General features: G+C 43.9%; 1 protein-coding gene, 2 long non-coding RNA genes, 1 other non-coding gene and 1 pseudogene across 4 annotated transcripts; 2 read left to right on the top strand and 3 right to left on the bottom strand.

The window, feature by feature from the left end:
* Positions 1–62: 62 nt before the first annotated feature.
* Positions 63–13,819, bottom strand: LOC134485823 (uncharacterized). The gene is made up of 3 exons (XR_010064045.1): positions 13,725–13,819; positions 13,008–13,184; positions 63–455 (listed from the first exon to the last, which is right to left on the bottom strand). It is a non-coding gene; the product is annotated as an uncharacterized LOC134485823 (long non-coding RNA).
* A 42,822-nt stretch (positions 13,820–56,641) lies between these two features.
* LOC134485822 (uncharacterized) lies at positions 56,642–58,035 on the bottom strand. The gene is made up of 2 exons (XR_010064044.1): positions 57,801–58,035; positions 56,642–57,520 (listed from the first exon to the last, which is right to left on the bottom strand). It is a non-coding gene; the product is annotated as an uncharacterized LOC134485822 (long non-coding RNA).
* A 280-nt stretch (positions 58,036–58,315) lies between these two features.
* On the top strand, positions 58,316–253,853 carry Sv2c (synaptic vesicle glycoprotein 2c). Its single transcript, NM_031593.2, has 13 exons — positions 58,316–58,438; positions 106,989–107,669; positions 153,274–153,454; positions 166,206–166,357; positions 217,671–217,804; positions 218,288–218,377; positions 220,590–220,700; positions 221,497–221,585; positions 225,291–225,455; positions 229,116–229,249; positions 230,499–230,702; positions 231,158–231,317; positions 253,456–253,853. Exons 2-13 carry the CDS (start codon positions 107,090–107,092, stop codon positions 253,637–253,639), a joined length of 2,184 nt encoding a protein of 727 aa, NP_113781.1. The 5' UTR covers positions 58,316–58,438; positions 106,989–107,089; the 3' UTR covers positions 253,640–253,853.
* On the top strand, positions 86,327–86,431 carry LOC120101201 (U6 spliceosomal RNA). The gene has a single exon (XR_005501589.1). It is a non-coding gene; the product is annotated as a U6 spliceosomal RNA (small nuclear RNA).
* Positions 284,529–285,082, bottom strand: Ndufs6-ps1 (NADH:ubiquinone oxidoreductase subunit S6, pseudogene 1; annotated as a pseudogene).

Genomic DNA, 288,358 nt, shown 5'->3' with positions numbered 1-288,358 from the left:
GCACGCACGAACACACACACACACACACCACCGCCTGGGCTACAAGCAAACAAACAGCCTAAACAAAGTTAATGTAAAACGACAGTGGTAGCTGTGATCTCCTGCAGACAAAACATCATCAGCAGACATGGCCATCATCAGTTTTTGCTCTGAGACACCGAGAGAGACATAGTCAGTCCTCACTCCATACCCTCAGGACTTATTTCCAGTGTCTCTGGCTGCTAAGCCTGAGGCCACGTGACTGGTTTTGGCCACGTGGACAGAAGAATGAGCGTATCCGTTCTTTGGTGGACATAGCAGGAGAAATGGGAATGGGGTCGGCATCTTACCTCTCCCTCCTTTGTGGCAGCAGATGAGAAACTGAGTTTTCTAGGCTGCACAGTGACAAGATGGTGGGGCCTCCATCCCCGAGATCGTGCAGATCAAACTCCCCTCTGGTCTGTAGTGGATGTGTTCTACAAACGAACAGTTGAACAAAAATAAAGCCAAGTAAAAATGCTACGTTTACTTTTCCTCATCTGCCTGGCCTCAAGAAATGGCAACTCAGTCAATATGAGGAAGAAGGAGCGCAGACCCTAGACCTTTCCTTCCTAGTTTTCAATCCTACCACACTTTGCCTGTCCTTGGGAGAGTCTGTGCTTTTGAATCGTTTTCCATGGAGAAATGATATTCTACTAAGATCTACCATTAAGTCAGGTTATTAAAATACCCGTAAAGAAATGTGTCGTATGAACACACTACTTCCTTAGATTTAAAGGGCCTCTCAATTCACACACGGCATTTGTCACCAGCTTGTAATGAGGTAAAGAAGCAGAACTCCCTGTATGATGAAGGTATTGCTGACTTGACTGAAGACATTTCCCCACAAGATTTTTATAGCATAGCTAACGAATTTGCCTGTTGTAAAACCACTCAAATGACTTATTTTTTTAAAGAATAATAAACGCTTTTGCATGAGCTATGCATGAATAGAATTACTATATTTAGTCATATCTTATTTTTGAAATAGTTCTTGCTATGATATTTAAAGGAGCGTAATCCTATGGACAGAACAAAGGGCTTGGGACATGTATTAGCTAGCATTTAGGAAGCAAAGAAATTTATTTTCTTGCCTCAGAAGTTCTTTGAGTCTGATGTTTTTGGTTATAAAACATACACTTAGTCAGGTCTTTTGTCATGTGTCTTCTCTGCTTTGTACTGTGTTAGCCCCATTAGCAGGCTTTGTCCTTTGCTAGTAAGAAAGTGGCAGCCATTAGAGGCTTGTGCTAGAATATTCCAGTGATGCAGAAAAGAAATGAAAGCCTCCCTTTAATCCCTACCAAATAAAAACAAACAAAATGTAATTCTCCTGAGCAACTGTATGACATGATATTCCTAACTACTCATATCACGGGGACCTAATGGACCATGCCGGGGTCCCATGCCAACGTCTGCCAATGGCATCCAAACCATCCAAACCACCTGAACTAAGGACAGGAGAGGAGGAGAGACAGTTTTCTCAATGTGCTTCTGTCAGAAGAAAAGGAAGACTGCTAAGCAGACAAAAATAGTTCCATTTCATTATAGATTCAGACACATTAGAGTTTGAAGCCTTCTAGCATCCCACTGTCTCTATGAACTTTGGTATTTATTCATTCTGAACCTTCGTTTCTCCATCTGCAGAGTGGTACAGGTGGTCAGGGGCACCAGCCCTCCAAGATTCCTATGAAGAAACAACAAGGAACAAAAGAGGGTGAAGCTCTTATTCAGTGGTGCGTAGAAAGTACAGGATGAATGGTTTCCTAAATCCAGTTCACTGGGGATTGAGGAGCTAAAGGAACCCCGTATGCTGATGATGGCCACAGCTGTGGAAAGCACGCAGGCGTGGCTTTCTTCCATCCCCAGTTTATTCAGAGAGGGAAGCCTGCCTGGTGCGGCAGGTGAAGGTGGGCCATGTCATTAGCATCATTAGACGGCACACCTGCAGTGTGCATCAAAGCAGCTGTGTTTGTTATCACAACTCATCAACCTCCCCACAGTAATTTCTCACTCATTATGGGGAGGTAGTTATAGTTCACTTGATTAGAAATAACTCCCTGCAATTTCATCATGAAAAATGAACTTGACATCAGGCCCGGGCCACACTCAATAGACCTCAACTCCTGGCCCAGGCTCCTAGATCTACCTTCAGCTTCCGGTTACATTCCCACAAAATATTCAACATGAAATGGCCATTCTTCAGTGCCTTGGGCTTTATTAATAGTGATGAGTTAATTTTTGTTTTTAAAAAATCCATATTATTTAATTTTAAAAAGTAAGACGGGCAATTTCTTCATTAATCTTCATGGTGTAGCTGAGTTTGTCCTGAAACTTCTTTTATGTAGCTAATGCAAAAACCATTTAACACCCAATGGCAGCCACTAACTTCTATGATCTGATTTTAGAGTATAGTGTTGAGAGAGTAAGAGGATCATGGGAAAGACAAAACCCACTTCCTCCCTTGAAGTCCCCTGCAGCAAAGCTTCTGGGTGTGGTTCAGGTGCCGATTGGATGCTCCAAGGCACAGTCACATCAATAAGAGGAAGCTGGTGCCTCTGCCACCTTTGCTGGGGAACAGTTAGGAGAGATCATAGTCTTGGTATCTGCTCATAAGCTTAGTGGGTCAGGAGAGGTGAAAGGGAAGAATCTGCTTTGCTCATGTGTTTCATTGTGAAAATTGTGAAAGTCTCACAATTTCAGATTGGCAGGAGCAGCTCTGCTCCTGGTGGTTTTCCAATTGTTGAACAGGTAGCAGGTTCCTGGGTCTCCCAGTTGCGCTGCATTACGTCTTAGCTTGGGTTTTACTGCTGTGAAAAGATACCATGACCAAAGCAACTCTTATAAAGAAAAACATTTAACTGGGGCTGGCTTACAGTTTCAGAGGTTTAGTCCATTATCATCATGGTGGGAAGCCTGGCAGCACCCAGGCAGACGTGGTGCTGGAGAAGGAGCTGAGAGCTCTACCTCTTGATCCACAGGCAGCAGAGCACAGCATAGAGCATGGAGCTTGCGCATAGAAACTCTTCTAACAAGGCCACACCCACTCCAACAAGGCCACACCCACTCCAACAAGGCCACACCTCCTAATAGTGCCGCTCTCTATGGGTTAAGCATTCACACACATGAGTCTATGGAGGCCCTTTCTATTCAAACCACCACACATGGCTTCAAGAATTTCCTGAAACAGCGCTTGCCTAGCAAGCGCAAGGCCCTGGGTTCGGTCCCCAGCTCCAAAAAAAAAAAAAAAAAAAAAAAGAATTTCCTGAAAATTCATCCAAGAAGCTCTTACCTCAGATACCCCAGTGCTTCTGAAAACTCCTTAGCAGATCAGAATAAACCTTCCCCTGCATGAATAGAATAGTGGCCAATGTTCTCTGCATTTAGTGCATGCCTTTCACTGTTAGTGTGCCTTAAGTTTCTATTTCATTGAATCGTCAAAGTGCAAGCTAAAAGAGAAGTGGACACACATCCGCATTCCCTCTCTCAGAAAGAAAAAAAAATCATCATAAGCCTATAGTTCCCTTTTCATTTCAAAATCTGGTCTCTGTAAACTTCCTAATGATGCTATTAGTAGAAAACTTTTCCCCCAAACAATAAATATAGAAAAAAAATCGCATTGTTTGAGAAGGTGTTGGTGGAGTAGCATGAATTATGTGTGACTTGCACCCTATCATTTAGATATTTGAATATTTAAATCCAAATTCCACAACATAAAAAGCATAGAGATTAAGTCTGACATTTTGGGGGCCAATGGTTGAATTTCCAATAACGTCCCAGTGGTAAAACAGTCTTACTTCATTTGGCCATTTTAAGATGCAGTTGAGTGAAGTTGAGAAACAGGAGGTTGGGCAAAGGGGGAAGACAAGTATTGATGTGTCTGTTTATACAGGAACTCTGGGTGTTGCTTCCAAGGAAAAATCCTTCTTGTGCAAGAACCATAAGAATCTTTAAAAGATGATGATTAGTGGTCTGAAGACAGATCTAAAGTTTATATGTCAGTCTTTCCAACATGTTAGTCAGAAGAAAATAAAGCATGAAATGGAAAGTATTGGTGAGTGAAATGAAGGCTTTCCTGCATTGCAGGTCTGCAGAGGGAGTGGTGTGAGTGTGTAAGGAGATGTCTGCTGAGTGTCAGATCTGCAGAGGGAGTGGTGTGAGTGTGTAAGGAGATGTCTGCTGAGTGTCAGATCTGTAGAGGGAGTGGTGTGAGTGTGTAAGGAGATGTCTGCTGAGTGTCAGATCTGTAGAGGGAGTGGTGTGAGTGTGTAAGGAGATGTCTGCTGAGTGTCAGATCTGCAGAGGGAGTGGTGTGAGTGTGTAAGGAGATGTCTTCTGAATGTCAGATCTGTAGAGGGAGTGGTGTGAGTGTGTAAGGAGATGTCTGCTGAGTGTCAGATCTGCAGAGGGAGTGGTGTGAGTGTGTAAGGAGATGTCTGCTGAGTGTCAGATCTGCAGAGGCAGTGGTGTGAGTGTGTAAGGAGATGTCTGCTGAGTGTCAGATCTGCAGAGGGAGTGGTGTGAGTGTGTAAGGAGATGTCTGCTGAGTGTCAGATCTGCAGAGGGAGTGGTGTGAGTGTGTGAGGAGATGTCTGCTGAGTGTCAGATCTGCAGAGGGAATGTTGTGAGTGTGTATGGAGATGTCTGCTGAGTGTCAGATCTGCAGAGGGAGTGGTGTGAGTGTGTAAGGAGTTGTCTGGTGAGTTCTACTATGTAGCAGGAATAGTGTAGGTGTGTAAGGAGATGTCTGTTGATGTCAGATCTGCAGTGGGGATGGTGCAAGTGTGTAAGGAGATGTCTGGTGAGTTTCACTCTGTAGTTGGAATTGTAAAGGTGTGTAAGAAGATGTTTGGTGAGTGGAAAATATGGCCAGTGTGTCAATCACTTATAGGGGGAAGGCAGACAGCGGGCTGACCTGGTGGAATAGATCTTTAATCTCAGTAACTTGGAAAGCCTAGTCAGAAGGATCACAAATTCAAGGTCAAGGTCAGCTTACACAACTTAGTGAGACTCCACATAGACATAAACTATAAAACAGGGCTGGATACTGCTCAGTGGTAGAACCCTTGACTGGCTCTGGATTTAATCCCCAATGATAGGGGTAGGAAGAAGAAGAAACGAAGTTTGTGGAGCTATAAATTTTGAGGAGACACTGTCAAGGTCTCGCATATGTGGTAGATCTGGAAAGACCACTGGATACGGTAATTTGTTGAACATGTCGAGGAATTTTGATCTATGATAAGAGCAGAACTCAGACTGCAATTCGTTGAAAGAAAAGGGGGTGAGAGAAACGGGGGTGTGAGTATGCACCTTCCACTAAGAACATGGTAATAAAATAAAGACTGACAGAAGATGCATCAAGGAAACTGGGTGTCTTCCTTCAGGAGAAAGTGTCAGGGAAGACGGGGAAAACGAATATGTAAGAGCAGAAGAGTGCCAAGCTTTTGACTTGAATATGTGAGTCACACGAGTTCAACAAGCATCTCCAGCAGTGTGATGTCTGATCATAATAAATGAACGGCCATTCCAGAAACAAATTGTATTCTGTTATTAATGGACTCGTGTCCCCACTCACTTACCACGATATGGAGAAATTTTTATCCATGCTGTCAGTTGCCTCCACGGCAGCTCTAATGCCCCATCTTTGTCTTGCTTTACGGTTACCTCACAGTTCCCAATATGCACCAATGTGCTTCATACTGTACGGGTTTAATTGATATTGGGGAACTGAGCTCCATTCGAAACTGTGAAATGACAAGTGATACAGGAAGACTCTCAGGTTCCCTTACGTATTCATGTATCTGCTAACATCAGTTCTTCTTCTTTCCGGCATAAGTTATCTATAATTGAACCTGTTCTATATTAAATTTCATCCCATTAATCACAGGGAAGTTTTTAGCCTCATACCTTCTTAGGCAAAAATGGCTGGGGTATTGAATCAGGATGAGAGCTTTTACCTGGCCTTTGATGATTTCAGAATCTTCTTGGTGAATAGATGTTACTTGATCCTGTTCTTAAAATCAAAATGGACATTGCAAAAATTACCGAAAATATCAGTGTTGTGTTGTGTCTGCCTACACTGTTCTTGGATCTAATTTCTAGTCCCCAGTCTGCAGGGCTGGTATTAATAATGTCTTTGAGCAGAACCAGCAGCCTGGGTTACAGTAATTTATCCCATATCGCTATGCGGCAGGGCAAGGCTAGGCTGAGAGCTGGAAGCTCACCCAGATGCCTTTCTCCTGACTCCCACTTGTTCCCCGTGGTGCGATATCTCACAGCTGCATTAAATAAATGCTCACGAGTGCCATTCTGTGCACTAGAGGACAGCTTGCTTCTCTCAGCATGCCTGGTGCATTAACAGATGCCCTCTCAGCCTTGAAATATTACATGCCATCCCAAGAACCCTACTTCTTGTGAGTGGTGAATGCTAGAATAGAACTGTGCACACTTCAGGATGGTCGGGCCCAGCCCCAGGTCCACACTGCTCTAATTCTCTGTCACCCATGGGTTACTACAACAGAGTCAGCGGGCAGGCAAGAGCATTCGTCCCCATGTCACCTGCCAGTTTCGTCTCATATTAATTCCCCTCTCTCCCCTACACGAGCAAAGATGTAGTCCTTTTCTATGTGACCTCATCTTCACTTAGACAGAAAGGCATGAAGCTGCCAAACATAGCAAGACCTGAACTCCCACCGTGGCTAAACTGACATGCGATCGCTGAGAAGTCTGGTATTAAGTCTCTCTGAATGGAAAATAAATGAATGTCTTAAACTACTTTTTCATTTTTATTTAATTTTTATAAATTTTGTGATTATTTATTTATGAAATTTACTTACAAAATTGTGTTTATGTATTGATAAAATTGTATGATTACATTTATATAAAATTATAAAAATTACAAAATTTTAAATTTATAAAATGTATAACATTGTATTTACAAAACTAAATCTTATAATAATTTATTTCTATTTCTATATCTTTATACTTCCACTTTTAAAATTTTTTTAAATTTAATTTTTATTTTTATTTACTTTACATCCGGCTCACTGTCCCCCTCCCAGTCACCCCCTCCTGCAATCCTTCCCTAATCCCCGCTTTCCTTCTTCTCTAAGTGGTTGGTCTCCTCTAGGCATCCCACACACACCACACACACACTCTGGCACTTCAAATTTCTTCGAGGCTAGGTGCTTCCTCTCCTGGGGCCAGATCAAGCAGCCCAGCTAGAAGAGTATATTCCATGTACAGGGAACAGCGTTTGAGAGAGCCCCTGTTCCAGTTGTTCCGGACCCACCGGAAGACCAAGCTGCGCATCTGCTGCATATGTGCAGGGAGACCTAGGTACAGCCTGTGTATGTTCTTTGATTGGAAGTTGAGACTCTGAGAGCCCCGAGGGTCCAGGTTAGTTGACTGTGTAGGTCTTTCTGTGGAGTTCCTATCCCCTTGGGGGCCTGCAATCCTTCCTCCTATTCTTCCATAAGGGTCCCCAAGCTTCATCCACTGGTTGTAGCAATCTGCATCCGTCTCAGTCAGCTGCTGGGTGGAGCCTCTTAGGGCACAGCCATGCTGCACTCCTGTCTGCAAGCATGACAGAGTATCATTAATAGTGTCAGGGATTGGTGCTTGCCCATGAGATGGGTCTCAAGTTGGATGGGTTATTGGTTGGCCTTTCCCTCCGTCTCGGCTCCGTATCCCGTGCCTGCATTTCTTGTAGACAGAATAAATTGTTTTGTGAAAGTTTTGTGCGAAGGTTGTTGTCTCTATCACTCCACTGGGGTTCCTGCCTGGCTACAGGAGGCGGCCTCTTCAGAGTCCATATCCCCAGTGGTGTGAGTCACAGCTAAGGTCATCCCCATTGGTTCTCAGGTCCAATACCCCTTACCTGGAGTTCCCTTACCCCAGGTCTCTGTCTCGTTCCAGAGATACCCCCCACCTCCTCGCTCCCATCGGCTGCAGATTTCCACTCATTTTATATATAATTATACTTCACATACAACTATAAAAATATAAAAATTTAAACGTATAAAATCGGTGACATTGTATTTACAAAATTATTTAACAATTTACAATTATTTGTTTTTATTCATATTTTTCAGTTTTTAAAATCCTATATTACCCCATCACTAGATACTTCCCAAGCTGTCAGAGCCGAGGTGTGTGACTGGGACTGTGGGGTTGTGGTTTCCACGCTGCAAGCGTTTCTATCCTCATGCTCACCTGCGAAGCCGCTGACTGTTTTAGAAGGCTGATTTATAATGACATTTAATGCTTGCAGATACGAGGTTCAATTTTTGGAGTAAATCAATACATATAAATTACATTTCTTTCCTCTATGTTTTAAAACCACTCTATCTTTTTTTAGCTGATTCCTTCAGGTGACCTCTGTAAACACTGCCCAGAGCCTTTGGGCAACTATATTTCCCTCTGAGGAAAGCTTTTGCTGTCTAAATAAAGTAACAAAAGGTTCCCTATGCTACAAGATCCTTTGTAAGGATTTAAATACGTGGCAACTTACTTCTTTCCAAAGAATAATTTTGAAGGGAGGAACCCATCATCTTCTAAAATATTTAGATCTATACTATTTGATTCAAAAAACCTCAAGGTGACCAGGAAAACATGATTATTTCAACAGAGTCTAATGGACTCCTGACTTAGCTAATGGTGACTTAGGAATGTATGTGTGCATTCCTGTGAGTAAGCGAGCTCGGGGACTGTTCATTCCACACCATTCCATCTCCTGCACTCCTCAAAGTAAGCAGTGCTGTTGGGTTGCTATAGAGAGTTCCTTACTTTCCTCTAGACACAGCGCACACACGCACACACACACACACACACACACACACGTGCACACATGCACACACGCACACACTCACAAACATACACACACATTCACACACACTCACACACTCACACACACATATGCACACTCACACACACACATGCACACACGCACACACGCACACACTCACAAACATACACACATTCACACACTCACACACACATTCACAGGCACACACACACATTCACACACACTCACACACACTCACACACACATATGCATACTCACACACATGCACACACGCACACATGCACACATGCACACACTCACAAACATACACACACATTCACACACTCACACACACATTCACAGGCACACACACACACCACACACACTCACACACACACACTCCATACACACAAACAGACATTTAATTATACATGTATGGATTTCTCAACCTTAACATTATTGATATTTTCTCTGTGGAGAAAATATTCCTGATTGACAGCCACTAGCATAATTATTCAACCATTTCTCTCTCAGTGTTGATTTGGGTTATTTCCTGAGTTTGTTTTTCCTCTACTCTGCAATAATAAATTGTTATTCTTAAATATGAATGGTTTATATCTCTAGAACAGATTTCTACAAATAAGATTGGCAGAGCACTGTCAGGCTGCTTCTTTATAGCCTATAAGAATTCACTGGCCACCACTATATCTCAAGGATTGTTATAGTCTCACCAGCAGTAGATAATAACCATATTTCTTTGCCTTGCTGTTAGAAGCATCAAAACACCCCAATATGGCTTTGATTTGTAATTTTCTTGCTCATTCTTAATGATTCGTATTTGGAAATAAGGGAGTTCTATTCTACAATAATCACTATACCTAATTTATTGATTACATAGAACTTAATCTTATCCTTGCCTATTTTGCCTAGTTTTCCTAGTCATCCATATTTTTGCTATAATTCTCTCAAACTCTTCCCCAATTCACCATTTTTCCCTATCCTCCCAACTTTGTGCCATCTTAAAAAGGAAAAAAAAAAGATCTTTCAAGACCAGTTTGTGCTGCACAATTATTAGCTGTGTGGTCTTCTGTTGGAGAGTGGCTGATTTACCAGGGTTTATATCCTTAGGGGGAAAAAAAATGTCTCTCCCTCTTTCGGCAGCTAAGGATTGCCATTAACCCCAGGACTAGCTGTAGGATTTCAGGCTCACGTCCTATCTCCCTCCTGGAGTTTGGTCTGTCTTGGGCTAGCACAGGCTTTACACATGTGATTACACTACACATGTGATAACACTACTGAGTTCATAAGTGCAGCTGACCTGCTGTGTCCAGATGTTTCTTGTAGTCATCCATTGCCTTGGTCTCTTACACTCCTTTTTTCCCTCTCTTCCATAAGGATCCCTGAGCCTTTTAAGAAGATCGGGGTATATATGTTCCCTTTATGACAGAGCATTCTGTTATCTCTCCTTCTCTGCGCCTTGGCTAGTTTTGGGTCTCTATCTACTGTAAAAAGGAGATTCTCAGATGAAGGTTAAGATGCGTCGATCTGTGGGCATAACAATAAGTTGCTAAGAATCAGTTCAAAACCAGGGCTATCTAGCTGCATACACGCATAGAAGTAGTGGGCTCTCCCTCAGGGCCTGTGACTCATCCAGCCGTAGGTTCTTAGCCTGAGTGATGCCAGGCATCGGTTCCATGAATGGAACTTATATCAAATCACAAAGTGTTTGGTTGCCACCATGACACTTGTGCTGCTATTACACCAGTGGGCTTGTCCTTCCCCGGCAGTCACTATTATAGCTCAAAAGGCTTCTAGCTGGATGTGATTGATGGCTAACGTTCTCCTCTAGTAGCTTGCACACACCTTCCTGCACTGTGGAGGCTAGCCAATAGGATCAAGGTTCTGTCTACATCCCGAGACTCAAGGCTGTCCTGGCTCCAGCAGTAGGGTTTTGCCGTCAACTTCTGAAGGGTAACCAAGAGCAACCACAGTAGGCTGTAGTGTTTGGGCATCTGTGTGACCTTGCTGAATGCCTTGTGCCGAGCACTGGGTTGCCTTGTTAGTCAGGTAGAGGTTTTTTGGCTTTCTATTTTCACCAGTTTTCAGGAGCTCTTCGTTAGGGATATTAACCCCTTTCTACATGTATTATGAATAAATTTAGGGAGCAGCAAGCCACTTGTCTTTTAAATTTTATTTTAAATGGAGTACCGCCCCTTCATTTTGTAGGGTCCATTTTGTGGGGAAAAAACTCAGTACGAGGTAAACTGAAAGGGAGAGCATCTTGCTCGGAGTTGTAGCTTTAGCTGAGAGTAAAGCAGAGACAAGCTTCAGTTCCCCCAATGAGCACCCACCCCTCCAGCACTGCTTCAGGGAGTTCGCTCTGCCCCTCTCCTTCTACACTCCATCTGTGCATGTTTACCATAAAGAGCAAAGTCATCTTGAAAAGGCAGGACAGCAAGGGATAATAGAATATCACAACGTAAAAACGGAACACACGCCTCGCCTCGAGTACAGAGCAATTCTGTTTTACAACGCTCTTTTACAGTAATTCAAGCAACCAAGTAGTTCTTTGGGAGCTCGCTGGCCCACTGGAACACTGAGGGGTAGCAGAGATAGAGCAGATGGCTGTGGGGCATTCCTGACTGGGAATTCTGCCAGCAAGCATTCAGTAAAGAGGTGCAGAGCTACTCCAAGCGAGGCAGCCAGGAGACTAATATGTTCTGATGGCGTGATGCCGTTTTGCAAGCTGCAGGGCTGTTTATTCCCAGTGTAGGAAACAGGCCTTTTGGAGGCTCAGTTTAGCATCTGAAGTAGCCCCATTGCTTTGGAATTTTCTTCCCTGTAAGAAAATGTGTTAGAATACACATTCTTTGAAATATCATTTCGTCTACTCAAAGACCGTGATTTTGAAAAATAATCATCCAAAATGTATCCTCTATCTTGAGACATTAAGTCCATTAATTTCTATGGGCACAATCTGCTACACTGTTTATAACACATCCTTGCAGTTGGAAATGCAGAAGGATGTGATGTGGCAACCAAGAACTTGTATATTTGCTAGAACAACAACAACAACAACAACAACACACACACACACACACACACACACACACTCACACACACACACACAAACACACAGAGAGAGAGAGAGAGAGATCACTCTACCTGCTTTCCTGGTTTCTGTGTGGTTTCAAGGCAGCCAGTGAAAGCATTAATGTTTGATCATTTTCAACTAGGATGGTGGGAAGCGAATAGAGAAGATAATTTAAAACTGTAGACCTACTCCAGGATTCTGATCTAACCTTTTATAAAGATTTGTTCCCATTTACCATCTCCATCCAACGTGATGACTACGTTGGTAGCCAATTTCAGTTAGAAAAGGTTTCTGATATCAGAGGTAAAATGGGCATAGAAAAAAAGATTGACTGACTTAAAAATCCAAAGAAATGGGGCTGGGGATTTAGCTCAGTGGTAGAGCGCTTACCTAGGAAGCGCAAGGCCCTGGGTTCGGTCCCCAGCTCCGAAAAAAAGAACCAAAAAAAAAAAAATCCAAAGAAATTTCTTCAATTAGCTATTAGTCTGGGAAACACACACACACACACACACACACACACACACACACACACACATACACACACACATACATAAACAAACACACACACATACACACACACACACACACACACACACACACACACTCACATGCCCCACAACATAATTTCATGGACAAGGAAAAAAAATACATGGCTCTCCCACAGGCTCAAGAATTAAAATCAAATATGCCCCATGTAATCCATGTCCGTCCTTTGCCATAGTTTATTTGGGGTAAAGGTCAGCAGAATGGCAATTTAAGAGTTTAATGTGTTTAATTTTACTAGAACTATGCGTATATCTGTCATCTAGCGTCTGCCTTGGCAGTGAGTTCTTGAAGTGAGGGTGCTCTCAACATGAGCAACATTTTTAGGGATAGAACCCCCAGTTCTGTAACTAGATTTATATACAGGGGCCCTTGTCTCCAATTTGAATGGGAATCACTTCATGGGGTCAAGGAAGACATTTGAAAGGGAAAAAAATTAATTACCCATTTCTTAAAAAAAAACAAACAAAACCTTTGCAATAAATTTTACATAACTTAAAAGGGCTTAATTCTTAATATACACAACCACTAGGAGAGCTCATATAATATTAGGAACATGTATTTACATACCTCGATTTGGGTCATTGATTTTCCAGAAAGGCAGATAGTTTTAGTCAGAGATGTGACTTCCTTCATTCCCCTCAAGACTCTTTTGGGAAAGTTTACATCTCTGTATAAATAGGAATTATTTGCCCACTCATCCAAAGCCTTTAAGAGGGACCGGTAGAAATAAGTGCTGCTGATTCACTGTTAAAAAAAAAATGATGTCACATGCATTAGAGGAGACCTGCCCTTGATGGGTATATGGCTCAAGGCCATCACTTTGTGAGTTCTAGGAAGCCAAATCCATGTGGTCGGGCCTATGTAACCTAACTGATTGGATCTCTTGGAAACAGACCTCTTATTGGAAAAGAGGCAGCCACTGAACATTTTGCCGATTCCAATCTGGGGCTTCTCTGGGAGTGAGTGGTATTAAAAATATTTACTGAGGGCTAAAGAGATGGCTCTGTGGTTAAGAACACTGGCAGCTCTTACAGAGGATCTGGGTTCAGTTCCCAGGACCCCTATTGTGCTTCCTAATCGTCTATAAAGGCAGTTCCAAAGTAGCCAATGACCTCTCCTGGCTTTTATGGGAGCTATAAACACATGGTGCACGCCTATAAATGTAGCAAAAACAGTCCTAAGCATAAAATGAAAGAACAAATCTTGGGAAAAATTTTAACAATACTTAGCAGCAAAGACAGCCATTTCTGACTGAACTAGTTAATAGAGAATAGTCTGGCTTACCAGACCCTATAATGTTCAAGTTATTTAGTTGAGATTTGATGAATTTTCAAACTTGCAGATTCGGTTTTTCATGTAACACAAATGTTAGTGCAGGGACTGCACAGAGAGTCCTCCAGCCAACTTCCGGTTAGCTGGATGAAAACATGGTTCCGGGCTTTTGTGTTCCTTGCTTCAGCCACAGAGCCTGTAGGCCCGGTGCCTGCCTTCAGAACCGGGTGCTCACACGGTTCCAGCACGTCGTACAATCCAGCACAAAATAGAAACTGCAGCTCTGGTACTGCTGGTAACAATGCCTACTTCCCACACCAGGAATCTTTCCGGCTGAGCTTTGGCACCACAGAAGCTCCCCCTGCCCCTTCCTCACCCCTGACTGATGCCCCATCCCCTCCTGGCTGCCATGGGTCCCACTGTCCAACTCTGCTGTTGAGCGTCATCGTCATACGCCACCATCACACATAGTGTCCATAAGTAAGACATTGCTTTTCTTGTTCAAGGGCCTGGATCGTCTCCCAGCATCTGTTGATCACGGAACAATTTATATTTAAAAAAAAATTAGCCCATAAAAGTCTGCCAGAGGATTTAATGTATTCAGTGTCTCTATTATTACCCAGGTCACATTACAACAGGACACTAATTTGTTAATGGTCAGAGTGACATTCAAGAGTAATCAGCTTGAATTAATGAGTTGACATTAGAAACTATATTACTAATTGCATTTGCTGCTTGTCTCACAGCTACCGCTTTATTCTCTGCAACTGGTACTGCAGCTTGGCTGGAGTAAAAAGTATCTAAACGTGTCTGTCCGGGTGGTTTAAAGAAACCATCTAGAATCTCTTGAATGATACCCCGTATAGATACACTAATCAAATAACCTAACTATGAAAGCACATGCATGCCCTCTTCAGTGCACAGAGAATCAAGTGCAGAAATGATATTAACCAGGGCAAGTTAGAGAACAGCGACACTCACGACAGAGGAAGGGAGGGCACAGCAGTGGTTGGGGGATGCTTACGTCCTTTCCAGGCCACATGGACAGAAGCCCTCCTAAGCCTTTCTACAGCTGGAAGGAGACTGTTTAACCTGACACTGCCAAGGTCCAAGCAATCAGTAAGAGAACTGGCATCTTTTATGCAAAATGGAATATAGCAAGGTAGGTCTACATGTGCTTATGCGATAATCTATTCAAATGAATTGTATACATCTACCTGCATTGCCTCATTTTTTAATTTTATTTTTTCTTGGATATCTTATGTATTTACATTTCAAATGTTATCCCCTTCCCCCCCCCCGTCTCCCAAACACCCACTCCCCTCCCCCTGCTTCTTTGAGGATGTTCCCACTCCCACCCACTCCAACCTCAACACCCTGGCATCCTCTATATTGGGGAAATGAGCCTTCACAGGACCAAGGGTTTTTCCTCTTGTTGATGCTGGACAATGCCATCCTTTGCTACATATGTGGCTGGAGTCATGGGTCCTTCCGTGTACACTCATCGGTTGGTGGTTTAGTCCCTGGGAGCTCTAGTGGCGTCTGGTTGGTTGATATTGTTGTTCTTCCTATGGGGTTGCAAACCCCTTCAGCTCCTTCAGTTCTTTCTCTAACTCCTCCATTGGAGTTCCCTTGTTCAGACCACTGGTTGGCTGCAAGCATCCTCATCTGTATCAGTAGGGCTCTGGCAGAGCCTCTCAGGAGACACCCATATCTGGCTCCTGTCAGCAAGCACTTCTTGGCGTCAGCAATAGTGACTGGGTTTGGTGGCTGCATGTGGGATGGATGGATCCCCAGGTGGGGCAGCCTCTGGATAACCTTTCCTTCAGTGTCTGCTCTACTCTTTGTCCCTGTATTTCATCCTGTGAGTATTTTGTTCTCCCTTCTAAGAAGGATTGAAACGTTCACATTTTGGTCTTTCTTCATTTTGAGCTTCATATGATCTGTGAATTTTTCCTTAGGTATTCCAAGCTTTCAGGATAACATCCACTTATCAGTGAGTGTATACCATGTGTGTTCTTTTGTGACTGGGTTACCTCACTCAGAATGATATGGTCTAGTTCATTTCATTTGCCTAAGAATTTTGTGTAGGCATTGTTTTTGATAGCTGAGTAGTACTCCATTGTGTAGATGTACCACATTTTCTGTATCCATTCCTCTTTTGAAGGACATCTTGGTTCTTTCCAGCTTCTGGCTATTATAAATAAGGCTGCGATGAACATAGCAGAGCTTGTGTCTTTGTTATATGTTGGGGCATCTTTTGGGTATATGCCCAGGAGTGGTATAGCTGGGTCCTCAGGTAGTGCTATGTCCAATTTTCTGTGGAACCACCAGACTGATTTCCAGAATGTATGTACCAGCTTGCAATCCCACCAATGATGGAGGAGTGTTCCTCTTTCTCCACATCCTCTCCAGCATCTGCTGTCACCTGAGTTTTTGGCAGCCTATATAAAGGACATAAGGACAAGGAAAAGGACACTTGTGCTCTTCGCCAGCTTGCTCTCACTCATGTCGGCAAGTTCATTTCTTCACTGGTGTCAGAGCCTACCTCTTCAGGAGGCCAGTGTACACCAAACACCAGCCGAGACCATCAGGTTCGAGTACTGAGCAACTGTCAGATTCTCAGACTTCCTGTCAGGAGGCAGTCACTATTGCTATTTCTTCAGCCTCTTCTATTAGTGTTACTATCTGCACCACTACTGCTGTCTGTGAACCTTTGGGATGTTGGGTAATATTAACTCTAAGTCAGCCCTTTAGCATGCATCTCTCAGGTGTCCCTTTTAACACCTCGAAGTGTGCTGTCCCTGGGGACTTTAACAATGTCAACGAATAAGTTGAGAGTACAGACTTTCAAACGGACCTGAGTCTGCTATTGTGAACTTCAGGAAGTTATTCAAACTAAGCTTTAGTTTCTCCCTCTAAAAGATGAAGACCAGACTCACCTTGCCAACTTGCCATAGAAATGAAATGAGCTGTACATACAATACTCACGTCAGCACCCAGCATGTGGCAAATGTTTCAGAAGTATCCAAATCCTTCTTTCCAGGACATGCGAAGGGCTCATTTATGCAAAAATGTACAGAATATCCTTCCAAGCCTAGGCTCTCAATTTAGCATGTCCTGTTTCCTGTCTGTTCACATGTGTCCCTGCCAAGAGATCCCCATGCATCTCACACGTGGCTCAGATGTTCTAGCCCATTCCTGTCATCCAGCTGCACAGTGCTGCTGGCTTCTATATGGCTCTTAGTGCTCGACCTCCTCTCTTCTGGTCTCAGTTATGTCAAAGGCAGCCTCAGGACTCACTTCTCCCAGAGAACCTATCTGGTCTATCTGTCCTACCTCGAGTAGACAGTATTTCTTACATAGCTTCACATGTAGCTCCTATCTTACCTCTTCCCCCTGACCCCATAAGGACCTGCTTTGCCTAATAAGATATGGCCAGATGTGTTTTCTATCTCACCCTAGGAGAACTGACAGCTTCGGCGTGTTACCTTAGAATGCTCGTGCTGGCTAAGGTAACTTGCTTTCTGGAAACCCGAGTAACTAAGGCTAAGGCACAAGCTACCCTATCCATGTAGAAAGCTCATTTAGAAAGAAGGATGCCTTCCATCCAGTCATGTTGTCCACCTCTGGTATCCAGCCTCCAACATGGTCTCCAGTGAGTTCCAGTGCCTGGTACTTACACTCTTACTCTTCTTCTGTATGGTGACAGGACTGGTCTGCTTGGTGAGTGGCAGATGACACAGGATGAAGGGATTTAAGATAAAGGGAATACAGGATAAGGGGGTACAGGATAAGGCTATACAGGATTAGGGGGATACAGGATAGGAGGATGCAGGATAATGGGGATACAGGATAAGGCTATACAGGATTGGGGGATACAGGATAGGAGGATGCAAGATAATGGGGATACAGGATAAGGGGGCTATAGGATAACAGGATGGGATATAGGTTAAGTGGGATACAGGACAATGGGGTAGAGGGTCAGATACAGGATAAGGGGATACAGGATAAGGCGGATACAGGGTAGGGGGAGCAATGTCTTTTATATGTCTTCTCTGTTAGATACTTCACAAGCATTCTTAATAATCAAAACAATCCAAACCAGTAATTGGGAAAAAGGAACATTCAAAGAAATAAAAATTATTTTTAAATTATTTTAAAAGTTTTATAACCCCAAGGCCACAATACCCCTGTATTATGTTATTACTCTTTTTTAAAAAAAGCTAAATAAAGGTCCAACTGACCTTCTGAGTTCAATAGAAGTAAGTGAGAGAGTGCATTTGGAAGGGCTGTGTGGAGGGCTCTGCAGACAAGGTGGTATTTGATCAATCATTTTATGTTTTGCAAAGTGAAAATATAAATTTTCCTTTTCCCTTTCCTCCCTCCAACCCTCCCAATAATCTACTCTTGCTCTGGCAGACTTTCAAATTCATGGTCTTGTTTTCTTTAATTGTTTATACTATACATATGTGTGCATATGTATGTATGTATGTATGTATGTATGTATGTATGTATGTATACTTAATATATAAATACAACCGGCTCAGTCCATATAATGTTGCTAGTATGCGTATAGATCTGAATCTTTAAAGACAGAGCAAGACAGATCACAGCCTCTCTGAATAGACGAGTAGAATCTGTTTCAAAACATTGGCAAACCAGCTCAAATCCATGTGATTGTTTAAAGGGCTTACTATTGCAAACAAAGGCTCTGAAAGATTCCTACTGAACCGAGAGAGCTTTTCCTAACAGCCTACTGAACTCCACAGTGCTACAGCTTTCAAATAAAATGGGAAAGAAACAAAACAATGCTCACAGACAGACCAGAGCTGCCAAGGTGGCATTTTTAAAATTAAAAGGCTTGGACTCTGAGCCCAGAAGGCGTCTCTCAAGGTGTGTTTACGATGGAGACAGATTTCAGTCTTTCCCAGGGGTGTGGCCTCCTAGCAGATATCTGTCATATCTCTTTAGGGACTTCCGCTGCAGGACTGCCTCCCTTCCTCATTCTTTCTAGTCACAGCACTCTGCCAGTGGCTCGACCCATTAAGGAAATTGGGGCTTTTTCCAGCCCTGTGTTTATAACTTTAATGCTCTGGTTTCTTTCCAACCCTCGTCTCAACAGTGTGTCTATGCATCTGCTGAAGAATGGGAATTGAGATTTCCCCGTTATTATCATTTCACAGTCCCACATCTAATGGAATTTCCCCCAGTGTTTCTAATAATCTGAGTATACCTGTGATTGAAACGTGACGTGTGTGTACAATATATAAAAAAACTTGGTGTCTTGCCCTGTGGATTTTGACAAGAACAATATATTCAAATAGAAAGCACCCAAACTAAGAACAGAACCATTCCAGGGCTCGGGACTGCTTCATCCCTCTTCTGGCCACTGTTTCTTAGCCCCAGGAGGAACCATGATAACAGGATACCAGTTTACCTGATTTGAACATATCTATAATTGAGATCACAGTGCCTTTTTCCTGTCTGGCTTCTCTCTCCCAGCATGCTTAGGGGGTTGATCAGGGTGGTGGCCAGTGCTGCACCTGGGCCTTCCTGAATGCCTATCGTAACCATAGTTGTGGCTGGACCTCAAGTGTCTGTGCACTCTGGTAACGGCATTTGGGTTATTCCCAAATGAGGCCAAAGCATATAAACTGATTGCTTTAAATCCATAAAACTCATATGTTATTGATGAGAAAAAGGGTTATGCTATTAATGGGATATTCCATCACCAGCAGCAGAAGTAACGAGAAAATTGTGGAAGATAGTAATTACGCCTCATAATAATTATGTGACTTAATGCATATGTTAATTAACTGGAGTAAGTCATTCCAGGGTGTGTACATAATTCATTATATTATGTTGTGCTATGTCTCATGATGAGACACAATGTAAGCTATTAGGTGTGTGTGTGTGTGTGTGCGCGCGTGCGCTTACATGATTTGAACATATCTATAATTGAGATCACAGTGCTTTTTCCTGTCTGACTTCTCTTTCCCAACATGCTTAGGATGTTGATCAAGGTGGTGGCCAACACCTTGCTGCATCTGGGCCAGAGAGAGAGAGAGAGAGAAGAGAGAGAGAGAGAGAGAGAGAGAGAGAGAGAGAGAGAGAGAGAGAGAGAGAAACAGACCCAGGAATTAAAAGAGCCTGCATCAAGTGCAAAATGTGGTGGGTCTTCTTACTAAAGGCAGTGTCCTCCCTAGTTTGTTCATTACTTGCTTAGCATTCCTTAACTTCTCTCTTTCTTTCTATGCAAGTTTTAACTCCTTAGTGGACCTCTCCCGCCTCCTGATTGCCAGACCTTTAAAAACTTTAATATTAAAACCTGTTTATGATCCTGTGACACTCAGCGGATAAAGGGGTTGCTAAGCAAACCTAGCCCTGTCCTATGTGTAGACACTGTGACACATGCACACACACACCAGTAATCATATATGAAATAAATGATTGATAAACTTCCGTTTAATTTACTGTGCTTCTTTTATCTTCATGCTCTGGAACTGAAGTCCCCAGAGGAAATTATCTGCAAGTCCCAATTGTATCACTGAAGCCAGAAGCTGCAGAAAGGGCTCAGTGGTGAAGAACACTTGCTGTTCTTGCAGGGGGCCTGGTTTCAGTTCCCAGCCCCCCACATGGTGGTTCACAACGATACATACCTCCAGTTCCAAAGGATACAGAATCCTCTCCTGACCTCCACAGGCACTGGGCATACATATGATGTACATACATGCAGGCAAAAAATAATTATATGCATAAAATCATAAAAATTAAGTAAAGTTTTAAAATAGACTAAGGCCAGGATGCATTTGAAGTTTGGAAACATGCGCTTTCCCTCCTGCTCATCAAACACAGATAAGTTGCTGCTCTTGAGGAAGAGCACAGGAACAAATGCATCCAAACTTCCTTATTTGTCTGCATAAAATTGCAGGAATGATCAGAATAGGTCACAAAGTCAGTTCATGTAAATGACTAAATGCAAATTAAAAATATCGTGGTTCTTGCTATTAAAAGCATAGCCAATGCAAAAGTGGAAACATGAAACAAATGGAACTAATAAAGGACACATTCGTAATACATTCACACAAGCCATTGAGAAAAAATTATAGCATCTCGGGAAGACGTCATATTAGCAGCCAACACTCTGTGGCTCAGGGAATTGATAAACAAGAATTAAAAATAATAGATTCTATTATTCTTGTGAGAGAAAGAACTGTAGAGAATAAATGACTGGACGTTGGTAACGGCTCTGCCAAGAAGCAAGTGGGAACAACAAGTCTGTGCCTGGCTGCAGACAAGATGGGGCGACTGATGGCTGCAGCTCGGTACTGGAAGAACAGTGAGACAGATATGGACTGGTGCGAGTTATTGGATGTGGCTAGCTGCACCACAGGAGGAGAAAGGACTACAGCAGCACTAACTGCCGTGATGGGGACACAAGTGTGACACACTGAAGATGGGGAGAAGTTCTCCACAGGTATACTAAAGAGCCCCAGCTCTCACCCCATTTCTGACACTGCCTGGGTGAGCAATCACAGGAATGAAAGGAACCTAGAGCTGGCCTGGGTGTAGTCTTTCAGGGAAGACTACCTGGGGACAAAACGAAAGGCATGGGGCTGATCTCCACACTCCTCTCAGAGCTGTTGTCACAGAACCAGAACGCTTCCTATGGAAAGAACAAACACCCGGACCACAAGCACCTTGAGCAAGACTAACTGACAGGTGGGGCTGCTAAAAAGTTTCTGGTAAACCCTGTAGCAGTGAGTTTCTGACTGCACAACTTCATGCTCCTCATTGGTCACACACGTGCACGAGTCTGTGAATGGAAAACACACACACACACACACACACACACACACAGAGAGAGAGAGAGAGAGAGAGAGAGAGAGAGAGAGAGAGAGAGAGAGAGAGATTAATTTTAAAATGCCTGCCCAGCTCAGTCAGTAGAGCATGGGATTCCTTTTTTTTTTTTTTTAACCATACTTGGTATTTTTATTGGCTTTTTTTAAATTTATATTTCAAATGTTACTACTCCCTTTCCCAGTTTCCCCTCCAGAAACCTGCTATCGTATCTCACCACCCTGCTTCTATAAAGGTGCTCCCTCCCATCTCCCCGCCCTGACATTTCCCTACACTGGGGCATCAAGACTTGACAGGACCTAGGATGTCTCTTCCCATTGATGCCCAGCAAGGCCATCCTCTGCTATATATGCAGCTGGAGCCATAGGTCCATCCCTATGTAATCTTGGGATGATGGTTTAATTCCTGGGAGCTTTGGGATTCTGTTTGGTTGATATTGTTGTTCTTCTTATGGGGTTGCAGCTCCTTCAGTCCTTTCTCTAACTCTTTCACTGGGGTCCTCATTCTCAGTTCAATGGTTGGCTGAAAGCATCTGCCTCTGTATCTGTCATGCTCTGGCAGAGCCTCTCAGGAGACAGCTATATCAGGCTCCAGTCAGCATGCACTTTTTGGTGTCAGCAATATTGTCTGGGGTTGGTGACTGCATATGAGATGTATCCCCAAGTTGGGTGGTCTCTCCATGGCCTTTCCTTCAGCCCCTGCTCCACACTTTGTCTCCATATTTCTTGCTGTGGGTATTTTTGTTCCCCTTCTAAGAAGGACTGAAGGTCTTCCTTCTTCTTGAGCTTCATATGGTCTGTGAATTGTTTCTTGGGTATTCCGAGCTTTTGGGCTAATATCAACTTAAGAGTGAATACATGACATGTGTGTTCAGGATGATATTTTCTAGTTCAATCCATTGGCATATGAATTTCATGAAGTCATTATTTTTGATAGCTGAGCAGTACTCCATTGTGTAGATGTACCACATTTTCTGTATCCATTCCTCTGTTGAAGGACATCTGGTTTCTTTCAGGCTTTTGGCTATTATAAATAAGACTGCTATGAGCACAGTGGAGCACATGTCTTTGTTGTATGCTAGAGCATCTTTTGGGTATATGACCAGGAGTGGTATAGCTGGATCCCAAGGCAGTACTGTGTCTAATTTTCTGAGGAACCGCCAGAGTGATTTCCAGAGTGATTGTACCACCTTGCAATCCCACCAACAATGGAGGAATGTTCCTCTTTCTCCACATCCTTTCCAGCATCTGGAGTTTTGATCTTAGCCATTCTGACTGGTGTGAGGTGGAATCTCAGGGTTGTTTTGATTTGCATTTCCCTGATGACTAAGGATGTTGAACATTTCTTTAGGTGCTTCTCAACCATTTGATATTCCTTAATTGATAAATCTTTGTTTAACTCTGTACCCCATTTTTAATAGGACTATTTGATTCTCTGAAGTCTAACTTCATGAATTCTTTGTATATATTGAATATTAACCCTCTATCAGATATAGGATTAGTAAAGATCTTTCACAATCTGTTGGTTGCTGTTTTGTCCAAATGACAATGCCATTTGCCTTACAGAAGCTTTGCAGTTTTATGAGATCCATTTGTCGATTCTTGATCTTAGAGCATAAGCCATTGGTGTTTTGTTCAGGAAATTTTACCCTGTACCTACGTGTTCAAAGCTCTTCCCTACTTTCTCTTCTATTAGTTTCAGTGTATCTGGTTTTATGTGGAAGTGTTTGATCCACTTTGACTTAAGCTTTGTACAAGGATATAAGAATGGATCAATTTGCATTCGTCTACATACTGATCACTAGTTAAACCAGAACCATTTGTTGAAAATGCTATCTTTATCCACTGGATGGTTTTAGTTCCTTTGTCAAACATCAAGTGACCGTAGGTGTGTGGCTCATTTCTGGGCCTTCAATTCTATTCCATCAATCTACCTGCCTGTCTCTGTACCAATATCATACAGTTTTTTTTTTATCACGATTGCTCTCTAATATGTTAGTGATGGTGATTCCCCCAGAAATTCTTTTATTCTTGAGAATAGTTTTCGCTATCCTGAGCTTTTTGTTATTCCAAATGAATTTGCTAGTTGCTCTTTCTAACTCTATGAAGAGTTGAGTTAGAATTGTTAGAATTCATCAAAGGAAAAATCGACCAAGATGAACTCTCCATTCTGAACATCTATGCTCCAAATGCAAGGGCACCCACATTCATAAAAGACACTTTACTAAAGCTCAAAGCACACATTGTACCTCATACAATGACAGTAGAAAACTTCAACACTCCATTCTTATTTATGGACAGATCATAGAAAGAGAAACTAAACAGAGACACAGTGAAACTAACAGAAGTTATGAACCAAATGGATTTAACAGATATCTATAGAACATTTCATCCTAAAGCAAAAGAATATACCTTCTTCTCAGTACCTCATGGTACCTTCCCCAAAATTTACCATATAATCGGTCACAAAGCAGGCCTTAACAGATAAAAGAAGATTGAAATAATCCCATGGATCCTATCAGATCGCCACAGACTAAGGGTGCTTTTCAGTAACAGCAAAAATGACAGAAAGCCCACATACACATGGAAGCTGAACAATGTTCTACTCAATGATAACTTGGTCAAAGAAGAAATAAAAAAATTAAAGACTTTTTAGAATTTAATGAAAATGAAGGTGCAACAGACCCAAACTTATGGGACACAATGAAAGCAGTGCTAAGAGGAAAACTCATTGCTCTGAGTGCCTCCAAAAAGAAACTGGAGAGAATATACATTAGTAACTTGACAGCACAACTGAAAGCTCTAGAACAAAAAGAAGCAAATACACCCAAGAGGAGTAGAAGGCAGGAAATAATCAAACTCAGAACTGAAATCAACCAAGTAGAAACAAAAAGGACCATAGAAAAAATCAACAAAACCAGGAGCTGGTTCTTTGAGAAAATCAATAAGATAGATAAACCCTTAGCCAGTCTAACCAGAGGGCACAGAAACAATATTCAAATTAACAAAATCAGAAATGAAAAGGGAGACATAACAACAGAAACCAAGAAAATCCAAAAAATCCTCAGATCCTACTACAAAAACCTACACTCAACAAAACTGGAAAATCTGGAGGCAATGAACAGTTTTCTAGACAGATACCAGGTACCAAAGTTAAATCAGGATCAGATAAACCATCTAAACAGTCCCATGTCCTCTAAAGAAATAGAAACAGTTGTTAAAACTTTCCTAACCAAAAAGGCCGAGGACACGATGGATTTAGTACAGAATTCTATCACACTTTCAAAGAAGACCTAATACCAACACTGTCCAAACTATTCCACAAAATAGAAACAGAAGGAACACTACCGAATTCCTTCTATGAAGCCACAATTACACTCATAGTTAAACTAAACAAAGACCCAACAAATAAAAGGAACTTCAAACCAATTTCCTTTATGAATATCCATGCCAAAATACTCAATAAAATTCTCACAAACTGAATCTAAGAACACATCAAAATGATTGTTTATCATGATCAAGTTTGCTTTACCCCAGGGATGCAGGATGGTTCAATATATGGAAATCCATCAACGTAATTTGCTATATAGACAAACTCAAAGAAAAAAGACTACATGCTCATCTCACTAGATACTGAGAAAGCATTTGACAAAATTCAACACGCCTTCACAATAAAAGACTTGGAAAGATCAGGAATTCAAGACCCATACCTAAACATAGTAAAAGCAAGATACAGCAAACCAGTAGCCTACATCAAACTAAATGGAGAGAAACTTGAAGCAATCCCACTAAAATCAGGGACTAGACAAGGCTCTCCCCTCTCTCCCTACCTATTCAATATAGTATTCAAAGTCCTAGCCAGAGCAATTAGATAAACAAAAAAGGTTAAAGGGATACAAATTGGAAAGGAAGAAGTCAAAATATCACTATTTGCAGATGATATGATAGTATACTTAATGACCCCAAAAATTCCACCAGAGAACTCCTGAACCTGACAAACAACTTCAGCAAAGTGACTGGGTATAAAATTAACTTAATCAGTAGCCTTCCTCTTCTCAAAGGATAAACAGGCTGAGAAAGAAATTAGGGAAACAACACCCTTCACATTAGTCCCAAATGATATAAAATACCTCAGTGTGACTCTTACCAAGCAAGTGAAAGATCCGTATGACAAGAACTTCAAGTCTCTGAAGAAAGAAATCAAAGAAAACCTCAGAAGTTGGAAAGATCTCCCATACTCATGGATTTGTAGGATTAATATAATAAAAATCAGCATGATACTCCTTATCCAAGGGCATGGGTTTGAGCCCTGCATTGGGTGCCATCTGATGTGGTGAGTTTTTGGCTGCACTACTTTGTGCTCCCAGCCGTTTGCACATCATACCTGCACGGTAGATATTTGTGATTTGCCAATGAAACACACATACATACAGAGAGGGGGCGGAGAGAGACTAGCTTATTTTTTAAGTACCTTGGCTACCTCATAGCTTGGGCATTCCTAAAAATTCCCCTGCTACCCCAGGCCCAATCGGGCAAGAGGCCAGCGACCAGTTACCTGAACTCTCACATGGCTGGTCAGCTTTACATCCTGCAGCTACTGCATCCCATTCTTTTTCCCTGCGTCATCTTGATCCTCCTGTTCATCCTGCATCTTACCCTCAGGACTCCAAGTGTTCAGACCTGTGCCCAGTCATTGGCCAGTGGCATCTTTATTGATGGGTCATAAAGCAATTGTGGACCAGGACCTTTAGCATCTGGATGTGCAGATTCAAAGCATTAGCACCAGTCTCCAACAGAATTCCTATGTGGGAAAGCAGAGTCCCACATAGAAATCCATTACATTAGAAAGGACGTAGTACCTCCTCAGGTTTGGATGATTGACACTATGCCTGCTCCACAGACCAGTTGAGAAGGAAGGTAAAATTGCATTCACCCCAAAAAGTGTACACAGTGTCTTCTGTTTTATCTTATTTGTTTTTTTTACTCTATTTACACTTTTATACCCAAATTATGTAATTTGTTTCAACTTGTGTCTTGCCTGTATAGTATTCCATGTGCATCCTTTCTTTCACCGTGTCTACTATACTGCTTCTTTATTATCTCTTGTAGCCCTGACACACATACGTTCTTTACTCAAGCTTTACTCTTTCCTTTACTATTTTCACACTCCCTTTTCATTTTTACCCCTTAGTTATTAATATAGTATTAACGAAGCCATGAAAAGCCGTTTTCCAATCGGCAACCAAGTGCCTATGTCTCTGAACCTAATCAGGGCAGCTCACAGGTGATTCAGACAAGCGTCCTCTAGTACAAACCGAGAACAGCAATGTTGTAGAGTCACATCTATCAAAGAAGTCTGCTTCCTGCCCAGGAGTGCAGAGCGATGCTAATCTTAATGCAAGCTCTCACTGTAATATAGAATGAACAAGAGGAGCAGGAAAATGAGGAAAAACTAGAGGACACCTCCTCCCAACACTACATTCAACACTACAAAGACACACCAACAAATATGAAAAACAAACCATGCAACAAGCTCACAGCTTTCAATACCAGAAACCAAAGATAATGATAAGCTTAAAAGAAAATGATTTTAGACTCTTACTTTTTCAAAGGATTAACAGCTAGATGGGTAAAGGTATTTTCTACCAAACCTGACTGTTGTTGTAAAAATATAAAAATAAAAAAGTATTGGCTGTCTTTTATCCCACTAGGTCCAGCACCACAGTGCCCCAAGATGTCTGCTAGATATCTTGGCGGAAACGCATCCCAACTCCTCGGCAGCCCAGTGTCTCCTGCCACCGCACACTTTCCTACACTCAAACCTTCACATAGAAGAACACACAACACAATAATATTTGACCCAATTGGTAAGATATAATTGCCCACTTAAGCATACAAAGCCTGGTACCATCCATCCCTTAAGAACATAGATAACAACCTGTAAATACACAGAGCGAAATCTTTACATCAGTCTCCATTGTCCTGCCAAGGCTCCTTCCTTATCTTCTGTCTCTTCTCCTTTCTGTTCTATTCTCCTCCTCTTCCTTCAAACTTCTCTCCCGCCCATCCTTCCTTCTCCTCCAATGACAGGCCTCCTTCTTTCCTGTACCTTCCCCTCACCTGTACTTTATAAATTCAATGGGGAGAAGGTTCTGGTGAAGTCACCTGATTCCTGAGTAGTGACTAGGCAGCTGTCCTTGAGGCAGTAGAATTAGCATCAAAATACAGATAACTTCAGGGCAAACCACAACACCTGACAACCTGAGTTCCATCCCTGAGTTTTACACGGTAGAAGGAGAGACTGAAGTCTGAAAGATGTCCCATGTTCTACTCCACTCATGTGCTATAGTACACACACACACACACACACACAACCACAAACACACGCATATAAAAAAATACATATATACCTAGACAAACAAACAAACAAATGTAATACAAAACATTCGAAAGAATGAGTGATCACATACAGCATTTAAACAGATGAATGAACTAAGGGCATTAACTTGGGACCTAAGCACGAATGTTAGTAAAGTGGATGGAATGGTCAATTAGGAAGAGAAACTCTAAAAACATAGAATTAAAATCTGGCAATTAAAGACGGGGTCTGAAAAACGACAGACCATAAAATGGTAACAAAAGAGTGAATGGTAGTGGACATCATTAACAAACAAAGCAATCAGAAGCTGAGACGTCAGCAGTGAGGACAAAGCTGAACAAAAATATGCTAAAAATAAATGAGCTTGATCAAAACTTCCAAGAACTCTGGGATACAATTGAGAGGCCAAACCTAGGAATCCATGAGATCAAAGAGTAGGTTAGATAACGTCTAAAGGGATAGAAAATTTATTCATGGAAAGCTGGCAAAAAATAGCAAACCCAGAAAATGAATGGACAGCCAAACATGAGAAGGATTTAGACTCCAAACAGATATCTCAGGAAGAACCACTCTATATAGTACAATAGCTGTCAACACACATAGTGAGCAATGAGGGGGAAACCAACTGTTCTGCAAAGACAAAAACAGCAGGATATCATCGGCACACTCATCAGCAACTTCTAAAAGCCTGGACAGCATGGAATGATGTAGCCTAAGCCAGAAAAGGAATGAATTTTCCACCACAATTTCTACGTCCCACAGAGTTACCTTTTAAGATTGCTGAAAATAAAAGAAGAATATTTCAAGGTAATAACAGACTAGGGCAGTTCATGATGGCCAAGTTAGCACTGGAGCAGAGACCTAAAGGAACTGTGGAAGGTGGGAAATAATCTCATTCGCAGGATCATAGGAAATGTAAGATTTTGTAAGGAGAGTGGGTTTTTGTAAGGCTTGGGGGACACTAAGGAAGGAGGAGTGAAAAGATGGTTAGAGCCAGAGGATCAGAGAACTTGCTGTGAGATGTGTCTCCTGGTAATATCAGAAGCTATACCCCTAAAGTCCACCAACATGGCTGCCTAAACATGAACTGAATGAGGGTGGCACCAATAGACACACCAACCTGGTAGGGGTAGGGGCTACGTGGGGAAGAAGACAAGACCTTAATCCTACACGAAGAACTGCAGACAACTAAGGAATGCAGACAGCAGAAGAAATATTGTTCGCCAGGGAAGACAACATCAATTGGTTATCCAATACCAAGTGGCCAATCCTGAAAACATATAAACAAGTAACATTGTATGAACTAATGGACTGAGCATATCACACACACACACACACACACACACACACACACACACACACACACACACTCACACTCACTCACTCACTCACTTACTCACATATATAAAATAATTAATGAAAAAGAGGCCATGAATTTAAAAGAGACCAAAGAAGAGTGTATGGGAGACTTTGGAAGAAGGAAAAAGAAGGTAGAAATGATGTAATTATATCATAATCTCAAAAATGAAAGACAAAGACGGAATGAATGAGTAAAGGCGAGTTTGGAAAGATTCCCCTTGTCCAATACAGTGAACCTGTTAACCCCTAATACAAATAGGAAAGAAAGAAAAGCCAATGACCCAATTCCCTCCAGAACAACCAGCAATAACCTTGAATGCAAATAGCTTTAAATCATCACTAAAAATGTGCTGACTATGGGCCAGCAAGATGCTTCAGCAGGTAAAGATTCTTGCTGACAAACAGAAGTGCCTGAATATTATGGATCCTATATGATGAGGGGTCTTGCAATAGTCTTAGATCTCTACGTATATGACTTGGCACATTCACGCATACACACATTCACAAACACATACACACTAAACAAATAATTAAATAGAGAAACATGGCTTCTAAAAAACTGCAGACCCACTGATTAGATTAAAAACCATGATCCCGGTTATCTGTTGTCACCAGCAAACATACATTACTGGCAAAACCACCTACAAACTGAGAGTGGAAGGATGGCAACCAAGCTTCCAGACAGATAAAAACCAAACTCACATTGCTACTTGATATGTATAATGTGATATAATAATATATGGATTAAAACATATTTCAAACGTGAATTAGAACAGATAAAGAAAGCCACTACCTGCTGATAAGGGAAACAATATATCGTGAATATAACAGTTGTTAACATGTATTCACCAAAGGCTGCAGCTTCCAATTTCACTAAACAAACATGAATGGACGCAAGAGAAAGATAGGTCCTCCTGTGGTGAGACCAGCGTGATTTCTATATCCCATTCTTACCTTTAGAAGTCTCATTCACAATCAAAGTCAACAAAGAAGTCTCAGAGGTAAATTATGCCACAGAACAAATGGACTTAACTGAATGTACAGGATATTTAATCCAATGGAAACAGTCCACAGTCTTCTCAGTAGTCTACGGAATCATTCCTAAAACAGCACATATTAGATCACAAACAATGAGAAAAAAATGAAACTTCGTGCATCTACAAAACCGAAAATCAACCACAACAGTAAATCATTCAAATGCAGACCAAACAATACTCACATAGATGAACAATCAAAAGAAATTTTAAAAATTCTTAGAATCAAATTAAGTTACCCCAATAAGATATGGGAGTATTAAATGAAGATACACATGTAGGGGAACAACTCCTCCCTAGGAGTTATTTTTTAGGAAGGCTCCAGAAACTCCCAAAGCAATACAGACAATTGCCATTGTTCTTCTGCCCACCACAACTAGATGGTGAGACCCTATGTAGCTGAAGACACAACACACTTTGGTTGCAAGATAGAGAAATCAGACGGAAGCTGGCCTAAACCATACCCCCAGTGGTTGGCTTTCATAACGGTTAGCTTTCATGGTGCCAGAAGATGCTATGTAGGCCACTGGGGTAGAAAATTATCGATGATGTTAGCCAGCAGTGTTCCCTTGTGCAGGCAAGTTTTATACAAACTTGATACAAACCAGAGTCCTTTGGAGAGAAGGAAATTTCAATTAAGAAAGTGCTCCCACCAATTTGGCCTATGGGCAAACCCTGGTGCATTTTCTTGATTGACATAGGAAGGCCTAGGTCACTTTGGATGGTGCTACCCCTTTACTAACGTTTCTGGGAGCAGTGATTAAAAGTGTCTCTACAAATAAAGGTTCAGGTTTGGACATATTCACTGCTTAGTTCTATGGAGCTTTCAAGGGATGGCTAATACCAACATTTCTCAAATTGCTCCTCAAAGTAAAAAGGGAATGTATACTACCAAACATATGAAGCCAGTGTTGCTATGACGCCAGAGCAAGATGAGGACATAGCAAAGAAAAACAACCACACACACACACACACACACACACACACACACACACACACACACACAGATAGTTGTAAAAATTTGCAATAAATTACATGCAAACTGAATTCAAGATTACACCATATAAAGAATTTAAGAACAGAAATAATGCAATTATCTCAATAGATGTCATAGAAGATCAATGTACCATAAAAAGGCCTCTAAGGGATTTAGGATTTAAAAGAACATATCCCAACATAAAAAAACAACACATGAAGAACCTCATACTAGATACTGAAAAACCGAGAGTATTTACACTAAACTCTGCGTGAGACAATGGTGACCACTGTTACTTAGTAGAGTGTTTAAAAATCTGACTAGAGCAATGTACAGGAGGGAAAGAAACAAGATACAATCAAAAAAGAATAAGCAAATTATGCTTTCTTCAGACGATGTTTTCCCTGCATGTAAAAGACTTTAAAGACCCCACTAAGAAAGCTCTTATCTGGTAGATTATACAACATCGATACACAAAAAGCACAGCTTTTCTATATCAAGAGCAAGTTTAATGAAAGTAAATTAAGAAAAATATCATATTCAATATAAGTTTAAAAATAGGTAGAAATGAACATACTCAAGGAGGTGACAAATTGAAGTCATTAAGGAAGAAATCAATAGAAGAAAACACTGGAAAGAGCAACCTTCTGCTCTCATGGATTGGGAGAATTAATATTGTGAGTGTTGCCCAAAGCAGCCTACGAATTCATCACAGTCCCCACCAAAATCCCAGCGACATTCTTCACAGCACTTAGAAAATAGTCCTAAAGTTCATATGAAAACAAAAGAGACCCAGAGTAGCCAAAGCAATCCCAAGTAGAAAGAACAAGGTTGGAGACATGACAGAATTACACTACAGATCCTTGGTTACAGAGAGAATGTAAGTGAAACAAACACTAGCAAGGAGTCCAATGGAATGCAGTGGTGGACCTCAAAACAGACCTGGGCCACCACTGCCACTCTCTTTAAAAAACACAAGTAAGAAAAACACTCATTGGAAAAAAATCCTTTTCAACAAATGATCCTGGGGAGACTGTATCTGCATGTAGAAAATGAAATTAGAACCATTTATTTTACGCTTCAAAAATCAATTCAAACTGCATCGACAGCTTTGAACTTGCTAGATGGAAACAGGAAAACACTTCAAAACATAAAGTACAGGCAAAAATCGTTCTGGAAAAGGATTCCAATGGCAACAGGAAACAACCCCGAGAGCTGACAGAAAGGATTCCATTAAAGTAAAGAGCAAAGTAAGAGGTAAAAGGGCAGTTTATAGACCAGGAGAAAATCTCTATCGATTATACCAGACAAGTTTGGAAAGAACTGGGGGAAAAAAGAAATTACCAAAAAAGTCTCTCGGCTACCACAGGGGCTGACCCATTGAGGAAACACAGTTTTCAGAAGAAGAAACATAAATGGTTGATGCATATTTGACAAAGTGGTTAACATCTTTAATCCTAAGGGAAATGAAAATTAGAATTGCTTTAAGTTTCTTTCCCATGCCCATGAAAATGATTAGCATCAGAAATGACAACAATTCTCTTTCTCTCTTTGTCTATACTCACCCTCCCTCTCTCCCTCCCTCCCTCCATCCCTCCCTCCCTTACATGTTCTCTCTCTCTCTCTCTCTCTCTCTCTCTCTCTCTCTCTCTCTCTCTCTCTCTCTCTCTCTCCTCTCCCCTTCCCCACCTTCTCTACCCATGATGACTTCCCTGGCCTCAGTCCTCGGGGCCAGTGAACTTACCTAAGAGCAGCTTCCCAATATAATCTTTATTTTTAAAAGGAATGATAACAAATGCTCATGGGGATGTCACAGGGAGTGAAGAATCCATACTCCATGCTCGGATAGATGTAAACTGAACATCTGAACATCGGTATGGAAGTTTCTTTGTAAAAACTACAGAAAGGAGTAGCATATGAGCTGGCTATACAACTGGTGAGGACACCCAAAGGATTCTCTTACTCCTAAAGCATCCGAGGATAACTACCATTTTGTTTCAGACATTATGTATCTTTTCAATTCACCCATTTAGGTCATGAGTCTATGTGACATTGTTCAACAAATCTTTGATTGGCACAAACTCTGTGACCCATTGCTGGTCTCTGGAATTGAAGTAAGAGAAATGTCCTTTTAGTTCAGAATATAGCAGCCATCTGATCAAGTAGAAGACATTCTGCTCCTGTGGTTCTGGAGTTGCCTGTCCATCAGCTTTTAGACCCAGTCTGGGAGAAAGCTAATCGATTGATGTGTGGCACAGTGAGGTTGAACTCTTCCAACCTGAGCAAAACCAGTGTGGCGCTCTCGTTTTCCACAATCACTTTTTGGAAATGCTTCTATAATGGCTTTTTCACTTGGAATCAAAAAGAAAAGAAAGAACTGGGTACACCTTCTGGTCTGGAGTTGTCGCTGTCACACATTTAGAGTAGATTATGTTTTGTTTTGTTTTCTTTTGTTTTCAAGTAGCCTCTTCATGTGCATAGCATACATGTTCACAGATGGGCATGCATGCGTGTGGCTACCTGTGCTATGCAGGTAGAGGCCAAAGGACAAGCTCAGGTGTTATTTCTGTCATTCTTCAGGCACTGTTCAACTTTGTCTTGAGGCAGGATCTCTTATTGAAATAAAACTCACAAGAAGGCAAAGTTGGCTGGTTAGGGAACCCTAGGGGTCCACTGGCCTCCACCTCCCCAATGCTGGCATTGCATATGGGTTTTGGAATCCTTGTGCTTGCATTGCAAGCAGTTATTGACTAAATTACTTTTCAGATCTTTCAGTTGTTCCTTTATTGCCTTTTGGAGGGATTCATTTTGAAATGGGCTTTGTAGGGTGTGTGTTTTTGAGAAGACCATGGAGTCCGGATCCACATAGTCTGTTAGCATTACATTATAACCAGAGTTGCAACATAGACACAGCATATTATACTTTTAAACTTTGAGTGCTGCTGACATATGACCTTGAACAAGCTATTTGAACTTCTAGACTCAGCTTTATCACTTTAAGTGCAGCAAGTGCCCACTACCCAGGGATTTTGTATTAGGGACTATGGAAGACAGAGTAATAACACTGGCTACAACTACTTTTTCTAGTGGTCTGGGTCTATGAAGTCAAGATCACACCAGCTGGACAATATGATCATGCTCATGGCAAGCGGAAAAATGTATTTCTTTGAAATGAGGATATTATTTATGAACCATCTGAATTATTCAGTGACTTCCTTTACTGTGCCCATTCACAGAGTAACATCTTAAAGCAATGACTTGATGGCTGTATCATTTAAAGAGAATGTTTCCTTTAAGTGTGTCTTATTGGATATTAGGATGGCATCACCCACTTGTTTCTTCAGACCATTTGCTTAGAAGATTATTTTTCCAGCCTTTTACTCTGGGGTAGGGTCTGTCTTTGTCACTGAGGTGTGTTTCTTATATGCACCAAAATGCTGGATCCTGTGTACATATCCAGTCAGTTGGTTGGTGCCTTTTTATTGGGGAATTGAGTCCTTTGATGATGAGAGATATTGAAAATGAATGATTGTTAGTTCCTATTATTTTTGTTGTGGGAGTTGGCATTATGTGTGCGTGATTCTCTTGTTTTGGGTCTGTTGTGAGAAATTAAATTTCTTGTGTTTTCTTGTGTGTAGTTACCCTCCTTGTGTTAGAGTTTTCTTCTAGTATTCTCTGTAGGGCTGGATTAGTGGAAGGATATTGTTTACATTTGGTTTTGTCATGGACTATATTGGTTTCTCCATCTATGATGATTGAAAGTTTGGCTGGCATTTGTGTTCTCTTAAGGTCTGCATGACCTCTGTCCAGGATCTTCTGACTTTTAGAGACTGTGTTGAGAAGTCTGGTGTAATTCTGATCGGTCTGCCTTTATATGTTACTTGCTCTTTCCCCCTCTTACTGCTTTTAATATTCTTTCTTTGTTCTGTGCATTTACTGTTTTGATTATTATGTGACGGGAGGATTATCTTTTCTGGTCCAATCTATTTGGTGTTCTTTGGGGTATGTTTATAGCCATCTCTTTCTTTAGATTAGGGAAGTTTTCTTGTATGATTTTATTGAAGATGTTTTCTGGCCCTTTGAACTGGGAATCTTCACTGTCTTCTATTATTATTCTTAGGTTTGATCTTTTCATGGTGTCCTAAATTTCTTCAATGGTTTGAGTTAGGAGCTTTTTACACTTTGTATTTTCTTGAAACAATGTGTTAATATCATTTTAGGTATCTTGTATGCCTAAGATTCTCTCTTCTATCTTTTGTATTCTGTTGGTGATGCTTGCATCTGTAACTCCTGATTTCTTCCCTAGGTTTTCCATCTCAAGGGTTGCCTCCATTTGTGATTTCTTTATTGTTTCTATTTCCATTTTTAGGTCTTGGACCCTTTTGTTCAATTCCTTTACCTGCTTGATTGTGTTTTCCTGTATTTCTTTAAGGGATTTATTTGTTTTCTCTTTAAGAGCTTCTACCGGTTTGCCTGTATTTTCCTGTATTTCTTTAAAGGAGTCATTAATATCCCCCTTAAAGGTCTCTATCATCTATATGAGATGGGATTTTTAGGTCAGAATCTTGCTTTGCAGGTGTACTAGGGTATCCAGGGCTTGCTGTGGTGAGTCCAGGGTTCTGCTGGTGTCAAATTACATTGGCTTCTGTTGCTTATGTTTTGTGTTTGCCTCTAGCCATCTGGTTATCTCTGGTGGTAACTGGCCTGGGTGTCTCTGACTGGAGTCTGCCTTCTTGGAGGCAGGTGTGGAGGAGCTCTGTAACCTGGGTTAGAGCAGACCTCCTGGGAGACAGGCAGGCTGTGGGGTATGGGAGGAGGGAGGCACGCCATCTGCCCCAAACGGAAGTGCAGACTGGAAGACGGAGCTCCCCTGACAGTTTCTTGAAGCCCGTGTTTGTCATTTTTATTCCAGCCAGCAACATGTAGTTTAGTTTACAAATCATCATGTCAGAATGGAGGCGAGACTTCCTACCTCCTCCACCCCAAGTTATTCTGTATTCTGGACAGGTTTAGAGTTATATCTAAAACGTGGAGAGTAATAGAACTTCTCCTGTCTGCATTCTTAATTTTGGAGACTGGAGTTTATTCGTATGTGTTGACGACTTGCTAAACATAAAAGTGGTATACAATATATAGTTTATAAAGAAACCTGCCCCCAAACTTCATGCTACTACTGTGTTCATTTAACTTAAAACACTCTGCAATGGACATTTTTAAATAAACATAGATTAGGAGAATTATTACCAGAGATCATCTGAATGATGTCTGTGTAAAATGCAAAATAATAATTTCTTCAGGAGGAGTTGTGCATGTTTTAGCTCATATTTTTATTCCATTAGTATAAAATAAAAGGATGAATTTTAACTAAAATAGTTCTTTTTTTCTGAATTCATTTCTAATTCTGAGAAAAGGAATTTAATGCTCTCTAAAACATTTATAAAACCTGTCACCATCTTTGTCTAACACGAACTTGGGTTTTTTTATGTGCTTTTTAGAGTTGCAGAAAAAGGGGATTAGGGAGGGATTTAGATGTTGCATGATCTTGAGAATGAGGGTTTGGTTGTTCTTTAAAAAAAAAAGAAAGAAAATCCTATGTAATTCTGTTCAATTTCAATTATTGCTTTACATTCCGAGGTCCTGAGGTGAAAACCATATCTGAGAATGGCTTTTTATTGAAGATCAGGACCCAGGCCTAGGTGGACCTGAAGACAAAAAGGACAAAATGTAACAATAGCACAATTCTCATAGTGGGGGTCTGCCAAGTCTCAGGAGCTGCTTGCAATTAAACCTAAGTAAGGTCGTGTAGAGTCATGGAAAACGTCAGATGCCCATGACTTGGAAAGATAAAGTAGGCTCCCCTGCATACCAGGCAACCTGCCTCCCACGACAGTAAGCACTGCCCTCAAACATTTCACCCAGCCTAGTAAAACCTTACTTAACACTAGAACATACCACGGTCTATGGACTGCCATGTATGAATTTTTAAATCCAGTCTGAAAGTGGAATCATCTCCTTCCTGGAGCTGTGGATTGTTTCCTCTTACGGAGAGCTCTTCAATTTGTTCTACTGGGCTCTGCTTTTCTGAGATTTTTCTTCTGGGGAAACTAGAAGAAATACTCTGAGTTTTCCTGCAAGCAAAGGCTGAGGTCTATGTCCTAGGTGCATCCAATCTGGGGACATCGTTTTTGCAAGCTCTGATTAAGAAGACAGGTTGAGCATGCAAAGTCAGAGGCTGATGATGGTAGGGGACATGGCGATGAAGGTCCTGGCCTTCTATCATGAAGTGACAGTGTCTGTTCCTACTTAGTGATCCTAAGTGCCTGCTCCAAGCCTGTCCTGTCTTTTCAGGGATCCTGGTTGTGACAGAATCTGTTCCCACAGATTTCCTTCTGACCAAATGGTCTTGTGCTCTTGTTTACAACTAAGAACACCCAGAGACGCAAACGGAGTTTTCTTTCTATAATGACATTTTTATTCAACGCCACAATCATCTAGCTTTGCCTCTGTGAGAGACTTCTATTTGAGTTTTAATTACCTTAGTCTTTGTATTTTTACTTTGGGTTTTTAAAAGTATGTTTGAAAAGGTATAGACAACTTTTTAAATTCTTACTACATTTATTTAGGATTGGATTTGTACGTGATATGGTAGGCATGCTGAGGTAAAAAGACAAATTATGAAAGTTGGTTCTTGACTCCCGTGGTATGAGTCCCAGGGGTAAAACTCAGGTCATTAGCTGGGTTGCAATTGCCATTACCTTTTGAGACATCTTTTCCGCCTTAAGTAACTTTAAAATACTTTTACATGATGTCCTTAGAGCAATTCAGAAAAGTAAGGCAAATATAAACCTAGTTATCTGTGAGCTATGTTGACCAAAACATACATGAACGAGATGGAGAGGAAGAGGAGGAGGAACAGAAGGAAGGGTGAGGTAGAGACGGTGGAGGAGAAGGAGGAGGAGGAGGAGGAGGAAGAGGAGGAGGACGAGGAGGACGAGGAGGAGGAGGACGAGGACGAGGACGACGAGGACGAGGACGACGAGGAGGAGGGGGAGGAGGAGGAGAAAATAACAACGATAAAATACTGCAGTTAAGTAAAGAAAACAGAAAGACATGAGATGTGTTAAAATAAATACATAAACAGGGCATAATCCTTACTGTATTCTACTATGTTGTCTAGTGAACAATAATAATAACAAGCCTCGCTGTGGTAGAATGTGGAAGGAAAATTAACCATAAGACTTCAGGAGAGGGGAGCATCGGGTAGAAATATGGAAAAGGTCTGGAAGAGAAAGAGTCCTCCAAATCTGCAGGCCAAGCCCTCCTCGCTGCTCAGCTCATGGACAACTGAGAAGCTGAGCTTCAACAGGGGCCCCTCCCGGTGTGAAGGAGGCCCCTTCAACAAGTGGGCGTGGCAAGCAAACACACTAACACACTGAACATGACACAGCACCGTGTACAGAAAAAAGAATAAATGATATGCACAGTGAAACTGCATATTACACAAACAGCGGGCTGTGCTGGGGGACTGCCCGTGGGCTGCACTCGGGGACTTCCCGTGGGCTGCGCAGGGACTTCCAGTGGGCTGCACTCGGGGACTGCCCGTGGGCTGTGGGCTACACTCGGGGACTGTCTGTGAGCTGTGCTCAGGATGGCCCGTAACCTAAGAAGTCTGCTGTAGTTTTGCACACTGCATGGTACTTGTTTCAGCATCAAACACAAAGAAGCTGTAAGATGATCCCAGTTGGGGGACTTTGTACTATGCCCTATTCATACCACAAGGCATTCCTAATTTAGGTCTTGACAGAAAACCCCATCCATCACCTTCGTTGGCCAACCCCTCATAGGGGAAGGAATCAAGACATTCAGAAGGTTAAAACCGATCTTGTCTCATCTAAATATCTCCGTTCTGAAAACGTCAAAATGTTTTAACTGTTGCTTTCTCTGTTTGAAAGTGATTTTAAGATCAAATACAACCGAACTCAAAGCCTGGTGTACTTATGAATAATCAAAGGAACAGTGTGGACAGCTATTTTTCTTTCTTCTTTTTCCTCAGAAATATCAGAGATCTAAAAGAAAATGTTTAAGGGGAAATAAGCCTTTCAGGGTAGTGCTGTCTTTGATATGTGTTTGCTTCTGTTATTGCTGGTAGATTTATTTAATATCGCGCTTTCAAAGTCACGGGGGGGGGGGGGGAGAAAAAAAATCTCTGGCTTTTGTCTCTCCAGAATTGTGGCATGCTTTGAGTAGGACCAAAACACTGATCTGAATTTTTAGTGTGTATGACTTCAGACAATAAGGAACGTTTATGGTTTTTCAACTATCGTAATGTTCCTCTCTGATCAAGATTTCCCATAATATATTACTTATCAGCCGCTTCTGGCTAACATGTGAAGAATTAAAAATATCTTTAGGTGTTGTACCTAAATTCCTGTGGGCCAGACGATGACAAGGTGTGAAATGTCAGCAGACCAGAAAACTTTAGCATTCAAAGACAAAAAGAAGCTTTGTCCTCACCATCCATTCGGGAAGACAGAATATGTCCAGCTGGGCACACAAAACATAGCTGTCCGGCAAAGTATTTCTGTTTTGTGAATCTAAGCTTATTCTCTGTATCAAAAATAAATGTCTTGTTCTGATTAACAGCACAGAAAAATATGAAGTAATCCACAGCCTCAGATACTTCTGAGATGATTGCATGAGATTTAGTAAATGCAGAGGAGGCCATACTGCACACAGGCCGTGCCCTCTAACTTTTCTCCTCATAAAACTTCACGATTCCCTCGGTTCCCTGGTCCTTAGAAACTCTTCACTAGTAACATCGTAACAGGAGCGTGTCTTGTTGCTCCCGCACACCGTGTGTTCTGAGTTACTCTTCCATTCATAGATGTTTAACATGTCCCAGCTCCAAGCTATTGTAAGACAGCACTGCCTCGTGCGGTGAGCTTCGTGTTTAGGGGGTTCCACAGAAAGGGGGCACTGCTGTGCTCAACAGCAGGCTGGACATCTCTTCCGTAGCCCCTCTAAATGATGTGGCCTGTTCAAGCCCCTATGTTCTGCCCTGTCTCGCTCTATCTGCTTCTTTCTGTTTACAAAAGTAACAGGATAGTGTCTCACGAGAAAGGACGCAGAGACAAGGAGTCACATAGTACTCTGTGCTAGTCAAGGACTGATGGGGAAATGGGGGCTCCATAGGGAGAGGGAGGGAGGTAAATACAGAAGGACGGAGGTCAGTAAAATAACGGTAAGGATATCTGAAAAGCCCCAAGTCGTCCTACAGTTTAACTGTTTACAAAATAACCTGTAACACACATAATCCTGTATCTAAATGCATAAGGTTTTCATGAACTTTTATTTTTATCATCTGGGCTGCCAAGAGCCTAGACCACCCAACAAAAGCTTCAACACCAGACACAAGGAGCCCTTTCCTGTGCTGTTGGTCAGGACTATCGAAGAGATTCCCAAAGCATGTAGCCTATTGTTGTGACCCTTAGTTGCCCCTAAGGTGGAAAGTAAGTCCCAATTGCTGAAGACATCATGTACTTCAGACCCAGGGCCCAGAGATCCCTGGGCTAGAACTGACCGGAATGCCCGCTTCCTGAATCCTAGTTTCATGGACATTACATACCAGAAAGCTCCATACAAGCTTCTGAAAGAAGAAGGCAGCTGACAATCCTACCCAGCTATGAAGGGTCTGAAGCACATCAATGACCAGCGTGGCACAATAACCCTAAGGGTGCAGCAGTGGCTCACATGCCTTGGCCATAGCCAACAGTTCCCTAACAGGACTTCAGACTCACTCAACAAGAGCGAAAACATGCCCGGCCCTGGAAAGCTAGCTAACTATTCAGTGCTAGGGAAGTCCTGGTTATTGGAGGAGAATCTCCAACTACTGGTTCACTAAACCAGCATAGTCCCTAACAACAGTTATATAGGCATTTGTCCTTATATCTACAGAGAAGTATAGTCTTCATCTCTCACCAAGGAAGCTTCTCATTGTAACAAATGGAGGCCATCGCAGAGACATGGTGGAAGAAGAGGTGAGGGGGTGTTGTACGAGACAGAGGATCAGGGACTTTGCTGTGAGATTGTATCCCCCAGCAACGTCAGAGAGGCTACACTCACAAAGTCTCACCAACATGACTCTCAAACATAAGCTAAATACGTGATACCAATAGATGTACCAAAGTGGAAGGAGAAAAGCCAATGAGGCTTCCACCCTACAAAAAGAACTACAGGTTTATTGTGCGTAACTTTGTATTACCCGCCTTTGCTCCGGGAATGGACCATGCTACCCGCCCCTCCACCCCTGCCTAGCTTCCCTTGAATCTGTGGATAAAACATCACACACACACACACACACACACACACACACACACACACACACACACACAGAGAGAGAGAGTTGTTCCTTTTCAACTTGCCTTCTTGGCACAATTACTGGGTGCTACTATCTCTTGCCTGGAAAATGTGCCCTTATCATTACTCTTAGCTCCACTCCTCCCACCTTCCCACCTGCCATAACTTTAGTCAGTCAGTTGAATCTAGTTCCTTCTAAAATGTCTGCCTATAGGAGTGGCCATAGCCCACTGCTCCTCCAAAAACCTGGTTCTCCTCTCTCCACGTTGAACTCCCCTATCTCCTTCCTTGCATCTCCCCTTGCAGCTCCCTTTTTCTTCTAGGGTCCCAGAAGTCCTTCCTGTACCTTCCAACCAGCAATTGGCCCATGGCTTTCCTTACTGACAGATCAAGAACCAACTGGAGAACAGGACCTTAACATCAAAACCACCTCTACATAGGCTTGAGGTAGTCTTCCTCAGGAAGGAGCACCAATTGGTTGTTCAATACTCACCAACCCTGAAAACATATATTCAGGTAACACTATATGGGCTAAGCAGGATATATATATGTATATATATATATATATATGTATATGTATATATATATGCAATGACAATTAATAAAAGAAGGGAGAAGCATGGATTTGAAGAAGAGTGAGGAAGGGAATATGGGAGGAGAGGGAAGGGAGAAATACTGTAATTATATTATATCAAGAATAAAATAAAAATATGAACAAAACAGGGAAGAATTTCATTGTCAGGGAAAGTAGTTCCAGAGATAGTTGGTCTCAATTGCACACTAGATAGGAGACAGGCTGCTGGTCATGCTTACGGGACATTATCTTGATGTTTTGACTGGGGTGGGAAGAACTTCCTAGTGTGGGTTGCCTTCTCTCACAACGTGAGCTAGGGTTCTGGGTTGTGTAAAAAGTATAAAGCAAGATGACTGGGTGTGACCTGCTTCCTGACTGCAGATGCAGTGTGACTGGCTACCTCACACTCCAGGGCTATGACCTTCCTGGTGTGACAGACTGTACCCTCAAACTGTGAACCAAAGTAATCCCTTTCTTCCTTTGGATTTTTGTTTTTTGTTTTGTTTTGTTTTGTTTTTTCAGTTTATCAGAGTTACAGGGAAGTAAGTAAGACAGCACCTTTTGCAAACAAATGGCATCTACATTTACTAAACCAGCATAGTTCCTAGCAACAGTAGATAGACACTTGCCCTTACGCCTACAGAAAAGTATAGTCTTCACCCCTCACCAAGGTCTCACGGTCTGATGAGTTCCTCTTCTGTCAGGCACTGAATATTGCAGACACCAAGTGTGGCCCACTTCTCGCATCATTGAGGGCTTATATTCTACTTTATTTGGGATCTGCACTGATTTTTACTTCTTAAGAAATAATTGTCACCATTCTATTCAATTTTAATTGATTTAAGCTCCTTAAGAACTAGGTGGGCTAAGCCCCTTAAGAACTATGCTGTCAATTAATTCATAAATAAACTCACTTAAAATGTAGTAAGAAACAATATATTATGAACTTATATTTTACTGGATATTAGTGAGATTTAAATACTTTTTTCAGTACTCATAGTTCCTGTGTTGTGATTTAGAACTTCACATTCTTTTCTTTATTCACACTTACTGAGCCCCTATTTCTTTCCTCAATGATTTGTGGAAACATGATCTATTTACGCTTCTCTCCTATTTGTTGGAACTGTTTTTAAGCTTTTTTCTATCTTGGTCCATTTGGCCTTGTAATGTAAACAAATTGTCTAAAAGTATCTTTGGAAGCACCCAGGACAGGAATTCTAATGATCAATGACATTTTTTCCTTTAATATAGAATTTTGAAATAAGAAAATTTAGAACTTAGAAATCTCATTGATGTTTACATTTTTAATCTAGTATTTAATGGTTTTATAGTAAACTTTTCATTTGAAACTTATTTTGGTAAAACTCATGAAATAAGGATATAGACTCACTTCGTCAATCAAGGAACTGACCGATTAGTTCTTCCTCATTTGATTGACCCATCATCATTGCACACGCCCTGTATTTTCATGTCTGCTTTGGACAAATATTATACTGCTTTGGTATGGCAAACTATTTTAGGCCAGGACCAAAGTGAATTAATTATGGCACCTTTATGTTTAGGGGGAGAACATAGTCATTCATTTATCCCCACCCCCAAATGCCTAAGCAGTTCAAACTAATTCTTTATTATCCGAGCACTCTTCCACTCATTGATGTAGTATCTACCAAAATTACTTCAGAGTTCGCGTTTTGTTAAATCATTACTTTGAAGCAGACTTTAACAGTTATTTTGATAGCTGCTGTGATAAACGACCTGTCACAAAGCAATTTAAGGAAGGAAGGGTTTCTTTGGGTTGCAGGATGAAGGCATACAGCCCTTTCTGGTGGGGCAGCAAGAAGGTGAGCTGGCTGGTCGCACCGTGTCCTTAGTAAGGAAACAGGGAGCAGACAGAACGTGGGAGCAGGCTAACAAGTTCACGTTCCCACCCGCAAGAGTGACCCGCTTCCCCCAGCAGGAGCCACATGTTCCAACATACAAGCTTGCAGGAGACATTTTGCGCTCAAATCACAGCAAATAGGTATGTTCAAATAGTCACGTTTCTGTTTTTAAAATGTATATAATTTGACTTTTAAATCCTTTGGTAGAACTATGTGGTTTTGCTTGTGTAAATCTCACCATTTTCTTGTTAATTTTTTCTATACACTTTAAAATTTCTCCTGGTTTTATGTGCCCCCCCCCATTAAATTCCCTATAGATTGTGGCCAGTCTGTACTTTAGATCTGGATCTGGAGATACTTACCTGTATTTGGACATTTCCTTTACCAACTTCTTCTTGATGTTTACACATATGCAGCCTTTACAATAATGATGGTTTTTCTCACCTTTTTCTAGTGTTGCAATCTGAAATCTTTGGTTCATCCTTTTATTCCATTATCTCATTTCTATAAAAACAAGTTCAATGCTGTTCATTCATTTCACTCTTGATTTCAAGGGAAAATACCCTCAGCATTCACTCAATGAAGATAATATGGCAGATTTATCTTTCGGAGAATTGTACTTTTCTAGATCTCCATCTCTTTGTTGTTATTTGCGCGTGTGCATGTGTGTATGTGTCTGTGCATGTATGTATGCTTGTGTGTGAGTGTGTGTGTCTGTGTTGTGTGTTTACTCAAGTACATGTGAGTACAGGGCCTGCAGATTCTAGAAGAGGGCACTGACTGAATCCCCTGGAGCTGGAGTTATGGGCGGTTATAAGCTACCAAACATGGGTGCTAGGAACGGAACTCTGATCCTCTGAAAGAACGAGAAACGCTTCTAACTGCTGAGCTGATTACAGCCACTCAATTTTTTTTCTTTTAATTCACAAGTAGAGGGAGTTAGTATGATATTTTCATAAGTTAATATCATGTACTTTAATCATACTCATCTCCTTTTACCCTCTCATGCACCTCCTTGCTGGTTTCCTTCCTCTTTCCAAATCTTCCCACCTCTGATTTTATGCTGTTTTTTTTTTTAAATCATCACACTACTCTCAGTTTCAAGAAGAGGGTTCTGGCACTCTGTTAACTGGTTCCTGAACAACACATCCTGTATGTAAGTTAAATCTCCCATGATGCACTGGGGCTCATTTGTACATAGATTGGCAGTCTGGAACTGAAGGTACATTTATGTGTTTCTTTCCCGCATTCTTCCCATGATTCCCTGCAAAAGTACTTTAAGAAAGTAGCTCTTCACCTTTATGACCAATAGTAAGTCAAACCAAACTCACACCAAGCTATTATCAATTCCAAGTGCGCAAAGGAAACTCTCTGCTAAGTTACAGCTTAACAAATGGCTGTGTTTGGGGCCATGGGGCATGTGTTGGCTTTCTCAGAAGTGTGTGGAGGGAAGCTCCTCTCCTTCTTACCTTAGCTTTCTCATTCATTCTGTGGGAAGCAGGGTCACATTACTAACAAGAGTCTATCTTATTTCACTTCATATGATATTCAGGTCCATCCATTGTTGGAAGCCAGGCCAACCTAAGGCTTTCTCATAGGCCCTGATGGAAGGACAAAGGGAACACTAGTTTGTGTCCTTGCCCAGGGGCAGAGTTGGCAGAGTCTGGGCTGGGGCTGGGGCCTTGAAGAACTTAAGGTTTTGGTTCCTGGGAACCCAATTTTTCCCCACTGAAGAGACTGGAATTATCCGTCCCAAGTCCTCTGAGCATTCTGGGATACGATTAAGATAACCTATGTTCTTTGTGCAACATTGATTAACTTCCTGCTGACTCCATCCCTTTGTGTGATGGCTTTCTGCTTACTCTGCCTCCTACCTCCCTCAAACTGTATATAAGATGTTGTCCTCCTTAATAAACTTGCTTGTGAAAGACCTCATGACCCCAGCTTTCCTGTCTTCATGATTACTTCTTACCCCCTGGCTCTCTCTCTCTCTTTCTCTCTCAGTAACCCATCACTGAAGAGTGACACACTGGTCCAGGTCAATCCACTTTTCTGCAAAGGACATAATTTTGTCCTAAATTTCTAAAGAAACATGAGTTGGTATGTAATATTGAATTAACATTTCAACATATAATGAGATGCAACTAAAAGATTGTCTTGGGTACCATGAGATTTCTGTTAATACATCTCCTAATACTCAAGTATACTTTCATCCCAGCTAAAAGTGCAAGCTTAGAATGTGCAGGGGTCAATTTGCTCTGATCTTATTCTGGGTTTTAGGATGTGCATTCGCAACTGAAATTGCTGTGTATCTTGGGAGTCTGCTTTGTCCTTCAAGATAATTAGTAGAGAAGAAACTATCTCCTCCTGGAATATGGACAAAGTAGTTTTGTCTGTGTTTTTCATTGCTTCTATCCCAAATCTTACAAAGTGAGAGGAGATATCCAAACCTACACCAGGGGAGAAAATGTAACCTGGGGAAAACAGTGATTTATTTTGCTGCATATCAAGATTTTTGCTCCTAAGAATTGAAAAAAAAAAAAGGTTCCTTGGCTCTACTTAAAGTACAGGCTCCCTGACCTCCTGACCAAAATCTTGGCTACCATCTGAATAATGCTTCTCCTAGTGTCCCCCTATGCAGGCTGATGGTGTAATGCAAACACAAAAGAGCGACCTATAACACTGGCAAAGTTCAGGCATAGCAATGTATAAAGGGAAAGAAACATAATACGATGCAGTGTGGGTGTGGTGTTCAAAATATCATCGACTGGATGTGGGCTGTGATTTTTTTCTTTTTCTTTTCTTTTTTTTTCTTCTGTCTATTGGTCTTCAGTAGACGTTTTTAAAGGCACAATTGGGCTTTTGATAAGAAGAGAACAGTAGAAGGTTTGAAGTTGTAGTGACTCTGCCAAGAACCAAGGGTGTAGATTTTCTGTATCAATACCATTATGTTTTAAGACCCAACCAAGGAGGACAAGGGCTGTCACCCTCTCACAGGCCATCTGTCTGAAGGGATGTCTGGTCCATCTGTCTAAACCACTCTGTCATGGCACATCCTCAGCTATGGAGTCAGGGGGTACTGGATAGTGCGTTAGAGAATGTGTGTCAACGTTCACTTTCTTGCCAAGACTCCAACATTCTCTGTTGTCATGCTGCTCCCCATGACTCTTTGGGTTCCTGCGATTTTGTTTCCCTCCAGTCCCTGACTTTCTCTGATCTGTGTGGGCCTCGAATTCATGCTCTGTTGCTCTCCTCCTTACCCAGCCCCACCTCTGGGTTCTAGCTCTGACAGCCTTGTTAGGCAGCGTCTCAGTTGGACTGACTGCTGCATCCTGGAGCTGTCTCTTCATGTTCTGAAGCCTGAAGTTCAGTTTTGACCACATCTGAGAGCAGCTCAGACCTCCATGACCCTGGCCCACAACCAGGACTGATGACAAGTATTCCTGGTGAAATCGATCGGCCTATACTCTAATCAGATCTCTGCTACCCACCAACCCATGATTGGAGCAGAGTTCTGAGAAGCGTCTTCCATTTTTCTAGAGATTCTCAACAGCTGCCCCATTGATATGGAAGTGTTTTCTGACAAGCAGATGTGGAAGCCCCCTCATCCTATCACAGTGACAGTGGTGAAACCAATGGGCTTCTTGTCAAGACCATATTCTATCAGGCATTTGTCTACTGTGCCTACGACAAGGTCTCCTGCAAGGCTGCAGTTATAAACTTTTGATGGATGTGTTCTTCTTTTTCTCTAAGTTGAATCCAGATGTCCTTTGTAAGTAAGAGTGTGGACTTGTGTCTCTTGCCAAACTGTTGGGTCTCAGCATGACATCTCCGAAACTCCTGTCCACTCCCACGAGCTCTCTGTCCTGGGGGTTTTTCAGCTTTTTTTTTTCTGGATAGAGTGGAGATTAGAAAGTGACATTGGGCACTGTGTTTTACCAAGATGACATTTGGCCTGTCAAATGCTAACTGTCCTGTGAGACTCCAAGAATCCTGTACTCTGTGGTCTCCTAGTCTCTCTCTGTCTGGACGATGTATGGAGAAACCGTCACTAAGCATTCTGGGAGCCAATGGTCTGGAGCATCTTCCACTCACCGCCACTTCTTCATTGCCTCCAGCCCAACCTGGAGAGATGTGATTTCAATACCTGTCTTAAGAAATGTGATTTTGAGATAAAAACCTTGAACCAACTTCTGTTCCCCCCAAGAGGTCCTCAGAAAGGTTCAAAGAGAACTAGGTATTTTAGATGTGGTGACCACACCTCATTAAGATACCATTTGAGTTAGAGAGACAAGGACAAGGTGAAGCTTTCTCGATGACTAAGGCTCTTGTTAGTAATGTGACCCTGCTTCCCACAGGATAAATGAGAAAGCTGAGGCAAGAAGGAGAGGAGCTTCCCTCCACACACTTCTGAGAAAGCCAGCACATGCCCCATGGCCCCAAACACAGCCATTTGTTAAGCTGTAACTTAGCAGAGAGTTTCCTATGCGCACTTGGAATTGATAATAGCTTGGTGTGAGTTTGGTTTGACTTACTATTGGTCATAAACATGAAGAGCTACTTTCTTAAGGTTTGCAGGGAATCATGGGAAGAATGTGGGAAAGAAAGACATAAAGACAGACAGAAAGACATCAGTTCTGGGCTGCCAATCTATGTACAAACGAGTACCAGTGCATCATGGGAGATTTAACTCACATACAAGATGTGTTGCTATTCAGGAACCAGTTAATAGAGTGCCAGAACTTCTTCTTGAGACTGAGAGTAGAGTGGTGTGTATGGGGTGGGAGGTGTTTTGAAACACTTTCTTTTTGTCAGCAGGGAATATCTTTAGTCTATAAATGTAGAGGAAGAAAAACAAATTAGACCAACTATTAATACCGATGTTTCCATCATTAACGTGCACAGTCTGGCTGCTGCTTAAAATAAGAAGCCATTTGTGACCTGAAAGTTGGTCAGCCCCAATACCTACGGATCACCCTAAAAATAGAAGTGAACCTCACGTCCCAAGAGTATACTACGTGCATTTTAATAGCTAGATCACATAGGGAAATTAGTGTATCTATTATTAAAATAGAAAGGCTGGGTGTTAGAACACTAATTTGGAGCAGAAAGATTATGCAAGACAAATTCTGAACATGGAAACAATATTTCTCCTTTGAGCAGGAAAATGAATTAATAGGACTCGGCGTGTTAGCAGACCTGTGGCAGAATGCTAAACAGGGAAGTGGAGCCGGAGAAAACATTAGAGACCCAGTGGACAGATTCAGACTTGAGCTTTACAGAGAAGCCATAATACGTTTTTTGCCGTGCTCTAAGCAGCAGTAAAATCACTGAATAAAGAACAAGAAGGCAAAGCATGAGAGATCTTTTTTTTTTTGTCACAAAGCGGATACCTGTGTTCTTTAAAACTGAAATCAAAGGAAGACTTAAGACTGCAGGGAATTTCTCAGAGAGGTGTGCAATTTGCCCTCTAAAGAAGTTTTTTGCAAGTTCAAGCTATAACCCCACACATGGAAAGAACCTTTCCAAAGGTCTTATTTTAGGAAGAAACATTTAAAAAGGAACACAGAAGACTAATTACCCTCCAAAGACATTTAGGAAGGCAAGTGGAAGGCATATTTGTGTGTTGGCTAGAGTATTTGGGTTTTAACATTGTTCCCAACCTGATGCCTTGCCCCAACAGTGCTGTTGCATTACAGGAAATGAAGCAGAATTATTTATAACCAAGCCGGTAAGTGATGAGCTCTGTATTTGCAGTTGGACCTCAGAGCTTTCAGGGTGTGGAGCTAAGAAGGAGGTTTCACCTAGAATGGTTGTCAAATTCACTGGAGAAAGTAGCATTTGGTTTTCCAGAAAGTGTAGGTAAGGAAGTCAGAGAAACAGTCCAGATTAGAAATGCTGGGGTGAAGAACTGGAGAGGAAGCCTGGAGCCACATAATAGATGGATTTTCTTGGCTGGTGAGTTGGAGTAAGTTTAGGGTTTGGGTGCACGTAAATCACTAGAGAACTATAATCACCTGGAGAGGCTGTGGGGACAGGGAATAAAGTCACTAGGTGATGAATTTGTAACAGTGATCACTGTAAGCAACTGGGTCCTAGCTTACTGAAACCTTATTCTCTGAGAATATCCCTCAAAACTGTTTTTCCATGCATGAAAACTTCAAAGTCCTCCTTCTCATTGTTTGAAGGTTAATGGGCTTTTTATGCATTCTCAGATGGCTAAGGTCAGAGATAGATCAAGCTGTCATGAGCTGTTTGGTTCGCACTTTGTCTGTGGCAATGACTGTTTGACTTGAGAGAGTCTGCCCTTTCCTTGGAGCCGGTCGCTGTTCAGCCGTTAAGAAGTTTGGAGCAATTTGCCTATACACGTTTGTGTTTCTAGGTGTCTCCAACAGTGTGAGCCTCTGCAATGCTTTGTGTGAAGCATTTGTGTGTGTGGCTTTGTCTGCCCAGTCCGACAGATAGACCAGGCTGCATCCCTTCTCTTCCCCATCTTCTTAGAGTCTGCATGCACTGAAGCTAAACATGTTTGCAATGACAAGTTTGACTGTTTTTTAAACATAAATGAGCAAAGACTATGGAGGAAAGCAACTAGTTTCCCACAAACACACCCAGGGTGTATCCTGAACAGCTTTGAAGTCAGGAATTCACCTTCCCCTTCTTTGTAAGAGAGTTTGCCACACATCAGAGTCTTTCTCTTTTACCAAGAAAATCTCTTATGGGTATTTTCTCTACCTCATTTCCACCCTAGCAAGAATGCTAAGTGGGGAATAACACTCGAAATGTATATAAGAAATACTCAAGTTAATAAAAAAAAAGAACAAGAAGAAAACAAAATAAATGAAATGAAATGCAAAAAAAAAAAAAAGAATGCTAAGTGACGTGCTGCCTTCCCCTCTGAGCTACCCATTCAGCTAGAGGGCTCTTAGATTTCCCTGAATCTGTCTGGAGAGGCTCTTTTGCTTGTCCATTTGAGCAGAAAGATTCTTCCAGAACATGAGTGTTCACTGAGCCACTTTTTCTCATTCCCAGCCTTCCATCTGGACTCCTAATGTTTCCCTTTTGCTTGCCGAGATCCTGAAGCCATGTCGGCTTTAAGCAGTTATTTGCGAATGCTTTTTGTGATTCAGGAACTTGCTAGATGCTTGGGCTAGGACAGATGGGCGCATCTTTCTTGTTTTCCCAACACAAATGAGCTTTACACCATTCAACTGGAAGTCGTAAATGTTTGCAGTCTGTACTACGGAGTGGGTACTTTTACTTGGAGCTGTATATGGGGAGGTATAAGCATAAAAATGCTTTGACTTAAGATGGATTCTTTGAAAAGAAAGCAATTTGTGGCCCCAGAATGGAAGGAAGCAAGGCTGCTCTGGCTAACGCACACAGTCTCTCTGTCTCTCTGTCTCTCTATCTCTCTCTCTCTCTGTCTCTCTGTCTCTCTCTCTCTCTCTCTCACACACACACACACACACACACATATTCTTTCTTTTGTTAGTTTTCTTTCTTTCAATTCACGTGGTTCTTGACTCTTGTGTATGTGTTGTCCTTAAATTGATTCTCTTCTGTGATTACTGGGCCCTTGCCAAGGGCCTGTCTGCATGCCGTGTTTCTCAATGTAAATGCTTCTGTGTCTAGAAATGTAGACACCTTAATGTCATTTACAGATCACAGTGTCTAGAAGCTGAAACTGGAGTTTTGTTTCTCCAGTTAAGTTTTTGGAGTTGAAGAAACCTTCTTTCAAAGCGCTCTAGAAGTCCTCCATTCACATGCCATTGGCCAGAATCATGTAACCAGCCCGTGCCCAAACTAACCACTGGGAAGGAGAAGAGATTACAGAACTTGAGCACAAGCATGGAGACATACACCTGCAGTCCCAGAATGTGGGAGCCTGTTGTCTAGGTCAACTTGGACTATGTAGGAAATATCAAGCTAGCCTGGGCTACAGAGGTAAGACCCAGTGTACAAAAAAGAAAAAAGATAGAAAAAATACATATATGATGACCCCTTCACTAAATCACATAGCCAGAGCAGATCTTAGTTCACTGTGGGAGTCCCTGCCTGGCCTAGTATTTTCCAGAATTACATAATAGGAAGAAGATGGCATTAGAGTCTGGTGTCACATCGGAGGACAGCAAGAAAGAGCCCAGGGAAGACTTGCCTGCTAGTGCTATGAGGGCACTGTTGCAGGATATTCCCCATGGTCTAACAGGCTGCACATCTGTGCTTGAATCACTGAAGCTTGGAAAGGAATGATCTGCTTAGGCAGAGAGTCTATGAAGAAGCTTAAAAAGAAAGCATACACACTGCATCCCAATTCCTCCTCATTGAAACCATCTCCCCTAGGGAAAGGTGAGGGGATTGTAAGGGTCAGGAAGTTCCTGAAATTTAAGAAACACAGGAAGTTCATATGGCTCTAAGGGTCACAGGGCCCCACCTGAAATTACACAAGCTGTAACGATCACTGGAGCCAGAGGGGTTTTCTGTTATCGAGCGGCCTGCATGCTATGCAGGGAACTCGAGGGATCCAGCTTTCGTAAAGATCCACTACGTGCTGAGAAGGGCTTCTCACGATACAGATGCTTCGAATCATCCTTGCCCCTGTAAGCAAACCCTGGAAACTCACCGGCTCACTAAACCAGACTTCCGTGGCATCATTTCTTTAGTCTATCATTGTATTCTCTCTGGGGCAGATAGATATTGACATCTCCCCTGGAAAGTCAGAGTCATGTGCTTCAAATTTGCAATGTGTTGGTGATGTTTTGTTTTGTCACAAAATTTAGAGGACGTGGCTGGCAGAAAGGGATGAAGACACAGAAGTTTCAAATCAATTGTCCTTCCATGGTCAAGACACCACCCCTTTTGGCATACCCATTACACTTTTATTTATCACTCTCTCATTTGTTTTTAATCAGTTATATAAAACAATACACACATTCTTTCCCCTCTTGATTTCCACCACTGAACTGCTGAGCTCTAACACAAACAGTTCTGCGTCTACTTGGAAGCCATGTTCTGTTGTGCCGAGTTTCTGAATATTCGTGCACCCAAAATGTTTCAAGGTCTTCGGTGAAACAGGAAGAGAAATAATTTTAGCACTCTGCATAAAGCTGTAGTGTCATTATATAGGACACTGTTTTTTAAAGTGGGAGAATCCCTCAGTAGAATTAGGAGAGTGTGAGGTGTGTTTATATGTGTGGACACTGGGATGAGTGTTGGGAAGATAGACAGCAAACGGGCTGACAGAGGTTGGGTGCTTCTTCAAATAGGATTGACCATTTCTTCCAGTTTCCTACAGAGCCCTGCTTGGGTACCACCCCACCCTGGGGCATCTAGTCCCAGACGGTGTAGACACATCCTCTCCCACTGAGGTTGTAAGTGCTTTCGATCTTTCTTTTTAAAGTTTTCTTCAAGTAAAGAAAGTTTTGTGGCCGGTATCCCCAACATCTTTGAGACTGCTGTTATGAAGCTTGCTCTCCTTCATGGTGATGTCCTTAGAGCGTATTATTGTGTATTGTAGAACTGCTTCTTTCAGTTTCTAGGATATAAGAGGGTTCCCCCCAGAAAGGATTTTTCCATTACTATAAGGAAAACACAAAGCATGTGCCTACCAGCCATATATTGAAGTGGTGTCATAGTTTTGCAGTTGTTTAAAAAGTTATGTAAAATAACAGAATTTGGGGATACAAACATCGACGACTAGCATTCACCTAAAATTTCTTAATTAAGACTGTTTACCCCCTCCTTCATGTCCACGTTCTTTTGACTTATTCCACTTAAAGCAACATATTCAGCAGCCCTCTTGCAATGGACGGTAGTGAGGGTTAACATCTGATTCCCTTCTATGCATAGTGTTCACCTTTGCGGAGTCTCATTGTTTGGAACCTAAGAGTCCCTCAAAGGACCATGTTTGCTCCCCTTGTGGCCTGGGTTCCTTTTTTATTATTATTTTATTCTTTTATTCACTTCGTGTCCTGTTCCCTCCCCTCTTCCCAATCCTACCCTTACAAATCCTTCCTGTCATTGTCCCCTCCCCCCAGGGGAGCCCCTTGGGTACCAACCCACCATGGGTCATCTAGTCCCAGCAGGGCTAGGCACACCGGCTCCCACTGAGGTCAATAGGTTAAAGGATTGTGCTAGAAGGCAGCACGAACGGAAGGTAATGGCACCTGTAAAAGATGGCCCTGGTGAGAAGTCACTGGGAATGTGCCCCAAGAGGACTGGGGGATGGGGGCTGGATTCCTCCTTGTTCCCTTTGCTCCCTGGGTCACGGTGGAAAGGGCTTCTGTGCCATCACATGTTTCCACTGGGGTGCGTGCGGTGCCTTGGTACAGGCCCAAAGCAAGAGCTGTGGATCGTAGATCAAAACCTCAAAAAGGTCTGAGGCAAACATTTTATCTTGATAAGTTGATAATATTTGGGATTTTGTTACGGTGACAGAAAGCTGACCAAGGTTGCGTATAGTGGGAGTGGCCAGTGCTTCCTCTATTAGATTTGATTGTTCAAATACTGGATTTTATCGTCTCTTCTTCTGTCTCTTGAGGATATTATCTACCATACTGGTCTAATCGGTTATTTTATTATTTTATTTTATTTGAGACAGGCTCTCACTATATTACCTGAGTTGGGCTTGAACTTGCCGCGTTGACCACGTTGGCCTGTAACTCCCAGAGATCTGGCTGACTCTGCCTCCCAAGCTGAGATCAATGGTGTGAGACACCACACCCAGTACTCGAGCATCTCTTAAAAGAATAGGAGACGAGGTGTTTGAGGAATGATCATTGGAATATCATCATTTATAAAACCCGAAGGGATAGTCGGACAATAGCCATAGTTACCAAGAATTGTTTTGCAAAACCTGCAGTTAGATACGTATAAATAGTACATGCCTCTACATACTGGTTTTGTGAAAAAATATAATAAGCCTTTAGATCTCTGTGGTGGATTATAGGAAACCCCAAGCAGAATAGTTAAGTAAAGCGATAACACACATCAGGCTGCAAAAAACTACAGAACACATTCTCCAGCAAAGCAAGTTGCAAGAGAGGAGAGAGAGACAGGGACTGAACCAAGACATAGCAGCCATTTGGTTTTTTTTTTTTGTTTTGTTTTGTTTTCTTTTCTTTTCTTTTTCCTTTTTTTCGGAGCTGGGGACTGAAGATAGCAGCCATTTGTAATGTAGGGTCTTGGTTCTTACAAACTTGAGTTTCTGAAACAGTATAATTCAATGAGAGGAGAGTGGAAGATCCCATTAGAACGAGAAGGGGAGGGTGGATTGTGTGTTAGAAGGGACAGGTAATGAGCTCCAGGGACTGAATGGGCAAAGGGGCAGAGTGTGGGAGTCAGAGTGTAAATGTAAGTCCCACTTGAGAATCTAGGCTGTTTGTGGTGGGAGATGAATGGCCATTACAAATTTGAAGAGAGACGTGTTGGTAGGCATCTTTGGGAACAGTGCTGAGAGCAGGAAGAGGATGTGTCTGTACCTATGTATAGATTTCCAGTGGCAGAGAAAAGAACTGGAGGGTGGGGGCTTGTGTCCAAAGGTATGCGGCCCTCTCTAGATCCTTGTCATGGAAGCCAGATGCTACTCTGAGCTTGCAGGGAGCAACATTCAGGGGCTGTGGAAAACTTTCCTCTATTTAAAGGGGAATAGGAATAATTCTTAGCCCGTGGCCACTGTACGCTAGGCACTATGGTTCTTGAGTATACTTTGAAAAAATAACTATAGCGCCTGTACATCTTTTCTTAAAAAGTGAAACCAGTTTGCTGATGCAAAGACAGATCCAATATGCTGTTCAGGAAGGCTTGGCTTTGGGGGGTCACAAAAAGACACCATGTTGAAGAATGAAATTCTTGTGTAGTAGGAAGGTAGTGACTTCAAGGGCCTGAGGTGTTACGGGTAAGGACAGCTGTGCATCTTTACTTGCATAGGCTCCTATGAGACCGATGTTTTTAGAAGAGAGGAAATGGATGATACTAGCAAGTAAGAGAGCTGTCTCCAGGAGGTGTGCCCAGCAGGACCAATCAGAGCTGCCGCCGCCCCGCCACCAGGCTCATCATTGCAATAGGAAATCCTTCTCTGTGTTTCAAAGATACAATGTTTAAATGCCACATCTAATTCAGCTCTGTTCAGGGTAGGAACTGTTACCTTCAAAGGTAACAAGATGGGAAAATCCAGACCTAGAAAGTCCACTTAACCCTGTCAGAGTCCATGGACCCCACAGGGGTTGGTTGAAGGAAGAGGACACATATCATGAAATATGTTGACCATTTTTTTAAAGGTTCATCTCATAGTTCCCTATAACTCTATCACTTGGAGAAATAATAAATTAATCTGCCACAGTCAGTGGCACATCCTTAAAGAGGCATCCATCAGGGCAGCGAATGAATTACCAGCACATTTTGCAATGCCACAAGTGGGATCCAGATAAGATTTACGTTTTTAAAAATTTCATATTGATGCTGGAGCACACCTGGGCCTTCCTACACAGTACCTTACAAGGTAGCAAACATTTTACCCCAAATAGTTGTTTAATTTATTAAGTGAGAATGCACGGGAAGGATGTCTAAGTGAATGGGCTTTTTTTAATGCCATCCAATCATGTCACAGCACCGCAGTTAGTGGTGCAAACAGCAAAGCATTTAACCAAAACACACTAGCCAGATGGGTTTTTCAAAGACGTCCAGGAAGTGTAGGGCCTGAGAATCCTGAGGCTCCGAATGCAAGAGCAGCAAGGAGGGGTAGCCAGAGGCTGAGGGCTGGCTCCATTTTCCTCTCTTGATCTCATCTTGAATCGAGGCTCACACGGAGTACAGCGGAGTACAGCGAGCTGGAGTTATCTGTCACAGGCGGCCCACGTGGTCCCCAGCAGCTTCTTTAGCCGGAGCCTCCAGCCTCTCCAGGATCTCAGCAGAGTCCAGCTGCTCTTCGCCAGCACCTTTACATGCATTGTTTACGTATGCATCAGCATGGCCAAGCATTTAGCCACCCATTCAGTCTTTCAGGCTATTTCTTCGCATGAACACATCGCGGGAGGAATTGTGTGAGAGTTCCACCCACTGCAGCCTCCACCCGTGCCTCGCTTTGTCTCTCTCCTTCGGGTCATTATAAGAGTAATGATTGCGCGGTGGGCACCTGCCTGGGGGACCCTTCCAAAGCACATGAGCTCCGAAGTGGCAGGGTTTACTATATGGGGATGCCGGCTTCCCACTTTGTCCCTTCCGGTGCTCGGTGCTCGGCTGGGTAACAGGAGGACGACGCCCTGCCCTGTCCTGCCAAGACAGAGTAGGTGCTTGGGTGTGGTCTCTCCAGGGTGAATTTCAGTTGGTATAGTCCAGCCCCAGCGCTAAGGTGAGGTTGAGGTTCCGGTTTCTCCCTCGCTAAGGCATTCCTGGGAACAAGAGCAATATTCTAGCGACTTTCTCTCTCTCTCTTTTTCTTTTAAAAATGCTAAGAAATTCCCCGCCCCAAGTCCCGGTTGCTCCCTGGTCTGGGCACACACACACACACACACACACACACACACACACACACACACACACTGCTCATGGAGTTCCTTCCGCTGTGTCCCAAGTTTTCTCTCGACTTGTGTGCCAGCAGGAGATTCAGGTGTATGTGTGGGGGATGGGGGTGGCGGGGGAGTGATCAGCTACTCCAGCCTTCTGACTTACCGAAAGCCAAGTCAAAATTAACCAGTTCCAGTCTCAGAAACAGAACAAAAGCCCTTCTTCCCCGGGCACTGGCCTCCAGCAATCAACAATTTCCTTGTGCCTTGCTGGAACCGCCAAATGAGCAGCGCAGTCACAACTCGGTGACTAATTCAGCACGGGTGCCTTATACCTCCCCCCGCCTCCCCCCTGCTACAAACTGAGCTCTGACTTCTCCAAAAGTACCTGTCACTTGGAGCCAACCCCTACCGCACCCCTTCCCCCGTCCTCCCCCCACCCCCCGCACCGCAGCAGCGCCTCCGCATCACACCGGGAGCTCGCCCAGCCTTGCACAGCGCCCTCCTCCCCCGCGCGCCGTAACCCCCTCCCTGCGCATCGCTTGTACTCTCGCCACGCCGCCGCCCGCCACTGCAGTACCGAAGGGAGGAGGCAGAGGAGGAGGACCGCAGCGTGGCCGCCGGGAGCCACTTTCCCGCCCCTCCTCTCGCCTCAGACCAGCTCAAAGGAGTCACCACTGCGCGCGCTGCAGGAGAGAGTGGCAGACCGAAGCGGCCTCGGGCTGCAAACGGAGGGGCGCTCGCGCGGCGACGGCTGCAGGGCTGACACCGCTCAGGGCAGGGGGGTCCCAGGCGGCTGGAACGGTGAGTAGGGAGTCCCCCGCAACTGTGGGGAGAGCTCGCTCCGTGCTAGATTCCTCTTCTGTACCGGGAGACTGAGCGTTGTAACCAGAGAACTTTTGCAGCCTTCTAGAAGCGCAACTAGCGCAACTTTGCCCGCTCTGGCCCTGGGAAAGCGGCTGCAGGTGAGGCAGGCTGCCCGCTGGGGACCTTTGTCGGGATGGGAGGCAGGAAATCTCACTGAGGCAGTTGAGTGACCCCGGGTTTACTGGGCTGGAGTAGGTCAGAGGTGCGCTATGTTCGGGATTCAAGGGCAGGTGGGTGGGCAACTGCAGGAGGCTCCCTTCTGCTTTAGGGGTTGGGGCGAGGAGAGTTTCAGGGAGGGCAGGAGAGACTATTCAAAACAGGCAGCCGGGAGTGCCCACCATCACCGAGCCATCGCCGCAGCCTCTGGCTCAACTTTTTCTGCGGGGAACCCTCTGCAGACGTACAGAGGTGGTTGGAGAGCACGCGGAGCCGCAGTCGACTCTGCGGGAGGCTAACAGAAAACCCGTCAATTTTCCAACTCTTACACACACACACACACACACACACACACACACACACACACACACACACACACACTCCCCAAAGCCCGCGAGTAGCATCTGTGCGGGCAGGAAAATAAAAGCTGCAAGCGGGGATGCGTGCGGGCTGTGGCCCTTTGTAAGAATCCACACTTCTCTGACACTGCACCTCCATTCAGCAAAACCCTATGGAGCGTCCACTATGCGCCTGGCGGCGCAGTGAAGCACATCTAAGAGTGAGGGTTTCTTAGGAGAGGGACTGTCCCCAGTAAAGATGATGATGATGATGATGGTGATGATGATGATGATGATGACGATGACGACGACGACGACAGCAACAATTACTACCGAGGTCTCTAATTTAAGGCCAAGAGGAAATGGGGCGACAGCCCACCATCTTCTCTTGGTGGACTTTTCCTCTCCAAATGGGCTCTAGAATCGAGAGTACTTTCTCCGTCTGCAACGCCTCTGGCCGGGCGGGAAAGATGTTAGAACTTGGCCAGGGAAGGCAGCACCCCAACCGCAGATACAAGGAGCATCTCTGTGGGCGTGCGGGAACCTCAGTCGCCACGCGCGGGGGTGGAGAGGGAGGAGCTGAGTCACCAGCTCTGGAAGTACCGCCTGGACCACGGGAGCGGGGGTGGAGGGGCGCTCGCGTCACCCTCTACGTGTGGGCGTGATGCAAATACAGCCCGGCGAGGGGAGGGCGCGGCGGGAGGGAGGGCTAGGAGACCCAGCCTGTCTGGGAGCGCGCGAGTGTACGTCAAAGGCTCCCGGGTGATGGATGCCCTGTGGCGCGCCCTGTGCAGACAGCAGTGACTGGAGGCTCTAGGGTGGGGGATAGACTGCGGCAGGGGTGGCAGGGAATGCCGGGCAGGACCGAGGCTGCAGGCAGGCAAAGAGCTCCGCAGTGCGCCGCAGTGGTAGCACTGCGAAGGCGTCGTCGCAGCGACCAGGATTCCCCTGGTACCCAGACGCCTTTTAAGTCTCTGAGGGATGCCCAGATACTCCTTTCTCCCGCAGGACTCCCTTCCTTCCTGCATAGCTGATTGACTAACAAAACGGGGGCGGGGACGCTTTTTAGTTTACTTTTCGTTCTTAGCTGGAGTGAGACGGTGCTCTCAGAGTCCTCTCATTTTATGTTAGCAAGCTTCCTAGTGCTCAGCGCAATTTTTCGCACGAACGCTTTCCTGGTTGAGTTCATCAGGTTCTCTAAGGCCAGTCCGTTCCCAAGGCTTTAGGCAGAGGCCTGGCATCTAGATTTGAGAATGGCTTAGAAAATGGCTTTGGGTGTTTTTAAACCATAAAAATTCGTATTGAAAGCACTTCAGGCTGATCTTGCACTCACTGATGGGATATTAAAAATCCAATCTATCTTTTTTTTTTTTTAAGACCACATTCTGGGAAGCCTGTAGCAAAGCTGATTGCGCCCAAAATTTGTAGTGTGTGCACAAAAGGAATAAAAGAGTGGACTATCAGGGAAGAAAGGGGAGAGGGAGACAAGTAGTTACCAAGAAACCCAGACAAAGATCTAGCTTCCCATTACTCCCAAGATGGTCATTGGCCACTAGAATTTTAACTGTCGGCATCCATCCTCCATTGCGTAGAACGGTGAAAACCGTCCAATGGAGGACTTCGTTTCCCCATAGAGTTGTGTTCAGACAGCCTTGGAAGCATAAGAAAGGATGAAATAAACACCTTTCAGGAAAAAAAAAGAAAACAGTTTTCTTTTTTAAAAAAAGTATGACGACTTCCTACTATTGTTTCTTTAATGAAATTTGGGAGTCCGTGTCAACACATGTGGACGGTAGTCCTTTCCCGACATCCTAAGTGTCATTAGTCTGAAGCAGGCAGGCAGAGAGGAAAGGGTCTGGAGGGCCTCTGGCTGCTTCGGGTGATGTAGTGGAGAAAGAAAATCCACTTGCTTTTCAGGCTCCACCCAGGGAAATTCTCTTCTCTGGCCTCACCAATAGATTAACCTAAGAGATTTTAGGTAAACATGGTGATTGTTCTCTGTGCATGGTACTCCAGAGAGCGAGCTGCGGTTCCCAGCTTCGGTGTGATTACTGAAAAGAAAGCCATAGTGTGCTGTCACATGTGTCACATAGTGTCACATGATTACCAGAAAACCCATTTTTTTAGGACTAGGAACATGCATGCTTAATCCGAAATGAATTTGTCGAAGACATGTTTCGTGAACAAAAGCATCTGATTCGTCAATGTGTCATCTTGGGCAGCTCAGTCTTGTTGTTCCTCTTAGACACCTAGCAGTAGATTTCTTGCTATGGTGAACCTGAAGCCGCTCTCCAGAGTCTATTCGGTTGCTTTAGGGGAGAAGCCGCAGTCCACTGGTGTGTTCTGCTGGTTCCCGTTTGTTGGGCTTTCTGTCTGACACAAGTTCTCAGGGCACACACTTGCTTAAACTCATCCTTCAGATTAGATTTGATTGCAAGCATAAGAGGGGCGGGTCTCTTCCTCACTCCCTCCTCAACTATATACAGCTTTCACCCATGGCTACATAATTTTTTTAAATTTTCTTTGCTTTTTAATGTTTCTTTACACGTGAGAAGCCAATGTGAAAATTTGCAGCAGACTGAATTAGGAGGGTCTTCCTTGAGGCAGCTGAGAGCAGCAAGAGGCTGGATTATCATTTGACTCCTGCTAGAAATGTCTTGATGCTACATGAAGATACCGTTTGACTTTATCACACGCCCTGCACAGTGAGGGCCAGTTAGTGATCACTGAATATCATGCAGCTTAGGCTGCTGAACAATTTGAACGACATAAAACAAATAAATAGATTGGCTGAATTGGGTAGTTTGCTCTTTCCTGGGTCTAAAATCTACCATGCCAAGAAATAGAAAAATAGATTATGTATATTTTAAATTTGAGTTTTTAAAAATAGACTATAAGAAATATTTTTATTAACTCTTAACTCATTGAACATTACATGAAGCTCTGTTTGTGTAGAGAAAGTGGTCCATTCAGTTCTATGCCATGCCTTTTAGGGTATGTGTAGCCTACTTTCCAATTAAGCAATGTGCAAAGCTTGATTTATTTTAAGCATTGTTATATCGTCTTTGTTTATTCTCTTGTTTCTACAGTTAAGACAGGATATTTTACTTTTTAGCCTTTAGTTTGGCAGCTATGTTATGGAGTTCTACTTTACACAATACCAGTTTAAAAGTTGTGGTGATATATATGTATATATATATATACATATACATATATATATGCCATAAATGTACTATTGTTACTATTGTTGGCTCTATTCCCTCCCCTATCTGCTAATAGTCACCATGCCACCTTTTGTCTCTATGACTGTTTCATATAAATGGACTCATGTAACATTTGACCTTTCATGATCCCCTTATTTCTCTTGTCCTAATTTCCAGATGTTTCCTCATCCTTTAATATGCATTAGAATGTCCTCTCTCACTCAGGCTGAATGATATCTCACTGTGTGCATAGATCTATTCAGCTATGGACACATGGGATACTTTTATATTTCAACTATTACAAATTGCGATCTCCCAACTTGGTATACAAATGTTCTTGTGAGATCATGCTTTCAATTCTTTGGGCCAAATATCCAGAGGTAGAACTGCTACATCATGTGTTAATTATATTTTTACTTTTTCGAGGAACCGTTGCACTGTTTTCCACAGTGATTATAACATTTTACATTACCTCCTACTATAAACAAGGGTACCAATTTCTTTTGTCCATCACCAGTACTGTGTGTGTGTGTGTGTGTGTGTGTGTGTGTGTGTGTGTGGGCGCGCATGCGCATGGGTGTGTGCATACTTATTGGTATAGGTATGTGTGTGCATGTGAACATGGAGACCAGTTAAGTGTCTTTTCAGTTATGCTCCCTGAACCGTATTTTGGGGACTGGGTGGCTCAGTAACCCTGGAGGGCATTGCTTCAACTAGATTGGCCAGAGAACACCATGGATCTTGCTGCCTCCACTTCCTGCATTCTGGGATAATATGTTCATGTCAGTATACCCAGCCATTTATGTGGGCGTAAAGCTCCCCATCAAGGAGCCTCTACACCCAGAGCATACTGGGGTCCTATTGTTCATAGAAGTGCTCCTGACAGAAGGAACAAGGCAGCTCCCTCTCACTCTCTTCTTTCTATAAGGCACAAACCCCCTCATTAGAGCTGCACTTTTGTCACTTTCAATACTGTCATGCTGGAGATTAATCTCCTGGTAGGACGGAGGATTACAGCACCCGACTACAGCACACTAAAATATTGTTTGTTTACACTAAAAATTTTAAACTCATCTCCATGTTTTAATGTGTGTTAGAGTTTATACACATTATTTATTATTATTTTATTCACCAAATGCAGCCAATGTTGTGTATAAAGCTCATCAATTTCATCATTAAAAAAAAAAAAGAAAAGAGCTGGGTTGAGGACTTTGCATGCAGCCAGCCTTGGTGTGCAAACGTGGAGCACTGAGCTTGGAGCCTTGTGAAAGGCATGGTATGCTGGTTTACAGGGGTAAACCTTAGGAAGCTAGAGCAGGAGGACCCCTAGAGTCTTCTGGGCAACCAGCCTAGCTGAAGTCATAAGCTTCAAGTTCAGCAAGAGACACTTTGTCAAAAGGAAGGTGGAGAGTGGTTGAGGGAGGTACAGAATGTTGATCACTAACTACCTGACTAGTTAACTAACTAGCTAACTAACTAGCTAGCTGACTCTCATCTCTCATCTCTCTCTCTCTCTCTCTCTCTCTCTCTCTCTCTCACACACACACACACACACACACACACACACACACACGAGAGAGAGAGAGAGAGAGAGAGAGAGAGAGAGAGAAAGAGAGAGGGAGAGAGAGAGAGAGAGAGAGAGAGAGAGAGAGAGAGAGAGAGGAAAGACAGTACTAGTCTCTCTTCACTAAACTCCCTGTGGCTCTTGTTCCCTGCTTGCTTCCCTGTAGTCAGTTACCTCCCTGGCTGCCTTCACTGCCTACACTGTCTTGGCCTCTGTGTGGTATTAATAGAATTTGTTGGTGTTACCGTGAGCTCTTCCTGTCCTTGGGGAGATGAGGGAAAGAGTGAGAGAGCACGGGGGAGGGGGGGCTGGTGAGAGGACACTTCAAGGGACACAGCGTTCTGTTCTTGCTGCCAGTTGTCTCCTCTGATGCAGCCCTATTATCTTAGTATTGTAGAGAGCGCCACGCACGTTTCCTTTCAATTAGGAAGAGCTGGTTTCTAGGAGACCTCTTCGTCCCCCCTTTAGACACGCTCCGAGTTATCAGTTATCAGAGATGGAGGAGAGTCCTTAGTCAATTATTTGCAGAGTGAACAATTATAAATAGCATGAATGTCTATCAGAGGCTGATCGGGTCAACTGGGTCGTCCAAGTCACGAAGCGCTGTACAGCCATTGAAATGGATGAGGGGCAGGCATTAACAGGAAACACTCTGGATACATGTTAACATTAACAGGAAACACTCTGGATACATGTTAACATTAACAGGAAACACTCTGGATACATGTTAACATTAACAGGAAACACTCTGGATACATGTTAACATTAACAGGAAACACTCTGGATACATGTTAACATTAAAATGTTGCCAAGTTTTTATCAGAAGATATGGTGTGCTTTTATCTAAGAAACTGAGATACATTCAAAAGTATGGAAGAGTGAAGTCCAAACTGGCATCCTTGGGGAGTAATTGGAGAAGATCTTGGGGGGGAGAATATAGGAATGAATTTATTTTTGCCCCCCTTTAGTCAGACTTGTCCAAGATACTCCCAAAGCATTATAGGCTATTACTACTGCCCTTTCCCCCCATAAGAGGGGAGAGGTTAAATCCCTGTTGCTGAAGACACTAGACATGGCAGACACAGGCCTCAGAGGGTCTGAGCTGGACCTGAATGTCCCCTCCCTGAAGACTTCCATGGTTTCATGCAAGCTTCCAAAGCAGGGAAGCAACCAGCAGCCCAACCCAGCTCTAATACCTCTGTACCACAGCAGTGACCAGCATGGCACGATGACCCCTCCTGGTGCAGTAGAGGCACACATGCCTTCGTGATGGCCAACAGCTCTCGGGCTTAAGCCCTACTCACAAGAGGAGGAGGATGGTTAGTACTGGAAGTCCAGCCAATTACTCAGAAGTAGTGAGGTGGTGGAACCTGGATGAGAACCTGCAAGTGTCACGTTACTAAACCAGCACAATCCCTAATAACTTCTACAGGCCACCCAGTAGTTGCTTAGCAACAGCCAGGTAGGCCTGGTTTGCTATAAAAGGACTATTAGACCGACCGCTCCCTCTTTCTCTGACTCTCTGCCCCTTGTCTCTCTCTGACCCCCTTTTCCCTTTCTTCTATCCCCCACCAGGTGTTCCTGGCCAGCCTCTTCTCTCTCTAAATCTCTCTCTTTCTCTCTCTCAATATCTCTCTCTCTCGCTCTCTCTAAATCTGTCTTTCTCTGCCTCTACTCCCTTCTCAACTTCCCTTCCCATGCCCCCAAATAAACTCTATTGCATACCACACCCGTCATATGGCTGGTATCTGGGGGGGTCTCAACATGGGCCCACTGATTCACCCCTCCCACTGCACCATACCACGCTCTATAAAACATACCCTTGGTTTTCTAGAACACGTATTTGTCCTTATACCTACATAGTGGTATAATTCTCGCCCCTCGTCACAGAAATGTCTTTTTGCCACAGATGGAAGCCATTACAGAAAAAAATCACAACTGATCAAAACGTAGAGCTGTGGACCTCACCGGCTGCAGCCCCGAACCTCAGCCTTCTTAGTTCGTACCTACGAGGAAGCAGGTTTATTGCTTATGGCTGAATAAGGAGGTATGAGGTATGAGGTATGAGGGTGAACCGGGGAGCAGGTTTAGCGAGTCCCAGTAGGAGTTCTCTGTAGGGGACCAGTCTTGGGCGCAGCCTTGGTTGGTAGTTTCTACACTGTAGAAACTCTGCTGCCTGAAGGCTGCTTCTCCACGCCTCTGAGTCTCACCTGGGGAGGTTGTTTTGTTTCTGTTTGCTTTGTTTTGCCACTCCAATGGCTCTGAGACACTAGGATTCCTGTCACATTTATGCAACACCACACATTCCCAAAGGCTTCCGCCACCCCCACACTGGTGTCTTACTACTCTCTTAATTTACAGTTTCCTGATTGGCACAGGAATCTGGCCCAGGGCAGATTTCCATATTCTCATTTGATACCTGAATATCTTCTTGGTCTGGTGTCTGTCCAGAGCTGTTAACCACTTTTCCCATGGAGATTTTTTCCTTGCTGTTGAGCTTTCAGAGGTGTTGTGGTTGTGGTGGTGGTGGTTGTTTTGAAAACCAGTCCTTTGTCAGGTGTGTAGTTCCTTTTTGATCTCTTAACTGTCCTTTGCAAACCCCAGAGCATTTTCTCTAGGATAACAGTCAAGCTCTTACTAAAACCTCAGGCTTTCTAAAGGTCCCCAGATAAGTCTTTTGAAATGGTCACCAGATGTTTTGAAGGGGATCCACACTTGACCCAGAGTCACAAGGGATGTTTGCGGGCTGTGATGTTTGATGCTCCCATTGTCAAACAAGGAAGCTTGTCTCCCTAAGCTGCTAAGAGCATGTTCTAAAGAGCCCGGTCCATTGCTTTAATCAATACAGTTAGAATACCAGGAAAAAAGGAAGGATTTCTTAAAATTAAGATAAAACTAATTCCTTCCAAAAAATGAAAACTGCTTTCATTCACGGAAATTTTACTTATTCCTTGCTGGGGGGTGGGAGGGGTTGGTGAATACAGTCAAAGAATTTTTTGATAGTTTATGAAGGCTCTAAACTTTTTCTTTACAACTTGAATAGCAATAGGCTCGCCTTACTCTGTGTCATTGTCAGCAGAAACCACACATTTCTAATGCGCACTTATCCAGAGACCTGCCAGGGCCTGGGATTTTCTTCTGCATTGTTTTAAAGACTGTCCATTCAATACCAATACACAAGGAGGAGGTCCCAAAAGCACAGATCACTTGACAGTCAGAGTAGCTATTAGTCATGGTATGCAGCAGAACTCACACTCTAGCTGTTTCTAGGGCGTGGACTTTGTTGGCCTCTGCATCTCTGTTACATCAGTGGCTGCAGCATCATCTGGGTCAGGAGCCCTCAGGGGCTGCAGCAGCAGAACAGGGCAGTGCTGGGTGACCTCTTACCTTCAGACATTTCTGAACATCCTCTTCCAAGCCTGGCTGTGTCAGGGTGATAAATCTCGGCAATGAAATGTACTCTAGAGCTGCTACTGGGTTGTTTTCCGGAAGAAGTCTTTGAACTGTAAAAGCTCCTCCTTCAAAGAGGGAATCCATAGTAACCCTGTGAGAATAGCAGATGTCTTCTGTGGCTCTGCCTTGATGCCTGAGACTGCTTTAGTAGGGAGTGCATCCCTTGAGAATCCTGTTAGAAAGCCTCCTCAGATCCCACTTCTTGCCAGCCTCCCTTCTCAGTTCTGCCTCTACTCACCTCACATACAACTCTAAGTCACAAATGACTTTAATTTTATAAAATGTATTTATTTGTCTACATGTGTAAGACTGTTTCATCTGCCATGGATGAGTACTGTGTGCCTGCTGCCTGTTGAAGTCAACAGAGGGTGTCAGGTCCCCTGGAACTGGAGTTACTGGTGATCGTGAGCCACCGTGTAAGTGTTGGGGACTAAACCTGGGTCACTAAACCTGGGTCAGCAAGAACAAGTGCTTTCGCTTAATCATGGTGGCATGTCTCTGCCTTCAAGCATTTTCAGTTTTAGTGAAGTCCAACTTGCGGACTTGCTTTTGTAGATCATGCTTCTAGTGTTGTATCTAAAATGCTGATGTCCAGCTCAAGGTCAGCTAGATTTTATCCTGTGCTGCTTCAAAAAGTTTTGTAGTTTTTGTATTTTATATTTATGTCTACGACCCATTTCCATCCATTTTTGTTAAGAGGTGTAGAGTCTGTATCTAGATTATTTTTGCAAGTCTGATTGTCTAGTATCATTTACTAAAAAGCCTATCTTGGGGGCTCTCTGGTTCATCTCTCAATCTAGGTATCCAGATCTTTTTCTGGTGCTTTACTGCCTGATTATCGTAACAGTCACTGTAAGTCTTGATGTCAAGTAGAAGGGACTCTCTGACTTCGCTCTTTTTAAAAATTATCTCTTCATTTTCTTTACATCATTTCATAATTACAGCATTTCTCTCTTCTCTTTACTCCTCCGAACTCTCCATAGACACAGCCTTGTTCCCTTCCAAATCCATGGCCTCAGGGGTCATTTCAGAAGAGGAGCAGACCTAAGGGCCAGAGAGATTCAGTGAGTTTGCTGTGAGATTGTGTACCTGAGGATTGCAAGCAGAGAAGCTATGGCCGTAAAGCCTCACCAACATGGCTGCCCTGACTTTAGAACCAGTTCGCTGATGTCTACAGAATAGCTGGTGGTGTATTGACCAGGTTGCATTGACTACATAAAGTCAGAAAGAAGTGATACATCAGACTGTTGGATCTTCTCATTTTTAAACTCTATTTTTTTTGTATATTTTGCTATTGGTATGAAGGAACATAGTTAAATCTCCTATTGGCCTTGTGTCCTGCAACTTTTATAACTTCATCTGTCAGCTCTGATAGGTCCTCCCTCACAAATTCCTCAGTATTTAGTGTATAATAATCATAATTGCTTATATTTACAGTCAATCGGATTCATCTCTTTCAATCTGCATTGACTTTTCTTTTTCTTGTCTTATTTCATAGTCTAGGGTCTTCAGTACAACGTTGAGTAGAAATGGAAAGACAAAATATTCCTTTGCTGCTCTTGATCTTTGGGAAGGGCATTCATTATTTCACATCGAATGCAGTGTTAGCACTGGGGTTTGTATGGTTTTATTGTTCTCAGAGTTGGTAAGCTCCCTTTGTGCTCTAAGTTGCTGAAACTGTTCAATGAGTGCATGTGTGCTTTGTCTAATGCTTTTCAGACACTTCTTACTGGTATACCAATATCCTTGAAGATGTAGACTACTATGCCTTTTAGTTTTTTTCTCACATAGTTTTGATGTGTGGCATTTTAAAAAAAGAAATATATCAATATTATCCAGGTTTTTGCCAGACTTCCTGAAGAGTCATTTGTCATTACAGTTTTCTTGTCTGTTTGTTTTAAAACTTACTGGTTCTTATATTTAATTGCATTTCCTTCGTCGCCACTAATATCCACATGATTTTGATAGAGATTCTGCAAATTTTGCCAAGTCAAGTAGAATTATCCAGGGCCCTTTAGAACAATACAAAAATTACCTAGCAACTTTTCCTGTTTCATTAGAATTTGAGGGCCAGGTGCCCTTTTGTTGGGGATTTGGTTTACAGCTTGTATTATGTTAATTGGGTTCCCCAAATTGCAGGAGAATCCTGCATTTAAGATGCTGAGAGCCCCTGCCCCAGTCGATTTCGATTGGTAAACAAAATTGCCAGTAGCCAATGACTGGGCAGGGAGACAGAGGCAGAGGCGGGACTTGAGGATACACAGCAAGGGGACCTGAGAGGAAGGAGGATTTAGAACAGTCATGCTGGAGAAAGCAGAAAGACCAGGCCTGAGAAGGACAGGGGAGAGAGAGACAGCATGATGTAAGAGTCAGGGATCACTAGGGCCGCAAGCCTGGGTCTCGAGCGACCAAGATGAAATACAGATTTTAGTTAAGTAATTATTCAGGAATATCAGAGGGGAGAGTGTGTTAGCGGTGGGGAGGTTTGGAAGTGCCCAACCATTGAACTGTTTAAGGCATATTAAGTATAAAGCTGTGCGAGTGCGTGTGCATGTACGTGTGCGTGTGCGTGTGTATGAGTGCGTGTACGAGTGCATGTGTGTGTGTCTTTCATTCAGGAACCCAGAACACGGGACAGGTAGCGAGGAACTCGGCTGCTGCCAGCAGGTGATGTTGAGTTGCGTTACCTGTCTACTGCAATACCCACCTCAGAAGTGTTCAAAAACTGATCCTTGCTGCTCATTGTCAGCTGAATAAAATCCCGACCAATAATGAGATCACCAGTGACCAGACAGGATGACAGATGTGTCTAATTAATTTTTAAGCCTGCTGTGTCTGTAGAAATAAATTCCATTGAAAAATAAAACCACTGAGGAAAATGAATTACTCGTAAGTTAATTTTAACTTTCTTGATCATTAAACACTTTACATGTTTATGATCGAAAGATAAACACATTGTTATTTGCCATTTAAGGACAACATTCATATCTTTTTTTAACTCATGGTTTTATTCAGTCTTTGCTATATATCTGTTTTTCTCACATTAATTTTTCAGAATAGAAGAAACTTAGGCCATTCAAGTCTTCAGGATGATTTTAGGGAAGTCATTTCATGATACACACATTGCCGTGGTTTGCAGAAGGGATTTTCTAACACCAGAACTTCACATACCTGGAATTAAGCGCTGTGGGCTAATTGAGCACTGGGTAACTTCTTTTCCCTGGACTCTACTCATTGCTTTCTTTTCCTAGTCACCGATCTCTCTGTCTTTCCAACACAGTGAATCTCATCTTGATTTTTAAAACTCTTCTTTGAACTGCATCTGCCTCTTACTTTGTAAAAAGGAAGCACTCTCTCCGGCTAGAGCAGATGGTCCACTACGCAGCCTTTCTGCAAGTCAGCCACAGGAAGTGTCAGTGATTTACTTTCACCCAGACTAATCGATTGGATGGGGATAGCCATTCTGTTCTAGAATAAACTCCTCTGGATTTTCCACAAGGTGAAGCAAGCTGGGGCCTTTCATCCTCCTGGGAATAACAGACCACCCAGTTAATGGTTGGGTCTCTCGCACATACCCATAGGTGGGAACTGCGTGCAAGCAAGCAGGCTCACACAACGGCTTGGGATGTTAACTTTGTGCGATAGCTTGGTAAGGCCTTGGAATGCTACAATAATTAGTTAAACATTATTTGGGGGTGTGTCTTTGAGGATATTTTTAATGTTTTCTAGTAGTGAAATTACTTTTAAACAAAGCGAAGGCAGCGCCCGTGGAGGTAACATTTTCCCATGGTGTTACGTTGCTGGGAAGAGACCCATCTTTGTCTAGTTGGTGTTTATTGGATCTGGGATCTTCTTCTGTTACACAAAGATATCCCAGGACTTGATTTATCTTTAAAAGTTTTCACACCGCAATGCTCACATATTTGAAAGCACAGTTTGGAGCCAGGCTCCACGGCACGTCCCTGCAGCCCCAAGTATTTGTGAGACTGAGGCGGAAAGGTCATATGTTTGAGGCCAGCCTGTGTTAATACACAGCAAAACCCTGTCTCAGTAGGGAGTGGGGGGTCATTAGGGGAGAAGACAGAGGGGGAAGGGAGGAAGGGAAGGAGAGTTAGAGATGTAGTTCAATGGTAGACATATTCTCAGCCATGTCCAAAGCCCTAATCTCCTTTTCCCTCGCACTTAAAAAGTTCTTTAATATAATTGAAGTAGTATCTTAATATTCAAACGTATGTGAAGAGGTATGTTATTATATCTATGACTAGTATTTAACGGGGCCGTAAAAAACTTATTCTATTCTATGGATTTGGGGCAGTGTTTGAGTCTTTGCATTTTAGTTGGAAATGAGGAAGGAATGACTTCCTGCTTGGTATGCCTTTCCACATCAGCATTGAGTACGAAGGGAGCCCACTTGTTTGTGGTGTGGACCTGGGCCTTCCCGGGAAAAGTGTTTGCAGAGAACGTGCCATCTTTGTCTTCCGAGTCCACTTGAAACTGAAGGTCAAAGCTTTAGCTGCGAAGGCCTTGAGATTCTCAGGGTGGCTCTGTTTTTCTAGGTAAGAATGGCTAAGTTTTGAAGGGGAGAAAAAAACACAATTATGTGTTCAAGATGGCAGTCTAGTCTGGTCTCAAACTTCGTATGTAGTCAGAGCTAACCTTGAAATCCAAATCCCCCTGCCTCCACCTCCCAAGTAAGGTGCTGAAATTACAGGCATGCATCACAACACCCAGCTTTTATTTTTTTTATTAATTTTAAAATACAATTAAATTAGAGTCCCAGACTATGATGACCTACATGCTTATCCTAGACTTCCAATACCTGCTATTTTCAAGAACTCAAGTACATTTTCCACCAAATCTTTGATTGGTCATCTGTAAAGTAGGACAGGATGGGGAGGAAGAAACTTAAAATCTTTCCTTGTGGTGAAAAGGCATTGATGACTGCAATTTATCTTGAAATGAATAGAAAAATAAGATAGACTGATGGATGAATAAAAGAGTGTATTATACATAATAAAGGTTTGAGAGAGAAGGAGGGAGGGAGGGAGAGAGAGAGTGGGGGAGGGGGGTGCTAAGACACCTGGTAGATTCTTGTGACTTCTTCCTAATGTGATCTTTTTCCTAACATGATCTTTTAAATCCTCTTATTCTTTTTTTCCTGACAATCTTGAATATTTTTATGTATTTATATTTCAAATGTTATCTCCTTTCCCAGTTACCCCCTCTCCCATCCCCTCTCCCCTGCTTCTATGAGGATGTTCCCACTCCCACCTCACCACCCTGGCATTCCCCTACACTGGGGCATGAAGCCTTCACAGGACCAAGGGCTTCTTCTCCTATTGATGCCAGACAATGTCATCTCTGCTACATATGTAGCTGGAGCCATAGGTCCATACCTGTGTACTCTTTGGTTGGTGGTTTAGTCCCTGGGAGCTCTGAGGGGTCTGAGTGGTTGGTATTGCTGTTTTTCCTATGGGGTTGCAAAACCCTTCAGCTCCTTCAGTCCTTTCTCTAACTCCTCCATTGGGGTCCCCGTGCTCAGTCCAATGGTTGGCTGCAAGCATCCTCATCTGTATCAGTAAGGCTCTGGCATAGCCTCTCAGGAGACATCCATATCAGGCTCCTGTCAACAAGTACTTCTTGGCATCAGCAATAGTGACTGGGTTTGGTGGCTGCATATGGGATGGATCCCCAGGTGAGACAGTCTCTGGATGGCCTCTCCTTCATTTTCTGCTCCACTCTTTGTCCCTGTATTTTCTCCCATGAGTATTTTGTTCCCCCTTCTAAGAAGGACTGAAGCTAGAACAACCACTCTGGAAATAAGTCTGGCAGTTCCTTAGAAAATTGGACATAGTGCTACCTGAGGATCCAGCTATACCACTCCTAGGCATATACCCAAAGATGCTCCAACATATAACAAAGACACGTGCTCCACTATGTTCATAGCAGCCTTATTTATAATAGCCAGAAGCTGGAAAGAACCCAGATGTCCTTCAACAGAGGAATGGATACAGAAAATGTGGTACATCTACACAATGGAATACTACTCAGCTATCAAAAACAATGACTTCATGAAATTCATAGGCAAATGAATGAAACTAGAAAATATTATCCTGAGGTAACCCAGTCACAAAAGAACACACATGGTATGTACTCACTGATAAGTGGATATTAGCCCAAAAGCTTGGAATACCCAAGATACAATTCACAGACCACATGAAGCTCAAGAAGAAGGAAGACCAAAGTGTGGATGCTTCAGTCCTTCTTAGAAGGGGGAACAAATTCTCTTATCCTTAAAGATCACTGTGAGGTAGTGTTTCTTGTAGGGTTCTGGGGACAGTGGGGGCGATGATTATGTATTGCTTCCAGAAGTGACTCTAGAGCAGTTCCTCTCAACCTTCTTAACGCTGCAACCCTTTAATTCAGTTCCTCACATTGTGGTGGACCACCCCCCCAACCATAAAATTACTTTTGTTGCTACTTTGAAATTGTAATTTTGCTGCTGTCATGAATAGTAATATAAATATCTGATATGTCAGATACCTGATATACAACCTCTATGGAGGTCATGGCCCACAGGTTGAGAACCACTGCTACAGAGCGACCGCTTAGTCATCCACCGTGATCAATGAGTTTGAGGATGTGATTATTTTCCTGTCAACTGAAACTGATTTAAGGGTAATTCAGAAGAAGAACTCAGAAGGCTTTGAGAGGATTATGTAGGAGGGAAGAGAGGCTGCCTTCCTGTGTGCCTTCTCATCAGCATGTGGAGCGTTGATAAGAACTGCCCTGTCTTTATCTGTGAAGGCAGGCACTGTTACCACCAGGGCACAGCCCTCCTTTTTTATTGATAAATTCATTATAGCTAATTGTGTTCCCAAACATGCATTATTGTGAGTCTGAATTCATAATGATGGTGGGCCCTTTGGGCTATGGATGTGTGTGTAGAAGCTTAGGTTGTATTCAGAGACACTAACTAAAAAATATGAAATCAGACAAAGCCATATAAAGGTTAACGTCAGCATCTCAGCAGGCCTGAACAGAGAAGCACATGATCAGTGTAATTAAACAAAAGACTTGTGTAACTAAGCCAAGATTAAGGGAATGTTTTGCAACAGGTAAGTCATTTATCTGATCCTAAATTTTTGATGGGGGAGACATTGTGCACCTGCTGTTACCACCATATTATATATCTTGTTATCTTATTACTTCACTGATTGACTGGTCACTATGTCAGACATTGGGTGTAGCATTCGATCTGTTCAGTGAGACTCCCAAGTGAAGTCAGAACATTTCTGCTCACATCACACCTCATCTGATGCGTTAGAAAAAAAATAGTTACTGCAGGATTTTGAAATTAGGTATCATGAAATTTACAAATCTAAGCATAAAACTATCTTTTTATAAAGTTAAAGTTTGTATGAGTGCCTGAATTATTGAGAGTCTTGGAGATGTTTTAAAGTTATTTCTGTTGTATTTCTAGCTTGCTGTCTTTAGTGTGTGTGGGGGGGGGTCTTTATTTCTCACCAATATTGATGGGTTGTGACACCTTCGCTCAGAAAGCAGCAACATGGCTAACAGCCTTTCCCAGGGTCTCCTGGTCACCCTGCTTTTCTGCTTGGAAGGGTGGTTTCTCACATTCACAGGAAAACTAACCACTGATTTTCAATCTGGCTGACATACGACAACACAGAACTCTCTTTATAACATTTATCCCTGTCTCTTTGACTGACAGCCTTGAGAATCGAGATGTCTGCCTCTCGAAGAGTCAGCTTCTCAGGCCAACCATCATGCTGATATTTGACCCACAGGCCATTTGACCTCATCATCCAGCCAGTCAGCTTCCCCTCCAGTGATGTGAGAGAGATTTGTATAAGTTTCAGGCCACTTGTGTTTGCCTTTTTCATCCCGAACCACAGTTCTCACAGTGCTCCCCTGACCTCCCAACGTGTGTGCATTCCTAATGTCTTCTACCTCAGAAGCAATGACATCGGGAGCTGGTGAGCGAAACACATCCCAGCTCTCATTTGAATTTGAATCGTCCAAAGTCTAACTCAGAGGCTTGTCAGCAAGATGGCCCATGATATTTCATTTGTGAAATGCCTTGTGAACATTTATAATGTCAGGGAGACTCTAAAATTAGCAAATGCTTATTATCTCTTTCAAAAATTGGGGGTAACCATGGAAAGAGAAGCTTTCAACAACGCATGGCGTTTAATTCTTAATCCTGGTTCAGGTAAAGCTTCCTTGAGTTAACTGGAGGTCACAGCTGGCTATTCATTCATTTATCAGCTTATAAGCCACAACTCTGCTAAGGGAAATAAATGTGGTTTCACAGCAGAGAATGAACGCTAGAATCGAAACTACAGTCACTTCACCAGTTGTTGCCATGGGAAGGCATTTGTTCCTATGGGATAATAGTGAATGAAAGGGCTCAACTTTAAGCAGAAATGGGAATACAGACACATGACTTAACTGTCTTCTGGTATTTAAAGGGTAACTGCAGAAAGGACCATTTGGATTGGAGTTAAAAGAGGACAGGCCTGTCATTGGATGAGAGGGAAGGGTAGGCAGGAACAAAGTTTTCAAAAGACAGGGAGAAGCCAGGAAGGAGGAAAGGCAACATGGAGGCAGACATAGACCATCCTCGCCACCCATCTCTGAATAGATACAGGTTGTTGTGAATATTTCTTAAGGGATGGATTTCTACAGGTCAGTTTATCTTACCTATTGGGCGGTTTATATCTTAACCAGTTGGTTGTGAGTTTATTGTGTGGATATATTGTGGATTGAGAGTTTAACATATAAATCCAATTGATAAATTACAGCTTATTGAGTCGTGACTTTACTGAGTAGTTGGGAGTTTAACTACCAGGGGGCGGTTGTTGGGAGCCTGAGCAGAGTCCATGGCAGGGAGCTACGATAGACCAGCCCATGCTGGACTTCTAGAGTCCTGATTTTCCAGGTAACTGGAGGCAGAGAGTTCGCGGCTAGCAGAGGAGACACCGGGAGAGATACTAACCAGAGATAAATTAAGGTTAGTTCTCTATGGCCCTCCAGTGCCGGAGCTTAACTCTGGGGAGCAAACGTGGTAAGGTGCCACGCTGTCACGGCTCGCATTCCGCCTGGGTCAGAGAGTACTTGGAGCCGCTGAGATAAATTGTTGTTAGTGCTATATGGCCCTATGATGTCGGAATTAACGCCAGGGACCAACCGCCTGGGTCAGAGAGTACCAGGGTCAAGTGTGGAGCAGTGATGCACCGAAACCGGCCCACACTGAGGTGAAGGTACCCAGTAGATGCCACATTGCCCTATGGTGCCCGCACTAGTGCAGGATAAAAGGTACCGATTTTTTAATAATCACGGCAAAAGATCGTGGCTACCTTTTCTTCTTAACAAAGTAGGATAAATAGGTTTGAGTAGATACTTGAAATATTCTTTTAAAAATGTAATAGGAGTTTCAAAAAATTTTAAGCTGGGTGCTACTGCTCATGCCTCTAGTCATAGCATTTGGAAAGCTGAAGCTGGAGAGCAGGTTAACTCCCACCTGATCTACATAGCACGTCTAGCCCAGCCTGGGGAATACTCCTGTCTCAAAGCAGGAGAAGGAAGGGGGAAACCACAGAGAAAGAGAGAGATCTCAATCGACTTCAGTCAAGAAGCCAGTCATCTCCCTTATGCAAGGGAGAGCCCATCATTAGGAAAGTAAGATGGGTGGAAGGCAGCTTGTGATCACAAGAAGCTTATGGATCTGGGCGAGGTCTTCAAAACAGGCACTTGTCTGTGCTGTAATTCAGAGCGAGAGTCGGTATAAGCCATCTGCAGGTCCTTGGTGATTTGAAGGCTTGCTTAAGGCAACGTTTCTCAGCCTCAGTACTGCTGGCATCTGGGACCAGGTAATTGTCTGTGAGGGTTGTTCTGTGAGTTGTAGGATGGGTAGCATCTCTCGCCCCTACCCATTGGATGGGCATTTGAACTCGTGAACTTCTTTCTTTTGCTTATGCTAGCATTGGATGTGTGTTGACTAGGTACCTGATGTCTGCTGAGCTGTCTTCCTTTATTAGCTTCCCTTCTTTGAGTACCCAGGGTCACTTGCTGGTCACCCTGAGCATCACAGTCTGCAACTGGGCAGGTTTTCTCATTCTTCAGAGATTCCTCGAATCATATATATATACGCCCTGGGGTAGCTGGCGCTCAGGTTGGTGTATCCCAAACGCACTGGGCATGTATGAAGCAGCTTCAGCCTCTGAAAGGTGGAGGTCCCGGCTTCAGACTTCGAAGATCTGAGTATTGATCGTCCTGTGGGGGGAACTCACTTCCCATCGTGCGAAGGGAAGCTATGGCTCAAGAGGCTGATCTACCCACCAACCTCAGGCTCAGAGCTATCAAACTCCTGGCTGTTCTTGGTGAATGGGACCGGCTCTCAGTATCTAAGTGCTGGTCTAGTCTTCTCTGCCTGAGCCAAGCCTCCTGTAGCCTGCACTTTCCAACGTGACCCTATCACTCTCCACAAGCGTCACACTGGGTTCTCTCTCGTCCTAGGTCTTTTGGCAAGTGAAACTCAGGCTCCCTGAATTGTGCTTATTCCCTGTTCTCTGTCCCCTAAGGTAGTTCACTTTTATACAGTTTGAAAGGACTCCTGTCAAGATGGCACCCGGCTGCAGCCCAGAATCACATGAACTGGCGTGTTCTTCTCGACTGCTGGCCTGACCTTCAGAGAGATCACAACAGGATGTTCAGCCAAACCTCCAACTGTACTCAAGGCCTGTAGCTGGGGGCGATACCACTTGTCTCTTGCTCTCCAGGGCCACCAAGTTCACCTTTGGAAGAGGTTTTGCTCCCTTCTCTGCTGAAGCACCCTGCCTGGAATTGTGTTCATCATGGCTTTTCTGTTGATATCTCATTTATCTTTTCCTCAGCCCTTTTTTTAAATAGAAAACAAATTTTAATATACATTTTTAATTCTCCACCAGAATATATAAGTTTACCTCATTCTTTTGTAATGAAGATATGTTTTTATTGTTTCTTTTATTTTTAGGATTATAATATAATTACACCATTTCTCCTTCCTTTTCCTCCCTCCAAACCCTCCCACGTACGTCCTCTTGCTCTCTTTCAAATTCATGGCCTCTTTTTTCATCAGTTGTTGTTACATGTATATAAGTGTATACATTTATTAACCATGACCTTCTCGGTACATCTAATGTTACTTGTGTGCATGTTTCCAGGGCTGACCGAAGAAAGCCATTCTAGCCCTGTCTCCACGAGCTCTGAAGCTCTTTCTGTTTCTTTAGTAGAGTCTAATTAGTCTCGTACCCACTCTTCTCCTCAGTTTGATCACGTGGTGGTAGACTCTTCTGTACCATCTTACCCAGGAGCATCACCTAAAATTAGTTATAAAGCTCATTACAGTTAACTGAAACATATTAATTAATGTCAAAACAAAACTGGGTTTGTGTCAGCATCTCTTAGAAATCCCATCCTTGGGTGATCGAAGAGCAACCAAAAGGAGCCACAGTAGATTGCCTATTTCCCCTGTGCACATGCGAAAGAGAACTTTCTCATACTTTTTTTATTGGGCAGTGGTTTTACCGTGTGGCCACTATGGCATTGGGAGAGAGTTTCGTTTGTTTGTTTTGTTTTGTTTTCTAATAGCGTGGGGCTTGTCGAAAGGGATAAGGGATAGAACGATGTGACTGGCTGGCTGTGACACCCGACACTTGCTATTCAATTTTCTCACAGCCTCAGTCCTCACCTCTGACTTAAATTAATACAACAGTTTCCAGCCTAACAGATCTGGCTAGCGTCTTTAATCCACGTTCTCACCTAAGTTATCTTGTAAACTGTAAGACACAATATCAGTTTTGCTAAAGATCACTGATGGCCCCATCCTCACCAGGAACTCCACTGAACTTCCTGGAGTTCTGCCGGGGACTTGCTCTCCTGCCTGCTCTGGTCCTTCTTGTCTCCCTGGACAAGCTCCTGCAGCAGCTCGCTGAGCCAGTCCCCACTATCCTTCTTGACTGAATAAAATGATGCTTTCCTTTTCTTCCAGGGTCTGACTTAGGTGCCTTCCGATGTGTGGCTGAGGTACGGTGTCCCCAACCTATTCATGAACCTTTTGCTGGGGTTCTTGAGGGTCCCCTGTAGATCCAGGAGGATATGCTGAGCCTGATACATGTAACACATTTCATAGACATGAAGTGACTGAATCCAGAGATCAAGCACCACTGACGCGAGGCCACAGTGCTTCAGCCACGGGGTGTGTGTCTGCTTGTCCTAAACCAGGCTCTGTCTGTAAGCCAACGGGCTCTCAATGTTCCATGCTGCTCTGTCAGCACTGTAGACATGAATTTGGCTTAGGTAGTTTACTCGTAAGCTTATTGAGAGATGTTCAATAAATATTCTTTGTTAATCAAACAGGAAACACGACCTTGACTTTATTTACAAGGTCCTCATCGATGTGCCTCTGTGATCCTCAGGTTCGAGAAGGCTTGACTTATCCTCTGCTTACAGCCGGCGGAAGCTTTAACATTTGGAGGAGCTAGATTTTTTTTTCCCATTAGTTTGGCTCATTAATATTCTATTAGACATTTACACAAATGCTTTTTGTTATAGCACCTGGCCTGCTTCCCTGGTCCATTACCCCTTCTGTCATAATGTCGGAGTCTGCAAAACCATACAGGGATGTCGGAAAGGGTAATGGGGTGTGTAATGATGCATAATTAAAACTGCTGAAATATTCAGCATGTTGTATAACAGATTTCCAAAGTGACAGCACCTTTGATCCATTATTTAGCATTCTTCATTTAGTCCTGGTGCCTTTTCGTAGTTACTGTATTGAGAGATGGACAAAGGAAAGGGGAATCTCGTTATACCACTCATCTGCGTCTGACTTTATTTCCAGCTCCACAACTCAAGAAAATGACATTTTTCCTCGAGCATACAGAAACTTAAAGAGTAATTACAAAGGAATGTTTTGAGTAATAGAATAAATAATAGTAGTCTCTTAAAATATTAGTGATTCTTAACTGTGTTTTAATATCAATTGTTGCCAAGTTTTCTAAATGCTTCTTGCTCTGGCCTTGTTTAAGCTCTGGGTTCTGTTATATCATTACTTCTGGACATACATGGGTTTACATGTCAGCCTGTGGCAAATAAAGACAGTCTGCGGCCTCACACATGGGTGTTTGTTCTGGTATTAACATGCTAACTACTTACACAAGATTAAATGACTAGGTTAACTATAATAGCAAACATATATTGAATGCTCGTTTAATCCTTATGGTCTTTAAGAATAGTGTCATTAAAATTTTAATGCATATTGTTATAAACACTTGGGAATAAAGTAATATCTATTTTCTGAAAACCTTTTTCAGAATTAAAAGACGAGGACTGTTCCCTACTTATTTCTGGGACCAATATTACTCTGACTTATAACAAGACAAAGATATCACAAGAAACAATGTTCCAGACTCAAATCCCCCTTTGCACAGACACACACATCCTCAGACGTGTGTTGTCATTTGAGGTAGGATCTCACTATGTGTCCTGAGATCTCTTGAATTTGCTCTATAAGCTAAGCGTGCATGGTTTTGGACTCTCTATGTCCTTGTCTCTGCCTTCTGGGTGCTGGGATTATAAGCAGAGAGCATTGCACTTAGTCAGTACTACCCAGTTCAGTATTGACGTTTATGAGAAAGATTGGGGAGCTGGACCAGTCAGTCAAGTTCCTACCACACAAGCACAAGGACCTGAGTTTGGTTCTCTGGAACCCAATGTAAAATCAGAATATGATGGCAGGCATTTGTAATCTTGGTACTACCTTGGCAGAGGCAGGGGGATCACTGAAGTTGACTGGATAGCTAGTGGAGCCAGTGGTCTTCAGTTTCAGAGTGAGACCCTACCTCAAAAGGTAGAGTGTCGAGGGATTAAGGAGGACATTGAACATCGACCTCTGGTCTCTGCATATGCATGCATGCCCATCTGTGTATGTCTACCACACACATATGCACAAGACAATAGCAACAACAAAAGAAATTAAGAAAGGTAGCCCATCATGTCCACATGTGTTTGGTTGAGCAGGGCTTGGAGAGGTGGCTCAATAGGTAAGGGCACCAGAAAACCTGGGTTCCACTCCCAGCCCAACATGGTGGCTCACAACTATCTATAACTCCAGTTTCAAAGGATACAGCATCCTCTTCTGACCTCTACAGACATTAGGCACACACACAGTATGCTTATATGCATGTGGGAAAAATACTCAAGTACATAATTAAAAAAGAAAAACCTTGCCAGGAGTGGAGGTGCACGCCTTTAATCCCAGCACCTGGGAGGCAGAAGCAGGTGGATCTCTGTGAGTTCAGGGCCAACCTGGTCTACATAGTGAGTTATAGAACAGCTAACACTACATGGTGAGACTTACCTTGAAAAAAATCTAACAAAAATCTTTAAAAATACTGTAATTGCAGTTACTTACTGCACATCTGTGGAAATCAGTGGACAAGCAGTTGAGATTGGTTCTCTCCTGCCATGTGGATCTCAGGATCCATCTCAGGATTGCAGGCTTTACCTGCTAGGCCATGGGAATTTTAAAGAAAACGTTTTCTGTTTTGAATTTCAAATTAAATTCTCTGTTATAACACTGCAATGACTGTTTAGAAGTACCACCAAATAGAAAGTGTTATTTTACACACATGCCACACTACACACACACATAGCACACACACATGCACATATGCACATACATACTACACACACACATATTCACATACACAGCACACACACACACCACACACATACACAGCAAACACACATCACACACATTACATACACCACACACACCACAGACACACCACACACTCACACAGAGACATAGACATGTATGCATGTACACACACTACATATGCACACACATCACACACACACCACACATACACACACCACACATACACCACATATGCAAATACAGAGACATACACACAGATGTACACATGTATGCACATAGGCACACACACTCTATACACATGCACACACAAAATACAGACCACACACATCACACACACAAATACACACATCACACACATATACACAAAGACACACAGGCATACACATGTATGAACATATGCACACACTACACACACACATCACACACACACGTGGACCAGAGATCCTTTAACTGTTTATTTTCAGATTATTTCAAATTTTATCAAATTATCGGTTTTTTATTTTGATATTTATCAGCAACTAATATACTATTCCAAAATATAAGTAATGCACACAGTTAATGCTTCCCTCTGTTTGGCTTGAGCAGATGCACATCCAGTGGAATGCCAGTTAGATTAATTTTCCACGGTGTGTGTGTTCAGCAAAATATAGAAGCTCCTCTATGAGATTTCAGGCTCTGGGGGCTGAAGCACAAACATGAAAATGAAATTTCTGGTCTCACTGAAACTCAGCCCAAAGAAGTCAAGACTACAGTTCATGACTGAGCTTGCTTGGGTTAATGTACTGTTCTGTGTTGATCCATGAGTGTCATTCTTTGTGTTGCTACCCCTTTTTAGAAGAGTTTAATAATTCTGCCTTACTATTTATTTTAGATGTGCATAACTAATTCTAAGAATAGAAAGTCACAAATTTCAAATAAAAACTAACAGTGAGAGACAATTTAAGAATTTTTCTTTTCAATTTGGAACGTGTTGTAACTTCCCGTTAGCTTAGGAATGTGTTGTTGCTTTTCTATGAAAAATGAGGGTGCCTTTATAGATCATAGCGTAGCAGCTTAGGTATCATCCTCCGCTAATATTCATCATCAAAATCCTCAGGAGTACCTAATAACAAATGCGGTTTTCACAGCATCTCCATTCTTACTTTGTGTCCTGTGATTTTTAACATTGAAAATATTAGCTTGCTTTATAAATTTCAATTTAAGAGCAAACAGAAAACTCAGTGAGATCTCACATACGTCTAGGTCTCCAAAATCTGTATTGACTTTTTTCCCAAATTTATGGAATTTCTTACCTCCAGAAAAAAAAAAATAGACTAAGACGCTAGCCATCTGCTTTTCATCATTCATGGTCAACACATTGGAATGCAAAGTTATTTTCACTTCCAAGACTGCTTTAACTCTCAGTTAACATGTTAAAAGTCTGCAGAGAGAGAGAGAGGCCATCTGCCGGCAGCTGCTCGTAGATGGTTGCAAGTTTGTGAAGACCACTAGATCATTAACTGCTCTGATGCCTATTAGTACCCTGCACGGAACTGACCAGAGTGCTGAAATGCTTGGTCAGGTAGACTCCGGAACAAACAAGGTTAGCGTTTCCTCAGGTGTTTGTTTGGTGAAGGAATTGAAGCTAAACCCAGACAATTCTCAGTACCCATCTGTCTTCTCCAGCCAGCAACAGTGCCAATGATGGAGAAATTGTCTCTCTGCTCCAAACCTACCGTTGTGTATTCTGTTTGTCATGAGGGAAAGGGTAGTCACAGACTAGGTCCCTGAGATGGCTCCCGTGTTGAGGCTTGGCCATGAGGAGACAGGAGAGAGACAGAGAGGTTGCGGGAGGAAGAAGGCTTCACTTTCTCATTTGCTTCCTGTAGATGTCTCTTCCATTGTGGTTCTTAGGAGTGACATGCCTTAGAATATCTCTGCTGTCACAATGGTGGTATCCTCTTGCTTCAGCACAAAATTTCAGCTTTCACTTTTCAAGACAATTCAAAAACTGCCCGTGTGCATTGAATGGTATCCCCAAAAATTCCCGTTTTCCTAGGGCTCTAGAGTATGACTTTATTTGTAAATAGGGTCTTTGCGGTCAACATGGTTATGTGTGATCATTCAGGGGGCAGGGAAGGCCTTAAGTCCAGTGATTCATATCCTTACAGGAAGGCTATATGAAGGAGAGACAGAGGTTGGAAAAACAGATCATCAGCCAGGAAATGCTGGGAATTATAAGCAACCACAAGTCAGAAGGGAGGCACAGAAGTGATTTCCCCACAGGGCCTCTGGGAGGGTGTGGCCTTGCTGAAACCCTCACTTCCTGTTTCTAGCTCTCAAACTATGCAAGGATATATTTCTGTTATTTTAAGTCATGACACGTGGTAATCTGTATGGTGGCCTTAAAAAAAAATGAAAATGCTGCCTTATACTAGTCCATCACCGCCTCAAGCAGATAGCAAGCATTCTCATTGTACAGCTGGGATCTAAAACTCCTCTCAGAATCCCTTCTTAGTCCCTCAGATGAGTCAAGAGCAACTGACTCTTTGAAAGTCTGATTTTCAGATCTATAGCCCCTCTCTGTAAACTTAGGTAAGAACTAGAATTCCTCACTTTTGCCCCTCCAACCCCCTCCCTGAACCCAGAAGGTCGTTTAGTGGCAGCCGCCACCTTCGTGATACCTTGGACTTCTCTCTCATCTTTTTGTTAGGTGTTGACTTGATCCTTATTGACACCGTGTCCTCCTTTTGTTCTCTGATCTAGAGACTGACTACTGTAGACCTCTTCCTTGGGTCTTCACATGAGTTCCCAGTGACGTCACACTCTTTGTTTCTCGCCTCCACATGGATCCCTTCTTGTTTGACTTTGGTGGCGTATCCTCTTCCCCTACCCTGCCTCTCAGCCTTCATGAGCCAAGCTGTAACCCTCTCTTCTCCTCTGTCTCCTTTCTCTCATAGTCTTTTCTTTTCTTCCCCTGCTTTTCCTTCTGACAATTCCATTCATTGTTGTCTTTAAAACCCAGTCATATGCATCCACTTGGTACCTGCTTCTCCCTTAGCTGTGTGATAGATGCAAAAGCCAAACTCCTAACCCTTCTCTATACCTCATGCCAATCCTTGCCACTTCATTATCCTCCCTCTACCCCATGGATAGAAAAAACACACTCTGCTTTCTCACTTTCTTGTTAGCCTCCATCAGAAAGTCCTTGTGCCTTTAGCCTTAAATTATAACCGGAATATGATCGCTTCCCATCATGTCTCCTGCTGCCCCCAACAACTGTCTGATAGCCTGAAGTACCAAAGCCCCACCCTCTTTAGCGTCTTTGTTCCCGCTTTTGTCCTTCTAGGATGCAGGGTATAGTTGGAGCACTGCCTGGAGTGGGGTCTGATCATATCTCTTCTCTGCCCAGGACTCAGTAAGAGCCCAAATCCTTAGGAAAATCACAGGTTTCATAGGATCCTACCCTTTACTGACTTTGGGTATTCAACCTCTGCTATTCTGTATCCTTTGTTACCCTCGTCCAGCCTCACCGTTGGAACCTCTCTATTCCTCCGATACACTGTGTGTTAGCCTCACTGAGGGATTCTGTCCTCTCCTTCCTGCTTCAGGTGTTCTTGCTCTGTCTGTCCTTTCAGATGACTCTTTCCCCCTGTACGTCTCGTCTCAGTAAGCCCTAATTATCTGAGTATAGCGACAGCCAGATAACTCCCTAGGTCTCATTGCCTTTATTCATTTATTCTTTTAACAGTACAGCTCACCCTCAGTAAACTACATGCTTGCTTTCACGTTTATCTTTGTTTGATAGTGTGTAAGCTCTATGAAGCAGGGAATCTTACTTGTACCCTGAGTGTCTAAAGTGCCTGACACAAAACTGACGTCTATAAGTACATACCTAACGATGAGAGAATGAAGATATTCAGAGATTAACAGAAGCTCAATATCCTGTACCCTTGAATTAATGTACGCCCCCACCAAATGAAGACACAAAGGGATTAACTGCGAACGAAACTGACTAAATAGTCGAATGGAGCAGTAAATAATTCCAATGTTTAATTCTTCCGAAGATCAGTTGAGCACTGAAATGATTAACACATTTGGAAATCTCTTCAAGAGTCAAATGGGGCTGCAAGATCAAACTCTTTGTGCTTAATTCTGTCACTGGACACTGGTACAGTCTTTTTTCTATTGTAAATCTGGGTTTTTAATATACCATTAGTTCTTTGAGTATAATACCAACCTTTAGGCCATTAAATATAGACTAGCAAGTGCTCCCGTCCATCAGTGGCTGACCTAGGGTCAAATTTTACAAAATCACAATCCAAGTAGAACAAGCAAATGATGGTTGCCAAGTCACACCTACATTGAGCACTGCACTGAGTGGGGGAGGGATTGGTTACATATATGCTCTCCTGAAGCACGTGTAATAAACCTGGCTTGACACAGAGAAGATTAGCGTAGTTCCCACACAAGGATGGCATGCCAATTGAACAAGCAGCCCATGTTTTAAAGTAATTACATTTAAATAAGAAAAAAATGAGAATTGGTTGCATGAAATACATGGAGAATACTTAAGGGGCCCTTAAGAGGATCAGTTTTCTCGGGAGGATTAAATTTTATAGTGTTCCGTTAAAAACCGGTTATTTATTTTTAAATTCTTTATTCTTTTTTTGGATAAAGTGTCTTGTCGTGAGATTTTTAGCTGGCCTGGAACTCACTGTGCAGAACAGACTGGCCTCAAACTTGCAGCAATCCTCCTGCCTCTGCCTCCTGAATGCTGGCCTTATAGGCATGTGCCACCACACAGAGCTAAAAGGCTTTGTTTCTAGAGCCAGTGAAACATCTACAGATCCCTTTAAACTTTACAGAAAACCAAAATCGGCAAGAGTCACATCTGAAGAAAAAGGTCATTCACACAGCACAGTGTGGGAAATGTTAAAGCTGTTTGTTTTTCCTATGTTTTTTGCAAGTGTTTTTGGCTCTATAGAGCACAAGAAACCTTTCTGGGGTGGGCGCTGTCCCACTTGATTGACAGGTGGAGAGTCAACAAATGATCGGAAGACAAGGAAGCAGCGTTAGGATGTTTTTAAATATCTGGGGGTTTAAAAGTTCTTGTTTTTGTTTTTGTTTTTTTAAATAACGGCAAAGACAGATGATTAAAGTTATATTACTGTCCCAGAGACGAAATGGGAAGGATGTTGTCTTCCATATAAGGACAAAGGAGGGCAGGTGTACTGATAAAACATATGGGAACAGAGAGACGGAGATGAGACAGGGACCACAGGTTCAAAAACAGCTCCCAAGAAGTGTGTTAGTGTCTGTGTTTATGTAAAGTTCCTGGGCCCAGGGGTTCTTCACCTTCTGTTCCTCCCTGTGTTTGTGCAAATGGTTTTATGGCAACTTGACACAGGCTGGACTCGTCTGGGAGGAGGGCATTTAAAAAAATGCCACCATAAGGTTGGGCTGAAGGCAAGCTGTAGGACATTTTCTTAGTTAACATGAGGACCCAGTCCGTTGTGTGTGGTTGCATCCCTGAGCTGCTAGTCCCGGGGTTGTGTAAGAAAGCAGGCTGAGCAAACCATGATGAGCAAGCCAGTAAGCAGCATCCCTCCATGGCCTCTGCATCAGCTCCTGCCTCCAGGTTCCTGCCCTGCTTGGGTTCCTGTCTGGACTTTGATGAGATCGATGCATAAAGCAAACAAACTCTTTCCCTCTTCAACTTGCTTTTGGTCATGGCGTTTCATCTCAGTCATAAAAGCCCTAACTTAGTATTCTCTTCTGCAGAGTGAGATGTTTATATTTTGTAGGGAAAGAAATCGGTTTCCCTTGGGTCACCTTGTTAGCATTTAACCTTTCTGGGTAAGAAAGACTGTAGTTTGGTTTCTGACCAAAGCCTCGTGTCATGCCTCGATGTTTGACCTGGGGATCACAAAATCTGAGTTCAACGTTCCCAACCTACAGTGACTGGAGATAAACTTAATTCAGTTCATTGTGGTTTTTGTTTTAAGTAGATTTACTATTTGTTTGGGATAAAGAGGGATTGCCTGACTTTTGTGCTATCTGTTGGTGTCTTCCACTAGCTCAGGATTAGCCAAGGGCTCCCTGCTAACTGGCAAACAAGGGATGCAAGGGTAGGCTGTGATGCCTTTTATCCCTTGATGGTCCTTGTGAGTTTATGATTATGGAATCAACTAATTTTTGTTCTCATGAGTAGAATATTCAAAATGTCAATCTATTGTAGAATTAATTTCCAAAGTGGTTATAGTGGTTATAGTGTTATTACATATAACGGACGCTGAAGCTTTCAATGATAGGGTGTAAAAGAAAGAAGTCAAGGGGAATGCTGGGATTGTTTCCATTCGTGCTCATAAATATGTTCTCTTTATTAAAATTGTGTGTCTGTGTGTCTCTCTCTGTGTGTGTGAGTGTGTGTGTACATGCATGTGCATGGGATGCATCTTTTTTGTGTCTGTTTAAATGTAAGTCATGAATATCTAGGTGCCAACAGATGCCAGAAGAGAAAAGGGTGTCAGACACCTGGAGCTGCAGTTGCCAGTGGTTGTAAGCACTTGATATGGGTGTTGGGATCTGAATTCAGGTTCTCTAGAGAGCAGCAAGTGTCTTTGAGACTGGAAGGACGTGTAAGTCTCACTTCAGAGATCTGTCAGAACCTGTATATGGATAAACATTAGTGACATATATTGTGAACTTTATCAAATATGAGTTAATTTCATGTAGTCACTTCTCTTTAACATTTCTATGGGTTGAACAGTGTCTCACCAGTATGTGTATTGAGATCCAAATCCCCAATATCTATGAATGTGAGCCTGTTTGGAAATAGGGTCTTTGCACGTGTAGTCAGTTTAAGATAAAGCTGTTAAGGTAGAGTAATAGCATGTCTGGTAGCCTTATGGGAAACGTGGGCACAACACATAGGAAGCAAGTCATAAGAGCTGTGGTGGAAAGTAGAACCACACAGAGACAAACAAGGAATGCTGGGACCTATGTGCACCATAAAATGCTAGAAATGCCAAGGGGAGATGCTCTATGGCTTTCAGAGGGAACTATGTCACTCCAGCACTGTGATTGTCACCCTCCAAAACTGTCACAGTATTGGTTCGTGACTTGAACCCACTTGGTGTTCTACCTGTACTAAGTCATGAGGGTCAAGGGTGATGGTGTGTATGAAATACTTAATAAGTGCTGTGTGCTATGCAGATGGCACACTGCAAATGCCTGTCCCCACACATCAAGTGGCTGAGGATTGAACCCTGGCCAGATTGTAGTATTGGTGTCATTCTGCATGAAGAAACATTTGAGGAAAAGAGGTCTGTTGGTTGAAACGGAGAGAACATATGGGGAGAGGGGCCTTTGAAAGAATTAGGACCAAAAGCACCTTAAGCAGATGACGACATTTTCAGGAAGTGAATAGTCCACTCATAACCTAGTGTCTTCCTCCATCTAGCAGAGGTAGACAGTGAGCACATTCTCCTGCCTCACCAAACACTGTGATGTATTTTTGGGAGCTATGATTACAGTGGGGTCCTGCTTGAGAGTGGCTGTTTAGGTCACAGGCTATCCTGCCTTCTCCCTGGTCTCCTTGCCCACCCTTCCCGGTCACCATTCAGCTTCCTCACAGGGAACGCCAACCTCAGTCATCAGAGAATTTATACCAGACTGAATGTCACTGTGACCTGGGAAAGTAAACAGGGCTCCTTTTATCGGACAGACTTTGAGTGACAAGTTCCTTCACTACTACTGTTTTGAAATCTAGACCTGTCTTTTTCAGAGAATGACACAATTTCTGTATGGCAACAGCCCGGGAGGGCTGCCATGGTGAATGTGTGAAGCAGCCTGAGGTGAACTGTGCAAAAGTCTGTCAGAAGTGAAACAAGGCTCCCCTGCAGGGGAGGTGCAGTCTTTCCCCCCTTTGCTTTACCATTCACACAGTGCACTTCCCTGTTGACTGTAGGGCTGTAGTGATTGCTCCTGCTGCTGGTCCTAGAGACAAAAGATGAAAGTAAGTCTCTTCCTTCAGCAGCTCCAGCCGTGAAATTCTTCTTTTGTCTTCCCAAGATTGGATCAAGAAGAATCCAAATAAATGTTCTCTCCCAGGGTCTCACTGCCACATGTGCCTCTGTGCTGTGTGAACCAAGCTGACCGCAGAGGAAGCCTCCGTCCTTGTATGTGAGCTCTCTCCTCTTTGGCAGGACCAGAGCCATGTTTTACTCCTGCTGTGCCTCATTGCAGAGCTCGCAGGTGCTGGTCCCAGGGACTCGCCTAGAGGATGCTTTGTTGGTGAAGGGCTCTGAGGTTTGAGTTTGGCCATGCTAACTGACCCTTCCTTGGAGGCACATGATGTGTGTTAGCATCTCAAAGGTTCCGAGAAGGCCAGCAAATAGGATTCTTTTAGGTGCTGGGATTTAGATAAAAATGACCCAGAGAGAATCTTGCTTGTCCTGAGATTTATCTTGAAGGGTAAGTCAGATAATGAACAGTTAATTCTGTGTACTGTGTTGTCAGAAAGGGGTATGATCAAGGGTGCTGCTCAGGAATGGTGATGTAGTGACGCTATGGCCTAGAGCTATACATGGTGCCACTTTTAGCTTATTTTATTTATTTGCTTGTTTGTTTGCTTGTTTGTTTGTTTGTTTATTCTTGGAAAGTGAGCTTTATATGTAGCTGAAGATGATTTTTACCTCCTGACTCTCTTGGGTCTGCCTCCCAAAAGGGAGTTGGGAGGGAACCTCCAACAGTGAACCTGGGTGAAGAACATTCCAGAAAGATGGACTAGCAAGCACAAAGACTCTGAGGCAGAAGGAGGTTTGGCATTCAGAAGTCAGAATGGCCTGGGTAGAGAGAATCCAATGGCGGACGGTGAAACTGAAGAGCTGGATCAGATCATGTGGGGCCAGGGGCCTGGGAAGGAAGCCCCTTGGGGGCTTTCAGAGAGGAGTAATGCCTTCTGTCATGTGATTAGAAGGATTTCTGTGACTGATTTGTGGAGAGGAAACACCAAAGGGCCAAAAATAGGACCAGTAACATAGAGAGGAGGCCCTCAGAGTGTTCAGGCGACACCCGATGTTATTTAAGGCAAGTGACCTGCTGAGAGATGGGGAGAAGGTGACAGATGTTTTCCTGATGTCCTTAGACACATTTTCTCCTACCTTCTTCTTTAAGAAAAACTCATTTTTTCTTATGGTGAATTTTTGGGAGCACCCCTGAATTTGATGAGTTGCCAAGCATGTCTTTCTGTTGGTCAGGAATGAGCTTTTCTGTGGTCCAATTTGCAGTCGATTTTTTTTTCTTTTGGTGCATAGGGTCAAAGTTGAATGATTCTTGGCTCTAGAAATAGGACAGTCCCAGTATCTAGCATGGGTGTGTCCAAAGGTTCAGACTATGTTTGGGCCTTGTGGTTCATTTTTAATCTATTATTAAATTATTTTATGTTTTCATTAGCCAGCGAGCACCTCTACTTGTCTACCTTTGGGCTAATTAGCTCAATTTAGGCCCTACTCTATTCCACAGTATAAGCGCATAGATCCTGTGATATTGTAAGGCAATTGTCTGCAGTGTAAAGTCCCTAGATGAAGAGCAGCCAGAGGCCTTTGTTTTACTTCTGTGTGCTTACAGTTGGGGGTGGTTTACACAGAAGGTCACTTTGCTGCCTGAGACAGTCTCAAAGCTTACTGCATTAAGAATCCAAGACGAGCCAAAACATTTTGCCTTTTCTTATAGAACTTGGAATAATCTATCCATGTGTTTGGGTGGCTTCTGACTTTTCTTCTAACTCTCGCTTTGGGAGCAGATCAGTTCTCATATACTGGTGTAATATTCAGTAGCCCAGATAGAGGGCCCTGAGCCAAGAAGTACCTCCTGTCCTCCAAAATCCAACTTTCATAGCCAACCACTGAGCTTACGAGTTACAACTTACACATTCCATTGAATTTTGTAATTGAGAAAGAAATGTCTCAGAGGAAGGAGAAGCACCCCATCTTTTCTTTATCTGCTGTGAGTGGATTAGCTCAGTAGCTCTTGTCTCCCAAGACAGTAAAATCTTTACTAGAAAACAGAAAGGAGAATATTCTTTAAAGTGATTCCTTTAACATCTTATGTTGTTCTTCCTATTACACACACACACACACACACACACACACACGAGCGTGCACACACACACACATGCATGCTCACATGCACACACGTGCAGTGAGAGAGAAAGAAGCCCACAGAACTGCTGTATATCAGCTGAACCCTAGCTAGAACACACAGAGCACAGAGTCCTGTGATGGTCCAGTGTTCTTGCTTCTTCCAAGCTCTCTGGGGAACTTGTGCATCAATAACCTTGGTCCCAAAGCTGCCTCTCCCCAGAGCCATAGAGTATCTGTGGCGATGTTCAGGGAGGCTCTGACACTCCTTTCTGGAGACCACAGGCTAGGGAAACAGTGCATTCATTATTCCACAGGGACAGTGCTCTGGAGATTTTGTCTCTGTGCCCAGGTGGTGTCCAAGTAAACACAGGCAGCTGTGCTTGTGGCCACTTCCAGGAACCTGGCGAAATCAGGTATTTATATTTACCAAGTAAAACTTTACAAGGCAGAGAGAAACCATGCCGTTTCCAGGTGGTACTGAGAGGAAAAGGAGTGCCAACCCATCTTGTTGACATTCCTGGGAAAATTTTTGCCTTTAATCGGGGTGATGCAAAGGAGGCAAAGTCGATACCCTGGCTATGCTTTTAAATTGCATCAAATCTCTACAAAGATGCTAATCACATGACCCTGGTTCCTGAAGCAGGATGGACAGACTAGAAACAGACATGCCGATTAGAGTTTTCCATTGTAGGTTAAACCCTGGGGGACAGGGCAGTGGCGAGCAATGGAGAGAGTGAGCCTCAGGCCCTTGACATCCAGCTACGTTCTTAGGGTGGGGCAGGGCACAGCCATCCTAACCAGTTGGCATCATTCCAGAAAGGCAAGTTCAGCATTCCTGCTGTGAGTGATGAATTCTGACCACAAGCTACATCCTTCCGTTCTTTAATTTCGAGTACACTGGCCTTCACCAGCCAGATCCTGTTGGCCTTTCCTGTTTTAGTCTTAAATCACTGTTTTAGCCCATTTTGAACCAGCGCTTTCAGGCCAGTAAAGACAAAGCCGGTGCTGGAACCTGCATACATATCTGACTCATAAATGAGACCACCATTTATGGTCTTAACTTATTTCAGTGTGTCTGAGCCACCTGTTTCTCAAGGGTCACTGAGTTCTTGCAAAGATCGGGGAGCAGCTGTGCACCTGTGTGCTGAGGAGACAGATATGACTGCTCTTAGTTTTCCGCCTTTGGGTCAAAGCGATTCCACAAATGAATACTTAGCTGGCGCTATAGCAACCTTTAAACATACAAGGTACACATATCTAAGTTATAGACGATGTGTTGTTTTTAAAACCAAACCCCTAACATTTGATTTTACCAATAAAGACTCAGGGGCCGGAATCTGTGGTAAAAGCCTGCAAGCTCAGAGAGGCAGAGAAATAACTAGCTAGCTGACCTTCCTCCTTGGTCAATGTCCCATAAAGAAAGTTCTCCTTCTCCACACCATCTCAAAACCTCCTCAAATTCAAGGTCCCTCCCTGCTACCTCCTGTGCATCTCTCTCCCCATCCTCCTGACTCCCTTTAACTCTCTGCGGGGTTTTTTTTTTTTCTATGTTCACTCCCTGTCAATGGTTGCTCGCTCTATCTCTTGACCTGTGGTTGACTTTATTTAATTCTATTTACAACCAACAGATAACTCTTTGATTAAAGGCGTGTGCTAGGACTGAGCCACACCACTACTAGAAACAGGTTTTCCAGTAAATAACACAACCTCGGGGCTCACAGTGTCATCAAGTATCCTGCAACAGTGGTGTAAATTTCTTTTTCTTCTACTTCCATCCATTCCCTTATAAACAGGAAATAAAGGACTCCAATTTTATCCCAGTGCTTATGGAGCAGCTAGTGGGAGCAGCTGGATTGCTGTTCTTTGTGTGATTGCTTTTTTTTTTTTATCTGTCTTCCTCTGGTTTGCCTCTAAGGACATTAAACACACAGAAGTCATTGATTCATTGTAATATGGTTGTAGTCACAATAAACATGTCTACAAATGTCAGAGGGCAGAGCTAACAGGATCAAGGGACAGATACCACGTCTCTAATGACTGGGTGAAGTTAGCCCTGAAGGAAACCCTTGTTTTGCACCAATGAGCTGGATTCTTCTAGATCCTGTCACTGCCTGCTAAGGTTTAAATATGCTTCATCCCCTCAGGGTTCATGACTTAAGAGCTTGATCCCCAGTGCACTGGTCAGGAATTGGTAGAGTGTGGACAGAATTACATTATGACGGCACTGCCCTCAAAGGATCAATGCTGGTCTCGTGGAGGAAGTTTACACTTACAACAGTGGGTTATCTTAAAAAGAACAAGTCTGACTCCTCCCTGGTCTTTGACTTATTGACTTACCATGGAATCTCTTCTGCATGCAGCCACCTTTCCCTCTGCTTCTTTGTCATGTGGTATCATGGCTAAGGGGGGCCTTGTTAGAGGTCAAACAAAGAGAACTGCATCATCTTGGGCTTTTTAGTCTCTGAAACTCTAAACTAAACTACAAGTTTTATGGAGTAGACAGACTACAGTATTTTGTTTATAGCAATGGAAAACGAACTGAGTTATTTCTGTGCTATGTGCTCATCTAAGACTCAAACACAAGGGTCTTCCCATAACCTTCAAAGTCCCCAATGATCTGTCCCTAGTCACTCCATTGATTCTCTCCCCCACCCCGACTCTGTTTAGTTTCCCACCTTCTCTGACTTTCTCCACTGGACAGCCCTCATTCCTGCCTGCGGTTCTGTGTCTGAGCCCCTGAGTAGCAGCATGACTTACATGACTTAGCTGGATCAGCTCTTATTCAAGATCACCTTCCAATCAGCACTCTCTGGACCACACGTCCTATGATTCCTCCTCCTCCACTGGGCAACCTTGCATGATCCCTTTGGGCAGCCATTAGCTAGCTATATGTAGTCATTATGTTTCAAAATGGCAACTGGGATACAGGACATCAACATGGACGTTCCATAGAACAGTGCTGCTCTGAGTCCCCAACCTGCCTTGTTTTTATTTCTAGGACTACCCGCTGCATAGAAGTATCTTCTTTTCTTCCCATTGTGATGACTGAGGAAGAAATTCTATACAACCAGAGACTTGCTGTGTCCTGCTCAGTCTCGATTTTCAGCTCCTAAAATAATGCTTGATATATCCCTGGTCCTTAATAAATACAGTGTGAATGGTCTTTGAGTCACTGAGGAAATAAACAAGCATCATGAAGGGAAGTCTGCTGCTCTTCCCCACCCCAGCTACGTAAGTTCCAGGTCAGGCTTCCTGAAAGGAACTCAGCTCCTGGCTTTGCCAATTGAGTTCCCCTCGCATGATTTCGGGGTCTCAGTGGAAGAGACAGATCCACAGATGGCTCTTTTCAAACCTGTCAGTCCCTCCATGCAGGGAGAGCCTCTGGGAGAATGCCATTGATCATTCAATGGAAGTGAATGCTTCTCTGTTATTTAAGAGTGGGGGTTATATGTGGTTGGATTTTTTTCTTTCTTTCTTTCTTTTGGGTGAGTGTACTTCATAATGCAAATTATTTGAATTCTCCTTGGGCATTTGGTTTCCCCAAAGGGTTATAAGTTTCTACTGATGACTTGGGGACTGAATCTATGAGTACTGAACCCTCTAGGCTCAACTGGAGATATCCTAGGTTTGCTTGCCAGTCCTTCCTGCAGAGCAGTACCTGTGAACATGGTGTTCTCAGACTTCCCTTCCTGAATCATACGCTAGTAAGTCTGACTCAGTCTTTCCAGCCCACTCATCTGCTTCTTGATGGATGCTCCCATAGCTGTTGGTGTTCCACGGGAGACAGCTACCAGACTCTCTGATGTGTCTGGCAGGAAGAGCTTGTGGCCAGAATACATGTCAGCTATCACACTCTCTGATGTGTCTGACAGGAAGAAGACCTTGTGGCCAGAGTATATGTCAGCTACCAGACCCTCTGATGTTTCTGACAGGAACAAGAGCTTGTGGCCAGAGTATATATGTCATGGTCTGAGAAACCAACAACCAAATATACAAATCAATATAAAATTTAAACACATATATTATGTATGTATATACTTTGTTTATTAAATAATTGGCACAATAACAAACTATATAAATTTCACTGAGTGGCATTAATGAAGGCTTGGATAACATGTATTGAGTGAGTTGACTATCCGATGTTTTTAGCTCTGGGATTGATTTTTAAACTTAGTGCAACATTAATGGAGAATTCTTTGAAAAAAAAAAAGCTAAGCAACTCTAAGGCTTATTTGGAAGAGAAAGCAGATGAAAATAACGAACACGTATTTGAAAAGGATGAGCCATGAGGGGAACATGCACCTGTATGAAATATAGCAAAAGATAAAAAGTCAAACAGGTACAGCTAACCGTAGATGGCCTTCACTGAGGAGGAATGGGGGACTGAGGAGACATGAACACCTGTAAGAACTTTGTTTCTTGTCACAGGGATATTTAGATAACTTTTTTTAAAAAAAATTACATGATGTAATACACAAAATAAGTCGAACAATTAAGCAAAAACTAGTTCTACTGTAGATGCATGTTTTTAGAAGCTCAACAGGGCCTTAAAACTTGCTGAAGCAGAAAATACGAACAGAGAGCCTAGTTAAGTAGATTATATAAAAATGATTTATAATAGGTATTCATGGCAGAAATTCATTGTGGATAAGACTATCTGAGAAAAATATTTATAGCACACACAAAAGCGTCTTCTGTTCCTCTTAAAATTCAATAAGCAAAAGACTGTGCTAGAGTCTTGTGTCTGCTGACCAGATCGCTACGAACTGAGTGACCTGAAATTTGTCTTCTCTCTGCTCTAGAGGCCAGCATCCCAGCATGGAGATGTTAGCAGACCCGCAGCCTCTCCAGCAGGGATGCCTTCCGTGTCCCCCGGGATGGGTGGCTCTAGGACCCCTTGGCTTCTGGCTGGGGCTGCAGTCTGACTGCTTCCCTTTCATGTCTTTCCTAATCCCTAGATCTATGGCGTACCCCCATAGTCCAGGGAGGTTTTACCTAAATACGTTAACCCTGTTGCTTGCTTTGTTCCAGCTAAGACAGCACTTATAAATCCTGGTGGCTAAAACACAGACATGTCTTTCTGGAAGTGACCGCGAAACCTACCGTCAACCCGAAATGAAAATGGCACGGGATGAGCGTTCCATGAGAAACGTTCAATTTTACAAGAGGTCAAATGCAACTTAGAATGTTAAAACGTGCTTTTCATTCATCCCAGCCACCAACTTCCGGTGCAGGCCAAAACACAGGGAAACAGAGCACCTTTTTAACCTTCCCATAGGACAATAGAGTGTTTTTTTTTAATTACCAAAATTCTGTTTTCCTTCTGACCTCAGGAATTCTCAGCGCCTAATTAAAAAAAATAAACCCGGCGGATCCCGGCCCGCAGCAGCTCTCTACTCCCAAACCCCGTGGGAGAGAGACCTCACCGCCTGGTCAGGTGGGCGCTCCTGAGGCTGCAGAGCAGAGGAGACCACCAACACTGCCCACCCCTGCCCACATTCCTGGCACAAGAGGAAACTGTATAAGGCCTCTGGGTTCCCGTAGGGGAGGGCCCAGGAGCGGCAGGACCCCTGCACCTGAGACACCGCCGGAACCTGAAGGAAACAGACCGGATAAACAGTTCTCTGCACCCAAATCCCGTGGGAGGGAGAGCTAAACCTACAGAGAGGCAGACACGCCTGGGAAACCAGAAGAGACTGCACTCTGCACACACATCTCGGACGCCAGAGGAAAACACCAAACGCCATCTGGAACCCTAGTGCACGGAAGCTCCCGGAAAGGGCGGCGCATATCTTCCTGGTTGCTGCCGCCGCAGAGAGCTCATGGGCAGCACCCCGTGAGCAAACTTGAGCCTCGGGACAAAAGGTAAGACCAACTTTTCTGCTGCAAGTGACCTGCCTGGTGAACTCAAGACACAGGCCCACAGGAACAGCTGAAAACCTTTAGAGAGGAAAAACTACACGCCCCAAAACAGAACACTCTGTCCCCATAACTGGCAGAAAGAAAACAGGTCTACAGCACTCCAGACACACAGGCTTATAGGACAGTCTAGCCACTGTCAGAAATAGCAGAACAAAGTAACACTAGAGATAATCTGATGGCGAGAGGCAAGCGCAGGAACCCAAGCAACAGAAACCAAGACTACATGGCATCATTGGAGCCCAATTCTCCCACCAAAATAAACATGGAATATCCAAACACACCAGAAAAGCAAGATCTAGTTTCAAAATCATATTTGATCATGATGCTGGAGGACTTCAAGAAAGACGTGAAGAACTCCCTTAGAGAACAAGTAGAAGCCTACAGAGAGGAATCACAAAAATGCCTGAAAGAATTCCAGGAAAACATAAATAAACAAGTAGAAACCCATAGAGAGGAGACACAAAAATCCCTGAAAGAATTCCAGGAAAACGCAATCAAACAGTTGAAGGAATTAAAAATGGAAATAGAAGCAATCAAGAAAGAACACATGGAAACAACCCTGGATATAGAAAATCAAAAGAAGAGACAAGGAGCTGTAGATACAAGCTTCACCAACAGAATACAAGAGATGGAAGAGAGAATCTCGGGAGCAGAAGATTCCATAGAAATCATTGACTCAACTGTCAAAGAGAATGTAAAGCAGAAAAAGCTACTGGTCCAAAACATACAGGAAATCCAGGAATCAATGAGAAGATCAAACCTAAGGATAATAGGTATAGAAGAGAGTGAAGACTCCCAGCTCAAAGGACCAGTAAATATCTTCAACAAAATCAGAGAAGAAAACTTCCCTAACCTAAAAAAAGAGATACCCATAGGCATACAAGAAGCCTACAGAACTCCAAATAGATTGGACCAGAAAAGAAACACCTCCCGTCACATAATAGTCAAAACACCAAATGCACAAAATAAAGAAAGAATATTAAAAGCAGTAAGGGAAAAAGGTCAAGTAACATATAAAGGCAGACCTATCAGAATCACACCAGACTTTTCGCCAGAAACTATGAAGGCCAGAAGATCCTGGACAGATGTCATACAGACCCTAAGAGAACACAAATGCCAGCCCAGATTACTGTATCCTGCAAAACTCTCAATTTCCATAGATGGAGAAACCAAGATATTCCATGACAAAACCAAATTTACACAATATCTTTCTACAAATCCAGCACTACAAAGGATAATAAAGGGTAAAGCCCAACATAAGGAGGCAAGCTATACCCTAGAAGAAGCAAGAAACTAATCGTCTTGGCAACAAAACAAAGAGAATGAAAGCACACAAACATAACCTCACATCCAAATATGAATATAACAGGAAGCAATAATCACTATTCCTTAATATCTCTCAACATCAATGGCCTCAACTCCCCAATAAAAAGACATAGATTAACAAACTGGATACACAACAAGGACCCTGCATTCTGCTGCCTACAGGAAACACACCTCAGAGACAAAGACAGACACTACCTCAGAGTGAAAGGCTGGAAAACAACTTTCCAAGCAAATGGTCAGAAGAAGCAAGCTGGAGTAGCCATTCTAATATCAAATAAAATCAATTTTCAATTAAAAGTCATCAAAAAAGATAAGGAAGGACACTTCATATTCATCAAAGGAAAAACACACCAAGATGAACTCTCAATCCTAAATATCTATGCCCCAAATACAAGGGCACCTACATACGTAAAGGAAACCTTACTAAAGCTCAAAACACACATTGCACCTCACACAATAATAGTGGGAGATTTCAACACCCCACTCTCATCAATGGACAGGAGCCGGATGTAGATCGCTCCTGAGAGACACAGCCAGAATACAGCAATACAGAGGCGAATGCCAGCAGCAAACCACTGAACTGAGAATAGGACCCCCGTTGAAGGAATCAGAGAAAGAACTGGAAGAGCTTGAAGGGGCTCGAGACCCCATATGTACAACAATGCCAAGCAACCAGAGCTTCCAGGGACTAAGCCACTACCTAAAGCTATACATGGACTGACCCTGGACTCTGACCTCATAGGTAGCAATGAATATCCTAGTAAGAGCACCAGTGGAAGGGGAAGCCCTGGGTCCTGCTAAGACTGAACCCCCAGTGAACTAGACTGTTGGGGGGAGGACGGCAATGGGGGGAGGGTTGGGAGGGGAACACCCATAAGGAAGGGGAGGGGGTAGGGGGATGTTTGCCCGGAAACCAAAGAATTATTATTAAGTATTAAATAAATTAAAAAAAATAAAATAAACCCATCTAACTGCCCAATGTCAGGAGTCAGGTTAGATGAATGATAGCCCAATGTAAATTAAAGTGGTAGAATCATACTTAAAAGCTACAGGAAATTGAAATATCAAAGTGAATTATGAAAGCACCCACCCAGACTGAATGCATTTCTAGTCGCTTTTCCCAGTCCTATGACCTAGACCATGCATGGCTGGGTAATATTTCAAAATACTGATCAAAATGACTGATCCCTGAAAGACAAAGAAATCCTTGAGGAAGGCAATGGAAAGGAAGAAAAGCCAGCATAGGGAAGGAGACTGTGGCAAGATTACAAGCAGGGTGTGGTTAGCAGGCAAACTGGGAGATGGGGACACACCGTCCACCTCTGCCTACACCTGTCTGCCACTTAGCCAGGATGGAACCCCCAAGCCTGACAGTGCCGGTGCACAATTTGGAATCCAGAATTACTGAGAATAAATGATAGGCAAACTAGGTCATCACAAAACCCTATTTAAAAACAGAAAACAAAAAAACAAAGAAGAAAACAAAAACAAAGACAGAAAACCCACAGGAGGCTTCACAACGCTGGATTGTGACCTGTAAGACTGGTTCCATTTTTTAAGACTTGCTTTCTCTTTTAAACGTATTAATGATAAAGGAGCTTTCATTTTGTGGTTTAAACTGTTACCTTAGCATCTTACCGGTATGGCTTGAGAGAGTCACTGACACAAGGAGGGAATTCCACACTGGAAGAGTTAGAAATGCTAAGGTGACAGTTTAAAATATTAGAAGCTAAGCCCTGGAATGTGTCTCTCTAATACAAGCATCAGCGAGGACATCCCATCACCCACGAGAGAAGTGTCGCTACTATTTACCATATCTTCTATGAACTAATATCTTCTTTTTTAAAAAAAAAAAAGGACACGGAGAAGGGCGGGTGGGCGGGTGGGGGGGTAGATTTTCAAAGAGTGGGGGGAAACAGAGAGTGTGATCAAAATATGTATTATAAATTTCTCAGACATTTAATAAAATATATTTAAATTTTTCTGATAGTTTTACTGTGATAAAATAAACATAACAGAAATTTCCATTTAATCATCTTTAACCATGCACTTATAATATTTCCACCACCATCATTAGCATCCTTCTTCACAGTCTTTCGTCTTATAAAAATAAAACCTCTTCGGGCTTCTTTTTTTTTTTCTTTTTTTTTTTCCGGAGCTGGGGACTGAACCCAGGGCCTTGAGCTCGCTAGGCAAGTGCTCTACCACTGAGCTAAATCCCCAACTCTCCTTCTTTGGGCTTTTAATAACAGGTCTCTATTCCTCCACTCTCCCTGCCTCTGGGAACTAAGCTCTTTCATAAGACATCCCTCTGCACAACCCTTGCATGCCAGGAATTTGCAAAAAGTCCAGATGACCCCCAGGCTCCTCGTGTGGTGCCCTCCTTTACCTGAGATTCATTCCCACCACAGTTTCACTGAAAGGTCGTTGATCCGGTGCTTAAATGGGTGAGCTCTGGAGTGGGACTGCTTGATCTGATATCTGGCCTGACGTTCACTGTGTAGAAAATAGACTAGCGACTGTGACGGGCGCCAGCATGCAATGAGTGCACAGCGCTTTTAAGTGTATGTGAAGGCGGACATGAGGAAGGTGCTGTCCCAGCATCTGAAAAGCATGTGCAAGTTTTGGGAAGGAGGAACTTTTAATAACAGCCTTCCATTCCTCCATTCCCAGGAACTGTTTATAGTACGGCTGATGAGGGATACAAGAGAGGGAAAGACTGAAGGTGGAGGCTCTGTGAAGAAACAGAAACCGTCTGTCTGTCTGTTTATCTCGTGTGTGTGTGTGTGTGTGTGTGTGTGTGTGTGTGTGTGTGTTCATGCATGTGTGTAATGGGAACTTGTGTGAAGCAACTTTAAAATACTATGTGGCATTACTAGGTATATGCTATTTTGTGAAGCACCGAAAGAGGAAACACACACACACACACACACACACACACACACACACACACACACACACACACAGAGTCATAGATCACACTTCTTGCCAGAATAATTCTCATTGATACATATACGTTATCTTTTCTATATTTGTGCAAAATGCATCTATCGTGTACTTTGGATGATGTCATTTGATGCAAAGATACTTGTTTTAAACATCGCCTTTAAGAACTGTTTTAGTCAGGTCTGAGTTCTGTGGCTCAGCACGATGGCCAGGACGTTTACACAGGAATGTGAGGACTGGACCTATAGCTCTGCGTCAGCGCGTTTGCCCAGCATAGTCGGACCCTGAGTGTGGTCCCCAGGATGCCAATACAGGAAAGATGATGACGTGCTTACTGGAGGGGATGCTCTCGTGTGCTGCCCACACGCTGGGATGCCTCTCACTGTGCTCTCCCGGCTCTCCTTTGTGCCTTGTTCCCATTACCCACCTGCTCTCTTTCAAAGACTGCCCCACAGTGCTGAAGCTGCTTTCACCTCTGTGCAGAGGGCTCAAAGCACCTCTAGACTAGGATCACCCCTAGGCGCCCTTAGCTGGCACTTGACAACGGTAGCAGTGTGAAGGCTTGGGTGGAGACATCACTGTCTGACATCCTTCTGAGAGACCGTACTGAGGTCTTCACTTACATTGTACATGACCAAGTCTTCTGCTCATTATGGCCCTCCCTGACCTTTGACCCTTACTATTTCCTAAAAGATGTATATCTGACTTCTGGTGGGAGGCTCTACCTCTAGGCAGCCTGATTTCATAGATGTCAAATACACTGTCCTAAAGACAGTGTAAACTGTAAGTCATTTAACCCCCACTACAATACAGCTTCACCACTGTCATCTCACAGCAAAGGAATCAGAAAGGGCACCATGTGCCCCTTGGAGATTGTATACATTTCAAGGCTTTGCCTAGGTTCCTGCCTTCTTGGTCACTATACATTATTTAACTTCACATTATCATTAGAAAGGAAGCCACCATATTGTGACCATTTCCATGGACAAACAAGACTGCACTTGGGAATTACTGTCCATTTAAAGGCATCACTGGTGAAAGATACCATTAGTAACTCCAACTTCTTTTATTGCAAAGCCCTGACATAACTTAGAGGAGGGGTGGTGAGACAACATTAGTACAGGGAGGAAAAGAAAAGAAAGCAGGCTGGAACACTTACTCACACCCCAGTGGGAGCACTGAGTGAGGTGGATGAGGTTAAGGCCCTGGCCTCAGGCCCAGCTGAGAGAGAGCCCCAGCTTCTGTGACAAGCCCTGTGTCCCTGGCCTTGTTCATCCCTTTATGCGTTAGTATTCTCATCTGAAAGATGGAGACCATAACATTTATTTTATAGGATTGAAAGAACTAGGGAAAATGTAGGATGTACATGAAATGCTTCGGACATACTTGGTATAGTAAGCACCAAACTAAGCAGTTGTTTGTTCATAGGATGTGTATGCATATGTATGTGCATGTAGGTATGTGGTGTGTGTGTGTATGTGTGTGTGTGTGTGTGTGTGTGTGTAATGTGTATATATGTCTCTGTGTGTGTGTTCACATGCATGTGTGCACCTGTGCATGTGGGAGCCTGAGATTTATTTTGGGAATCTTCCTTGATGAGCCTTTCGTATTCCTTTTTGAAGCAGAATCTCTTAATCAAAACTTAGAGCTGGCCAGTATGGCTCATTTGTCTAGTCAGCATTATCTAAGGGTCTTCTGTCCTCCGCCTTTGGAGACTGGAGGTCCAGGCAGGCTACCACTTAGCATTTCCGTAGGTTCTGGGGATCCCAACACCAGCTCTCAACTACTGAGTCATCTTCCTAACCCATCAATGTTCAATGAATTATGATTTTTAGTGAAAGTTGGAGCCTGGTGCATAGCGTATATTATACTCTGTAATTTGCTTAGAAACAAGGGTGTATGGCCTGCAAATTGAATGACGTTTTAAGATCTTGTAAGCCTTGCTCTTGGCCATACCTGGTGAGTAAACTTCACCCTGAGAACTACTGCTTTCAATCCAAATTTTTTTTTACTAGTTGGCTTTGTATCGCTATGAAAGTATCTATGAGAAGTTTAAGGGAAGGTTTCTTTTGACTGCACCTCAGAGGTTGCAATCTGTGGTCAGCTGACTCTGTGAGTATGTGACGTAGTAGAACATTATGGCAGAAGTGTGTGGTAGACAGCTGCTTACCTCATGGGGGCCAGAAAGCAGATAAATGGAAGAGAGAAACCTGGCACAAGATTGCCCCCCCCCCAGGACAAGCCCCTGGTGACCTATGTCATCCAGATAGGACCTGCCTGAGAAAGAAACATCACTTCCAAAGTGGCATCAAATTAAGCATCCATCAGTGTCTCCATTTGAAGGCAGTAGCGATAGAGCCTGTAGGGTAAAGATGTGAAGGCAAATCACTCTAGCCTTTCCTCTCTCTGTTGGGCTGGGGGAAGGCTCTTAAAGGGAGGGAAGGCATCTGTGAACAAGACACGTGCTCTGCTTCTGAGATTGATGTCACCTCCATTCATTTGATTAGATGCCAAGTTCCTAAGGATGAAACCTCGGGGAAAGGGAAATATTGTGTCTACTCGGAGGGCTGTGGGTGTCTTTGGTTTGTCTTTTTCCAACAATGAATGTGGGGGGACGGGGGACACAATTTGAAAAAGTAAGGGCGGTGTGAGAACTGAGCAAAGAGCGGTTCAGTGCGAGGCAATGAGCTTGGGGTAGGAGGGGTTCTGGTTTCATCCAGCACGTTTCCACGGTGCCTTCACAGAGTGTACGCACATGCTCTGTGAGTCTGTGTGTCTGTGTGGCTTGTGAGCCGAGGTATATCCTTACAGCTGTTTAAATATATATATTTTTTAATTCTCGAAGCACTTCTTAAGATTTATTTTGACCAGAATCACAATCATTCCTCTTCCCTCAATTCCTTTCAGATCCACCCCCACCTCCCTACCCACCCAAAAGAGTGTGCCCCTCCTTTAAAAAAAAGTCAGAACCTCACCTGCTCTGAATCCTGTTTGTGTTGCCCAAGCACTGGAGTGTAAGACATGTCCTGGAGTGTGGTTGACCAACCAAAGATGATAACCTTAAAGAAAATTGACCCGGCTTCTCCTAGCAGCTATTAGTGGCCAATAGCCCCTCAGCTAGGAGTGGGACTTCCTGCCCACCTCCCATGTCTCCGTGCCGGGTCATGAGTATGCTGTCACAGCCACTGTGATTTCCCATGTGTGACTGTCCTCTTGCACTGGAAACCTGTTTGCTTATCCTCATCCGTCACCTCTGGCTCTAAAATCTTTCCGCTCCCTCTTCTTTGATGATCATTGAGTCTGCTGGGGAGCCTTTTGAGACACGATGTTTGTATTTTAAAGGCTATAAGGTAGTTAGCCTCACTCTCAGTAGAACACCTGAGTAACATTATCCTAAGAACATTTTTTTTAAAAAAGAAAAACTAAAGTTACAACCTTAGCTAGCTACTCCAGGCAATCAGTGCTTGTGTGTGTGTGTGTGTGTGTGTGCGTGTGTATATGTGTGTGTATGTGAGTGTGTGTGTATGTGAGTGTGTGTGTGAGTGTGTGTGTATGTGAGTGTATGTGAGTGTGTGTGTGTATGTGAGTGTGTGTGTGAGTGTGTGTGTATGTGTGTGTGAGTGTGTGTGTGTGAGTGTGTGTATGTGTGTATGTGAGTGTGTGTTATGTGAGTGTGTGTGTGTATGTGAGTGTGTGTGAGTGTGTGTTATGTGAGTGTGTGTATGTGAGTGTGTGTGTGAGTGTGTGTGTATGTGAGTGTGTGTGTATGTGAGTGTGTGTATGTGAGTGTGTGTATGTGAGTGTGTGTGTATGTGAGTGTGTGTATGTGAGTGTGTGTATGTGAGTGTGTGTGTATGTGAGTGTGTGTATGTGTATGTGAGTGTGTGTGTATGTGAGTGTGTGTGTGTGAGTGTGTGTGTGAGTGTCTGTGTGTGAGTGTGTGTGTATGTGTGTGTATGTGTGTGAGTGTGTGTGTATGTGTGTGTATGTGAGTGTGTGTGTGAGTGTGTGTGTATGTGTGTGTATGTGAGTGTGTGTTATGTGAGTGTGTGTATGTGAGTGTGTGTGTATGTGAGTGTGTGTATGTGAGTGTGTGTGTATGTGAGTGTGTGTATGTGAGTGTGTGTGTATGTGAGTGTGTGTGTGAGTGTGTGTGTGAGTGTGTGTGTATGTGAGTGTGTGTATGTGAGTGTGTGAGTGTGTGTATGTGTATGTGAGTGTGTGTGTATGTGAGTGTGTGTGTGTGAGTGTCTGTGTGTGAGTGTGTGTGTATGTGTGTGTATGTGTATGTGTGTGTATGTGAGTGTGTGTGTGAGTGTGTGTGTATGTGAGTGTGTGAGTGTGTGTATGTGTATGTGAGTGTGTGTGTATGTGAGTGTGTGTGAATGTGTGTGAGAGTGTGTGTGTGTGTGAGTGTGTGTGAGTGTGTGTGTGTATGTGTATGTGTGTATGTGAGTGTGTGTGTGTATGTGTAAGTGTGTGTGTATGTGAGTGTGTGTGTGAGTGTGTGTGTGTGTATGTGAGTGTGTGTGAGTGTGTGTGAGTGTGTGTGTGTGTGTGTGCGCGCGCGCGCGGGCCTGTGTGTGGTGGGGGAACCAAAGGTGCACAGCACATGATCTTCATTCTATGAAGATATGTGGGATAGTGAGAAGAGCCCACGAGCTAGAAGGCAGAAAACACAGGGGAAGGACTAATGTGCATCTCTCCTGGTTCTTCTTGTGCAGCTCTATTCTGAACTGTGAGTGGATGATGCTGTTGCAGCCAAGCTGCTGAACACACTCCGTGGACTCTTCCCTGCTGTGCCTTGCCCATCGGCCGAGATAAAATGGAAGACTCCTACAAGGATAGGACTTCACTGATGAAGGGCGCCAAGGACATTGCCAAAGAGGTGAAGAAGCAAACAGTGAAGAAGGTGAACCAGGCAGTGGACCGGGCCCAGGATGAATACACCCAGCGGTCCTACAGCCGATTCCAGGATGAAGATGATGATGATGACTACTACCCACCTGGAGAAACCTACAGTGGGGAGGCCAATGATGATGAAGGCTCAAGTGAAGCCACTGAGGGTCACGATGAAGAAGACGAGATCTATGAAGGGGAATACCAGGGCATCCCCAGCACGAACCAAGGGAAGGACAGCATAGTGTCTGTAGGACAACCCAAAGGAGATGAGTACAAGGACCGCAGAGAGCTGGAGTCAGAGAGGAGGGCTGATGAGGAGGAGCTCGCCCAGCAGTATGAGCTGATAATCCAAGAGTGTGGCCATGGCCGTTTCCAGTGGGCCCTTTTCTTCGTCCTGGGCATGGCTCTCATGGCAGACGGCGTGGAGGTGTTTGTGGTGGGCTTTGTGTTACCCAGTGCAGAGACAGACCTATGCATACCGAATTCAGGATCTGGATGGCTAGGTGAGTGCCTTATGTCAGTGAAGCAACTCTGAAATGCTTTATTTACGGAGCACAGAATAAATAACTTTCATTCAGAGCAGCAGTTCTTGACCTATGGGTAATGCTCCCTTTGGGAATAAAAGATCCTTTCACAGGAGTCGTATATCAGATATCCTGCATATCGGATATTTACAAAATTACAGTTATGAAGTAGCAATGAAAAGTAGCATGATTGGGGGGCACTACAACATGAGGAACTGTATTAAGGGGTCACAGCTATATTAGGAAGGTTGAGAGTCACTGATTTAGAGAATTGCCTTTTCCCAGCATTTTTTAAATGAAAAATAACTACAAGAGAAGGAGAAGAATTGCACAGTGAGACCTTCATGGAATCACTTGGGTTCCGTAACTAACTTTTTGGATAATTTCTTCATGTTTCATGTATTCATCATCATTATCACCTAGTTATGTGCATTTTTAAAGGTAAGTTAGAGAAATGCATTTTAACTTACTCTAGGAAAAGTCATCTGACATTTAATGGGAAGTGTATTGATATATGATAGGCAAATTTCATTTTTATCACTAAAATCTACAGAGATAACTATGACATAGCTAGCAATGCAGTCTTTGGGTCCCCATTATGGATATAGCCTTTGGAGAAGCAGCACATTCTTATTATATGTCATGTGGGTGCTTGGTAGAATAGACTTACAATGGTGTCTCCTTTACTGATATCAAAGTAATGGGGATGTAGCACAGTGGTAGAGCCCTTAACAAACATGTGCAGGACCCTGAGTTCATTTCCTGGACCTCTATAGGAAACCCACTTGCTAAATAGAGGTATATTCTATAAAAGTGGTAAATGTTGGTTTCTAATATTACATCTAATGTGCCCTGTGATCCACAAGAATATTTGCTTATTTTTCCCCAATTAGCTTTATACATAATAATTTTCTGTAGGTGATTATAACTTTGTTTTCAGGGTTTGTACCTAAGTTGGACAAACTTCATTCATTAATATGATTTTTAAAATCTATTTCAAATTTTATTAATAATTCAATCTATATGTTGCAACATGTCTTCTGTAGGTAGTCTAGACATCTGCTATGACTTTTATACCCAGCTCACCATGCACCCAATGTTCTTATTCTTTTGGAACTGTAGTTAATACTCTTGAGATAAGTGGAGAAATACACACAGTTTTAGGATCCATGTCAACTCCCTGATACATTAAGTCAGAAGAGTTTTAAAATTCCTCTTACAAATTATGCCTCAAAAATATGTTTGTCGGAATGAAAATCCTTACATGCTTCAGAGTCTATTAAAGAAATTAGACTAGTGTCTACATTTCCAGAGACATCTTTAAACTAAGCTTGGGAAACAGAAAGCATATAATTTTTGTTTTGTGGTATAGTTTGTTAAATAATATAATAATCATTGATGCAAAGAAATGTATGTGATTAGATGCTGTTCCCAACATTCTGGAAGCACAAGAGATAATCACAAAGGAGATAAGGATCAGCACTGTTTGATTCCTTTAAAGCCTTTTATTCTTTAAGCTAGCTTCTCTCTCTGTAGGTATTTGCTTCTTCCTGTGTGAATGAAAGAACCAAATTCATAAAAGCAGATTGTGAGGGGCCACGGGGTGAAAGTTGGGGGAATACCTTGCACATTTTTGCTGATAGATTTGTGTGTGTTCAACCCTCAAAATGCAGACATCACCATGCTTCAGGGGAGAAAGCTTAGCTATAAATAATCAAATTGATTATTTCAGCAGATCACTTGTATCTGACACTGTGTTTTTCCTTTGTTGATTTTCTTTTCCTTTGGTGAGCAAGTGTATCAGTGTAAGCCTGGTTGTCCAAGAACTTTGGATACTTTGATAAGGGAATGTATCAGTAGAATGTATAAAGTCAGATCTTTAGAATTGTATCCACATTGGTAGCTAACCATTGCAGGCTTGTATTTGGAAAGAAACCCTTCTCAATCTATGACACAAGTGTTTATATTGGAGAGTTCACAGATAAGCCTAGTCCAGGCTGGCCTTTCTTCCACAGCCTTCATGGCGCTGGATAGGAACATAGCATTGCATAATATTTCCTTATCAGTCTATCACAGAAGCCAGCACCTGGTAACGAGACACATCTGCAGGTGGCATTGAAAAGTGTAGATAACATTGCAGGGAAAGAGGAACCTGGATTGATCTATCTGTCTATGAATGTTGCCTGCTTTAGTGAATTAATACGGTGTCCCCAGGAGGACTTGGTTTTACTCAAGGGTGTGAGTCTCTAACACAGGCGTTTTAATGGTTTTACGACTCTGCCTTCCAGACTTGCATTTCAATTATTTTGCCATTGTAATTTCACTCATAATTGCATTCTAACAGAGTCTCTTTAGACAAGCATTTAAATTGTTTTGCCATTCTCATTTCATCGGATAATGGCTTTGTAATATAATTACCACACTAAGTCATAGCAGTGGGATCAAAATCAGAAAAGGAAGACCCATGACCCATGCTTGGTGGTATTTTTGTGTATATGGGTTTGCAAAATAAATTTTTATTTGCTACTAAGCACACACCAGTTTTCTCAAGGAAAACCAGGAACAAAATGTGACCCAGTTTGTGTTTTAATTATTTGTGGGGTTGAGCCTGTCTTTGTGTCTGCCAAACGATTGACTTAGGATAACTAGGGCAAAATGTGTACATTTGCCTGTGTGCACAGATAACATTGTTAATTGGACTGGAAGAAGAGAGAGTAAATATTTATTTATCTAATGAGTTGTTTCTTCAGGGGATAAATGTTTTCCTTTTGAGGTAATTCACCCCCTGTTGCTAAAGTCAATTTTTAAAGCATTTACAGTATGCAAAGTATACCATCACCAGGGGTATAGGAGAAAATGGAGAGTGATAAAGAGAGAGAGAGAAAAAGAGAAAGAGAGAGAATGAGAGAGAATATCCACCCTGAGAAATTAGGGTCTAGAAAAAGGATTAGGCATGTCTGCAGATTCCCAGGACAAGGAAGCAAGCATCTATGGCCGAAAGGAAGACAGGACAAACGTTAAGGGTCGGGATCCTGTGTAAAGGAGTAATAAGAAAATGAGTGTTAGTCCAGAGGTGGTCAGCAAGGCTTGTCCATTTGTATGGAGGAGGTTGGGGAATTGTCCAATGGAAGGAAAGCAGGATACCGGGAAATTGTCAGACTAGAAAACATGCAACGCAGCTTTTAGCAGGAAGGAGAATTCCTATCTTCTGCAGTCTCACTTTGGGGCCTTCGGGAAGGATTGAAATGTCAGGGTGTTATTTTTCTATTGTGAATGAAGTACCAAAGAGTTGGAAGCCATTCCATTTAAGGTGTCAGCGCCAGTGGCCTTCACCAGGGCAACGATGACTCTCTGAAAATAATGCTTAGTCTTATAGCAAAGACTGAAACCAGCCTTGAAGTCTGGAACTTGATTTGCTGGCTGCTGCAAAGGACTTTGTACGAACACGGTGAACAGGGTTAAACATGTAGGGACAGGAGCACAGATCTTAGATTTGCTGCCCTTGCCTTCAGGACAGGCTCCTCTCAGACATCAGCCATACATCCTCCTCACTGCTCTGGCTCAGAGCAAATGCTGCTGAAGGGCTCCTGTAGGGCTGTGACTGCTTAGTTCCTATCCTAAGGCTAGTGAGCAAGCAGGGTAATGAGAAGTGCAGCCATGCCCCAGCTCCAGTCCTTTGACAAAAGAACAAGCATCGTGCTGGCTGCCCTTCCTTGCCCTCCTCATCAGTGGGGCTGACTTCTCACCCATAGTCTTACTACTTCTTACATCCTCCCGGTGAAGCAGAGAACGTCACATGATTAGTTCAACTGCATTCATGTTTAGAGTTCCAAAAATAAGTGGAGCATGGTCATCCACGACTGGTACAGAATTGTTGGAAAGCTCAAAGATGGACTTGATAACTAAGATGGAGACATTTAGTGATTAGACATCCAGTCTGTGGTGCCTTGACTTTTTCAAGGCAAACTGCAATGACGATCCCTAATTGTTATGTTCAGAGGTAAATTTGAGGACATAGGTTTTTAAAAGCATCATTGGAAAAGAACCATGATACTGGAAAATAAGAAGTAAATGGTGTTCAAGAAAATGGAAATGCCCTCCTCCCAAGGATCAGGGAACATCTTAGAAGAGGGAGAGGACAGAATTTAAGAACTGGAGGCAATGGGGAAGAATGGCCTGGGATGCTACCCCCTCAGATGAAGCGTGGCCACGGCCATCATGAATACACAGCAGCCATGGATCAGGCCCTTCACCCTTCCGTCAGAGACAGCGGAGGTGTCCGTGAGATTCACCCCTCCTTGAGGCACTATTGGCTGCTAATGGTTGCTGAAGGAGGGAATAACCAGAGGGAGGCTAATTAGGAGGAAAATGGGGTTTATAGGGAAAGAAGGGGAGGGTAAAAGAAGGCAATGAGGACTAATATAACTATTGCACATTGTATACATGTGTAAGACTGTCAAAAAGAAAGAAAAATTAACATTGAAAGCATTCTATGTATTTGAGGGTGTTACTATGTACGTGTGAACACAGTGCCTGAAGAGTCAGGAAGAGGCTGTCAGATTCCCTGGGACTGAGGTTAACAGACAGTTGCGAGATACCCTAATGTGGGTGCTAGGAACCAAACTTAGGCCCTGTGGAAAAGAAGCCAGTGCTCTCAATCACTGAGCCATCTCTCCAGCCCAGAAAAGTATTTTTTTTAAAAATGGAAGTAGCAAGGACATCCCATTCAAAAGACATTAATTGAGCACCTGCCATGAATGAAGTGCATTGCAAGGTACTTTGAGGAGTATTTTGAGGAACATTTTCTGATCTTTGCCATTTGGGGACTTTTTTCTCCAGTGTAATTTGTAATGAGGTGGATTTTAGTACACTTCTCTCTATGATGGTGAGTATAATACTGTAGTCTCTCAGAGCATAGCATCATTGGGTCTGCCTTTGAGAACTTACAAAAACTCATCTAGACAGTAACATCTGAGCAGGGATTTGAAAGATGATGATGAGCTAGCTCCCTGGGCAGTTAAGAAGAGTGTTGCTCTGGAAAGATAATGTTAGTGAACATGGACCCTGTGAGGCATTCACTGGGAGTTTTGTTTAACTGAGAGGTGGTGGTAGTTCCAGAGCTGACTGAGGTCAAGCTACTGGTGTACTGTGAAAGACCTTAACATCAAGAAAAGGAATTGCTTTTATCCTGAAGCAAGCAAGAATAGACTGTTAGATCACAGCTTTGGGAAGCTACTCCGGCATCAGTATGAGAAGTGAATTAGATGAGAGGCTTAAAAAGTCAGATGGATATGGGAAAATCTACTTTACTGATGTAGGATGATTGACAAGTAAGTTAAACAATTTCATTCCTCAGTTTTGATATCTTTATGTCAGGAGTAAGAACACTAGATCGAACTGGAAGTCTTAAATGAGAAAAATCTCTATATAACTGTTAACAATGGCTTACCCTGTGCCGTTGTTGGTAGGACATGTAAAACCCCATTGTTGCTGTGTAGACTGGGTGTGCAAGCCAATAATGAAGAATGATGCAGAGTGTTCTTCTCTTTCAAGCTTATTCCAAATTTTTGATTCTTTGGAACCTTGGGTGTGCTCTGAAATTTGATTTTTGAGTTGTATACCCTTAAAGTATTTGCTGTATTTGGGGATCCACAGCTGTGCCCCCTGAGGGGATGGTCTCTCTGTTCTCCATGTCTACTTCAGTATCTTTGATGGGCTTTTATCTGTTGTGAATGTGACCTCTGGCTCTGTTCAGCCTCCTGGCTGTCACCTCAATCTTAATTGATTTTAAAATTATTAGCTCATGAAGTACAGCCTGTACGCCTACACTAGCAAAATCTTATTTGGATTCCTTATTGCCAAACAAGAAAATAAGATTAAACTATCTCTCTCCAGTATAGTCCTTGGTCTTATATCCTCCAGCCCTTTGCATTCTCCTGAGGAGAAATGTTTCTGACACCAGAAAAGAGCTAGACCAAAGTAGCCCCGAAGCACTCCTTCATCCAATTGATCTGATAGGACAGAAAGTAGACGAAGCATCAGGCCACATTCTTAAAACATCTGGCGATGTGCAATTGATGCAAAGGCTTTAGAAAGGAGAATGATAATGGCTGCACACCACTGGGGATGTCCTCTATCCCACAGAAGGTCTACTAGGATGCCCTACACTCCACTGTACAACACTGGGAATGTAAACCCTATGGTAGATCCATCTTCAGTTAGGAGTGATCTACTATCTTTCCTCAGCTTAGACTGAGCATTTGGTAAGCCAAAACAAGAGAATCTGGATTCAAAGGCAGCCTGGGCAACATAGACCGTCTCAAAAACAAAAATCAAACCAACCAAACAACAAACTAAACAAAAGAATAGGGTAAGAATATAGATGGCTACTAGAACCCATGTGAGCATGCTTGAGCACCTGGGCTCATGCCCCAGTGCCATCCCATAGAAACAATTAAAAATGGGAAAATTTAACACATCACATAAATAATACACACACACACACACACACACACACACACGGAGAGGGAGGGAGGGAGGGAGGGAGAGAGAGAGAGAGAGAGAGAGAGAGAGAGAGAGAGAGAGAGAGGTCTTACCTAGAGTCATTTGTTTCCTGTGTTCAGGGGCATGGTGGAACTGATGATCGGCCCTGCACAGATGAGGATGGGGACAGCTTCTTTCTTTCTCAGCCTGTTGCCAGAAGCTTCCCAGAATTCAGGGTACGAATGAGCTCTGCTCTTAGTCAGTGATGCCTCCACTTGCAGTGTCTCCTAAGCAATTCCTGGATAATTCAGGGCCCCGGTTTTACCATCTGACATCTCATGAGTGCGCCAGAACTTTGGTTCCCCTCCCTAGGAAGCATTTGAGGGAAGAATTTGGTTGCAGATGAAATGTGTTTCTTAAAAGCCAGAAGGGGGCTAACATACAACCTCAAACATCCTGTGGTTAATTATTAGTTTATGTGGTGTCAAATAATCATAAATGTCACTTGCTGGTGGAAATTTTTGCTAAATTAGGTTTGGGTCAGGTTTTTTTGTTTTTTTTGTTTTTGTTTTTGTTTTTTTTTTTTTTTTTTGGGTGCATGATGGGGGAGGGGGCGTGTGTGATAAATTAAGCTCTTAGAGCCAAAGCTCTTTCGCTAGAACTATGGAAATCAATGGTGATTTACTTACTTTCTAAAGGCCTTGGAAAAGCAAAAGCAAAAAAACGAATAAAAACCCCTTAGGGTGGGGCACAGCTTTGTGAGGTCAGAATTGCCTCCCAGCAGTAGCTAACATGGTACGTTTTTGTTTCCAGAAATGTTCACACAATACAAAACCAACACACAAATAAGAACACACCCTGATTACTCAGCGCAGCTTCTGTGCTACACTTCGCCTCTGTGTCCTCTCTCTCCCAGTGCTGCCATCTGAACCGTGCCTGGTTTCATCCTTTGATGTTCTGTGCTGTGGTGTAAGGAGCTGAATAATTAGATCTGTTGATAAAAGCAAACAGCTAGTGCGTGCGAGCTCCACTCTCCAGCCAGGACGTCACGACACACACGGGAGATGCGTGAAGATCAATGCCAGACATGGTCCAAGTGGGCTAAGAATGCTGGCGCTTTGACTTGTTGGTCCATTATGGTCTCAAATAAGACTAATAACTATGCCTCAGTTAAAAGCCTTACATGAGCAGCTTAATTTTTTCCTATGGTCAGGGAAAAAAAATGACTTAAGAGTTTGGAACTGATACAAAGTAGATTTAAGGCTTCGACATTTTAGCTTCTTTATTCATTGTCTATGGCTGCTCTTTTATCTTCTGGGCTCTCTCCTTGCCATGGAGACTCTCGTCCCCACAGCCTACTTGCCATTTATGTTCTGATATTCCTGGTAGGCAGAAGGACAGGGTCCATATTTTGTCGCATCCTATCCATGGCTAGTTAGTATACAGGCTGCGTGAACTCTTAGGAATAGCCTTAAGCCATTCCTCTCTGTGCTATGTTCCCGACATGCCCACTGTGTTCCTCTCTATTTAGACTCATTACAGCTCTCCAGATACTCTAGCAAAGGGGTAGTTAGAGTTCAGATAAATTTGAACTCTCACCCAGTTAAAGTTAGGACAGAAATAATAGTGGGAATTTTTTTGTCCATAAGACTGTCATGTGTGATATTTGGGACATACTGATACTAAAAAAAAATTCATCGTTTGATCATCTGGCATTCAAATTTCCCTGGGTGGCATTACTACTGCCTGTGTTGGCAAAGGGAGCATAGAGAGACTGGAGCTGACCTTACCGTCTACGAGCCTGGTATTACCATACACCTCACTGATTCCCTCGCCTCACTTTATTGGAGTCACCCCCAATGCCAGAGTTTAGGAATCAGCGCATCGGAATTCGGTATGTGAGTCTTACCACATCTCATTGTACTGTTCTTATTCAAATGTGAATTTTAAAACTCATCTAGACCAGCCATTCTAAGACATAAGAGCCTATGCAAGGCCTGGGAGGGAGGGGATTATTTTGATGTGCAGGCTTGGGTATTGAAGATCTGGGAAATAGCAGTACAGGTGGAGATGCTGGCCTTACCTACCAGCATACAGTAATGAACACAGACAAAGGGAGCTACAAACCATTTCAGGAAAGGTGGGGTTTTCTCTCAGCCAATGTCGACAGCTGAAGGATATACAATTTTGCCCTAATAGATAGTAGCTATATCCTTTCCTTCACAGTGTGGGAAATCTCACACCTCTAACCACATTTACAGGTGCAAATCCTAGCGTGGGTTCCAGTGTGCAGGGCCCGGTGTGACTTGGACTTTGTGGGAATAGCTTCTCAGTGTCAGCGTCATGGTGATACGATTAGAGTAGGATTCCTTCAGATCACGCTGCCCTGCCTATCGAACTCCATGGAAGGTAACGAATTTTCTCTGAGTAATTTTGTTTTCTCGGGAGAACATAGTTAGGTCAGAAATAGGAAGGGTACAACTGTGTCAGACTAGCTGTTTGAAAACTGTATGAATCACGACGCTCACTGGAACAAAACAAAGTCTGGCTGTGAGGGACAACGTCACATAAACACACATGCCCGCCGGGAGGTAGATCACACGTGAGAGGCAGGTGTGGGTAACCAGTGCCCTTCATCCATTTTATTATGTCTATTTCCTGCTTATGTGGTGTGAGAGGAGATGGGCATGAAGTCCTACCCCAAGCTAAGGAGCTCTCGGAAATGGATCCCTTCTGGGAGACAGAGTGGCTTTCAGAGTGTTGCTGTTGGTAGCTCTACCATGTTGAAGAACACACATCCATGAGTACAACGTCAACACAACTGGAAATTAGTGAGTTTAAAAAAAAAAAAGGAGAGGAGTTGGCGGGGAGGGTTTGTGGATTTGGGAGGAGCAGGAAGACAGATGGATACAGTCAAAATCCAGTTCATTGTACAAAATCCTCAAAGAACCAATATTACAGATCTAAAAAGAAAAAGTTGTGATACGGGTAGAAGTTCAGTTAGCAATGTCCATATGAAATCTACCTGTCAGAACAACATTCCTCACACAGGAATGACACCAGCAAGGGTCAGTCCATCTGCTCACCACGTTCCTCATAAGTCTGTGCAAGGCTTTATAGTCCATCAGATGACATGCCAAGACCAGCCAGGGACAAACTCTGAACACAAGTCACAGGAACCAGGACAGACATTCATCCATCTGAGTAAGAATGGATTAAAGAAAGGCCTCAGAAAAGCACAGTATTTGAACTTGGCTTGGATTCTGAGTACAGTGTGGGATACAGAAATGAGGCTAGGGATCCCGGCCCGCAGCAGCTCTCTGCTCCCAAACCCCGTGGGAGAGAGACCTCACCGCCTGATCAGGTGGGCACTCCTGAGGCTGCAGAGTGGAGGAGACCACCAAAACTGCCCACCCCTGCCCACATCCCTGGCCCAAGAGGCAACTGTATAAGGCCTCTGGGTTCCCGTAGGGGAGGGCCCGGGAGCGGCAGGACCCCTTTGCCTGAGACACCGCCGGAACCTGAAGGAAACAGACCGAATAAACAGTTCTCTGCACCCAAATCCCGTGGGAGGGAGAGCTAAACCTTCAGAGAGGCGGACACGCCTGGGAAACCAGAAGAGACTGCACTCTGTGGACATCCAGACGCCAGAGGAAAACACCAAACGCCATCTGGAACCCTGGTGCACGGAGGCTCCCGGAAAGAGCGGCGCAGATCTTCCCGGTTGCTGCCGCCGCGGAGAGGACTTAGGCAGTACCCCACGAGCAAACTTGAGCCTTGGAACCGCAGGTAGGACCAACTTTTCCCCTGCAAGAAACCTGCCTGGTGAACTCAAGACACAGGCCCACAGGAACAGCTGAAGACCTGTAGAGAGGAAAAACTACACGCCCGAAAGCAGAACACTCTGTCCCCATAACTGGCTGAAAGAAAACAGGAAAACAGGTCTACAGCACTCCTGACACACAGGCTTATAGGACAGTCTAGCCACGGTCAGAAATAGCAGAAAAAAGTAACACTAGAGATAATCTGATGGCGAGAGGCAAGCGCAGGAACCCAAGCAACAGAAACCAAGACTACATGGCATCATCAGAGCCCAATTCTCCCACCAAAGCAAACACGGAATATCCAAACACACCAGAAGAGCAAGATCTAGTTTCAAAATCATATTTGATCATGATGCTGGAGGACTTCAAGAAAGACATAAAGAACTCCCTTAGAGAACAAGTAGAAGCCTACAGAGAGGAATCGCAAAAATCCCTGAAAGAATTCCAGGAAAACACAATCAAACAGTTGAAGGAATTAAAAATGGAAATAGAAGCAATCAAGAAAGAACACATGGAAACAACCCTGGACATAGAAAATCAAAAGAAAAGACAAGGAGCTGTAGATACAAGCTTCACCAACAGAATACAAGAGATGGAAGAGAGAATCTCGGGAGCAGAAGATTCCATAGAAATCATTGACTCAACTGTCAAAGATAATGTAAAGCAGAAAAAGCTACTGGTCCAAAACATACAGGAAATCCAGGACTCAATGAGAAGATCAAACCTAAGGATAATAGGTATAGAAGAGAGTGAAGACTCCCAGCTCAAAGGACCAGTAAATATCTTCAACAAAATCATAGAAGAAAACTTCCCTAACCTAAAAAAAGAGATACCCATAGGCATACAAGAAGCCTACAGAACTCCAAATAGATTGGACCAGAAAAGAAACACCTCCCGTCACATAATTGTCAAAACACCAAACGCACAAAATAAAGAAAGAATATTAAAAGCAGTAAGGGAAAAAGGTCAAGTAACATATAAAGGCAGACCTATCAGAATCACACCAGACTTTTCGCCAGAAACTATGAAGGCCAGAAGATCCTGGACAGATGTCATACAGACCCTAAGAGAACACAAATGCCAGCCCAGGTTACTGTATCCTGCAAAACTCTCAATTAACATAGATGGAGAAACCAAGATATTACATGACAAAACCAAATTTACACAATATCTTTCTACAAATCCAGCACTACAAAGGATAATAAATGGTAAAGCCCAACATAAGGAGGCAAGCTATACCCTAGAAGAAGCAAGAAACTAATCATCTTGGCAACAAAACAAAGAGAAGAAAAGCACACAAACATAACCTCACATCCAAATATGAATATAACAGGAAGCAATAATCACTATTCCTTAATATCTCTCAACATCAATGGCCTCAACTCCCCAATAAAAAGACATAGATTAACAAACTGGATACGCAATGAGGACCCTGCATTCTGCTGCCTACAGGAAACACACCTCAGAGACAAAGACAGACACTACCTCAGAGTGAAAGGCTGGAAAACAACTTTCCAAGCAAATGGTCAGAAGAAGCAAGCTGGAGTAGCCATTCTAATATCAAATAAAATCAACTTTCAATTAAAAGTCATCAAAAAAGATAAGGAAGGACACTTCATATTCATCAAAGGAAAAATCCACCAAGATGAACTCTCAATCCTCATCTTCGGTTGGTTTATATACAAGTGTGCAATTTCTAGGCTTGAAAGTAAAATGATGCTATCTGGTGCTGGATAGAGGAGCCTTATTTTTTATTATGGCAGCTTGCTATTTTTGTAACATGGTGATTTGGTTGAACACAATAAAGTACAGTAGTAACTGATCTCCCCTTCTTCCTGGATGAGTGAGCAGATGATTAAATGTTGATGTCAGCATCCTTGAGCATATTCAGATGAGCTTCTGCTTCTGTTGAAAAGGATGCTGTGTTTGATTGTGGTCCGAAGCTTTGAAGCACTACTTAGCATCTCCTTCCTTGGAGGTCTCACTGTTTAAACATAACAGATTTGATAGCTTGTTGGTAAGGTGAGGTCCAGCTTGTCTCCACTAAGTCATCTTCATGTGAATCCGGTGGTTATAGGGTTTTGTTCTAGGGATATTTCATTTTTTTAATAACGGTTTTAGCTGACATTCATGGAGAGAATGAATCCTTAGAACTGTGCCACTAGTGAAAGGAAATCCTGTCTAGAGTATGTTTCTTTACAAAGCTGTGTCACACCATCCTTTGGGCCCTCTGCTGGAAAAGTAGAATCAAGTCTCAAATAATGCCTTTTAAATTGTATCCTCTAGTACAGTACTGTATCATACCTCTGTGGATGTAAAATAGCTTGTACCTGCTTTATGACACGTAGTAGTGACCGTGCTTTATCAGAGCTGTTTTTAATGATGTTGCTCAGAATGTTTTCTTTCCAGATGATGATTGAGAAGCTAATTTAAAAAAAAAATGGTGCCAGGTACCACAAGAGTAACAGAAAAAAAAAAAAGAAAGAAAGAAATGAGGCTAGAGGCAGCAGACAGAGAAAGGGCACACAGGCATGCTGATTGCAGACTCCATATGATATTCTGCCTCCCAGAAGCAATCAACTTCCAATAACTCTTCAGCTAGGGGTAGGACTTCACATCCAGCTCCTCTCATACCACAACTCGGTTGAGGTGGTAAGAGGAGGGGGAACTTGCATACAGGAAAATATGGGCAAGAACTGTGAATATCTAACAATATCTTCCTACGGATGACCCTTAATACATAATAGAGCCTAACAGATAAGTGGTGGCCAGAAATTTTCCATTATATTTGAGATATCAACCACAATGTTCAAAAGAAACCATCCAGGAAGCGTTCAGAAGCCAATACTGAGGCTGCCTAGAGAAACAGCCCTCGAGATGGTTTCTTAATTTGGGTTTCTATTGCTATGAAGAAACACCATGACCAAGACAACTTGTATAAAGGACAAGATTTAATTGGTGCTGGCTTAGTGTTTCAGAAGTTCAGTCCATTATCATCAAGGTAGGAAGCATGGCAGCACCCAGGCAGACACAGTGCTGGAAGAGCTGAGAGAGAGTTCTACATCTTTATCCACAGGCAGCAGCAGGAGTCTGGCTTCTGCAGGATGCCAACAGAAGGTCTCTTCCGCAGTAGGCGGAGCTTAAGCACAGGACCTCAAAGTCCATGCCCCCAGTGACGCACTTCCTCCAACAAAGCCACACCTATTCCAACTAGGCCACACCTCCTAACAGTATCACTCCCTCAGGGCTAAACATTCAAACACACAGAAGTCTACCTATTCAAACACTCCAGGTGGGCATTGAGGAGAAGTCAGGACAGAGGTAAAACAGCCCACAAGATTGGATGACATGTTAAAGGCAAGAGAGCAGAGGACCTTGTGGGGTAGGATGGATCATTAGTCAAGGTTTTTCAGGAAAGAGGGGGGAAAGTCGTCAGATGAGTGGGTTGAAAGGAGGAAAAGCCTCAGCTGCCTGGAAATAAACATAAGAAAGCATAAAGGAAGAAGGAGATGCTTGAGGCTGGTGTGGACTTCCGGTGCGGAAGTGGCAGCAGTGGTGAGAATTCTATGCTGGCGGGGTATGGGAGGTGGGGGGCTGAGAGGGTGGGGGCGGGAGCATGGGGCACACATCAGATTCAATTTCCTCCTCTAAATCCTGCCATATACCCCTCCTTGCTCTCTTTCAAATGCATGGCCTCCAGCTTGCATGCAAGCTTTTAATATCTACCAGGAGGGAGAGGCAGGGGAAACCTCTGCGTTCCAGCCCACCCTAATCTACAGATTGAGTTCCAGGATACCCCAAGGCTACACAGAGAAACCCTGTCAAAAAAAAAAAAAAAGCAAAAACAAACAAACCAAAACAAGAATGGTCTCTTTTCCGTTGTGTGTGTATGCGTGCACGCGTGCGCGCTTGTGTGTGTGTGTGTGTGTGTGTGTGTGTGTGTGTTCCTAAATATAACTTGTTTAATTATAATGTTACTTGTACATATGTTTTCCGAGGAGAAGGAAATAAGTCTGTTTTAAATTTTGTTATAAAGTACTTTGGTATATATTTGCTTTGGTTACCATTTCTAATAATGTAATTATACCAGGGACTGGAATAGCTAAAAAAAAAAAAATCATTCCTCCTCTACAAAGGGAAATTTCCATATTCATATTCATTATCTAGTACTCCTGTGCCTATGATCACACCTAGACTCTGAATAGGAGACCAAGTAACATAACATAATCAGCCGGGCCATTCGCTACTTTCTTCTTTCAGTGGTTTTTCCACATTGAAACAACCAAGTCTGTTACAGGTCATACAGTATTTCATAAAACTGGCAATGTTAACATGTATGTAATTATGTAGCAATTTCACCGTGGCACAGGATTGCCCGGGCCTGGCACATGGAAGAGGAGGTATGACATGAGCTCGTTTATATCATACCTTCAGGACTCCACTATAAAACTCTGAAAATCAATGAGCAAGTTTAGCAGCATCCTGGTTTCCTGAGACTGTTGTAACGAAGTCCCACCCACTAGGTGATTAAGTCAATGAAAACTGTTTTTTCCTAGCTATGGGTGTGTGAGTGCATGCATGCATGTGTGTATGCGTGTGCATGCGAGAGAGAGAGAGAGAGAGAGAGAGAGAGAGAGAGAGGAGTCCAACATCTCTAGAAGTCCCCTTGAGACTCTCTCCTGGCCTCTACTAGCTTCTAATGTCTATTGACATTTCTTAGTTTGTCCAGTCCCTGCCTCTATCCCCACATAACCACCTTTACCCTTATGCCATGACTGCAGTAATGTTCTGCTAGTACAATAGCTTACCTCATCATGGCTACCATGAGGTCTTTGGAAAGATATTATCTTATCAATACAGAATCAAAAATCAATTGTATGACCGTTATATTGTTAAGATTTATTTATTTATTATAAGTACACTGTAGTTGACTTCAGACACACCAGAAGAGGGCATCAGATCTCATAACAGATGGTTGTGAGCCACCATGTGGTTGCTGGGACTTGAACTCAGGACCTCTGGAAGAGCAGTCAGTGCTCTTAACCACTGAGCCATCTCTCCAGCCCCCTTTTTTCCCCCATTATTTTAATGACCTAAAATGAATTAAAATTAAGAAATGATTCTTATTCATAATAGCATCAAAATCAATAAAATTCTTAGGAAAAAATTACATTTGGGGAACTGAAAATGGTTACTGAAATTGAAGCCATAAATAAATAGAAAAGCATTATGTCCCTGGACTGGACAATAATATGGTTCAGGTGGCAGCGGTCTAAAAATTTCAGTTTAATCATTATGAAAATTCCAGCTGTATGCCTTATAGAGATTAACATGCTAACTCTAAAATTTTTGTAGAATTCATATCCTAAAAGTCCTATGGAATTCTAAAATTGTTATTTTTTTTCTTGTTCAAAATTTCAACGAATTATTCCAACATCATCAGTCTAGAAACTGTAAGAGATCCAAGTAAAATGATCAGTGGCATTCTAAGACTTATTTTATCTATGTGTCTGTGTGCCTCTTGTGCACAGGTACCCACAGAGGCCAAAGGCGGGCTTCGGCTCCCCTGGAGTTGGACTTACAAGCTATTGTGAGTCGCCCAGTATGGGTGCTGGGAACTGGACTCAGAGTCCACTAGAAAAGCATCAAGTGCTCTTAACAGCTGAGCCATCTCTTCCTCCCTGATTAGCAACATTTTAATGACTATACAAAATCCATAAAAGAAACAAGAAAGGGTTGGGCTCTTATCACAAGTTCTCCGACTTGAAATTCAAGTCGTTTCTCAGTTCTATTAGATGCAGCCTATGTATCACATCTTCAGAGTAATAAGTCTTCTAAGCCAGTACATTAATGAGATTACTGTAATACCAAAGGTACAAAAAAAATCTTATTGCCATGGTGATGGGAGAGGACACTGTCAGATAATGATGTTCTTAAAACTGAAGCAATGCTCAGACTTTGGCTGTGGTATAAATTGTCCCTTTGAGTGCTTGGTAAATGTTCTAAAACTGTGTCTTAGTTAGGATTTTATGACTGTGAAGACACACCATAAAGGAAAATATTTCACTGGGGCTGGCTTACTGTTTCAGGGGTTTAGCCTATTAGCATCATGGTGGGAAGTGTGGCAGATTGTAGTCAGGTATAATGCTGGAGAAGTTGCTGAGAGTTCTACATCTGGATCTACAGGCAGCAAAAGGAGACTGTGTCTCATACTGGCTATGATTTGAGCATAGAAGACCTAAAAGCCCGCCCCTACAATGACATACTTCCTACTACAAGGCCACACCTACTCCAACATGGCCACATTTCCTAATAGTGTCACTCCCTATGGGGCAAACATTCAAACACATGAGTCTATGGAGGGCATTCCTATGCAATCCACCACATGCTGTCACTATTCTAATAATTGTGAGTGATGTCACAAGTAATTGACTTTAGTGTCAAGAACCAAGGCTTCCTCAAGGAGTGGTTTCTCACATCTGGGCAGATGGAGAAGCAGAGAAAAGGGGTGCTGATGTTTATTTCTTGTCTCTTTTTTCCCCTTTTATATGATCAGAAGTAGAAAAACATTATGTTCATGGAATGGAAGAAATAGTGCAGATTATAATTCAGTTTAATCATTTTGACAACTCCAACTGGATTCCTTATGGAGATGAACATGTTAACTCTAATTGTTTTTAGAATTTCTATCCCATGGGCCAGTGCTTTCCCTGTTTAGGGTGTGTCTTCCCTCGTGCCCTACCCACCTATCTCAGAAAACAGGAGCCCACAACTACATCCAATGGGTGCTTCCTGGTCTATCTAACAAGGACGATTCAGGGACACACTGTGTATCTCCCATATATGACCTCTTTTCATCAGACATGGGGACGGTCTTACCCATCTCAGTACCAAGTCAAAGTTAAAACTGTTTTCTTCCCTAAAGTATTCAAGTCACAGGAGAATGACTTTTTTCCCCTCCATCTTTATTAACTTGGATATTTCTTATTTACATTTCAACTGTTATTCCCTTTCCTGGTTTCCAGGCCAACATCCCCCTAACCCCTCCCCTTCTATATGGGTGTTCCCCTCCCCATCCTCCCCCCATTACCGCCCTCCCCCCAACAATCACATTCACTGGGGGTTCAGTCTTGGTGGGACCAAGGGCTTCCCCTTCCACTGGTGCTCTTACTAGGCTGAGAATGACTTTTTAAAGTGCCATGTCTCCTTCAAGTGACTTGTCTAGACGTACAAAGAGTCATTTTACTCCAACTCCTTTATACTTTTTAGAAATTCATTGGGAAACTGCCTTGTTTCAAATGGTCTCAAGACCAAGAGTGGTGAAAGTTAGGGTTGTTGCTCGAGTGGGGAAGACTTTACAATATGCACAATAGAAAAATAAGGATAACTTAAACAAGGGAGGAGAAGCCAGTCAGATTTGAGTTATGTGTCTTGATTTTAGCATAGGGACCCTACCATCAAACACTGGGAAGTTCACTTTTGTGAACTGAGTTCTTGACTTCATGATATGCTACATTTCACTCTGTGACCATAGCAAGTGTCTTAGGGTTTCTATTGCTTCAATAAAACACCATGACCAAAAGAAAATTAGGGAGGAAAGGGTTTACACTAAAATATACTGCTCATCATCAAAGGAAACCAGGACAGGAACTGAAGCAGGGCAGGCACTGATACAGAGGTCATGGAGAGGAGAAGTGGGAACTTAAGGGTTCTTTGGAAAGTTGGTTATGTCAGATGGTGTTTTGCTAGGGCAAACAGGTGAAGGAGTGTTTTCCTGAAGCAGACACAGGTGAAAGGTAAAGTTCTGGTAAAGCAAGTATGTGAAAGGGCACGTGATGAAGGGTTCTTCGCTAACAACATGCATATATTGGTCCACCTTGCATTGCATAACTGAGCTTCATTTGTCTGGACACCATGGACAGGAAGGCACCAAAGGACTCTGGTGATATGTTTGTTATGTTGTGGCTTCTTGCTGCTTCTGAGGACTCAGGCAGATTGGCAGAGTGACTTTAGCTGATACAGACTCACATGGAGTTTTGCTAAGACAGGTTCATCTGCTGAGGCAAGGTATGTGGTGAGGCAAGACCCATGGAGGGCCCATTGGTTTCCTGTCTCCACGGATCTTCACTTCACTGAGACCCGCACAGCGGAGAACGTCTCTTGGTGTCCCTACTGTTCCAAATCCCTCCTGCTGACTCTGCCGATGTGGCTGAGGCCTGGCTGTTCCTGCTAACTAGTGCCACCACTGCTGCTATCCCGACCGTCATTACTGAACTGGACGGCTGGTGTATCCGTGCCAGGTTTGCAAATGGACCTATCTGCTGCTGTTGAACTGTGAACTGAACTGCTGATTTCCTGATAATATAGATGGGATTTACTCCAAAGAACCATTTCTAAAAAGGTCCACTCTCCCCTCCCCTCACACCTTGCTAGAAGCATTTAAGAACCATTGTTAAAAGCAGGCTTTGAAAAGAGTAAAGGTGTGCTTTGTACTGGCTTGCTCAATGTGGCTTGCTCAATCTGCTTTCTTATAGAACGCAGGACCACCATCCCAGGGATAGCACAACCTACAGTGGACTAGGCCCTTCACTATCAATCACTAATTAAGAAAATGCCCTACAGACTTGCCTATAACCCAATCTTATGGAGGCATTTTCTTCATTGAGAGTCCCTCCTCTCAGATGACTTTAGCTTGTGTCAAGTTGACATAAAACTATCAGCACAGCAGAGTTTAGCTTTAATTTTATCTACAAAATGACTAGTTTGTCTGTTTCACATGTCCTTTCCATCTCTGTATTTTCCCTGGCTCTGTGCTTTGATGGTCTTGGGTGTGACTGATATGTATGTACGTGGGGTGAGCCACCCAGCTGCCATGATTCTCTTGAGTTGCATGTGTGTATTCAAAACTTTTGTAAGAGTTGAAGGTGGGCAGCACTGGCCTATCCTAACAGATGGGGAGAGCCAGGTTAATAATAGCAACAAATGCTCGTCCAAATTTTACTGATTGCCAGTTACAGGTCTACACATACAGGTCACTTTTCCTCAGAATAACTCTTTAATAGTTACTCTCTATCCCTGTGATAAAACACCATGACCAAAGCAACTTATAGAAGGAAGCTTATTTATTTGGGGTTTACAATACCAAGGCTAGAGTCCATGATGTCAGAGGCAGTAGACACTGACTGGAATATCAGCTGAGAGCTTTTATCTTAAACAGCAAGCAGGAAACAATGTGCGTGATGTATGCCTCTGATACCTCAAACCTGCCCCTAGTACACACCTTCTCTGATAAAGCCATACCTCCAGTCCTTCCGAAACAGTTCCGTCAACTAGGGATTAAGTATTTTAATGCCTGAGATCTATAGGAGACATCTCACTGAAGTGACCACAGACACTATGATGAAGATGCTGTTATAGTTCTTGTTTTAAAATAAGAAGAGCAGAGAAGACACTTTGCCTGAAGTCTCATGGCTAAGTCCGATGCTGGATAAAGATCCAGAACACATGGGTGATGGTGAAGAAACTTCAGATCCAGGAACCAGAGTCCTCTTCTTCTTTTGGCCTGGTTTGTGCTTCTGATGGTTGAATTCGGAGCTCTGCGTATGCTGAGAAGTATTCAACCACTAAACTATACCCCGCCCCCAGCCTTCCTCCTGCCCATTGCTCTTAATTTTAGTTTGAGCCGGAGCGTTCGTTCGCTAAACTGCTCAGCTGTTCTCAAACTTGCTGTGTAGTCCAAGATGGCCTTTAACTTCCAATGCCCTGCCTCAGCCTCCAGAGTAGCTGGAATTCGAAGCCTGTGCTCCTCTACCGGCTCTTAAGTCTGTACCAGCTGTGTTACACTTAAGCTTTCTTTTTATGATGCCAACCTGGAGGAGACACTTGATCCCACAGAGAACTTAGTATGTGGGGGCATCTGAATGGCTTCTATGTCAGGAGAGATTCATGGTAGAGTCACATAGGGTGGCCAGACCCTCACAGTCTAAGTGGATTATGTTCTCTCTCACTGATTTCCCCTTGCAAGAATACCCATCCCCTGTAAGTCATGGTTAGGGTATGGCAGTGATTCCCAAGTTTCCTAAGTGAGCCCATCCTGTGAGTCCCTCCCCCTCTCTGGTCTTCAGGACTTGACCTCTTATGGTCTAACTTGACAGTCTGAATTACGGTCTAATTTCACAGTCTGAGTTTGAATTGACTTAGCCCCTTGGCGGCACAACTCCAGGAACTGCCCAACCCTGACCATCACTCTGTCCCCATCTTGCATATAGGTCAGACAAGGATATGAGGAGCTTCTCTCCCATTCTAAACACACACACACACACACACACACACACACACACACACACACACACACAAAGCAGGCTGAAGGAAATGATATTCCCACAAAATTTTAGAAACACTTATATGAGATCCATTTAACTAAGGGTAACTAAATGGGAAACATTATTGGATCAGATGTGACAGAGAGCAGAGGAGCAGTGGTGACCGTGGACCAGATATTCGGAGGTCTCATCTGAAAGTCTGTTGAAGGAGTCAGCGAGCAAATTCAACACTGTGCTCTTTCCTTTGGCTTCTCTTGCCCCACTTGTTTCTCCTGTGCAATGACCTGAGGCCAAGAGCTCTTCCTCTTTTGGTCAGTTCTTACCTCTCTGGCTCCTGTGACATTCTGATATGTACTGAGCGTCACAAAGTTCAGAGAACAAAAGTTCTCATATTCACATTTCTCCTATGCTATAAAACAAACTCCCTTTTCTGTAATGTGCAGGGGGCTTAGTAATTCTAAACTAATGGTCCAGCAAAGCTCCAATAATGGACTTGACCTTGATGGGAAGTCCTCCTGCACTGTCCCACACAGCCCTGTCCTGCCCTGCCCTGCCCTGCCCTGCCCTGCCCTGCTCTCTAAGTCTGCCATCTAAAGACCGTTGCTTCATTATCCTTTGGGAACTAGCACTGGTCCTGATGAGTTCACCTGGTGCTAACGTGTGTGTTGTGAGTACATACAGACTTCCCCTTGCTTTTCACTCTTTACTAATGAACTTTTTAAAAAGTACTGCTGACGCAGCTAGGTCCCTATGCCAGGCATTTCCTCTAAAAATGAAAGAAAACATAGCACAATAAAGGCATGAGTATAATAGAAGAGACCTCTGAATGTGTGGCAGAGATGACGTAATCTAAGAGCATAGGATATGGTTAGCCGTTGAGTAATGCTGGTTAGGAGCTTTTTTAGAAGCATCCCAATCCCCAGAGTCACCATGGTGATATAATAGATGACTTCCAGTTTACTGATGTGACAAGCCTGGCTCAGACCTGTGTGACTGACTTAGCATGTGACCATGGTGTCATATTCATAAGAACCCTTTAGCTGTGGAGGGCAAGATGAAAACCCAGGAATCAAGGGCATCAAAATGGTTTATAAAAGCATTTTTTATCTTAGGCTTGTCAGTTGGGATTTTGTTTCTGAAGCTGAGAGAAGAGTTGGACCAGAGAAGATAGAATAAAACCAATATATTCCTCATTAGTACCACAGGATTTCACCCACCACACCAAGCCACTGTCGGACCCGTCAAGGTGTGGGTAAATCCCGTGTCAACCGAATACTGACGATGACAATAAGGTTCATAATGGTCCATGAAGCATTTAAGAAAGCTGATACTGGATAGGAAAACCATGCTGATGACCAAGACACACAATATGCATGTGTAAAATTCTCATTAATTTCAATTAATTCAATAAAGAGAAAAAATTCTAGTAGAACAGTAGTATTGGGTTAGTGAAGAAATAGCAGGATCAGTTGGAAAGAAGTAATTTTCCAAGAGGGTCATGAATGTAGCCTGCAGACCTGGGTGACACCATAAGAAATTAAACTAAGCAAAAGGGTATTGCTTCAAAACAAACAACAGCGATAGCATCAAACAAACCTTGGTCCACAAAAATGTTGATGCCACACCTAGATATGACCTTGGCCCCGGTTTATGAAACCTCTTGGTCCCTGGCATTTATGCTAGGAGAAGAGAATTAATCATGCAAGCGCGTGGCAGTTCCATAATGTGCTTGCTCTCCTCAAATGGGATGTGTGTGGCTTGGATGGAGTGAATGCGAGAGAGGGGCACTGTGTTATCCTTGCCAAGGCTCAGGCACAAAGGTTATTGCAGACTAGGGAATTAGGAACCTTCTGTGAAGAACGAGATAGTTCAATAGATACTTTAAGTTTAGAGCCTTCTATAGTTTCTGACACATATTTTTTTCTTTATTATAATCCTTTCTTAAATGTAAAATACTCCAGGCATAGTGATTAGTGATACATAACCTTTATTCCCAGAACTTGAAAGACAGAAATAGGCAGGTCTCTGTGAGTTTAAGGCCAATCTTGTCTAGATGAAGCGTTCTAGACTAATCAGGGCTACATAGCAAGACTCCTGTCTCACAACGAAAACAAAATACCCTGAGTTTGCCCCGGGACTTCGTATCTCTATCTATACCCATACCTTGCTACATTCCTCAGATTTCATCAGAGAATTAGTGTAAGTGCCCTGCTCAGCCAAAAATGGGACATCCATAACACATCCTCACAAAGGCTGGGGGAGATTGTAAAAGCTAGATATCAGGGGAAACCTGAGCAAAGCAGTGTCTTCCAGACATGACAGGACTGCTGTATTCATGAGTTTGTGGTGCCTGCGGCTGCCTGCACGAGACCTGCAAGTCAAGCCAGTCAACCCTCTAACGCAGAGTAGATTTCATGAACCCTCTCCCCTCACTGAGAAGCTATGGACAGTCGATGGCTTTGGGAAACAGGAGAGTTGTTTTTCTTTAAGGGCATGGTCCTTGGTAGGTTGACCATGCTCCAATAGATGTCTTTATGCCTAGGAGTATTAGGGCATGACAAATTGTACTTGATAGGTTATTTTACAGAAAAGACGATATGAAAACATGGGGGGGGGAGGGTTAAAGAGATGAAGGGAAATGAGGAGGAGTTGGAATTGATATCAAAATACATTGCATGAAATTATCAAATGATATAGCACTAACATAACATTAAAAAATACAATAATACTAGTGTTGAAAATGTAAAACACTGATTTTAGCTCATGAGCTTTCCCTACACATAGTTTGAAAGCCTCTTATGGCCCAGTTCACTCTTTTACTAGCTAGAATGGTTCTAGCCTTGATGAACTGGAGTCCCGTTGGTCATCCGATGTAACCCATGGCTGGAAGGAGACATAAGGTGCATCTTTCATCCTTTCCGGCCAGGCAACAAAATGCTAATACCCTAGTTACTGTTATTAAAGGTGTTTGGTTCAGTATCAAGAGTCATGTGGCTTCTGCCAACCATCCACTAAACAATCAGGCCAACTTAGCTTTCAAGGAACCTCTCTTAGAGCCCTTGCAGTTCTTAGGGTGGGGAAAGAAGGCCAAGGGCTGCAGTGGGAGACAGAATAATTCTATGGGAACTGGATGGTCCAAAGGAACATCCCCTCCCCAATGACACTGGCCTCATTTTTAAGTCACCAGGTTTCAGTTTTGCCCTTGTGGGTACAATGGGGGGTGGGGAGAGAATGAGTGTTTGATGCCCTCTGAAGGCTAGAATTTGCCAACCACAATAGGAAAGAATATAAGATATAAAGTTCGTATTGCCAAATGGCCCAGATTAAGTCTCATTTGATTAAAAAAGAACTTGGAGCCAGGCATGGTTGTTCACACCTCTAATCCCAGCACTGGGTGGCAGAGGCAGGAGGATAGGGAGTTGGAGGCTGGTTCTGGCTGCCTCTCCAGACCCTATGTTGACAATTTAATAAGTAAATAAGGGACACCTCCTTTAAAGTAGCACTATGTACACAGGTTTAATTTAAAAGTAAATTGGACACTGCATTCAATAGAGAATAGACACTAGTGACCTTCACTGTTGTTTAATGACTCTGTCCAGTAGAGTGACGGCTAGCTCAAACATTTCCCCAATCGCAGACAACTTGTTTTCTGATGGGATGTGCTCAGCACCAGTCTGAAGGAGGAGAACTGTAGAAAAATAATTCAAAATGTCTTTCAGATGGCTAGAGAATTAAAATGTAAGAGATAGAAAGTTTTAAAAATCACCATTTCCAACAGCTGAAACTAAGTTTTGAAATAAGGCAGCCCTGTCCACTGAGGATGCCAACCCCACAGCACTCCACAAGGCATCTCTCCTTGTGGACACAGCAGGTTGTGGGTGGGACTTTCCAGGACAATACCTACAGGTAACATTTACACGCCAACCTCAGGCTACTCAGACTTACAAATGCATGTCAACCTCCAAGAATATGTGTCCCACTCAAGAAGGTGGAGGTTGCATTACCTTCTGTGACCTTGTCCAGAAAGCTCCAGGCTGGGTACCACTTCTGCTACACTTCACTTACACTCAAGGAACTGTCAGTCAGGATCAAAGAGAGGGGAAGCAGCATGGAGCGTACCTCTAAACACAGATGACACAAAGTTCACAGCAGTGTCATGTAGTCACTGAGCATGAATATAGAAGGCTTCTCTATTCTCTTCCATGCAATGGCAAATGGATTTTCTTTCTTTAACCCTTTTTCAGAGTTCTGTGTTTCCAAAAGATTATTTCTACCACTGGGGATTTTATATTAGTGGTCCCAAGTCTTTTGGATTTTATAACTTTCTAAATGAGAATTTGACATAAGAAGGTGTCTAATTGGCTAAAGAACTGAAAATTAGCTTTACTCGTTAGTGCACACTCTACTCTTTCTGCTTCTGTCAGTGCATAAGATAGAAACCATGTTTACTCTCTTGCTCTCTTACCCTCTTCCCCCTTTGTCCCTTTTCTCTCCATTCCCCTTCCCCTTCTCTCCATGTGCTCATGGCTAGTGCCTCTACTCTGCTCTACTCCTCTTCTCTTCTCTTCTCTTCTCTTCTCTTCTCTTCTCTTCTCTTCTCTTCTCTTCTTTTCTCCTCTCTCTCTCTCTCTCTGCCCTACCACCCTCTTAACTCCCCTCCCCATACCCTGAATAAACTCTGTTCTATACTATAAAAAAAAGAAACCATGTTTACATAAATCAAGAGGGAGAAAAGACCCTTAGAGCAAAAGACCTCCTTCCAAATGGAGCAACTTATTCTCCAAAAGAACCACATCACTGTTCTTGTCTTTGTCATTTCCCTGTGGGCTGCTGGGAACTTTTCTGCAATGTCTCTTATATACGTGTACATTTGGGAATCACTTCTCCAGGAAAAAAAGTCCTAAGTGTGTAATTTATAACACTCTCTCAAGACACTCAATATTTTATAGTCAGAATTTGATTTTTGCATTATCCCTGTCAAATGCTTAGCTATGATAAGAAGGATTACTGGTGGAGCCAAACCTTCAGTGATGCCATTTCTCCTGGTTTCCTCCCAGAGGTGGGAGATAAGTCCCTACTGATGAAGACACCATGTACCTCAGATACAGGCCCTACAGAATCCAAGCTGCACCCTGCCTGAGGACTAGCCTTCATGGTACCAGAAGGTATCACAAAGCTTCCAAAGGAAGGAATTAACCAACGGTACTACCCAGCCACAACAGCTGTGAACCACAACAAAACCTGTGTGGCACCATACAGCAGTAGGGTACACATCCCTTACCCCTAACCAACAGCTCTGGTGCTTTGAGATGGAGGAGTCCTTGTCTGATGTTTTAGGATTAGTGATGGAATAAATCTCAGGTATCAAGAAATGCTGGCTTGAACTCACCTCATTTTCACCTGCCAGGAGTGGGTTACACACTGGGCATCTACATACTCACTGGTCTGGACTGACAATCTCGCTGCCTGCCAATCTAGGAGGAGTTAAGGGAGAGTAGTTGATGAATAAGACCAAAACACATTGTATAAAGGCCTAAGCTTTTTAAAGGTTACATCAGAGCACCACAATGGTTATATGTTTGTTTGTTTGTTGTAACACATAACAAGTGCTGTGAATTCTTCTGGTTATTTTGATGCCTACCACATAACTCTAAAACGAAGGCAAAATGAAGACAAAATGAACAAAAAAAAAGTCGTAGATAATTTCCCAGGAATGGATCTTGGATGGTTTGTATGATTTATTTCCAAACAATTTTATTGATCTAGCACTGTGCTAACCTTTGAGGTCACTCTGAGACCTACTCCCCTGGGTAGTACAGCTGTGTTTCCAGTACCTGAACCTCAGGCTTAAACAGTGAGAAGCACTCCCCCTACTCCCCATATCCCCCCATTTCTGTTGCTATAGATTACTAAGAGAGTCAGTATGCACATCAATGACACCTTGTTTTCCAGTTCTGCTCCTCTAAAACACTGGTGGTTCCTTTTAAAATTTAGTGCTGAAGCTCGTTCATTGACTCAGTTACTCTTTGGCTCAGGAGATTAAAAATGTTTCATAAACTTGGATTTTTTTTAATATATATTCAAGAAACAAGGCTCAAAATGGCATAGTTGCCCACTTTGGGGTGTACTGTAATGAGGTTCTGTTATCCTCAGCCATGTTCTCTAGACACTCACGTGCTTCTCCTCTCACCTGGGGTTCTCCTGCCACCTGCCTTCCCCAAACCCCTCCCCCAACCTCCCCACCCCCCACCCTCACTACATCTATCTGCTCTGGGTCCCTTCCCTCAACTATGTGTGCTTTGGCTTCTCTGAAGTGCCCTGTGAACTTCTTCTCCTGATCTCCCAGTTCATTGACCTCTCATTGCCTTCTCTGTGAGTGTTTACATCCTTAGCAATGGCCTGAGGTTTCCTCTCCAGACCTCGCCAGTGACTTCTGGAACAAACTCAACAGTCTATCTGAGTTCTTGTTTTCTGAGTAGCATCACCAGGCCTTGCCTCTCCTCCACTCCCTTCCACCTGGACCCTCTTCTTCTCTCCTTGCCAGCCTTTTCAAATCCTTCCTTGCCCTCCTGTCCTCCAAATACGGCCATTTTCGCTTGGAATTTGGTTTTCTTTCATTTATTCTTGCAGGATAATCACTTGTTTGACAGTTTACAAACTACCGCCATTGAGCCATGTCTCTCAAGCAAATTTCATCCTTCCCTTACCCCAGCTTTGGTATTTAGATTTCTGTGGCCCCTCAGAAGTTCTCCTCTAATTCTACAGTACATACCTGCTGTGGGCAAGTATTTGCTGGCCAGGAGTGATCTGCATACAACAGCTCACAAGCCAAATTTAGCTCCCTGCTTTTTTTTAAATAAAGCTTTATTGGAACATAATAGTGTCCATTTGTTATGTGTTGTCCGTGGCTGGTTTCACAGTGCAACAGCAAAGGTGAGCAGTTTCCATGGTCTCTGTGATTCACAAAGTGTGAAATATTTGAGCTCAACTCTTTCTAAAAAGTTTCTGATTCTCACACAAGGGACTTAATTTCATCAGTTCCCCACTCAGGGAACCATAAATGATCCCCAATATCTTTGTTAGTGATTAATTTTCTTGTTTACTTAAAGATTTTTCTCTCTAGGTTCATCCATGCTGCAACAACATTTTTAAGTCTGACATGATAGTGTATGTGAATTTTCACACATGCCAATATGTCTATGTGCCCGTGAGCACGCACTTGCGCGTACGCACACACACACACACACACACACACACACACACACACACACACACACACAGTGGTTACTTTAACATTAATGGATGGACAAATTGGCCAGTGTGCATCATACTGCAATGGACACAGACACACAAGTACCATTACAGGGCAGTGTTCTCTTTTCCTGGGGATAGACACTCAGAAGAGGCATTTCTGGATCACATGGCAGTTTTAATTTCTTCAGGAATACTCTGTCCCCATAATGTCTATACCAATGTAGGTCCCCATCAACCATGTACAAAGGTTCCCTTCTCTCCTTACTTTTGGAAGCTCGACTCAAGCCCTGCTTCCTTCACAAAATGTCCCGATATCCATCAGTGGTTTTGTCTATCGCCTGAGATCCTATATTCTGCCCCATTCACCTGTAAAAAGTCCAGTGCCCGTTAAGGATATGAGCATCCTCCCTACCCTAGGCATGACGCTGTTAGCCCTGCCCACTTCTGAGTTTCTCTCCTTTATTAATCTGATGATGAGTTAACCCGAGTGAGAATACTCAATGGGAGCTTCAACTCTTCATCTCATCTCCATCTTCAAATCTCCACTTCAAAACTTATAAGGACTGTGACTTTTCCTGCTAAAGATACCTCCAACCCGTTCTCCCTTCTTTAGACCTGATGGCCTGGCTTAGACCAGTCCACCTTCTTGTCTTCCTTGGGAAGCTAGACTTACCTGAGTAGTGACATCTCTCCATCTGGTCTTTGTAACAAGTGTTGGAACTGGAAAGAGGAGAGAGAATAGCTTAAACATAGGATATAAGGAAAATGCCTCTCTTGGGTATATGGAAATTTACAGTTGGCATCCAAAGTCAAGGCCTCAGCAAATGGCTCCAAGCACTACAGCAGGCTCAGTTATCTGCCTTTCTTCCATGGCCCCTTTCCTCTCTCTCGTCCCATCTTTCTTGTGCTTCATTCTGTTTGTCTCCCACATGGTTATAAAATGGTCTCTTTAGATATAGATATTGTCCAATCTGTTGTTCAGTTCCCTAAAGGAGCAACCCTTGAGTTGCCTACAATTTCTCTTCTAGCCTCCTCTCTTGCTGTTAATTAAGATCAACAACTACCAGTGTCCAGATAGCTTTCAGGGCTAGGCAAAATGGAGGATTCCCTTTAGGAGCAGAGTTCCCCCTTCTCTGACCTTGAACCCCTCACGCCTCTACCTGAAAAATGTCATGTAGCCTTAGTTAGACTACAGGTTCAACTAACTTCCTGTCTCCCAATAAGAACCCAGTCATCTAGCACCTAAGATTCCTGAAATGCTTCCCCATGCTAATGAAGCATCTCAGTGCCTTAAGACTTCAGCCAATGACCTTTGCCCATCTTGGATATTCCTACCTCCACTCTGTTCCCAAACACATACAATCTTTCAATCACCCCAGGTAAAGTTGATCTGTCTCCCTGCAGCTGGCCCCAGTGTGTCATCATTACCGTACATACTCAAAGGACTTCCAACACCCCCCCAACTCAAAACCCAGCACAACCACCTTGTGGAGCTTTACAGAAGTCCCTAGAATTAATTAAACTGGTTTTTCTCCTTTTTTCTCCATAAGCATAATGCACTTGATTTAATTACAACATGTATTTGATTTTGTGGTAATTACTATAGCAAGAAAAGAAATATTCAAAGATGCATCTTCACATTAAAATCATGTGGGGGAAAGTTCCACCAGAGAACTACTAAAGCTGATAAACAACTTCAGCAAAGTGGCTGGGTATAAAATTAACTCAAATAAATCAGTAGCCTTCCTCTACACAAAAGAGAAACAAGCCAAGAAAGAAATTAGGGAAACGACACCCTTCATAATAGACCCAAATAATATACAGTACCTCGGTGTGACTTTAACCAAGCAAGTAAAAGATCTGTACAATAAGAACTTCAAGACTCTGAAGAAGAAATTGAAGAAGACCTCAGAAGATGGAAAGATCTCCATGCTCATGGATTGGCAGGATTAATATAGAAAAATGGCCATTTTACCAAAAGCAATCTACAGCAATCCCCATCAAAATACCAATCCATTTCTTCAAAGAGTTAGACAGAACAATTTGCAAATTCATCTGGAATAACAAAAAGCCCAGGATAGCTAAAACTATCCTCAACAATAAAAGGACTTCAGGGGGAATCACTATCCCTGAACTCAAGCAGTATTACAGAGCAATAGTGATAAAAACTGCATGCATGGTATTGGTACAGAGACAGACAGATAGACCAATGGAACAGAATTGAAGACCCAGAAATGAACCCACACACCTATGGTCACTTGATTTTTGACAAAGGAGCCAAAAGCATCCAATGGAAAAAAGATAGCATTTTCAGCAAATGGTGCTGGTTCAACTGGAGGTCAACATGTAGAAGAATGCAGATCGATCCATGCTTATCACCCTGTACAAAGCTTAAGTCCAAGTGGATCAAGGACCTCCACATCAAACCAGACACACTCAAACTAATAGAAGAAAAACTAGGAAAGCATCTGGAACACATGGGCACTGGAAAAAATTTCCTGAACAAAACACCAATGGCTTATGCTCTAAGATCAAGAATCGACAAATGGGATCTCATAAAACTGCAAAGCTTCTGTAAGGCAAAGGACACTGTGGTTAGGACAAAACGGCAACCAACAGATTGGGAAACGATCTTTACCAATTCTACAACAGATAGAGGTCTTATATCCAAAATATACAAAGAACTCAAGAAGTTAGACCACAGGGAGACAAATAACCCTATTAAAAAATGGGGTTCAGAGCTAAACAAAGAATTCACAGCTGAGGAATGCCGAATGGCCGAGAAACACCTAAAGAAGTGTTCAACCTCTTTAGTCATAAGGGAAATGCAAATCAAAACAACCCTGAGATTTCACCTCACACCAGTGAGAATGGCTAAGATCAAAAACTCAGGTGACAGCAAATGCTGGCGAGGATGTGGAGAAAGAGGAACACTCCTCCATTGTTGGTGGGATTGCAGACTGGTACAATCACTCTGGAAATCAGTCTGGAGGATCCTCAGAAAATTGGACATTGAACTGCCTAAGGATCCAGCTATACCTCTCTTGGGCATATACCCAAAAGATGCCCCAACATATAAAAAAGACACGTGCTCCACTATGTTCATCGCAGCCTTATTTATAATAGCCAGAAGCTGGAAAGAACCCAGATGCCCTTCAACAGAGGAATGGATACAGAAAATGTGGTACATCTACACAATGGAATATTACTCAGCTATCAAAAACAATGACTTTATGAAATTTGTAGGCAAATGGTTGGAACTGGAAAATATCATCCTGAGTGAGGTAACCCAATCACAGAAAAACACACATGGTATGCACTCATTGATAAGTGGCTATTAGCCCAAATGCTTGAATTACCCTAGATGCCTAGAACAAACGAAACTCAAGACGGATGATCAAAATGTGAATGCTTCACTCCTTCTTTAAAAGGGGAACAAGAATACCCTTGGCAGGGAATAGGGAGGCAAAGATTAAAACAGAGACTGAAGGAACACCCATTCAGAGCCTGCCCCACATGTGGCCCATGCATATACAGCCACCCAATTAGACAAGATGGATGAAGCAAAGAAGTGCAGGCAGACAGGACCCGGATGTAGATCGCTCCTGAGTGACACAGCCAGAATACAGCAAACACAGAGGCGAATGCCAGCAGCAAACCACTGAATTAAGAACAGGATCCCCGTTGAAGGAATCAGAGAAAGAACTGAAAAGCTTGAAGGGGCTCGAGACCCCATATGTACAATAATGCCAAGCAACCAGAGCTTCCAGGGACTAAGCCACTACCTAAAGACTATACATGGACTGACCCTGGACTCTGACCTCATAGGAAGCAATGAATATCCTAGTAAGAGCACCAGTGGAAGGGGAAGCCCTGGGTCCTGCTAAGACTGAACCCCCAGTGAATGTGATTGTTGGGGGGAGGGCGGAATGGGGGAAGGATGGGGAGGGGAACACCCATAAAGAAGGGGAGGGGTTATGGGAATGTGGGCCCATAAACCGGGAAAGGGAATAACACTCGAAATGTAAATAAGAAATACTCAAGTTAATAAAAAAAAAATCATGTGGGAAAGTCTTTAAAGGTATCTTTTCTCTAGGCCTACTGTGAACCCTTCAGATGCTTTGCTTGTGTTTGAGACATGGACCTGTTATATAGTCCAGGCTTGCTTTGAAGTCAGGATCCTCCTACTCCAGTCTTCAGAACACTGGATGGACAATCATGGGTTACCACATCTGGCTTCCTCAGAAGGTGCTGTATAAGAGTCCTCAGAAATAGAAACTTTCCATGCTACAGGGAAGCTCCTTAGGCTGGGAGGTAAACAACTCAAAATAGTAGCTTCAGGAAGTCCCTGAAACTAACCAGATTCACTTGCTCCTCTCACTGCCAGAGTAAACAATGAAAGCTGAGACTCCCTCTCTAAGGAGCAAAGTTAGGATGCAAAGAAGACTTTGAGACCAGACCTCTGTCTGGAAGAAGCAGAAACGGGCAGAGCAGCCTGGAAGAGCTTTAGACCAGAGTCACTTAGAAGGGACATTCTCCAATCTGTTGAGTTGCCTACAGGCTGTGTGCAGTGTGTTTCATATTTCCCAGTTTTTTTCTGAGCTGTCACCCATGCTGGGGTGGGCCTTGGTGATGCTGCTGTCTTTGCTTCATTCCTACTCCTGTTAGTATAACCTCACCAATACTACTGTAAGTAGCTTAAATAAAACTCACTGGTTTACTGGAGTTGGACTTTGGTGGTTTCTATATTTTGGTCTGTCCTGGGATCCTTGTCTTGGATGAGTAAATGCATGTGTCCCATCTCTCCAGGAGCACTTTTGTCACAAAACAGATGGTTCTAATGTACACCTAGATGTAAATGTATCTTGAACTTCAGAGTGAACTGCAGAAGAGGAAAGGCCATGTCCTATTCACATTGGGTGGCCTTTCTTCCCTGTGCCTCATGTTTAGCAAGATGTCTAGCTTACAGCAGGAACTCGAACAAGAGCATGTGATATAATTAGTGACCACTGCCCACCCACGTTGGATCAAGGACAGTGAATTCAGCCACCACTTTCCTTCCTCAGCTAACAGCTTGGAGTAGGAGAAGGTTGAAAAAGAGGGATCCCATTGGTGCGTGACAAATGTGTGGTGTTCAGCACGTATTATGAACAGACTCACATTAATCTTCTTTCTTAATAGCTGTCGTCATTGGTGTTGTTATAATGGTTGCTTCAAATTCCAAGTGCATTGCAAGTGTCTGCTTCAGGGTTGGGAAGAACACGCTCTGTAAAGAGCATTTCACTGTCTTTTCTCCTGCCAAACAGGCATGCTGTGCCCTAGCCATTTGACCAAAGATATCAGAGACTAGACTGGGCTTCGATCTGGTCTCCCTGCTCACTGAATTGGGCAAAATGTCTCTGACCTTCATGTGCTATTTAGTGCCTAGGTGGACTTGGGTAAACTGGGGGCATCGCCCATATAAGCAGACAGTTTCTGCCTCTCCCTGGACACGCTTAAATGTCAGGTTTTCCAAATGTGAGTCAGAAGTATGCGGTGGCTGGCATCTGATATTTACACTTCTTCCTAGCTAAGGTGAGCTGACTTTTGTTGTAAATACTCTCCAGCGCAAATTCAAAAGCCACCCACCCCACCCCCGTTCATATGTCTCTGGTTTATTTTCCTTGGTTCTATTTGATTTTGTGAAAGTCCATAGATATATTTGAGTATATAGTGGATCCCACTGGTGGCTACTGTAAATAGTAATTGAAAACTGGAGATGGAAGGGTAGCTCAGTGGTAGGGAACCACTGATTAGTTAGCACGGATGAGACCCTGAATTAAATCCCCAGCACTTCAGGACGCACTTGAAAATAAGCAAATAAATAAATAATTTAAAAAGATGGAAGAAATAAAGTGCGAGGTTGTGTCTAGATAAAGCTTATCAATGATGAACTCTTTAACGTTTCTAAGTGCAAGAACACCACATGTGTGTGCACATGCATGAGTGTGTGCCTATGAAGGTGTTGGTGTATTTCCTGCGCATGCATCTGTACATGTATATATCCGAGATTTTAAAAGCTATATTATTTCTCCGGAGCTTTTCAAGTGACTCCTTTTTAGGCCCTGAGCTGAGGGAGGCTAGACGGGGTCAGTCCAGGACCCTCTTCCCCCTGTCAATGCTTGTGTCTCTTCCTCTTTTCCCCTTTCCTGTCTACCCCTCAACAACAGAAATACTAGACATAACTGCTACTGAGTGACCATAGTTAAGAAACGACTTTATCCCATTTGGTCATCCAGAAACCCTGTGAGATAAGAACTATTATTAGCCCCATTATACTGAGAAGAAAACTGGGGCTCAGAAAACTTAAGTGACTTACCTAGGACCACAGGCCCAGGAATGGGAGAGACAAATCTAGGCTATCTGTTTCAAGGCCTGAGCACTTAACTCACGGTTGCCTGGTGCAAATATTCAAAGTGGTAAACGATGAGAAGGAGAAATAATTCAAAAAATACGGTTTTTGTTTGCTTGTTTGTTTGTTTTGTTGGTGGTGGTGGTTAAGTTTTCCCTTTCCTTTTTTCCCCTCCTCAACTCCTATTACTAATGACTTAATAATGGGATCATTCTAAGTATCTTTCTTTTTCCTTTTTTCTTTCTTCTTTTTCGAGACAGGAGCTCGATAGCTAGCTAGGCTGGCCTTGAACACCTGACTCTGTTGTCTCCACCTACCTAGTGTTAAGATTACAGGGATTTACCATCATGCTTGGTGCTTGTCAACATTTCAATGTATGAGTCTAATAGAGTGATTGCTGAACTTGATTAGCTCTTTTTTTTTTAATTTCTTCTACTTCAAGTACCACATTTAAACAGAGACATATTAAGAAACTGAAAAAATATACATAAAGAGGAAACTTGTAGCCAGTTAAGCATTGAGGTTGGACAGGGACTGGTGGCTGGGGACAGGCCACTGAGATCAGACTTTTATGGACTATGGTGGTGTTTGGCCAAGGGAAGCCCAAATTAATTCAGACAACATTGTCGGAGGTCTGGGGATTCTGATCACTGTACAGCAGATATGAAAGCTTGCATGGAGGTAGATAGATGTGGAAGATGTGGAGGAAACCAGCAATAGCAGAGTTCCACCCCAAGACCAAAGTGGAAGGCTAAGTCATCTTCACGGGGTCAACCACACACCCAGCCTAGCACAAGTATTTGGTCCAGGAAAACTCTGAGAGACTGGCCTAAGACCTCACAACTAATTATCAAAGAAAGACTCAAGCTGGGTTTAAATGCTTTGACTTCACTCCAAGGATTTTTCTAGTATAGACTAAAAAAATCTGATGCAGGATCTTTCTTAAAGGGAACTGGAGAAGGGGAGGCTGAGAGCCATGGAGCAGGTCTTAGCTAGCTTTTGTTTTCCTTTAGTGATAAGACGAACCTATTAGCATGTGATTGGTGGCTGTCTTGTGTAAACCTTGTTTCTTTTAGCACAAAGCATGACTTCACAAACCTTCCAATATGTAACCAAATCATAACTGATACTTGCTATTGGAAAAGACAGCACAAAGCATAATACCCAGGGGTTCTATGGTGGCATACACTTATTTGAGCGTCTTGAGTGCACAGCAGCCTTTCCACTAGAAGCGCTCTTCAATCTGGAGTTTGCCATCGTCTTTTGATCCTCCCAGCTCTCCATAGCCTTGACTTCTCAGGTTCAGAATTCTTTAACATAGAGTGAGAGCTGTAAGACGTGTGGCCCTCAGTCTAAGCATGGGCTCCCCCTTTAGGTCTTGATCTCTTTAATTATGTGGTCCACATTTGCTTCACTGCACCAATTCCTTGGTCTTCTTTCCTGGGTCTCACACCATTTCATAGCAATAGTTTCCATTCCTCTCATGCCCATTCCGCCATTTATGTGATTGAGTTGCAAGCGAACATATAATTAACAACAAACAGAAGTGGAAAAAACAGGTCAGGTGCATGTGCAGCCAGCTTCTGGTAAGCATAGAGTGCCACCCGTGGAAGCAGAAGAAGGATGGGTGAGGCAGAATTAAAGGCTTTCAGTGGTCACTCCTAATGTGCTTGTTAGTGGGGAGGGGGGTGGGGCTCGTTAACTTACTGAGTTTGGTACATAAATCACGGCTAAGTAGGATGAAACTGAAAGTTATTCATTTAAGTTTGTTACTATTAAAAGACAGTATGCTGGCTCTACCGAAGACCATCCCAGGAGGCACGGGGATCGCTGCAGTGGGGAAACTGGGCTTACCTACTAAAAGAAAAAGTCAGAATTTACAGGCAAAGAGAATAGTTCCAAGGATCACAGGGGATGAGTGGGAAGTTAGTGAGAGAACAAGCACAGGGCAGGAGGAATTCTCAACAGATCAATCCAGTTGGAATCTTGCTGAAGGCAAACCAGGTTGCTTATACATCTGTTGGGGGATGGAAGAGGGGGAGGAGCCTGATGAGGTATCAAGGGCTGTCGCTATGCACAGAGGGCCCTGTCTTAGCACGAGTCTTGCTACAATTGAGTAATGTAGGGAGCAATGCAGGTAGCCAAAAGTCAGGACCTAGGTGATGGGAAGAGTCTAGCTGGATAGGTTTAGTCAAGAAGAGAATCTCTGTCAGTGAGCTTCTGTCATATGTGCATCAAGGCTTTATGGGAGAAAATTCTACTTCAGGGAAATAAGTATATCTCCTGCTTATGGAAAAGTAATACATAGAAATAATGAACACAATTCTGGCAATAGCAGCATTTTCTTTCTTCTACGAATATAGCAGACTATGTTATATTAACCTTTTCAAACATTTACAGAGATGTTATTTTTATCCAAAATTACTCATTTTACATGAGCTTAGAAATTTTAATGTAAGAAAACCCTCCACAAAACAGGTAAGATCATTATTGTCTCGTGGAGATTTTTTTTTTCCTGGTGAATTCAGCATGTCACCATAGAAAACTTTTCACTGGAAAATCACTTTCTAAATGGTGCAGTGAGTCCTAAAGTCACCTATTAGTTGTAGATAACCAAATGTTTAAAACCATTTTTAAAAGCCAACTGATGGTTACTATGAGAAAAATAAAACTGTAGCTCGTTCCCTAAAGTGTTCAGTTTTGTTTAAACTTGGTTTAAATTGATGTTTGGAGAAAGGATGTGACCCCCTTCAGGGACTGTCAGAAGGAATCAGAAGTAGCCTAGCAGAGACAGAAATGGAAATGTGATATTTATCAGGGGAAAGGAGGATAAGATTATGTCAAATTGAAACAGCCTCCATATTAGTAAATGCCCTGATGAGGAAGTCACACTCAGGTCTTGGGGTTCGCCTCTGAAGACTAAGATCCTGTCTGGCCAAAAATGGCCTTCACCAGAATTGTGAGAAAGGGAACATGGGCTTTTGTCCTAGGCCAGGTTCAACTTTCTGTATCCTCACTGGATTAAATAAATTTATGAAAAAGCACAAAAGTCACAGTCCAGGGTGTCTTCCCATCGCTTTCCCAAATTGGACTTAAGGCTCACTTGTGGTCCTGAAGAAGATGGGTTCCAGGGCAGCCACCCTTTCTTTTTTAAGAGGGGAAGGTTCACAACAGGATTTTTCTCTTCAGCCCTGGCCATTCTGATACTTGGTCTATAGCCCAGGCTGACCTCAAACTCAGAGAGTGCTGGGATTAAAGGCATAGGACCCCATGCCCAGTCCCAAGCCCAGGTTCAGGCAAGCATTTATAGAGGCAAGAAGCAGGTATCTAGCCTGGTGCACATTTGATTGAAGGGCCATTATGGTCCTTAACGGAATTGGCTGGTATGGGAACCAAACCAAAAACTTAACTTCTGTTTCCCTCCTGACTAGTGGTTGTTAGAAAGTGACGTTCCAGGGTGGACTTGTAACCTGGAGGTGCAGGTTTGTTTGGAAATAACCTGGAAACTGGTGCTAGATGCAGGTTTTGTTGTGGGGTAACCTGGAAACTAGTACTAGGTACCGGCCTGTTAGTTAGCTTGAGTTGAACTTTAGATAAGGTTCTCTAGGATGGAGTCTGAACCCAAAAGACCTGTTCTCTCAGAACAGCCTGTAGCCTGTGTCTTCTCCCCTCAAACACATATTAAACCCTAAGTAAGAAATTTATTTCTGAAGGTGTTTCTGTGGATAGCATGCCAACCTAAAAGGACTTTCAGGTTCACATGAGCATACAGGTCACTTAGGAATCAGGATCAAGTGAAGAGTCAACCAATCAGCCTAAGAAAGTCCAAGAGCCTGTGTTTCTATCAAAGTCCTTGGCCCAAGGGTCAGACACAGTTTAAAGAGCAAAGGTCCAAAAGATGCAATTTCAAAGTCTGCCTTCTCACAACTTCCGGTCTTCTCACTTCTAAAATGAAGGGCTCTAGCTGAAGGTCCATTAATCACAGAAAGCAGAGAAGGCAGGTGCTCATCAAGAACATCCAGCCCCTTCCGTTCTCAAGGACTCCTCCTATAACACCATGAACACAGAGCAGCAAGGGAGACACGTGTAGAAAGTGCAGTCTGTGGCCTTCGAAAACACTCAAAATGTTTACATGATCAACAAATGAGAATTCTAATTTCCATGTGCTTCTCTCAAATAAGCGGTTTGGTAGGTGTAATCCTTTCTGTAGCTTGTTCAGAGGGATAGACTAATTACCAGTACTAAGTAAATATAACCCACAAAAGATACTTAAGCATTTTTTAACTAGAGCAAAAAGGGGAGGAAGATATAGCTTGATGTTACACTCTTTTATGATAAACCCAGCAACTGTGAAGAATCTCAGGATCATCCTGAGTCTTCTCTCTCACATGTTCCTTTCTGAATTTTTTTTCCTTGGGTTTTCCAGACAGGGTTTTACTGTATAACAGCCCTGGCTGTTCTGGTACTCACTCTGTAGACCAGGCTGACCTCAAACTTAGAGATCCACCTGTCTCTGCCTCCCAAATGCTGGGATTAAAGATGTGTGCTATCCCTCCACGCCCACCCTACCTCCTGCACAAGTTCCATTCTTAATCTTCCCAGAGTTGGAGTGAAAAATGACAGCCTCTGTCCCACTGACTCTTCTCTTGGAGGCCTCATCTCTTGGAGGCCTCATCTCCTCTGCTGGACAAATGATTCCTTAAACATGCTCCTTAAAATACCCTGATAGAACCTAATGAGTACATGGGGGACGCAGCACCCCAGATAGCTACCTAATTCACCAGTGTTGGCCATCTATCCCCAGGAGGCCACAGAAGGTCTACCCTGGATGTTACCCTCTAGCTTACTTTTTGATAAGCTACTCAGACCAGAAACTATGTTCTCCCAAGTGGCTGAATACCTAGGTGGGAGGAAAGCAGGGAGGGGATGGAGGAAGTGGCAAGTCATGGGTGGTTAGAGCCTATGGGGTGGGGATGACCTAGGTTAACTCCATTTGCCTTTGACACCCAAATTTACTTCCTTACATGGAACAAGGTTGAGGTAAATCAAACTCAAAGTAGCAATCCTAGTTTATATCACCTGCTTTTTGATTTGACCATAATATGTATTTCTGAGATGAGCTTGGCAGAGATAACAGTGGTAATATTCAAAATGGTAACCAGAGCATCCTGGGAATTGTAAAAGTTCTTTAATGGCACTAGGCATTGTCCTGTAACACCCGGTTTTAACCCAGACCAAGGGGCATTCCAAAGGAATTTTACACACACACACACACACACACACACACACACACACACACACACATACACCACACAATTTGGATTGAATTGGCTCATTTCACCAGCAGAGAAATAACATCACTTTAGATGTCATGATATGAGTAATGTCTATTGAGAAGGGGGAAGTGTGTTTCCAGTCCTGTGATAAGGAGAAAATGATGTCAGCAATGGGTAAAGGCCCCATCCACCTCTCTGAAGTATCCCAGTCTGATTTGAAAGTGGAAAACACCAACACAAGGAGGGAAGCTACACCCTAGAGAAAGCAAGAAAGTAATCTTCCTTCAATGAACCCAAAAGGAAGAAGAGACTGACACAAACATAATTCTACCTCTAACAACAGAAATAATAGGAAGCAACAATCACAAATGACCCCAAGAAACAAGTTGGAGTAGCCATTCTAATATCTAATGAAATCTACTTTTAACCAAAAGTTATCAAAAAAGATAAGGAAGGACACTTTATACTCATCAAAGGAAAAATCTACCAAGATGATTCTCAATTCTGAACATCTATGCTCCAAATGCAAGGACACCTACATTCATAAAAGAAACTTTAATAAAGCTCAAAGCACACATTTTACCTCACACAATAATAGTGGGAGACTTCAACACCTCATCAATGGATAGATCATGGAAAGAGAAACTAAACAGAGATACAGTGAAACTAACAAGTTATGAACCAAATGGACTTAACAGATGTCTATAGAACATTTCATTCTAAAACAAAAGAATATACCTTCTTCTCAGCACCTCATGGTACCTGCTCCAAAATTGACCATAAACAAAACAGGTCTCAACAGATCAAGAAGATTGAAATAGTCTCATGCATCCTAGCAGATCACCATGGACCAAGGCTGGTCTTCAATAACAACAAAAATGACAGAAAGCCCACATACATGTGGCAGCTGAACAATGCTCTACTCAATGATAACTTGGTCAAGGAAGAAATAAAGACTTTTTAGAAATTAATGAAAATGGAGGCACAATACACCCAAACTTATAAGATACAATTAAGCAGTACTAACAGGAAAATCCAGACCTCTGAGTGCCTCCAAAAAGAAGCTGGAGAAAGCATACACTCGCAGTTTGGCAGCACATGTGAATACTCTAGAACAATAAGAAGTGAATATGCCCAAGAGGAGTAGATGTCAGGAAATACACAAACTCAGGGCTGAAATCAACCGATTAGAAACAAAACAACTATACAAAGAAACAACACCAGGGTCTAGACCTTTGAGAAAAACAAGATAGATAAGCCCTTAGCCAGACTAACCAGAGACCTTAGAGACAGTATCCAAATTAACAAAATCAGAAATGAAAAGGGAGCTATAACAGAAACCAAGAAAATGAAAAAAAATCATCAGATCCTACTACAAAAGCCTATACTCAACAAAACTAGAAAATCTAGATGAAATGGACAATTTTCTCGACAGATACCAGATACCAAAGTTAAATCATGATCAGATAAACCATCATCTAAACAGTCCCATAACCCATAAATAAATAGAAACAGTTATTAAAAGTCTGCAAACCAAAAATAAAACTCAGAACCAGATGGGTTTAGTGAAGAATTCTATCAGACCATCAAAGAAGACCTAATATCAATACTCTTCAAACTATTCCACAAAATAGAAACAGGAGGAACACTACCCAATTCCTTCCATGAAGCCACAGTTACACTGATACCTAAACCACACAAAGACCCAACAAAGAAAGAAAACTTCAGACCAATTTCCCTTATGAATATTGATGCAAAAATACTCAATAAAATCCTCACAAACTGAATCCAAGAACACATCAAAATGATCATCCGTCATGATCAAGTAGGCTTGAACCCAGGGATGCAGGGATGGTTCAATATACAGAAAACCATCAACGTAATTTGCTATATAGACAAACTCAAAGAAAAAAGACCACATGATCATCTCACTAGATACTGAGAAAGCATTTGACAAAATTCAACACGCCTTCACAATAAAAGACTTGGAAAGATCAGGAATTCAAGGTCCATACCTAAACATAGTAAAAGCAAGATACAGCAAACCAGTAGCCTACATCAAATTAAATGGAGAGAAATGTGAAGCAATCCCACTAAAATCAGGGACTAGACAAGGCTGCTCATTCTCTCCCTACCTATACAATATAGTACTCAAAATCCTAGCCAGAGCAATTAGACCAAAAAGGAAGTCAACAGGATATAAATTGGAAAGGAAGACGTCAAAATAGCACTATTTGCAGATGATGTGATAGTATACTTAAGTGACACCAAAAATTCCACCCAAAAACTCCTAAACCTGATAAACAACTTTAGCAAAGTTGCTGAATACAAAATTAAGTAAAAAAAAAAATCAGTAGCCTTCCTCTACTCAAAGGATAAATGGGCTGAGAAAGATATTAGGGAAATGACACCATTCACAATAGTCACAAATAATATAAAATACCTTGGGGTGACTTTAACCAAGCATTTGAAAGATCTGTATGACAAGAACTTCAAGTCTCAAAAGAAAGAAATTGAAGAAGATCTCAGAAGATGGAAAGATCTCCCATGCTCATGGATCGACAGGATTAATATAGTAAAAATGGCCATTTTGCCAAAAGCAAACTATAAATTCAATGCAATCCCCAGCAAAATTCTAACTCAATTCTTCATAGAATTAGAAAGAGCAATTTTCAAATTCATTTGGAATAACAAAAAAATGAGGATATCGAAAACTATCCTCAACAATAAAAGAAATTTTGGGGGAATCACAATCACTGACCTCAGGCAGTATTACAGAGCAATCATGATTAAAAACTGTATGGTACTGGTACAAAGACTGGCAGGTAGATCAATAGAATAGAACTGAAGACCCAAAAATGAACCCAAACAGCTATGGTCACTTGATCTTTGACAAATGAGCTCAAACCATCCAGTGGGGAAAAGACAGCATTTTCAATAAATGGTGCTGGTTCAACTGGAGGTCAGCATGTAGAAGAAATCAATCCATTCTCATCTCCTGTACAAAGCTTAAGTTCAAGTGGATCAAGGACCTCCACATGAAACCAGATACACTTAAACTAATAGAAGAGAAAGTGGGGAAGAGTCTGGAACACATGGGTACTGGGGAAATTTTCCTGAACAGAATACCAATGGCTTATGCTCTAAGATCAACAGTATACAAATGGAATCTCATAAAATTGCAAAGCTTCTGTAAGACAAAGGATGCTGTCAATTGGACAAAACAGCAGCCAACAGATTGGGCATAGATCTTTACCAATCCTACACGTGATAGAAGGCTAATATCCAATATATACAAAGAACTCAAGAAGTTAGACTCCAGAGAACTAAATAACCCTATTAAAAGTGGGGTACAGAGCTAAACAATGAATTCTCATCTGAGAAATATCAAATGGCTGACAAGAGTCTAAAGAAGTGTTCAACATCCTTAGTCATCAGAGAAATGCAAATCAAAACAACCCTGAGATTCCACCTCACACCACTCAGTATGGCTAAGATCAAAAACTCGGGTGACAACAGATGCTGGGGAGGATGTGTAGAAAGAGAAACACTCCTCCATTGTTGGTGGGATTGCAGACTGGTACAACCATTCTGGAAATCAGTCTGGAGGTTCCTCAGACAATTGGACATTCCACTACCTGAAGATCCAGCTATACCACTCATGGGTAGATACCCAAAAGATGTTCCAACATACAACAAGGACACATGCTCCAGTATGTTCATAGCAGCCTTATTTATAATAGCCAGAAGCTGGAAAGAACCCAGATGCCCTTCAACAGAGGAATGGATACAGAAAATGTGGTACATCCACACAATGGATGATAGCTACTCATCTATCAAAAACAATGACTTCATGAAATTCATAGTCAAATAGATGGGATCAGAAAATATCATCCTGAGTGAAGTAACCCAATCACAAAAGAACACGCATGGTATGAACTCACTGGTAAGTGGATATTAGCCCAAAAGCTTGGACTACCCAAGATACAATTAGCAGACAACATGGAGCTCAAGAAGGAAGACAACCAAAGTGGAGAACCACTTACCAAAAAGTACACATAGAGGCACTCATGGCTTCAACCACATATGTGGCAGAGGATGGCCTTGTTGGACATCAGTGGAAGGAGAGGCCCTTGGTCCTGGGAAGGCCCGATGCTCCAGTGTAGGGGAATGCCAGGGTGGGGAAGCAGGAGTGGGTGGTGGGTGGGTCAGTGGGTAGCGGAACATTCTCATAGAAGCAGGGCGGGGGGGAATGGGACATGGGATAGGGGATTGCTAGAGGAGAAACCAGGAAAGGGGATAACATTTGAAATGTAAATAAATAAAATATCCAGTAAAAAATAAAGAACTGAGAAAAAAAGGAAAGTGACTTTGGTGAGAAAAGAGTCAGATTTCATAGCTGTTCTGACATGTACCATTCTCTGTGGCTGTGCGAGCACATCCTCAGTCTTGATGTGATGGTCAGAAGGCCTTGCCGAGTGTTCTCCTTCTGAGCCTCATATTGACTCATCAATTATGTGGTCAGTAATAACTAGGAGGATGTGAACATTTAAACGGGAAATTTCTTAAGCTAATCTCACCAATAAATTAGCCTTTTCCCCCTTCTTCAATGTCAGACTATCTGGAATGCATATTTAAAAATAGTACTTGGACAAATGATTCATGCCTATGGTCTTAGCAATCGTAGTCCTAATATAAGGCAGGAGAGCCATGGCAAGCATGCTCTATGTAGTGAGTTCTAGGCCAGCCAGGGAGGTGCAATAAGATCTTGTTCAGACAGAAAGACAGACAGGCAGACTGACAGACTGACAGACAGATAGATGATAGGTAGGTTGATCGTAGATAGATAGATAGATAGATAGATAGATAGATAGATAGATAGATAGATAATGGATGGATGGGTGGGTGGGTGGGTGGGTGGATGGATGGATGGATAGGTAGGTAGGTAGGTAGGTAGGTAGGTAGGTGGGTGGGTGGGTGGGTGGGTGGGTGGGTGGGTGGGTGGGTGGGTGGATGGATGGATAGGTGGGTGGGTGGGTGGGTGGGTGGATGGATGGATAGATAGATAGATAGATAGATAGATAGATAGATAGATAGATAGATAGATAGATAGATAGATAGGTGAAAGAAAATGGATGAAAACTGGAGGAACAGCCTCTTTAGCGCCCCACCTAGACCTAAGAAACCTTCACTGGTTGTGTCTTTTCTCTTAGGCGTTTTTCCATTTCAGAGAGGCTTCTGAACTGACATTTGCAACATCTAACATTGTTTCACCCTCACAGAGTTTGGTCTTAGAGGAGAGCGAATCAGAGAATTTGAGTGTCTGCTCCCAGTGACAACAAGAAGGACACCTTATTCCTAACTTTCCATTTGTTTTCCTTGGGGGAACCAAAGTCAATGTTGACACTTCTTGACCCATGGAGACAGTCCCTTCTCCTTGAACCCTGAGCTCTAAGAGCCTTTTAGGATGATAAGAGCTAGAAACTCTTTATGTTTAAGCCATGTGATTGCTAAGTCCACTTTCCTCAACTCCAGGACCTTCAAGGGGGACTAAACAGGGAGAAGCTACAGAATCATTTAGAAGGGTTAAGGTCTGGTTTGGCACAGGTCATCTGGTGTAAGCAGAGATCTGAAATAGTTTGGCGGTCCATTTGACCTTTGTGGGAGTGGGCATTTCCTCCTGTCTGTCATGGTGACACACTGAGGGAGGGGAGTAGAGACAGTCAAACTCCAGGATTGCTGTGAGAGGTTTCACGCCTCCCCACAGCTTACTCGTTCACAAAGGGTTGGGGTGAAATGTGACCAACTTGTCTTCTATACATGGTGGGAAAGGAAATAACTCCCATCACCACCTCTGAGGGGTCGGCATGGCCGAAGTGGACTTCAAACTTGAGAACCAAGTACTGCTTCCCTAAGGATGTGCTTTTAGCGATGTTCTCCTGTTTACAATGCTGGAGTGTGTTCTGTGCCTTGTTGTTATGTGCTGTGTGTCCCCAATCTCTGACCTGCTCCTTTGTTTTCTGTGTGTTGCAGGCAGCATAGTGTACCTCGGGATGATGGTGGGGGCGTTCTTCTGGGGAGGACTGGCAGACAAAGTGGGAAGGAAGCAGTCTCTTCTGATTTGCATGTCCGTCAACGGATTCTTTGCCTTCCTTTCTTCATTTGTCCAAGGTTACGGCTTCTTTCTCCTCTGTCGTTTGCTTTCAGGATTCGGGTAAGGTTTTTCTCCTTCATATTTTCAAGTAATGTGTTTGCTCGTGATTGCACACGGTTTCACTCTGTAAGACCTCGGCACCAAGAAGGAAACTGTTAATGTATTTCTTCTGTTTTTGTGTCAGCCTAAGAAGCTAGAATGTTGATTCTTAGAAATGTAGTTTTCTACGTTTAAATCCAGGAAGGTACAGTAGCGCCTATGCTCCCGTGGAAGGGAGGAGTTAGGAATGGCTGATACGGGACTGGTTTTGCCTAAGTTAGAATTCTATTTGTACAGCAAAAAAAAAAAAAATGTTCGAATGCTCATGTTTCTTCTGAAGATTTAAGTAAGGAAGAACTGTAGTATTACTATAATACTTCACATTATTTAGAGACTGCTCTGAAATCCAGGATCAGGTTGTCTCAAATAACTGGTTTTATTGGTCTAGGCGGCCTACAGGGGATTGACTAGGGGAAAAGGCTACTTTGGGAGGTAGAATAAGTCTGTCTGTAAATTCCGGGTTTGGACAGAGTTATCTAAAATTGCACTACTGGTCATGTGCAGGGACATAGGAGAGGCAATGATGTACAAAGACCAATGACCTGGCTCTGTAAATAGATCTAGAAGTGAGATAGAGAGCTATTAAATTCTTATTTTACCTTTATGAGCAGACAAGTTCTATACCAAATGAACAAAACTTTCACTCACATCTTTGAAAATGGTCTTGGCTCCTCAGTCAAGTAGCAGGCTGGCGCCACCTTATATACCCAAAATTCTTTGCGAAAGGGAGAAGCCAGGTCCCTCTGAGGAAAGATGCTGCTATGTCAGTGAAGATCTATTGTGAATATTGCTCACAATCTTCCCCAAAGGGGATGACTATGCTTCAAGAAAGAATAAATGTATAGAGGACAATCAGTGTCCCAGAGTTTACTGGATTGACTGGATTTTAGTAGAACAAAGTGACAGCATCATCTACCAGCGATATTTTTAGTCCAGATCTAGCTCCATCCTGTACTCGCTCGATCCTAAGGTTCTAGAACGTTCCATTGGAAGAGAGGTACCTGGCAGAGGTGAAGCATCATTTAGTAGAGAATCTGCCCGCCAGGTCCATTTATTGAAAGCTTTAAAACATATGAACCCTGGGTCACCAAGCCCAAACCCCGAATGCTGCAGATTTAGAACCAGGAACGATTACACTCAGTCCCATTCACTTGCCACATCATAATGAAGTCACCTGGGCATCCCAAATGCAAGACCTGTATGTCTTCCTCTAGAATTCAGCTTGCAAATGTAAAAGGCCATTCACAGGAGGGGGCTTCATTTCAGACCGAGATGTGCCTGGGCTTACGATTTCACTGTCTCTAAACAGACAAACATGAACCCCTTAGAGAGGATCACACTATGAGACTCAGAATGAATGACCTCATGCACATGATCCTCCTGCCTCAGCCTCTCGAGAGCTGGCGTTATAGGTATGCACTATCATGCTCAGATGTCTGCTTTTTTTCTTTTCACCAAGCTGAGTCTTGAGTGGTGTCTTCTTGGAAAATAAAGATATCCAGCTGGCACAGTCTTTGTGGTTTTTAAATGTTTATTTTGTCAGAAGAAAGATTTTCCTGCTGGGCACCTCAGTGTCTGTTGGGGTAAGAATAAGACCTCACTCATTGTCCGTCTATCTTTTATTTTCATAAATGAATCTCACACCAAGGCAGCACATGCCCTTCTTTTCCTTTGTTACAGACAATTAGAAGGCTGGGAAATGGAGTTGGCACCGCTGATTCATTTTCATTTGCCCCAGAATTAAATTATTTGTTTCCAGTCACCGTTAATTAAGGGGATACTAATGTGTTGGACGCCAGGCAGTGTCAGAATTGGGAGCTGCTCACTGAGGGCCTGGCGCTGTTGAGCATGACGATCAGGAGGAAGATAGAATAGCAACAGAGGGTTGGGGATTTAGCTCAGTGGTAGAGCGCTTGCCTAGCAAGCGCAAGGCCCTGGGTTCAGTCCCCAGCTCCGGAAAAAAAAAAAAAAAAAAAAAAAAAACAGAGATGAGAGTGAAGTGTGCTTTTTCCTTGTATTGGGGGAAAAAAAGACGAGTCATGTCCCGCAGTGTGGGTGGAGACAAGCCGCCAATACTTCATAGCTGTGCACAGTATGTGTTATCTGACGGGTACCAGCAGCGAGAGCACACCTACTGTGACGGATTCTTTGCCACCAATGATTATTCTTCCACGAGCTTTATTTTCACAACTGCTTTAAAAATTAGACACTTGAAAAATGTTTTCCCTTAACTAAAGAAAAATCAAGGCAGAGAAAGACTGTTATTTCCAAATGGTCCCCTGCCCCTGGGGTTTCTGATTTTTAGTCTGATTTAGAACTATGTAGTCTCCTGCTCAATAGTGTGTTCTCCTAAGAAATAATTTGCTGATCATACCGAGAAAGTGAAAATTCTGTAGCTTTTTTTTATGACTTTTAAAATATTTTTTTATCAAATACCTGAATTGTGCTTGCTTTGGGGGAGGAGTTGGGCCCAGCAGTTTATGAGAACTGACTCAGCTGAATCCCATTGGTCCCCATGAGGAAATACCGTCATCAGGTATGATTATCTATGTATTTTACATGAGGAGGGTAAGACACATCAAAGTGTGTTAAGTACCCAAGGGCACACAGTGAGTGATCTAGCCAGATTTTAAACCCACAGTGTCAGGCTCAAAAGCTGGTGGTCCTAACCACCAGGCCTGCTGTATCTGAGATTTTACCAGAAATGACTCTTGACTGTGTATGACACCAACCCCTAAACATGATGGCTAAACAAATTGGAATGGGAAGACTTTTCCCAGCATGTGCTTGACATGTATTTAATTGAAAACTAATCTCGAACCACACTGTACACAGAGGAGTAATGCTTTCTTAGATTTGCTGTTCAACATGGTAACCAACTGGCCACAGGTAGCTACCAGATGCCTTAAACGTGATTTGCCCAGCTGCAATGCATTTATTATAAGGGCAAAGATATATTACACTAAAATTTGAAGACTTGGTGCATGTAAAAAAAATGCACCAGCTCATGTACAATTTTACACTTAGTATACATTAAATGATAATATTTCAAATGTGCTCAGTAAATGAACATATATTAAATCAACCTCCCTGATTTTCCCATCATTTTACTATCTCTCTTATAAAATAACTATGTGTGGCTCTATTCACTCTATGCTTCTTTTGGAAGAGACAGTGCCTTTTACAAGGCTTTCTGATGCAAAGGTTGACCTTTTTGGCAAACCGTATATGTTTAAAGTAGTGTTGATCCCAATGGGAAAGGGATAGAACAAAATACCTTCCGCCCTCAGAAAGTCATGCAGTCATACATTAGCCATATGCGCCTCTAGAATTCTTCCTTGGAGCCCCTTGAGGATGGGAACTTACGCTTTTGTCTACAGCACTAACAACTGATGGTTAGTTCAACTGATGGAGAGCTTGAGAGGGTGGAGGGTAGATAGACAGATGACAGTGCGTGGATAAGTAGAGATTCAGAGTGAGGATGAGTAGATGTTTGCAACAAGTGACTGAGTATACCTCCCTCTGGTACCAGGCTGCTTCTGCAGGTGCATGTGTATCCACAGATGTAAGGGCTTAGGAGAACCAGACTGACTGTAAAGGAATTAGAAGACTGTAAAGGAATTAGAAATGCATCGCTGTGCTCTTGCTCTTTTGTTAGCAATGCACAGAGTTCCCCAATTGATATGTTTACAAATCAATGTCTTCAAATGACCAAGTTTTCTACAAAAACACTGTCTTTATAATTTACAGAGTATGGAGGAAATAACTTTCTGTATGAAAAAATGTTATTTTTTTTTATGGTTTTGGAGATTGGAGAACTAAAGCTCTCCACTGGCTGAGGAGGTCCTTTCCCAGTATGTGTGCCTCTCCTGATTTTTATCTTGATTTATTATAGCAAGCATGTGCCCTCTAATCAGCACAGCACCTTCATTCTCTGCATCAACCTAGCCCAGAGAGTGTGCAGTCTTTGCTCTTTCATTTAAGCCATAGCAGCCATAAACATGGGTGCACAAGTATCTCTGTGTAGTGTGCCCTTTGGGTACAAGCCCAAGAGCAGCACAATTGCCTCTCATGAAAGTGCAAACCAGTGCAGCCATTGTGGACATCAGTGTGGAGGTTCCTCAAGAAAATAAAAATTAAAAATAGATACCAATGTCTTTTGAGTTGTTACTTTGGCTGTTTTTTTTTAATTTATTGATGCAATTTAAAGCAAAATGGCTGGTAGCAAAATGTCTCCCCTCCTCCACAAACACACTTCTGTTGGTTCTAAGTAAGGATTAAAAGGTTATTTTCCTTGTGTGTTATTTGTGATTGTGATGCCTGGCATAGACTAGACCATCCACTGTCTTTGCGTGTGCCCCTAATACCCATCTGAATAAAAACTGCTAGGGTCCTATCCTGATGGGTTTGAATCTTGCTTATCATCTGCACAGAACTTGTGGCTTTATAGTAATTCGTCAACCTCCTCCTTACTTATGTTCCCACATAGTTTCTCATTTCCTAACAAAAATGGAAGGTGGGGATAAAAGATTGAAAATTACGCTGTGAAAAAGCTACAATTAAAGTAGTTAAGGTATTCTTTATATGCGCGTGTTTGTGTGTTGTGTATATTGGATGCCCTATGGAGGCCAGAGATTGAAGTCTGGATGTTTTCTTCTATGGCTTCTCTGCATTATTTTTTAAGACAGGGTCTCTCACTGAACCTGGAGCTTACAGTTTCAGCTAAACTGTCCAGCCAGCTCATTGCCCACAATTCTCCTGTCTCTGTCCCTCTGTGTTGGGATTATAGGCATTTGTTTCCAAGCCTGGCTTACTACGTGAGGATGTAAACTCAGGTTTTCATGAATTCACTTTACCCCTGAACCATCACCTCAGCCCCTGAATAAAATTATTCTTTCTTACATGTTTACTGAAGGATTAAAAGTGGAACAAAATTACTTAGTAGAATCCTGCAATAAATTGAATAAGAATGGCCCCATAAGTCTTAGATATTTGAATGCTTGGTCCCTACTTGGCAGAACTGTTTGGGAAGCATTAGGAGGCCGACCTTGTCGGAGGTGGTATGCCACTAGGGCCTCACTGTTTTGCAGAATTTAATCATTGACTGGTTGATTCTGTTACTTTGGGGGCCTTTGGCAAAGCAGTACATCAAAAAGAAGGTAGCCTGTGGTAGCGTGAACTGCTCACCTCATGCAAGCTAGGAAGTAAAAAAAAGAGATCTTGAAGGAGAACCCACAACCACCACTCTATTAAACCAGCACAGCCCCTAACTACTAAATACTTGTCTTTATGCCCAGAGAGAAGTGTAGTCCTCCCCTCATCAAGGAAAGTTTTCCTTGTAACATATGAAGACCGTTAACAAAAAAACCACAACCGATCAAAATCCAGAGTTGTGGAGCCCAGTCTGAACTGACACATCTAAGACTTCCACACCAGAAACGGGAACATTATAGGACAGGGGGCAGATCCAGAAGATCAGGGAGTGTGCGGTGAGATTGTCTCTGGTGATGTTGGAAGCAACAGCCAGAAAGTCTCACCAACAGGACTGCCTAAGCATGAGCTGAACAAGAACACCGGCAGACATCCCAATGTGGACGGTGATAAAGCTCAGCCCTACACAAAGAACAACAGGCAACTAAGGAAAGCTGAGAGTGGGGGGTCTTTACCAGTGGAGAGCATGCCAATTGGCTCTCCAATACCAAATAGTCCGCCCCAAAAACATACACACAAGTGACAGCATACAGACTGAGCAGGGTGTACAGATATAGACCTAAATGCATATAAACATATGCATTTAAAAACAATGAAAAAGAGGCCATGAATTTGAAAGAGGCCAAGGAGGGTTTTAAGGGAGAACTTGGAAAGAAGTAAGAGAGGGGAGAATTATTTAATTATACTGTAATGTCAAAACCAGAAGAAATATTTTTAAAAGACTGGAAGGTCAGATACTCCCCTTCAGAGCACATCCCCATTGGCCATGACACCTCCAACTCGATTCCACCTCACAAAAGTTCTGGCACCTGTCAAAGTTGGGTAAGCTTGGGACAAAGTCTAGGATGTGTCGGTCTTTGGGGAAAATTTATCAAGCCAAGGCAGCCTGCATACCTCCCTATGACACAGCCCACGGACAAATGTACCCTCCCCATCCAGACAGGAGCATTGTGGGGGTTAGGACAGCCAAGCTTTCATGCTTCTGGAACGACTGTGCAGACAATAATCCTTGACATGTTCCAACACCTGCTACACTAACCTGATTTAACATACCTGCTTCACGTTTCCCAAAAGAGGGGGAGTCTTGCCTGCAGTGCTGGTGTGTTCTTTGTCTTGAACAGTGTCCCATCCCAGTGTGTCTTAGATTTCAATACCTGTATTGACTCACACATGCAGCTAAGGAGGTCTGTGTACTGGATGGAAGCCCCAACTTGTTCTAGGAGTGTGCTTCAATGTGTAGCTTCTTATTTTTACCGTTTCATAAATATTGTTGTAAAAACCCGAAGTTAGCATTACTTATTAATTATTTAAAATTTTACTGCTTCAACTCTAAAATTCCAATTATTGCTATTCAAGTTCATTCACACAGATTTATATAAATTTATAAGTGGGTTGTTTTCTTCCTGTGTAATGTGGACTCCAATGACTCTTCCTTCTGGGTCTCCTATTACCAAGGATGATTAAGATTTGACATTTTGGGAAGTTCCTAGTATAGACTTGATGCCTGTACTGAGGAAGTTACACTGGTTGCTTTCTTATGTAAATATCCCATCACAGACAGGCTTGAAAGTAAGGATCCTGAGTAGTTTTAATAGCCGCATTATGAACAATATAGTTTCCATGCTGAGGGAATTTATGGATGTCTGACCCATGAAGTAGTGAAAAGGATAATTATTTAATCCTTGCTTTATGGATTTTTTTAAATGTAAAACCAATTATATTCACTCATTAAATCTCCATTCACTGTAGCTGTTTCTTATCCTTGAGACTGTTGACCCTCTGGGATGTGTAATTCTTTCTTCCCGGGGACCTGTCCTATTCATTGAGAGACATCTAGCACCCTCCCTGGCCTCTACCTCCTTGATGCCAGAAACACCTCCTGAGTCAGTTAGACTACTAACATTGCCTCTGGATAGTTCTAGATATCTAAATTTATCCCTAGCCATGGTCAAAGGAGACAACCAAAAACAAAACAAAAAAACAAGAAACAAAAAACAAAAACAACAACAAAAAAAAAAACCTTTAAAAGCTACTGATGCATGCACTGTGAGAACTCCCACCAAAATATTTATCTCTGATGTGTTCTCAGAAATTGTATCCTAATGTGGGAAGCACCATCAACAACAACCAATAGTTGGATGTGTCCCCCCTTGTATTTTGCCTTTCTAACTAGCATATGGATTTCCATATATGTATATGATTGTGTTTTGTTCACACTTGCCTTCCACCCTCTCTTGTCTGTCCATGTCCTGTGACCTCCTCTTCCCCCGATGTGTCTTCCTTCTGCTTTTGGGCTATAGGTACCCTTTCATTAATCTATGTCCGTGTATGAGAGAAAACTTGCTTGTCTTTCTGAGTCTTATTTATTTTGACAATGGGAAAATCCCATGACATCCACCAATTACTTAAGTTCATTCTTCTTTATGGCCCAATACAGCTCTGCTGTATATATGCACAACACTTTATCCCCTCACCAACAGGACACCTCCCTTAGAAAGGAAGACCACCCAACTCAAAATATCAATAGTTGGTAGACAGTTGTTCTACATCTTGGCTGTTATGAACAATGTCACAATGAACATGGGTATGCAGGCGGCATGCTGACTTAGACTCCTTTGGTATACACCAAGAAGTACTATAGTAGGATTGTATGTGGCAATTCCATTTTAAAATCTTTAGAAACTCAAGAATAGTGGTTTATATGCTAACTGACCAATTTAGTTTTCAAAACCTACTTTAATAAGGGTTCTTAAATACTTTAACCTCCCTTCTGGCCCACCACCCACCAGAGGTAGAGGAAAGGAAAGGTTAACAGAGCAAAGGAGGATGTGGACCTGTTCAGAAATAGTTCTTTGGAGAAAATCCAATCTGCGTGGTCAGGATATATCAGCAGTTCAATTCTCACAAACCAGCAGCAGCAGCTCGATCCTCTCACAAACACCATTCACACAAATCAGCAACAGCTGAAGATCCAGAAGAAACCACAAGGCTCTGCCAATCAGCCCAGATCTGAGGATGTGGCAAGAAGCCACCAGTGGCCTGAATCTGCAGAAGCAGCAAGAAGTCACCAGAACGAATGCCACCAGAAGTTTTTTTTTTTTTTTGGTGTTTCTCTCTATTAAATCACAACAGATGATAACTAACGAAGACTGGAAAGGTGAACCAACACCAAACAGTATCAGCAAAGCCCAACAATGACCAGCAAAGAATGGCGAGGCGCACCAATACCATCCAGTGTCATCCACCGTCCATTGGGCTGTATTCATATCCCTTCCAAACATGTGTTCTCTCAAGCATCCGCTCTAACAGAACATTACATGCCCCCTTTCCAGGCTGCCTTCAGAGAAAACACCATGTGTCTGTTTTTAGCAAAACACCTTCCAATATGACCGCTTCAGCAAAAATATCCAGAAAAACAGCACACAACACAACTGAGTCTCCAAAGAAACCAACAATTTCCACTATAAACTTCTAATCCCTAACTGTGTCTAAAGGCTTCATTTCCACCTTCTCTTAGTCCATATTTTTAAAACTTTCTCTCTGTCTACCTTTCTTTCTGACTGTCTGTCTTTCTTTCTGGTAAATTCTGATTGGACCATCACTGAATACCTTAAGATAAAGCAGCAGTGGGGAACCTTTTTGAATTTTCAAGCAGTGGAGGCTGGGCTGTGGGCAGCTTCATATTAGCATAGCCATTTTTTTTGTAGGAACTAAATTGCATTTACAAGACATAAAAGTGCCTGCTTCTCCTCTTATCCAGAAACTTTTATTGGTGATGATTGTTTCAGCCACAACATTTTAATGAAAGACACCCAGGTGTTTGAAGAGCTCCTAGGGGATCCATCAGGATTGCCCAGTGCTTTCTGATCAGTCCCCAAGTGAACGTGTCCTGTGTTGAGGACCACCACATTTGAGCAGTGAGCTCACAGGGTAACTAAGGTACAGGGTGACTTGGGAATGCTGGGAAGTATGCTGACCCATACCATGACTCAGTACTGGCGTCACCTCAGCTTTTTTGAGGTCATATTGATTTAGAAAGTGGCACGTGCCCTTGTTTTTTGGGACCTTTAAGTCACCAAAACAGCAGATCCAGGAAAGTGTGTTGTTCTACTATTTCACCTTGGAAAAGTCTGAAAGTCTTAGGAGAAAATATGTGATGCGTACCCTCTGGGCCAGTGATGGGTGCTCGAGATTCACACCAGGCATTGTACACCTTCTCTTCGCGCAGAGTGTGAAACACCAGAGACAGGCAACTTTAACACAGTAAGGATGGGTTTCCTCTGAATAAAGCAGGCTACAGAAGATGGTATTGTTTTCCCTAAAAATAGATGACAAGTCACAATAAGGGGGAGCATTTGGATTGTTTTATAGATCTTGGAGAATAGAGAAATTTTCAAAGAATTTACTAACATCCCACACTACCTCCTCAGATTCATTTAACCTTATTAGAGTTCTGTGCAGCATGGTGCACAAATGGAGAACCATCCATGCCAAAACAACTTCCTTCGGGGGGGGGGGGACAATGAAACAAAATCAGCTCAGTTATTGAATACTTAGAGCATTTTTTCTCTCTTTAACTCTGGCTCGTTGCAAACTAACAAGCAGTCTTAAATTTTTAGCCATGTCAGAGTACATTTATCTTGGTTCCAAGGTTCCCAACATATCCTGGCATGTAATTTTGCTTTCATGAAGTATGAGTTATATCGGTTCCATTCAGAGTGTCCAATATCCTGATAAAACATTAATTAAGACTTGGAAAGTCAGACAAAGCTAGGGATTCTTTTATGCCCTGAAAACTGATGCCATGGTTAGAGACATGGCCCAGTGGGTAAAGGCATTTGCCATGCATGCAACCATGAAGATCTGAGTTGGAATCCCCGAAAGCCATGTGAAAACTGACTGCATCGTGTGAGCTTGGAGGGACGTGGGGGGTGGCAACAAGAGAATTCTGGAAACCTGCAAAAGAGCCAACCCATCATATGCAAGAGAAAACCAAGCAACCTAAAGAGTCTGTCTCAAATGAGGTAGAAATCAAGGACCAATACCTGGAGCTGTCTTCAAGCCTCCAAATGCACACTCATATGCATTCACACCAATGCACACACACATGCACATACACATGCATACACACACTGGGCTGATGTGATAGTACAGGGAAATATGTATGTTACAGAAAATAGATTCCACACAGCAAATAGAGAAGGCAATAGCATGAGATGATTTTGCAATAGAGATATTCTATTTTTCCACCAATGTCGTGTGTTGTAATGAGATCATTTAAAAAGCTGTTCAAACATTGTTGAAACTTAAAACTGAACCTAGTATGAGCTCCTCAAAAAGACAGACAGAGAGTTATGAGTCCTCTGTGGTTGGAACCAGACAGTTCCCACTGTCTGGTCCACCACATGCATGTCTCCTGTTTGAGGATTTGGTTGCTGAACTGGAACCTGGTTGCTGCCTGTGTGTGTGCTGATGTTAATGACCATGTGTTCAACCACAATATTCACAGCCTAGAGAAAAGAAATAAATGCTTTAAGCAAGGGACTTACTGCCAAGAAGTGCACTGTGGGGCTGGAGAATACTGTTCCGTGGCATGTTGCTTGCAAAGTACACACAAGACCCTGGGATTGATCCCTAACACTAGAAAAGCAAGGAAGGAAGGAAGGGAGAGAGGGAAAGAGAGGAAAAGGGGGAAGTTAAAGAAAGACATTCTGTGGCCCATTGTGATACGCATGAATATACATTTATAACACATATAATAATATATGTGCACCAAAATATATAATGCATACCGAAAATGTTTCTAGAAACAAAGGCTTCACAAAATGGACTTACGCCTTCCCTTATTGCTTGAGTCTCAATTAAATATTTTCATTTCTAGCAAATTTTCTGAGATGCTATATAGATTACTAAATTGATTTCACGGCTCATCAACTGAATACACTGACCTGAGCCTTCTGCCGTGTCCACCAGAGGATGACCACGGCATCATCGTGAGCAGGCTCGGATGCTTAGCGTAGGGCCGTGCTTTGGCCTCCCAGTTTACGAAGAGCACTATGCATTCTGTGGTTCATTTGTTCAGGCCAATTTGCTATGAAATGACCTTTCCTCAAATTGCATTTGCGGAGGGCGTGACTAATGCTCCTTTATTGTATGTAAGACTCAACAATAAGTTGTTGTTACATGGACAGACACGTTTTACTCTTTGACTTGACGTCATTTAAAATGTCAATAGCCATTTACCTCATGGCAGCATAAAGGAAGGAGCATGTACCTTGAGGCTAGATCTCTAGGTGCTGGCTCTACGCCCTGGTTATATTGTTTCTATGTTTTTCTAAAACAATGTATTGAAGATAGTAATTGGAAGTAAAGATAAGTGAGGTGTTTTTGAGGCAATTAATCGAAAATTTAGGGCCAAGACTTATGAAATTGTGATGAAATCTATGACTCACCTACTGGCATAGACAAAAATCTACATGGGTAGCCTCTCATTTGAGAGCCCTTTGCCTGAGTGGTCTACCCACTACTCACAACAGACTTTCAAGTCAGCCAGGGGCTCCTTCTAGGAGGCTAGAGAGATCACTCGGTGATTAAGAATGCTTAATCTAGAGGATCCAAGTTCAATTCAAAGCACCTACATTGTGTGAGCGGTTCACAACCACCTGCTAGCTGAGGAGCTCTGACACCCTCTCCTGGTCTCCGTGCAACGGGGACCCATATTCTTGTACACACACACACACATACACACACACACACACACACACACACACACACACACACACACACTAAAAAAATTTAAGTCAGAGGAATGAAACAAAAGATCTTACATAAAAACAACTACCTAATCTACTGGGATATACTTGATTGCGTCTGTTTGGCATCATTAGTGACTCTTAACCTTGTACTGGTTCAGCTACCCTGTCTCCTGGAGAAAGGCTAGAACCAATCTAGGGGGTGAACCTGTCAGTTCTGTGTTTGCCGGCACATCGCACCACCAGTCTGGAAGACCCACTTCTGTGGGGTAGCAACAGGGACAAAGATGGTGGACAGCCCCCCCCCCCGAGGTGTTTATTATGGCTGTGCCCAAAGTTCCCACAGTCACATGGGTGAGACACATCACAGGGCTTCTCTTTGTTTTAATGAGTCTGTTAAGGCACGCGTTAGAAGCCACCAGATTGTTGTACCTTTTAATAAATATGTCGACTCTCCAACGCTGAGCACAGACCCCCATCTGAATTGTAAGTGAAGCTGTAAACCACATGAGTGGGGTACCACTGCCACCTGCTGTCCACATAGCCTAATTGCAACCTCAAGTTCGGGTAAGGCAATACATCTGTGTTCACCGTGGACACATTTGTATATAGAACAATAGAAAAAACATGTCGCTCACTAGGCCGGGGATGGGAGAGAATATGCACTGCTAGAATTTACTCTGCATTTGCTTCGCCTCACCTTAGCTGTCCCAGACCCAGTCTCATGTGTCCTCTGCGCTTCTTGACAGGATTGGAGGCGCCATTCCCACTGTGTTCTCCTACTTTGCTGAAGTCCTGGCCCGGGAGAAGCGCGGTGAGCACCTCAGTTGGCTCTGCATGTTCTGGATGATTGGCGGTATCTATGCTTCAGCCATGGCCTGGGCCATCATCCCCCACTATGGTAAGGGCCTTCGCTCTCTTTCTGTTTTCTCTCTGTCCTGAGCTCTGGCTCGGAGACAGTAATGTCCTCCCCAGGTGTCTGTCTTTCCTAACACTCAGGGGTTGGGAAGGTCTGTATAAAGTATGACTCTCACGTGGTTCTTTGGACATATGGATGACATAGGGGAACTCCTGTGCTATTCCTGCGTGGTGCTTTCGGTCACCCCACCACTGCCTTTCCTTTAGTAGGGACTCCTTCTGTCTAGCCCACCTCTGACACTGCGCGCCTACATTCAGAGTCTGGTCTCATGGGTTGAGGCTTTGGTCCTACACAACTGTCCCAAGGCTTCAGATGCTAGCTGCAAGGCCTCCCGTGACTGACCAGCTAGAAGTCTGACCTTCCCCACACCCTTTCTCGGTTTCAATCGGTTTCTAGATTGGCTCACAGATCCTGGGGAAATGTCTACCTTAAATTCTGCAGTTTATTTTCAAGGATGTCACAGACAGTACAGGTAAGCTTCGGATGAAGACATACGGAGAGGGAAACTCCTGAAGCTTCCAGTTCATGTGCATGCTCTGTTACTAACCTAGTCTTCAGCCAGAGAACAGTGTGCATAATTATGGTGTGTCGTTCTGGTGACCAGTTCTAACCAGGAACCAACCAAAACTTACATCATCTAAACAAAGACATTCCTATCACCCAGATAATCCCAGAGGACGAGATCTGTGCCCTGGGCTGAGGACAAAGCCCACCTGTATTTGCTGTCAGGAATCACAGTATTATAGTCAATGTCAACATTTTGCTGTTTGAAGCTGTCACTGTCACTTACTTGCTATAGCTATTGATCAGGGGTTGAAGCCAGATTCCCACAACATTCAAGGAGACAAAGACCCTCCACAAGGTATTAGCCAGAGTGACCATGCCACCCACCACTAGCATTTATAGACAGGGGACTTCCCATCACTCTTGAGCTGTCACCCTTTCAGATACACAGGGTGTCCAGTTCTGGGTCAGCCCCTGCTGTCTTCAGACAGCTCAGCTGGAGCAGGAGCAAGAGTCCTGGCTCCTAGACTGTGCTCTGCAACTCGTAAGCAACACTCCCTACCCAGACCCCCCAGAGCCTCTCATCAGTTTCTCCTCAGCACTTGGCTGTCTCTGCTTCTGGGAGCAGTAAAGAGGCCAGGTCCTGAGCACTGTCGGTCACAGAAAACGCAAGTTTCACATTGTCTCATCTAAAGTGATGTGCAGGAATCAGGAGAACCCAGGGGTCCAAGTCATTATAGAAGGAAAAGGAAGGAAAACCAACACTCCTCCCCCTCTCCCTTGTGTGTGTGTGCATGCATGTGTATGCATATGTGCATTGTGTGTGTGCATGTGTGTATGCATATGTGCATTGTGTGTGTGCATGTGTGTGTGCATATGTGCATTGTGTGTGTGAGTGCTTGTGTGTGTGCAGGCTGACATTTGAAAAGTAGAAATGCTGTATGAAGTAAAAGCTGGGGCTGTAACTCACTGGCAGAGTGTTTGTCTGGTATGTGCCAGGCCCTGGATCCAAATTCCAGCATTGAAAAACCAACCAACAAACAAAAACAAGACAACACACAGCCTACTCTTGGTTCTTTCTAAAAATATGATCAACCAAAACAAACTCGGTGTTAAAAAAAACCCACTCCCTTATTTTCTACTCTCGTTTTCTTCTGCAAAGAGGACAGTTTCTCTCTTGATAAAGCATGATTTTGTGAGGGTCCCATCAGACAAGCACGTGGGTATTCTGAGGCACTATCTTTTGTTTCCCTGTATTGAGTACAAAACTTGTGCTGTCTCACTCTTCCCTTTATTTTTTTAAAGAAATTTATTTTATGTATATGAGCACACTCTTGCTGCCTTCAGATACACCAGAAGAGCGTGTCAGAACCCATTACAGATGGCTGTGAGCCACCATGTGGTTGCTGGGAATTGAACTCAAGAAGAAGAGCAGTCAATGCTTTTAACCGCTGAGCCATCTCTCCAGGCCTCACTCTTCCCTTTGATGAACCTACAAAGTTATGTAAATGTCAAAATGGCATTTAACAAGGACACAAAATTGAGACATGGATTGTCTTGGTGTATAGAGAGCTTCCCTTTGCTGAGCTGAGTACTGAAGTTATGGGTGGTGTGTTAGCCCAAGTGGTGAGCTTTTCATCTTGAAATCACAGTTGATTCTGGTTCAGAGGTCCTTTAGTGTGTCCAGTTCCTCCATAAGAACTGTCTTCTGGGGCTGGGGATTTAGCTCAGTGGTAGAGCGCTTACCTAGGAAGCGCAAGGCCCTGGGTTCGGTCCCCAGCTCCGAAAAAAAGAACCAAAAAAAAAAAAAAAAAAAAAAAGAACTGTCTTCTGCCACCATCTAAAGAAGCAGAAATTTTCTCATTTCATCCGTGACCTCAGGACCTCAGGTTGTAGAACAGCATTGAGTCCAGGCACTTCTGCCTCTCAGCTCAGAATGACAAGGACACTTGAGGTGTTACTTTGTGGGAACTAGAGGACAGACAAAAGGAGATGCAGACATTTCACAGTATCCAACCTTGTTCACCGTGGTTCTCAGCGCTACTGTGGGTCCACCCCCAGGCAGTCTTTGTGGCAACTAAAACGAGGGACTTATGGCCAGCAAAATGACTCATTGGCTAACAAGCACTGCTTTTACAAAGGACCTGAGTTCAACTCCTAGCACCCACATCAGACAGTTCACAATTGCTTGTAACTCTGGCTCCAGGGGTACCCAACATCTCTGGCCTCTACAGGTCCTAGTGGTACTCACATGCATGTACCCCCACCACAAACAAACACACACACAGTTAAAAATAATAAAAATAAATCCTTTTTAACAAGGTACTCTCTGGGTGGGCAAAACTGTAGCCCCATTCATAATTTTTGCATAGGTAAGAGGGAGATAGCTCTCTCTTTCTCTGTCTTTCTGTCTCTGCCTCTCACTCACTCCTGATTCTCTCTTTCCTTCCCTCCCTACCTTACTAAGCCCTCTCTAAGCGAGCCTTTTCCTCTCATGATGCCTCCATTCCTTGGCTAAAACCAAACCTCTCTGGAGCCCCTTGGCTCCTTGCGATTCCCCTCCTGGCCCCTCCCTTCCCAACATATCACTCAGCATCTCATCTCCAGGGTGTGCTAAACCCCTTAGATTACCATCTGCAAGCGTCTGTAAGCGAATCAAACGATGGCTTCTATTCTCGTGCTAGGGCTTCAGCCCCTCTGCCTCTCTCTAACCCTTCCCTTCTCTCGCCTGTGCATGGCCTGCACACTTTTTCCTTTGCCAGCCTTCAGTGGCTGGCATCCAGGAATAAGCGCACATAGCATTTTTCGTTTTTAATATCAAACAGAGCAAACTAAGTCATCTATAACTAACCCGTCTGTCAAAACAAATAATCCGTCTCTAACTGGAATGTCTAAAATCACAGTGTGAATTTAACAAAATGAGGTGTCTGGGGTTGACTTTAATTGCAATGTGGGTAGAAACAGTGACCAGGATAGTAAATTGGTCATGGGATAATAAAATCGAAGGACCCAACTTCCTAGAAATCTTTTCACGATCGTAAATGTAGCACTAACAACAAATTATCACAATCAAGTCCTGGCTGCCAATTAAAACCAACGGGGTGGGGTAGGGATTTTCTTTTAGACACCCTTGCTAGATTTACTGTTGGGGTCTTGTCTTTGAAAAGTTTTGTTTGCTTTTTAAAAACTAAAATTCAAGTCAGGCATTAGTGGCACATGCATGCCGCTTGTCCCAACACTTGGGAGAAAGAGGCAGGTGGATCTCTGTGTGTTCGAGGTCAGTGTAGCCTAGAGCAAGATCCAGAACAGCCAGGGCTACAAAAACAAATCAAGTCTCAGGGGAAAAAAATCAAAAGTTTCTATACTGAGGTGTCTGCAAGTGAGGTTGACGCCACAATGGCTTTCTCAGGGTGTCCCTCATAGAGTCCCTTAGCCACGTGCTTAAGAATTGTGCACATCTTTCTGCGGAAATTACACTTTTTCGTAAGCTTTTTCAGAAAGTTGTCTACTTCCCACAATCAAATTGGATCCTCTAGGGCGAGGACTCAGTGTTATTTTTATTCTTATCCTTTCCAGCATAAAGTATAAACAAAAAAATACAAATTATACATAGTTAATGTTTACAACCTAACTTCGTATTGTGCAACGGGGCTAATCCCGTTAAACCTCTTGTGACCTGAGTTAGATCCCTGGAACCCACATAGTGAAAGGGAAGAACTAACCCCACAAAGCTGTCCTCTGAACTCGTCATGGGCATCACACACATGCACACACACACACACACACACACACACACACACACACACACACACGCACGCACCACGCCCGCCATTCTGCTTTGTCCAGTTGACTCTAAAGCCCATGGAAACACGAGCAGTTCTGTTGTTCCCCTTCCACCACTATATTCTTTCTCATTGAGGAGATGTAGCCATGTAGGGCTGTGTATGGGGGAATTGATTTTCTCCAGCCAACAGCAGGGTTTGGTCTGTAGAGAAGGTGTGGAGAGTCGACCCCATGTTGCAACTATGTTTCAATTGGTAAGTGCTTTCACACTTGCGGTTGGCTCACCACAGAAGGCTCTGTTGGGTGCCCTGAACCCAGATACTTTTCTGTCTCCCGGCCCACAAGCTCCAGTAGGGATCCTAAGCCTGAAGTCATTGAGATACAGGCCATGGTGCCACACAGGCCTCTGAGGCAAAGCGCAACTTAAGTTTGCCCCGAGGATTCTGAAAGGATTCTTGAGCAGTTGGGTATAGCAGCAGAAAGAGGGTTTTGATAGCTTCATGGCCTGATGGGTTAAGACAAGTGCTAATGCTTGGGGCTAATACTGGATAACAGGAGCAGCCTAGGTTTGAACCAGTGTTGGGTAACAATGACACTCTTCTCTGCTCAGTCTTTGGTAAAGCTTTGCCGGGAGCCTAGGAGTTGCTAATCCCTGAAGGTTTCCAGCATAAACTCACTCACCTGTGATCCTAGCACTAAGCAGGGCTGAGACAGAAGGGTTACCGTAGAGCAAAGCCCTCTGGGCTACATAGTACATTTCAGCAGAGTTAGTCTGCACAACGAAGCCCTGCCTGAATCTCTATCTCTTCCCTTCTCCTTCCCTCCTCTCTCTCCTCCCCTACCCGTCCCTTCTCTTGAGTCAATGAGGTCTCAAGAAGCAGCAGGCTTTGCTGTGTCCTCAAGCATCTCCCTTACTCTCCACCTGCACTCAGCTGCTGGGCTGCCTGAGTCACTCCTGGTGGCTGAAGCATTGTCCCTAGAACAAGGAGTAGGGGAGGAGACATCAAAGCAACAAAGCCAGGGAGTATGTCCCAGCCCCCAGCACTGGATGCCCATGACAGCCACACTAGGGTGTAGCTATCCTGGACGCCTCTTCTCAAAAGCTGACCCCAGCTGACCCAGCACATAAAGGAGCAGGCCGGGTTTTCCTTCTGCTTCAGAAGTTGTATGGCCATAATTGTCTAGATCGGTGGGCTACATGATGATTGGATGTATCATGTGTTTGTTGATCTTGTCCGTGATGTTCACATTGCTTCTCTCTTTCTACCACGTGAATTCTGAGACTCAAACCCCAGCATCAACAGCAAGCACCTTTACCCACTACGCCATCTCCCCAGCCCTACGTTGACAGCGCCAGTGACACACACAGTGGCAAACAGGAGTTTGCAGGTGGCTCTTGTGAACCCAGAAGAGGCTAGGCCCTGTGTGCGCCTAGTTTTATCCTCTTGAGGCATTTCTCTTTTGAGGTATTACCTTTGTTTACTTATTCGTGCACACACTTGTAATAGCACGTGCATGCACACATAGTAATGTGCATGTGTCAAGCACAGACAATGACAGGAGTCCTTTCTCCACCATGTGGGTCATGGGGATGGAAACCAGGTCAACAGGCATCTGTACCAGCTGAGCCCCTTGAGACACCTTCACCCCGTTGTCCGTGATGGCTGTACCACACATATCCTAACACGGTGTTCAGGAGTTTCCTTCCCCACCCCCCATCCCCAGTAGCACTCCTTGTCTGTCTTAGGACAGCAGTTTTAACTGAGGTGATGGTCTCCCGGCGAATGTGGGTGGAGACGAGCAGTACTTTTGAAAGCAGACACAGTTCAGATGGAAGATTCCTCCCCACACGCCCCTTCTCCCTCTCGGCACACTCTCCTGTAATGAGAACTCATCAGCGTTTAATGGAAACCCAATTACCTTCGGGGGGGGGGGGGAATGGAAGCTGGGCTGAATCATCACCTCGGTCCTCCCTGCTGGGCCTTCAGTGAGGCAGGGACAAGGGAGATGATGCTGCACTGCAGTGCTGTCCACTCTGTGACACTCCCTTGCCACTGTGCCTTCTTGGAAACTGTGCCTCGGATGACCTGTTCTCTACGCCATAGGCATCCCAGGGAGGAGCAAGGATGCTTAGTCAACTAAGGGAGAGGATTTTTGGCACGAAGGGCTTTGGTCCTAAAAGCTCATTCACAGTGCTCAGCACCCAATAGCCAGCCCCACAGACTGTTTCTGCCTCACCCTTCACTGCAAGCAGCATGTCTGTATGGCCCAAGTCCACCCACTGCACCACCACCCCATTTCATCCATAAAGACAGTGGCCTGGAAAATGCACATCTCCCCAATGATGTCCAAATTGCCCTGTCCTTGGATGAGACCTACAAGTCTCTCTCTTACTGAGGAGGAAAGGAGAGGAGACCATAGCTGGCTAGGGAAGGGATAAAGAAGCTTCCCTTTGGTCACAGAAGAAAGGAATTGTAACCAATAACACATCTGTGTATCACTGCCCCCTTGAGCTCTTAAGCCTCTCAGTTGCCCCTGGCCACTGCCAGTCAGCATTCCAATGAGGAGTTGGAAATTGGTAACCATGGCAACTCCAGTAGATATGCAGTCATGGAAAGTGGCAACCACCTCCAGGTCTTTTGGTGGAGGTCCCAGCTATTGGATGCTGAGGCAGGAGGATTTCAAGTTTATGATTTCACTGGGCTACAGAGTGATTCAAGGCCAGCCTGGGCAACTTAATGAGACCCTATTTCAAGAACTTTTAAGTAAAAAGTGGGGAGCTCGATAAAGCTCAGGGATAGAGTTCCTCCCAGCTATGAGCAAAGCCCTGGGTCCCATTTTCAGCACCACAGGGAAGCAGGCAAAGTGGCAGCTTGATTGGCTGTGGGACTCCCTCCTCTCTACCTGAGATAAGCAGGACATCTGTAGCGTGTGCACAGAAACTACAAGGAAAGGGCAAGAACAAGCCAACACACGGTTGCCCAGAGGATAGGAGGGAGGGGAGAAAGAAGAACCTAACAGTAAGACAAAGGAAGAGAATCAGGAGACCTTAACACAGTAGAACCCCAGTGGCCTGAAACGCAGGGAAGTCACACTCTCCACTCATGTTCACGGGGCACCTTAAAGAAAGGGTGTAAGCCTTGGTGATTTTCTGATATTTGTGTGAGGACCTGTGTGCTCGTGTGCCGCCATCGCTGCTTGTCAGCACTCCTGCCCACAGTTAGGTGGGGTCTCCAGGATAATGCTTGTACACGCAAAGGTGGACTAACCACGAGTTACAACTAGCAGGAAGAGAACTGGAATATATCGGAATGCCTACACATAGATATATGGGTACCTCGTAGGTGATCAATAAGGCTGGAGAACCAGGTTCAGAAAACAGCAGGAGTCAGAACACGCCCTAAGTGGCCAACATGATCCATCAGAAAACTAAAAGTGTTCTGAGGCCAAAGGGAAAGGCAGTTTAAGAAAAGGCGTCACAAACTCCGCAATCTGAACACCCAGGGTCACAAGCATCCTTTTTACTGGCTTAATTGTTCATTAGTCATGGCGGAGGGGGTTGTTCCCTTTGTGAGGTATAAGCCTCCGAGGAGCACTTGCTTCAGTATAGCTATCAGCGGAGGATTCCATTGTGGATAAACTACCCTGTATTTGCTTCAGGTAAGATGCTTCCTACCTACTGATGTGCCAGGTACTATTCGAAGGGTGGGTATCGTTAGAGTAAACAAGGATTTTGTTTGTCAGTTTAGATACTAGACGTTCAAGATCCCAGCCAGTGTATTTCAGACTTATTTGGTTCTCAGATCGTAGGTGACTAGACCCCTAAGTCTTCTTCAAAGTAAATGTCAACATGAACCAACCGACAGACTAGAGCCCCCAAGAATCCTGGAGAATTTGACCTCCAGTAGGAAAAAGTGGGCATTTCCTTCTGTTGTGAATAATGAGAGTTGTTGATGTTGGGTTTTGCCTTAAGGATAAGTATTTCCTTTTGTAGAATGAAATTTTCTTTTAAGAAATGAACAGCGGGCTGGAGAGATGGCTCAGGGGTTAAGAGCACTGGTTGCTCTTTCAGAGGTCCTGAGTTCAATTCCCAATAACCACATGGTGGCTCACAGCCATCTATAATGGGATCTAGTGCCCTCTTCTGGCCTGCAGGTGAACATGCATATAAAGCTCTCATACATAAAATGCATAAATAAATCTTTATAAAAGAGAAATAAGCAACAATACTAAGTGCTGGTGACAACACAGGAGAATTCCATCTTTCGCACAGTACAAAAGGGCAAGCAGGTTAGCACTTTCACTGTGGAAAATACATTGCCAGCTTTTAATAAACCACAAGAAAACCTAACATATAACCCAGAAACTGCCTTCCTGGCATTTCCCTTAGAGAAATAAAACATTAGGTGGGTGCAAAAATGTTTATATGATTATTTACAACATCTTAATTTGTAATAGCCCAATCAGAAACATCTAAAAGAGTCCACAGTGCATACACTGCTATTCTATAATACAAGGAAACAAATAACTGATGTGATAGCTTATGTTTCTCAAGGTCTATACCAAAAGGCTTGTTTATATGACATTCTAGAAATGGGAACATAGAGGTCAAAAGGACCCAAAATAGGGTGTGACTGTAAAGAGGTCACGTGAGGGCAATCTTCACAGGGCATATTTTAGTGTCTAGATTTCTGAAGTAATTATATAAATCTACACATGTTAAAAAATTATGTAGGGCTGTGTATATCCGGCCCTTTGCACCAGTAGGCTCCATGCCTGCAGAATCAACCAATCCTAGACTAGAAGTACTCAGAAAAGACTGAATCGGTACAGATGGTTTTTCTTGGAATTATTGCCAAGCAATATGACATAACAACTAGTTGCATGGTATTTGCGGCATGGTACGTAGTTAAAATAGCCTAGATGGTTTAAAGTTCTCAGATGTGTGTAGGTCATGTGCAAAAGTTAGGCCATCTTTAAGCAAGGAATTTGAGCATCTGTAGATTTGAGTGTCCACAGGGTCCTGGAAATCATCCTCCACAGATGCAAAGTGATGCTGAATTATGTCGTCTGTCCTGTCTGATGCTGCATCCTCAAGTTGTGCAAGTTTAGCCACTGTGGGAATTCAGATGAAGGTTATGTGTGATTTCACAAATAGCTTTATGTGAATCTACAATTGTTCAAGATTAAAAAAGAGTACTGCTAAATATGTATAACTAAATATATCTGTTATGCCATATTTTTACATTTATTTTTTATTCTAATGATCTTCAGGGTAAAGTCAATCAAGTTATAACAACCCTTTTTGTTTTAATAGACAATCTATGGCATGGAAATGTTTCCCAACATGAACAGTGGAAGGTTAAAAATGATTGAAGAGGCCTTCCCAAAAAAATGAGACAGAGGATATGTGGACACTGTACTAACAAGGACTATATCTGGCTGATGGCACCTGTCCCCTTGTTCAAGTAATGCTGTCATAGCCCCCATGCCAAGCCTTCTAAGGTCTAATCTTCGTTTTCTATAAGAAAACCTAGCTACCTGCAGGAATCTTTATTATTTCAAAAATCATACCAAAGAGTTTATAAGAAACAGAGGCTGTCGTACCATAGCATCCGGTGTAGGAAATCCTCTCCGGACTGGTGTTTTCCTTCAAAAGCATCCTGAGGGCTTCTTAGTCCCCTTCACACAGTGTGAGAATGAAGAACTCCTTTGTCCTTCCATTAGAACTCTGACCACACTCCTTACCAGGCCAAGGAATCCAGCTTTAGCCAGCTTCTGATTCCAGGCTACACGCCAGCCTTTCTTAGTCCGCTCAGCCTCCTGTTTTATAAAATGCTACAGACTCAGAGGCTTGTACCACAAATTCTCTGCCAAGTTATGAAGGCTGGAAGTCTAAGACTGAGGTCCCAAGAAGGCTGGTTCTGAGGAAAGCTGTCTTTCTGACGTACGGACTTCCTGCTGCGTGGCATAAGTGAGCAAGATCTCTCTTCCTCTTCTTATAAAACCACACTCCTGTCTGACCAGCGCTCCATCCTTAAACCCTCTGTGGGCCGTAAGGGCCCTATCTTCAGATATAGTCATATTACAGCACAGTGTTCAAGCTATACATTTGGGGAAACACAATTGGACCCATAACAATATTGACCATGATCTTAGCAAAAGAAAAAAAAAAAAAAGGAAGGGGGTTGAGCCCTCCAGACATTAGAAAACAATTCTGTCTTCTGAAGATACTGGGCAACAGTGGGTTTTTCCTAATATGTATTGCTCTTCAGCACAAACTGCAGAAACTAACTTGATAATTCCCTTCCCAAGGCCTTGCTGTAATTGCATGGCCCCTTGAACTTCCTGCCCCCTTTCTGTCCATATTTCCAGCTTTTGGAGAAGACAAAATACATACGTGAGGTTCGGTCAGAACTCTCTGAGAAGCACTGTGCTAAAAACACCCTTGCCTGGCTGAGTTCCTCGTTAACCTATTAGATCCCGCAGCCAAGGCTTATAATTAGCATCGTGTTTGAGTCCTGGTAACTAACTGCTCTGCTTCTAAGAGCACTTCCACCTGGAGGGACGGGATGAGCCATCCCGTTCCAAAATGCCCCTTTGTGTGCATTTTTCTTCCATGTGTGTGATAGGATCCCCGAAGCTTTAATTACTTTTAGCTATCCAAGGTTGTTAAGGTTAAAAGTTGTAGAATTACTCATCTTGGAGGTAGTGCATAATATTCTCCCATTTATACAACTTAAGCCCAACCTCATTTTTTTCACAGAGCCTACCAGCAGGAGGTACGGGTGCTAAGTGAGTTGCTCTCTTACAGTCTGACTTGGTGAGGATGTTGCGTGAAGCTGTTAAAATCAAGGCACCTTAGTTTTGCTTCTAGAGGGTATTAAGACGATCCAAGATCTTAGCAAATGTGCCTCACAAGTACTGTTCGTTATTCCCCTCTGACTGACTGCCTGAGATGCACAGTTAGCTCCACAGAATAGCATCTTATTAGGAGAAGTTTTTAAATGGGACAGCATTGTTCAAGTTTGGAAGGTACGTCCTTCTAAATCCTTAGGAATTGTCTGGTCTTTTCTGAAACGCCTCAGCACTGGTCCCTTGAGGACAGATTGAATTGCATTTCTCACTTACTCTTCATTCTTCTACCCAACCTTCAACGCTTCTCCAGATATGCAGTCCATCTTGCTATAGAATGTGTAAGAAACATCAGGAGTTGCTTGAGGTTCCAATGACACATTTTCAGAGATGACAATAAGTAGTTGAGAAGTGGCAGGGTTCAGGCTCCAAAATCTGGCAAAAATCGAAGGAGACAAAATATCACAAGAGGAGAATACGGTCAAAGCATGAAATGTCCCTTTTAGATCTTAAACAATGCTCTTGTGAAATTGTTTAATAGGAGAAGGGGTTGAATGTTAAACCATGTGTGTATTCATTCCTTGCTTGGTCTTCTCAGTGATTAGTAGAGAATCTTAATGACATGACTTGCATGAGTTTGCAAGTTGGTTAGGGGCCATGGAATGAACACACACACACACACACATGCACATGCACATTTATACATATATAACACATATAATATCTGTATGATCTGTTTTTAAATTATCTGTTACCCAATGGCGCCAAACAGATGCATCAACAGTTAAGAGTGCACACTGTTCTTGCTAAGGTCAATCCTCACGTTGAAGAGGCTCACAACTGCCTATAGCTCTAGTTCTCGGGCATCTAATGTCTTCTTCTGGCCTCATGAACACTTGCACTCATGTGCACAGACCCACACATAGCCACATTTATGCACAAAATGTCAAAAATAAATCTTCAAGTTACCCAATGAAGAAGTGGATTCTCAACTGTCTCCCTTGCCAATAGTGGGACTCGGTCTTGAGTTATTTGATAAAAATGTACCTGTATACTTGGGTCTGAAAATATTTATTGAGTGGTGCCTTTGTGCCTGGCTGGAGTCTAGAAGCCAGCAGAGATTCTAGGCTAAGAGCAGCATTCAGGGAAACATCTCATATGGGGTAACAGAGAAGAGTCAAGGCCTTGATGTTCATCCTCCCTGTTGTACCCAGTGGCTACCTATCACTCCTTCATCCAGTATTTTGATGAACTTAGGAAATAGAGCTTGCTGGAGCCATCTTGGATCTTCTGTTCTTTACCTTAGAAATGGTGTTACTAAGTGGAGGCAGGTTCACATCAACTATAGGTCACATAAGAGTTGGGGGAATAGGGAAGGAAGAGGGGGTGAATTGTGAGGGGTCAGAGGAGTCCTGGCTTCACTTTGCTCAACAGTTTAAGACAAAGATGGACAACTTTGAGATGCTTGAAACTACACAAGTGGCATAAACAATGGCGATGACACGAGAGACCATGATAATGGCCCCTGGTGGTCTGTGAAGATTTTCAGAAGCCTTATCTTATGTCGCTGAGAAAAGTCAAAGTGCATGGCCATGTGCTGGGTACTAGCCAGGCAGAAGACAGCAGCAGAGAGCAAGTGACAGAGCTAGCCCCTCACTTGGACCATTCCCCCCCTCTGTCTCTGCTATGTACGGTTTATACTCAAGGCAAGTGATACAGCTTCTGTCTCCACAAGAACAGAAACAAAGATCGTGGGAGGTGCACGCCCCCATAGAACTCCAAGGGTGTCTCAATGGAACCAAAGAGAAGGAGCTGTGAACCCAAGGCCTTGCTGGGGTTTTTGTCTTGCCTTTCTATGCCCAATGCACACATACCTCTGCCTTGGATTTTTCTTTATATCCTCAATAAAAGACAAATATGACTTTAGTCCTCTAAGCAATTGCTAGACTCTAAAGCCAGAAGTCAAGTTTTCTTGTGACTTCCTCTACATTGAATATAAGGTCTGATCTAGTCTGGCCTCAATCTTTTGTTGAATTGACTCATATGGTTACCCCATCATCAAAACCCTTTGTACATATAGGTCAAAGGCAGTTGCCCCAGTTCACTCATTTAATCAAACTTGTGCTATGAGCAGAGTTTTGCCCTGTGAGTCACTGTGCTTAGGAATGGGTTCCCACCCTGGGTTTGTGAGAAATGGGGCTTGGAGTGAAAGCAGGTCGGAAAGATGTCAGTTCTATCAAGAGCAACTCCCTAGTTTAACTCATCATGCATCTGGGGTCATGTCCCATCATGCACCTGGGGTCTTGTCATGGCTAAGCTGTTGCTGTGGTTTGGTCATTGAACGTGATCTCAAACTCCTAGGTGTGTTTCTCATTTTGGTGACCTTTGCTCTATGTAGTGTGCAGGGCATTCTTGGGTACTCTTGCAACAGAGGGATGTCCCTTCTCCAGTCAGATCACATGCCCTTGGACATTTCTAGAGAAAAAGCCTCTTGATGTTTGAATGCCATGGTTTGAATGGCCCTGAGATGTCCTGAAAGATATTCGGGTGATCAGACAAATTGTTCATAGATTACAGCAAAGGAACTGCACAGCAGGGAGATTCCGTGAAGTCTAAGGGACTTCACCTTAGACTGTCACCCATGTTGCCTGTCACCCATGGTGGGAGAGCCAGTCTCAAGACAACAACAAAAAAGTGAAAGAAAACATGAAGAGATTTGGGGGCTGAATTAAGATTTTTTTTCTAAAGTACATGGAGGACTTTTCTGTGGTGTACTCATTCAAGAGAAATATCTGATGTTACTTATAAAAATATAGATCATGCTAATCAAATGCATTCTGCCCCTCAAATATGCCCAGAGGAATGCACATATAGACCCATGAGGCCATAGAAGGATATATTCATAGTAAGAGTGTTTGTGGAAAAAATAATTAGCAACCCAGCTGTCCATCACTAGGGTAATGGGTATGTAAAAGGTGTGGAATCCAGTGTCGGTTAAGAACAGGTATGGCAGCAGGGTCCGAAGCATGAAACACTGAGTAGCTTGAAAGGAATAGAAAAAGAACACGGAGTCCAGAGCATGCTGCTCTTACGTTAAGACTCTCGGCCACTTTGCAAGGAGGTATTCAAATTCGAATCTATGACTAAAGACACCTCATCTGCAGGGAGGGTGTTGGGGAGGGGAGGGGTGGATGCTGATACGAAAGATAAATGATGAACCTTATTTACACAGTGCCGTGCAAAAATGTAGGGGAAGATGCAGCCCTCTGTACCTGGGGTTAAGGAGAAAACCAGCTCCAAGGGTTCCTGCAGCATTCACATTGCCTAAGCATACGCTATGTGAATGACAGAAATGCAGAAGCACGTGAGACCCTGACTGAGCCTGTACATCTTCCCCCCATCTACATTCCTGCAGCCGTGGGGCCTCCAAGCCGCATTCACTGAGAAATCTCCACCCTCTCCTTAACATAGCATTCTGTGGCCTGATATTAAATCCCATATAAAAAGTTGTGGAATGGGTTAGGAGCTCGCTGAATTTTCTTGCCAGGTGCAGGAATCTGTAGTTAATTAGCAGCCGTGAACACCGGATAGTCACTTCCAAAGTCACCAAGTACCTGCATGCAATCAGCTGTGAAATAGGTTTCTGAAGCTCATCTGTCCCATCTAAGTAACACTGTACCACTTGACAAATAATGTGGAATAAGTGGTTTGTTAAGGAGCTGAATTTAATCATTCCACAATGTGAACATCATATATATATTATATATACATATGTATGTATCCATATATACATATATGTATATGGGTATATATATATCTATATGTATAGATATATATGGATATCAAAATGTTATGGACAGACACACTCTATCAGGAACTGGATTTCATCCCCAGAATGAAAAAGATATAGGCATACCCTCCCCCGGACACACACACACACACACACACACACACACACACACACACACGGGTGGGGGGGGGAAGAGACCCACAGACACACAGACACAGACTTAGAGACACAGACAGAGAGAGACAGAGACAGAGAGAGATCACCACTCCCCCTAAATATCTTATATAGCATTGTCAGTTTTTCAAAGACACCGATATTAATACAGCCGTGGTTTCTTCTGATCTTAGGAAGTATTTTTTTTAATGTTTTCATGTTACAACAATGAAGCTACATTAATTCATGGCACAGAACCAAGCTCTGCTAGAGAGGTCTCAGTATACGTTATTCTCTTAAGTAAATTCTTATTTCTTTAGGGTAGAGTGCACTCTTATCATCCAGGGTGCATATGGGCATATTGCTGGGTTTTTGTGACTATGACGTACTATTCAATAGATATTTAAATGCAATAGAACCTATAATTTAGAAGTACCCCTGCTATGATCTAAAACCGCCTAGCCACAGCAATTTAATATTTGTCCTTTCTACTTCAACAAAATTAAGCGTATGTATCAAACATTCACACTGAGTAATGCAGCCATTATCACTCTGCGTGTTTCCGAGGAAAATCATGACTCACATGAACACCTCCACATAACCTGCCACTTAGCGGTTCAAGGCTTGCCATAATGGTTTTATACAAAAGATCTAGAGAACACGCAGAGGAAAGGGGTTAGTCAGAGCCTAGAGTTTGCTCAGAGTCAGACGTCTTGTGCCTTTCCTGCTGTGATTTGTGAACAGAGCCCTGCACTGAGAGAACGCTCCTCCCATTTGCAGGCTTGCCCTGTGGTAGAGTAGAGACCGGATCAGCAGATCTCATCCTGACTCAGGCTTCATCTGATTGGTCGCCCTCTGCACCCTGCCACTGCCTTGAGAAACCTGCTTTCTTGCCGCCTAAGTGCATCATAAATCATGGTTTCCTCTTAAGGAAAAGCTATTGATTTGCTCGTCTGTGTCCCCTTTTCCCTCTGGCGCACAATTTAGTGGGAAATTGCAGCTTCCTTTATGCAGTATGTTATAGCCAATTAGAAGGGCGGACTGTGCTTCCCTGGTATACAAAGAGAGGTGGCCCGGGTGAGGGATTTCACACCACTTGTCCTGCGGAGAATGTAACCAACGGATAATAGCTTGAGCGGCTGCACATGCTAGCCAGACCTGATCAGAATTATTCACTGCCTTTCCTGAGGCAGGGGCAGCCAATCAGTATAGACAGAAAAACCAACAAAGTCAAAGGCAATGTATTTCTGTTCCGCTATGTACTTAAAGCCAGTGAGCATTCAGATTTTTCCATATTTACTGATTTAACCTTTGAAACTAAAATTAAGCTACGAGGCTCATATGCCCCAAAAATGTTTGTTTAAGCCCTTTTTGTACCAATTAATCCTCTAACCCTCCTTACTATTTAGTTCACAATGTTTTCAGGCCCCACAGTCACAGCTCCAGTCTCCTCCTAATATGACTGGATTAGAAATAGGTTTACTAGCCATGACCTCACTACTCGCTGTTAAATCAGACCCGCAGTCCACTGAGGCGGCAACAAAATACTTTGTAACACAAGCAACTGCCTCAGTAATTTCTCTCCATCTTATTTAAGCTATAAACAACGTAAGTGTGATTTGTTTTAATTGTTATTATTCCACAAAGACAAGACAAAAGGAGACTATACATAGAGAAATGGACAAAAGGTTAAGAAAATAGAGATAAAATTTAGTTATTTAAAAGACACAACGCCAAGGAATAAGTAAGTATCCTTAGAGAATGTGAAGGTGTCCCTGCAGTGGGATAAACAGGCTGCATAGACTGTCTTTGCTGTTATCATATAGAAGAGACATGATATACTTTGCTCGCCAAAGCTTTCTGTATAATGGTGATGAGAGAAAACAAACGCTCTAGAGCTTGGACATCTGTGATCTGATGGTGAATATATTTATGGGGAGATGTTAAACTTTTGAAGAAAACTGAAAACCTTAAATCAATACGCACAACCAAATGCAAGCCGTACTGAAAGGTGAAGAGCGTTTAGAGGGGGCCTTTCGCTCAGGAAGAAGCCTGTCCTTCGAGTGCACTGTGCAACTTACACCGAAAACCTCAGACTGTCAGTTTTATTAAGCATTTGCATAATGGAAATAGTTATTAAGGTAAAAGTACACAAATATGATAAAATAATGAGTCTGATGATATATTTTAAGATCCCACAAAAATTACCACCTCTTTATAAATCTACATTTGTTTCCCTTTCATTTAGCTTCAGACACACAGAACCCAGGACGGTTCCTCTTGTGCCTCCCTTCCGCATTCAGCCTGTGTGAAGCAGAAGAATTAATATTTTAAAAGACAAAATGTTATTCTCTAGAAGCTAGAGCTCATTGCTGCTCTTCAGCAAAGGAGCCCGCTTAAAGGGACAAAGCCCTTGCCTCATCCAGCGAGGCTCGATTCCTAGAACGAAATGAGACCACGCATGTCCGTAGCAGTCTCATGACTCCCCATCCTCACGCCTCGGCCTCCCAAGTTATAATTCCACATCTCTACCACCACGCCCTGCTCCAAGGTCCTTTAACACAGCTTCTTAATTATTCAGCAGAACCGGCTCTATAAATGTGTTCGTGGCCCTAAAAAAAAAAGTCCAATACCTCATTTAGATCATAATGAAAAGGATCAGTTTTCCCTGCTTTCCTCCTCATCCTCAAGAAGGGGATCGCTCTCCTCTTAGGCTTGCTTCTTCTACGTTTGCCTCAGTGTTTAAACAAATTATGTCGGGCCAGCCAGCAAGATGGCTCACCAGAGAAAGACGCTCAAATAAACATGGCCCTCTGACTTTAATCCTCAAGATCCGTACAAAGGTGGAAAAGAGAACTGACTCTGCAAGGTTGACCTCTGACCTTCATACATGTGCTGCGGTAAGCATGCCCACCTCACACACTACATACATGAACATGCATGTGCACATGCATTCTCTCGTGCACACACAGCGCCACACTAATAGTAAAGTAAATAAGAGGTTTCTGCAAATATGCGATCCCTCCTTTGATATGTGTCAGTCCCATGTGGTCTTGTTCTGTACATTGAAAACAGAACTTGAGAAGTAGTGCTCTTATACTGTACACTCCAAGATACTTTTTGTTCTCGGTGGTTACATCCACAGTGTTGGGGAGAGGAGTGGGAAACACAATCAGATTGTGTATTATTCTGAGTATTTTAATATGTTTACTTCTGACATTCCTGAAGTTGGCAATTGTGTTTTCAGTTGTCCGAGTTTCTCTGTCCAGATCACAGATTCTTTCCATAGCCCGAGCCTGCCAGTGTCATTGGCAACACAATGAAATCTCTCAGGTGACCTGTCTTAGAACAACATACCAAAGACATTTCTCCTGGAATTCCCAGACTTTTTTTTATGGTTCTGCTACATGTCTGTCACCCTAAATGGACATCTTATTCCTGGAGCGGCCAAAGCTTTGATTTATGCTCCTGTGGGTGGAGGGCAATCTCTGACAATTTCCTTTAAAGGTGTGCACTGCCTGTGCCTTTAACAGACCCTGTGCGAAGGTGATTGTCATGCTAGGTACAGAAGTAAAAGTCCAAATCACCTGGCTTCAGAATAGTTAGAGATAATACACTATTATCACCTAGATAACTTACCCCAGCTTCGTTTTCTTTGTTGTACACCTCAGATGCTCAATAAAATGCCACTGACCTGTGCCTAAGCTCCTAACAGGTCTCTCCAGTCCACTTTTGTTCCCTATAGTCCTTCTCAACAAGGAAACCAAGGGGATCATGTGAAGCTGTAGGTCTGCCTTGTGCTTCAGGCCCTTCACCCCCAATGTCTCCTAATTACACTTGGCAGTGAACATTGAGTTCACTTGCATTGACCCCGCTTGATCTGGTCCATGCTGACCTTGCGTCGGTCATTTTCACATTCATGTGGTGACACAGCCTTTATTCTGCAGTTGGCATACCAAGCTCATTCCCCTCTGAAGTGTTCTCGGACATCCCCAACAAGGGCCTTCTGTGTTCCTTGAAGAGGCCATTCCTAACCACCCTATCTAAAGCAACAAATGTGTGCCCTTCCCATCCATGCCCCTGTCCCTTACATTGACTTATAATATGCATTCAGGGTGTATCCAGTTAGGACCTTTGTCTCATTTAGTTATGTGACCCTTGAACATAAAATGGAGTCCGGAGTGATGGGCTTCTGAAAAATGTCTGTGGAATTAACATCAATCAAAAACCTTGTCCACGTGCAGTCTAAATCATTTGAAGCCCATTAAGGAAAATGTCAAACAGAACTTACAAATGACCTATTTTCTGCGGCCAAAGAGCCGGAATCCAGACCAGCATTATCCAAAGGGAATGTGTGCAAGACACAAAATATAGCTTACAGTTTCCTAATCGCTGTGGTAAAAATAAAAAGTATACCAAAAAGACAGTTCAGCTGATAAACACACTTGTCAACCCTCTGTTTGACTCCAGGAACCCACATGACGGAAGGAGAGAATCAACTCCTGCAAGTTATCCTCTGACTGTTACACATGCATATGGAGGTGCGCATGCATGTGCAAATGCACACACACACGCACACACACACACACGTGTACACGCATGCACACAAAATTTTAAGTAAAATAGATAAACAATTAATTATGATAATATTTTAATTAACCCACTAGTCACCTAAAATGTAACCACTTTAACATACATTTAACAAGAAAAATTAGATATTTACAGATTTCTGCCAGTAAGTCTTTAAATCTGGCAAGTTTTCTAAACTTGTCTAGGTTTACGATCAAATTTTCGTTTGTACTCAGATTTCACAGTTCCCAGCTGAAAATGTAGATTCAGAATTTCACTGCCTAGCTGGCATCCTGGGGTGGCTCTCCCCTGATCTCTGCATTGATTATTTGTGGTAGGGACCCCAGGCCTTGGCTGTCTGCACCCTCTTTTAGTGGAAGATGATCTCTGACAAGTGCTCCAACCATCCCCAATAATTTTAGAACAACTGGATTACGTTATTTCCTAAATATAAGTTTATCAAAATTAACCAACCTTCTCATTCAGTTCTGTAATCTGACTGGCCACATTTCAAGGGCTTGGCAGCCATGGGCATCTAGAGGCTGACATATTGGACAACACAGATCTATCGGACGGTCAAGAGGCTTGAAGACTTGGTAGCAAACACACTCATGAAAAGACAATACGAAGAGGGCCGAGCTCTGAACGTTGCTTTTGCCTGACTCCTCTTCTATGTGAAAGTTCATCTCGTTCTACAGCCTTATGTGTTGGCTCTTCTAGAGATGTCCCAGTTGGGGCAGCTCCTCTCCATGAGAAGCTGTCAGGACACTCTATCTAGCTCCCACTTTTAGGTTGTTGTGCTGTGTTCTAATTTTCCTCCCTATGTCGCTACTTCTGACTCTCATTAGTTTTTTAAATGCTGTATGGCCATGAAACTGCCATTGGTGATCCCCATCCCTAGCACTGAGTCCTTGATAAGCGTCTGTGAACTAATGACCAGCCTTGCGTGAAGAAGACTAACATGATTGAAACAGAGAAGAGAGGTGTGAAGGGAAACCAGGATGCAGTGACAGGGACGAAGACCCAAGCTCCGTTTGTGCAAATTATCATGTCAGATGCTCCTGAGGGTCCAGAGGGTCTTCTCATAACCTCATACATTCTTTAGAATGCTGCCTCCCAAGTATTAGGCAGTATAAATGTGAGCGGACTGAGTTGGAAGGCCTGGCTTGTTTGGTTAGCTATGATCCGTCTGTTACTGCAGGTCCCCTAAAGGACGGCTGCTATATAACTGAAATGGTGGGTGACATGGAGCTGGCTTGGGGCTGTGTGTGATTTATGGGCATTGGATCTAAAGATATTTAAAGGACAGAGCTGTTGGAGCCAAGGAGAAGGAGAGATGTGATTAATCATGTAAGACAGTTTACTAAATGGCCACTAAAACAGTGCTGTAAACGCTAAAACCGAGACTCCCGTTTGAGCTGTGTGAGAGGCAATGTGTGTGGATAGGGTAGAACGTAAGAGGACATGTACACAGGACTTAAAAGGATGTTTTCCAGGCATGTAGAGGTGACTGGCTGTGGCATTCTGAGGGATATATGTATTATTTTCATTTTTTTTTTACACTGTACCAAAAGCTGCCTGTCATGCAGCTCCAAGTTCCCAACTGTTTCCCGCATGAGGCTTTCTGGGTGTTTGTGAAATGGGCAGGGAGGATAAAAAAAAATACTGTTTTAAAAACTCACATTTTTACAACTCTACGTGTGTTCTAGTCTCTGCATTTTTCTAAGTTTTCCTTCCCTCCCTTCATCTTACGTAGACGTAGAGCTCTCTCTGCGGAAAGCACTGGCGTTGAGCAACCTGAATGCGTTACAGAATTTCCTGGTATCTCTCTAAGCAGAAAAGTCACTGTCGGTAATACTATAGGTTTTCCCAGATAATTTATATTAGTCATGCGTGCCTTCTGCTCACCCCGTCAGGGATCTATACCTGTTTCTCTAACTCCAGGTTGTGCAAAGAACTGGCAGGCAGTTCCACAAGAAAGGCCTTCCTGAGTCACCGTTATCCCGGAAGCATCTGGGGATGGATGCTGAGATTCTAAGCAGTAGTGGATCAAGAAAAGAGGGGAGCGAGAGAGGCTTTGGGGGCCATGCAGAGGCTCAGCTTGTGCTTAATTAGGCAAGATGTCACCAGGCTATGCTGATTCCCCTGCTTGCCTGCGGACACTGATCCATACTTCTGTGACTCTCCCCTCCACAGCATGAGTGTGTGCACACGCGTGCACACACACACACACACACACACACACACACACAAAGGACGTGTCTCGATGGGAGGGTGCTTGCCTAGTGTGTGCAAGGCCCTGGTCCAAAAGAAGGAAAAGATAAGAACTTACTTTTATCATCCCCTCCACCCCCGGCCATCATACTCAGTGACAATTTCTACTTGTGTCAACTCTAGGATTTAAAAAAAATGTAATAAGGCCTTGTCAGTTTTTGAAAAACCCACATGGATGAGTGAAATGGGCGGAGGTCACAGAGACTAAAGTAGGCATCCTTAGTTTCCTTTTAAAACTAACCTCCGAGGAGACAATTATAAATGGTTTATTTACGGGAATGTTCATGGTGACCATTGCAGAATGGAATTTTTTTTAAAAAATGATTTTCTTTTAAAGCAGTAATGCGGGGCAGTGTTGGTGCACGCCTTTAACCCCAGCACTCAGGAGGCAGAGGCAATTGGATCGCTCTGAATTTGAGGCCAGTCGGAGTTACAGAGTGAGCTCCAGGATAATCAGAGCTACACAGTGACATCCTGTTTTGAAACACCTAAATTAATTAATTGGTTGGTTGGTTGGATGGATGGATGGATGGATGGATGGATGGATGGATGGATGGATGGTTAGATTGGTGAGTAGGTAGGTGGATGGATGGATGGATGGATGGATGGATGGATGGTTAGATTAGTGAGTAGGTAGGTGGATGGATGGATGGATGGATGGATGGATGGATGGGTGTGGTTAGATTGGTGAGTAGGTAGGTGGATGGATGGATGGATGGATGGATGGATGGATGGATGGATGGGTGGGGGGTGGTTAGATCGGTGAGTGGGTAGGTGGATGGATGGATGGATGGATGGATGGATGGATGGATGGATGGTTAGATTGGTGAGTAGGTAGGTGGATGGATGGATGGATGGATGGATGGATGGATGGATGGATGGGTGCGGGGTGGTTAGATTGGTGAGTGGGTAGGTGGATGGATGGATGGATGGATGGTTAGATTGGTGAGTAGGTAGGTGGATGGATGGATGGATGGATGGTTGGTTAGTTAGTTAGTTAAAAACAAAAACAAAAACAAATAAAACCTCCGAATCTTTTTGCCCCAGGATGTCCCAGTTAGTCCAATGGTAAGAGCCAGGCCAGGAGAACCTTGTAGAATTAACCGGCAATCATTGATAAACTTACAGAATGCAGTCCTAAGGAGAAGAGGAAACAAGACCCACCCAACGGCTATCTCGTGCCTTGGTGTGTACAACAGATGTGATCCTAAAATGGAAATATTTTAACTAAATTCTACTTTCCATGGACATGGGCTTTAATTATTCGTGTGATCCCTGCACGCTCCTTAATCTAAAAATCATTGCTTACTTAATGAGCACTTCCTCTTTCCACAGCCAGGTGTAAAAATAGACTTTGTGAACCATGAAAGAGAAATCAAGAAGACGCACATTCTCCCCATGACGGGTTATTTATTGCCTGTGTGGTCACTGCCCTGCACAGTGTGACTTACCACTTGCCAGAGATGTGCCTTTTCTTCCGACAGCTGTTACTGTCTAGCAGAGAGACTGAAGACAGATACTAGCAGATACTGAGAAGTAGAAATAATAAAACTCAGAAAGAGCGTCAATTCCATGACCGCTCAGGAGGGCTGTCAGTCTGTAGAGCTGAATTTCAAACTTAAGTCAGTTTTTAAAAGAACTAAAAGTGGTTTTATTCTTTTACATCAAAACTCAAAACCGGGGCTGGGGATTTAGCTCAGTGGTAGAGCGCTTACCTAGGAAGCGCAAGGCCCTGGGTTCGGTCCCCAGCTCCGAAAAAAAGAACCAAAAAAAAAAAAAAAAAAAAAAAAAAAAAAAAAAAAAAAAAAAACTCAAAACCATTACATCGCCCCAAACCTTAATTTCTAATCCAACCTTAGCTTCTAAGATTAAGCATGCATGCCTAGCAAGTGCAAGGCCCTAGGTTCGGTCCCCAGCTCCGAAAAAAGAAAAAAAAGAAAAAAAGATTAAGCACGCGAATGAGAGACCTAACTGCTGGTATTCTGCAAATAAACAAATGAGGTATGAAATTCAAGGCAGGTCTCAGCTGCCTCTTTCCTGACTGCTGAATGAAGAATGTGTCCATTTTTCCACATGCGCCTGCGGGTAGAAGTCCAAGGTTGACACTGGGAGTCGTCTTCCCGGATCACTTTCTACCTTCGTCACTGAGGCAGGATCTCTCAGTTCAACATGGACCTCGACAATAGTAATTAGTCTAGCTGCCCGGCTTGCTCCAAGGATCCCCTATCTCAGACCTCTGGTTAGGGTCTGGAATTGAGAGCAGGCCACCACACCCACCCTAGCTAGCGCACCCTGTTTGATGGCCGTGAGTATTAGGTGCCTACAAGGAAAGAAGACAGGTGATACTGAAGGGAAAAGTAATTTTCCAAAACCTGAAGTAGGGATGCTGGAGAATCCGTTTGTCCAAATGTCCTATTTACCTTGTAGGTGCTACTGAACTGAGACTAACACAAGCCTCATGTCTGTTTGGTACTTCAGGTTAAAACAGATGCCAGACAGCTCAAAAAAGAATGAGTAGACTGGGATTGGCTGGAGGACTCTGCTTAGATAGCCAATGGGTGTTTTCCATATGAATATGAAGTTCCCTTTTCTGGTCTTTGGGTTGTTTGGTTATGTTTTTAAAAATAGGGTTCCACCTAGCCAGGATAAGTACCCAACCATGATCTTGAACTCCTGATTCTTCCTCCTATCATACACCACCAGGGGCTGGGGTTACAGGCGTGCACCACCACAGGCAGTTATGTCAGCATCAGACAGACGGCTCGGTTAGAAAACGGTTTGCCTCCCAGCCTGATGACCTGAGCTTGGGGTCCCTAAAACAAACATGAAAGTCGGGCCCACCAGCTCCCATCTGTAGTCACAATGGTGGCGAGGCAGGCTACAGAGACAGATGAATTCTTAGAAGCTGTGAGAGGGCAAAGCTATATAACCTACATGGCAAAAGATCTTCCTGACTTCAACAGCAAACAGGCACCTGAGGCCTGGTACTACGGTTGCCCTATGATGTTTACGTGTATGCGTACAACCCCATCTATAGGCGCACTCCTCACACACAAGCAAGCACATTAATATTAATTAAATCATTAAACCGTCAAATCATGAATAATTAAAGATCATTCAATTAAATCGTTAAACAGAAACTTAAGATTTGTAACAAAGGAGCAAGAGGGAATTTAGAGCTGAGTCTGAGATATGCTCGTGAAAGTCCACATGTCCCATAGAGCTCTCTCTGAGATACGCACATGAAAGCACACATGTCACGGCTCTCCAAGAGGACTCCTGTTGTATGTTATGATTCAAGGCTGACGGCATGATCAACAACTCTTCCATGTTCGAGAGGAACTTAGCTTAGCTGCTCCCACAGATTTTGTTTACTCTAGAGTCCATTGTTATTCTGAATGCAGTCACACAAATGATAAGTGCCTTACACCAGATGCAAAATGTTTGTCATTTTACATCTTCCCACAGTGACAAAGTTACTTCAAAGTAAGAGAGGGGAGGGCTCGGGGAATAAATAACTCGGGAAAAATGAATGATGCGGCCACATTAGCCATTTAATTATCTAGATTGGGTTTGAAAAATATTGTGACATCGTGATTTAGAGACAATTTGAAAGGCATCTTGATAAGATTTGAGGCCCGAATAATCATGCCAATTCCAGCAGCTGCTCCTGTGTGGTTAGCACGGGACTAATTTTGTAACCAGCATCCGTAACAAAAACGTCTTGGGCATGGGTTCCTCTTGCTGTGAAGATGTGCCTGCATCGCTTTCGCTGTGGTGAGGTAAGGAATCCCAAGCCTTTCCCTGCCCCATTCTCTTGTGATCCAAACGCTGAGGGCATGTGAGAGACTGTGCACCAGGCTGGAGAGGCAGTGCCCTGGGTTTAGTGGAAGACTCGGCAGAGCCATGAGGTGCATAAACCTCCAGAGTGGCCGCTGACCCAGTCAGTCATTCAGAAGCTCGATTTTGTGCCACCATCCCAGTAATGAGATTTCTTTTTCTATGGAGGTGGTTTAATCTTAGCACTGAGGCATGGGGTGGCATTTGCTGTACAATTGAGAGGTTCTATTCTGAACACTGGATTTGTGGGGTGTCCTAATTCTCTTCCAAAGCTACTTCCTTTAAAATAGGGAAGTCATGTGTGAAAAGCAAAGCTGATGGTTTTAAGTTTCGTATCTGTTTATTTCAGGAGTTACCTCTTCTGTACAGAAGTACCATCACATACCCAAGCTTTTTTCTCTCTGGTTCGTATTTGATTGTTCTTGTTTTTCACATGCTTTCTTTCATTTAATGTGATCCAGAGAGGTCCAAACCTGATAAAACACCGACTGTGTCTTATGCATACACTTTTCATTTCTTACATATACTTACACCAAAAGTGCAATGACCGACCCTTGCTTCTTTTCTTTGTGGACACGGTGACTCAGTGTCCCAGCTGTAGGTCTACCTGGCTGCAGTCATTTCCTGTGTACTAATTTCTACCGGCTGCAGACACATCATGCAGACTCCATGAGGATACAATGTTTCTGAGCCCGCTCTTCCCACGTGCTCTCTAGAGGTCCTGAGCAGGAACTACTGCAGGAACCACACTTGGAAAAAAACAATTACAGACGTTCTTGCTGTGTGAGCCCCATGACCTAGAGTTCATCCATCCCTATATTTGATCAATATCATTACTGTTGACTTTTGGGTCAGCGTAAGGAGCCTGGAATAAAGGAGAGGGAGAGGTGTTATTGGCTCTTCTGGCACTGCCCCAAATCAGAGAGCTAGACGATCAAAAGTAGTGCTGGCTTCTTGTGGCCACCTTGACACACTTTCATCTCCATCGGCCTCTCAGTGGATAGGTATCCTCCTCCTAGCTCTGTTTCCTTTTGCAAAGGAATCACAGAGAATGTCTTGCCCTTGCCCACAGAAGGGCAGCCATTAGATTGTAAGTTACGGGTAGCCATGTCAGGCCTTAGACCCTCATTCCTCAAGTCCTCCCTATCCTGACCACTTTGTCCTGCCACCAGATGGATCACTTGAGAACTAAGAGAAGACACTCGCTGCTGGGACTCTGACATATTCACCCCAATTCCTCACCCTAACTCCCCCTGTTCCACTCCTCCACTTTTATGCCCTTTTAAATTTTTAAAAAGATTTGTTTTCTTTTATATGTATTAGAGTTTTGTCCATGCGTTCACTCTGTGTGTGTCTGGCTCTCTTGGAAGTCAGAGGAGGGTATCAGTTCTCATGGAACCAGAATTACAGATGGTCGGGAAACATCATGTGCATGCTGGGAATCGAACCTGGGTCCTCGGAAGCAACATCAAATGGTCGTACACCCCAAGGCATCTCTCCAGTCTCCTTTTTAGTTTTTTAATAACCCATTGAGTCTGATGTACTTTTTTAGGGTTTTGTTTTTTTTATTCTTTGTATATCCTATATACTGATTTTCTGTCAGATTTATAGCTGTCAAAGATTTTCTTCCCAGAATATAATTTCTTACTGAACTAGTCTGGGTGGAGCCAGAGATGTTCCCAGCCAATGTTGCTAGTGGCTCCCAAACCAGCGCTGTGTGGTATTAGATCCAGACCCACACCAATTCAGCATTTTATCACTGGACATTCAGATCTCTTGATCTTATTGGCAAGATCAGAGATCTTGGTAACCTCTTGGCTCTGGACCTGTGTGTGTGTGTGTGTGTGTGTGTGTGTGTGTGTGTGTGTGGTGTCTGTCCGTCTGTCTGTCTGTCTGTCTGTGTCTGTGTCTGCATGTGTTCTTGTGTGTCTGTGTGGGATAAGCACTAAGAAATGGTTGCCTCTAATGAGCAGTGAATAAGTTCTTTGTACCAGGCAGTTTCTAAATGTTTTCTTTTAAGAAAAGAGCGTCCCTGTAGAGTCAGCTGGTCCCTCACTAAGGACCTGATGACAGAACAAATGGTGTAGCTGCCTGTCAAGGTCTTTCCAGCGTACCTGCTTATTTCATAAGAGTTCCTTCTAACAGTAATTAGTATTTGCCCCTGGATATGTACATCAATTGGAAAAGCAATCCTCCATCTCATGGTTTAAAAATCTATACTGCTATAAAACTTTATTTCGAAAATTATTACCAAAGCCCTTTATGTCCCTTTTTTGTCCCCGTGGCTATATTTTCAGTGGTTCAGGAACACTTCAGAATTGCTGATTTTAAACCCCACTGACCCATCTCCAAAGTAACACCATGGATTTATTTGAAAACATCTTTTAGCCATAAAAAGACCCAGCACTGTGGTGAAAACACAAATGTAGTTTAGGGATGTGGAGTGGGGTGGTTTCTCCTCCATCTTTCAGACTAGCCGAGCATAAAGCTGGGCTCCATTCCATCCACCCCGAGTCCCGGAGTCCCCAAGTCCCTGCTGGAGAGGTGCAGCTGCATCTCGGGTTCAAGTCCTTTCTCATACTTCCTTTCACTCCAGACAGCAGAATCCTTGCCTTGAGGATTTCGTCTTTGTGGAATAGATGTTTTTCTCTGACTTAACATCACCAAGTGAGAGTCCTTAGCTTCTCCCACAGATGTAGAATCGTATAGACGCCATTATCCCCGTGCACAAAGGAGGAACGAAAACAGCTCAACTGTCGTCCTGTATTAAGATCTCTAAAATCCTGCCGCAGAATATCCTCACTGTTTTTGAAAAGCCTGAACAGCTCCCCTCCCAGACGGTGAGAAGTAGATAAAACTGTTCTCAGGCTTCGGCGGCAGCAAGGCAGAAGAGGAGCGTTAATGCGCCCGTCTTCGGGGTTGGGGATTTAGCCCAGTGGTAGAGCGCTTGCCTAGGAAGCGCAAGGCCCTGGGTTCGGTCCCCAGCAAAAAGAACCAAAAAAAAAAAAAAAATGTGCCCGTCTTCCTTCTGGGCTTTGAGAGTGATTGGTGGAAGCTGTGCTTGGAGGCCGAGCTGGAGCAAACCCTACCCTCCTGGTCCTCAAGCCTTCATCAACTATCCAGCGCACTGCTCGCTCCGTCTCGCGCCTCCAGCCCTTACAAATCGACAGGGTTGCGTGGGAATCCCCTCGTCTGAATTGTGCGATACATTCGACGGAAATACGCAGAACCTGAGCTCTCAACAGACCGCGAGCCACGATTCAGATTGCAAAACCCTCTTACTGCGCACTGAGGGCGGGGCTCAGTAGTACAGTGCTTGCGTAGCAAGTGTGAGGGGCTGGGTTTGGTCCCCAGTGTTGAAGGAACCAGGTAAATATTTATGAATGAAGCGTATTCCCACGACTGTCACTAAATTCTCTCAGTAATTAATTAAATGTTAGTAATTGTGGCAGCTCTGGCTGGGACCTCACCGTGGCCCAGGTGACAGGACTGGCCACTCACACAGGCTCCTCCTCTCTGCCCTTGAGTCTCCACTTCCATTTCTTCATAATGTCCACTTCTCTTTCTCTCCCATCTCCACATACTCGCACTCTGAGGTGCTCCTGCAGGCTGGACACGCAGCTAGCGGGTCACTGAGCGACACCATCCATCCATGCTGTGTGGTGTGACAACAAGCAGGGGTCTATGACCGCCCTTGCCATGCTCTGCAGGAAAGATCTGTGGGTGGCACGGCAGTCCACAAGTCTCCCTTCCTTCTCCTGCACTGTGCTACCGTGCTACCTGGATTTGACTTGGTTTGATTTGATTTGATTTGATTTGATTTGATTTGATTTTTATGAGTCCTAGGCATAAAACAGCTTTGGCCACCAAGCCAGGCATCAAGCTAGCATGAACAAAGGACTGTCATTATTTCCTGTTATAATAACAATACCACCAATAAGGTTCTCATTGCCCATTACTGGGGAGAATATATATATATATTGAAAAAAGTTTGTATCTGTAGTAATTGCTCCTAACACTGTATGCTTGGACCTTAGAGTCTCAGAAGGAAGGTTGAATCCCAGGCCTCGGGAGCTGAAAGGCAGAACCTGTGGTTCCAGGGGAAGGTGTGTAAGATAGCAGCAGCTGACTTAGTGCAGAGAAATAAATGGTGGCAAGCCAGAGGAGAAGGGGAAAAAAATCACAGACACTTTCCATGCCCCTGATTTTCCCATTTAGAGTCACAAAGCCTGACCTACTTTTCAGGGCCCCTCAGGCTTACAAGTAAAAGCTATGGAGAAGAAGCTTTTAGTGAGTCTAAAGAGCAGGGGTGGAGGGGGGAGTCCTGTGAGCTCAGGGTGCCCTCCAGCGTTGGATAAAGCTCATCGCCACTTACTGTTCCTTAAAACGCCCTGCAGTGAACACGCACCACTTAGCCTGGAGGGCCTTGTCTGGGACTTCATCAGAAGCTCTCTGTTGTAACTTCTGAATATTCTGCCCATTCAGGGCTCCTGGGGTATTTAAAACACATTTGGATTCATTTCTGAGTAGACTTGAGCTCTTAGGGAGAGGAACATAGTTTTCTGGAAAATTCATTTACCAGCAGGGTTGGGGTTTGGTTTGTGGTTTTTTTTGTTTTGTTTTGTTTTTGTTTTGTTTTTTTTTGGTATTGTTTGTTTATTTTTTGTTTTGTTGTTTTGTTTTGTTTGGTTAGCTGTGTTTTCTTTTTCTTTTTTCTTCACCCTCGTTTGTGGCCCAGGTTCACCTACTCAACGCACAGTGCTCTGGAAATCAGTTGAAATCAGCATGACACTCAAGCTGGCCTCAAACAGAGATCTCCTGCCTCATCTCCCTAAACGCTGAGATTACAGAGCTCAGCCACCACCGCTCGCTCACTCAGCACAGACCTTGTCCGCTCCCAATGCAGCTCAGACCTGCACCCCTCCCACCCAATGTCAAAGCGCTTCTCTTTTGGACCTTCCTAGAAACGACAAACACTGCTTCCTCACAGTGGGACTTACTGCCCTCTGAAGTTACATTTGAAATTCTGCCGACCTCCAGCCACTGAACGGCACCTAAAACCTTTCCTTTTCTTCTCTAGTCTTCCATCCATGTCTATATGGAAGTGGGCCTCTTATTAGTTTTTTTATTTAGGGTATTTGTCAAGCCAGGCCTTTGGAACACTCAGAAACCTGCACAAGTTCTGAAGCACCCCAAACTTCACAAACTACCAGATTAATCCTTATTGGTTAATCTTGCCAACTAATACATGATCTGTCCACTAATCTTCACACTCATAACTGCTACTCGAGGGAAATATTCTATGTGGCTCATGTGCTCATGTATGGTGTGTGTGTGTGTGTACAATGTTGGATGTATTGTGCATTGTGTGTCAAATGTATTGTACTCAGTGTATGTGGCATATTATGCAACAAATATGGTATGAGCGTGTGTTTGTGTGTTGAGTCTATGTGTCTAAGTACGCATGTGTGGTATGGCTTTGGTGTGTAACTTTGCATTTAACATTTGTGCTGTATGAGGATCGATATGCAATGTGCTTGTTTTTATAATACATATGGGCAGAATGGTGCTGTGTATACTATGTACGATTATATATTATATATGTAATATGTAGTTGTGTTGTTCATATGTCTATAGTGTGTGTGTGTGTGTGTGTGTGACATTCACTGTGAGTGAAGGTATGCGTGTGTGACCATGTGGCATATGTATGAACAACAAACTTGTATGCCTAGTGTGTGCTGTGTACTAGGCTCATGTGTGCTGTGGATTGTGGAGTGTGGCATACGCATGTTGCATGTACTGTGCATATAACCTGTGCAGTGCGTGTGGTGCAGGGAATATGCCTGTGAGGTGGGTTGGGGGTGAAGCGCTCACTGACCTCTCAACGGCCAGAAGGGTGAAGCGCTCACTGACCTCTCAACGGCCAGAAGGGTTAGAAGAGCTCGCAATATTGCCACACACAGGGAGTGTGCTCTGGGATCCAAATCCATCACAGCACGGACAGCCCTAAAAACTGTGCAAACTGAAGTAACTTGGGCACGAAGGCTCGCATGGTCCCGCTTAGATGAAGTGTTGTGAATAAGCGAATCCATGAAGACAGGAAGTGGAAAAGAGCTTACCAGGGGCTAGGGGTGGTAAAGCAGACAGACTTTCAGGTATAGGAAAAAATTCTGGGGATGGGCGGTGGAAATGTCAGAGCATCGGATGTGAAGGGGCTCGTAGTGGCACTGAATTTCACACGCAGCGATGGCTTAAATGGGGAACAGATCCACTTTCCAGATCCACAGCTAGTCAGTCACCCAGGCCTGTGTGAGGCTGCTGCACGCGCTCTCCCAGATCTGCTTCCGTGTTGAAAGGGAGCATAGCTACCAGGCCATCCTTGGTGCCTCGCTGGCCACTGGAGGCTGTGAATACGGTGGCAGACTTCCCAGTGGGGTGGGTACAAGTTTAGAGGCTGCCTTTGGTTGTTCTTCAGGGGGCATTTTAAAGTGTGTTCTTTAAACACACTTTAGATTGGCAGATAACTTTTTAGCAGAAGAGAAAGGCAACCAAAGGAACCAAAGGAACATGTAACAAATCCGACATTTACAAAGTCTGTCATACAAGGAGACACACTCCTTCTTAGAGGAAGGAGACGCAGAGTCTCCTATGCATCTTGCCTCGGTTTGAAAACAAATCCTCTTTAGGCCCCATTTGCATATAGATAGGCCCAGGGTTGTTTGCAACAAGATATCTCAGACTATTGATATCTTGGTCTGGTCATTCTTGCTCAGGGATGATGGTAGAGATAGCACGGATTGAATGTTCCATACCATCCCTGGCCACAGCCACTAGATGCCCAAAGCCACCCTTCTCCCACAAGGCCGTGGCTATCAAAGATGTCTCCAAACATTGCCAGATGTCTCCTGGGGTACAGTTAACAGATTTAGCAAACATGAGATGTTTGGTTAAATTTTAATAAGTCATTTTTTAGCATAAGCATATCCCAGATATTTCATGACAAATACTTATGCTGCCTTCCTCCACTTTAAAAATTAGGGGCTGGAGAGTTGTCCCGGGAGTTAAGAGCACATCACGCTCTTGTTCTTTCAGTGGAACCCAGCTTGGTTCCAAGGGAACTGTGAGCTTCCAGTCAGATAGCTCACAACTAGCGGTGACTCCAGCTCCAGGGGATCTGATGCCTCTGGGACCTGCACTTGGGTGCAAAGAGGTACAGAAGGAGAAGGGGAGAGAGGTAGGGAGAGGGTACAAGAGGGAGAGAAAAAGAGAGAGGGGGCTTTAAGTTTAATTTTTTTTAAATGTAACCAATACCCTGGATTTTATCTACCTCCCTATCAGGATTGTTGGTACTCAAAACAAAATGACATAATGGTGGCCAGATACTCTTTAAATCAAACCCAGAGTGACTTAGTCTGGGATTGAGGAAGCCATTTTCCATTTAGCATCACGGACTGCCGTTTATAAGAAATGATCTAATAACTCAGGGAGCCCACAGCGGCAAAGCAGTGTAGCAGCACTGGCAGAGCAGTGCCCTGGCTGGGGTGATGGGAGCCCCGTTTAAACTCTTTAAGACTCTCTAGGGGCTTTGATGCTGCTCCACCCATGTCTCTGCTAAGGTCTCTGGTCCTTTCCTGGTATAGCGATGGGTCAGGTGGCCTGCCCTGAGGATAAAGAAGTGCACGTATGAGTCTGAAGTGATGGGAACTAGCCTGCCAGCCAAAGCCAGCTCCCATCACCCCAGCCACGGCACCGCTCTGCCTCTGCTTTGTCGCTGTGGGCTCCCTGAGTTATTAGATCATTTCTCATAAGCAGCAGTCGGTGATGCCAAATGAAAAATGGCTGCATCAAACCCAGACTAAGTCACTCTGGGTTTGATCTTTCTGGCGCCATAGCCCCAGAGAACCATGCCTCAGGGCGCACCAGGACCGACCGTTTCCACAGCTGGTTGCAGCCAGAAACATCAAGATTAATGGCTCGCGTAGTCAACCTTTTAAGAGAGCAAAGGTGAAACTCTACTCAGGGTAGATGCTGACTGTCAAAAGAAAAGGGAGAGGATTTGGGACATGGAGAAAAAGCACTTGTGTGTCTAGTGCAAGATCATAAATCAGGGATGGGCAAACTGAGTCTGTCTTGCCAACCATTTAATTGATTTAGAATACTGAAGTTTCCCTTCAGGGAATCTGAAGGAAGCATGCTTTTAGATGTGTTGGGATACCTGCCCCTTGGAGTTCCTTATTGGCTTGCTGACTCATGATTTCTTTCAGTTTTCTAAAAGGAAGACTATTATGTGCTTGGGGAATTATTAGCTATGTCCACGAGACAATAAATTCACTGCTCCAGAGGAAAGTCCATTTCCACATAGATCGCACTGAGGTAGGACAAGCTTTGTCAAGGCTCAGGTGAGGAGAAGAGAAAAGGCTGGGAAGCAGGCCTCCAGTCAGCAGCATGGCTGAGAAACCTTCCCTCCCTTGTCTGTTCTGTCAGTAAGCTTTCATTGCCCATTCACTATCCAACTTCTAAAATGTTGCCAGTTTGTAGAAAGATGCTTTGAAACAAGGTTACAAAAGAGGCAAGTGCTACAAAGGCATTTGGGGTGTGCCTAGCTAGGGTGCATTCACAGAAAATGGATGTAATGAGAAATCTCTGTGGCTTTATGGTAGCACTCTACAGAAAGGTTCTTACAGTTTGTTTGTTTGTTTATTTGTTTGTTTGTTTGTTTTAAATCTCTACTAATTTAAAAAGTTAAACCACCCCATGTCTTGTCTTCCGCGGCAATTCCACTAAGCATAGTTTTTTTCCTTGCTTCCCTCTCCCCACCACTGGTATGGGCTATCAATTACATGTGCCAGCCATCAGGGCGTGACAAAGTATGCTATCAGAGGCATGAAATGGCTCTTGATTTCATAACAGGTATGTTGTTCTACTTCTAGTGATTGGCTGTTTGTATTGTTAAACCAGATTTCCGCACAGAAAACAGCTACAATTTAACACAACAGATGGGGGAAACCCAGTAAGGATGTATAAGATATAAAAAGCATCATCAACAGGCCTAAACCTGAGTATCCATGGACTCTGAACCCTGTAGCTACAGAGCAGATATTCTTTTTGATCACTCACAAAACAATTTTAAAAGCAGACAACATGCTATACTATGAAACAAGTTGGGCTGGAGAGAGGGTTCAGCGGTTAAGAGCACTGACTGCTCTTCCAGAGGTCCTGAGTTCAATTCCCAGCAACCACATGGTGGCTCACAACCATCTGTAATGAGATCTGATGCCCTCTTCTGGTGTGTCTGAAGACAGCTACAGTGTACTTATATACAATAAATAAATAAATCTTTAAAAAAAAAGAAACAAGTTGCAGATATTTTAAAAACCTATCAAGCATGTATTCTTAACACATTGAAATTAAGCTAAGAATAAGATTCATGTGTTTGAAAATGAGGAAACATAATAAATATGTTGTCGAATAAATTACTGTCGAGGCTGGAGAGACAGCAGGGTTGGTACAGGGCTTGCCTTGCTAGCGGGGGGGGGGGGGGGGGCGGTGAACGTGAGCAGTGAGAACTCACGTGTAAAGAGCCCACGTCTGTTGGTACACACTTGTATCCCAGCACTATGGAGGTGGGGACAGGAAGGTCCCTGGGACTCAATGGCCAGCCTATCTTACTATCCTCTTTAACAAGTTCTAAGCCAACCAGTGAGAGACCCTCATGCGTGTGTGTGTGTGTGTGTGTGTGTGTGTGTGTGTACATATTTATGTAATAAGTAATGTACTGTAATATATATTATATATACTATTATACACACACACATGCACGAATACAAGAATTCACAAATCACTTAGAATGTTCTAGACAAACTCTGATTTTAAAATAACCCAATAATGAGTTCTTCATTACTTAAAGAAGCATTTCTTGAGTTACTAATTTCATACTAAAGATAGGTAAGGCATGGGGCTTCCCCTCAAGCAACAGACAGCACGTGGATTCTCACTGACTTTAGTGTGCCTTTCTTCTGCGTCAGGCACTGCTGTAAGTACTGTAGAAGTACATAGGCTACCCAAGACTCCTCCCGGTGCATCAGAAAAGAATTTACACAGGAAATGCCTACTTGGCTAAGAGAAGACTGATATTACAGGTTAGCTGGAAGGGAGGATTGGCCTAGATGTCATTTGGGAGGGTCCTGACAGCTCTCCCAGCCACTAGGCCACAGGCTGGGTCCTGTGCTGACAGACTGGATGGAACACGTATAGTGGCAGGCAGGACACACCTGCTGTCCCTGTTCTTAGAAGGCTGAGGCGGATGGTGAGTCTAAAAGCCAGTGTGGGCCACTTATCCAGATCCTGTTTAAACAAAACAAAAACAAACACAGAAGAGAGAGTGCAGAAACAAAAACAGTAATGGGTTGGAAATGAGCTTGCTAGAGAAGAGACTGGAAGGGGCACAAGGGCCCCAGGTCCTCTAGACTATGGATTCATCCTGAAAGATTTTAAGCTAGTGAGAATCGCACACACACACACACACACACACACACACACACACACACACACACACACACACATATATATATATATATATATATATATATATATATATATCATGGTTTTTAAAAAGAGATTTATTTGGACTTTACGAGTATGAGTGTTGTGCTCAAATTCATGTGCACCGTATCCATGCATGGTGCCTGCAGAGGCCAGAAAAGGGTATCAGATCCCCCAGAAAGCTGCCATGCTGGGAACTGAACCCAAGTCCTGTGCAAAAGGATCCAGTGCTCTTAACCATTGACCCATCTCTCCAGCCCCTGTGATCTAATTTTTATTACCCAGAATTCTCTTGATGATCTATCTATAAAAGCTAGAACAAGCTAGCTAGAATCTGGGAACTCTATTAGAGAACCAGCAGGCAAATTACTTAATGGCAGGGAGATCAGAAGGCCAAACACTGAAACCCAGAGGCTCCCTTCCAGGCCAGGTATTCCATTTCCACTGAAGACCATGGGTTGATCCAAGGCTCAAGGTCTCGGAGCGATTATCATAATGAGAACAAGTAAATGTGCCATGAGCGGACACAGCTCTGCAGATCTGTGCCCTTGTCTGGTAAGGTGGTCCGGGAACCGTACAGTGAGGGGGAGTAAAGAACAAGTTTTGGGAAATCACAGAAATAGAACTGTGCTGCTCAGTGACTGACACCATCGGGAGGGGAAAGAGTGGGGGCTGGCCCCACATTTCTGGTTCGAAAGTTTCTCTGCACTTCAGCCAATCATGCTTCCCTCAGCATCAACTGCTTCTGACAACAGAAAGAAAGAAAAAAAAAACTTCTCTGGCCAAGATCGAGAGCAATCTATGGGTTCAGATATAAATACTTAGAAGTAGTTTGACAATAAATATGTCTGTTCAGCAAAACAGCAGTAGTGGGTACCCTCATCCCCATCTCTGGGGACTGTGTCCTCCTGGATCATGGGGTTTTTAACAGGTTTACAATGCTGGACTTGTTTCCTGACAAGCAAGCCTTGAGTACAATTAGAAGATAGCTGGCTCCCCCACGACATCCATGACACTATTGTACCAATGGACACATCTCGCCTGGCAGGTCACTTACTGTGATACTCAGAGCTCAACATTGGGTAAACACATGACAAACCCCTCTTCTTCCCTCGTAACCTGCATAGCACTCCATAGACCGACCACCCTGAAAGCTGTGAAGTGGGAGGGAGGGTTTTAGGTCAGTTTCAGTTTGACTTTCTTTTTTTTTTTTTTTTTTTTTACATTTTTTGATTTAATTAAAAAAAAATTTTAATGTGTATAACTGGGCACAGTATGCATGCAGTACATGTGCTGGCCAGAAGAGGGGCACCAAATTACCTGGGCGCTGGAGTTACAGATTGTTATCTTGTATGTGGGTGCTGAGAACTGAACCCTAGTCCTCTGGAAGAGTACCTCGTGTTCCTGTTATTTCTCCACACCTGCCTCTCCCAGGTTGATTTCTTTGTGCCCTAAAACCAAAGTGTGCTGTGTTGGGAATTTTGGGGGCCTCTTTGAACAGTTGCTCCTTCAGAGTTATCTCATGCCTCATAGCGAAATTTCATTTAATTTGAGCCAGGTATATTGCCACACACCTTTAATCTCAGCACTAGGGAGGCAGAAACAAGTATATCTCTGTGAGTTCGAGGTCAGCCAGAGATAACTTAATGAGACCCTGTCTCAAAAAAGAAAAAAAACAAAAAAAAAAACAAAAAAAAACAAAAAAACAAAAACAAAAAACAGACGGTTATAATAGCAATAGCTTATATCTCTGGGCATCCACCCAAGTGGGTATCTGTGTTCAAACTCCTCTTTTAATTTATTGTATTTTTAATTATCTTACAAATTGGGTTTCGCACACAAGCTTAGCTTTGGTTAAATTACCCCCAACCTTCCTTCTTCAATGTCCCTCTATGCTCAGCTAAAAAGTCAGTCAGTGACACCAGTTCTCTTTCCTGTGCAGATATAGGGTTGTCTCTGGTCCTTGCTTCTGGGTCCCCTTAGGGCCACACTGTATTTTCAAGTTCACATTAATCACAGTCAGAATCCACGCCATTTCTTTTTTTTTTTTTTTTTTTTTTTTTTTTTTTTTTTTTGGTTCTTTTTTTCGGAGCTGGGGACCAAACCCAGGGCCTTGCGCTTCCTAGGCAAGTCCACGCCATTTCTTAAGAAAATGCCAATGTTGACTAATGGCATCGCCACAATTCCAGTTTCTCTTTCCTTCCTCCAGGCGCACCGAGTCACTCAAAAGTCAAAGGCTTACAACCGTGACTTGGTTGGTTTTTTTTTTTTTTTCATTTTAAGGGAGAAGCAATAAAAGGTTATGTAAAGTTTACAAATTAAAGAAATAATGTCAGAAGAGAAAGGCGCCGAGAGCAACCTCCTCCCATGTTGCATAACCACCTAAAACAGCTTGGCGCATCTCCAGACCATGGCTTTTCTAGATCAGACGATATGTTTTATGTGCATATAAAAATGGAATCATTGCTGTTCACCCTGTTGGGGGGAAGCTTCTCTTTCTCCTTGGAAGCTTTCCACGCTCCATCGGGAAAGGTCTGTCCGACACTCAAAATGATTTTTATCAGACGGCTGGCTGTGCCACAGTTTATCTCTATGTTTGCCCACGGACATCATTATTTATTTATCTCCCCATCTTTGCTTGTTTTGCTACAAGCAAGAGATGAACAGTGCTGAAGGACTGGCCAGCTGCAACAGTTAAACCTTAGCACCACAGATGGTACCGTAGGGCTGCCCTACAGCCTGAGCTGCTAGCCAGAGATTCACGGTTTACGCTGACGACATAGGTTTTTATATTTTTAAGCTGGTGGTGCGTGAAGGATATAATTTTTGTTTTTATTTCTGTAGCAGTAGTATCAAAAACTCACCTGACCATTCCCTCTGCCCTACATTCTCACTGGAGAAAATTAACTTTGAGCTACTACTTTAAGAGAATTTTAGCTGATCTGTGCCTTGTGAGAGATCAAGGGGAAAACCTGCGAATGATTGGTTTCTAAGCTAGTTGGACTCGACCAATACTGAAGGTTCAGTCTTTCACCTAAAATCTTCTGTCTTGACAAAGACCATTTGTTTTTTGGTTTGTTTTTGTTTTTTGTTTTATGGTTTTTTGTTTTTCGTTTTTTACAATATTGCATAACTAGTTACCAGAAAGCAGGTCAGTAAAGTGGATACCAAGATACCAGGACTTCGGAGATAAAGCCTAGGGAAAATGTAGGAGCCAATGACCTGTGAGTGTCATTTGTTTCGCCTGTATTCCTTGAACAACTGGCAGCTGGAAAGCAGATGAGAAAGTCACAGGGCCCTGCAGGGACAGCAGGGTGAGGCTGGCAAGGGCCTTGGTTATTATGCAAGATCCATCCCTCTTTTATTTTGTAGCGCCACAGTGATTAGAGCCCGGCTGTAACAGCCTTCTGTGCCGCCCTAATTGAGGTCCTCCCTTGCATGGAATTTACATCATCTGTAGATAAATATCACCGCATGACATTTTAAAGTCCAAAGGATATTTAAAAACATCAACTTTGCAAGAGACATTTCTTTTTTTTTTAATTTATTTAATACTTAATAATAATTCTTTGGTTTCCGGGCAAACATCCCCCTCCTCCCTCCCCTTCCTTATGGGTGTTCCCCTCCCAACCCTCCCCCCATTGCCGCCCTCCCCCCAACAGTCTAGTTCACTGGGGGTTCAGTCTTAGCAGGACCCAGGGCTTCCCCTTCCACTGGTGCTCTTACTAGGATATTCATTGCTACCTATGAGGTCAGAGTCCAGGGTCAGTCCATGCATAGTCTTTAGGTAGTGGCTTAGTCCCTGGAAGCTCTGGTTGCTTGGCATTGTTGTACATATGGGGTCTCGAGCCCCTTCAAGCTCTTCCAGTTCTTTCTCTGATTCCTTCAACGGGGGTCCTATTCTCAGTTCAGTGGTTTGCTGCTGGCATTCGCCTCTGTATTTGCTGTATTCTGGCTGTGTCTCTCAGGAGAGATCTACATCCGGCTCCTGTCGGTCTGCACTTCTTTGCTTCATCCATCTTGTCTAATTGGGTGGCTGTATATGTATGGGCCACATGTGGGGCAGGCTCTGAATGGGTGTTCCTTCAGTCTCTGTTTTAATCTTTGCCTCTCTCTTCCCTGCCAAGGGTATTCTTGTTCCCCTTTTAGAGAAGGAGTGAAGCATTCACATTTTGATCATCCGTCTTGAGTTTCATTTGTTCTAGGCATCTAGGGTAATTCAGGCATTTGGGCTAATAGCCACTTATCAATGAGTGCATACCATGTATGTCTTTCTGTGATTGGGTTAGCTCACTCAGGATGATATTTTCCAGTTCCAACCATTTGCCTACGAATTTCATAAAGCCGTTGTTTTTGATAGCTGAGTAATATTCCATTGTGTAGATGTACCACATTTTCTGTATCCATTCCTCTGTTGAAGGGCATCTGGGTTCTTTCCAGTTTCTGGCTATTATAAATAAGGCTGCGATGAACATAGTGGAGCAGGTGTCTTTTTTATATGCTGGGGCATCTTTTGGGTATATGCCCAAGAGAGGTATAGCTGGATCCTCAGGCAGTTCAATGTCCAATTTTCTGAGGATCCTCCAGACTGATTTCCAGAATGGTTGTACCAGTCTGCAATCCCACCAACAATGGAGGAGTGTTCCTCTTTCTCCGCATCCTCGCCAGCATCTGCTGTCACCTGAGTTTTTGATCTTAGCCATTCTCACTGGTGTGAGGTGAAATCTCAGGGTTGTTTTGATTTGCATTTCCCGTATGACTAAAGATGTTGAACATTTCTTTAGGTGTTTCTCAGCCATTCGGCATTCCTCAGCTGTGAATTCTTTGTTTAGCTCTGAACCCCATTTTTTAATAGGGTTATTTGTCTCCCTGCGGTCTAACTTCTTGAGTTCTTTGTATATTTTGGATATAAGGCCTCTATCTGTTGTAGGATTGGTAAAGATCGTTTCCCAATCTGTTGGTTGCCGATTTGTTCTAACCACGGTGTCCTTTGCCTTACAGAAGCTTTGCAGTTTTATGAGATCCCATTTGTCGATTCTTGATCTTAGAGCATAAGCCATTGGTGTTTTGTTCAGGAAATTTTTCCCAGTGCCCATGTGTTCCAGATGCTTCCCTAGTTTTTCTTCTATTAGTTTGAGTGTATCAGGTTTGATGTGGAGGTCCTTGATCCACTTGGACTTAAGCTTTGTACAGGGTGATAAGCATGGATCGATCTGCATTCTTCTACATGTTGCCCTCCAGTTGAACCAGCACCATTTGCTGAAAATGCTATCTTTTTTCCATTGGATGGTTTTGGCTCCTTTGTCAAAAATCAAGTGACCATAGGTGTGTGGGTTCATTTCTGGGTATTCAATTCTATTCCATTGGTCTATCTGTCTGTCTCTGTACCAATACCATGCAGTTTTTTCACTATTGCTCTGTAATACTGCTTGAGTTCAGGGATAGTGATTCACCCTGAAGTCCTTTTGTTGTTGAGGATAGCTTTAGCTATCCTGGGTTTTTTGTTATTCCAGATGAATTTGCAAATTGTTCTGTCTAACTCTTTGAAGAATTGGATTGGTATTTTGATGGGGATTGCATTGAATCTGTAGATCGCTTTTGGTAAAATGGCCATTTTTACTATATTAATCCTGCCAATCCATGAGCATGGGAGATCTTTCCATCTTCTGAGGTCTTCTTCAATTTCCTTCTTCAGTGTCTTGTAGTTCTTATTGTACAGATCTTTTACTTGCTTGGTTAAAGTCACACCGAGGTACTTTATATTATTTGGGTCTATTATGAAGGGTGTCGTTTCCCTAATTTCTTTTTCAGCTTGTTTCTCTTTTGTATAGAGGAAGGCTACTGATTTATTTGAGTTAATTTTATACCCAGCCACTTTGCTGAAGTTGTCTATCAGCTTTAGTAGTTCTCTGGTGGAACTTTTGGGATCACTTAAATATACTATCATATCATCTGCAAATAGTGATATTTTGACTTCTTCTTTTCCGATCTGTATCCCCTTGACCTCCTTTTGTTGTCTGATTGCTCTGGCTAGAACTTCAAGAACTATATTGAATAAGTAGGGAGAGAGTGGGCAGCCTTGTCTAGTCCCTGGTTTTAGTGGGATTGCTTCAAGTTTCTCTCCATTTAGTTTAATGTTAGCAACTGGTTTGCTGTATATGGCTTTTACTATGTTTAGGTATGGGCCTTGAATTCCTATTCTTTCCAGGACTTTTATCATGAAGGGGTGTTGAATTTTGTCAAATGCTTTCTCAGCATCTAATGAAATGATCATGTGGTTTTGTTCTTTCAGTTTGTTTATATAATGGATCACGTTGATGGTTTTCCGTATATTAAACCATCCCTGCATGCCTGGGATGAAGCCTACTTGATCATGGTGGATGATTGTTTTGATGTGCTCTTGGATTCGGTTTGCCAGAATTTTATTGAGTATTTTTGCGTCGATATTCATAAGGGAAATTGGTCTGAAGTTCTCTTTCTTTGTTGGGTCTTTGTGTGGTTTAGGTATAAGAGTAATTGTGGCTTCATAGAAGGAATTCGGGAGTGATCCATCTGTTTCAATTTTGTGGAATAGTTTGGATAATATTAGTATGAGGTCTTCTATGAAGGTTTGATAGAATTCTGCACTAAACCCATCTGGACCTGGGCTCTTTTTGGTTGGGAGACCTTTAATGACTGCTTCTATTTCCTTAGGGGTTATGGGGTTGTTTAACTGGTTTATCTGTTCCTGATTTAACTTCGGTACCTGATATTTGTCTAGGAAATTGTCCATTTCCTGTAGATTTTCAAGTTTTGTTGAATATAGGTTTTTATAGTAAGATCTGATGATTTTTTTTAATTTCCTCTGAATCTGTAGTTATGTCTCCCTTTTCATTTCTGATTTTGTTAATTTGTACACACTCTCTGGGTCCTCTCGTTAGTCTGGCTAAGGGCTTATCTATCTTGTTGATTTTCTCAAAGAACCAACTTTTGGTTCTGTTGATTCTTTCTATGGTCCTTTTTGTTTCTACTTGGTTGATTTCAGCTCTGAGTTTGATTATTTCCTGCCTTCTACTCCTCCTGGGTGTATTTGCTTCCTTTTGCTCTACAGCTTTTAGGTGTGCTGTCAAGCTGCTGACATATGCTCTTTCCTGTTTCTTTCTGCAGGCACACAGAGCTATGAGTTTTCCTCTTAGCACAGCTTTCATTGTGTCCCATAAGTTTGGGTATGTTGTACCTTCATTTTCATTAAATTCTAAAAAGTTTTTAATTTCTTTCTTTATTTCTTCCTTGACTAGGTTATCATTGAGTAGAGCATTGTTCAATTTCCACGTATATGTGGGCATTCTTCCCTTATTGTTATTGAAGACCAGTTTTAGGCCGTGGTGGTCTGATAGTACGCATGGGATTATTTCTATCTTTCTGTACCTGTTGGGGCCCGTTTTTTGACCAACTATATGGTCAATTTTGGAGAAAGTACCATGAGGAGCTGAGAAGAAGGTATATCCTTTTGCTTTAGGATAGAATGTTCTATAAATATCTGTTAAGTCCATTTGGCTCATGACTTCTCTTAGTCTGTCTACGTCTCTGTGTAATTTCTGTTTCCATGATCTGTCCATTGATGAGAGTGGGGTGTTGAAATCTCCCACTATTATTGTGTGAGGTGCAATGTGTGTTTTGAGCTTTAGTAAGGTTTCTTTTACGTATGTAGGTGCCCTTGTATTTGGGGCATAGATATTTAGGATTGAGAGTTCATCTTGGTGGATTTTTCCTTTGATGAATATGAAGTGTCCTTCCTTATCTTTTTTGATGACTTTTAATTGAAAATTGATTTTATTTGATATTAGAATGGCTACTCCAGCTTGCTTCTTCTGACCATTTGCTTGGAAAGTTGTTTTCCAGCCTTTCACTCTGAGGTAGTGTCTGTCTTTGTCTCTGAGGTGTGTTTCCTGTAGGCAGCAGAATGCAGGGTCCTCGTTGCGTATCCAGTTTGTTAATCTATGTCTTTTTATTGGGGAGTTGAGGCCATTGATGTTGAGAGATATTAAGGAATAGTGATTATTGCTTCCTGTTATATTCATATTTGGATGTGAGGTTATGTTTGTGTGCTTTTCTTCTCTTTGTTTTGTTGCCAAGACGATTAGTTTCTTGCTTCTTCTAGGGTATAGCTTGCCTCCTTATGTTGGGCTTTACCCTTTATTATCCTTTGTAGTGCTGGATTTGTAGAAAGATATTGTGTAAATTTGGTTTTGTCATGGAATATCTTGGTTTCTCCATCAATGTTAATTGAGAGTTTTGCAGGATACAGTAACCTGGGCTGGCACTTGTGTTCTCTTAGGGTCTGTATGACATCTGTCCAGGATCTTCTGGCCTTCATAGTTTCTGGCGAAAAGTCTGGTGTGATTCTGATAGGTCTGCCTTTATATGTTACTTGACCTTTTTCCCTTACTGCTTTTAATATTCTTTCTTTATTTTGTGCGTTCGGTGTTTTGACTATTATGTGACGGGAGGTGTTTCTTTTCTGGTCCAATCTATTTGGAGTTCTGTAGGCTTCTTGTATGCCTATGGGTATCTCTTTTTTTAGGTTAGGGAAGTTTTCTTCTATGATTTTGTTGAAGATATTTACTGGTCCTTTGAGGTGGGAGTCTTCACTCTCTTCTATACCTATTATCCTTAGGTTTGATCTTCTTATTGAGTCCTGGATTTCCTGTATGTTTTGGACCAGTAGCTTTTTCCACTTTACATTATCTTTGACAGTTGAGTCAATGATTTCTAGGGAATCTTCTGCTCCGAGATTCTCTCTTCCATCTCTTGTATTCTGTTGGTGAGGCTTCTATCTACAGCTCCTTGTCTCTTCTTTTGGTTTTCTATATCCAGGGTTGTTTTCATGTGTTCTTTCTTGATTGCTTCTATTTCCATTTTTAATTCCTTCAACTGTTTGATTGTGTTTTCCTGGAATTCTTTCAGGCATTTTTTCAATTCCTCTCTGTAGGCTTCTACTTGTTCTCTAAGGGAGTTCTTCACATCTTTCTTGAAGTCCTCCAGCATCATGATCAAATATGATTTTGAAACTAGATCTTGCTTTTCTGGTGTGTTTGGATATTCCATGTTTATTTTGGTGGGAGAATTGGGCTCCGATGATGGCATGTAGTCTTGGTTTCTGTTGCTTGGGTTCCTGCGCTTGCCTCTCGCCATCAGATTATCTCTAGTGTTACTTTGTTCTGCTATTTCTGACCGTGGCTAGACTGTCCTATAAGCCTGTGTGTCAGGAGTGCTGTAGACCTGTTTTCCTGTTTTCTTTCAGCCAGTTATGGGGACAGAGTGTTCTGCTTTCGTGCGTGTAGTTTTTCCTCTCTACAGGTCTTCAGCTGTTCCTGTGGGCCTGTGTCTTGAGTTCACCAGGCAGGTCACTTGCAGGGGAAAAGTTGGTCCTACCTGAGGTTCCGAGGCTCAAGTGTGCTCGTGGGGTACTGCCTAAGTCCTCTCCGCGGCGGCAACAACCGAGAAGATCTGCGCCGCTCTTTCCGGGAGCCTCTGTGCACCAGGGTTCCAGATGGCGTTTGGTGTTTTCCTCTGGCGTCTGGATGTGCGCAGAGTGCAGTCTCTTCTGGTTTCCCAGGCATGTCTGCCTCTCTGTAGTTTTAGCTCTCCCTCCCACGGGATTTGGGTGCAGAGAACTGTTTATCCGGTCTGTTTCCTTCAGGTTCCGGCGGTGTCTCAGGCGCAGGGGTCCTGCCGCTCCTGGGCCCTCCCCTGAGGTTCCGAGGCTCAAGTGTGCTCGTGGGGTACTGCCTATGTCCTCTCCGCGGCGGCAGCAACCGAGGAGATCTGCGCCGCTCTTTCCGGGAGCCTCTGTGCACCAGGGTTCCAGATGGCGTTTGGTGTTTTCCTCTGGCGTCTGGATGTGCGCAGAGTGCAGTCTCTTCTGGTTTCCCCGCAAGAGTCATTTCTTAAGACAAAGTAATAATAATTAATAATAAACGGCACAGTGCCGAACGGTTTGGACTGGTTTCAAAGAATTCATTTTGCTAAGTGCAGACACGTTGGGACGCACAGCCCGTTTTCCCAGTGGAGTAGGGTTTGACCTCCCAGTCCTCTTCTTCCCCTTGCTTGGAGATCGTTCAGAAGGGTTTGCATAGAGCTTTGCGTTCGGATTTTATCTTCCTTGAAATGGCACTCAGGAGAGCTGAACAGCGATGGCGGTCAGGGATTCAGTCCTCCATGCCTTCTCATCTTCAACACACAGAATGGTGTTCTAGATTGTAAGGCATCCGCAAGGTCATTTCTCAGTGCACGATTAGTGCCCGACATCGTTCTCAGGCCCCAGGGTATTTCAGTGAATCTTTGACTCCAGTAGGCTTATCATGGGACGAGGGGTGTCCACTTCCCTTGTCAGGACTCCTCCCACTGCTCCAGGCCACTCCCCCTCTCTTTGGGTCAGTCAGTTATAAACTAATAGGTAAAGGGCAACCAGTCTAAGATGGCCGTGCCTACTTCATAAGCAGCAAGGGATTTAATTCTAATGTTTACTTTGTGCATATTTCAGTATGAGGAAAGAAATTTATCTGGACAGAGCTCTTGAGAAAAGTCTTCTCAAGAGAACCGAGGGCTCTACCCTGTCTGCACCCTCATCTTTCTTCTAACCTGGTCCAGAATGAGTCATAAAGTCGTTTATGTTTCCTAAAGAATCTGCCTCTTCCTCTGGTCTCTACCTGCCCTGGAGCGAGAAAGCAGCCTAACCTGATGATCTACTCCAGGGATGGAGGCTGGCTCTCCATGCTACGGGATGCCACATGTGGTAACTGGCACACTCGGGCACTGTGTGTGAGTGTGAAGATGAAGAAAAGGGAAATGCAGAGATCACCAAATCTTGGGGAAAGCAAATTAAAAGTATGATGATACTTCTTAGATATCTATTAGGAGGAACAAGTTCATTTTAGCAGACAGTGGTGGGAAGGCTGGGTACCAGTCAGAGGCAGTACACTGCACTTACGCATAGTGGTACAGACAATGCAACCTCTGTGGAGAACAGGTCTGTGTCTTCCTGTAACGTTAATCAGACATTTGGGCTCAATGAGGTGACTCATTTGCCACTGAGCCTAAGGACCTGAGTTCAATTCCCAGAGCCCACAGTAGAGGGAGAGTACAGATGAGCGCTCATAGGCACACACAAGAAATGAACAAATAAATCAAGTAATAAATAAATAAAGTAATAAATATAAAGTAATAAATAAATAAAGTAATAAAATAAAAACTTTACAAATAAATCCAAACAAAAAACAGCATATGATTCAAGTGTCTAAGTTTGTTTTTTCAAAAACAAAACTGAGGCACATAAAACCCCATAAAAGGGGCTGGAGAGACAGCTCAGTGGTTAAGAGCACTGACTACCCTTCCAGAGGTCCTGAGTTCAATTGCGAGAGAGAGAGAGAGAGAGAGAGAGAGAGAGAGAGAGAGAGAGAGGAGAGAGAGAGAATCTCCAGGACTTGGGAAATGGGATACTGACAAGTCAGGGCAGCAGCTTCCTATTTTTCTGGTAGGAAGCAGGTTAGATGATGAACAGGAAAATGGATGTGTTGGTGTGAAATGGCGGGTGACAGAAAGCGCCCCATCAAGACACTAGAGCAGCCTATGTCTGAGGAGCCAAACTCTAGGAGAAGTGAAGGAGGCAGCCGTCATGCAGGACATTCAGGGAGAGCCTTCGATGGAGGGAAAATATCAAACGCATGTCTGCAGACTTCTAGGGTCTACCCAGAGGATGAGATTATTAAGGGAAAACAAAACCAAACACCCGCCTCACATAGCAGCTCATACATGGCTGGGCTTCTGGAGACTGGGCAGTGGGACCGGAGTAAGTTTGCAGGAGAAAGAGCTGAAGAAGGTGGCCTCACTTAGGAAACCAGTTCAGACAGGACATGAAGCCATAGCGACGCTGGCATCGCATGCCACACATACATGAAGCTTTGGAGAACTTTCATGAAACACAGCAAAGTGCTCTGACTTGCATTTTAAAATCTAACTCCTAACAGGTGTGGCAGCTGTTACGCTCTGGATATGAAATGTCCCCATAGGCTCTCGTGGGACCATTAAAACGTGGAACCTCACTAAACGCTTAGTAGCCTTGCTGGGGCCAGGCCTGGACCGGTTCCCACCTAGGCTGCCTATCTACTTCCAGACTGCAGCAATGGTGGGATCAGTTGTCTCCTGTGCTTGGGCCTCGAGTGGATTACGCTCTCTCCAACTATGAGCCCAAGCCATTCCCTCTTCCCTGAGTTGGTCTATCAGGCGTTTGTCACAGCTATGAGACAAAACACTAAGGCAAGGACTCGCGGGAGTTTAAAAGAGCAGACCCCACAGCTTTCCAACTTAACTTAGTAGGCCAGGCCCCCGTCACTATATCAAACACATTGGCTGTATGCAAAACAAATTTAGATCACGTTTGAATACGCTAATGGGGACTCTTCAGTCTCCTCTGGCAGTTGTAGGAGACAAGTGTAGTCCTTGGGATTCTCAGCTTCTACCAGCCCCCTCTATAGTTTGATTAGTGGCCCCTTCCTACATCTCGAAAGGCAGCAATGCAGCTCCCTCAAATCTCTCTCCCCTCTGGTCCCTTCTACCCTCACATCTTACCTTTCTCTGTTTCCCTCTGTGTGCCGATTGGTTGCTTTTGCCAAGTTGGAGTTTGAGTTGTCTGGCAACGGAAGCCTCAACTAAGCAAATGCTTCCCTCAGACTGGACCGCAGGGGGAACTGTAGGACATTTTATTGGTTAATGGTTGATCTGGGAGGGCGCAGCTCACTATGTGCAAACCCACTCCTGGGCAGGTAGTCCAGGATTGTATGAGAAAGCAGGCTGGGCAAGCCATGGAGCAGACCAGTAAGCAGTGGTCCTTGGTGGCCTCAGCTTCAGTTCCTGCCTCCAGATTCCTGCCCTGACTTCCTTTCCTGGTGGACTGTAAGCTCTCAGATGAAATGAACCTTCTATTTCCATGTTGCTGGCTGTGGTATTTGTCACAGTAATAGAAAGCAAGCCTGTGACTCCCCTACCTGTCTTCTTTCTTTCTTAGATACTTGCATTTATATTTGGTTCCCCTCTACAGTACCCGATATTCTCTTTCTTTGGGGAGCCTTGACTTAATAGCAATCAAGACCCCCATTTGCTTGAAACATCTGCATTCTCAGGTTCTGGAGGTCCATGTGAGAACTTTGATGGGGGTGGGATCACTTTTCTGTCTGTTACAGAAGTGCCCTGCTCTACCCACTGTAGAGACATGGTTAAATCTGACCTATTTTCCATTGGAAGGGTCAACCTTGTGAACTCTCATTTTTGAACCGTGACACCAGAGCTCTTCCCCACTTGCCTTTGTTCTTCCTCCCTCTATCCTGTGGAAAGTGCTATACCTGAAATTGAACTCAGTCACTGAAGTCTTCTCCCCCCGTGTGGAGAGTAACAAGGTGTTGAGTTCTTTAAAGAGTCTTTACACGAAGCTCTGAGATCACATGAAATGAACACATTATGGTCTCTTTGTTCTGCCATAGAATTTCTTCTGCAATTTTAGATATGTGAGACTTTTAGAGACTAGGCTATGTAAAACATCAAAAGTAATCATGTTTCCTGAGAGCTAATCACGTAATTAACGTAGCAACCCACATAGTCTCCACATATTACATTTTCAGAGCAAAACTAATGCAAGATTAGCGTGGCATGCCACTGGTGTTGACACCACTTGCTGACAGCACAGTGGGCAAGCTGTCACAAGCCTGGGTGCTGGTGTGCAACTCCAGCTTGAATCCTGGCCGTAATGACTTTGTGACCTCAGCTTGTGGAATTATGTTACTTCCAGAGGCTTCCAGGAGTCCGACCAAGGACAAATGTACAGTGGCCCTAGGGAGGAGACACAGACTACCTCACCTTTGTTCACAGAGGCCTTCTAATCACTAAGCTTTGCCGATAGCTAGCATTCTGCCTCACACAGTTCACAGGTCCCTCTATGGATCCAGCCCTGGCTTCAGTCAGGTTGGACGTGCCTCGTTCTCCCTTTGGAAAGCTGGCCTACTTGTCCTTTCATTTCACATTCATGCAAATGCCAGTTCCCAAAGGGATTCTGTCTGCATCCCACCGAGACTGTTCTTATTATAATAGCGTAACAAAACTTCCATTTTTATAACGTCTCCTTAGAAGTTGGGGTTCACCTTGCCTATTCCTCATGATGTCTGTAAGCAGAGATAAAAGTCCTTGTTTCTCATAAGGACACTGTAAAGTCAGCTTTCCACACAGACAGCCATTTAAAGATGCTCTGATGGAAGGACAGTTTACAGTGTCATAGGAACTGCAAAAAGAAATCAGTAAGACAGGCAAGAACACACTGGTGTCCCTGAGCCTAAGAGGCCAATGGTGGGAGGGCTGGCTGTGAAGAACTGGGAGGCAGAAAGAGGTCAGGAGCTAAAAGCAATCCAGGGCCACACCACTCCTCCACCTGTCCAAGGAAAGGAGAAGGAAGGGAAGGAAATTGTGTCCTACTCAAACCTAGTTGGGAAGCAGGTGTGGTAATAGATGTAGTAAATCACAGCAATGAGGAGGAGGAGGAGGAAGCAGAAAGATTATGAGTTCAAGGCCAGCCTGAACTACATTTTTAAAAAAGACCTGTCTGAGTCTCACCCCACAGCTGGTTGGAAACTGGATGATGAAGTTCACTGTGGGCCATTTCCTGACAGGCAGATGGGAAAGAGTGGACCGTGATCTGTAGGAGTGAAGGGAAGGCACCCCGCGTGGTGGCGGGAACCCCACGTGTACCCCCTGTTTAGATCCCGATCCTTTTGATTTGGGGCACCTTTGTCCTCAACACTGCCCGTGGTGACGGGGGAGAGGTCTTAAACTACTTACAGATCCACTGAACTTTCTATGGACGTAAGGCTTAACTGAGGAATCGCTGAGGGGTCCCACCACACCGCGACTGGTCCAGCTACAGGGTACCGGAACTCTCCTCACTCCTCTGTCCTTTTCCAGGGTGGAGCTTCAGCATGGGCTCAGCCTACCAGTTCCACAGCTGGCGCGTCTTCGTCATCGTCTGTGCCCTCCCGTGCGTCTCCTCGGTGGTGGCCCTCACCTTCATGCCCGAAAGCCCTCGGTTCTTGCTGGAGGTACTGCCTGTTGTTACAGAAGCACACTAGAAAGGCTTCCTTGCTGATCCCAGGACAGCACGTCCGCCTCTTTGGGAGGCGCCTTCTCCCTACCCACCACGGAAGTTTGCCGGAGAGGGAGGTTGTGGGGGGGGGGGGGTTGGTATCACGGAGACAGGCTTTAAGCAAAGGGGTGGTGCAAAAACTGTCTCGCAGTTAAAACCGCTCAGACTCTTCCCTAAGCAAATAGTTTTCACTCAGTGAAGGGATTTTGTTCACTGTTTAATAAGTAAAGCGTTATTGTCCACAGATATATTCCTAGTTGAAGGTGCCTTCTTTGACCTGCTGCTATATAGCGGTACCCGCAGCCTGTGTGCTTCAGTGATGAATGGAGTAGCTAAACGCATCTGCACGGTTACCTACCGTGTGCGCTGAAAACTTAGCAGTGACCGGAAAGCTAGGGCTATAAATGCCCTAGCCTCTGACTGCCTCTGTATTTCTCAGGTAGGAAAACATGATGAAGCCTGGATGATTCTGAAGCTAATTCATGATACCAACATGAGAGCCCGGGGCCAGCCAGAGAAGGTCTTCACGGTGAGTCTGCTCCTCAGAGAAACCTTGAGGCCGGAGTTCAGAAAGTTTTCTGTAAGGAGGCAGACTTTTAAAACCTTGCCAGCCACAGAGCCTCTGTCACAGCTACTTAGCTCTGTCTTTGCTGTGCAAAAGCAAGCAGCCTTAGAGAATATCTAAACCATGAGCCTTGGCTGTGTTCTAATAAAACTTTATTTACACAAATGGGCAGGGAGTTTTGTTTAGCCCAGAGACTACCAACCTACCCACACCTATCTAAAACTCCAAGCCTCTGTGGTTGGTTAAATAATACTAACCTGAGAGACAGAGTTTAACAGAAAGACAACAGTTTAATCTCAAATTTATTCTTCCTGGCTCAGTACCAGAAGTCTTGGTGGTAGGGATCACCAATAGATTCTCGTTGTACTATTATGGGAGAAGACTTGGGTCTCTGCTCTGTCAGGCCACTCCCCTGCCTCAGCTGAGACTTGCTTGCACATGCTGCTTTACCATGAAATTCAGGGTAACATGGGGTCTCTTGGGTAAAACTCGGTTCCACTATGTGCCTGCTTCGGGGCCTGAGCCACAAGACCAAGGCCCAGCTTCTTATCTACAAAATACTTGGAATATCACTGTACTGATAGAGTCCAGTTGAGAGGAGGGGGTCTCTTCTTCAGCTACCACAACACTGTCTAGACCCAATGTTTTCCATAAGTGCCAGGGGTTCAAACTCAGGCCCCCACAATTTAGAACAGCAAGCAGACTTACTGCTGAGCCGTCTCCCCAGTCCTCAGCTGGCTTCTCTTTAAACCCTGTGTATTCTCTTTGGCCGGCCTCATCTACTTCCTGCATCTTGGAGCTCATCTTCAAGAAGGCTAAATGCTTCCCCATTGCCCCGTACACTGTGTTCCCTCCTACATCTCCTTCCCTCCTTCCCTTCCCCAGATTCCTCCACAGTTCCCACACATGGCAAGTAGCATCCTTCTCTGACAGTCTCTGACCAAATCCTGCAGTCCCGGAGGCCTTAGTCAAGATGGACGCTGTGGATGTAGTTTCCCTGACATGGGCGTGCTCTCACTTCTTTGTGTTGCTTGAAGACTATGATGCTTGATGCTTACATCTCACAGGAGAACCAATGAATTATGAAGAACAAATATTGATCACTGGGGAGGTGAAAGCTCTCAAAAGTTCAATGCCGGATGATTTTGTTTGTTTGTTTGTTCTTGTTTTTAAGAATGAAAAATAGGAAGTGGGCATTGCTTATACACCGTTGTAAGCCCAGCGCTTGAGAGTCTGAGACAATAGGATCTCAAATTTAAGATTGGCCTGGCCAACAGAGTAAGACACTCTCTCAACAAAATAACCAAGAAAAAGAAGTTCTCAAATTACTTTATTTGAAAACTCATATTTAATTCAGAAGTGGTTTTTGGTTAGGTAAAGATACTTTGTTCATAGAGTCAAAAGGAGACACTGCCTACCTAGCACAATTTGAAAAACGCCAAGAGACCCAGCCTCTAACAATATGCCCACTCAGCCCATACACACCATGTTCTCTTTATCCCCAAACAGGGAAAAGTGAGCTCTCAACCCCCTTTCTTTCCCCTTTCACTCCCTCCCCACCCACATCATTCTTTCCCAGTATTGAAAGTCTGCTCCACGAACCTACCTCAAGCCACAGGTGTACCTTATCACACTGAACCTTCACCGTCTCCCTTATATGACTGAAGAGTCGGGGTTGATGATTCTCAAAAGAAACATCTTCCACTGCAGCCAACTATGGGTGTCACTGGGCAGCCACTGGCTTGCCTGCGGGCAAAGGAAGAACGGGTCATGGTGATGCTCTACAGATGAGAGTCAACATTTAAAAAGCCACATTAGTCAAATAATTAGATGCCCCCACCCCCAAATAATATCCAAGTAAAGTAACCATAAATGTAGAAGCTCGTCTCACTCGGGTATTTGATCTGCTGGCGTGGGCCTTTACAGTAAAGAAACAACAGGAGGCATTTGTCTCTTGGCGTCTCATACCGCTTGCTCCCCTTCCCCTTCTCTGTGGCATCCCCCTCACTAAGTCATAGTCAGTTCCTTTAGATGGCCTCTATGTGTGTAGATCTCGGCCAGTGTTCTCACGTGTATGAAGAATTCTTACCAGATACCATTTTCCGTTAAGAGTTGGGTTTAAAATAACTTGCCTGAACGTGAGGCTGAGCACTCTGCACTCTGCTGCTGCCCACAGGTAAATAAAATCAAGACTCCCAAGCAAATAGATGAGCTGATTGAGATTGAGAGTGACACAGGAACCTGGTACCGGAGGTGTTTTGTTCGGATCCGCACAGAACTGTACGGAGTAAGTATGCGTTGTCTTAACAGCCTGTATGCCAAAATCTGACATTTGGGGGTGGTCAAAGAGGAACTGACTATGCCTTTCCAACGAGGAGGACTTGTCCTTTGATCTAGGACACTTGTCTCTTGCACTAGGACCAGGAAACGGGACCCCTTTGGGCTCAGAGCTAGCAGATGTGCTCCACCTCGAGGAAGGAAGGTGTCATGTCAGGAGATAGGGTAATGAAAATCTGTCTTGGTATCTATTGGCTTCCAGAAAGCTGGAAAGTGAATGTTCCTGGGCAAGCTTGGTGGGAAAGACCTGTAATTCCAGGTACCCAGGAGGCTGAGGCAGGAGGATTGAAAGTTCAAGGCCAGACTAGGCTTAGAGAGAACCTGTCTCAAAACAAAACAAAACAAAACAAAACAAAACAAAACAAAAAAGTATGGTGGAACACTTTGTCTAGCACACGTGAGGTCCCAGGTTCAGTGACTAGTACTGCAAGAAGAGAGAGAGAGGGAGAGAGAGAGATAGAAGAAGGAGGAGGAGGAGGAGGAGGAGATGGAGGAGGAGGAGGAGGAGGAGGAGGAAGAGGAGGAGGAGGAGGAGGAGGAAGAGGAGGAGGAGGAGGAGGAGGAGGAGGAGGAGGAGGAGGAGGAGAAAGGAAGGGAGGAAAGAAAACTCTAGCCTTTGCTTCTGTATTGATTTTAAGATTTTATATTTTTGTTGAAATTAATTCAGCTACATAAGAACTCGGCTTTTTATAATTTGGTGGGAGGGCCTGGGGAGGATAAGGAATCTAACCATCTGATTTTTACAGATTTGGTTGACTTTTATGAGATGCTTCAACTACCCGGTCAGGGAAAACACCATAAAGCTTACGATTGTTTGGTTCACCCTGTCCTTTGGGTAAGTGATGTTTGAATTCTCGGTGGACAAAATCAACTGTCACATTGTAGCTCCCAGTCAGTTCTCTGTCTTTTTTGAAACTTGCTTTCTTTAAAAAGCAAAAATCATGACTCAATTCTGCTAGCTTGCTAGACTTCAGACCCGTGAGGGCTCAGCTCTTTTATAGTTTGCTGGGAAGTAGATTTTTCTTTTGCAGCTCACACTGGCTGACAGTTATGGCATTTATAACTAATAAACTAACCCCTTCTATTACTCTCTCTGGGAAACTCGTTTGGCATTTGGGAAGTCACATAAAGCCCTGGGTGACTAACCTGTCTCCTGTCTGCTTTTCCCTGTGCTGGAGAGCAATGCCCTTCCCCTCCTCTCTCCTTCTCTCCTCCCCTTCCCCTCCTCTCTTTGTAGCACCCTCCAGCAGCAACAGTGTCCCATGCAGCTGCCCTCAGTCCCTCATGCCTTCACCTCTTCCCTGAGTTAGCTCTCCCCTTGTCTCCTCTTTCTCTCCCTCCTTCCGATGTTTCCTCCTTCCTTCCTTCTTTCCTTCCTTTTTGAAAACCACTTGTCCCCCATTCCACACTCCCTGTTCCCTCCTCACCTTTATGATTCCTTGTAGGCAATTTCTTTGTGTTTTTAAGATTTATTTTATTTATTTGCATATCTGTAGCCATACGTGTTGCAGATACAGAGAAGACCACTGCATTCCCAGGATCTGGAGTTATAGATGTTTGCAGAATGCCAGCTCGTCACAGGGGCAACGTCGAGGGCTAGTAACCTCTGAGCGACCTCTGCAGCTCCCCAGCAGTCTTCTTAAATTCAGTATAAAGACTAAAAATAGAGGGCTGGAGAGAGCATGCAGTTATTAAAAACTTTCTTGGGGCTGGAGAGATAGCTCAGTGGTTAAGAGCAGTAACTGCTCTTCCAGAGGTCCTGAGTTCAATTCCCAGCAGCCACATTGTGGCTCACAACCATCTGTAATGGGGTCTGGTGCCTTCTTCTGGTGTGTCTGAAGACAGCGACAGTGTACTCATATAAATAAAATAAATAATTCTTTAAAAAAAAAGTAAGACTTACAACCACAATTTCAAGACTTTATAAAATTTGGCCTGCTCGGGAAGCACTGTGAAGGAATAGGGTACATATATTATGGATACATAAAGGGAGCTCGGTAAATAGTTGTCACCTGAATAAAACTACTATATGTATGTTCTAAGAATGAGGGGGTGGGGAGTGAGCCACGGTTTCATTTACCAACACATGATATCTCTACTTCAGAGTATGAGTGAAACCATGTCACCTAATCCATATAGGAAAGACAATGAGGTGGTAACCCTGCACTGTCAGGTCACAAGGAGCTGGGCGCCTGGGAGTGCTGACCATGCAGTTTTCATCTCCTAATATCCATAAAGGAGTCAGCGGGTCCCTTTTCCAGTGTTGGGAAGGTCTAAGGAAGGGAAAGGGGAAAGCTTTGGGCAGAGATCCTTCCTGCTGTGGTTAACCATGTGACTTTATCCCCATTTCTAAGGCTATTCCGAGGTTTTGAATTGCAGGCTCAGTGGCATAGCATGTGTGAGGTCATGAGCTCCATTCCTAGTTCCGGGGGCGGGAGGAGAGAGGTATATTAAGCAATCTCTCCCAACTTCTAAAATATACAATTTTAGAAGAAAGATGGTGAGGAAAATAAGTAGTGTTGGGTTCCTCTCATCAGCTCAGCACAGAGTTAGGTACAGAAAAGACAAAGATAGACAAAAAGGTAGCCCTCGCTGTGGCCGGTGCCCAGTGTCCATCAGGGAAACGTACTCATCGATGACTAGTGTTTAAGCGTTACCTCTTCCTTCCTGGAATCTCAGCACTGCCTGCTGAAAGGACATTCAGCAAACGTTTGCCGAATAGATAAAACAGCAGCTAAAATTCTATGTCGTTGACAGCGGACGTCCCAAGACAATGTGTTTTCCTCCTCAATTTCAAGTCTTCCCCTTGTGACTCTAACCAGAGAGCAGCACACTGGTTTTGAAGCCCTGAACCATTGCTTGCTCTGTCTTAGTCAGGGTTTCTATTCCTGCACAAACATCATGACCAAGAAGCAAGTTGGGGAGGAAAGGGTTTATTCAGCTTACACTTCCATATTGCTGTTCATCACCAAAGGAAGTCAGAACTGGAACTCAAGCAGGTCAGGAAGCAGGAGCTGATGCAGAGGCCATGGAGGGATGTTTCTTACTGGCTTGCTTCCCCTGGCTTGCTCAGCTTGCTTCCTTATAGAACCCAAGACCACCAGCCCAGGGATGGCACCGCCCAATGGGTGGGGCCCTCCCCCTCGATCACTAATTGAGACTCAGTGAAGGGGCTCAAGTCCACACTGCAGGCAAACCACTTCCTCCCTGGGCATCTGAGTATCCCTGGGGAAAAACTAGAGGAAAACTGGAGTGTACAACAGAGCAATCCCCTTGTGCACTCCACCCTAGATTTATCATGTCCTGGGTCAGGAATGTGGATCCAGAGAGTGTAATCTGAAATCTACTACATTAGAATAACACTATCTGATGCAAATGTACTTTGACCACATATTTCCTTTGATATTTCCAGTAGCTATGCCCATTAAAAAAAGATTATGTAGGGGCTGGGGATTTAGCTCAGTGGTAGAGCGCTTGCCTAGGAAGCGCAAGGCCCTGGGTTCGGTCCCCAGCTCCGAAAAAAAGAACCAAAAAAAAAAAAGATTATGTAAATTTAATTTTTTTTAAAGATTTATTCATTTATTATATATAAGTACACTGTAGATGTTTTCAGACACACCAGAAGAGGGCATCAGATCTCTTTACAGATGGTTGTGAGCCACCATGTGGTTGCTGGGAATTGAACTCAGGACCTCTGGAAGAGTAGTCGGGTGCTCTTAACCACTGAGCCATCTCTCCAGCCCGTAAATTTAATTTTTAATACTGTTTTATTCAGCTCACTTTGTCCAAAGTAGTACATTGGCACATTACCTCTGATCCCACCAGTAAAAGTGGGGGCAGAAAGATTACAAGTTCAAGGCAGTACTCAGCTACATAAGACATTCAAGGCCATCTGGGTTACACAAGACCTGGTGTCAGAATGAAAGTCAGGTGTAAGGGAGAGAAGGCTAGGGGAGGAGAAGTGGGGAAATGAAAGAGAGGAGGGAAGAGGGAAGAAAGGGGGCCTGAATGTCCCTTTCTGCTGCCTTGAACCCCTTTGGGAAACATGGATCCTACCCAGACGAACCATGCCACGGTGATATAAGAAAGATGCCACTTTAGTAAAGGGTCCATCCTGTGACCTCTTCCCTCCTGGATCCCTGTTCCATCAGCCTCGGAGACAGGGTTTCCCGGCGGAGTCCAGGTTGATATGAGTGACGTCAGGGCCAGCATGCCGTGTGTTTCGGTCTATACACGCTGTGCAAAGGCCTCGTTCAATACCATCACAGGGGCACACACTCAGACCATAGCATTATGTGTAGCTACAGGTGGGATCCATGTCTCTTCCCAAAGGGCTTCAGGAGTCACACGCCTGGATGCTCTGGCTGCCCCTCTGCTTTGTTTCTGCAAGGGGAGGGGTTCGCATCCCAAATATCATGTGATGACTTGTTCAAATGTTTCAAGGCGATACCTCGAAGTGCTTCTAGGAGCCACCGCCATTCTGAACACGTAAGGGAGGCCTCGTGTGTGCCGTTACGAACGCGCTTCTTTGCTTCTGCAGGTACTATGGACTGTCCGTTTGGTTCCCAGATGTCATTAAACACCTCCAGTCTGACGAGTACGCCCTGCTGACTCGGAATGTGCAGAAGGATAAATATGCAAACTTTAGCATTAACTTCACCATGGAAAACCAGGTCCACACCGGAATGGAATATGACAATGGCAGGTGCAGAGACTCTGACCTAACTGAGCTTGCTAGCGAGTCACAGAAACGGCCTTCGCAGTGGCGCACAGCTAGTGACACCTAAAGGTCTAGACGTTTTCGACTGTATCAGCAGTTACTTGAGGATAACTTAAAATTCACCTTAAAGATACACACTTGTCAGTCACTTCAGAAGCTGGCAGAGAATAAGTCATGTGCCTCTTAAAATTTAAGCAAAACAACAGCAAAACCACTTCGGAAACTGAGTTTCCTCATGAGCACTAAGCTACTGGCCCAGGGGGAGAACTTAGAGGCCCTCGAAGAGCGATGGGCAAGTTAGGGAAGAGAAGAGGGGACCACGGAAGGAGGCAGGAAGGAGGAGAGAGTTGCGTGTTTCAGGGGAGAGACAGGAGGGTTGAATGGAATCTTCCTCTTCTGAAAGGGCCAAGTTTCAGGTCTCCGCTGTGCAAGGCAAACTGAGAGCCAGAGTTCCTGTGTGTCAGGGAGCCTGTCAATTAGGGAGCACAGAGCCCGGTTGCTTCCAAGACTTAGGAGAGCCAGGCTCTCAGGGAGCTGGGTCTACTTCATCTTTTCCAAGAAAAAAAAAAAAAAAAGGATAAACAGGTACCATGTCCGTTCATGCATCGTCTGAGCAAAACTTCACCGATGTGAATTCGCCATAGCTTATTATTCTAAGAAAATTGTCCTAACTTTTTAAGTGATGGGGACAAAAGGTAATCAAAGTTCCCCAAGGCAAAAACCTGTTTATGAAAATGAAAAAGACATTTGTGGAATGCTTCTGGCTCGAATAATGGATACCTGCCAGTAGGGCAATATGGGGGTCATTATTGTAATTAGCAAGTTAATGAGAGGCCTAATCATCGTGTGTGTGTGTGTGTGTGTGTGTGTGTGTGAGTGTGTGTGTGTGTGTGTGTGTGTGTGTTATTTATTTGCATGTTTTCCATCTTTTTTGGGGGTCGTGGGGTCTTTTTAGTTGGTTGGTTGGTTTGGTTTTGATTTTTTGAAATAGAGTTTCTCCAAAATTCACTCTGTAGACTACACCAGCCTTGAACACAGAGCCTGCCTCTGCCTCCCAAGTGCTGGGATTAAAGGCGTGTGCTACCACCACCCAGTTTCATTATTAAAGTTTATTAAATTAAAAGAAGAAATTATATCACTCTGTGGAAAATGGATGGATGGAGACCATCATGTTAGGTGAATTAAGACACCAGGAGGAGATTCCTCATTGCAGCCCAGGCCACACAGCATCTGCCTCTCTCATCCCGCCTCCCGCTGGAACAGAGGATAATATACACTTGTATTTCAAAGGGCCTCGAGCATCAAATTCTGTGATTGTGGGATGAATATTTGTTTGCTAAAGTGCTGTTTTTCCATTAGCACCTTCTAAGACACAGTGGGTGTAATGGTGCTGGCCTGTACCCCAGCACTTGGGATGGGGAGTCAGGAGGTAGCAAGCTTGAGGCCAGCACCACACAGACTGTGAACCACACGATGTGAACGTGTTTCAGGACAGCAAAAACAACAGCAAAAGAGAAAAATTTTAAGTATTGCTTGTGTCTGAAACAGTCATAATTTTATTAATATTCATCAGCATTCTAAACTGGATGTCCAGTTTATTAATGAATGTCCAATGTATTAATGATGTAATAATTAATAATTTTACCTCAAAATCCTTAAGCTAGACATGGTGTCACGTACTTATAATCCCAGCACTTGGGAGGTTGAGGCTAGCCTATGGCTCCATAGCCAAAATCTGCCTGAAAAGACCAAAACCAGACTGGAGAGATGACTCAGTGGATGAAATACTTGCCATAAAAACCTAATGAATCCACACAGAAGCCAGACCCGGTTCACACACATCTGTAGTCCCAGCACTCCTATGGAGAGATGGGATTGGAGACAGAAGAATCACCAGAAGCTCAACAGCCAACTAGCCTGGGCTATGTGCTAGCTAGCCTGGGCTATGTGCAGTAAATAAAACAAGGAGACCTTATTCTAAACAAGGTGAAAGAGTTAAAACAACACTGAAGGTTTTCCTATGTCCTTTACATGCATGCCATAGCCACACTCTCTAAACATACAAATTTGTACACACACTTATACATATACAGAGAAGTGGGGGGGGGGGGGGCGGGAGAGACTGGTTGGTTGATTGGTTGGTTGGTTGGTTGGTTGGTTGGTTGGTTGGTTGGTTGGTTATTTCGTTGGTTGGTTGGTTGGTTGGTTGGCTGGCTGGCTGGCTGGCTGGCTGGCTGGCTGGCTGGCTAGTTGGTTGGTTGGTTGGCTGTTTGATTGGTTGGTTGGTGGGTTGGTGGGTTGGTGGGTTGGCTGTTTGGTTGGTTGGTTGGTGGGTTGGTGGGTTGGCTGTTTGTTTGGTTGGTTGGTTGGTGGGTTGGTGGGTTGGTTGGTTGGTTGGTTGGTTGACTGTTTGGTTGGTTGGTTGGTTAGGTGGTTGATTGGTTGGTTTCTTGGTTGGTTTCTTGGTTGGGTAGGTGATTAGCTGGCTGGCTGGCTGGCTGGCTGGCTGGCTGGCTGGCTGGTATTAGGGAAATCTTGCAAACATATTTTTCACATTTGTTATACATTTTAGATGATAGGAAAAAGGTTGCGGGGTTGTCTTTCGGAGAAATGTGAAATGCTCCTTCGAGTTTCAGGGGTAGCGTCCCTGTGTAGTTTTCCCCAGTGGAGACTAGACCCTGTCAGGGAATACCTTCCAGGCAGACTGTACAGATAACGTAGGGAGTCCCTCCTGTGTGTACACAGAATGTTCTGAGAAAGCCTTGGCAAAAACGCCTCCTACTAAAGAAATAAGACTTGGTGGTCTGCACTTTCTGTATCAAAGACTCGTGGGCTCCTTTAAGACATTAGGCTCAAGGAGGCCCAGAATCCCCCATTGCAGTGCCTTAAATATGTATTTGAGCCCATTTCATCATTCTGTGTGTTTCCAAAGTCAGCAGAGGCTTTGTGTTTTGATTTGACTATGAGAAGGAAAAGACTCCTGGAGACAAGTGTGCCTTTTCTCCTGCTTGTCAGTCACCCTCCCATGAAGAGTCAGAACTCCCGTGCTCTGCCACCTAAGGTTCTAAACTTAGAGCAGACTTCTGTGGGAAAACTCAGAGGACTAGGGATGGAGCTGACTAGTAGAGCACGTGTCTAACATTGCAAGCCCCTGGGTTCAATCTCCACCACTGTAACATGTAAATACGGGTAAAAATATAAAGTTCAGATGCTAACACATCTTCAAGCCTCAGAGACTTCCCCAAAAGAAGAATCTGTGAAGAGGCTGAAGGATAGAGATAATGGGGAAACAGCTCAGAGCCACGGGGAATGAATGCTTAGCTCTCGAGACCCTTTGCCAGCCCTGCAAATAAACAACTTGCGTGTCTGTCTTCTCCTGACAAGAAGTAACACTGAACAATGGTGTAGCCAGCCAAACTAGTATATCCAAGGCCAAAGGGGTGGGGGGTTAGAGAACCTAGAAAATGCTACAAACCCAAGACGCCTTTTATAACTTAAAGATGGTTATAGCATGGTGCCATGCCTCTAAAATCCATTAGACTTAGCTTTGAACTCAAGTAGATGAAAATCATTGACATCAATTCTTGTGTGTGTGTGTGTGTGTGTGTGTGTGTGTGTGTGTGTGTGTGTGTGTGTGCTGTACAGGTTCCTCGGAGTCAAATTCAAATCGGTAACCTTCAAGGATTCAGTGTTTAAGTCCTGCACCTTTGACGATGTGACCTCAGTCAACACCTACTTCAAGAACTGCACGTTTATTGATACCCTTTTTGAGAACACAGGTAGGTTCTCAGTACTGATACCCATACTTCAGTGGGAGCAGGGAGCCTTCAGAGGGCTTTGTCTGGGCAGAAATGTCGTACTCATGTGACAGGGGGCCTAGAGGTTTGCATGGCAAGGGGAGGTTAAAGTGTGAAGGAATGATTTCCCTGTATTGGTGGAATCAAAAGCAAGTTGGTATTGTTTTGCTTTCTTGGGTTCAATATAGAAGCTCACCGAAGTTCAAAGATAGAAAGAAAGGAAGGAAGGAAGGAAGGAAGGAAGGGAGAGAGAGAGAGAGAGAGAGAGAGAGAGAGAGAGAGAGAGAGAGAGAGAGAAAGGAAGGAAGGAAGGAAGGAAGAAAGAAAGAAAGAAAGAAAGAAAGAAAGAAAGAAAGAAAGAAAGAAAGAAAGAAAGAAAGACAACAGAAAGGTAGGTAGGTGGGTGGGTGGGTGGGTGGATGGATGGATGGATGGATGGATGGATGCTTTGGGGAAATAGTTTTGGTTTGATTTGGTTTGGTTTGGGCTTTTTTTATTTTGGTTTTGGTTTTTCAAGACAGGGATTCTCTATGTGCCCCTGGCTGTCTTGGAACTCACTCTGTAGACCAGGCTGGCCTCAAACTCATTGAGATCTGTGTGCCTCTGCCTCCTGACTGTTGGGATTAGAAAAGTTAAGTGATTTGGTCACAATCATGGCATAGTAACCAACAGCCAACCTCGGAGCCCTGGCGTATGTGACCGGTGTTGGCGCTTTCCCATTCTCACTAGTTATCTAGAATCACATCCTGGCACTGCTGCAGGAAGGTGTGCCCTGTTGGTGGCCCTGCCTTTCTGGTGCTCAGTCAAGAGCCAGTTCTGCCCCCACTCCAATGAGAATGAGGTCAAGCATTGTCTTCCAATCCATTTGACTCCAGGAGGACAGCTCTTTTGAGGGAGCAGAGGGTGACTCCTGACCAGCAAGGAATGTGATGGGTTAGAACAGCAGAATGCATAGAAAGAACACCAGTAACTTCAGCTTTGTCTTCATTTATCTACACAGACTGCTGCTTTGTAATGTGACACACACACACACACACACACACACACACACACACACACACCCATGTCTGGCAAGTCAACTCCAGCTTTAGCCATGGGATCCTCAAAGGAACTGGCAGTACCACGACTCCCAACTGACATGGCTCAGCGGCTCTCTGTTCCCTTCCATAGCTGTTACTTGCATCTCATAAGAGCCTAATGGATTTCTCATTGTCATTTTTTCTTTGTACAGATTTTGAGCCCTATAAATTCATAGACAGCGAGTTTCAAAACTGCTCGTTTCTTCACAATAAGACGGGATGTCAGATTACTTTTGACGACGACTACAGTGCCTACTGGATTTACTTTGTCAACTTTCTCGGGACATTGGCAGTGTTACCAGGAAATATCGTGTCTGCTCTCCTGATGGACAGGATCGGGCGCTTAACGATGCTAGGTGTGTGCTCACGTTTGTGCAAAGGCGCTGCTGCCCCTGTGATCTAGAGAAAAGAGCCAGTCTCCTACCTTGTCCCTGTCCCTTAGAAACGCATGTTTGTAAGAAACCCACCCCTTAGGCCTTTCATTAAGACTGAACTAGAGTGAAGATTGTATCTAATTAAAATTCATGCGAGCAATATCCATGCTCTACACACTGAAAACCTAGTTCTATGTTACTACTATATATTCTTCCCCATAAGTAGATAAGTAAGGTGTATTGTGTATTTGTCCTAGCTGCATTCCCAAGGCATGTAGACTGCCTTTCAACCAGCTGGACACACTTGGACTTAGTTCTATGAAGCCCAGTCTGTGACTTTCCCATGGAACTATCTTCTTGAGATAGCTCCGAGGCCCAAAGGTCCTCGATCAGCCAAGATAACAGGAAACACTCCAACTTTTGTCCTCTGATGGCAGGTGGCTCCATGGTGCTCTCGGGGATCAGCTGCTTCTTCCTGTGGTTTGGCACCAGCGAATCCATGATGATAGGCATGCTGTGCTTGTACAACGGACTGACCATCTCAGCGTGGAACTCTCTTGATGTAGTCACGGTGGAACTATACCCCACAGACCGGAGGTAGGCAACACGGGACCACAGAAATGTCATTACAGAAATAAGCCAGCTGTCACCCCCAAGGCAGTGAAAATCCACAAACTATCTAGGTTATGAACTTGTAGGGTTGGCTTGTATCTTTTCAAAAGGTTCCTAACAGGAGTTCCTAGGGCAGTGAAGAAATTTAATCACATCTGTGATCCACCGTGCTGGCTAACAATAACAGGGAGCTGAAATATCACAGTGAATTAGGATTTAATAGCCTGCCTAGCCTGCGTTTTGAGCACTTCTCAGTCCTACGATGATTACCTTACATTTGCAGGTTCCTGTACTAGCAGCTACAAAGAGGTTTCTGGAAGGTGTCTCTTGACCTTTCTAGTCTGTTAGAAGAAAGCCTAACATATTGATACTTATACAAAGAAGGCTGGAGAGATGGCTCAATGGGTAAAGCACTTGCCATGCCAAGTGTGAAGACCTAGAACCCACATACATCTGAGCACAGTAGCAGTGGTCTGAAATCCCATTGCTCCTAGTGGGAGGGGCAAAAACAGGAGAATCCCCAGAAACTCCCAGGCCAGCCAGCCTGGGCAAGCTGCAGCAAATAATAGACATTCTCGGGGCAAGTGGAAAGAGAAGAACAACACCTCAAGTTGTCCTCTGACCTCTGACATATCTGTACTTGCTCATGTGTGTGGGCACATACCCTTTCTTTTGAAGAAGAAGAAGAAGAAGAAGAAGAAGAAGAAGAAGAAGAAGAAGAAGAAGAAGAAGAAGAAGAAGAAGAAGAAGAGGAGGAGGAGGAGGAGGAGGAGGAGGAGGAGGAGGAGGAGGAGGAGGAGGAGGAGGAGGAGGAGGAGGAGGAAGAAGAAGAAGAAGAAGAAAAAGAAGAAGAAGAAGAAGAAGAAGAAGAAGAAGAAGAAGAAGAAGAAGAAGAAGAAGAAGAAGAAGAAGAAGAAGATTGCTGCTTGAATAGTTAGTCATACAGTCCCCCAAAAAGACACGGATCTCTTGGGCATCGAGGGTGGGACGTCAGCAGCTGAATAATTACATTCAAAGCATTAAAGTCCTGCTTTGCCATCTGACATGAGCTGAAACATATGCCCTGTGCCATATGTTCATGCAAAGTCCCATGTTTTATTGCCATGGAAGTTCTCTGCATTGGGATACTCTGTAGCCTTTGAAAAGAAAGGGTGCTCCCATCCCGCCCCCCCAAAAAGGACTTCACTGAGACATTTGAGCTCTTGACTTGTTACTGATCTTGTGATTTGATTTTGTCGATGTATTACACCCCTGGGTACATCCTGGATAGGGAAGACTCATGCATTTATCCCTCAGGAACATCTTCACAGCACTTCTTGGCATAAAGGACCCGTATTAGTACCCATATGCCTAACTTCCTATAGAGCATCCAAAACCCCAGGCCCTAAAATACTTCTTACCAAACATTTTCATTCACACCCTTAGTAAATTCCCCATCATTTGCTCCAGCAGTGGGAACCATACAGGATGCCTACAGCATCCCTGGACCCATCCACCCTGTGCTTGCTCTCTAGGTGTCAGGAGAATACCACATTTTCCCTCATCAGCATCTCACTGAAACCTGGGCCCACCAAATTGGACATTTAAGCCACGCCCTCTGTGTTAAAGCAAGGGTGTGAGAGCCTCCTTCCCATTTGCTTTACATTTCGAGTTTGATGGAATTTTAGATTAAACCACCTAGTCACACAGCTCATAAGAGGATGAGGGATGAGTAGCCTCCTGGGGAGGGGCTTTGAAAAGGAGAAAAGAAAAACACAAGGGTTGGGTGAGCCTTTCCTCTGAATAAGCTCGGTCTGCCTCGGTTCTGAATTTGGGAAGGTGAAACGCCAAGTAAAGAGAAGGGATGCTTGCTGTGTGCGTTCCCCTGGGTCCTCCATGAAAGAGGAGGGCAGGAAGTGATTGGATGTGCAAGGACTGGGTAAGCTTCTTGTCCGTGAAGGACAAGCAGGGGAAGGTTAAATGCATGGTTATGTGTATATACAGTTACAGCATGGTCCCCCTGTGCTACTGGGAGAAGGGATGTGGAAGTTACTGTGTCAGAGAGAGTTTCTTGGAAGAGCAGTATCTGAACCTGGGCTTGAGGAATAGTGGGTCCAAGCACACAAAGAGGTGAACAGAAATGGTAGTCTGTAAAATGCCACCTGAAAAGCCCTGGAAAAGAGAACTAGCAGAGCCCAGCAGAAACTCTGTCACAGAGGCCAATGCACTGAGCTACCCATGAGGACAAGAAGACGGGACCACCGACAGAGACACAGACAAATCAGTCATAGTTGAAAGTTCACTCAATGCCCAGAGAGGAGGTAGGAATCTCGCTTGCACTGCACCCCAAGGAGAAAGACATAATCTAGAGAAAGTGTGGATGGGAAAAGAAGAGAAGTCCAAATTCCAGGTGTTCATGGATATTTGGGGGAAAAATAAGAAAATTGCGTGCTCGTCTGCATACTGAAATGAGAGGAGGTTCTCAAAGGGGACCCTTGTTTCAGCTTGCATGGTTAACAGAAATGGTTATGTCAGGGACAGGGACCCTGAGGCAGTGACACTCTGGAGGAGCAGAGCACTCAGACTGCAGTCAGGGAGATAACAGGTTCCATTTGGAGGATGTTGAATTCTCACATCTGCATGGAGGGGCCCGATGTGCATTTGAATATTTATGTTGGAAGCAAAAAGATGCCTGAAGCCAGGAGGGAGCCCATTGACTAATTGATCCAAAAGATACTTAGGGAATGCATATCTTGGACCGGGGCGTTTCAGTCACCGGGATACAGTGACTGTCAGACAGCAAGCCTAGTCTTAATGGAGCCTACACAGTGTCAGAGAAGACAGTCAATAAACGACTAGCTAAGTAAAGCAGGCATAGCGTATCAGTTGGTACTGAGTACTGTGGAGAAAAACGAAACTGTCCAGGGACATAGAGAATGCTGGCAGGAAGGAGAGCTGTGGTTGTAACAGCATCGTCCAGGGAGATGCAGAGTCTGTGAGGTGATAGATACTTCTGAAGAGAGCTTTCACAGCACAGGTGACAGTGAGTGTCGAGGCCCTCAGGGTATGAGAGGATGAGAAGGGATCAGTTGGAGGAGTGGCTAAACCAGGTTTATACACCATTCAATCTCCCCACCCTTCTTTTTTTAACCCCTCCCCCCCGTTTCTTGTCAAAACTGTAGACTTCTCTCAAATCCTAAGTGTAGTCAAGTGGCCTTGTGCGCTCTGGTGCGTATTTTTGCTTCTCAGCCAGCACAGCTGCCATCTGGCCAGTGGCTTCCTGCTACCACCGTGTGGCCACAGCAGAGTTCACACTTCTGTGCCCTTCATCCTAGTGGCTCTCCATCCGGAGCCCAGGCTAGGAACCACAGCTGGAAGGTGAGGTAACCTGTGCTCACAGAGCACTGCTCAGGCCTCCGGCCCCTGAGCAGGTCTGTCTGCAGAGTGTATGAGTGAGTTCCTGCCTCTCCCCGGCTGCTTCTCATGTAGGAGATATCGTGTTCAGATACGATCCCAGAGAAGTAAACTCCTGGCAGCTCACACCCGACACCCCCTGCTGGTCTTGATGGTTTGTGCTGTCACCCTGATCCAGTGAGCTAGCCTCAAACCGCTTACCAGAGTTAACTCCCTAAGTCCCACCCCTCAGGATGGCTACTACTCAGACAGATATTTTGTTCCCTTCCCACCGTCAACCTGCAATCTTCCTGACTCTCTTACAGACCATCAGTGTGTCTATAGGGAGGCCACTCGGCTAGTCTGTGCCATGATTGTTTGAGGTGTGGGATGAGATGAAGTAACAACCTTCTTGTCACCAACCCATGCGTACCCAGTTTACTGGTCTCTATATGGCCATGCCATTCATTAAATCTGTTTGCATTTTCCCATATGTTTACACTTTGGCCATTCCGCAGAGTCTTTTTTTTTTTTTTTTTTTTTTTTTTTTTTTTTTGGTCTCGGGAGAATGAGATCTGAGCATGGTGGCGTGTGTCTGTTACCCAGCACTGTGGGTACTGAGGCAGGAGGATTGGGATTACAAGTTTTAGGCCAATCTCAACTATATAGAAAATTCCAGGCCAGCCTGAGCTATGCAGCAAAAACCTGTCCCTGAGAAAAGAAGGGGAGCATAAGGGATGGGTAACACACGCTGGCTCTGGCACAGCTGCGTTGCCGTGGGACAGATGCTGCTGCCACCACCAGTTAAAATAGTGGCCTCTCTCTACTGACCAAGTTCTCGCATCAAAGGGCCACAGGCATCAGGAGTTAGTGATCACACAAACACCAGCTTGTAAGCTCATTGGGTGTCTGAGTCCTTGTTTAACTTTGGGGTGCAGAGCATGTGTGCTCTAGGACCTGAGGTCACACCAAGAAGACTGTACCATAGTTTGAGTCTGCCAGACACGGGAATACCTGATTGCTTGTTGTGCTGAGGGCGGGACATTGTTTCCGATCAACTTCGAGCCCTCAACCCTACTCATATCACCAGAGAAAATCCATCCCCTCACTTACTAGCATTCCCACTCCGTGCCAGCTGCTATGATAGATACTTCATCCCCTGCCTGCTGACTCCTGTTGAGCCGCCTTTAAATTCTGAGCTATGTTAGTAAACCACACCATAGAGCACATGTCACTAGTGGCCTTACTATTCACTATCCGTCTCTAACTAAAGCAATGGTTTTTTAAAAAGTAGGACTCTGTCTTCCTTATTTTCTGAATGAAAGAATTACACATCTTAAGCTGTGCATGGTAGCCCATACACCAGCACTTAAAAGTCAAAGGAAGGAAGAACCTACATTACATACTTTTTTTTTAAAGTTTTATTTATCATTTATTTTATGTATATGAGCACATTATAGCTGTCTTCAGACACACCAGAAGAGGGCATCAGATCCCATTACAGATGATTGTGAGTCACCGTGGTTGCTGGGACTTGAACTCAGGACCTCTGGGAGAGCAGTCAGTGCTCTAACCACTGAGCCATCTCTCCAGCCCTACATTACATAGACTTTGTCTCAGAACAAACAAACAAATAAACAAACAAAAAAAGGCAAAAAAAAAAAAAAAAACCCCAAACTAATACAAAAGTTTTCCTTGATCTCGGGATGCTTGGCTGTCACCTTCCTCCCTCACATCTCATTGCCTGCTAGGTCCTGCTGGCAGGACCAGCAGAGGCAAGGGAAACTGTTCTGAACCCAGGCGCAGGCCTGTTGGAAATCCGCTGGACACCTGGAGCAAGCCCCTTTGCTTTCCAGGACCTCGTTTCTGTCCTCTGTGAAGTGTGCAGTGAATGAGGTGCTGGGTGGAGAACTTCAGACGTTAACTTTACCCAGCTCTCACACCCTACAAGAGTAGTTATTCATACCTCCCTGCAGAAAGGGAAGGAGACCCGATCATGAAAGTAACTTGTCCAGGGTCACTTAGCCTCAGACAGGTGACAGGTGTAGTTCTCCGCCTTCCCAGGAGGCTTGAGACACAGAGTGGAGTTTCCCTGGGGAGGAGGCACAAGCCTATAATCCCAGCACTTGAAAGGCTGAAACTGGAGGATGGCAAATTGGAGAACTGCCTGGGTTGCAGAGTAAGGTCGAGGCCAGTCTGGATGATTTAGTGATTAAAGCAACAGTAAGAAAACAAAACAAGACCCGGTGAGAGAGAGACCCAACCGCCTGGTCAGGTGGGCACTCCTGAGGCTGCAGAGTGGAAGAGACCACCAACACTGCTCACCCCTGCCCACATCCCTGGCCCAAGAGGAAACTGTATAAGGCCGCTGGGCTCCCGTGGGGGAGGGCCCAGGAGAGGCAGGACCCCTGCCTGAGACACCACCAGAATCTGAAGGAAACAGACCAGATAAACAGTTCTCTGCACCCAAATCCCGTGGGAGGGAGAGCTGAACCTTCAGAGAGGCAGACAAGCCTGGGAAACCAGAAGAGACTGCTCTCTGCACACACATCTCGGACGCCAGAGGAAAAAGCCAAAGACCATCTGGAACCCTGGTGCACTGAAGCTCCCAGAAGGGGCGGCACAGGTCTTCCTGGTTGCTGCCGCTGCAGAGAGCCCGTGGGCAGCACCCCACGAGCGAACTTGAGCCTCGGGACCACAGGTAAGACCAACTTTTCTGCTGCAAGAAAGCTGCCTGGTGAACTCAAGACACAGGCCCACAGGAACAGCTGAAGACCTGTAGAGAGGAAAAACTACACGCCCGAAAGCAGAACACTCTGTCCCCATAACTGACTGAAAGAGAGGAAAACAGGTCTACAGCACTCCTGACACACAGGCTTATAGGACAGTCTAGCCACTGTCAGAAATAGCAGAACAAAGTAACACTAGAGATAATCTGATGGCGAGAGGCAAGCGCAGGAACACAAGCAACAGAAACCAAGACTACATGGCATCATCGGAGCCCAATTCTCCCACCAAAGCAAACACGGAATATCCAAACACACCAGAAAAGCAAGATCTAGTTTCAAAATCATATTTGCTCATGATGCTGGAGGACTTCAAGAAAGACATGAAGAACTCCCTTAGAGAACAAGTAGAAGCCTACAGAGAGGAATCGCAAAAATCCCTGAAAGAATTCCAGGAAAACATAAATAAACAAGTAGAAGCCCATAGAGAGGAGACACAAAAATCCCTGAAAGAATTCCAGGAAAACACAATCAAACAGTTGAAGGAATTAAAAATGGAAATAGAAGCAATCAAGAAAGAACACATGGAAACAACCCTGGATATAGAAAACCAAAAGAAGAGACAAGGAGCTGTAGATACAAGCTTCACCAACAGAATACAAGAGATGGAAGAGAGAATCTCAGGAGCAGAAGATTCCATAGAAATCATTGACTCAACTGTCAAAGATAATGTAAAGCGGAAAAAGCTACTGGTCCAAAACATACAGGAAATCCAGGACGCAATGAGAAGATCAAACCTAAGGATAATAGGTATAGAAGAGAGTGAAGACTCCCAGCTCAAAGGACCAGTAAATATCTTCAACAAAATCATAGAAGAAAACTTCCCTAACCTAAAAAAAGAGATACCCATAGACATACAAGAAGCCTACAGAACTCCAAATAGATTGGACCAGAAAAGAAACACCTCCCGTCACATAATTGTCAAAACACCAAACGCACAAAATAAAGAAAGAATATTAAAAGCAGTAAGGGAAAAAGGTCAAGTAACATATAAAGGGAGACCTATCAGAATCACACCAGACTTTTCGCCAGAAACTATGAAGGCCAGAAGATCCTGGACTGATGTCATACAGACCCTAAGAGAACACAAATGCCAGCCCAGGTTACTGTATCCAGCAAAACTCTCAATTAACATTGATGGAGAAACCAAGATATTCCATGACAAAACCAAATTTACACAATATCTTTCTACAAATCCAGCACTACAAAGGATAATAAATGGTAAAGCCCAACATAAGGAGGCAAGCTATACCCTAGAAGAAGCAAGAAACTAATCGTCTTGGCAACAAAACAAAGAGAATGAAAGCACACAAACATAACCTCACATCCAAATATGAATATAAAGGGAAACAATAATCACTATTCCTTAATATCTCTCAATATCAATGGCCTCAACTCCCCAATAAAAAGACATAGATTAACAAACTGGATACGCAACGAGGACCCTGCATTCTGCTGCCCACAGGAAACACACCTCAGAGACAAAGACAGACACTACCTCAGAGTGAAAGGCTGGAAAACAACTTTCCAAGCAAATGGTCAGAAGAAGCAAGCTGGAGTAGCCATTCTAATATCAAATAAAATCAATTTCCAACTAAAAGTCATCAAAAAAGATAAGGAAGGACACTTCATATTCATCAAAGGAAAAATCCACCAAGATGAACTCTCAATCCTAAATATCTATGCCCCAAATACAAGGGCACCTACATACGTAAAAGAAACCTTACTAAAGCTCAAAACACACATTGCACCTCACACAATAATAGTGGGAGATTTCAACACCCCACTCTCATCAATGGACAGATCATGGAAACAGAAATTAAACAGTGATGTCGACAGACTAAGAGAAGTCATGAGCCAAATGGACTTAACGGATATTTATAGAACATTCTATCCTAAAGCAAAAGGATATACCTTCTTCTCAGCTCCTCATGGTACTTTCTCCAAAATTGACCATATAATGGGTCAAAAAACGGACCTCAACAGGTACAGAAAGATAGAAATAATCCCATGCGTGCTATCGGACCACCACGGCCTAAAACTGGTCTTCAATAACAATAAGGGAAGAATGCCCACATATACGTGGAAATTGAACAATGCTCTACTCAATGATAACCTGGTCAAGGAAGAAATAAAGAAAGAAATTAAAAACTTTTTAGAATTTAATGAAAATGAAGGTACAACATAGTCAAACTTATGGGACACAATGAAAGCTGTGCTAAGAGGAAAACTCATAGCGCTGAGTGCCTGCAGAAAGAAACAGGAAAGAGCATATGTCAGCAGCTTGACAGCACACCTAAAAGCTCTAGAACAAAAAGAAGCAAATACACCCAGGAGGAGTAGAAGGCTGGAAATAATCAAACTCAGAGCTGAAATCAACCAAGTAGAAACAAAAAGGACCATAGAAAGAATCAACAGAACCAAAAGTTGGTTCTTTGAGAAAATCAACAAGATAGATAAACCCTTAGCCAGACTAACGAGAGGACACAGAGAGTGCGTCCAAATTAACAAAATCAGAAATGAAAAGGGAGACATAACTACAGATTCAGAGGAAATTAAAAAAATCATCAGATCTTACTATAAAAACCTATATTCAACAAAATTTGAAAATCTTCAGGAAATGGACAATTTCCTAGACAGATACCAGGTATCGAAGTTAAATCAGGAACAGATAAACCAGTTAAACAACCCCATAACTCCTAAGGAAATAGAAGCAGTCATTAAAGGTCTCCCAACCAAAAAGAGCCCAGGTCCAGACGGGTTTAGTGCAGAATTCTATCAAACCTTCATAGAAGACCTCATACCAATATTATCCAAACTATTCCACAAAATTGAAACAGATGGAGCCCTACCGAATTCCTTCTACGAAGCCACAATTACTCTTATACCTAAACCACACAAAGACACAACAAAGAAAGAGAACTTCAGACCAATTTCCCTTATGAATATCGACGCAAAAATACTCAATAAAATTCTGGCAAACCGAATTCAAGAGCACATCAAAACAATCATCCACCATGATCAAGTAGGCTTCATCCCAGGCATGCAGGGATGGTTTAATATACGGAAAACCATCAACGTGATCCATTATATAAACAAACTGAAAGAACAGAACCACATGATCATTTCATTAGATGCTGAGAAAGCATTTGACAAAATTCAGCACCCCTTCATGATAAAAGTCCTGGAAAGAATAGGAATTCAAGGCCCATACCTAAACATAGTAAAAGCCATATACAGCAAACCAGTTGCTAACATTAAACTAAATGGAGAGAAACTTGAAGCAATCCCACTAAAATCAGGGACTAGACAAGGCTGCCCACTCTCTCCCTACTTATTCAATATAGTTCTTGAAGTTCTAGCCAGAGCAATCAGACAACAAAAGGAGATCAAGGGGATACAGATCGGAAAAGAAGAGGTCAAAATATCACTATTTGCAGATGACATGATAGTATATTTAAGTGATCCCAAAAGTTCCACCAGAGAACTACTAAAGCTGATAAACAACTTCAGCAAAGTGGCTGGGTATAAAATTAACTCAAATAAATCAGTTGCCTTCCTCTATACAAAAGAGAAACAAGCCGAGAAAGAAATTAGGGAAACGACACCCTTCATAATAGACCCAAATAATATAAAGTACCTCGGTGTGACTTTAACCAAGCAAGTAAAAGATCTGTACAATAAGAACTTCAAGACACTGAAGAAAGAAATTGAAGAAGACCTCAGAAGATGGAAAGATCTCCCATGCTCATGGATTGGCAGGATTAATATAGTAAAAATGGCCATTTTACCAAAAGCAATCTACAGATTCAATGCAATCCCCATCAAAATACCAATCCAATTCTTCAAAGAGTTAGACAGAACAAGTTGCAAATTCATCTGGAATAACAAAAAACCCAGGATAGCTAAAGCTATCCTCAACAATAAAAGGACTTCAGGGGGAATCACTATCCCTGAACTCAAGCAGTATTACAGAGCAATAGTGATAAAAACTGCATGGTATTGGTACAGAGACAGACAGATAGACCAATGGAATAGAATTGAAGACCCAGAAATGAACCCACACACCTATGGTCACTTGATTTTTGACAAAGGAGCCAAAACCATCCAATGGAAAAAAGATAGCATTTTCAGCAAATGGTGCTGGTTCAACTGGAGGGCAACATGTAGAAGAATGCAGATTGATCCATGCTTATCACCCTGTACAAAGCTTAAGTCCAAGTGGATCAAGGACCTCCACATCAAACCAGACACACTCAAACTAATAGAAGAAAAACTAGGGAAGCATCTGGAACACATGGGCACTGGAAAAAATTTCCTGAACAAAACACCAATGGCTTATGCTCTAAGATCAAGAATCGACAAATGGGATCTCATAAAACTGCAAAGCTTCTGTAAGGCAAAGGACACTGTGGTTAGGACAAAACGGCAACCAACAGATTGGGAAAAGATCTTTACCAATCCTACAACAGATAGAGGCCTTATATCCAAAATATACAAAGAACTCAAGAAGTTAGACCGCAGGGAAACAAATAACCCTATTAAAAAATGGGGTTCAGAGCTAAACAAAGAATTCACAGCTGAGGAATGCCGAATGGCTGAGAAACACCTAAAGAAATGTTCAACATCTTTAGTCATAAGGGAAATGCAAATCAAAACAACCCTGAGATTTCACCTCACACCAGTGAGAATGGCTAAGATCAAAAACTCAGGTGACAGCAGATGCTGGCGAGGATGTGGAGAAAGAGGAACACTCCTCCATTGTTGGTGGGATTGCAGACTGGTAAAACCATTCTGGAAATCAGTCTGGAGGTTCCTCAGAAAATTGGACATTGAACTGCCTGAGGATCCAGCTATACCTCTCTTGGGCATATACCCAAAAGATGCCTCAACATATAAAAGAGACACGTGCTCCACTATGTTCATCGCAGCCTTATTTATAATAGCCATAAACTGGAAAGAACCCAGATGCCCTTCAACAGAGGAATGGATACAGAAAATGTGGTACATCTACACAATGGAATATTACTCAGCTATCAAAAACAACGAGTTTATGAAATTCGTAGGCAAATGGTTGGAACTGGAAAATATCATCCTGAGTGAGCTAACCCAATCACAGAAAGACATACATGGTATGCACTCATTGATAAGTGGCTATTAGCCCAAATGCTTGAATTACCCTAGATCCCTAGAACAAACGAAACTCAAGACGGATGATCAAAATGTGAATGCTTCACTCCTTCTTTAAATGAGGAAAAAGAATACCCTTGGCAGGGAAGGGAGAGGCAAAGATTAAAACAGAGACTGAAGGAACACCCATTCAGAGCCTGCCCCACATGTGGCCCATACATATACAGCCACCCAATTAGACAAGATGGATGAAGCAAAGAAGTGCAGACCGACAGGAGCCGGATGTAGATCTCTCCTGAGAGACACAGCCAGAATACAGCAAATACAGAGGCGAATGCCAGCAGCAAACCACTGAACTGAGAATAGGTCCCCTATTGAAGGAATCAGAGAAAGAACTGGAAGAGCTTGAAGGGGCTCGAGACCCCAAAAGTACAACAATGCCAAGCAATCAGAGCTTCCAGGGACTAAGCCACTACCTAAAGACTATACATGGACTGACCCTGGACTCTGACCCCATAGGTAGCAATGAATATCCTAGTAAGAGCACCAGTGGAAGGGGAAGCCCTGGGTCCTGCTAAGACTGAACCCCCAGTGAACTAGTCTATGGGGGGAGGGCGGCAATGGGGGGAGGGTTGGGAGGGGAACATCCATAAGGAAGGGGAGGGGGGAGGGGGATGTTTGCCCGGAAACCGGGAAAGGGAATAACACTCGAAATGTATATAAGAAATCCTCAAGTTAATAAAAAAAAAAAAGAAAAAAAAAGAAAAAAAAACAGAAACAAACAAAAAATGCCTTAAATCTGAATCACAACGAGACCTACCGAAAATCCAGAAGCTCACGGGCTACTGGGCTGCACGTCAGCATGGATGGTCCTTGACCTCAGATGAACTCCCACTTGCTACCCAGCATGCCTGGTCACTCTATTCTTCTTTGCCCTGGCCCTGCCCCGAACTTTCAAGCCAGGTTAATCAGATCCAGTGATAAGACACAAAGGCACTCATTATTGTCTGGGTTTCAGAGGAATTGCTTTATTTCGGTAGGAGCAAATAACAGAAACAGGCACCTGTAAAAAAGTAACAGGAAGCCCTTGGATGGTAGAGGGACTTCTAGGATGACGTGGACAGCCACCTCGACCCTAGGGAGACTGCTCAGCCCACAGCGTGTGGGGAGCTCTTTCTACCTGAGGGAGTGAGGAAAGCAGGTTAGTGGGGGTTCAGGCTGGCATCCAGCCTCATTAAGAAAGATGCTGTTCTTCTCGGTAAGACAAGTATTCCCCATTAAATATCAGAAGACTGTGGAGGGACAGGCACACAGTTCATGGTGGTTTCCCTGACTCACATGTGGGAGGGTCCGGTTCAGTCCCCAGCGCTCACACAGTGACAAAGAGCAAGCTACTGCACTCGGTCTTCTGACCTGAGAATTCAGTCATGTTCCCTGAAGGGGCGGGATGGGAGGCAAGGTGGTATTTTAGCATCAAATAAACAGACATCATCCAAGTAATACCCAAGAAAAGGTCCAAAATTGGTCACTTAAATGCTTCAAAAGTCTACTTCTGACATACTTGGAAGCAGCCAGGAAGTTGCTCATTTACTGAGTATCCCAGTCATCCTTACTCCTCTGAGAAGGGCTCATGGGGGAGCAGCTGCGAGGACTAGGCAGCCCCTCCAGATGTAGCCAGCCTGTGGGAGGCTAACTCCAAGTCAGGAGATGCCCCGAATCGCAGCAGGCAAGTGTATGAGAGAATGGTGTGGGCAGAAGCCTCAAAGGAAAGACCCCGGAGGAGCCAGGAAAGAGGAGAAGTTAGGGCAGGATGAAGCTGATGGCGCTTGGTAGAAGAACTAGATAAGGCACGTGAGATGCAAACTGAACAGAGGCAGGAGCCAGCGTGGTGGCTGGTGCCTTGGAGTCCTCGTGCTCTGACATGCTGCGTCAGGATTGTCCCAGGTTGGTCTGGGCTACACAGAGACTGTGTCTAAAACAAGACAAAGCACCAGCACCAAAACCAACGAAACAGAATGTGGAGGTGCGAAGGATGGGGGTGGCTCGAGTATATTGTATGACGGGTTTTTTTTTTCCTTAATACAAAAATAACAAGAGCAACAATTAAAGCAAACAGAAACAGGAGCACAGCTGGGTGTGGTGGCACCTGTCTCTTAATCTCAGGACTCCAGAGGCAGAGGCGGGCAGATTTATGAGTTCAAGGCCAGCCTGGTCTACACAGTGAGTTCCCGGACAGCGAGGGCTACAAAGAGAAACCCTGTCTTGAAAAGAAAACAAAAACAAACACAAAAAGCAGGAGCACACTCAGAAGAGTAGCCCTCTCTGTTTTCTCTGCCCTCCCTCTCCCCCTCCTTTTCCCCCTTTTCCTCTCCCCCCCGCCCCTCCCCCTCTCCCTCTCCTTTTCCCCCTTTCTGCCTCCCCCTCCTCCTCTCCCATCCCCCTCCTCTCCCCTCTCCCTCTCCCTCCTCCTCTTTCTCACCCATCTCACAGATGTAACATATCTCGAAGCTGCCAGTCTCCACTAAGCAGAATCCTCCACACGCTTCCTGGCCATTCTATACTGCCCGGCATTCCCTAATGAACACAGGCCCAGCCTGTTGTGCATTTGAGTGTTAATTACAGTATCATGGATGTTACCCTGAACTTGGAAGCCTCACTAGACAAGGGTGCAGTTAGAGAAATGGTGGTTACATGCTAAATGAAACATTCAAACACAAACGACATGAGACAAAGCCTTAAAAAAAAAGAAAAGAAAAGCAACACTGACATGAGACAAAGCCTTTAAAAAAAAAAAGAAAAGAAAAGCAACACTGTATAGAAGCTCTGCTTGAGGTAATTTGCATGACTGGGAACAGGCAGAAAAGGATTCAGAGAGAAAATGATTTGTTGGCAGAGGGGAAATGCATGTTTTCCTTTGTCCTTCCCTCGAGTGTTTAATAGTACACTCAAGTCAATTTTTAAAGGGCACCCATGCCTGGGAAGGTTCTCAGTCCTGGGTATACCTTGTGGTCCCTTAGAACTTCTGAAAAACACCAATACCTAGACCCCTGGAGAGCAGTAAAATCAGAACTTCTGTAGATGTGGCCCTTATGAATTGTTATGGGACATTACTATTTGCACTTTGTCTTGTGGTTTTGCTTTGAAACAGGGAATCATTCATGTAGCTCAGGCTGGTCCTATATTTGTTATGTAGCCCAGGCTTGCCCTAGTCTTGCAGTCCTTCTGCCACTGCCTCCCATGTGCTGGGTTTACACGCATATGCCGCCGTATCCAGGAGGCACTGCTCTTTGGAAAGCTAGGAGGTTGGGTGGTATCTAGTAGTGGAGTGTTTGTGCCTGCCCACACTCCTTGATCAGTCAGCTTACCATCCCAACCCTAGGTTGACAACAGCCATGTACAAAGGCAGGAAACATGCACTCAGGCCTGGAGAGAGATAGCCTGTTTGGCATTAAGGAAGTCTTTGGGGTGTGGTAAGGTGGACTGCATGGGTACTGTGACATAAGACAAGTGAACAGCATGAGGGAAGAGTACCCTGTCCATATGTTATCCTTCAACAGGTAATTTCCAGCTGCCTCAACATGGCCAGTCCTGTTCTCGTGCATCTGAGACATCTTCCCTGACTGTACCTACCCCAAGTCTGTCCAGACTCGCACGCTACAGCATTGTTCATCCTTTGCATGCAGGTGTGCATGTGTATGTGTGTGATGCATGCGTGTAGTGTGTGTGATGTGTGTATGTGTGTGTGGTGTGTATGTATATGGTGTGTGTAGTGTGTCTGCAAGTGTGCACCTGCATGTGTGTGTGTGTGCGTACATGTGTGTGTATGTGTGGTGTATGTGCATGTGTGTAGGTGTGAGTGTGTATGTGGTGTGTGTGCATGCATGTGTTGTGTGTGATGTGTGGGGAGGAGTATGAGTATGTGTGGTATGTATGCATGCATGTGTGTGTGTATATGTGTGTGAGGTGTGTTTGCACACACATGTGTTGCAATATGTGTGTATGTAAGCATACACATGCATGTGTGTGTGCACACAAGCACATATGTATGTGTGGTATGTATGCATGTGTGTAGGTGTGAGTGTGTGTGTGTGTGTATGTGTGTGGTATGGTGTGTGTGCGTCTGTGTATGTGTGTGGTGAGTGTCACTATCTATCCTCACTTGCTTCTGTGGAAAGAGAGCCTTCAGCTCTGTAGTCAGTGCAGCATGGGACAGCACTCAGCAAGCATGCAATGCTCAGTTGCTTGACGTCGTATGACGGTGCACATCTGTACTCCCAGCACTAGGAAGGTGGGAGTAGGAAGCTGGAGAGTTCAAGGCCAGCCTGGCGCATAAACAAAAGAAATGAAAGAGTACATAATGGGCGATCACGAAATGAATATAAGTAATCGCATAGGAGAACATGCCCATAGGAGCGCACCTAAGCTCTCTGCTCAGTAAACACTCAAGGGCTTCTAGGCAAATTAGCACTGTACTTTGTAAAATCAACAGGTTCAGTGCCAAAACAGCTCTGAGCTGACCTGGGAAACTAGCCTTTGTTCACAGAATTGTTTCTGAGACAAACGAAATTGTGTGTTTCAAATAACCCGTTTCCAGATGAATGTTTACATCAAAATGGAGCCCCGATTTAAGCACAGTCTGTACTTTTCCAAATGCCTCGTGCTGAGTCTTGAGTATTCTTTTTATAACTTCTCTGGATCATTTGACTATGCTGACTAGAAAAAAAAAATGCTCCTTCCAGAGGCTCAGCCTAGAAGAGAAGATTTCTTTTTTCCGTTCAGCAGGTGACATCTGTGAAAGGAGTCTGAACTCTGCTATTCCAGGCCTTTACCCAGTACATCAATTACCTTTTCCCTAACAATTTCCTCAGTAGGCAGGGCAGGGACTTAGCGTGTTAGAACAATGGCTAGTCATGGTCCGTGACATGCCGGGCATGACCCTAAGTCTTCATATCTTTCTCCTTTTCATCCCAAACATAAGCATCCCTCAGCAACAAGGTACAAAGGAAGAAGCTGTTAGGACAATCCCTGTCTCCCTTCATCTACAATGGAGCCAGCAGTTGCTTTTTCCAACCTCCATTAAAACACAGAACAGGGGCTGGAGAGATGGCTCAGCCGTTAAAGGCTAGGCTCACAACCAAAAATATAAAACACAGAACAGGGCTAGAGAGATGGCTCAGCAGTTAAGAGCACCGAATGGTCTTTCAGAGGGCCCCGGTTCGATTCCCAGTGCCCAACAAGTGCCTCACCATGGTCTACAATTCTAGTTCCAAAGGATTAGATGCCCTCTTCTGGCTTCCTTGGACACTGCATACAAGTGATACACAGATACGCCTGCAGGCAAAATACATATACATAAAAAATATAAAATGTAATGAATTGAATCCTGAGACAATGTAACTAAACTAGAACCCACTAAATTGTGAAATCCTCCAAAGAACTAGTCACGTTTCAGTCTCAGAAGGGAGCACTGTAGAGTTTATGGGACAAAAGGAGGAGGCATGGGGCAGTGTAAGGGAAGGATTTATAAGTAATAGAGTTATTGTTATAGTAATATAATAATAATATGTTATATTATTGTGTAAGCAATAACAGAGAACAAAGTCTAGCTGGAAGAAGGGAAGGGGCGGAGCTTGTCGAGAAAGAGCAACATTTCCCTCTCCCCTTTTGATGAAGCCTGGGTAAAAAGGTGGTAGGAAAATATGTCAGACACGGGGCCCAGCCTGCTGCTGAGAAATCAAGCAGAGACTCCTGGAGCTTCGAGTCCCTGCCCTCGGGGGCGTGGAAGCATTGGTAGAAGCATTAGGTGACCTACAAAAGCCTTAAGGAAAAGCGGAGGGGAACTGAGCGAAAGCCTTACTTCAGAGGATGCAGATAGCCCCTAGGGAGGCTTGCTTTGGGAATGGTTTTTGTAACACAGCTGGGCCTCGGATGCACTGAGCTTCTCATTCTCCAGCTGCAGATATCTGAAGGAATAACTCAAGTTCTGAGAGAAGGGCAGGCATGATTTCTTGAATGCTGACACTAGGGCTCATTTGAAGTACTGCTTCAGCTCGGGAAACGAAGACAAGACACAGAATGTCAAGAAATAAGAAGTCTTTCTTCTAGAATCCTCTCCTTTAGAATCCTCGGTTAGCAGATGCTCCCAAAGCCATCCCTGCCACTGATGTTTCAGTCACTCTGTCCCCAGCTCTAGTTCCAGTGATGCAAGGAGGATCCCTCCACATTTTATACCCCGTTCCGGGTCACAGCAGAGGGTTGTGGCTCAGTGACATATGGTGACTCTAGCCCAGATGTTAATCCTATAAGGGTCATTCTGCAGCTTGGGTGTCCTAGACTTCTTCATGGCGAGAGAATGTTTTCCTTTTTCTTATCAACGACACGCATGCTATCGCTGTTTTCCCAACAGGATGTGCTTTAACACCAGAAGATGAAGGGGCGGTGGCTCATGACAGTGTGTTAGACAAAGGACCAAGGGGAGCCAGGGCTGGGGGGAGTGGGGGATGGGGGGGATGAACAAGTGGTACTCAGTAGATGTTTAAGACAATAGGTTATGCTGAGTGCCACCATATTGTGGGACGAATTTGTCACCTTCTATTTGTCAAACCCTACAGGATGTACATCACCCAGAGTGAGTCCTAGTGTTGATGGGTGATCGTCCACTGATGGTGATGTTAGTGCATGCTAGCCCATCAAAGAGCCTGGAAAGAATGAGGACGGGAGCTAAGGAAGCAGCAGGGTTTGTATAGGAGAAGGACTTACACGCTAAAGACTTGTCTAAGCTGTGGTTGAGAACGAGGTCTGGAATGAGAGACATGTGGAGGGCAGACTCAGCAGAGAGACAGCAGATCATCTTGCTACTCTCTTTTCTGATTGATAGGTGAAGGAAGGCAAGGGACCTTTCCTCTCTCTACACCAGAGCTCTATGTTCGTGGGGAAATCAGGCATGTAGTTCTCTCTACTGATTTTGGGTTTTTTCTTATTGTTGTTGTGTTGTTGTTGTTGTTGTTGTTGTTGTTGTTGTTGTTGTTTGCTTATTTGCTTGCTGCTCTGTTTAGATGTGTCTGAGCCAGCAAGATCATTGGTAGAGTGCATGAACACCCAGACTGGCCTCTTGGGTTCACAGGGTCGAGGTAGGCTTGGAGACGTTGATTCTTTTTCAGTGACGTAGCAAGGGGCTGGCTGCATAGGAACACGATGCATTTCTCAGATTCTGAAAACCTTCAGTGTCGGCGCCAGCACCGACCTGGTACCGAGAATTGGGCGAAAGCCTACAGGATGAAAGAAACACACACACACACACACACACACACACACACACACACACACACACGTTATCGTGTCAAGCCAGGAGAGGAAGAGAGAGAGAGAGAGAGAGAGAGAGAGAGAGGAAATGGAGAGCGGAGGGAAGAGTGAGAGTGAGGAAGAAGAGTGAGAGTGAGAGGAATAGTGAGAGAGTCTCCTGTAGCTTTATTCACCACTTATATACCCAAGTCTCCAGGTAGAAAATAACTGGGAAGCACAGTGGGAAACCCTGGCTCCTGACTACCTGGCTCGTGACTTCGGTAACAAAAGACCAACTACGAGACCTGAATTGATTAGGGAGAAATCCCAGAAGACCAGCCTAAATCTCAAGGATAAAGGCTGAGGAAGTAAAAGGCAGAAGTAAATTGACCACCACCCAGGTGTGGTCCAGGTGTGTCAGTTCCACGTGCATCAGCCGGGCTCAGCAGAGGTCATGCAGTGGAGACACCGGGTGTTTACTACTTCTTTTCTTCCTGTGCTGTAAATACATGGGAGAGGCCTCTGTCCAACAATCCCATGACTTTTACTGTGGCCATGCAGTTACAAAGCGGCCAGGCCCAAATCCAATATGGCACTACACTTCAGTGCAGGAAATATCACTGTATGAGCTATGACAAGCATATGTCAAAGGAAACCCCACACTTGGACGGCCAAATCACTCACAGAAAGGTGGGCGCTAACCACTTCACTCTGGAGCACACAAGACTCCGTTTCCTTTGTGAGTTGAATGAAAACACGTCCTAAAAATGCTGTACATCTAATCTGCCTTTAATCCCTACTGACACCCAGCAAGAGGCCAGAAAACATGGGACTGACAGAATGCCAGAAGGAAACTTACATATTCTCATGATGTCCGCGGTAGATGTAAAATCATGGGAGAATTGGCATTTCCTGCCCAAAAGGGTGCAGAAAAACCACCCAGCGTGTGAATGAAGACTTTTATTTCCCAAAGAATATACATGTCTGGGAGGAGGGTGAAGGTCAGTGATGGGACACAGCTTGGTGTGCCTGAGGCTCTGGGTTCAATCCCCAGAGGGAGAGAAAAAGGAAAGAAGTGAGAAGAGGTTAGGGAGGGGGAGGAACCAGATGACAAGAGACAGGAAGGGGAAGGGCCTCACAGGCCTGCCGGTCTTAGATGCTAACACACAACAGACAAGATCTCTAGGCCCACAATCTGATTCTCTGTAACTTAGATCTATCTCCCACAAAGAATTCCAAAAAGGAAATGGTGTGTGTGTGTGTGTGCGTGTGTGTATGTGTGTGTGTGTATGTGTGTATGTGTGTGTGTGCGTGTGTGTGCGTGTATGTGTGTATGTGTGTGTGTGCGTGTGTGTGTGTATGTGTGTGTATGTGTGTATGTGTGTGCGTGTGTGTGTATGTGTGTGTATGTGTGTGTGTGCGTGTGTGTGTATGTGTGTGTGTGTGTGTGTGTGAAATATGTGCATGTTTTATGTTCAAGTAAACATATGTGGAGGCCTCCCTCTTTCCTTCCTTCCTTCCTTCCTTCCTTCCTTCCTTCCTTCCTTCCTTCGGACACAGGGTCTATCTATCAGGTAGGAGTCCACCGTTTCAGCTAGGCTGGTTGGTTCCCAATGCCTGCCTGCCTTCCTTCCTCTGCCCCCTGCCTGCCCAGCGCTGGAGTTACAGGCATCAAAGCCCTGCCATGTTACATGAGCTCTGAGGGTTTGAGTTCAGGTCCTCTGGCTTTCACAGACAGCACCTAAGAGTACTGAGCCATCTCCCGGCCCTCGGTGACATTAGCTCACTACGAACTAGCTTGCTGGTTTCTAACGCTGCACACCACTAATCTGAGGGTCCGCGTGCTCGTGAGTTTCAGATTGCAAAGCACTTTGGACTGCAAGTTTCTGGGTGAAAAGTGTTCAACTACAGGAAAGGCCATGCACATGTTCCAAATTCTAACCCGAAACAGTTATGGCCCCACACATTCCAGATCAGGCATGCTCAGGCTGCAAAACATTAGGGATGAAAGTCTGCTAGTTCACCTTCTCGGTACCTAAAAGAGGAAGACATGCCTCTTGAAATTCACTTGACTTTCATTGTTTAAAAAATCAAGCACAGGCTGGAGAGATGGCTCAGTGGTTAAGAGCACTGACTGCTCTTCCAGAGGTCCTGAGTTCAATCCCTAGCAACCACATGGTGGCTCACAGCCATGTAATGGGATCCAATGCCGTCTTCTGGTGTGTCTGAAGAAAGCAATCGTGTATCCATATACATAAAATACATAAATAAATGCTTTAAAACTGAAGCATTTTATACCGACCTGGCAGCAAATACCCTATAAGCATAGTTCTCAAGAGGCTGAGACAGGAGGATTCTAAGTTTAATGCTAACTGATTCCCACAAGGTCTCTGATCTCCACATACACACTGGATGAATAAATGAGTATAAAAAATAAAGTCTAGGAATATTCACTTAGATAACTAATAAGAGGAAAATGAAAATTAAATAACCCTAAAGAAACCCATTGCCTTATCACTCTCAACAGGGTAAAGCATCCGAAGGTACCTGGGTGAGTCCGGGTGTGCGGCTAACTGATCACCCTGTGCAACAGACCTAATGCAAGAGGCTTTGGAGGGTTGGGTAGCAGAAACAGTCTCAGAGTGGGGATATGAGACAGACAGGGAGAGCGACAGGGAGACAGTTAAAACGAGAGACAAAATGAGGAGGGAGGGAGAGAAAGAGGGAGAGAGAGGGAGAGAGGGAGAGGGAGAGAGAAGGAGAGAGGGAGAGGGAGAGGGAGAGGGAGGGAGAGAGAGAGAGAGAGAGAGAGAGAGAGAGAGAGAGAGAGAGAGAGAGAGAGAGAGAGAGACGCCTTTTAAAGGGTGCGCCTGTTGCATAGCAACTCTTAGCGATGGTGGAAATGCGCAGCACCGGATGTTGACGTAAGTAAACTACAGGTGCTGAGCCGCTGAGAGGCAGGCTGATAGTGTCTGATATGTGACAGTCGTATTTTATTCTGGAACAAGATTAAGCTTCCTTTTTAAATACAGTTGTCACCAAGATTATGGACACTTATAAAACAGAGTAACAAGTCACTTTTGTAAGGACATGAGAGTCTGCCTGATCACCCAGTGCCACTCCCAAGGGTCTTCGCCAGGGACAGAGGAAGAGGCCCAGCTTCTCCCAAGCTAAGCAGAGGCGAGCTGACTCCTACGGATAGAAGCTTCAAGTCTGCTTTTATCCCGAGAGGACTTACATGGAGTAAAATTGACTTTTACTTAGTAGAACCTTCCTTCCAACACCCATTGGGCCATGAAAGAGTTTTATTTTTTTCCTTCTATACCAAAATAAGAGTCAGTAGAGTGGTGTGTACGTCATCAAGAGACTGGCCGCGGCACTGACAGCTGGCTTCTCTGCCTCCGCGTTTGCTAACAAGCATTTAATTATCTGCTTCACTGACATATGGCGCAAACCACATAAAGACCATCGAGAATGGCTGCGTGGAAAATGAAAGCCTAAAGCTGGACTCGGCATCAATTTCTAAACCTTGTCTGTGTTTCTGTCCCTTGCAGAGCAACGGGCTTTGGCTTCTTGAACGCACTCTGTAAAGCAGCGGCCGTCCTGGGAAACTTAATATTCGGCTCCTTGGTCAGCATCACCAAAGCAATCCCTATCCTGCTGGCTTCCACCGTGCTCGTGTGTGGAGGACTCGTGGGGCTGCGCCTGCCCGACACAAGAACCCAGGTTCTGATGTGACAAAAGCCATTCTCTTCTCTCACCATGGGTCAGCCCTATTGCCTGACTCAAGGCTTCAGAGTTTTTATGTATAGAAAGGTGGCCAAGTATCAGAACTCAAACTTTTGCTGTGACGTAAATGTAGCTGTGTATTGTCCCCGCCAGTGTGATTTGCAGGGTCCTCCCCCTCCCCCGCGCCTTGTTATCTTTTCCTAATTGTGATGTTCCTGCTTCCCAGTGCCCCGTGGAAATGTTCCTAAAATGTCCCGGTTAGCCATGCTTTCCTGAGGACTACATTCACCAAGAATCTAAAAAGCCTGCTGCTGGCACTCTATTAACAGGAAGTTTAAGTTGGCATAATTGAGTTTGTGCTGAGGAAAGGGATTTCTTTCTCTCTTTTTTTTTTTCTCATACAGTGTGATATTTCCTGTTTATTTAGAAAAAGGACAGCCAGCCACTCTAGCTGTTATAGCAGGGTATTTCAAGAAAACTGTGTGACACCAAGCACTTCTGGGCGGGGCAGGGGGTGGGGGAGGGAACACTCTTAGAGGCAGGACTGTTAAGGTGATTTTGCTAACAAAAATTTAAGGTCTGTCCCCAGTTGGTGACAAAGCCCTACTTGAGCACAGAAGGCAGGCTTTCGATAGAAATGGGTAAGAAATTCACAGCCAAAGCTATTTGGAAATGCAGACGAAAACTTCTCTCATATGACCTCTTGAGGGACAACACCACACACTCTCCTTTGATCAACTGTCCACTGTCACTTTTTAGCCCAAATCTCTACAACAGGTCCCGTCTTCCGCTTCCCCAGAAGGCTGTGAGCTCCCAGCCTTGTGTCTAGTTTCTGAGACAGCCTGCTCTCCCAAGCAACCCTCCATCGGGACAGCACTTCCTGGTGGGTGGGTATCTGTTTTACCTCTGGAATCTTCATGTGCATGGAAGGAGGGGTCAGCAGGACGTTCCCACGGGGCCAGCTGTCAGCTAGATGACCTTCTAGTCTCTTGCTGAGCGCCCCTCCCCCCCAGGCCCATCCTTTCACACATCTTTGAAATCTGAAGCCTCCTTGTAGATTTGCAGCCTGTGATAACAACCAGCATAAGGCCCATATTTAAACAGCATTCTCTTTTTAAGCGCCTCTGTCTTGTTGGAGGGCCTCTTTGCTTATTTTAAGCTTTTCTTGCATGACCACAGCCCTGGGGCTTCCAGAGAAAAGGAAACTTCTGTTTCCACTAATCATTATGTTCAGAGATGGCCCTGCTCCCTGGAGGCCCTGCTGCCTCCCTTTCCCTAGCACATTCCCTGATGGGCTCTGGGAGATCAAATTCTGTGAAAAGCTCCTTGATTAGCATAAGCCATTAATCCGCTGTCCCCATCAAGTAATGAAGGCTTGGTAGAGGGAGGGACAGCCTAGAGCTAAGATAGATGAAAGCTGCAGAAAGAAAGTGGTTCCCTGCAGATAATCCAAGTGCCCAGAGCCTGGGCATCAAGGTTTATGGGAGCAAGAACCACAGAGCTGACCAGAATAGGGAGGCATGACGATTTGAAAGACACCAACAAAGTGGGACCAGAACAGAACTCACTTCTGTTTCTCACCCCGGGAAACAAACCTGTATTTCCAAAGCTGAAGAAGGTATTTCTAGTCTTCCATGAAGGCTCATTTCTCTCTCCTGTGTGCACCACCATTGTCTTCTTTTTAAAAAGGCATGTTTGGGGCCCAGAGCAGATCTTCTGGTTGAATGTGGCATGCAGCAAAATTGCTACAAAAGTAAGACATGAATCCCTATCTTCCCAGTCAAAAGGAAAGCATATGTCTACAAAGGCACTGCTTTCTCTACTCTGACTTGGTGTCAGAGTGACCTCACGGGATAGTCTTCACTCTCAAATTGTCTCTGCTCTCTGTCTTATAGTCTAGCTACATCAAGTGCATTCCAAACTGCAAGGCATAGTTATTCAGAATTGTATCTGGACGATGGGTTGGGTCAGCAAGGGATGACCCAGCAGAACCCTTCTTTATAAGACCATCTGCCATCTGTCTCCTTCGGAAGAACCATTCCTGTCACCTACCCCAAGCTTCCCAGGTGGCCCAAGAAGGATCTCTTCTATAATCTCCTGGACAATCGGTGGTCACAAACCTTCTTGGTCACCATCTTTCCCACTTCCCACACATTTCCCTCAGCCTCCTCACTGTACATAGCCTTTACTCGCCATGATGGTATCCCCGTTGCTTCTCAAACATGTTCTGTGGTTTTTCAGGTAGAATTAGAGGTTTGGAAACAACCATGAGATTCAACAGAAGCCCCGGTTATATGAGTGTCACCAGCCTGGACACCAGGGTAGACATCTGCCATCCCTTGTCATGTACAGGAAAAGGAAGTTGAAAGCTGTTTCAAAGGTGAAACCGCTCCATCTGTACCTGCATTGTGAACTCCTTTTCTAACTAAACTCCCCACCGTGGCTCTTCAGAATCAGTCCAGAATGCTCCCGAGTTTCATTCTCTCTGAATCCGCTCAATAGGAAAGAAAATAAAACAGACAACAATGGCAACTAACCAGCAGCTCTGAACTGGGGCTTCTGTGAGAGACTCTACCTGACACACTGGGCCGTAAGCCTCACACCCAGCCCTGCATCCTGACTCATTTCAGACCAGTACTGACCCACACTCAGAGGCCCAAGTTCCTTAACCAGGAAAAGATCTTTCTAAGGAGAAGGAACTTGATCTTAGCCAAAAGGTCAAGAACTAAGTCACTGGACATACTGGTCCTCAGTTTCTCCACGTATAGAGAAAGGGAATGGTACTATTTTATTCTCTAAGACTCTGTAGGACTACGGTGAGAATACCTTCATGTTATCTTCCTTTGCTGGTGGGAAGCCTACCTTACTTACCCTCAACACACTTGAAAGTAAAACATAAGCAAGTGTGTAAGGAGGGCGGGAGGTTGCTTGGGAAGACCTCATCCAATAGGCGACAGCAGTTGCTATGTCATCCATGCCCACCCCTGGATTTTAAGTGTTTCTCACTTCAGAGTCATTGTTAATCACGGTCCTAGAAGACACACTGCAGTTAGAAGACAAACACACAGAAGTAGACCACCCACGGGCTGTATCCTATAGTCCCCCATCCATCTACTTCACCATTTTCTTGAAATGCTGCCCTTAAATGGATCTAGACCACCAGGAACAGTGTTTCTCAATGATTACACATAAATTGGTAGATGGGCCCTTACTTTGACATCTCATCCAATCAGAGTTCAAGTTTGCACCAAAACCTCACTTGCTTTCAGAAGGTCTTGGGAGATCACGGGGAGGGAGGGACGCGACGGCCGAGGTGAAGTCCAGTGCTCCATTGATAACGTTCCAGCAATGAGATTAGCGCACCTGGGAGACATTCTAAACCCTAGGATTGTTTCCAGAGCATTCCGTGGGAACACTTCCTGCCAACCACAATAGAATGTGATATTCTCCCATTTGTGTTTACCTTACATCAAAAAGGGTCTTCCCTAGTTCATCAAGATGCCTCACTTGTTCGTGTACGAAAGGCTCTGAAACCAGGAATGCCTAGATTTGACCTCCACCTGGAACTATAGACAATCAACATATTGTTTGGGGCCTGGTGGCTGTATATCAGATTTCCTTTAAACCCCATATTGTGCCAAACATAGTTACCAACCACCACCAAACCCTCCCACGCCAAACAGGCGTGCGGAGACAACAAACACGCATCCACACAGTGGAGCGCTCTGAAGTAGCCTTTGTGTTTCTTCTCGTTTGTCTTCTGCTGAGCAAAGTGTCTATTTTAGGTAAAATTTCTCTTGTAATCTGACAAAAGGAAGTTGTCAGGAAACTGGCAGTTCTCCATGTGCTGTTCTGAGGCTTCCACTCATGACCATCCCATTCTCCTGTGAACTGTCTCTCACCAACCACATGCAAGCCATCGATCACCAGGCTTCCTTATGCCTCTCTCGACACCCAGATGCAGCTTAGTAAGCCCAGCATTTTGAGCCATAGGGTACACAGCCTGTGTGTCCGTTAGGTGACTGATTAAAGCGGTGAATCTGGGTAGAGGAGACAGTACACCAGTCTCTCCTTTCACATGCTTTTTGAGCTAGTACCAGCTAAGACTTGGCCTCTGCATGCAAGGTGTTGAGGCACCGGGCTGCATGCAGATATTTAACCCTTTGCAGTGTTTCTTTGAGAACACAGAGCAGGGGATGACAGACAAGACAGTCTCATATCTTATATTAGGCCTCCCTGTCAATGTCTTATTTTTCCAAGTTTTAAACAACTTATAATCTACAACAAGCAGGTAGGACAAGAACTGTGCATGACTCGGGGTTGCCTGAGGCAGAAGGAACCACCTCTAGGCAGTACTAAACAGTGCTTGAAAAAAGAAAAACCACATTCGTGTCTCTGTTTCTTCAAATGGTCTCCACAGGAAATTGCACTGAGATATTGATCAAGGAGGAGATGGCTGCAAAGATAGTCTTGCCTTTCTGGGGATGTTTGTTTCTCCAGAGCTGTTCTTTAAAGGGAGCTAGGCAGTAAGTGTGTCCCCTCTGGGCTTGCTAGAAGCTCTCCTTCCAGGGACTCAGCGACTCAGCAAGCCAGCCTCTAGTCCAACCCTCCAAGGGGTGTTTCCTTTCCGATCTTAGATATGTGTGACCCAGTCACGCTGTCTTGCAGACTTTCCCCTCCCCTTGCCTCAGCAAATAAGCCACCCAGAAAACAGGTTCTGACAACAGGAGGCCAGGGAGTTTACAGGTTCCAATTTGAAATGGATTGCAGGGCTGTTGCCAAGCGTTCTGAAGCCGCAAAGGATTTCAGGGGGGCTCCAGATCATCCAAGGAAGCTGGGCAAAGAGGGTAGCCCTTCTTGTCTGTGTAAGTACCTACTCAGAGCAGAAGGTCAGATGCTTAAACTACAGCCATTGCCTATCCTCAGCCTGTCCCACCATATTTGCATGGCCCCTAGAGCTGAGAAAATTGAGAACTGGGGAGAGACAACAGCTTTTGATTCAAACTCAAAGAACTTTTTACACCAGGCCAAATACCATCCCTGACAACAAGGAAATAGTGCCCCTGAGCACCTCTTGGGTGCTCTGAAAAGGACTGGCCAGCCAGAGCATAGGGGGTGGCGTCATCTAAATCCAACCATGGCTAGGAGCAGGCTCAACCTGGTTCTTAGTGCCAGTGGTTTAAGTTTCAGAAAAATTGAAAGGCAGTCAAGGAATGTCGCCACCATTATAATTAAATCGGTTACATTTTGAAGCAATATATATTTAAAACTCATCACTTCCCACTTATTTCCTACATTTTTTTTCTACCATGCCCTTGAGGAAAGTAAGAGATGCCTATACATCTCTACTTTGGAAGTACTGTATAATGGCGTCCTATTGGATGTGTGTTCCCCAGTGACAGGGTCAGTGACATTATGCTGGGCTCGTCTGCAGCAGATTATGCTGGGCTCGTCCGCAGCGGTAACAATTACATCATGGAAAGCAATGAAGGCTGTAGCCTTTGTCAGACTTCTCCTGCCTCTACACAACCCCAGGCATTGGTAAGCATTCACCAACATATCACGATCTGAAGCCCTGAAGACTTTTTGGCTTGCCATAACTCGGCTGTAGCGTGTTTCACTAGCATGCACAGGGCCCTGGCCTTGTTGGGGAAGGAGGTTGGGCTTCCAACCTACTGATCTAGGCCAGGTGGAGTTGAATGTCCCCTTGGGCTTGTGAGTCAACATGTCATTACTCATAAGACCAAGGGAAGGAAAGACTTATCCAGTACTCAAAGGCTTCTTTCTCCATTCATAATTGGCACAGACTAGGACCAGCCATGCAGAGAATCCACTGGCCTCTGGGTGTTGCTCCTTCAGGGAGAATTCTGGTAACTTGGCTATTTCAGGCACTTTCCCAAGTGTGGTCTTATATTCTTTGCTTGAAACAGGAATACACTGAATGGACCGTGTGCTCTTAATCAGGGTCTAGCTAAAAGAAAGCCCTAGAAGATGTTTTTTCCAGGTACACTTCCACCTCAGACTACAACCCCACCCTGCTTTTGGCAACGCGATCTTAGCAGTGGTCCTGTCCTTGGTTTGGGTGTATGGGTGTTTGGGCATTGTAGTCTTTCTCTTTTCTATATTCAGTGCTCCGTCCGCCGTCCCACTGTTTGGTCCAGTCCCCCCTGTTGTACTGTATATATGTACTGCATGTGTGACCCTCAGTAACTCCCATGTCAGGTTTCCGGAGTCTCCATCGAGTTCAGCTGAGCTTGCTGTGAATCCATCTTTCTGGTATGCTCCTTTGTGCCTCATTCCTGATTGCCAAATGGTTGGGCCAAGTGCATCTTCACTCAATGTCCCGAGACAGCCGTGTATGTGTAACCTTGTGACAGGGCATGCTCTGTGTGGGATGGCTCGTGTGCAGCGTAAATCTATCTCGTGTGGAAGTGTGTATCCATTTATACGCCAGATAACTATCATTCGTGTAACAGCTGCAAAGGTATTTAATGTACATCAGATTTTAAAAAAAAAGAGCGTTTTTGCTCTATTATATTCAAATAAAGATTGCCGAGTGACTGACAGTCCCTTCTAAACAACGTGAAAACACAGGCACGTTTTGCTGGGGAGTGGGGGCTGGGGGTGGGGTGGGGAGGGAAACAGCCTGTGGTCAAGAGACTGAAGGAAGAGCATTCTGAGTCTAAGGCCAACGTGGGCCACAGAGAAAGACTCTATCCCAGAGAGGGAGCAAAACAAATGAACGGATTCAAAAGCACACTTTTCTGTCCTTGGTTCCAGAGAAAGCCAGTTCCTCTGGTACAGGCCAGTTGTAGCTGCTTTTGTGGGCTGGTCCCACGGGTACTGAGCTGTTGATTTCGCAGGAACACTCTTCAGTGGTTACCTAGAGCCGCTATGTAGAAAATGTTTGTAGCAGGGTTGGTTGCTGGTGAACCAGATGCTTGTGCTATTTTGCCCTAAAACGAGAACATTTAACAGATTTCTATCTTGCATATCACCTCCACTTAATTGATAATGGCTGTTTGGAACATTCATTTGAGAACAATGAGGGGAGATGCTATATTTGGTGACGTTCAAATTAGAGGCAGAAACAGGAGACTGCCAAGACATGTGTTTGCTGGTCCCCGAAGAAGACATTTGACTGATTTTAACAGAACACCCTGGTACCCACCTCTGCTCTTCTTTAATGCAGGGTCTTGCTGTGTTTGACAGGCTATACACCAGGGATCCGCCTACCTCTGTTTCCAGGGTAGCCATGACACCAGCTCAAATCATGGTCTCCCACCAAGAATTTGCATCTTTAAGTGTGCATATGTCTGTGTAAATATACACCATTTGTATGCAAGTCCCTGAAGAGAACAGAAGAAAGCATGAAGTCCCCTGCAGTTTCAGGTCATCCTAAACTACTAGTGTGGGTGCTGGGAACTGACTGGGCTTGGACCCCCCAGGAAGACCACAAGCTCTCCTAACCACTGAACTATCTTTCCATTCCCAAGAACTCTGATGAACAACAAAATTATTACATGTTGCCTGCAACCTGGACCAAGACCCTTGGAGGGTGGGGGTAAAGAAGGAGCTGAGTCAAGGACACAGACTCTGGGAGTTGGGCACGTGGCAAAAGCAATTACAGACACTGGGCAAACTTTTATGCCCCCTCCCAGCATCTCTTTGACTCTCAGGTAACTAGATATGATATGGTCTTTTTCCCCAATGGTTCCCTCCATTGCCTGGTCCGGCATCAGCGGTCTTTGGCTGTGCTGGCAGATTCTAGGTTGGCTCAGGGAGGAAGTGTCAATGGCACCTAAGCCAGCACTGTGGCTGGGCCTGCTTGGCTCAGTTCCTCCTACAGTTACATCGTGAGCTACACCGTGAGCTGACGACATTAATGACCACCCAGGTTCTTTCCCTCCTTCCATGCTGATTATCATCCCACAGAGACTCAAAATAGTGGCAGGAACTCTAAACATCGTATCTTGACATCATAATCATAAGGGTCAGAAGCAAATATTCCTTCTTCCCAAGCCTTTTTTTTTTCTTACATAAAGGAAAAACTTCTATTAGACTTCCTGGCCTTATTGGCTGGATTTGCGTCTTGAGTATCAGACTGCTTAGAGCAATCAAGATTCATGTCTCCACGGAGCGTGAGGGGAGCTCTCCTCCTTTGAAGCTAGTGGTTTCTGACTGCCTGAACAAATGTAGGTTCTCATGAGCAGGGGATAGAAAAAGTTAGCTAGAGAGTAGACCGTGAGCACTAGAACCAGACTACCTAAAACCAGTAGCCACGCACACCATGTGTAGTTAAACCAAACTGCAGTTAAGCTCAGTCACACTTAGCCGCATTCCGGGCACTGTCACCTGTGACTGGTGGCCGCCATTTTCTGTAGATTAAATATATGCATTCCACCATCTTAAGGTTCTCTTGGCACCCTTCCCTCTGCAGGCTTCCTTCTCTTGGTACATACCCGTCTTTCTTCCAAGTATTTTCCCTCAAGGTCCTCTCTGGTTGCCATAGCAACCTTATTCACACTGCACTAATCTTCATCTCATTGCTCCAGGGAGGTCTTAACCTTCCAGAACTGAATACATTAAAAATAAACAAACAAAACAACCGGGCAGTGATGGCTCACGCCCTGAATCCCAGTACTTGGGAGGCAGAGGCAGGAGGATTTCTTTAAGTTTGAGGACAGCCTGGTCTACAGAGCAGATCCAGGACAGTCAAGTCTACATAGAGAAACCCTGTCTTTAAAAAGAAATATCAAGGTCTTCTTAAGTAGCCCAAGCTGATTTGGAGCTCACGATTTTACCTCTGAGTGCTAGGACTACAGACCTGTGCCATCACATCAGGCTTCAGAAAATCTAAAATAACGACGACGACGACGATGGTGATGATGGTGATGATGATGGTGATGAAGCTATAGTCAGAATCTCCAAGGTCTTGGCTTTGCTTAAGAATAAGAACCACCATTCATTCTCTCACTTCTTTCCTGTTCCACGGTGAGGCTCTGATGAAAGAGAGCCCAAGACACTGTATTATTCAGGTATGGAAGCAGAGGATGCTGGGAAGCAGGTAAGTTGAGAAAGGAAGAGTCTGAGTCCTCGGCTTCTTTTCTTTGCATCTTACCAAGTCAGTGGTTCTCACCTGTGGGTCTCGACCCCTTTGGCAAACCTCTGCCTCCAAAAAATACGTAGTTATAAAATATCAGTGAAAGTAATTTATGGTTAGGGTCACCACCACGTGAGGAACTGAATCAGAGGATCACAGCATCGAGGAGGCTGAGAACTACCATCTACAGGTGATGTGAACTTGTATGTTACATATTTACCATGTGCGAGCTTGAGTGAGTGCAGGCTATGCATGTGTATGGATGTGTTCACATGTGTAAACATGTGGAAGCCGAAGTTGATGCCAGGTGTCTTCCCCAAGTGCCCTTCATTCCATTTACTGAGGCAGAGCTCTTATGTAATGAACCCAGAGCTCACCAATTCTGGGGAGTCCACGGTGCCAGCTTGCCCCCAGATTCCCTGTTTCTCCCTCATACTGGGATAACAGCCGTCTCTGCTTGGCTGAGCTCAGGCATTGGCACAGCGAGTGCCTTATCGATGGAGTCATCTCCCGGTTCCCCATCCCTTTTGTGAAACAAGGTCTCAGATCGCCCAAGAGAGCCTTGGATTTCGGATCCTCTTGCTTCTACCTCTCTCGTAAATGAAACCGCCATGATTATTTATCCATACATTATCACTCATGCATTAGTCGGTTGTGCCTGCCATAATATATATCCATTGACGGTGACAACCTTATTCAGACGTTATCAAATACTCTCCCCTCAGTATCTTTCTGGGTCCTGACATCTTCTAGGGACAATGGTCGGTATTGGGTGAGGGCCCTCAAGATGCTCTCATAGTAGATTTGCTTAAAGATTTTTACTCTGAACGTAATCACATTCTGAGGTCCTGGGGGATAGAAAATGAACCTATAATTTCAGAAAGACCACTTCAGCCTGTCTTGCTAACCCAAGTGCTACTGATTTCCCTGTCCTTGCAGTTGGTCACATTTTTTCTATGTGTATATATAGAATGTGATTGACCATGCTTCTGGTCACATCAAGGATAGTCTGGACTTTGTGCATATATTTACACTTGAAAGGAGCTGTTCCTACACAAAGGAAGGTCAGTCCTGGACTGACCCTTGGACCCTGCATTCATAAGTCAGAGAAAGATAACACTAGGGCAGACCCCAAGGCAGGGGGAGGGCAGCCTGTGAAGCCTGTATCAGGCTCTCCTTACAGCCATGACTACATGTCCCTCTTCTGCCTCCCTCCTCTTTAGAACTGCACTGGAAACCACACTTTCATAATAGAATACTTTCCTTTGCTCCAACATCAGTGCCTCATGCCTTTGCATTTACCACAGCCTCTGAGCAAAACAGCTCACAGCCCTACCCCATCACCCTGGTCCTCCATGACAGTGGCCAGCTTGAGACCTGATGGCTAAAGGTAGAGCTAGGGAAAAGGGGGAGCTTCCTAGAGCTTGGGAAGACCATGTTACCAGCCACTGATATGGTCCCTCTTTAGGTGGAGACAACACATGCAGGATAACCTCCTGTAATTTGCAGTCCAGACACCAGGTGGAGAAGTGAAACCCACAAAAGAGGCAAGTTATTGAAGGCAGCCAGGCTCCTGCAGCCACCGCAACACCTAGGGCCTGAAAGAAGGAAGTAAGGGCTGCAGGGCAGCCTGAGGTCAGAGTCCAGGGCTCTGAGCATACCTGTAGCCCCACCCCCACCCCCGCCGTCAGTTGTACATCCACACCCACACTGCTCAAGAGCCAATGGGAAGGCAGAAGAGGCTACTGTGCCCTGGAGGTCATCGCTCACATACACTCGGTTGTGTGCCCTCACCTCAGGTAGCACTCTGGACCAAAGTGTCCTTTGGACACAGAGGTTTCCAAGGAAAACTTATCAGCGAACTCAAGCTTGGGTGAAGCTGTAGGGAAGGCTGTGCTTACATGGGAAGTTTAGCAATCACATCTGCCCCAACTTTCGTTCTTCAAAAACTGTGGCCATGCCTAGACCAACTGGGATGTCTGTCAGTTGCCCTCTCTCAGGGAGCCTTGCTGGGCTGTCCTCCCTTCTTGAAACCTGCAGCATGTTCCAGACTTGTAAAAGCTTAGGCTCTTCTGCGCTCAATACTCTGCCGGCACCGACGACGGCCCTGAACCTCAAAGATGGAGGCTGAAGTCTCCATTTCAAAGAATGGCTGCTTGGGTGGTAATAGTTTCGGGAGCTAGCTGTGGTTGGTTGGTTGTGGGTGGGACTGTGGGGTGCTTTTTCAGAAAAATGGCAGAGGGGCAGGAAGACAGATCAGTGGGTAAGCACTTGCCTAACATGCATGAAGCCCTGGGCTCAACCCCTGGCACGGGGTGGGGGGTGGGGGGAGGTCCAGGGAAAGAGGGAACAAAAACCACAAACACAATCCTGGGAGGAACTACAAACACAAAATTAATTACAAAAGTAGCTCTTTAAAAAACGTGTAAAGAAACCCTAATAATTAAATGTTTTTAAATGTTTTGTTTTTTTTTTTTTTAATTTCACGCCTATGTGCATTCTGCCTGCATGGCTGCAGTGCTGGAAGAGTCCAGAAGAGGGCGCCAAATTCCCTCAAACTGGAGTTACACACAGTTGTGAACAGCCACATGGGTGCTGGGGATTGAACCCAAATCCTCAAGAAAAGCAATCGGTGCTCTTAAACATTAAGCCATCTCTCCAGCTCCTTAAAAATTTTTAAAACGCTGATAAATATAACAAACTATGATGAAATCCAGAAAAAAAATAGTTTTATTAGCATTCTGACATGTCTCTAGAATTACTTCCTTTAGTTTTCAGAGTGACTTCATTCAGTAATAACTTTGTTATACCGTGTCAGATAGACAAAACTGAAAGATGAAAGTTCTATTCTACTTTGCATTAGTCTTAAGTTTTGTTGTTGTTGTTTTTTGGTTTTTGGGTTTTTTTTGGTTTTTTTTTTTTTTTTGTTTTTGTTTTTGTTTTTTTTTCGGAGCTGGGGACCGAACCCAGGGCCTTGCGGTTGCTAGGCAAGCGCTCTACCACTGAGCCAAATCCCCAACTTTGGGGGTTTTTTTGTTTGTTTGTTTTTTGTTTTTTTTTTTTTTTTTTTTTTTTAGACACCATAACTTGTTGCATATCTCAGGCTGACTTTGAATTTGCAATCTTCTGGTTCAGCCTCGGAGTATGTGCCCCTGTTCCTGGGCAGGTTTCTGCTCATCTTTAATCTTCTGTTTCTTCCTCACTTCTCACATACTTTCTCGCCCCAAGACACTGACTATACTCATATTTGTTGTCTAGACTCCAACCATAAAGAGACTTTGAGCCATGCAAACACATGCTCTGAACCCCAACTGAATATATTCCCCAACTCCTTCCCCATGAAATATCCCCCAAAGGTCCAGGTCTACTCATCACAGGGACAAGGTTGAAGGGACAAAGGCAGGGTTAGGCCCAGGGACAGTTTTAACCTGTTAAGAAACAATTTTTTATTACTCTGTGATTTTTCCTAATTATGCAAAAATATTCAAAAGCCTAGGAGCATGTGTACAGACTGCTAGGTCCCCACGAAGCCCCTCAGAAGAGACCTCTGCAAATGGGGGAGTGGGAGCTTAATCTGCATTTGCTTCCGGGTAAACATTCTTTTTTAATCTGGAAGTTAGGCAGGCAGATGCGGGTCTGAATCCTGACCCCACCACTTGGCAGCTCTGTGCGGAGGAAGTGAAAACTGTCACTTTTGAACATTCGTTTTCTGCAAACGTTATGCTAAAAATGATGACAGTTTGTATTTCTTTGGAGTCTGTGAAGATTGAGAAAATGTTCAAAAAAAAAAAGCCTAGCAAAGTGCAAAGGGCAGTCCGTAACTGTCAGCACGTGGTCAAATCTGCCTCAGGCTGTTGCCTGTCTCCCTCCTTCCCTGCTTTTACTACAGGGAGCACTTAATCAGTGTGACAAATTGCAGTGGAATCCAACATTGCCCAGTGCTCCTAAACCCACAACCCAAGTGTGTAGGAAGGCTGAGACAGGAGGATAGGTATGAGTGAAGACACCTAGGTCTGTAGTGACTCTGGCCGCAATGCTAAGGTGCTCAACCCCATCTCCCAAGTCCTACTCTGATCTCATTTTCCAGAGATACAGCAGGTATAATGCCCTGTCTGAGCATCTGGGTGGTCAGTGCAGGTTCAAATCTCCTTTAGAAGGTGCCCACCCTCCCTGCTTTTGCTACAGGTCAATCTGCTGAAGTACAGGGATCATGGGAGCCAGATCTCCCTAGAACGCTCAAACCGGGAAGCCAGGTTGGAATGGAATCCTAGCATTGCCCAATGTTCCCAAAACTATGGCAAGCCAGGTGTGGTGGCACATGCCTAGCATGTTAGCACTTGGGAGGCTGGAACAGGACATTAGGCATGCATGAAGGTGGACTGGGTGGCGTGTGTAGGGAGCTCTGACAGTCAAGGGCGGGGCGGGGGGGAATGCTAACATATATAGGGGCCTTACCAACTCTACCCATTCTGAAGTTCAGTACAAGCCATGGGGGACATGTCCCTTCCCCTGTTACCCAAGGCTTTGCCATTCATCCTATAGGTTCAAAGAAGTTTGAGACACGGCATGTGACCAAGACTCCAGGTCTTTTCCAGGCAAGACTGCAGGAGTCTCACGTGGAGATTTCCTAAGAAAATGAGCAAAGATCAACCAGTCACAGTAGGCAAAGTTGACAAGGTAGTAGTGGAAGAAATGGATAATTTACAGGATCCGAGGCAGTGGCACACGGTCTCTTTGTATGGGAGGACAACACAAGGAGCCACTGGTGATAGGCCAGGAGCCCATTGTGCTCAGAACCTACAGAGCACTGGGAGGGGGTCAAAGAGGGACAGTGCCACAAAAGATAAGACCTCGGTCTCCAGATTCAAACCGACCTAAGTTCAACCCAGTTCCCAGCCAAACGGGAAGGTTTCTGCCTAAAATCTTAGAACTTGCAAATGGCTGAAGCAGACAGAATGAAGCAAGTTTGAGGCCAGCCTGAGGTACACTGAGAGACCCTTTCTAAACAGACAAACCATACCTCCCCACCCCAACCCAACCCGACACCCAAAATAAGAATATGTGTTTCTCTGTTTGAAAGGTTTGACTAATAAAATGCAAGGACATAATGCACACTCATTTTATTGTAAAATTGAATGTATATCACATGCTTGTATGTTTGTGTCTTCGCATGAATACATGTGGGAGTGTACATGCTGAGAGGTCTAAAAACCTTGGGAATAAACTTCTCACCCTTCCCCTGGAAACATACTGGGCTCCTCAGAGGTACACTGAAGGTCTTTAGCCAATGTCTGCCCTGACCTAGGAAGAATAATGGAGCTGAGTCAGCTCCTGGGACACCCAGCCAGAGGAGATAAGAGGGCCATAAAACTCCTCATCCAGGGAACAGCCTGGAGACAACCACAAGGATGGGGAAATATCTTATCTCAGGACGGGCCGTCTGCGTTGGACAGCCTTATATGGTTTGGGTATCGCATCCTGTGGCTAAACTTTCATGACACAGGAATGCAGTCCACTGACCACCTGGGCACAAACCAATCAGAAGCCAACCAGTGTAATATCCTCAGCACCAGCAATGAAGTTTTAGATTACCTAACTAGATAAAATTCCCATAATTCCATATATATATGGTAAACACCTTTGTCTAGGGGCACCATTTTGATAAATGGTTGGCTCCTGCGTGATGGTAATTTGTGCAGAATAAACACTCTTTGCCATTGCATGCTATTTGAGTCTAGGCCCTTTTTACAGTGATTCTTGGACCCTAGCAATGCATGTGAGTGAGTGTGGGTGTGTGGAAGCCAGGGGCCAACTTTGTACATTGGACGTCTTCCTTGATCTCCTCCCCACCTTTCTCTTTCAGACAGTCTCTCACTAAACCTGAAGCTTGTCGGTTGGCTAGACTGGCCAGTCAGCAAGCTTCAGGGATCCTCCTGCACCCCCACCCAGAACTTGGATTACTACTTTTTTAGGTAGATGTTGGGGATCCAAACACAGACCCTCATGTTTTCCCACCAAGCACTTTACCCACTGAGTCATCTAATCAAACCCATATAACAAGACTTTTTATATAAATAGAACATATTCTCTTAATCGGGTCTTCTGATGCTTAGAAATTCCTAACTTGAAGACAAGAATATCGCTCAGAGGTGCACTTGCCTAGTACTCGCAAGGTCCTGGGATTGATCTGTAGAGAGAATTACCTTGTGATTTGCATGGATGCATCATTTGTCAATTTAGAAATAGCATAGCCTATAGAAAGGGGTAGACTAGAAGGTGGGGCATCCGGTGGGCAGAAAGAGTTCTGGGATAGAGCCAGGCAAGGGAAGAGGCACCGGGAGAGATAAGAGGACAGAGGTATATTACCCCAACAGAGTTAGTCAGCCGCATAGCAGAATGTAGATTAGTATAAATGGGTTATTTAAATTATTAGCTAGTCTGGAAATGAGCCTAGCTATATGGCTTATCTGTAAATATATTTTGGGTCTGAGTCATTATGGAGCTTGGGGCTGAGAGGAAAAACTTGCATTTTACATTAATCTCCAGCAACACAACACAAACACACATGTGCACACACACACACACACACACACATACACACACATTCTGAATATTATAATATATATACTCTAAGCTACCAACCTTACCATTTAAATCAGTGCTGTAAACATCGTAAGGCTTTGTCTACATCAAGGTCACAAGGACGTCCTTTACCTATCAATGTTGCTGTTTTGATTTTTTTTTTTTTTTTGGTTCTTTTTTTCGGAGCTGGGGACCGAACCCAGGGTCTTGCGCTTCCTAGGTAAGCGCTCTACCACTGAGCTAAATCCCCAGCCCCTTGATTTTTTTTTTTAATGTTACATTTCCACCTCCATTCTGCTGAACTACATTTTGTGCATCTTTGGTAATCATCAGCAAGTCAAAAGGCAGCACTCTTGAGCAGCAAAAGGGTGGGTGATCCCGGGAATACAGAGACGTGGGCATTTGAATCAACAGCAAAAGATGCTCATCCAGAAAAGACAACGAACTCCCACCAATTAACACAAGTAACCCAAGTTGAGCATATTGAAATCCCAAATGCTCCCCTCAGGAATTGAAAGTGAATGGTAACCCACAAGCCCATGCTTTGAACACTTAGTCCCCAGCTGGAGTCTGCTATCTGAGGATGTGGTTGGGAGCTCTGGGAGAAGGGGGCTTAGTTAAAGGAAGTGAAGTGCTGTGGGCTATGCTTTGGAAGGTTACCAGGGGTCCCGAGTCCTGTCCTCTTTTCTGTTTCCCATTGGCCGTGAGGTAAAGAGCTTTCCCCACCACAGGCTTCATGCTGCTCTTCCCCACCTGAGGCCCAGAGTCAAGGCCTATTTCATTGACATCTCTGAAAGTGTGAGATAAAACAAGTCCCTTATGGGTTATTTGTGTCACAGCTATAGGGAAGTAACCAGCACACTTCCAAATTTGGGGAGGATCGTTGACATGATGTTGCAAGTGGAAAATTCCACATTGTATAGGATCGTTTAGTGAACAAAATTCTTTATAATACCGTGTGAGGGTAGAAGTTAAGGCACGAGAGGGCACCATTGTCATCCCAGCCCACGCTTTCAGGAGGCTGAGGCAGGGGGATCACAAGTTCAAGGTCCCCCTGAGCTACCAGTGAGATTTTCCATAGCTTGGCTATACGATGAGACTCCATCTTGAATAAAGGTGAAGTAAGGGGTGGTGGTCTAGGTCAGTGAGACAACCTGTCAATCTAAGGTGCAGTGACATCATGCGGCTCATACTGGCTTCACTCACACAAGCGGGGGTGGAGCCACACACGGACGGGTAGACACTTAGCAGCCACCTCTGCAGTGCCCCAGTGTCTGTGGACCCCTGGGTGTGACTCCTGTCAGGATCGATCTCAGACCAGCAGTGAGAAGACCCTGAACATGAAGATGGGGGGCATCCTCCGGAGCAGATAGATACAACAGACAGAAATAACTACGAGAGCACCGGTGGTACCGGAAGCGATGAGTGTGGAGGATTTGCTACCTTCGTTTTTTAATATTTAATTAATTTAATTATAACTTTCCCTAAGTCAGCTTTTTTTTTTTTTTTTTTTTTTCGGAGCTGGGGACCGAACCCAGGGCCTTGTGCTTGCTAGGCAAGCGCTCTACCACTGAGCCAAATCCCCAACCCCCACCTAAGTCAGCTTTTGAGGATGCCTGTGATTAAATCCCACTGCTATAGATCCAGCCCTCCAGAAACCCACTGGCAGGGAAATCATTTGGTCTGATCCTGATGATTAAACGGTATCTATGCCTCATTGAGACCGTCAGTTCCCTGCTACGCTGCCATCGGAGGGGAAGAGGGAAGAGTTAGCAAGCCCAGCACCCACTGTGTGACAGTCACTGCGGTCTGGTTAGTGATGGTTATAATTTCACTTCCCTTCACATTCATCTCAGAGGGAAGAGATTAAGCCACTTCCAACTGGGTCTGCAATGGTCACCATTGCTTCCTTATAAGGCGCCTTAGACCATACATACGGCAGCTACAATCACTGTAAGGCACCTTGACCTAGGCCATTGGACCAAGTCATGTACACGGCAGCCGTGATCATTGTGAGGCGCCTTGGACTACGTCTTACACACAGCAGCCGCCAACGTTGTAAGGCGCTGTGGACCATACATAAGGCAGCCTCTCCCGTTGTAAGGAGCCTTGGACCGCATGCCATACATACAACAGCAGCAGGGTTCATATCTGTTGTATGAATAGGCAAACGAATAGGCTGAGAATGAAAAGACTCCTGGGTACGCGTTCATGACCATCTAGGGTCTGATACCTGCAATGCCTCCTGCCTCCTTTCCTTCCATACCCAAGGACACAGACATCAGGACATCAACTAGACGCTGCCTGGCAACAATGCTTCTGCCCCCTTAACCTACGAGACCCTTCCGCCCTGCTTCCTTCTTAGGCCAAGTTTCCCTAGAAACAGATGAAGAGAGAGATTTTAGCGCCGGCTGTCTGTTGATGAGTGCTCTTGGGAACAGCTACCTAAAGTTAAAAAAAAAAAAAAAAAAAAAAAAGAGGCATGGCAGAAAGAAATCTCTGGTGTGTGTCAGCGGGAGGCTCCTAAGGATAGAGAGTTATGGAATTGTCCCTACGGACTGTTGCTTCCACACTGTATGTTATAATACGATGAGAGTCTGAAGTAGGGGGACGACTTTGGGTGAAGCTGCCTTCTTAGAGGGACTCAACTGGGAGACATTGTATATAACACTCCATACCTCTGGGGAGTGAGCGCCTCTGTCCTGCAGGCAGATCTGGAGTAACTGCCTTCCTGTCTCATCTGCCTGCTCTGTGGCTGACTCACTGTGGCATCCAGAATGGGGGTGGGGAGCGCTGTACTACAATGCCTGAGGACTGACACCAACTCATCTGTGTCTCCAAGTGTCTCCCTGGCACACTTGATCCAATACCTAGCTGTACCAGAGGAGGCTGAACGTGCGAGTTTGACTATGTACCGCTAAACTTTTAGAGCCAGGCACGGAGGCTCACACATAACTCTAGCACTTGCTGGATCAGAAGGACAACCTTTCCTAGAAGGCTGCCCTGAGCACACACAGAGTAAACAGTAGGTCAGCGTGAAGTGTCGAACAAGAACCCCATCTAAACAAACAAACAAATCCTTCAAAGTCTTGACTTCCAACAGGAACACACAGAAACAGACACAATCGTTTAGCCTTTACTTGGGTAGCCACGACAGCCCTCAATACCGGGGATTGAACCCTGGGGTTAATAGACGCTCTTATCGCTGAGCAGCATCTGCAGTCCTTGATTTCTAAGACAAGATCTAATGTAGCCCAAGCTGGCTTTGAGCAGAAGTCCTCTTGCTTTTAGCTTCCTAAGTGTTCGGATGGCAGACATGTGCCACCACCCGCATACCACAAGAACCCCCATTCTTCAGTTGGGGACTTGCTTTAAGTAAGTACAAACAAGGGAGCTGCCACACACACCCAACAGAAACCAACTTCTTGCTGACGTCATTGTGAGAGCCTTCCGGTCTGCCACTGTTTAGAGGCTCCGGAGCGAGCAGCTCCTCCTCTCATCGAGCTGCTCTGTGAGCGCTGATTAAGATGCTGCAAGAATTGAACAACCACAAAACTACGTGTCCTGACTTAACCATTTCCCCTATTCCTGTACGTGTGCGTGTGTGCGTGTGTGTGTGTGTGTGTGCGCGACTCTCTTCTAGGGCCCCGCAGCTGCTAAAGGAAAGAGAGAAAAACAGAACAGAAGATGCTGTGCCTCCTGTGTTATTATTGAACTGGTCTCACACAGGGTGCCGATCTCTGAAGCGGTGAGCTTCCAAACAGCAGCCAATGCTATGGAGACAGTAGAGCTGGCTTCAAGTCTGCAACAAGGGAAGAGACCCCTTAGTGTAGAGACAGACTGGTGTGATATACAGGGAAAGGTGGCCAGAGGTAAAGGTCCAGCGCTCCGCACATGCGCACTGTTTAGCTCTCCATAGAAACTGCCATTACTGCTCTGAGCATGTAGTTTGGGCCCTCTAATGTCAGAAGGTCACCCATTAGACACTTGTTAGGGAACATGAAGGAGCTGTGGTTTCTATTTGGCCTAAGCTCCTTCCGAGTTCCTGAAATATAACTTAAGCAACACTTACCATCTTGACCCGCAAAGGCAGAGGTTAGTTATCTGCCGCAAAGCTAACAGTGGGGCCAAAAGCAAGTGGGGGGAAGGGATGGGAAGGGATGGGACCCTCTCCGTGATAGAGCACTGGCCCAGCATGAGCAAGGCCTTGGGTTCGATTCCCAGCACAGCAAACACAATTTCAAATTATCAAGCGGTGAAAACAAGTGAAGCTAGAGGTGTTTCATCATAGCTTTACAGACCTCGGGCCTTCGTTTTCCCGTAGAGAGCAGAGACTGAAGAGAGAAGAAGCAGGAAGGGGGACTATGAGAATTCCCAAGGATGAGAAATAATATGTTTCTTCCCAGGATCACATATAACATGAAATTCATGCTGAACTTCTCTCTCTCCCTCTCTCTCTCTCTCTCTCTCTCTCTCTCTCTCTCTCTCTCTTTCTCTCGTGTGTGTGTGTGTGTGTGTGTGTCTGTGTGTGTGTGTCTGTGTGTGTGTCTGTGTGTCTGTGTGTGTGTGTCTGTGTGTCTGTGTGTGTGTCTGTGTGTGTGTCTGTGTGTCTGTGTGTGTGTGTCTCTGTGTGTCTGTGTGTGTGTCTGTGTGTGTGTGTCTCTGTGTGTGTCTGTGTGTCTGTGTGTGTGTGTCTCTGTGTGTGTGTCTCTGTGTGTCTGTGTGTGTGTGTCTGTGTGTGTGTCTCTGTGTGTCTGTGTGTGTGTGTCTGTGTGTGTGTCTCTGTGTGTCTGTGTGTGTGTGTCTGTGTGTGTGTGTCTCTGTGTGTCTGTGTGTGTGTGTGTGTGTGTGTGTGTGTGTGTGTGTGTGTGTGTGTTTCTCCCTGGGAATTGAGTGCTGAGTCCTCGAATGCTGGGAAAGCGCTTTCCCTGAGCTCCATCCATCCTCAGTCCCACTGCTGAGATTCTAATTTGTGTGACTGAAGGCCAGGTTTGGTCTTCTCAGTTCTCAGTGTGGAATCTGTGTTCTGAGCAGCAGAGCAACTACATCCAGCTGAGCTGCAGAGGGCTAGATGTAGACCTCAGATGGCTGTGCTCCAAGGTTGTTTATTCAGTCACCAAACACATAAATATCGAGCTGGGCTTGGTAGCAAACGCCTGCTGAGGCAGGAGGATTGACAGTTCCAGGCCTGCCTGGCCTGCCTGCCAAATGACTGTCTCAAAAACAAATAGGGAAGGTAAATATCATGGATCAGAAGTAGACGTCGAAAACAAGAGAAAACAACACAGATGTGGACCCTCTCCTCAAGAAGTCTACATGACAATGGAGAGAAACAGATGATAAATGCCAATTTAAAAACAAGATTCTTAGGGGTTGGGGATTTAGCTCAGTGGTAGAGCGCTTGCCTAGCAAGCGCAAGGCCCTGGGTTCGGTCCCCAGCTCCGAAAAAAAGAAAAACAAAACAAAACAAAACAAAACTGCACGGAGCCATATTGGATTTGGGCCTAGCCGCTTTTTGACTGCATGGTTCAAAGTGACTCTGGGCTGTTTGGCCACAGAGACTCACCCCGAAGATGACTGCCATAAATCTTAAGATTGTTGGATAAAGCCTCTCCCATGAATTTACGGCACAGGAGTATAACATTCAAGGGATGCCTCAGCTCGAGCAGATACCAGTTATCTCCTCAGTCAACACCCAGTGTCTCCACCACCTGACCTCATCGCCTGACTTCTTTGCCTCCAGCTATCACTGCCTATACCCTCATCTCCCCCTCCTTCATATTTCACAAAGGTCACTCCCCCTACCTGAAAGCCTTAAAAGCTGCAATGTTCATCCCAATAAACGAGACCTTGACAACAGAACTTTTGCTTGGTCTCCTTCTTCTCTTCACCCCCATTTTGGCCCACAGGTAGAAAGCCTCTTTGGGACCCTGAATAACTGGGTCCCCGCTGGCGGGGACACAAAACAAAACAAGATTCTACCAAAAGGTACCCAAAGCACTAAATGGGGAGAATTTGGTCAGTGGTCACAAACATGAACGATGTGAAGATGTCTCAAAGTCCAGTCTATACGGTGTTTTTTTGTTTTTGTTTTTGTTTTGTTTTTGTTTTGTTTTTTGTTTTTGTTTTTGTTTGTTTGTTTGTTTGTTTGTTTGTTTTTTTTGCTTTGTGGTGTCCCTTGTCCCACTAAGAGATGACTGTGAGATGCTGGGACTCATCCAAACCGTGTGACAACTGCCCCACAGAAACACTTCCTGGCCTCAGCTCTGCCAGGGCGGACAGTCACAACAAATTTGCTTAAAGATGTTTGCAGGCTCTGCTTGTTCGTTTTCTTTTCTGAGATTATGTTGCCCAGGCTAGCTTCCAACTCAGGGAGTCAAGTGGTCCTCCTGCCTTGGTCTTTTGAGTAGCTGGGACGACAGCTGGGCAGCAGTCTGACCGTTTAACTTACGTTTGACCTGATTCTAGAATTGGGCAATAGTTCATCTCTTCGAAGTAGCCCATTAGCCCAATGTGAAAAGGTTGGCTTCTTTGTTGTATCTTGGATTTCTCTGGTGGCTGGAGGTTTTGCTTTAGCTCTTTGAAACAGTGTCTCACTGCGTATCTCAGACTAGTTAGGCTGGAACTGACCCTAGAATAGCTTAAGCCTGTGACAGCTCTAAATCTTCCTGCCTCTTCCTCTCAAGTCCTCAGATTACGGGTGCACACAGCTAAGAATTTTGTTTTATATATAGGCAAAAGGGGGGGCATGAAGAAAATAGGAACAAAACCCTGAAAGGCCAAGTATGTTGTCCATGTGGGGGTGCGTGACTGTGTGTGGAGAGACTGAAGCAGAGGGAGCTTTACTCCGGTTGCTGTAGAAAGTGAGCTGTTTTGAGACATTTGGCGCCTGTGTCTCACACCCCCTACCTCTGAGAAAGTCAGATAAACTGCTCCGTTTCTTTTGTTTCTTTGTTTTGTTTTGTTTTGTTTCCTTTTGTTTTGTCTTCAGACACAGGTTTTCTCTACACAGCTCTGGCTGTCCTGAAACTCACTTCGTAGACGAGTCTGGCCTCCAACTCAGAGATCTGCCTGCCTCTGTCTCCTGAGTGCTGGGACTAAGGGTCCCGGCCACTAATTGTTTCTGCTTGTTGAGATAAAATTCAGCGTGGGTACCATTTTGACTTGTAGCTTAGTCTTTGGGGCTCTGTGCAGTAGCTCTGTCCCCCTGTTCCATTCCAAAGGGCAGCCTGTGAGTTTTCATTCGGCGATGTCTTGCTGCCTGTACCAGAGCCTCTGTTGGTTTCCTGTCCCAGCCTGTGGATTTATACTTGTACCTCCAATTCCAAAAATCACACCAAGCAACGCTTTGCTGAGCCATAGCCCTGGTCACTGTGCAAGCCACATCTTGTCACTCAAGACCCCATGTGCAAATACCTGACCACTGCTGAGTAAGCTCGGTGCCTAAGGAACACTCCTACATTTTCAAAAACCTGCCAGGTGTGGATGCTAAGACCTTAGGAAAAAAATCTCCCCAGGTGTGGTGCTGCACATCAGAGACAAATTTAGGATACACAAGACTCTGTCTCAGAAAAAAAAAATAAGAATAACAACCAATCCTGACTTACAGAGTTCAAGGGAGGAAAACAAGATCCAATATGAATTTACATATCTATCTATATAGAAGGCTGCTTGCATATTTAATGCTCTCCTAATACTCTTTTGGTCATCATAATATCTTTATATAATTTTAATCAGCATAAATATGCAGGCTTATATCTTTTATTTTCCACTCCGCACAGTAAATGTCCACTTATTACCATTGTCTCCGTGTGCCATTCTCACAGCCTTGAGCATGCCGACGCTCACTGCTTACTTTTATTGTTCCTTTCCATCGTAGAGAATTACAGTTGCTAGAAAAATGGTCACATATAATTTCTAAAGCCCTTTAAAGAGCGTTGGTGAAAGTTTTCGCTTCCCCCTTCTCTCCTTTTGCTTTGTTAGAAACATCCCACGAGGTAAAGTACCAAGCCCCTGGGTACAAGTGGTTTTATAACTTTTATTAAATGACTAGAGCAAGGTAGCTGTAGTGATACATGCATGTGATCCCAGAATGTGGGAGGCTGAGGCAGGAGGATTAACGCAAGTTTGAAGTCAGCCTGTGCAACCCTGAAAAACTCTTGTCTCAAAAGCAAAGAGCAACATCAACAGCAAAAGTAGCAAAAAGTCTAGGGCAGTATTCTCAACCTCCCTAAGGCTGGGACCCTTTACTACAGTTCCTCGTGTTTTGGTGACCCACCCCCCCAACCATAAAGTTACTTTTGTTACTACTTCCTAACTGCAATTCTGCTACTGTTACGAATTATAATGTAAACACTTCTGGAGATAGACGTTTGCCAAGGAGATCGCTAGAGAACTGCTGATCTAGGTAAATAGGTTTGTTAGAAAGCTTCCAAGAAAGAGGGCCAGTTCACAGCACCGGACATTCATTAAAGGGTGTGGACTTCTTTTCTTAGAGCTACTTCTGAACTTGACCTTACCAATGTAAAAGAGATAAAAATCATTGCATTCAATGATTCTAACTAGAGGACTGCTTCCTTTTAAGACCAATTCAGGTTTTTAAAATTTATCTATTTTCCTCTCATACATCACATCCCAACTGAAGTTTTCCCTCTCTCTAGTCATTTTCTCTCCCCCACACCCACTTCTCCTCCATTTCCCTCCAGAAAAGATCAAGCCTCCCTGGGATAGCCACTGAACACAGCATAACAAGTTACAGTAAGACTAGGCTCAGAATCTCATATCAAGGCTAGACGAGGCTAAAAGGGTACCAAGAGCAGACAAAAGAGTCAGAAGCAACCTCCACCCTCACCGTTAGGAATCCCACAAGAACACCGAGCTACACAACCATGACGTATGTACAGAGGACCAAGCTCAGACTTACATAGGCTGTGTGATTGTCTCTTCAACTTCTCTGAGCTCTATGAGCCCTGCTTAGTTGATTCTGTGGGTTGTGTTCTCGTGGTATCCTCCAGCTCTCTGGCTCCTACAATCAATCCTTCCTCCCCTTCTTCCATGGAGTTCCCCGAGCTCTGCCGAATGTCTGACTGTGGGTTAAGACCAATCCGTAAAGCCACTCTTTGGCACCACTCGTAGGCACAATATATTTAATCTTGTCACTCGCAAACCACACATGGTCCTACATAAGCCTGTCTTCGCCTGAGCATCTCTGCAGTGATCTCTGCAACGAACCACAAGGCTTGATGTCTGTTCAGGTAAGATCATAACAGATTTATTCCTCAACCTATTTAAAATGTCCTTCTGCTCCACCTGTCACCTTAATGTGCTTAGGTAGTTCTTTTCATCATCTAGTGCAGTGTGCACTTATTGGGGATTCTCTATCCCCAGTGCCATGAAGGTACCTGGCACAGCGTAAATGTTCAGTGACTAATTGTAGACGAATGAATGAGTGGATGAGTAAGAGTTAAGAATCAGAATTACACTACACCGTCACCTACTCTGTCAAACAAGCCCTGAAAAGCCCTGTGGGGATCACTGATGGATCTTTAAAGTATAGTAATCGTGGTCTTGGCTTCTTTTAAGACTCTAGCAGAACTAGAGGGGAGTATGTTGGGAATTGGTTCTAATTCTTTGTCTTAATTTGGCTCCCCAAATCATATGGGAATCTATGTGTCCAGACCCTGAGGATCCCTGTCCCCAATTGGTTTTTGATTGGTCAATAAAGTTACTAACAGCCAATGACTGGGCAGGGAGACGGAGGCAGGACCTTTAGATTTCCCAGACAAGGGATGAAGGGAAGAGGAAGGCCCAGAATCGCCATGACAGAGAAGCAGAGCAATCACCACCAACATGTAAGAATCAGGGAAAGTGGCCCCAGGGGCCACTCCCCCAATTGGGTCTGAAATAGCAGAGAAGAAATATGGATTTAACAAGTATTAACTCAGGAATATCAGAGGGGTGTCAGCCACATGGAGGTTCAGCAATGGCCCCAACCATTGAGCTAGTTAAGGCATATTAAAATACAAAAGTTGTGTGTGTGTGTGTGTGTGTGTGTGTGTGTGTGTGTGTGTGTGTGTGTCTTTTCATTCTTGAATCCAGAGAATTCTGGTGGGGGCAAGAATCGAGATCACCTGCTGGGAGCTCAAAGTAGTTTAACAGTTTACCACTTCAGGAGTCAGTGACAGAGCACAAAGCTTTGGATTGGGGCCTTGGCAGCACAAGGGAACAAGAAGGACTCCAGTGGAACGGACGCTGCTGCTCATTTGATTTGAAAACATTGCAGCCTCTATTAAATTCCCCACGGCTCAAGTTTCAAGTCATCAAAACTCATGATTTGGTCTGATTCCAAGAGATAAGCAGGTGACCTGAGCAGCTACTGCTGGGTATAGCCACTAAGGACATGGTGTTTCTTTTTTTTTTTTTAGGCAAAATAAATACTTTATTGTTTTAATGGGGTTTTTGTTTTTTAGAGAATAGCCTTTGTGTGATAGTTCAAATATTTATAAACTTTTTAGGTATTCTTTCAAAGAATGCTAATTATTTCCAAGCACTTTTGACTAAAAATTTTCACACAAAGTAACATAATCGGAGTTGAAAATTACAAATACTAAAAGACTAATTTCTAATAACATTTGGTTGCTACTTTATACATTTATTTGACATATATAGTATCAGATAGGAACCTTTGTTTTTTTGTTTTTGTTTTAAGAAAACCATGAGCTTTCACTGGTTAAAACTGAATTAAAATCATTTATGCATGAGAAAAACAAATCTAAATCTCATTTGGAAAATGAGATTTTCTTCTGTCTGACCATTGGCATCAGCCAGTCAGACATGAGCCCTCACTACTCAGAAATCCATTCTTCAAAGCCAAGTGTTACTGCTTCTCCCAGCTATGGCTTGCCTCTCTTGGGAAAGCTGCTCACGACTGTGATCACTGGCAATGCTACCCCTACAGAAGTTCTGTGGGTCGTGACACTCTAAGGAGGTTACACAACCGAGAATGGTAGGTCGTGAAAGTTATAGCAAAATAGAACGAGGTTTCTGAATGTACAATAGCCCAGTTTTGACTCACAGTCAGATATGTAGCAAGACTGAGTTTCTGGTATCATTCACCTGTGGCGTATCCTGTGACTGGATGGAAGCTCGGGCTCTGGACTAGGACATGTGTATTCTACACTACAGCCATGATAGCCATTGTCCTGCCACATGAAATCAAGGATCACTGCCCCCAGAGCCTGGGCTCTCATTCTAGGCTACTGCATCCTCTGAATTGCAGGGCTTTTACTGTTCTTACGAGCTTTCTGCTTGTACAGAAACAATAGTTTAACTCAAGAAAAAGGTCTTTGCCTTTTCCTACTTTTCTTATTATGTGGGTATCAGAACAGCTTATTTTTGGAGTGGATAATGCTAGAATATTTGATGTTTAAAATGCAACTTGAGGGCTGGAGGGGTGGCTCAGTGGTTAAGAGCCCTGACTGCTCTTCCAGAGGTCCTGAGTTCAAATCCCAGCAACCACATGGGGGCTCACAACCATCTGTAATGGGATCCGATGCCCTCTTCTGGTGTGTCTGAAGACAGCTACAGTGTACTCATATAATAAATAAATTAATTAATTAAAAAAAATTAAATGCAACTTGAGTCACTGACCTGAGTCTCATGCATTTCGGTTTGGAATTATTGTTGGGGTATGTGGTGCGATGTTGCATCACTGTTCTTCCTCACCTTCCTAAGGCATTCTCTGATTGGCTTTAATAAAAATCTGATGGCCAAGTAACTGGGCAGGAAGCGGAAGGTGGGACTTCCTGGGATGGAGAAAGGAACTCTGGGAAGAAGAAAGGGAAAGCTTTGTGCCAGGAGAAATCACAGGAGAGACTGATGTGACCACAAGCCTGGAAGGTATAGCTAGCTGTGTGGCGGGATGTGGCGGGATGGTGCTAGGTGGGCAGGTTAATTTAGATGCGCTGGTCGAGAAATGTGGCCAGCTAAGTCCTAAGCTTTGAAATAGTAAAAAGTCTTTATGCAGTTGTTTGGGGAACTATCAGATTAAGAGATAACTGCTGTCAAGTTAACTCCCAGCATGAATGAAAATACACAGATAGCATTCATTTTACAGGTTAGGATGACATTCCCAACCCTTTCTGAAATGGTCCTAAACACACTTCTGCTATTTCAAACTACGTATTTCTGTGGAGCAATATTTTCAGTGTCGATAATTACAAGTCGAATCAACTGAAAAATATAAAGGATACTTTACCTTCTACAGTGTCAGATACTTAACAAAGATTTAATTCTGTGTGTACGTGAGTGTGCGTGTGTGTGTGTGTGTGTGTGTGTGTGTGTGTGTATGTGTGTGTGTATGTGTATGCATGTGAGTGTGGAGACCAGAGGTTGATGTCAGTTGTCCTCTACCTTACTTCTTGAGACAATGATTCTCACAGAGTCTAGCACTCAGCAATAGGACGGACTGGCTGGATGGCCAGCCCCAGCGATGTTCCTGCCTCCTCCTCCCAGGGCTGGAAATAGAGGTATGTGCTACTATTTCACAGAAAATAGGGATTGAACTCGAGTCTCTGTGCTTAAGTGCCAAGCACTTCACCAACTAAGCCCCAAGATTTAATTTCTATGTAAAAACACACCACGACATCATTCTCATTAGCATGCTGACTTGCCTCCGTCTTTAAAAACTAATAAAATTACATACATGCATTCTTTTTTTTTTTTTTTGGTTCTTTTTTTCAGAGCTGGGGACCGAACCCAGGGCCTTGCGCTTCCTAGGTAAGCGCTCTACCACTGAGCTAAATCCCCAGCCCCTACATACATGCATTCTAAAGGGTTATTTTAAAGTTAATTTCTTATGATTTAATATCAGTAAATGTTTGATAGTATACCGAATATATATAGTATAACTAATAAATTATATATAATTACATATCTAATACATACTCATATACACAGATATATTATATTATATGTACATATATATTTTTTGCATACCTGAGGCAAAAAGAGGTCCTTAGTAGAGAAAGTTTAAGAAGCCTTGCCCTAGAGTGATAAATAACAGTCACTCAGCTTTTATTCTTCGTTTTTTCTTTCGTGTCTATGTGTCGTGGCGCACGTGCATGCCTGTTCGCATGTGTGGGCACACGTGTCTATGCATGTGGGGGTCTGAGGTCAGCACCACATATCTTCCTCAGGTGCTCTCTACTTTCCGTGTTGAGCCTGGAGCTCGGTCTGACTGGTTTAGCTCGCCAGCTGGCTCTGATGGTCCTCTCGACCTTGTCAGTGCTGGGGACTGGAGTGCTGGTCTTCATGCTGGAACTGACCACTGAGCCATCTCTAGCCCCGCCCCTTGATTTTTCTAGGAAAGTTACAATTATTATCTTAATTTTAAAAACACTTCCTCCTGAATATTTCTATCATATATCTACACCCTGCCCCCCCCAGGATACTAATTGATACCCCAAGTGGCCTTTCTTTTTTTTCCTCCTCCCCCTCCTCCTCTTCCTCCTCCCAGTTCTCTCCCCCCTCCCTCCTCATCAGGTGCATAGTCACAGAACAAAGATATTTCTAGCCACTCTTGAAGGCTCAGGTAGTCCGATGTCTAAATTCTAGCAAAGAAGAAATGTCATATATAACCTCCAGAAAGGGCAGGCTGCTCAGAATATAGAGATTGCAGCAGGTTTCCAAAGCTATGCCCCAGTGAAGAGGGGCGAAAACCCTTTTGGTCTGTCACCAGTGAGATTCAATTTAAGTGAAAATCAGTACCAGAAGCTAGATGTGGAGGAGACTGGGACGTGTAATTCCAACATTTCTTTTTTTTTTTTTTTTTTTTTTTGGTTCTTTTTTTTCGGAGCTGGGGACCGAACCCAGGGCCTTGCGCTTCCTAGGTAAGCGCTCTACCACTGAGCTAAATCCCCAACCCCAATTCCAACATTTCTAATGTCGAGGCAGAACCAATTCAGCATGTATGATGCCAGCCTTGTCTATACAGTGAGTTCTGGAACCGCTACATAGCTTAAAGACTTCAATCTTTTAAAAACAAGGATAAAGGAAGGAAAGAAGGTAGTCCCAGGCTTTGGGAAGCATACCTGTAGCCCTAAACATTCAGAAAACTTTGACTAGTTTGAAGCCAGACTACACAGTAAGATTGAAAACAAAAGAATAAAACTACTTCATAACACCTTTTTTTCTTTCTTTTTTTCAGTGTTCGCAGCCCCAGCCACTCCTGAGGCTGGGTAGAAGGGTCACTTGAACCTAGAAGTTTAAGACCAGCCTGGTCCACGTAGCAGGACTTTGGGGCGTGGTCTATCACTAAGTGTTGTAATGCTGAATCCCGGCCCCGGGTGCCTCAGGGACCTCATTTACAGCAAGGGATGCTATGCGACCTTGCTCTCTAATTTAAAACCGTTGGTTGACTAAAGATGCTGACAGCCTATAGCTGGGCAGAAGAGAGGTGGGTGGAGTTTCGGTTCCCAGGCTTGGGGTCAGAGGATAACAGAGGGAGGGAGGAGAAGCCACCAGGGGTTGGGTGAGCCATGGGAACTGGGTCATGAGGGGGTTAAGAGCTGCCCAGATGGAACATGGAAGTTATAACTCTGGGTTACTGATGGAGAAGTAGATTCTAATAGCTCAGAGTGTAGATATCTGCCCAGCTCTAGCACATTAAAGGCCTATTAATAAATATGACAGCTGTGCGTCTTTTATCTGGGAACCGGATGATCAAAGGTGGGGTAGAAACCCCCAACTGAGATTAAAGAAAGACTACAGCACAGGATGCCATTTTGAAAATAAATCTGGGGAGCTGGAGAGATGGCCCAGTGGTTAAGAGCACCGACTGCTGTTCCCAAGGTTCTGAGTTCAAATCCCAGCAACCACATGGTGGCTCACAACCATGTGTAATGAGGTCTGATGCCCTCTTCTGGTGTGTCTGAGGACAGCTACAGTGTGCTCCTATATAATAAATAAAATATTAAAAAAAAAAAAGAAAAGAAATCTGTTCACTATTTCCAAGGAGACAGTGCCATTTTTCTGTTTTGTGGAGATATAAAATGATGTTCCTCTTTCCTTACAGAGAAGTAAACAAGTACTTAAAATATCTCATGGTGATTTTCTTGTGTGAGATAAGGCTTCTGTGTTAACCAGGCTGTTAAAATCCTGGGATCTTGTAAATTATGACCTCGTGTATTTTCTTACCTGAGTCTTCGTAATTACCTTTTTTTTTTTTTCATGGTGGGAGCATCCTTTATTCATAACAAGGGACACCATTCACAGAGCAGTGACCTCACACCAGAACACTAAGCATGAGATGCTCCACGGGTGTCAGAGGACCAGGACACAGCCCACACTAGTGATGCTGCTGCTTGAACTGCAGGCCGCAGTAGCCACACGTACCCGTTTTTGTTTCTTTGTCCAGGTTTATATACACCTTGGGGTGGCCCAAGGCTCCACCCCCTCCATCACAGGCTATGATACGACGGTCCACCTCATTCACAGGTTGTTGTGCTATCAAATCAATGGCAAAGTTCTCATTCACCTCTTTCTGACGATCTACAAAACGAATCCCCCTGTAGTCTTTTCCATCAGACACCTTGCCACGCTCCCTGCTACCGTCAGTCTCGGGTTCCAGGCATTACGGCCGTTACCTCGTTACCTGGCCGGTATGCGTGATCTTCTCCCCGCTCAGCGACACTCGCACCCCGAAACCCCGGGCAGCCCTAGGGAGAGCCAACAGCCGGCGGAAGGTCAGCGCCGCCACCATCTTGCCCCGTAATTACCTTCTGTCAGACAAAGCAAATTACTAACCCTGAGAAACTCGATACTGCAGATGCCGAAATAAAGCAGAACTCCCCGAAGACAGTTTCAACTTTAAAACAACACACTTATATAGGCAGAAGGCAGGGTTGGGGATTTAGCTCAGTGGTAGAGCGCTTGCCTAGCAAGCACAAGGCCCTGGGTTCAGTCCCCAGCTCCGAAAGAAAGGAAAAAAAAAAAAAAAAGGCAGAAGGCACTCTCGGTGTAAGTGCACTTTTAGAAGTTGGGCATGGTGGCGCAAGCCTTTAACCCCAGCATTCTGGGGGCAAAGGCAAGAGGAGCTCTGTGAGTTGGAAGCCAGCCTGCTGTACATAACGAAGTTCCAGGACAGTCAGGCTGCAAGTGCCCACAGAGGTCAGAGATGATGGGTGCCCTGGAGCTAGAATTAGAGGTGGTTGTGAATCACCTGACATAGGTGCTGGGAACTGGACTGTGGTCCCCTGAAAGAGTAGTAAGTGGCCTTAAGTGCTGAGCCATCTTTCCAGCCCAGTGAGTAAGGCAGAATCATGTAACAAAACCAAGCAGAATGGGGGCAGAAGAGCCTGGGTTTCCACTCTTCTACCAGCTGTAAGGCTCTGCTTCACAGACCTCTAAAATGGCTCTAATGAGCTGCAACGATCTGCCTGCACATGGTGGGTGTGTACCAGGCTTCATGTACTTCCTCCTCCACCAGTGCTGATATGATTAGAGGACCTGGAACCAGTATCTGTAGGAAAGCTGGGGGTTGTATTTCCAGATATAACTACAGCCAACTTCTCCAGATCAGGAGTGTGGAACGCTGGAGGCATGTATGTGCTCTTAAGGCTCATACATGCTCCTTCAAAACCAGGACCCAGCAGCTAGATGGGCTTCATCACAGAGATACGTGAGCAAAAGGAAGACAGGCTCTGCTGTCTCACTCCCTTGTCCAGGGGCCCGGACTGCCTACTGGTGACCTAAGTTACCATGTAGCAGGCTTTGGGGACTTCCTACTGTAAGGTTGCCCAGTTGCATTGACTCAGCATCCCCTGGCCTGTCTGTCCTGTGAGGACAGCTGGCCGATGCCGTGCTAGCTAATGCCTGTAGTCAAAGTCACACAGACAGACATGTCTATTCTCTCACTAGCATGTGGGTAAGAGCTGCCTCCATGGTCACAAAACATTTGCCACCAGCCCACTCAAAGGGTCTTGTGGGGATTATGTGCTGCACTTGGTACCGATTGTCTTGGCCCTGGTGACAGGCTGTAGCCCATGCTTCCCTGAAAGCACTATAAAGATTTGTTTGGCATGCCTAAGGTTGTGGGTTCCGTCTCTACCACACCAAAATAAATAAACAAACAAACAAGCAAACAAACAAGTGTATTTGAACAGGAGCAACAAAGCCGGATAGGTTCCCTTGTTTATAACCTGGAAAAGCTGTTTGTCCTGTACAGTTGGGATAGCTAAGCCTACTGACTATCTGACGTTGTCATTGGTTCCGCTGTGCTTGCTACAGCCTGGCCACAAGAGAATTGTAGTTTCCCAGCATCTCCCTGCCTGTCTCTGTGTCTGTCTTTCCCAACCCACCCCGCATCTTGGACCTATACTTGGATATATATAACTACACATGCAGAACACTCGTTTATGCGCTACCCCAGCCTAGCTAAAATGCCTACTCAATCCAAAGGTACTTTTTCAGGCACTCATATTGTATCTAGTGCCCACACTCAAGCTCTAATGGGTGCCTTGGACTTACCCCTTCTCTCTATCTCTCCTTCATAATTATTTATCTAGTGTCTGTCTTGCCTGTTAAGTGAAGCTTATGAGGGTAAGAACTTCTGTCTAGTCACTAATATTTGGTGGGATACGATTTTTATCCATGGAGTGATAGCCAGGAATGTTGGCATGCCTTTAATTCCAACACTTGGGAGGCAGAGGCAATTCCATATATCTGGGGCCAGCCTGGTCTACGTAACGAGTCTGTCTCAGAAAAAAAAAATATTACGTAGTGAGTTGTCTTGGATATCATGCTATCTGGACAATGTGTTTTTCATTTAAGAAGATTGTATGGCCTCTAACACACGCCATGTCAGGCAGTACCACAACAAAATGATTTAAGAGTTGTTCTAGCTACGCCAGAAGTATTAGCTTTGCATCTGGATAGGCAGGAAACTTTCCAGGTACATGCCTTGGAAAAGACTCGGACAATTAATGTCTGAGGGACTGGCAGGAAGGGACTGAGGTACTGTGGCACATCAGGTAACAAGGAGGTTCCTAGGGAGGCTATGGGGGTGGGGACAGGGTGGGGTGGCACAGTCTTCCTCTCATACATACTCCAACTTCTGGCTCCTCCTACCTCACCTTGGTCAGCCTCAGAAGAGCCGCCCTGGGCCCTGCTGGAACAGTAAATATGGGATGATGTTTGCTCACTTGGCTTGGCAACAAGATCTCACTCTGACCTTTTCCCACACTGTGGTATAGAGGAAGGACAAACTCAAAGTGAATCACAAAGTTTTCCTATGAGGAAACTACACTTTATTATTGAGAAACAACCGAGTGTTGCTGCCTAGATGGGCAAGAACGTGTCCCAGCCAGCCTCCCTAAGAAGTACCCCAGCCCTGAGCTTTCCTGGCAATGGAGGAAATCCAGGAGAACCACCAGCCCTGCTCCCAGGAGCTCCATAGGGGTCAGATGGGCCCTTGGGTTTGTGTTGTCAGCCAAATCTGGTGAGGGACCTGGAGACCCTCAGGTTATCTTGTTCCTGGTGGGCTGCTTTTAGAACATTTAATCACAAAAGAAAAGGGTGCTGGTCCTGTAGCCAGACTTTGTGGACACTCAGGATGTTGTCTAGAGAGAGAGACAGCAGAGGGGCCTGCAGCAGCTCTTTCACCTGAGCCTCCGTTTTTGTGCCACAGTACCTCAGTCCCTTCCTGCCAGTCCCTCAGACATTAATTGTCCGAGTCTTTTCCAAGGCATGTACCTGGAAAGTTTCCTGCCTATCCAGATGCAAAGCTAATACTTCTGGCGTAGCTAGAACAACTCTTAAATCATTTTGTTGTGGTACTGCCTGACATGGCGTGTGTTAGAGGCCATACAATCTTCTTAAATGAAAAACACATTGTCCAGATAGCATGATATCCAAGACAACTCACTACGTAATATTTTTTTTTTTCTGAGACAGACTCGTTACGTAGACCAGGCTGGCCCCAGATATATGGAATTGCCTCTGCCTCCCAAGTGTTGGAATTAAAGGCATGCCAACATTCCTGGCTA

Source organism: Rattus norvegicus, chromosome 2, assembly GCF_036323735.1.
Source record: "Rattus norvegicus strain BN/NHsdMcwi chromosome 2, GRCr8, whole genome shotgun sequence".
Lineage (NCBI taxonomy): Eukaryota > Metazoa > Chordata > Mammalia > Rodentia > Muridae > Rattus > Rattus norvegicus.
This window is presented reverse-complemented; position numbering and strand designations above follow the sequence as displayed.

Excerpts from the sequence above, each read along its gene's own strand:
- Sv2c (NM_031593.2), top strand. The coding sequence starts at position 107,090 with ATGGAAGACTCCTACAAGGATAGGACTTCACTGATGAAGGGCGCCAAG. Across the intron at positions 229,250-230,498 it reads TACCCTTTTTGAGAACACAG|ATTTTGAGCCCTATAAATTC; the intron begins GTAGGTTCTCAG and ends TTCTTTGTACAG. Across the intron at positions 230,703-231,157 it reads CGGGCGCTTAACGATGCTAG|GTGGCTCCATGGTGCTCTCG; the intron begins GTGTGTGCTCAC and ends CTCTGATGGCAG.